This window comes from Staurois parvus, unplaced genomic scaffold, assembly GCF_062004578.1.
Source record: "Staurois parvus isolate SC_StPar_1 unplaced genomic scaffold, SC_StPar_1.0 ptg000116l, whole genome shotgun sequence".
Taxonomy (NCBI): domain Eukaryota; kingdom Metazoa; phylum Chordata; class Amphibia; order Anura; family Ranidae; genus Staurois; species Staurois parvus.
Window position 1 is genome coordinate 4,888,583 of NW_028317912.1, and position 235,578 is coordinate 5,124,160.

General features: G+C 42.6%; 2 protein-coding genes across 5 annotated transcripts; one reads left to right on the forward strand and one right to left on the reverse strand.

Moving 5' to 3' along the window:
- Positions 1-5,147: 5,147 nt before the first annotated feature.
- Positions 5,148-190,230, reverse strand: SH3YL1 (SH3 and SYLF domain containing 1). Of its 3 annotated transcripts, XM_089671969.1 has the most exons (11): positions 190,047-190,230; positions 156,186-156,296; positions 135,225-135,338; positions 133,650-133,714; positions 107,939-108,051; positions 102,781-102,909; positions 93,702-93,867; positions 85,445-85,508; positions 83,634-83,690; positions 12,845-12,934; positions 5,148-5,532 (listed from the first exon to the last, which is right to left on the reverse strand). In XM_089671969.1, coding segments are annotated over exons 1-11 (1,104 nt in total). In that variant the 5' UTR covers positions 190,048-190,230; the 3' UTR covers positions 5,148-5,338. The 3 variants fall into 3 exon arrangements, with proteins under 3 accessions (XP_089528095.1, XP_089528096.1, XP_089528097.1); XM_089671970.1 differs by lacking the exon at positions 12,845-12,934 and having other exon boundaries at positions 190,047-190,225; XM_089671971.1 differs by lacking the exons at positions 133,650-133,714; positions 156,186-156,296.
- A 13-nt stretch (positions 190,231-190,243) lies between these two features.
- Positions 190,244-229,038, forward strand: ACP1 (acid phosphatase 1). Of its 2 annotated transcripts, none has more exons than XM_089671972.1 (6): positions 190,244-190,401; positions 205,627-205,700; positions 214,791-214,904; positions 216,339-216,400; positions 222,435-222,540; positions 228,731-229,038. In XM_089671972.1, the coding sequence occupies exons 1-6, from the start codon at positions 190,359-190,361 to the stop codon at positions 228,806-228,808; spliced, it is 477 nt and encodes a 158-aa protein (XP_089528098.1). In that variant the 5' UTR covers positions 190,244-190,358; the 3' UTR covers positions 228,809-229,038. The 2 variants fall into 2 exon arrangements, with proteins under 2 accessions (XP_089528098.1, XP_089528099.1); XM_089671973.1 differs by lacking the exon at positions 214,791-214,904 and adding an exon at positions 214,963-215,076.
- The last annotated feature ends 6,540 nt before the right edge of the window (positions 229,039-235,578 follow it).

Consider the following 235,578-nt stretch of genomic DNA (forward strand, 5'->3'; position numbering starts at 1 on the left):
GTGAGATTATAGTAAAAGCAGCCATTTCCAGCGTTTGTAGATCGTTCTCCCTTCATTTGGAGAACTGATCTACACCACTTCATAAAAGGCATTCACAGGAGAACTGTGTTCTCCGAGAATTCCGGAGAACTGAGCAGCGATCATTTACTGCTGGTTCATAAACGGACACCTAAACCCCATACATTCCTAAAATTGTTTTACTATTATTAGTATTATACAGTATTTATATAGCGCTAAAAGGTTTGCTCAGCGCTGTAAATTATAGTGGGGGACAGAACATGAGACAATACAGTAACAAAACAATACACGAGGGGGTCAAGGGCCCTGCTCTTTCGAGTTTACAATCTAGGAGGGAGGGGGTAGAGGTACAGGAGGAAGTGGCTGTGGGGGATGGTGTGGTAGGAAGAGTGGAGGAGATCGGCTGTTAGGTGAGGGCGGGGTAGGCTTCCCTGAAAAGATGGGTTTTCAGGGTGCGCCTAAAGGTGAGGAGGGTAGGTGACAGTCTGATGGATTGGGGTAGTGAGTTCCAGAGGATGGGGGAAGTCCTGGAGAAGTCCAGCAGTTGGGCGTGGGAGGTGGAGACCAGGGAGCTAGAAAGTAGGAGGTCTTGTGAGGAGCGAAGAGTACGGGTTGGGTGGTATTTGGGTATCAGGTTTGGGGCAGCGTTATGAATGGCTTTGTATGTCTGTTTGTATGTTTTAAATTTAATTCAGATGCCCAGACTGAGTTTTTGAGAAACATTGTAAAACATGCATGCTTTCTTAAATACCATATAGTTTTAAATAAGTGGTACAGAAAAAAATAATTCCAATAAGACATTTTGAGCTTGGGGCCTTAAACATTAATTTGAAAAACATTAGCTAGAAAATGCTCTGAAGTTGGCTTCTACAACTTCATTATAAATAAAGCATTATAAATAAAAACTGCGCTGAAAATGAACTTTTTTGCTGGTTTGTCTCCTATGTAAATGAACTTATTCTTATTAGAAATGAATGGAACAATTTTAGAGAAACTGCAGCTAAGGTAACATTTTCTTAAGGAAAAAAAACCTTTTTTTCTCTTTATTTAGAACTTTTGTTTAGGGTGGGAGGTGGAAGGGTTTCATAGTAGTGTATTTTATTGTTCTTTGTATTTATATTTTTCTTTGTTGTATTTAATTTATTGTCTTCTGTTACTTTAAATGTTTTATGTACTTTTTCACTACCTGAAAAAACAAAACAAACATAAAAATACAGAGATTAATAAGGGCTGTTTTTTGGCAGAAGAATGGAACCAGGTTTGCTAACAGCAGTTTCTGTAAGGCTGAGGAGCCATTAAAAGTCCAATGCACTCTTAAAACAGAAGTAAGCTTTGTTGATAGGGGTGAGCGTATGCCATGGCATACTTGCTGATTATGATACACACTTCTTCTGTGTTGTCCCCCAGCAATGGCTGGTACAGGCAGCTGTCATGACTGATTCTGCCACCACCATCTTAGCTTTCAATTCTTGTAGATCCCATAACCGTTCCTTTTCTCTTGGGTGGCTACTGATTATGTAAATCCTGCACATGTGCCCAGGAGTTACATTATTTCCAGGACCTGGCCCAGAGCTGGGAGTGTAAAACAATGCACCAACGTATACAGAAATAAAAATTGCTTGTGAAAAGACAAAGAAATTTTGGGGCAGAACAGACTTTTTTTTCTCTTTTGCTTTGGGAAAATCCCTACCTACTAGAGACCACCTTAATTTCACCTTCCTCGTTGGCTCCAATGCATTTTTCCAAAATGGTGAAATTTCATCAAAATCTCCTGATTTTCAGAGAAATTTTGGGGGGAAAAATTAAAATTTTGCCCATCCCTGGTTACTACGATATAAATATTTTGTTAAATTTAGCAAATTGTTTTGAAGTTTTGGACTGGACAGATGCAAAAAGGAACCATTTTAATGTCAGAAAAAGCCAACCTAAAACATCAACAAGCAATGAAACAACACCTGTGCTTGTTTAATGAATTCAAACATATACTCAACAGGCTTGTAAAATGAAAGAAAAAAACATGAGTACGGTAGTCCGTTTTATTATAACTGAGGTGTTGCTGCAACATAGGTTAACAGATCTGGGGCCAGGGGAATCTGAAGAAATCCAAACATTACAAAATTAGCAGACCTACTATTGTTCTATATATTATTTGTTCTTGAGCTGCTATATCATAGTAAACTAGTATTTTTTATTAGACGCCTAAAAACTGAGCTATGGTAAGCTGAAATAAGATGAAGTGAAAACTTATGTACTTTTTTTCTCTGAAAGGTGGTGTAAAACCCCTTTCAGGTTTTTATTGCTGTCTGCAGTCTCCTTGGGGTTATTTCTTTTCCTTCTCTGTGCATGTGAAACAATAAGAAGGGCTTGTTTACACTTTAGTTGCCATTTGATGAGCGATCTGTGTTGGCTCACTCTTCAGAAGGCATATGACAGGTCATGAGAACAATGAGTTGCAACTGGTATCAGTTGAATGGGGTGCAACAGTGGGGATACATTTTGCCATGCCATGACGCAAAGCATCACAGCCGAAGCTGTATGTACACCTACCTTTGCTGCCTTTGTGGCTTAACTGCTTCCCGACCGCCCTATAGCAGAAATACTGCTACAGGGCGGCACGGATGCGCAAAATCACACACATATATACAGTGGGGATCGAAAGTTTGGGCACCCCAGCTAAACATTTGTATTAATGTGAATAAAGAAGCCAAGGAAAGATGGAAAAATCTCCAAAAGGCATCAAATTACAGATTAGACATTCTTATAATATGTCAACAAAAGTTAGATTTTATTTCCATAATTTACACTTTCAAAATAACAGAAAACAAAAAAATGGCTTCTGCAAAAGTTTGGGCCCCTGCAGAGTTAATATCTTGTACTGCCCCCTTTGGCAAGTATCACAGCTTGTAAACGCTTTTTGTAGCCAGCCAAGAGTTTTTCAATTCTTGTTTGAGGTATCTTTGCCCATTCTTCCTTACAAAAGTCTTCCAGTTCTTTGAGATTTCTGGGCTGTCTGTCACGCACTGCTCTTTTAAGGTCTATCCATAGATTTTCAATTATGTTGAGGTCAGGAGATTGTGAAGGCCATGGCAAAACCTTCAGTTTACGCCTCTTGATGTAATCCTCCATGGATTTCGAGGTGTGTTTAGGATCATTATCCATTTGTAGAAGCCATCCTCTCTTTAACTTCAGCTTTTTCACAGATGGCATCAAGTTACCATCCGAAATTTTATTGAATCCATTTTTCCTTCTACTCGTGAGATGTTCCCTGTGCCACTGGCTGCAACACAACCCCAAAGCATGATTGATCCAACCCCATGCTTAACAGTTGGACAGAGGTTCTTTTCATTAAATTCTGTGCCCCTTCTTCTCCAAACGTACCTTTGCTCATTCCGGCCAAAAAGTTCAATTTTAACCTCATCGGTCCACAGAACTTGTTTCCAAAATGCATCAGGCTTGTCTATATGTTCATTTGCAAAGTTCAAACGATGATTTTTGTGGTGAGGACGTAGAAGAGGTTTTCTTCTGATGACTCTTCCATGAAGACCATATTTGTACAAGTATCTCTTTATAGTGGAATAGTGTACCACAACTCCAGTATCTGCCAGATCTTTCTGGAGGGATCGTGCAGTCAAACGTGGGTTTGGAATGGTTTTTCTCACAATCCTGCGAGCTGTCCTGTCTGATATTTTTCTCGGTCTTCCAGATCTTGCTTTAACTTCCACTGTTCCTGATGACTGCCATTTCTTAATTACATTCCGAACAGAGGATATTGACATCTGAAAACGCTTTGCTATCTTCTTATAGCCTTCTCCAGCTTTGTGAGCGTCAACTATTTTCAGTTTCAGTTTTCTAGACAACTGCTTAGAAGAACCCATGGTGCTGATTGTTGGGGCAAGGTCAGATGAGTCTGGGCATTTAAAACCTTTGAGATTGACATCACCTGGTCTTCCCAGATGATGATTGAGAACAATCCATGACACTGGCAGGTCTCAGCTTGGCAAAGGGGGCAGTGCATGCTATAAATTCTGCAGGGTGCCCAAACTTTTGCAGACGCCATTTTTTTGTTTTCTGTTATTTTGAAAGTGTAAATGATGGAAATAAAATCTAACTTTTGTTGACATATTATAAGAATGTCTAATCTGTAATTTGATGCCTTTTGGAGATTTTTCCATCTTTCCTTGGCTTCTTTATGCACATTAATACAAATTTTTAGCTGGGGTGCCCAAACTTTCGATCCCCACTGTATATATATATACGTGATTTTGCATTTCCGGGTAGGGGGTGTGCGCGACACTCCCTACATATAGTTAACCCTTTGATCACCTCTCATGTTAACCCCTTCCTGCCCAGTGCCATTAGTACAGTGTCAGTGCTTCTTTTTAGCACTGATCACTGTATTACACCAAGATGTCAGTGACACCAAGTTAGTTCCCCCCACAGTGTCAGAATGTCCACCGCAGTCCCGCTAAAGGTTGCTGCTTGCTGCCATTACTAGTAGAAAAAAAAAAATCCCAGTATTAATACCGCCATTTATAGACGCTATAACTTTCAAGTAAAGCAATTAATTTACACGTATTGGGATTTTCTTTTAGCAAAGACGTTGCAGAATACATTTTGGCCTAACTTTATGACGAAATTTGATTTTTTTAAAAATTTTTACTGGGCATGTTTAATAGCAAAAAGTCCAAAATATAGTTTTTTTCTCAAAAGTGTCTGTCTTTTTTTTTTTTTATAGCGCAAAAAATAAAACATGCACAACCAATCAAATACCACTGAAAGAAAGCTCAATTCATGGGAAAATAAGGACATAAATTTCATTTGGGTGCAGCGTTGCATGACCGTGCAATCGTAAGTTAAAGTGACACAGCGCCGTAACGCAAAAAATGGCCTGGTCAGGAAGGGAGGTAAATCTTCAGGAGGGCAAGTGGTTAAGGAGTATTGATTAAACGCAGCTTATTTGCAAGTTTTACAGCTCCCCAACCTCAAGAGTAAACAAGGAAACCTGCCCAATGAAGACTCAAACACCAATAAAAACCTGACTGAAGTTCTAATCCCTCCCCACTCTATCCATCAGACTGGTGATTTTTAGAGATTACTCGCTTTGGTGATTAGTTGTGAAAAAAACACCATAAAGTAGAATTTCACTTTATTTAAATACTTCAGATTTTTAAACATTTAATATAATATATTTTGAACTTTCTTCAATCTCTCTGAATATACATACACATAAAAATAAATATATTCCAATATTGTTGTAACCATTTTGTGCAATGTAACATTTCCCGTATCCTTGAATCAACATCTGTGCTTTTGTGCTGAGTTAATTCATCATAACATAATTAGCAGGGAAAATTCCCAGTTCTCCTTTTAACTTGCCCTCCCACCAGTCGTACTGGGAGTCCGTCTTTGTCACGATTGTGATCTTTTCCCCAGCTTGGAACGTCAGGTCTCCTGGCTGTAATCCTTCAAATGGGTAGATAGTAGTGGCAGTAATACCCTCTCCTTTGGAGCTGCCTGAGGAACATAAGATATAATCAACAATTAAAAGATCTGGAGGCAAGATCATCTAAAAGCCTGAACTCTGGACACATATAAAAAGTCTTAATTATTTCAGTTATGTATTTGTTACAAATACCGTATTTTCCAGCGTATAAGATGACTTTTCAACCCCTGAAAATCTTCTGAAAAGTCGGGGGTCGTCTTATACGCCGGTGCGAGCCGGTGTCAGGGCGGCACTTTTTCGAGGGGCGGCGCGGCGCCGCCCCCCCTCCTCCTCCAACGGACACTAAGTGCTGTGCCTTACCTGGCTCCGGTCCAATGACTATACGGTCCAGGAAGCGCGGCTGCTCCTTCTTTCAGTTCGGCCGCTTGATGGTCACGCGGCCGCTCGGCTCCGCCTCCTCACCGGTGATTGGGCGCCAGCACTGGAAAGGCACACAGGCGACCAATCACCGGCGAGGAGGCAGAGCCGAGCGGCCCCGCGAAAATCAAGCGGCCGAACTGGAAGAAGGAGCAGCCGCTCCTCTCCCCCACTGACACTAACGATAGGGCACTATTCCTCCTCCACACTGACACCAACGATGAGGCACTGTTCCTCCCCCACTGACACCAACGATGAGGCACTATTCTCCCCACTGATACCAATGATGGGGCACTATTCCTCCTCCCCACTGACACCAATGATGGGGCACGATTCTCCCTACTGATACCAATGATGGGGCACTATTCCTCCCCCACTGACACCAATGAAGGGGCACTATTCCTCCCACTGATACCAACGATGGGGCACTATTCTCCCCACTGATACCAATGATGGGGCACTATTCCTCCCACTGACACCAACGATGGGGCACTATTCCTCCCACTGACACCAACGATGGGGCACTATTCTCCCCCCCACTGACACCAACGATGGGGCACTATTCCTCCTCCCCACTGACACCAACGATGGGGCACTATTCTCCCCACTGATACCAATTATGGGGCGCAATTCCTCCCACTGACACCAATGATGGGGCACAATTCCTCCCACTGACACCAATGATGGGGCGCAATTCCTGCCACTGATACCAATGATGGGGCGCTATTCCTCCCACTGACACCAATGATGGGGTGCTATTCCTCCCACTGACACCAATGATGGGGTGCTATTCCTCCCACTGACACCAATGATGGAGCACTATTCCTCCCACTGACACCAATGATAGAGCACTATTCCTCCCACTGACACCAATGATGAGGCACTACTCCTCCCACTGACACCAATGATGGTGCACTATTCCTCCCACTGACTAATGATGGGGCACTATTCCTCCCACTGACTAATGATGGGGCACTATTCCTCACACACTGACACTAATGATGGGGCACCATCATTGGTGTCAGTGGGAGGAATAGTGTCCCATCATTGGTATCAGTGGGAGGAATAGTGCCCCATCATTGGTGTCAGTGGATGAAATAGTGCCCCATCATTGGTGTCAGTGGGAGGAGTAGTGCCTCATCATTGGTGTCAGTGGGAGGAATAGCGCCCCATCATTGGAATACCATACTGAAATAGCATACCATATTGAAATCAAATCTGATGTTTTTTCATTTTTATTTGGTGTGCGTTGGAAGAGGGGTAGTCTTATACGGCGAGTATAGCTCAAACCCTATATTTTAACAGGAAAAGTAGGGGGTCGTCTTATATGCCCAGTCGTCTTATACGCCGGAAAATACGGTAATTTGTCCTGTATGTTCCCAAAACTGAAGCGCTTACACTTGAGAGGAAGGGGGTGGTGCTCAGCCCTGAGACATTCAGGAAACTATTACTTTTTTTTTGTGCATTGTTTTCAAAGTATGGAAGGAGCATGTGCATTACAATGAATAATCTAGTAAGCAGCATAACACACAAAACATTTTTATAAAGAACATGTCAACAGTCAGGAATAGGCAGTAGACAATTTCCACTATTGTGGGGTACAGAACAGTGTGACACAGACACCAACATAAGTGGAGTCGTATTACTTGAGAGGTAAGGTCAAAAGGTGGGGAGGGGGAAAAGGGAAAAAAGGGGAGTTGGGAAGGGATCAGGAAGGAGAATGGGAAAGAAGGGGGAAACAGGAACGGGATACGGAGATGGTGGTTTACAGGCTATTGACATCTATGGGAGCCATTTCTAAACCGCATTATGTGTAAACAGGATAATCCTGAGCACTAATCCTGTCCTGAACCTGATGTAAACCTGACATGAACCGGTGAACAACTACTGTATCAATTAGCTGTGAAACCTGAGCTTCAATCCGCATTGCACATGTGTGAATCAATAAATAATAATTAAATTATTACCATTAAATTAATTCAAATTATGATACAAATAACTAATAAAAGTGTGTAAATACCAACAAATATTTAAATAGATAGTTTCAACTAATCAATCTCCTCCAAATAAATATCAAAATAATTCCACATGAAATACTCCTCCAAAAAAAAAAAAATTTTTTTATCAAGTGCTCATAAATCATCTATTCGTGACATGATATACTTACTAATACCCTCAATTTCATTTAAATTCATAAAACCCTCATTTAATATAATAAAAATAGTAAACCAACTAATAACCCTCAACTAAAACACATTTAGATGATCCCCCAAAAATAAAAATAACCAAATGCTCATAAATAATTAATAGTGATTAGTATGAATCCAAATATCATCAAAATAATAGTCCCATTGAATAAACAATCGTTTATATAGAGTGACTTGGTGCTTGTTGTTCTTCAATTTGTGACTTTTGTGAATCCTTCAAATAGTGAAGATGTGCGCTCACCTCCTTTGATGCCTGCAATTAGGCTATACACGCTTTCGGTTCACTTTCCCTGGAACCTGCTGGACATACACTTTTGCTGGTAAAATTGGGAGATCCTTCCTTTAGGAGTAATGGATGTATCCTCTGGTGGCTGATTATCCCCTCAGGGATTACACACTCCTTTTGTTATCTCAGACCTCCTAATTATCCTCTTCTTGTGTTGCTCCGCATGCAGGAAGAAATAGAGGACATAGTGCTTTACCTTTTAAAACTTTTTATTCCCACCATCCAAGTATTAAACTCACATTACACAGGTTTAAGTAGCGCAATATCCCATTGGAAATCCTCTGCTGGCCTCTGAGTCATACACCTGCCGTCTATCGTGTTGTGCAGCTCCTCTCCGAGTGATGACGTAGCCCCTCCCCTAGAGGAGGAGTATTTCATGTGGAATTATTTTGATATTTATTTGGAGGAAATTGATTAGTTGAAATTATCTATTTAAATATTTTTTGGTATTTATACACTTTTATTAGTTATTTGTATCATAATTTGAATTAATTTAATGGTAATAATTTAATTATTATTTATTGAGAAGTATTTAGGAGCGCAACATATATTTGTAGATGTTTCCAACACAGATGTAGTTATGTGTTTCATGTTTGCGATCCTCTAGTAATTATCACACCTGTGGCTCGCAAGTCACTCTGATTCATCTATACATGTGTGAATCAGTTCTAATAGTCCTCCACTTGATGACACTCCGACTCCCTCACACCTTAGATGTAGACAGCCACATAAAAGAGACTTCAAAAGAAAGAAAGTTCCTTAAGGTTCAACAGGACTATAGATCTTTTTTTTTTTCTGAGGAGGTTCAGCTCACAGCTTCCTTGAAGGAAGGAAGGGAAGGAAAAAAAGAGTGGGTGGAAGGAAGGAAGGGTAGGTGGAAGGAAGGAAGGGGTGGGTGGAAGGAAGAAAGGGGTGGATAGAAGAAAGGGAGGGGTGGATAGAAGAAAGGGAGGGGTGGGTGGAAGAAAAGAAGGGGTGGGTGGAATGAAGGAAGGGCTGTATTGAAGGAAGGGGGTGGGTGGAAGGAAGGAAGGGGTGGGTGGAAGGAAGGAAGGAAGGGGTGGGTGGAAGGAAGGAAGGAAGGGGTGGGTGGAAGGTGGGTGGAAGAAAGGGGTGAATGGAAGGAAGGGGTGGGTGGAAGGAAGGAAGGGAGGGAGGAAGGGCTGGGTGGAAGGAAGGGAGGGGTGGGTGGGTGGAAGGAAGGGAGGGGTGGGTGGGTGGAAGGAATGAAGAGAGGGGTGGGTGGGTGGAAGGAATGAAGAGAGGGGTGGGTGGAAGGAGGAAAGGAAGGAAAGGGGTGGGTGGAAGGAAGGGGAGCTGTTTATGGAAGGAAGGAAGGGAGGGGTGGGTAACAGGAAGGAAGGGGTGGATGGAAGGAAGCAAGGGGTGAATGGACGGAAGGGGGGTGGAAGGAAGGAAGGGGGGTGGAAGCAAGGATGGGGGGGGTGAAAGGAAGAGAGGGGTGGGTGGAAAGAACAGGAGGGGTGGGTGGAAGGAAGGGGTGGGTGGAAGGAAGGGGTGGGTGGAAGGAAGGAAGTGATGGGTGGAAGGAAGGAAGTGAAGGGTGGGAGGAAGGAAGGGAGGGGTGGAAGGAAGGAAGGGAGGGGAGGAAGGGGGGGAGGAAGGGAGGGAGGAAGGGAGGGGAGGAAGGGGGGGAGGAAGGGAGGGAGGAAGGGAGGGAGGAAGGGAGGGGTGGAAGGGAGGGAGGAAGGGAGGGGTGGGAAGAAGGAAGGAAGGGAGGGGTGGGTGAAAGGAAGGAAGGGAAGCAGGAGTGAGTGGAAGGGTGGAAGGAGAGGTGGGTGGAAGGAAGGGAGGGGTGGGTGGAAGAAAGGGAGGGGTGGGTGGAAGGAAGTAAAGGATGGGTAGAAGGGATGGGTGGGTGAAAGGAAGCGAAGGAGGAAGAAAGGGAGGGGTACGTGGAAGGAAGGAGTGGGTGGAAGGAAGGAAGGGAGGGATGGGTGGAAGGAAGGAAGGGAGGGATGGAAGGAAGGGAGGGATGGAAGGAAGGGAGGGATGGAAGGAAGGGAGGGAGGGAGGGAAGGAACTGAGGTCGGACTTACATCACTCAGTCAGAAGCATCAGGGTTGTCGGCTGCTCTGTGTTCAGTTTCCCGCCCACACATCCTGTGAAGCTGCACGGACTGGAGTGTGGGTGGGCACAGGGGGAGGCAGAGCAGATCTAGCCTATCTCTTCCCTCCTCTCCTATTGGTGCGGAGGATAGAGGGAGGGGCTGGGCAGTGAGAAGAACACAGCGGTGGTGGGAGGGCCAGAAAGAAAACTGAACCATCAGGTATGCTCCTTGCAGTGGCGGGGGCGGTGACAAGCAGCGACCTGCTGTATGGCTTTCAATGAAGCAGCTGGAAGCCGCATCTCCTCCGCTCCCTCCTGCAGGGCTCTATTACTTTAAATAGTACTGTCTTACAGGAGGGGAGAGTACAGGAATAAAATTCAATGGTGTACTGCTTCTTTTTATTGTCCAATCACAAGATGAGGTGAGTTATTAACCAGAATCTGCTGCCTAACTTCAATGCAGCAAGCATAATGGTCTAGCAAGGGTGAGGTTAAGTGATCATACAACAGACGGAAGTGGAATAGTCTTCCATAAAGATAAACAGAATCCGAGGGTCGAAAGTTTTTCTGACCTCACAGAGGTTGGAAATGTGAAATTAACAGTATTAGAATATTAAGTACAAACTTGTTTTCTGAGAAGATTTGCAGCAAACATGCCAGAAAGCTATTTCTGTAAGGATTTTGCAAAAATACAGTTTAACTGACAGGTCTTTATGTATCAGTAGATGGGATTGCTCCGGCACCTGCCAGCAGCTGCAGATAATTTGGAACAAGTGCACCATACCTGACAAGTATATTTTGTGTGGGTCTGCTTGGAATTTAAAACAAACTATGCACAGGCATTTTGGAAATTTAGAGTTTAATGAAAGGAAAAGATTTTAGTTGACGCATCAATACCAACAAACACTTATTAACAATGGCACCGGTCACATACACAATGAATGTTAGTGGTGGAATTCAGTGCACAATCTTTATTGCATTCACACACACCTCTGAGCACATTTTCTCATCTTTTCACACTTGTATTCATATTTGCACATCTCTTCACACTTACACACAGATTTTCCTTTCCTGTCACAGCTGCTAAAAGAATTTGGAAGCGTATATGTAGAAAAATGAGGTCAAGATATATCAAATTGTTGTCATAAACTGAACCACCCTAAACAGCTGTGAGGGTCAGTGTGGGAATACACTACATGATTACATTAAATGACAGTTATGCCAAATTCTCCAAAGCCAGTGAGAGTAAGGTTCGTAAACTCATGTGGGACAGACCTTATCATTTATCAGTCAGTAAAGAAAGAGCTGAAATTATGAACTTAACCAATCATAACTGATACCTTCCCTGTTCAGACTTCAGTAAACTGAAAGTATCCGCTATGAGTTACTGCATTTTGCACGTTATCCTTGCATGCCTCTACTTAACTGTGCACAGCCATCTAAAGCAGAGTGCCTGAGCTGACAGGAAGGAGAACTGTTAGTAAACAAAACAGTCCTCCTCTCCATCAGAGATGCTCAGTAATCACCAGACGCCGGCGGGTAATCTCCAACCGGGACCCCTTTATTGGCGGCCACAAATGCCGGCACAAGTAGGGTTCGCGTGCACCCCCTACCCGGAAATGTGAAATCACGTATATATACATGGTTTTGCACACCCCTAACGCCCTGTAGCAGTATATCTGTTATAGGGCAGCAGGAAAGCGGCTAATTGATGAAGAAATAATGAAAGAGTAGCCCACACCTGGCCATGAAACAGCTTTTGATGATTCAATTGTCCAATTACTTTTGTTCCGTTGAAAAAGGAGGATGGCTACTCTTAAGAGATGTAATTCCTAAACCCTTCCTCCAATTTGGATGTACATACCTACAAATTAAACCTGAGAATGTGCACTTTCAGCCCACATCCATTATATAACTATAGCTTGAATATGTTTTGGTAAATACCTGAAAAAAACTAAAATTGTGCCTGTGTCCAAATATATATGGACCTAACTGTGTGTGTGTGTGTGTGTGTGTGTGTGTGTGTGTGTGTGTGTGTGTGTGTGTGTGTGTGTGTGTGTGTATATATATATATATACATATATATATATACACACACACACTGTAAATATATTCAACAAAATCTGATTATAAAAATATTGTATTGGTATGGTAAAGCTCAAAGTGCACGCATGTGGTTTACTTTAGGAAAGCTTTATTCCTCTTTCCACACTACATTGCAAAGCACACAGGGAAAAGAAGCAGTTTGCGTAAATTGTTAGCATACCATTAAGGTATGATTAACCTCCCTAACGGTATTCCCGAGTGTAGCTCGGGGTAAAATGTCTGTACCAAAAGCGGTAACCGCGAGCTACACTCGGGCTTACCATGCGGCGCTGCATAGGGAGTCCCTGCAGCACTTACCTTGTCCTTCGCTCCCGCGATGTGTCCCCTGCAGCGTCCCCGGCCATCTCCTCCGGCTGATGCCGGCATCCGGCTCCTGTGTTCTGGTCCCTGTGAAGTCGGGAAATTTGAAAATTTAAAAAAAATGTCATTTTTTTCAAAACGATTTTACATGGTAAAACATTGCTGTTTCAACCCATTTCACATACATTTTGTCCCTAGTGCTTTGTCCTGTCCCCTGTCTGCATTTTGATTGTTCTTTCTGCCTGGAGACTTAGAAAAGTCCATGGCGTCCAAAAAGTGTCCTTTAGGTCAAAAGTCGGTTTAGATCAGCTAGAGAACAGCGATAGTAAATCAGAACCACTTGCAGAATTGAGTGATGATTCGTGGAGAAATTTGTCATCAAACACTGAAAACGATTCTGCGACTTTGCTCAGTGATGTGCGAACTTGGCGCTATATTTCAAATTTCAGTGTTTTTGGTTTGATTATATTATTGAATTAAATGTTTGATTTAGAATCTTGTTCAGACAGATTTCAGTGAGTTATTCCTAAAAATTACAGCCTACAATAAAAAAACTACATATTTCCATGCAAAATAATTGTACTGCTTTCAGCACCAAAAATATGAAATAATCATACCGCTAGGGAGGTTAAGAAGGTAAGGTTAAGAAGGCGACTTTTTCATAGGTTTGCAAATGCTACAGAAATTGCATTCACTTATGTGAGCTATCGATGCTTGTACAGCGAACCCAAATGGCATTCAGATCAATCCACATTACTGCTGCGACCTAGAGATTAATCTAAGGAAGGAATATGTTTATTTATTTTTAGGATATATATTTCTATTTTTACTCTTCTCTTTCTCCCTTTTTCTTTTACAATTTGTTCAATATTTTTTTTCTTTATGAAGGATCTTGATTTGGCTAGTGGGGGCCAGCTACAAACCCCCAATATAGCTGTGCAGCAGTAGATCACTTTAAATAGTGTTATATTATGAAGTGATTGCAGCCAGCAATAGATCCCTATTGCAATGATCTACTGCTGTAGGGAGAGGCTGGACAGAGGTGCAATATTTTAGCCCCAGGTCTGCTACTGTACTATACAGAAGCATAGTGTTTACATTCAATTCTGGAGCATTTCCCTATGGAGTTGACTCAAATCGAAATGATTAAATCCTTTAGTAAAGCAGCCTCATTGTGTCAACCAAGATTTCAGCTACAGGCAGCCCAATCTGAAACACATTTGGCTAGATCTCACATGGCAAAAGCTCACATATAGGCATGATCTCATATGTTACAAACTGCATATTTAAAGCAAGGTAAATGGCTGAATGATATTCTAGACATCTCAGAAGAAGATTGGAGTGAGTTCTTTAATACATTTTGTTACTACTAAATCAGTCAGGGATTAATTCATCCAGCTGAGATTTGGAAAAAATTTTTTCCAAAGAATATGATAAATATTCCATACCTAACAAAGAGGACATACTGTACCAGTGCATGTCTACCAAAGAGGACATAATGTGCCAATGCATGTCCACCAGAGAGGACATACTGCACCAGAGCATGTCTACCAGAGAGGACACACTGTATCAGTGCATGTCGACCAGAGAGGACATACTTTACCAGTGCATGTCTACCAGAGAGGACATACTGTACTAGTGTATGTCTATAAGAGAGGATATACTGTACCAGTGCATGTTGACCAGAGAGGACATACTGTACTAGTGTATGTCTACCAGAGAGGACATACTGTAGCAGTGCATGTTGACCAGAGAGGACATACTGTACCAGTGCATGTCTACCAGAGAGGACATACTGTACCAGTGCATGTCTACCAGAGAGGACATACTGCACCAGTGCATGGCTACCAGAGAGGACATACTGTACCAGAGCATGTCTACCAAAGAGGACATGCTGCATCAGTGCAAGTCGACCAGAGAGGACATACTGTACCAGAGCATGTCGACCAGAGAGGACATGCTGTATCAGTGCATGTCGACCAGAGAGGACATACTGTACCAGAGCATGGCTACCAGAGAGGACATACTGTATCAGTGCATGTCGACCAGAGAGGACATACTGTACCAGAGGACATACTGTATCTGTGCATGTCTAACAGAGAGGACATACTCTATCAGCACACAAGGTTATTTTCTAAGACAACTAATATTCTTTTGCGCAGAGAAACCTCACAAATTAACCTGCACCAAAATCTGTAAGAGCACAAAAAGCAAGCAACACACCCTGGTGAAAGATGAAAGGTGAGTTCCTGTTTTGGGGGATGAAACATCCACTTTATCAAGGTACTTCTGCCTTATATAAGTCAGTTCAGAAAACAACACTTCTAGGAGTGTCCAACATGTGGGTCCCCTGTAGCCAGTGAAAGCTGAGGGAGACCCAGGAGATCTACACTCAGACATGTTTTACTCAGACTTCACTTATGTGACAGCTAAGCCAACCACCAAAAATGTCATAGTTTGCAGTATACCATCCCTTAGATGTGATGGCTGCATTCATTTTCACTTTTCAGACTAAGAACATTTTCAACAATTACAGAAAATACCTGTTGATCTAACCATAAATTTAAAGTCCTTGTTGCTTCCTATACACTGAGCAGACAGCAAAAACAATTGTATCTTTCTTTTGGAAATCAGTAATCCTATCAACTACCATGTAATAGAGATGGACAAATGCACATACTTGAAGTTCAGCATGAATAACAACCATGGTTGCCTCCATAAAGTGAGTGAAATAGCCATCCAAGGACATCTCGGGATATGAAGGTGAAAATAAAGGGAAAAATGTCTGAAAAAAAAGCAAATGCAGCTACCTTATCTAAAGACTGGTATGCTGCAATACATTATATGCATAATATATAACTTTTCATTTTTGGCTTTAGATTTTTAAGGTTGTAGGACCTTAATTGTTTGAATTTTAATGCACACTGATGACCTATTTGAAATCATTTTGTTTGTGTTGGCTTCTCAAGTATCTCTTATGCAAATGTTTTTGTTGATTTTTGAATGCACTACTCAGCATGTATTTTAGCAGGAGAATGAAATCTGGTTTCTGTGCACAGAAGGGATAACACTGTTCTTAACACCTGAATGTCCAGTAAATATCATGGGGTAGATTTACTAAAACTGGTGCACTCAAAATCTGGTGTAGCTGTGCATGGTGGTAGCCAATCAGCCTCTAACTTCAGCTTTAGCTCTCTAGTTTATGTAAATAACCACCCACAAGTCCAGGCAATAAGTTACCATTTTTTATGAGGTGCCAAAGCATATATGTTAACTAACTTTAGATATTTTGATGATACCCTATCCAGCTAGAATATTTAGTTTTTTGAGATTACAAATTAATCTAGATGCTAACCATAAGAGACCAGTTACCAAAAACAACAAATACAGAAATGACTAGGAAACTGTTTTACTTTAGTTTTTTTTACAGGTTTGTTGCCTTGTTAGCTTAAGATTATTCATTATTATCATAGTAGCATGACGGATAAGTTTCTTGCAACGAATCTCAGAGCGAGGACCTAACAGATTTCAAGTAGACCCCACCAACCTGAACAACCTTAGACCCATTTCCCTGCTGCCATTTACCTCTAAATTCCTAGAACGCTTAGTCTACAATCGTCTGAGCTCCTACCTCACCGACAACAACCTTCTCAACTCCTTACAGTCTGGCTTTCGCCAACTTCACTCCACCGAAACTGCCCTACTCAAACTCACCAATGACCTACTAACTGCAAAAACCAACGGCCACTATTCAATACTCCTACTACTCGACCTCTCCGCGGCTTTTGACACGGTTGACCATCCCCTCCTCCTCAAAAAACTACACTCTTTTGGCCTCAGCGACTCCGTTCTCTCCTGGTTCTCCTATCCTTCGCAGCGCTCCTTCAGTGTTACCTATAACGCTACCACCTCCTCCTCACTCCCCCTCTCTGTAGGGGTCCCCCAAGGTTCTGTCCTTGGACTCCATCTCTTCTCCATCTACACCTCCTCCCTTGGTCACTTGATAAGCTCCCACGGCTTAAATTACCATCAATTACTACCAAATCTATCTGTCTACCCCTCACCTCACCCCTTCAGTTTCCACCCGCATCGCTAGCCTACCAAGCGACATATCGGCTTGGATGTCACTCCACTTCCTCAAACTCAACATTTCCAAAACTGAGCTTCTAGTATTCCCCCCTGCCCATGCCACCCCCACTGACTTCACCATAAACATTGTCAACACCATCCTCAGTCCATCCCCTCACGCCAGGTTACTAGGTGTAATCCTAGACTCCCATCTATCCTTCCAGCCCCAGATCCAATAGCTGACAAAATCATGTAGACTTCACCTCCGTAACATCTCCAAGATACGACCGTTCCTAACCCCGGAAACCACTAAGCAACTTATTCTCTCCATTGTCATATCACGCCTCGACTACTGTAACTCCCTCCTTATTGGCCCACCTCATCGCAGGCTATCCCTCCTCCAGTCTATCATGAACGCTGCTGCCAGACTCATCCACCTCACTAACCATTCTGTATCCGCCACCCCTCTCTGCCAATCCCTCCACTGGCTCCCAGTTGCCCAACTGATAAAATTCAAAACTCTAACAATGACATATAAAGCCATCCACAACACTGCCCCAAATTACATAACCGATCTAATCTCTAAATATCACCCAAACCGTACACTCCGCTCATCACATGACCTCTTACTCTCTAGCTCCCTTATCTCCTCCTCCCATGCTCATCTCCAAGACTTCTCCAGGGTGTCACCTATCCTCTGGAACTCCCTACCCCAATCTATCAGACTATCACCTACTCCACTTGCCTTTCGGCAATCACTGAAAACCTCTCTCTTCAGGGAAGCCTACCCCACCCTCTGCTAATTCTGGAATCCTCCACTCTTCTAACCACTCCATCCCCCACAGTGACTACCTACTGTACCATTCGCCCCTCCCTCCTAGATTGTAAGCTCCAAGGAGCAGGGCCCTCAAATCCCTCTTGTATTGAACTGTATTGTTACTGTATTGTCTCCCACTATAATGTAAAGCGCTGAGCAAACCATTGGCACTATATAAATCCTGTATAATAATAATTATAATAAACAGTACAGTGAGATGAAAAAAAACCCAGTCCATCAGAGGGGAAAAAGTTCTACTAGCTCCACCATGGTCACATGAAAATAGTTTAGGTCTGTGTATTATGCATTTATTTTCATAGGTACACTTTCATGATAGTTATCTTTTAAGTGCTGAGTCACTACTTACACATTCTGTATATTTATATATAGCTCAATGATATTCTTTGTTATAAGGAAACAGATGGCATTTTTGCTCAACATATGGTGATACCAATAACATGATACTGTCATTGCTTACATTGTGATAGCTGATACTAGGTGGTGTCTTCCGTTTAATCGATTAATAGTTAACCCCATTATCACTATCGGACTTCTTTGTTACTGTCTTGGGGTAGGGATAATCTGTCCCTCCCAGATGTACCTGTGCCTGCCCAAAGGACAGCACTATGCAACTGTGCATTGGTGTGAGATTCTTCAAGACAGGATGTGTATATATATGAAAAAATATGGTAAGAAACATGACTAATGTTACAATGGATGAATGTTCAATCAGAGCTGTGAAACACGTGTCAAGGCCACCCCTGTATCACTAAAAAACCTGCATCTGCATAGATATCTGACATTTCTATATGACATGAGTTATGATTTATTTTAGTTATGTATGAGACAATGAGGGTAGAAGAATAGGGAGTGAAAAAAAGCTGATGTAAAACCACTATAATAGGACCCCATGCTTTTTAATAAGTTTTTGTGTTATTTTGAAAATATAACTATTTTTATGGGTATTCAAATAAATGATGAATGTTTTTAAACAAATTTGGATTTCTATGTGTGATGCCTTAAATATCTACCTTCTCTTGGTTAGTATATGAAGTTTGTTCACATGTACCACAGTAATTAGTGCTCTTGTAAAGCTTGGGTCCTGAGTCTAGTTCCCACTTCTGCATGGAGTTTGTATGATCTTATCATGGGATTTACTACCACAAAACAAACACATACTTACAGGTTAAATGACATTTCACTTGGTCCGTGAAAACCCATACTGAGAATGGAAAAAGGTTTGGCAAAGATCTACAAACCTTGCTCCATAATAAGAGACAAGCCACGGGGACTATTGCCCTATGGGTCCAGTGACACAAGGTGGCCCTAAGACTCTCAAGAATAGAAATGATAATCCACATTGAAAATAATAATTGTATGTCTTTAACAGGGGCGGACTGACAACTCATGGGGCCCCCGGGCAATAGGGGATCATGGGGCCCCTGTGTCCTTGCCCAAACTCAAAAAAGCCTATGAAAAATGTACCAGGGGCATCTCATGGGGCCCCCTACAGACCCTGGGCCCTCAGGCAGTGCCCGAGTTTCCAAATGGTCAGTCCGCCCCTGGTCTTTAAATATCTCTTAGCATGAGGATCTATTTAGACATTTATAAACCAAAAGCTTGTTGCGGTTTGTCTTGGCAGATTTACTTCTGGCCAAAATGTATTGTTTATGCTTCATTTTGTTACTGTGAAAGTACAAGATCAGACTATGCAGGGAATGCCATTAATCATTCTGCTATCTCCAGGGTGTTTGATCAGCGCTTTAAACACCGTTTTTTTCTGATTCAGGAACAGTGAACTGTTCTTGGAAAGTGTGCTCAGTAATTGGTTTGTACTTTTGTTCTTGTAGACATTTACTGACAGCACTGACCTTAGTAACAAGTAAGCGCAACCTATGAGAACAAAGTCAACCTTCCCTGGAAAGGTGTCTTTTCAAACATGTTAACATTTTTTACAGACTATAAAATCTGTACTAGACACACACAAGTAGCAACATACTTATTTAAAGGGTTAGGCTATCCAAAACTGATAATTCAGGTACATATCAGCTACTGGTAGTCAATATGGCAATCATATGATCGGGAAACAGTTTGGCAGAGACAGTTAGAAAACTGCATAATAACCGGGCAGGTAGGCAGACTTTGGGACTAAACACAATGGGTGCTTTAATCCAAGGCAGGGGTCTCAAAACTTTCCAAACAAAGGGCCAGTTTACTGTCCTTCATACTTAAGTGGGGCCAGACTGTGGCCATTGGACCCATATGGAAGAAAAATATATTTGAAATATATTTTAAAAATATTCTTCCCAAATATATTGACATACATTTGAAATACTACAATTTTGGCCATATTCAATTTATTTCAAAATATATTTAAATATATACTGTATGTTGAAATGCGTTTTTATTACAAAATATATGAAAAAAATAAAAAAATACATTTCAAATATACTGTCTTTAAAAATACAAATCTACATTTTTGAAATGCATTTATAAATATATGTAAAAATATGTTAAAATTACTTTTTTATATGTTGAAAAAATTCTGAAGAATATATTTTAAAAAATATATATTTTAAAAAATATTCTTCAGATTTTAACATAGAAAAGTCATTTTAACATATATTTGTAAATGCATTCCAAAAATGTAGATTTGTATTTTTAAAGACATACAGTATATTTGAAAATGTATTTTTAAAAATATTTTTCACATATTTCGTAATAAAAACGCATTTCAACATACCGTATATATATATATTTATTGAAATATATTTTTAAATATATTGAATATGGCCAAAATTGTAGTATTTCAAATATATGTCAATACATTTGGGAAGAATATTTTAAAATTATATATCAAATATATTTTTCTTCCATGTGGGGAAGTAGGAAAGGTCCCAACATCAGTTAAATAAACAATGCCCCATTGTTGGTGTCAGTAGGAGGAATTGTGCCCCATTGTTGGTGTCATTGGGCCCCAGTGTTGGTGTCATTTGGAGGAATTGTGCCCTATCTTTGGTGTCATTGGGAGGAATTACGCCTCTTCATTGGTGTCAGTGGTAGAGATTATGCCCCATCATTGGTGTCAGTGGATGAAAATAATGCCCCAAGGGCTGGATAAAAGCAAGCAAAGGGCCAGACTATAAAGTCTTTATTAGACACATATAAGTAGCAACATACTTATTTAAAGAGTCAGTCTATCCAAAACTGATAATTCAGGTACATATCAGCTACTGGCAGTCAATATGGCTATTGTATGATCGTAACACAGTTTGGCAGAGACAGTAAGAAAACCGCATACGAACCAGGCAGGTAGGCAGACTTTGGAAACACAGGAAGACAATGGATGCTTTAATCTAAGGCAGGGATCTCCAAACTTTCTAAACAATGGGCCATTTTACTGTCCTTCAGACTTAAGGGGGGCAGAACTGTGGCCATTGGGAGTAGAAAAGATCCAAACATCAGTGGAATACAATGCCCCATTATTGGTATCAGTGGAAAGAATTGTGTCGCATCATTTGGTGACTACTGACCTAAGGGAATCTAGCTAAAAACTTTAAATATAAAAATATGGGAGCTTCCGTTGCTGAGCCAACCATATGATCAGATTTCAGTTGACAGTTGTTGACCACAAACAAACCATCTGCTGCATGTACAGTGTTGTTAGACATAAGGTCTGTTTCAGACTGGCAGTCAGGGGGGTGGTAAAAATGGGCTACTGAGTCATGGAATGGGAACAGCACTCCGCTGTGAGTGTGAAAGAGCCCTTAGACTGCTAGCAAAGGTCTGAATGCAGAATTTTCATGAATAAGATGAAATATCCAGATTTCAGCATAAGCCCCATCATCTGGGTGACGTGACAGGACAATAATATATCTTATAAGAAGTATTCCTATTATTAACAGAGGGTACTTGTATGTGAAATCATGAGGAAAATAATCAAAACCAGTCTATTAATACAGTTTCATTTCAAGAGAAGGTTAAAAAGCTGAGTACATCAGATGGGATGGTAAAAGGTAACAGACAGCATCTATATTACTTCTGTACTATCTGAAGAGTCATTATTGTTCCCAATTCCATCTATTAGTAAAATCTTCATAATGTGGCATACTTCTATTTCTGTAGCACAACTTTGATAATATGAATAACTAAGATAAAATTGTATTACAACTGTATAAACTAGGCAACCACGTATAGACATTTTTATTATAGGCCCAGACAACATATAGCTTCTAAAAACAGAAAACCTTTTTTTTCTTCACAAGCTTGCACTCTGAAATATATTCAGTTAGCCAACAAATGGTTTTGCCTTCATTTTTACTTTTCTTACTACTATCTATGGCTGAAACTACACAACGCTTTATTGCTAGCATGATTGCATGACGTTTTAATTGCAATTATGATTTTTCTTTATAGTTTGCTATGACACTGGCTGCAGTCATTCTACTTTTTCACTAATTTGTATGCAGTGAGGCTGTTGAGTCTATCATCAAGATTCTTAGTTTGATTTGGGCTAATTGCATCCTGAAGCCAGAAGCTATACATGACTAGAGCTAGGTGACAACATTATCATCTCACACAAGATGGTGCTAAAGTGCCACACATCCAGAAATCAGGAGATTTCCCTCTGTGCATCAAGAGGAACTGTCTGTGACATTGTCATCACTGGTGATAACAGTCTTATTAGCTGAAATCAGATTTTCTTCCAACTGAGCTTCCAACGAAGATGTAATATAACCTATATATAATCTATATTTGAAACAATTTAAATATTCTAACTTATGGATCTAAGGGAACCAGTAGACTTCTATTGGTTGGTGTCTGCCTGACGCTATCAAATATGTTAATATGTTATAAAACTGGCTGAATTATCATACTGCAGTTTATCATACAATGCATCACTTTTAGGCCAGGCTCTTTACTGACATCTATTAATATAGAAAGAATATTCATATCCCTTTCTAAAAAAATATTTTAAGCAATGTCTCTGCACTGTACCATTGCACATTTAGAAGCAATTGTTATTTCATCACTAACAGGTCAAAAAATCTATTAGTCATGTCTGACAATGACAAAAGCTAGTTACATCATAGGGGGTTTTCTACTAAAACTGGAGAGTGAAAAATCTGGTGAGGTTTTGCATAGAAACCAGCTTCAAGGTTTTATTACCAAGGATGAACAAGCTGAAGTTAGAAGCTGATTGGCTACCATGTACAGCTGCACCAGATTCTCAGTGCACCAGTTGTTAGTAGATCTCCCCAATGGTTAGTAAAAAAAATAAATAAATGAATAAAAAAAAAACACCATCCCATACCCACAACTGATCCAGAGGAAAGCAAAAAAACAAAAAAACAAACCTATGTAGAGCTTGGTCCTATTTGCTCCTGTGGGGGAAAAATAAATTCCTTCCTGATCCCCTGGCAATTTGATATTCCCTGGATCAATAATCCCTGATGCTATTACCTATAAATGTTAATATCCAGTTATATTTTATGCATTTAGGAATGCATCCAGCTCCTTTCCAAAACAATCTATTGAGCTGGCCAGTACGAATGAGCTTGAAGCTGCTGTTGTCTTTTTGGATATACAGTATGGCTCTGTATCTGTGGATGTATGTGTTCCATGAGCCAGCTTGAGTATACTCAATGTTTGAGCTTTTTTGTTTAGGTTTGATCAAATTTCTAGCAGTAATGTCCACCATGCTCTAGGCTTCTTAATTTGAGATTAGTCAAGCTGTCAGAACATTTCCAAGCACTACCACAGAACAAAAGCATAAACCCAGCCTAACTGAAGAATAAAATATCTCTCTTTGTACTGTAGTGATAACCAAAGATGACCACTTTTACATAATTAGCATTGTTTGATATCATAAGTATATATGCTTTTTTCAGACAAAGCACTTTTATGATATTTTATATTATATTGTTCTGAAGAGGTTAAAGAAAGAGAAATCAATCCCTCATTTGGATTTTGGATAATCGTAGGGATGTTATACATTAAGTTTTTGGAGGACCATCACTGCAACAGATGGTTTCTTGGTTCCTGTTAGCTCATCTAATAATATTAATGGCTCTTTGGATTGCTACTAGTAATGGCAATTTATCAATCACCACTACAGTTTTACAGCCTATCCATACCACATAAATGTTCATATTTAAAAGAGGGGGCAGAAGACTGAGAATCAATGATTTTCATATGTTAAAATGTTACGTAACCCAGTCAAATGTGTTTATATATAGTGATGTTCAAAGATTATTGTGTAATGAAAGAAGGTTTCTTCACAAATTTACATATTCCTGTCTTCTAAAAGGCTTTTATTTCCAAAGTCAGCTCAACCCCATTTTATTTTGTGCCAAGGTAATCAAACGTTTTTATATACGTTAGAGCCAAGAGTCGGGGTAACATTTTCTAGGAGTCCAGCTATCCATTTTACATTGTTATGTTGCCTTACTAAAACAATTTTCTTGGTAGAACCCAATAATCTTGGAACTTCAGACATTCATGTGATCCCAGATTAGAGGTACAAAGTCATAGACTTTGGCATTGGCATTAGTGGGAAACCACCAAGCACTGGTGGAGAAACATCCTCTCTTCCCCCACAGCACAGTACTGATCCACAGAATATCTCAGCCCTGACACTAACAGAAGATGTTTTAACTATATCCAGATAATTTACTTAGGTAAAAGAACCAATGGTTTAACTAACCTATGTAGACTACTGTTCTTTTTATTAACCACATCAGAGAGTGTTCTTACAACGGGATTCTTACAGTATAAGAAAACATTCAGTTCAGCATCAGAACATAACCACACATACAGTCATGGCCGAAATTGTTGGCACCCTTGATATTTCTCCAGGAAATCATGTATTTCTCACGAAACGTATTGCATTAACACATGTTTTGCTATACACATGTTTATTCCCTTTGTGTGTATTGGGACAAAACAAAAAAAGGGAGGAAAGAAAGCAAATTCGACATAATGTCACACAAACCTCCAAAAATGGGCTGGACAAAAGTATTGGCACCCTTTCACAACTGCGGATAAATAAGAATGTTACAAGCATGTGATGCTCCTGTAAACTCACCTGGGGCAAGTAACAGGTGTGGGCAATATAGAAATCACACCTGAAAGCAGATAAAAAGGAGAGACGTTCACTTAACCTTTGCATTGTGTGTCTGTCTGTGCCACACTAAGCATGGACAACAGAAAGAGGAGACGAGAACTGTCTGAGGACCTGAGAACCAAAATTGTGGCAAAATATCAACAATCTCAAGGTTACAAGTCCATCTCCAGAGAACTAGATTTGCCTTTGTCCACAGTGCGCAACATTATCAAGAAGTTTGCAACCCATGGCACTGTAGCTAATCTCCCTGGTCGTGGACGGATGAGGAAAATTGATGAAAGATTGCAACGCAGAATAGTCCGGATGGTGGATAAGCAGCCCCAAACATGTTCCAAAGACATTCAAGCTGTCCTGCAGGCTCAGGGAGCATCAGTGTCAGCGCGAACTATCCGTCGACATTTAAATGAAATGAAACGCTATGGCAGGAGACCCAGGAGGACCCCACTGCTGACACAGAGACATAAAAAAGCAAGACTACAGTTTGCCAAAATGTACTTGAGTAAGCCAAAAGCCTTCTGGGAAAACGTCTTGTGGACAGATGAGACCAAGATAGAGCTTTTCGGTAAAGCACATCATTCTACTGTTTACCGAAAACGGAATGAGGCCTACAAAGAACAAAACACAGTACCTACGGTAAAATATGGTGGAGGTTCAATGATGTTTTGGGGTTGTTTTGCTGCCTCTGGCACTGGGTGCCTTGACTGTGTGCAAGGCATCATGAAATCTGAGGATTACCAAAGGATTTTGGGTCGCACTGTAGGGCCCAGTGTCAGAAAGCTGGGTTTGCGTCCAAGATCCTGGGTCTTCCAGCAGGACAATGACCCCAAACATACGTCAAAAAGCACTCAGAAATGGATGGCAAAGAAGCGCTGGAGAGTTCTGAAGTGGCCAGCAATGAGCCCAGATCTAAATCCCATTGAACACCTGTGGAGAGATCTTAAAATTGCTGTTGGGAAAAGGTGTCCTTCCAATAAGAGAGACCTGGAGCTGTTTGCAAAGGAAGAGTGGTCCAAAATTCCGGGTGAGAGGTGTCAGAAGCTTATTGATGGTTATAGGAAGCGACTGATTTCAGTTATGTTTTCCAAAGGGTGTGCAACCAAATATTAAGTTAAGGGTGCCAATACTTTTGTCCAGCCCATTTTTGGGGTTTTGTGTGACATTATGTCATATTTGCTTTTCTGCCTCTGTTTTATATTTGTTCCAATACATACAAAGGGAATAAACATGTGTATAGCAAAACATGTGTTAATGCAATACCTTTTTTGTGTGAAATACTTGATTTTCAGGAAAAATATCAAGGGTGCCAACAATTTCGGCCATGACTGTATACTCCTTTTCTGATATAGTTTGAATAGCTTTTTATGAACACTAAATTGTGAAAATTACACACTGACCTCCGAACGGGTTTACCCCTTTCATGACCAGGGGATTTTTTGCTGTTCAGCACTGTATTACTTTAATTGTCAATTGCTCAATCATGCAACACTACCCAAATTACATTTTGTACATTTTTTCACACAAATAAAGCTTCCTGTTGGTGGTATTTGATAATCACTTATTTTTCAAATTTATTATATAAAGGAAAAAGACTGAAAATTTTGAAAACAATACTAAATTTTTTACTTTTTGTTATAAAACATATCCAATAAAAATTAAATCTAATTTCTTCATAAATTTAGAACAAAATGTATTCTGCTAAATGTCTTTGTAAAAAAAAAAAAAATACCAATAAGTGTATATTAGTTGGTTTGTGTGAAAGTTATAGTGTCTACAAACTATGGTATATATAGTAGGCTGGAATTTACGCGGCTACAGACGCTATACTTGTAATGGCGGTGATCACTGACTTATAGTGTGACTATGATAAAGTGGCTGACGATCTGGCACTAACAGAAACTGGCTGGGAGGGACACTAACTGACTGACACTAACGTAGCTAGTGACGCTAATACAGTGAGATCAGATATAATACTTCACACTGTACTAATCACACTGAGTGGGAAGGGATTATTATCAAGAGGCAATGTATGTGATGTGTGCTGCTTTTACTCACATATCTGGCTGTTTTTCCTCCCTGCATTTCAGGGACAAGAAACATCCAGTTCGCTGTTCTGTGGACACAGAGTTCTGTGTGCTTGTAAACAAAGAACTCTATGCTGTGATTGGACACAGACAATCAACAGGTTTCAGACAAAATCATTGGTCGAAACCTGCTGACAAACTCATGCTGTGTACAATCACAGCACTGGTCAGCAGGGGGTGTGTGTATGCGCACCCAAAATCCAGAAGACATTTGGCAATTTACGGGTACGTCACCTAGCCTGGCCCGGCTGCCCGCCCACAGTACATGTACGGTGGGCAGGCTGCAAGCAGTTAAACTATAATAGCCATGTGCACACACTTATGAAGACAACATAATAAATTAAAAGCAGGAATTGCCCTTTAAGCCTCCTTCTGAGTACACTGGGTGCACTCAGAATAACAAAATACAGCCTTCAGCTTCTACTTAGAGTTTTGACATACCTCCACCTGTTCCACAAGGTGTTACGCGCCCCTTTGCAATGTATTCAATATCAGCTGTGATAGGCAAACCAGAATTCTGGACGGATATCAAGATCCAGAAGTGTGTACTTTTATACTGATCTATCTTGGGTTTGAGGCTCCCAATGAGCATAGGATGAAAAGAAAATCATAATCAGTGAAAACTGCATTCTAGAACTACTAGGGGAATAGGCAGTTAAGGTCTAAGCCAGTCTAGACATTTCTTGTAAAAGTCCATATTAGCCCTGCCTTTTTCCGAGCATCCTTTTTGGTCATGAGGTCACCCATCATAGCAATGGACAAAAAAGAGATTTAGGGGCTGGCAGGGCCAGTATGCAAATACACAGTAAAAGTCCAGATGTGCATATAAATTCAGATGATTATTATTTTGCATCAACTGATTGTTTTGACCCATGGTTTCCATTGAAAGGAACTTGGCTTTTGAAGGTTTCCTCATATGATCAGTTTCAATTTTCACACTTTGGGGGTTTGCTTTAAGTTAGCAGCATGTGGAAGAAAATATATTCATTGTAAAATACATGGAAAATGCACATGGAAATACGCAAGAACTTAAAGTGGAAATTAATGGCATATGAGCACCACAAACTGAAAAAGCTATTTACTTCATTTTTAAAATTAAATCAAACGTACCTATTAATCCATGTCTCTGTGGTTTATTTTGTTGAGAATTTACTTTGGAAAACATCCTGCTATCAATTCTAGCCACAGCCATCTTGAGTAAGGGCAGATGATTCAAGTAGCATTTACTTAATGGAATCCATCTGCCCTTAGCTCAGGCAAGCAGGCAAGAGGTGGAGCTTAGCTGAAAAAATCACTCCTCCTGAAGAAAGAAAAAAAATGTCCATTAAGACTCCTAGGATGTATGACATAATTTTGTAGAAAAAAAAGAAAAAAAAAGTTAAAACAAGTAAATACAGTATAAAATACCTTCCTATCTATTTACTAATGCTAAGCATTAGCATAAGTATTAATAATAGTTAATATGGACTAATATAGCTTACTTTAACTTTAACCGCTTCCCGGTGATTACTCGCAGGCGCCAGGTGATTGCCGAGCATCTCCGATGGGGAGAACTGTATTTAACCACCTCCCGCCTGCCATATAAGGTAATGACGGGCGCAAGGCAGTTCTCTCGTTCTGGGAGGACATCATATGACGTCCTCCCATTCTAACTGCGCATGCACGGCTCCGGGAGTGCGCAGCGTGATCACCGAACGGAAAGAGCCGAAGATGTCGGCTCGGGCATGTGATCAGCTGTGTCCAATCACAGCTGATCACATGTAAATAGGGAAATGCCGGTTATCAGCATTTCTCTCCTCACGAGCTGTCACGCTGACAGCTCGAGAGGAGAGCCGGTAATCGGCTTTACTCAGAGGGGACATGTACACTGATCATCAGGGCACTGATGGTCAGTGTGCCCTGATGATCAGTGTAGCCCCAGCAGTGCCACCTGTCAGTGTCCATCAGTGCCAGCTGTCAGTGCTCATCAGTGCCTCGTGCCAGTGCCCATCAGTGCCACATATCAGTGCCTACCAGTGCACATAAATGCCACATATTAGTGTACATCTGAGCTGCCTTTCAGTGTTACCTATCAGTGCCAGTCAGTGCCACCTATCAATGCCAGTCAGTGCTACCTATCAGTGCTGCCAATTAGTGCCAGTCAGTGCCACCTATCAGTGCCAGTCAGTGACGCCCATCAGTGTGCATCAGTGCCACCTATCAGTGCCCGTCAGTGCTGCCTAACAGTGCCAGTCAGTGCCGCCTAACAGTGCCAGTCAGTGCTGCCTATCAGTGCCCAACAGCACACAGTTAACCTTTTGATCGCCCCTCATGTTAACCCCTTCCTGCCCAGTGCCCTTAGTACAGTGTCAGTGCTTTTTTTTTGTGTCAGTGACACCAAGTCAGTTCCTCCTGGTGTCCGAATGCCCGCCGCAGTCCCGCCATAAGTCGCTGATCGCCACCATTACAAAAAAAAAATTAATTTACATGTATTGGGATTTTTTTTAGCAAAGACTTGTAGCAGAATACATTTTGGCCTACATGTATAACGATATATTGTTTTTTTCCTCAAAATTGTCAGTATTTGGTTTTTTTTTTATAGCGCAAAAAATAAAAAAAAACACACAGTTGATCAAATAACACCGAAAGAAAGTTCAATTCATGGGGTAAAAGGATGTAAATTTAATTTGGGTGCAGCATTGCATGACCGCGTAATTGTCAGTTAAAGTAACGCAGCACCACAATGCAAAAAATTGCCTGATCAGGAAGGGTTGTAAGTCCTCAAGAGGGCAAGTAAACAAGATGTAAATTTGGCATGGCAATCACTAAAGGGTTCAAGTTGACTGAACTTGCAGGGTTATGTTATCTGCATTTAAGGACTCCACTGTCCAGTTTGTTCTCAGAGAATGGAGCACTGCCTATCTTAATATGAGGTAAGGGGAAGTAGATACTGGACTAGATAGTTGTTTGTAGAAGAATGCTAGAACAGAAGAGTGCAGTTATAGCCAAATCAATATACTGTATGTGGATGGTACGTTTAGTGATTCCTAACAGTGCAGGTGTTTCTTGGACACTTTGGTGATTGTATCCAAATAACCAAACTCAGGACACAATGACTTAAGAATCACTATTTTCTAAAAACAATTGTTATAGATTGAGATGTTTATGCTTCGGGCAAGCACTGTAAACAGCTGCAATGCATAGTTTGGTTTAAGAGAAGATGTAAATGCGGTAAATCATTGTGCCTTTTGTGAATATTTTTAGTTCAAAGTAATATGTTGAGAGCTTTCCCCATACAGATCCTCTCTGATTTCAATAGAAGAACATCACCAGCACCTAATCTCTGTGCTATACCACCCTGGAGTTATGGATGCTCTCACTGAAGACTTGAGAAGATAATTAAATGAGGATTGGGTTACAATGGGCTGTAAGGCTGAAATCCCCGTCTTGGATTTTTTTTTAGTTAAAGCTGTTACTATGAACTATGATTCATTTCTCGGCAACTGGAATTTTGCCTGAAAGACGTAGCATTTGAAACAAAAGAGACTGCACAATACCCAGAATCATTATTCTTTCACTAGGTTTAAATTTTCAGACACTCCACAGTAGATTTCAGTTTATAAAAAGAACATTCAAATACTTACACAGCTAAAAAGGGAAGGTATTCAGATCTATGTAAAGAATGTATAAAAAATACTTAAAGAGAAGCTCTTGCATGCAGTATTTCATGGTGGATGTCTGATTTGCCCACTGAAACTTAGCAGATGGAGACAAAGCTGATATATCCAGAAAATGATACAAGATCCGGTATGTCTAGTAGCCACTCAAAGTCATGGAGGAAAAGCGAAGAATTAAATTTACCTATTACAGTCACATCACCACATTCCAAAATTTACAAAAGTTTTTAAAGAGCACTAAAACATCAACTTAATTACTTTTAATTCACTATCTTGGAATTCCCCTTTCGTGGGCAAACTCTTTTCCAGCGAATTACATGGCAGTCCCATGCTCAATGACAGTACTTCATAGAGCTTGAACTAGTCCAAACTACTGGGGAGGCTACACAGGCTCCAGCAATCTGCCCCAGATTTCATGATTATATCACATGACTTTATATTGTAGATTCGCCCTTAATGCTTGGGTGCAATGCAAAGATCAGTAACTATGAAGGTGGTTTAATTAAATAGTTCTTCAAGGTATGAAAGTACCTATAGTACATAACAATGACACAAAGATCACCATTGCTGCAAGTACACAAGAGATCTACACTCCTGGAAGTGTTGCCTTCCCAGCTGACATCAAGAGATGATTCCTCTTTAATGGGGTGGTGCAAGCAGATGAATAGGTCTCTGCTTTACAGGGATCTTCTATATTTCAATTTTGAAATCGGTTACAGTATTACTTTAAATCTCACTTAACTTATAGGTTAGGTTCACTTCATTCCAAAACTGAAAATCCCCTGGTGAGAATTGCCTGACTACATGTTCCCACAAAATTCCCCTTCCCAGGAACAGCAGAAAAAGAAAATAGATAAAAGACAAAAGAGATAAGAAGGGAGAAGTAGAAGAAGAGAAAAAAAATGGGGGGGGGGGGGGCGGCGGAGGCAAAGGAAATAGATAATCACTCTTCTGCTGTGAGGACAGCACTATATTCCCTGGAACAGGTGAAGAGTGTCCAGTGATACCACTGGCATCTGAATATCTCCTCTTTGCCTCGCAGTGAAGCTGTAACGCTTTCCATGAAATGCATTTTGGCTATTTTGATGAACCACAACGTAAGTGTAGGAGGGGATTTCTACTTGAAGGGTGCTAGTATGGAGTCTCTGGCTGCATTTAGCAAGTGAACCAGCACCGATATTTGATACTTGTATTTTGAGAGATCGGAGTGGTGCAGGTACTAGGCTAAGCATGTACCTAAGTCAACGTCAGTGAGCCATTTGAAAGTTTTCCTGACTTGGGACCAGAAGCCCTGAAGCTTTCTGCATATCCAGAAGACTTGGAGGATGGTACCCTCTGCCTCTTTGAATCTCCAGCAAGTATTCACTGCCTTAGGGTAAATTTTTTGCAATAATATCAGACTCTTTTACCAATGCTGAGAACCCTGTAGCCGAATTCCTGGTATTTACTTGCAAAGAACGAGTGGTTGCCAAAGGTATATAATATATTCTCTCTGTTAAGATGACAACACTAGTCTCAGGTCCCTTATTCACTTTAGCTGGAAGGGGGGGCAGTACAAAGGGCTAGGAAGGCTGGAGTAGCAGCTTGTAAGCAACCAATAGCATGTGAGAAGAGGGTCCTGACTCCAAGCAGAGACATGCCTAATAAAACTGGCTAGGTAATGATATTTTTTAATCTCATAGAAGCCTCCTATGTATCCTACAGGGGATCAAACATCAGTTGCAGGTCCAATATAAGTTTCAAACCTGAGCTAGAGATAAAATCTTGAACTCAGAACGTACCCTGTTATAAGAGTTGCCTGAACTGCCTATCTGATTGGTCTGGAGGGAATGCTTGATTGCCAATCACTGGGAACAGCTGGGTAATTTCAAACCCCGAACCTGAGGGTCACTGTTTCTGGTGAAGTATCTTAAGAGTAGCACTGATAAGGGGGGGTGACCCTTAAGGGTACCTAGAAGACTAGATTTTATGTAGGGTATGCATTACAGTTGGATATTATTCCAGGATTGTTCAATTTTGAGCCATTGTTTAAGGTAGAAATCCCTGCATGAAACAAGCTTGATGGTAATGCCATCCCTTATGTGTCTTCAGCAGGGTAACATAGGAATAGGACAAGTGGGGGTGATTTTGCCCATACAAATTCGGTTACCAATTCGTACCAATTTCAAGAAAGATTGGGTATGGAGGTAGGCAGAGTCTGGAAAAAGTATAAGAGTCTGGGAACACAGTACACAGTAACGAATGTCAACAAATCTGAAAAAAGTTATAACAAAATTAACGATTGCCTCTAGTGGAGGATAGGGAGATATTAAACAGTTCAGACTTTATCTTGAAATTAGATAAATCACCATATCCATGAAATTCACTCAAGAGGATAGGAAGGGTAGTTTCCAAAGGTGTGACGAAAAACAACAACTCATCTGTGAAAGTCACTACCTCCTGCTGTCTGGTAACTCCCACGTAGGAGCCCTGGACATTCGGGTTTTTGTATATATGCAGCAGGAAGGGCTCAAAAGTTCTAGCATCAAAATAAAAATAAAGGGTGACAATGGACATCCTTGTTGTATTCCATTGGCCAGGGAAAAATAGGAGGGGATTACCTTGTTTGCACTTACAGTTGCCGTAGGAGTAGAATAGATGGCACCTATCCATTTACCTGAGGTAATCCATACCTCGATTTGATTCGGCATCTTCTTCAGGAAGTGTCAATTCACCCTGTCAAAGGGTTTCTTAGCATTAGAGGAAAGCAACCATAGGAGAATCTTCCAGACATGATCTAGGTGGATTATGTTGAGCACCCTTGTGGCATCATGTTTCACCTCATAAAACTCACTTAATCAGGGTGGATATGCACATAAAGAGTCAGTCATTAGGGCATTGCCGTCTAAGATTCAATGAAAGGATAAGTTCACCTTTCCTAATACGTTACACCTGTATTCACCAAATGTCAACCAAACAGAGAGCTTGAAGTACTTTTGGTTATTCCACATAATCTTTATGTTTTTTGGTGTGCTGAATCTGAAAATGACCTCCATTTTGTCATAGGACATCACATTTCTTGAAAATTTAGGTAACTATGTTAAATAAGGCAATACCTCAAAATAAATGGAAATAGACTTATAAAATTAAAGTTTTATTACAATTTTTTCATGAAAATCCTTTTTTGAACTGAAATGAGGTCATCTACACACACTAAACTCGATTCTTCTTCCCTGTGAGGCTCCTCTTGGCGCATTTACGCTTGTGAGTAGCATCTGGAATGTCTCTCTGAAGCATCCAACAGTAGTCTGCCATCATTGGAATGCTCCATTTTACCTGGAATCTCCTTTCCATCTCTTTAAAGTCTTGGTGGAATCGTTCACCTTGTTCCTCACTCACAGCTCCCAAATTTTCAGGAAAGTAGTCAAGGTGGGACTGGAGGAAATGCACTTTCAAAATCATCAGGCAACCTAAAGCTTGAAATGCTTTCAGCATTAGTCCGACGATCTTTTTGTATCTGAGGATCTTTGTTATTGCCTAAAAATTTCTGTACGATTTCTTTAAATTCAATCCAACCTTCTTTTTGAGGATCCGTCATGGTATTGACAAACTCTTGATCAACTATAAGCCTTCTAATGTCTGGTCCGACGAATACACCTTCCTTCAATTTTGCCTCCGACAGGCCTGGAAACTTGGTGACCAAGTATTTGAAGCATTCTCCATCTCTTGGAAGTGATTTTACGAATTGCTTCATCAATCCCAATTTTATGTGGAGAGGTGGTAGAAGAACTTTATGGGCAGGTACCAAAGTTTCTCAGAGGACATTTTTTTGGTTCTTTTGCTCTTGCCATACCATAGGAATCCCATAACGGAAAGATTTTTTCTTACCCTTGAACCAGTTTCGGAGGTCCTCAACACACCGTTTGCACACTTTATGAGGCGCCCAAACTTTATCTTGATCTCCAATTTTTAGTCCAAAGTATGCAAAGTATACTTTTTTCACAAAGTCTGTAATATTCTGCTGTTGCTTCAACACTGTATATTCACCACAGATGAAACAGAAACTGTCTGGCGAATTAATACACTTTCGCGGAGCCATAACATAACAGTTGAAGAATGATGAGCTAACACGAACTGCGATGAAAAAAGTGTGAACATTCTAGAACCAAGAACCTGATGATGATTCGTGCAAAAGTGTGGTCTGCAGGAGAGAGCAGCTCTGTGTCTGTACACGAGATGTCACAGTGCTGGCCACGCCCCCCTGCACTGACCAGAGCTGCTGCTATCTGCCCTGTGTCTCCCTCCCACTAGATTCTTCAGGAAATATTACCCCTTCTACCATAAGAAGCACAGACTCAGGGCTGAGGCTTACACATACAGCATGTTGCTGAGTATCCCAGTAGTCAGACATGTCACTCAGAGCAGCACTTGTATTCAACCCCTTTGCAGGGCGGGAGGGGCAGAGATTGTTTACCTGCAAATAACAACAAAGGGCCCGAACAGAACTAGGGAAATGAGGAAATAGAATTTTTTTTCCCTAAAACTTGCTTAGCTTATATATATATTGCTGACCATTAGATTTACAGTGCTATAATTTTTTTTACATAACTCGGACAACCCCTTTACGGTTTTTTGGCATTTTATATCTTAAATGCACTTATGTGAATTAATAGTAATTTGGACTTTAAATTTGGTTAAAAACCCATAATATAAAAAAAATACCAAAAATTAAAAAAAAATTGATAAATTTGAAGACAATTTAGCATTCTGTGGCAAATCATGACGTCTAGGAGTTTTTTCAATATTTTATTTGTTTTCAGCACACCAAAATACATGGAAATTAGATGAAAATAATCAAACAGCTTTTTAGTTGCAGACCTGTGAGTCAATCAACTATAAAGATCCAGGTAAGTGTCAATGAAAACAAGTGAAGTTTAAAAACAAAAGAATTTGAAACTAGAAGCTTTCACACGTTCAGTAGGCACTAGATGCTCACAGTTCCCTTGACAGGGGATCCAGTTGTGTTCTCTGCTGGCTGTTAAGTCGTGGTGAGGATGAGCAGATTCTCTGAGGATGCGGACATGGTGTTTTTGAGGACTCCAAGGAGGTCCAGTCCAGGACTAAGATAGCAGGGATCTCTAGTGTAGTAAAGAGATCTGGCAACTGAGTGGGTGATTGGAGTGTGAATGATCGATCACCCTTACAGATGATCAGGTAAAATGTGTAGCCCCAATGGTGTGTTGCACCAGCCTCCCGTATCTTATCCAGAGGCTATTTTAAATTGCAGCGTATGTACAGTGTTCTGGATAAGTCCAGGAGAATTTGAAGAGAGGTGCTATCAAAGTCCACAGGTCCTAAATGCCACACTCTATGGAGAATTTCCTCTTTAATGTTAAAAAAATGTTCTGTGCACAGGATATCCCACATCCTTCTACTTTCTGTGGATTTGGCACCTGGATCCTATGCACTCTTGTCAGCTTGAGTTCTGTGTTAGGAAATCTGTCTAGGACCATATTCAAAATGGTGGTCACTGTGGAGCAAAGACATGTCAGGGCAGGAGCTGAGGAACGGACAGGCAGGCCTAACAATGTCACGCACTGGCTGACGACAACCACCACCCACAGACCAAAGTCCCTCAGGGCGCGGAGTCTAAGTCCCAGGCTGCCCTTCACCAGGGCCCCTGATGGTGGGGATGGACTTGACGCAGCCAGGAACCAGGTCGCGGCCCCCGAGACACCTCAGCTGCGGTAATGGCCGCCGCCAATGGCGTGTAGCTGGTGGAAGAGACAAAAGAGTAGTCAGACAAGCCGGGGTCAACAACAACAGGACAGAACAGTACAGGACAGCAGACGAGAATCACAGGTCACGAGCCGGGTTCAGCAACAGAGGGTCAGATCAAAGGAGAATACAAAGAATAGTCAAGACAAGCCGAATCAGATACCAGAAGAGTCACGAGAGTCAGAACAGAGTAACAGCAACACAAAGACACAAGACACAAGTGCAAAGAGCATGTGCGGGCCACAGGCTTATATGTCATCAGCCACACCCCTCTGGAGGATGGACCACAGAAACCTGAAGGCATAAAAGGGCTCCCATCATGCACAGCAGAATCCAAGATGGACACCAGCACATGAAGTAACATAACCACAGGAAAAAGGTAGGACCTTGACAGTACCTCCCCCTCAAGGACCCCTCCCCCTCCGCGGCTCAACAAAAGGTTTCTGAGGAAAGCAGGTATGAAAAGCGCGGAGGAGGGCAGGAGCATGGACATCCGCGGAAGGAACCCAGGAACGCTCCTCGGGACCATAACCGCGCCAATGAACCAGGAACTGTAATTGACCGCGCACCAATCGAGAGTCCAGGATCCGGCTCACCTCATACTCCTCATGACCGTCAACCCGGACAGGACGGGGCCGAGGAAGAGAGGTAGTGAAGCGATTGCAGATCAGAGGTTTCAACAGGGAAACATGAAAGATATTGGAGATCCGCATCCCAGACGGAAGGGCAAGTGCATAGGCCACCGGATTCACTTTGCGGAGAATGCGGAAAGGACCGACAAAACGGGGAGCCAGTTTGGGTGTGGGCACCCGAAGATTGAGGTTGCGAGTAGACAACCACACCCGATCGCCGACCTGGTATGAAGGAGCGGGCAACCGTCTGCGATCAGCCTGGAACTTCTGGCGCTGAGCTGAGTCCCTCAAGGCCCTCTGGATCTGCCCCCAAGAAGAACGCAGGGCAGCAAGATGGTTCTCCACAGCCGGAATGTCCTGTGGTGAGAACCTCTCAGGTAATACCGCGGGTTGAAACCCATAGTTGGCCATGAAGGGAGACATCCCGGTGGAGGAGTTGACCGCCGAGTTCCTGGCAAACTCTGCCCACGGCAGGAGATCGGCCCAATCATCCTGATGGTCTGAAATATAACACCGAAGGAATTGTTCTAAGGCCTGATTGGAACGCTCCGCAGCCCCATTGGACTGCGGGTGGTAGGCTGATGAAAAGGAGAGACTAATACCCAACTGGGAGCAGAAGGCACGCCAGAATCTGGACACGAACTGACTCCCGCGGTCTGAGACAATCACCTTAGGTAACCCATGCAGGCGAAAAATCTCCCTGGAAAAGACCGTGGCCAGTTCCTGCGCTGTGGGTAATTTCCTGAGTGGAATGCAATGGCACATCTTGGAAAACCGATCGACGATCATGAGGATGACCGTATGACCCCGAGACACCGGGAGGTCTACAATAAAGTCCATCCCTAGATGTGACCAAGGACGCTCCCCATTGGGAATGGGTTGCAGAAGACCCAAAGGGAGATGCCGTGGAGACTTATTCTGGGCACAGATCGAACATGCCGCTACATAAGAGGCAATGTCGGCACGGAGGGTTGGCCACCAGAATAAGCGAGAGACGACCCAACACAGCTGGTTCTTCCCAGGATGCCCGGCAGTTTTGGCGTTATGGTAGGTACGCAGCAGGCGGGTGCGCAATCCCTCGGGTACGAAACATCTACCCTCCGGCCTCCCGGGAGGAGCATCAGTTTGAGCCGCCAAAATCTGCTCCCCAAGGGGAGAGGTCAGACTGGTGCGAATGGCAGCCAGGATCTGATCTGGAGGTATAAGTGAGATTGGCTCAGAGTCCTCCCTGGACAACTCAGAGTATTGCCGTGATAAAGCATCAGCCCTGACATTCTTGGAACCAGGCAAATATGAAACCACATAGTTGAAGCGTGACAAGAACAGAGCCCATCTGGCCTGGCGGGGTGTCAATCTCTTGGCCTCCGAAAGATAAGTCAGGTTCTTGTGATCGGTAAGAATGAGGACCGGAACCGCGGAACCCTCGAGCAGGTGCCTCCATTCCTTGAGAGCCAGAATGATGACCAACAACTCCCGATCTCCAATCTGGTAGTTGCACTCAGCCGAGGAAAGCTTCCTGGAGTAGAACCCGCAGGGAAGTAGGGGTCCATCGGGCGACCGACGCTGAGACAGGAGAGCCCCTACTCCCGTCTCGGAAGCATCAACTTCGAGGACGAAGGGCAACCCAGGATTGGGATGCGAAAGAATCGGAGCCGAAGCAAAGGCAGCTTTCAGAGCCTCGAAAGCTCTGATGGCCTCGGATGGCCACTCGTGAGGGTTACTCCCCTTCTTGGTTAGGTCAGAGAGAGGCTTTGCCAATGTGGAGAAGTTCCTGATGAACTTCCGATAGTAGTTGGCAAAACCCAGAAAGCGCTGAATGGGCCGAAGACCATTGGGACGAGGCCACTGCAGAACTGCCGCAACCTTCTGAGGGTCCATGGAAAATCCCTCCGCGGAAATTATGTAGCCCAAAAAGGCAACCTGGGATCGATGGAACTCGCACTTCTCGAGTTTACAAAAGAGTCCGTTCTCACGCAATCGTTGCAGCACCTGCTTAACATCCTGGACATGGGACTCCATGGAGGTAGAGTAAACCAAGATGTCATCCAGGTAAACCACTACACATTGCTGCAACAAATCACGAAGGACATCGTTTATGAATTCCTGAAAGACCGCGGGCGCGTTACACAATCCGAAGGGCATCACCAGGTATTCGTAGTGCCCAGTTCTAGTGTTAAACGCGGTCTTCCACTCATCCCCCTGTCTGATCCGTACGAGGTTGTACGCCGCCCTAAGGTCGAGTTTGGTAAAGACCGTTGCTCCCTTAAGGCGGTCGAATAACTCAGAAATCAAAGGAATTGGATATGCATTTTTAATGGTAATCCGATTGAGACCCCTATAATCGATGCAGGGCCTCAATTCCCCACCTTTCTTCTTTACGAAAAAAAACCCCGCTCCTGCTGGGGAAGTAGACTTATGAATGTGCCCCCGGGAAAGCGCATCCACCACGTACTCCTCCATGGCCTTATTCTCCGCAACCGAGAGAGGGTACACCCTGCCACGTGGAGGAGTGGCCCCGGGTTGCAGGGATATGGCGCAGTCGTAAGGACGATGCGGTGGTAAGGTACCAGCGCGTACCTTATCGAACACGTCCCGGTATTCCCCATAGTCGGTGGGCAACGCAGAGTCCGAGGAGGCACACAATACCTTAACCGGCCCCCGGATGCACCCGGCCCCACACTGTGGAGACCATGAGAGAATCTCGGCTGTCTGCCAATTGAAGGTTGGATTGTGCCTCTGGAGCCAGGGATACCCCAAAACCACCGAATAGTGTGGGGAAGAAATCACCTGAAAACAGGCCAACTCCCTGTGAACAGCCCCAATGGCTACCCCTATTGGCAGGGTCTCGTGGGTAACCTGCGGCGGCTGCAGGGGCCTGCCATCTATTGCTTCGAGAACCAATGGGGCAGCACGAGCCTGCAGGGGAATGGAGTGCTGCGCAGCAAACGAGCTGTCCAAGAACAACCCACCGGCCCCAGAGTCTACCAACGCCAGGGCCGTCACCGAGCCCCCTGTCCAAGAAAGGACCACGGTGATCAGTGGCTTATCCTTGCGGAACGCCGGGGACGAGGAAATTCCACCCAAGATCTGTCCCCGACATGATCTCAGGTGCGAGCGTTTCCCGGACGGACCGGACAAGACTGCCGAAAGTGCCCACCGAGGCCACAGTACAGGCAGCGACCCTCCCGACGCCGAGCGGCCCGCTCCCCCTCGGAAAGGCGAGCAAACCCCAGCTGCATGGGTTCCCCACCAGACAAGCTATCCCCAGGAGGCGTGGGAGGAGAGGGAGGAACGGGTGGGACAGAAAACGCAGGTGCCAGTCGATTGGAAGGCCTCCGCAGGCGTTCCTTGAGTGAAGGCCTCTCCCTGAGCCTGGTGTCAATCAGGATCAGGAAAGAGATGAGCTCCTCCAACACCACAGGCAGTTCCTTAGCTGCAATCTCGTCCTTCAATGAGTCAGAAAGACCATGGGAAAACGCAGCCACCAGAGCCTCATTGTTCCAACCGACCTCTGCCGCCAGGGTACGAAACTCTATAGCGTACTCGGCCACGGTCCGTGAACCCTGATGCATGGTCATGAGCAGCTTGGCCGCCGAGGCGGAACGAGCCGGTACGTCGAATACCCTACGGAAGGCATCGACAAAACCAGAAAAATCTTGAATCACCGGGTCGTTCCTCTCCCATAAGGGATTTGCCCAGGCCAAGGCCTTGTCTGAGAGTAGTGAGATGAGGAACCCCACCTTTGACCTCTCAGACGGAAAGGCGTGGGGTATTAATTCAAAATAAATACCCACCTGGTTGAGGAACCCACGACACTGACTCGGCTCACCCCCAAAGCGCTGTGGAAGAGGGGCTGAACCGGTCATACCTCTGGACACCGCGGGTGCCGCATCAGCCGCGGCGGTAGGCACAGCAAGCGGAACAGCAGCAGAAGCGACCACCGGAGCGACAACCGGCCTAATAACACCAGGAGTAAGGTGCGCGGTGCGTGCAAGCAGAGTTTGCAACGCCTGAGCGAACTGATCCAACAGGTGATCCTGTTGATCGAGTCTGGCGACTAGCATTGGGAGCGAAGGCGTGCCTGCACCGTCAGGGTTCATGGCACTTGTGTAATGTCAGGGCAGGAGCTGAGGAACGGACAGGCAGGCCTAACAATGTCACGCACTGGCTGACGACAACCACCACCCACAGACCAAAGTCCCTCAGGGCGCGGAGTCTAAGTCCCAGGCTGCCCTTCACCAGGGCCCCTGATGGTGGGGATGGACTTGACGCAGCCAGGAACCAGGTCGCGGCCCCCGAGACACCTCAGCTGTGGTAATGGCCGCCGCCAATGGCGTGTAGCTGGTGGAAGAGACAAAAGAGTAGTCAGACAAGCCGGGGTCAACAACAACAGGACAGAACAGTACAGGACAGCAGACGAGAATCACAGGTCACGAGCCGGGTTCAGCAACAGAGGGTCAGATCAAAGGAGAATACAAAGAATAGTCAAGACAAGCCGAATCAGATACCAGGAGAGTCACGAGAGTCAGAACAGAGTAACAGCAACACAAAGACACAAGACACAAGTGCAAAGAGCATGTGCGGGCCACAGGCTTATATGTCATCAGCCACACCCCTCTGGAGGATGGACCACAGAAACCTGAAGGCATAAAAGGGCTCCCATCATGCACAGCAGAATCCAAGATGGACACCAGCACATGAAGTAACATAACCACAGGAAAAAGGTAGGACCTTGACAAGACATGGACAATCATGGTTGTTTCTCCTGCTCTTTTTCCCTAAGTCATCCTGGTGCAGACTCCAGGCATAGAGGTGCTGCCTGTGTGAGGTTACTGTAGCTTCTAAATGATCCAAGCGTTGCTCAAAGGAAGTAGGGCCAAACTCTAAGAAGTCTATTCATGTGGTCAGGGAGTGAAGTGCGTCTTTAACTTCATAAAACAAATCCGTTATAATCTGTTGCATTGTTAAAAGTTCTATGTTCCTTTTAGTAAGAGTAGATAAAAAGGCTCTCGACTCAAGGTCCACTAGTTAGGCTGGGGGCAAACTGCTCCTGACTGGAAAAAAAGGATAGTCCATGGACTCATGCCCCTGATCTGTGTGCATGACCTCTGGTGTAAAGACCACGTCTTGTGTAATCAGATGCCAGGGGTGCTCACCATAGAGTGGAGAAGTGGAGGAAGGGAGTCCTGGAGCTGTGAACAGTCAGTGGTAGAACCGGCAGGAACGGCGTCATGTGTCTATTGGGTGCCATATTGGCTTCTTGCTGCTCAGGAGGTAGAAGCACGTTGGGACCGAAATAATAAGCTATAATAAGATGGTTCGGATCAGAGCAGAGCTCCAGCGGGATGAGAACTCACTCCGCCATCAAACAGGTCATGTCCCGAAACTGCTCTTTTTAACTGTACATCAGTTGTATAATCTAAAGGACAAAAAAAGATCACAGTAGTAGAATAAGGGGAAAACAGACATGCTGCACATCTGCAGAAATTTTGTATGTTCTTGGTTATTACATACTAAGTGTCTATTTGTAATTCTTCAGAAGATATTTTGCAGCAGACATTCAAATATACTGCACATCACAGCTGTTATCAATATAGCACCTGCTTGGGACAGAGTAAAATATTCAACAGATAAACAGATTGGAAAGAATTTGTGCATATATAGGCGTTTCAGGCTTACATCAGCCATTCCTCAGGTAGAACAAATCTGGGAATAGTTATAAAGTATCTATCTGAAATATATTCTTATCTGGAAATGACATCATTACTCGTGTTAACCACTTGATTACTACGCATTTAGAAATCACCCTATCAATAAAGAGTACCTTCATAACGATTTAAAGAAACAAGACCATTAGAAAATGATACTGGAATCAGAGCAGGTAAGCAAATAACGTGATTGGAGGTTCTGACTATGCTGCTGGATTAAATGAAGTTTTCAATAAAACAATGAAGTGCTGCAACCTTCGCTTTGGGTATATATAGAGTACTGTGCAAGTTACTTTTTATCAATTCACAAAATGCAAAATGAATGAACAGAAGAAAAATCTAAATCAAATCAATATTTGATGTGACTACCCTTTGGCTTCAAACCAGCATCAATTCTTACACTGTGCAAGTGTGCAAAATGTACAAAAGTCAGGGATTTTGTAAGTTTATGATTAACCAATTATACCAAGCAAAAAATTATATTAAAAAACTGCCTGTGGGAACCACTCTAGTGCAAACGCTAAAACCCACTAATATAATGCTACAGTCACAAAAAAAGTGTTTCACACGCTTGTTGAAGAAATAACCAAAACCGCATGCAGCATTATTCATGCATAAACTAAGCACATTGGAACACACATATAAAATTGTTACACTGAAATACTATGATCAGAAACATAAATAAGTAAAGAACTCAAGAATTATCACAGAAATGATCAGACAAAATTAATAAAGAATAAGTGCAGTCCCACAGTCCAAAAAAGTGTCAAAGTAAAATGTGTGTCACTTCTCAAGTCAAGAATATAAGCTGTGTTCCCAAACACAGCATTCCACTTTCTCCACTAAGTGCCAGCCAAAACGCTCAACTCCTTTGTAGACCTTTAATGTTATAGGAGGTCTTACAGCAAATTAATGAAGCCACAGACAATTTTCCATTCATTCTTCATATTCAGGCATCATACTGGTCCAATATATCAAGTGTTAAAAGAAGAATCCTCACACTCTAAGTTTACATGCAACAAACAAAAAATGCCAAACAATAGTGCTCTGTTTTATTAAAAATAGCCAACAGCACTCTTAAAACCACTTGCAAAGATAACATGGGTCACTTTAAGAGAAAAAAATCAAGCATAAGAAACTCATCTGCCCAATTGCTCACCTCATATACTATATTTGCAGAACTCATCAGCTTGAGGGCGACTACATCAGCAGAGATCTACAGCCAGAAGGGTGCCAATGGGATACCCATGTCCCTGAAGCACAGCCCCATATGTTTGATAAGGACTTTCTCAGTCATTAACTGAAACAGAAACAGTTGTGTAGGAGGCTTAAAATTGGGTAAGAAACAGCAAAACTCTGCTACTAAGGCGATATATTGGAAAACAGTTTCATATCACAGGTCATACACCATGGCAAAACCGAGCACAGCAACAAGCAACAAGACACAAGGTAGTATCAGAAAGGCCTCTCCCAGGCAAAGATTTCAAAGCAGCCTGGGGTTCCAAGATGTGCTGTTCAAGCTCATTTGAGCACATAGAAACAGGCAATTTTGAGGACTGTAGATGCCGTGGTTGGCCAAAGTAACTTAATGCTTACTTTCCTTCGACATCTGAAAACATCCAGCAGTGCCATCAGCACAGAACTGGCAGAAAACAGTGGGACCCAGGTACACCCAGCTCATGTCTGGAGAAGACTGGCCAGAAATGGTCTTCATGGAAGAATTGCGCCCAAAATCCATACCACCAATGTGGAAACAAGGCTAAGCGACTAAACTATGCACGAAAATACAGCAACTGGGGGAAAAATGGCAGCAGGTGCTTTGGACTGATGAATCAAAATTTTAAATATTTGGCCATTGCAAGAGGCAGTTTGTTCGCTGAAGGGTTGGAAAGCAGTACAATAACGAGTGTATGCAGGCAACAGTGAAGAATGGTGGAGGTTCCTTGCAAGTCCAGGGCTGCATTTTGGCAAATGGAGTTGGAGATTTGATCAGGATCAATGGTGTCCTCAATGCTGAGAAATATAGGCAGATACTTATCCATCATTCCATACCATCAGGGAGGCGTGTAATTGGCCCCAGATTTATTCTGCAGCAGGACATGACTCCAAACATACAATCAATGTCATTAAGAATTATTTTCAGTGTAAAGAACAAGGGAGTCCTGGAAGTGAGGGTTTGGCCCCCACAGAGCCCTGATCTCAACATCATAGAGTCTGTCTGGCATTACATGAAGAAACAGAAGGATTTGAGACAACATACATCCACAGAAGATTTGTAGTTAGTTATCCAAGATGTCTGGAACAACTTACCTGCCAAGTTCCTTCAAGGACGGTGTGCAAGTGTACCTAAAAGATTCGATGTTATTTTGAAGGCAAAGGGTGGTCACGCCAAATATTGATTTGATTTTGGATTTCTCTTGTGTTCACTTACTTTTCATTTTGTTAGTTGATAAAAATGAACTATTAAGACTTCTATTTCTCAAATGATTTTTAATTTACAGAATTTCACACATGCCTAAAAAGTTTGCACAGTATTAAACCTTGAAGCAGATGGGCTACAGAAGCAGAAGACCACATCAGGTAGCAAGGTGTACCTAATAAAGTGGCTGGTGAGTACATGATTATATATATATACACACACACACACACATACACACACTGTATTGCCAAACGTATTGTGACACCTCTTCAAATCATTGGATTCAGGTGTTCCAATCACATCCATGGCCACAGGTGTATACATTCAAGTGCTTCTATAAACATATGTGAAAGAATGGGCCACTCTCAGGAGCTCAGTGAATTCAAGCGTGGTACTGTGATAGGTTGCCACCTGTGCAATAAGCTCATCTGTGACATTTCCTTGCTACTAAATATTCCACGGTCAACTGTTAGTGGTATTATAACAAAGTGGCAGCAACTGGGAACAACAGCAATTCAGCCACCAAGTGGTAGTGTCAGGGATCTCCTCGATCCCCGCCGCGATGGGCTCGGCGCAGGCGCACTGCTCCACCCAGCGCACGGGCACTAGGTCCGGGCCGGCCGCGGCGTTCGAGTTCGCGCATGCGCAGTAGAAGCCGCAGCCGCCCGCTGGGCACCAATGGCAGCGCAGGGCGGGATATTTAAAGGTCCCTGAGCTGTCATTTCGTTGCCTTCTGGTCTTACCTGCTTCCGGTGTTCCTGTACCTGTGCCTAGTAAGTTATTGACCCGGATTGCCTTTGACCTTGCTGATTTCTCCTGCCCAGACCCTTGCTTGCCTGACCTCTCTCCCTGGATGCCCCTTATTAGATCTGACCTCCTGCTGCTGACCTGGCGTGTGACCCGACGATTCTCTGCCTGCTCCCTTGTACCTTACCGTCCTCTACAATACCGACTCGGCCTGTCTGACTACGCACTTGCTCAGCCATCCATCCATCCATCCCATCGGGGTCACCCGACCTCCTCACATCTGGCTCTCCCTGGTTGGAGCCCCTGGCGAACACCACTACCACTGACAGGTGTGCTCAGCAGAGGCGACCTGGTCTCGGGGTACTACAAGTCCATCCCCACCATCAGGGGCCCTGGTGAACAAGTACCCTGGGGCTTAGACTCCGCGCTCTGGGCACGCCTGACCAGTGGAGTGCTAGTGGTGCCGCTCGGCGGTCCCTCACAGTACCAGAAGGCCATGACTGAGCCTCGAGGAGGACTCTCCCCGTTGGACGAGGTTTGCAGGCACCTGGCTACCCTGACGCAAGCTGTAAACACATTACAGGACAGATGTCTGCAGATCGAGAATCGGTTTCAGGCCTGCACCATCTCTGTTCCTGTTTCACAGGCCCCGGCTCCTGCACCACCGGTCGCAGCAGTCCATGAGCCGGCTCCTGGGCCTCCCACATCACTCCCTATGGCGGAACCCCGAGTACCCTTACCCGAGCGCTTCCATGGGGATCGCACACGCTTTCGGTCATTCCGTGACTCCTGTCTGCTCTATTTTGAACTGCAGCCACGGACCTTTTTGACGGAATCAGTGAAAGTGGGGTTTGTTGTCTCCCTGTTGCAGGGTGAACCCCAAGACTGGGCCCACCGACTAAGGGGAAACAATGACCCTCACCTGGTTACGGTCGACAGCTTCTTTAACGCTATGGCCATCTTATATGATGACCCACAACGGGCAGCCTCGGCCGAGGCCACATTATACGCACTCCGACAAGGTCGGCGGGTGGCTGAGGAATACGCCTCTGACTTTAGGCGCTGGATGGGTGACACTCGTTAGAACGAGTTCGCACTCTTGCACCAGTTTCGTATGGGCCTATCAGAGGCTCTGAAAGACGAGCTCGCCCGGGTGGAGGTGCCCGAGACATTAGAGGACCTGATTGCACTCACTATCAAAATTGACCGTAGACTACGGGAGCGCAGATTGGAGAGGTCTGGTCAGGGTCGCGGAAATCCCTGGGGGTCATTTCAGGGATCCAGTCAACATACTAGGCCAAGCACCCAGAACCTGCCGTTTGAAGATGCTCCCGAACCCATGCAGCTAGGCCTGGCTCGGCCTAAACTATCGCCTGAGGAACGCCAGCGCAGACGCTCCCAGAATCTGTGCCTGTACTGCGGCGAAGCTGGTCACATGGTGCGTTCCTGCCCGCAGAAACTGAGTAAGTTCACCTCATCTTCTTTATCTGTTGGCAATATGAACCCGTCCCAGTACTTAGTTGTTCCCCTCTCCTTTCAGCTTTCAGAAAGGACCGTGGAGGTGACGGCCATAGTTGATTCGGGGGCATGCAGCTGTTTTGTGGATATCAATTTTGCTCACCAGCAGGGTATTCCCCTCCGCCCAAAGGAGAAGGGGTTTCACATCTTTTTGGCTGATGGTTCCCGGATAAAGTCAGGGGTGGTTAACCAGGAGACCCCTTCCATTGTGACTTCCATTGCCGGTCAGCACCGGGAACTCCTCCGCCTGGATGCTATTGCATCACCCCTTTTCCCAGTCATTCTGGGGCTCCCTTGGTTGCGGGCCCATAACCCCCAAATTGACTGGGAAACTGGGGTTGTCTCGTTCCCTTCCCCATATTGTCGGGAACTGTGTCGAACTTCGGGCCCGGAGGTCCCCCAGGTCCTCCTGTGCTCTGAAGGGGATGACAGCCTAAAACAAGTGATCCCTGCAGCCTACCATGAGTTTCTTGATGTGTTCAGTGAACGGGGAGCAGATGCTGTACCCCCCCACCGCCCATATGACTGTCCTATTGATCTGTTGCCCGGTTCGGAAATTCTGTTCGGGCGAATTTTTCCCCTTTCTGAGCTAGAATTAGGGGCCCTGAAGGACTATATTGAGGATAGCCTCCGAAAGGGATTTATCCGTCCCTCCACTTCCCCAGCAGGTGCAGGGATCTTCTTTGTAGAAAAGAAGGACAAGACTTTGAGGCCATGCATTGACTATCGGGAGCTGAATAGGGTCACCGTTAAAAATCGTTACCCATTACCACTGGTACCTGAATTATTCCAGAGCCTAAAAACTGCAGTAGTGTTTACCAAGTTGGACTTAAGGGGAGCCTACAATTTGGTTCGCATAAGGGAGGGGGATGAGTGGAAGACGGCCTTCCGCACCCGTTTCGGCCATTTTGAGTACCTGGTCATGCCTTTCGGGTTGTGCAATGCGCCAGCCACCTTCCAACACTTTGTGAACGACATCTTTAGGGACTTCCTGGACATCTTTGTCATCGTCTACTTAGACAACATTTTAATTTTTTCATCCTCCCTGGGGGAGCACAGGGTACATGTATCAAAGATGTTGGGGCGGTTGCGGCAGCACGGGTTGTACGCTAAAGCAGAGAAATGCTGCTTTGAACAGGCTAGCGTTACATTTCTGGGTCTGATCATCTCCACCACGGGGGTCGCAATGGACCCTCAGAAGGTCTCAGCGATCCTAGATTGGCCTGAACCCACGGACAGGAAAAGTGTCCAACGTTTTATTGGGTTCGCAAATTTTTACCGGAAGTTCATCAAGAACTTCTCGGGTCTGGTCTCCCCCATCACTCAGTTAACCAAGCTTGGGACGCGATTCAGATGGACGCCCGAGGCACAGGAAGCTTTTGAAGCATTAAAAAGGTTATTTACCTCGGCACCCATTCTGGGCCATCCCGACGCCTCCCTGCCCTACATCTTAGAAGTAGATGCATCTGAAGACGCGGTTGGCTCCATCCTTTCCCAGCGGAAGGGCGCCAAGGAATTACTCCACCCAGTAGCATTCTTTTCACGGAAACTTACCCCTGCGGAGAGGAACTACAACATTGGGGATCGCGAGCTACTGGCTATCAAAACCGCTTTAGAAGAATGGAGGTACCTGCTGGAAGGTGCCTCCCACCCCATCCGGATATTCACGGACCACAAGAACCTGGAATATCTGAGGACGGCCAAACGTCTACGCCCACGACAAGCAAGATGGGCATTGTTTTTCTCGAGGTTCCAGTTCCACATCACATACAGGCCCGGCTCGAAAAACACGAAGCCTGACGCGTTGTCACGCATGTACGAGGACACCAAGGAGATTCCAGTGCCCGACACTATTCTTCCTGCAGGAAATTTCTTGGCCCTTCAGACAAACCTTCACTCCGAGATCCTGAGAGCGTCCACAGCAATGTCCACCTCCGATGGGGCTCCCCTCCAGAACAAGGAGGGACTCCTATGGAGGGAGGACCGGATTGTGGTGCCAGAGGATGCCCGAACCTTAGTCTTGGGACATTGCCATGACCATCCACTGGCAGGACATTTTGGGCCGGTCAAGACCCTGGAACTTCTCCGACGTTCCTTCTGGTGGCCGGACATGGCCAAGGATTGTAAGAACTACGTGGGCTCCTGTGCCATCTGCCAGCGGAACAAGCCTTCAAGGAATAAGGCGTGGGGCCTGCTACGTCCATTGCCCATCCCTGAACGACCCTGGCAGAATCTCCATGGACTTCATAGTCGAGCTTCCACCTTCACTGAACCACACAGCAATTCTCGTGGTCGTGGACCGCTTGTCCAAGATGGCCCATTTCATCCCTTTACGGAAAACCCCATCAGCAGCCGAGACGGCGCAAGTCTTCATCCGAGAGATCGTTAGACTGCATGGGGTTCCCGAAGACATCGTCTCGGACCGTGGGGTGCAGTTTACCTCGCGGTTTTGGAGGGCATTGTGCAAAGCCCTGGATATCAAGCTGTCCCTTTCCTCGGCTTTTCACCCTCAGACCAATGGCCAGACCGAAAGGACCAATCAGACCCTGGAGCAATACCTTCGATGCTACACATCATTCTCTCAGGACGACTGGGTGCCACTCCTCCCTTTGGCGGAATTCGCGTACAACAACGCTTGCCATTCAGCAACTGGACAGTCCCCGTTCTTCGCCAACTATGGGTTTCATCCTGTCTTCCTCCCGGACTTGGTCCCGGAATGCCCGATTCCAGCGACACAGGATGCACTGACCTTCTTCACCTCCAACAATAGGAAACTACAGGAAGCCATCCGTCAAGCCCAAGAGGACTACAAGAGGGCTTTTAATAGGAAGCGAAGAGGGGATCTGGTGTTGCAGCCCGGAGAGAAGGTTTGGCTGGCTACGTCGAACTTGAGGTTGCTCTGCCCGTCAAAGAAGTTGGGACCTAAATTTATAGGCCCTTTTTGCATCAAACGAATGGTCAATGAGGTGGCCTATGAACTTGTTCTCCCTGAGACACTCAAGGTCCACCCTGTCTTCCACGTGTCCCTGTTGAAACCAGTAGTCCCTGATGCCTTCCCAGAACGGGAATCCAGGCCCCCGGAGGCCGTAACGGTTGAAGAGGAAGAAGAATTCGAGGTGGAGGCAATCCTGAAGTGCCGACGAAGGGGGGGCCAGACCCAATTTCTCATCAAGTGGAAGGGCTACGGCTCTGAGGACAATTCGTGGGAGCCAGCCCATAATGTCCATGCACCTAGGCTTGTCCGGGGGTTTCTTCGTGATCACCCGTGGTGGAGAGATCGGGTGGGCATCCGGAGGTTGCCCGTAGGGGGGGGGCAATGTCAGGGATCTCCTCGATCCCCGCTGCGATGGGCTCGGCGCAGGCGCACTGCTCCACCCAGCGCACGGGCACTAGGTCCGGGCCGGCCGCGGCGTTCGAATTCGCGCATGCGCAGTAGAAGCCGCGGCCGCCCGCTGGGCACCAATGGCAGCGCAGGGCGGGATATTTAAAGGTCCCTGAGCTGTCATTTCGTTGCCTTCTGGTCTTACCTGCTTCCTGTGTTCCTGTACCTGTGCCTAGTAAGTTATTGACCCGGATTGCCTTTGACCTTGCTGATTTCTCCTGCCCAGACCCTTGCTTGCCTGACCTCTCTCCCTGGATGCCCCTTATTAGATCTGACCTCCTGCTGCTGACCTGGCGTGTGACCCGACGATTCTCTGCCTGCTCCCTTGTACCTTACCGTCCTCTACAATACCGACTCGGCCTGTCTGACTACGCACTTGCTCAGCCATCCATCCCATCGGGGTCACCCGACCTCCTCACATCTGGCTCTCCCTGGTTGGAGCCCCTGGCGAACACCACTACCACTGACAGGTGTGCTCAGCAGAGGCGACCTGGTCTCGGGGTACTACAAGTCCATCCCCACCATCAGGGGCCCTGGTGAACAAGTACCCTGGGGCTTAGACTCCGCGCTCTGGGCACGCCTGACCAGTGGAGTGCTAGTGGTGCCGCTCGGCGGTCCCTCACAGGTAGGTCATGTAATATGACAGAGCGGGGTCAGCGCACATTGTGCAGAAGTCGCCAACTGTCTGCAGAGTCAATAGCTAAAGGTCTTCAAACTTCATGTGGCCTTTAGATTAGCACAACAGTGCGTAGAGAGCTTCATGAAATGGGTTTCCATGGCTGAACAGCTGCATCCAAGCATTACATCACCAAGTGCAATGCAAAGCGTCAGATGTAGTGGTGTAAAACATGCTGCCACTGGACTCTAGAGCAGTGGAGAAGTGTTCTCTGGAGTGACAAACCATGCTTCTCTGTTTGGCAATCTGATGGACATGTCTGGGTTTGGCAGTTGCCAGAAGAACGGTACTTGCCTGACTGCATTGTGCCAAGTGTACAGTTTGGTGGAGGGGGATTATGGTGTGGGGTTGTTTTTCAGGGGTTGGGTTTGGGCCCTTAGTTCCAGTACAGGGAACTCCTAAGGCATCAGTATACCAAGACATCTTGGACAATTTCATGCTCCCAACTTTGTGGGAACAGTTTGGGGATGGCCCCTTCCTGCACACCAGTGCACAAAGCAAGGTCCATAAAGACCTGGATGAGCGAATTTGGGGTGGAGGAACTTGACTGGCCTGCACAGTCTTGACCTCAACCCAATAGAACACCTTTGGGATGAATTAAAGTGGAGACTGTGAGCCAGACCTTCTCATCCGACATCAGTGTCTGACCTCACAAATGTGCTTCTGGAAGAATAGTCAAACATTCCCATAGACACACTCCTAAACCTTGTGGACGGCTTTCTAAGAAGAGTTGAAGCTGTTATAGCTGCAGAGGGTGGGCCAACTCAATATAGAACCCTACGGACTAAGTGTTAAGCCGCCTGGCAGAGTCTCTAGCAGCCCACCGCACGGACGCTCCCAGGGCGCGGGGTCTAAGTCCCAGCCTGCTATTCACCAGGGCCCCTGATGGTGGGGATGGACTTGGTGCAGACTGAAACCAGGTCGCGACCCCCGAGTGCGTCCTGCGGTGGTAGAGAATACTGACAGGGGAGTGCAGGAACGGAATCTATTGGAAGAGGCAGACAGATACACAGGTCTGACCCAAACCGGATGGATGGATGGGTGGATGGATACGGTATGCGTGGTCAGACAGGCCGGTCGGTATTATGCGGGCAGCGAGGTACAGAGGAGCGAGCTAAGAATGGTCAGGTCACAAGCCAGGTTCAGCAGGATGCGGGCAAATACAGTACCAGGGATCAAACAGAAGAGTAGTCAGGCAAGCCAGGGGTCAAACAGGAGAGAGCAGGATCAGGAACAAGCAGAGGTCGGCAACGGAGTATACAGCAACACAGGAACAGGATACAGGACACAGGATACAAGACCAAACGGCAACTAACATACCTGTTCCTGCGTTTAAATAGCCCGCCTCCCGCTGTCATTGGTGCCAGGCGCGCGTCCGTGATCCCGAGTGCGCATGCGCGAACCCCGCCGCTGCCATGCGCGGCCAGGTCCTACCGCCCGCCGGGTAGAGAGAGTGGGTGTTCTGCGCATGCGCCGCCCGACGCGATGCCGCAGAACACCCGGATCCTGACATTGCCCCCCCCCTATGGGCAGCCGCCGGATGCCCAACAGTTCTCTCTTGTGTGGGTGGTTGTCAAAAAAATCCCGAATCAATCTAGAGGCATGAATGTTCTGGGAGGGTTCCCATGAGTTCTCCTCTGGACCATACCCTTTCCACTTAATGAGAAACTGAGTCTGACCCCCCCTCTTCCTACAGTCTAGAATAGTCTCAATTTCGAACTCCTCCTCCCCATCAACGTTTATGGCGTCAGGAGGCCTAGATCTCCGGTTCGGGAATGGGTCCGGTGCCGCGGGTTTCAACAGCGATACATGAAATACCGGGTGTATTCTAAAGGATTCCGGGAGTACGAGCTCGTACGCCACTTCGTTAACCTTCCTCTTTACCTGGAATGGGCCCATAAATCTCGGTCCCAATTTCCGCGATGGACATATCATCCTAAGGTTTGTTGTGGCCAACCAGACCTTGTCCCCTGGGTGTAACATAAGCTCCCCTCTTCTCCTTTTGTCAAAGGCTTTCTTACTGCCCTCCTGGGCCTTCAGGATCGCTTCTTGTAAGATCTTATTGTTTGCAGAAAGGAAGTGCAACATGTCCTGTGTAGCTGGCACCGAACTTTCAGGAATTGTGTCAGGTAAAAAGGTCGGGTGGAAGCCGTAATTGGCAAAAAATGGGGATTGCTGAGTAGTCGAGTGGCTAGCATTGTTGTAAGCAAATTCGGCCAGTGGTAAAAGAGTTAGCCAATCGTCCTGGAGAAATGATGTGTAACATCGGAGATATTGTTCCAAGGTCTGGTTTGTACGTTCGGTCTGTCCATTGGTCTGTGGGTGATATGCCGAGGAGAGAGATAACTTGATTTCCAACGTCTCGCATAGTGCTTTCCAAAATTTGGAGGTGAACTGGGCACCCCTATCCGAAACTATATCCTTAGGAATTCCATGGAGTCTCACCACCTCTCTCACAAAGATTTGCGCCGTCTCCGCAGCGGATGGTGTGTTTTTGAGAGGCAAGAAGTGGGCCATCTTGGATAGGCGGTCCACAATCACGAAAATGGTGGTATGGTCTTGAGATGGAGGAAGTTCCACAATGAAATCCATCGAAATCATTTCCCACGGTCTGTTAGGTATGGGTAAGGGTCGCAGGAGCCCCCAAGCCTTGTTCCTGGAAGGCTTATTCCTTTGACAGACCGCGCAGGTCTTTACGTAAGCCTCGCAATCTTTGGACATGCTGGGCCACCAGAACATACGTTGTAGAAGTTCCAACGTCTTCCGGGCCCCGAAGTGCCCAGCCAAGGGGTGGTCATGGCAATGGCCCAAGACCGTGGTGCGAGATTCGTCAGGTACCAAGATTCGTTCTCCTTTCCACCATAATCCATCTCTATTCTGTAGTGGCACCCCTGGAACATTTGGAGCCCCTATGGATGCTGCCTGTAGTTGGGAACGTAGCTCCGTCTGTAATGCCAAAAAATTACCAGACGACAGGATGGTGTCGGGTTTGTGGGCCTCCTTCGGGTCTTCGAACATCCGCGAAAGAGCATCTGGTTTCGTGTTCTTTGATCCAGGCCTATAAGTGATATGAAACACAAACCGAGAGAAAAAAAGTGCCCACCTAGCCTGTCTTGGTCTCAAGCGCTTCGCCGTTCTTAAATATTCAAGGTTCTTGTGATCCGTAAAAATTAATATCGGGTGCACGGCTCCTTCCAGCAAGTACCTCCACTCCTCCAATGCTGCCTTGATGGCCAGGAGTTCTCGGTCCCCTATGTCATAGTTCTTCTCGGCCGAAGATAGTTTCCTGGAGAAAAATGCCACGGGATGCATCAGTTCCTTGACGCCCTTCCTTTGGGAAAGCACAGCCCCAACCGCGTTTTCGGAAGCATCCACCTCCAAGGTGTAGGGTAATGAAGAGTCAGGATGGCTCAGTACTGGGGCCTCGGTGAATAACCTCTTTAGGGACTCAAAGGCTTCCTGCGCCTCAGATGTCCACTTGAAACGCACTCCCTGCTTGGTAAGTTGCGTGATGGGGGATACTAGGCCTGAAAAGTTCCTAATGAATTTCCGGTAAAAATTAGCAAAGCCAATGAACCGCTGAACCCCTTTTTTATCTAACGGCACCGGCCATTCCAGAACTGCGGAGATCTTCTGTGGATCCATCGCTATTCCAGTAGTAGAAATAATTAAGCCTAAGAAGGGGATACTGTGCTGCTCAAAACTGCATTTATCTGCCTTTGCGTATAACCCATGCAAACGGAGCCTTTCCAGCACCACCCTGACGTGACCCCTATGCTCCTCCAGAGATGCAGAAAAAATTAAGATATCATCAAGATAGATGACCACGAAAATATCCAAGAAGTCCCTGAACACATCGTTAATGAAGTGCTGGAAGGTGGCGGGGGCATTACACAGACCGAAGGGCATTACCAGGTACTCAAAGTGCCCGAACCTAGTACGGAAGGCAGTCTTCCACTCATCTCCCTCCCGAATACGGACCAGATTGTAAGCCCCCCTCAAATCCAACTTCGTAAAAACAGATGCAGTCCTGAGTCGCTGAAACAGTTCTGGTACTAAAGGAAGTGGGTAACGGTTCTTTACCGTGATCTTGTTAAGCTCCCTATAGTCCACACAGGGCCTTAAGGATTTATCCTTCTTCTCAACAAAGAAGATACCCGCCCCGGCCGGGGATGTGGAGGGGCGTATGAACCCCTTCTGAAGATTTTCCTCAATATATTCCTTTAGTACCCCTAGTTCTTTTTCTGACAGAGGGAAGATCCGCCCGAAGGGTACCTCAGATCCCGGGAGCAGATCGATTGGACAGTCGTAGGCCCTATGCGGAGGAAGATTGTCAGCTCCCCGCTTACTAAATACGTCAAGGTATTGATGGTAAACTGAAGGGACGTGTTGTGTCAGCTCTATGTCAGTATCTACGCAGAATAGTGTGCGTGGGGCCTCCGGCTCATGTGGACAACAATGCTCTTGGCAGTATGGAGAGCCGAACCGGAGGGTACCGGCTTTCCAATTAATCTGGGGGTCGTGGGCCCGCAGCCACGGAAGCCCCAGAATAATTGGAAACAGAGGGGAGGAGATAGCATTCAAACACAGGAATTCCCGGTGAGTCTCGGATACAGTCACACAGAGAGGCGGGGTTTCCCGATCCACCACCCCAGACTTGATCCGAGATCCATCGGCTAGAAAAATATTAAACCCACATTCTTTAACCTGTAAGGGAATCTGGAATCGAGCCGCGAAGTCCAGATCCACAAAACAGCTACAGGCCCCGGAGTCAATGATCGCTGTTGCCGTCACGACCCTTCCGGGGAGCTGGAATGAAATGGGTACCGCTAAATAATTGACATTGTGACTGGCTGTGGTAGGTGTGGCAGAGTAAACAGAAGTGCACTTACCCGCCTTCACCGGACAGGAACGTACCATGTGGCCAGCTTCCCCACAGTAGAGGCACAGGTTGTTGCGGCGGCGTCTTTGACGCTCTTCAGGTGTTAGGGAGGGACGAGCTAGCCCAACTTGCATTGGTTCCGGCGTATCCAGGGGTTCTGGATTACGATTCCCAGCAGTGCTACTGACTGGTCCTGGAGCATGGGGAAACATCCAAGCAGGCCTCAGGCCCTGGCCTGACCTCTCCATCCTGCGTTCCCGCAAGCGTCGGTCGATCTGAATAGCCAGGGTCATGAGATTTTCTAGTGTGGCTGGTATGCCTACCCTGGCTAGTTCGTCTTTCAGGGACTCAGACAGACCTATGCGGAACTGGTTGCGCAAGGCAGCGTCGTTCCATTGCGTGTCTCCCATCCACCGCCTGAACTCACCCGCATACTCCTCTGCAGGCCTACGACCTTGCCTGAGAGACTGAAGGGCCGATTCAGCTGATGCTGCTCGTTCGGGATCATCGTAAAGGAGGCCCATCGCTTCAAAAAATGCTGCCACAGATTCCAGCTGAGGTGGTTGCTGGATCTCTAATAGTCGATGCGCCCATTCTTGGGGTTCATCGAGTAGCAAAGAAATAATAAACCCCACCTTCACGGTTTCTGTCGCGAACGTGCGTGGCTGGAGCCTAAAGTACAACAGGCAGGCATTACGAAATGCTCTGAACTTGGTGCGATTCCCACTGAATCGTTCTGGGACAGGAACATGAGGTTCTGGCATAAGTGTAGGTGTAGGTGCTGCTGGTCCGGCCAGGGTTTCAGTGGTACCACTGGCCGGAGCTGAGGGACTATGATCTTGGGGGGCCGAAATAGTGGTGGTTAGGGTCTGGATCCGACCATCCAGGTGATTATAGCCCTCCTCCAGCGCCCTTACCGCCTGAGTAAGAGCCGCCAGATGCTGGCACATATTTTCCAGGGGGGAAGGTCCTCTTCCAGGTTCCGTCATCCTTTTGGCCGTTTGGTACTGTTAAGCCGCCTGGCAGAGTCTCTAGCAGCCCACCGCACGGACGCTCCCAGGGCGCGGGGTCTAAGTCCCAGCCTGCTATTCACCAGGGCCCCTGATGGTGGGGATGGACTTGGTGCAGACTGAAACCAGGTCGCGACCCCCGAGTGCGTCCTGCGGTGGTAGAGAATACTGACAGGGGAGTGCAGGAACGGAATCTATTGGAAGAGGCAGACAGATACACAGGTCTGACCCAAACCGGATGGATGGATGGGTGGATGGATACGGTATGCGTGGTCAGACAGGCCGGTCGGTATTATGCGGGCAGCGAGGTACAGAGGAGCGAGCTAAGAATGGTCAGGTCACAAGCCAGGTTCAGCAGGATGCGGGCAAATACAGTACCAGGGATCAAACAGAAGAGTAGTCAGGCAAGCCAGGGGTCAAACAGGAGAGAGCAGGATCAGGAACAAGCAGAGGTCGGCAACGGAGTATACAGCAACACAGGAACAGGATACAGGACACAGGATACAAGACCAAACGGCAACTAACATACCTGTTCCTGCGTTTAAATAGCCCGCCTCCCGCTGTCATTGGTGCCAGGCGCGCGTCCGTGATCCCGAGTGCGCATGCGCGAACCCCGCCGCTGCCATGCGCGGCCAGGTCCTACCGCCCGCCGGGTAGAGAGAGTGGGTGTTCTGCGCATGCGCCGCCCGACGCGATGCCGCAGAACACCCGGATCCTGACACTAAGACTGGGATGCCATTACAGTTCATGAGTGTATAAAGGCAGGCATCCCAATACTTTCGACAATATAGTGTATATACATACAACAAAGAAAAATTCCCAGCTCAACTTACCAACCTGCCTGCAACCAACCGAATTATCCTAACAGTTCACGTTAAAAGCAGGGGTTTATAGAGTTAGGACTGCAGATAATACTGAAGTGGAGTTTCCTCTGCAGCTTACGCATGTATTTGCAAATGTGTGCAAACTAAACCCCTGCTTTTAACATGAACTGTTAGACAGGATAATTCGGTTGCAGGTTTTCAAAATTGTTTGGGAGAGCATTGCAATGTGCAAGAATTCTTCCTGCCTATAGAGTTAGACTTGCTGGCTGACTCTACCTCAAAGTCAGTCCCCCCAAACCCCTTTACATGAGATCCCATGACCAAATTCAAGCATTTAATGCACACCTAATTATATGACCATCACTGAGAAGGAGAAGAATCCCAGGACCAGAGGTCTACTTTGAAAAATCAAAGCACAATGAAGAAAGGCAGTAAGCCATAGCAAATGTTATCACTGTATATTCCCAACTGACAAAAAATTAATTATTGTTGTTTCTGTAGGTGCTGCATATGGCTAATTTTAACCATTTCCATACCGGGCACTTTTACCCCCTTCCCTCCCAGGCCATTTTTCAGGTTTCAGCGCTCTCACACTTTGAATGACAATTGCGCGGTCATACAACATTGTACCCAAACAAAAATTTTATCATTTTATTCACACAACTAGAGCTTTCTTTTGGTGGTATTTAATCACCGCCAGGGTTTTTATTTTTTGCTAAATTAACAAAAAAAGACCGAAAATTTTGAAAAAAAAAAAAAGTTTTTCTTTGTTTCTGTTATAAAGGTTTGCAAATAAATAATTGTTCTTCATAAATTTAGGCCAAGATGTATTCTGCTACATGTCTTTGGTAAAAATAACCCAAATTAGGATGTATTTTTTAGTTTGTAGGAAAGTTATAGAGTTCACAAACTATGGTATAGATCTGAATATTGATTAATCCTGAAGTACTGACAGCCAATCTAATTTCTTGAGGTCCAAGAATGTCAGAACAGTACAGATATCCCCCAAATGACCCCTTTTTGCAGAGTAGACAGTCCGACGTACTTCATAAGAGGCATGGCGAGTTTTTTTAAGTTGTATTTTTTTTGTCATAATTTTTCGGAAAATTAAAAAATTAAAAAAATAATTTTCACTATTTTTTTTTACATACTGTCACCAGTGCAGTACAGCGTCATCATATAACTGGCATGGCGGTGATCAGGGACACTGACTGGTGGCAGTATGAAAAAAAAAAATATATATATATTTTTTTTTTTTTATTATTTTTAATTTTTTTTATAACTTTTTTCTTTTTTTAAAGATTTTTTTTCATATTTCACTATGTTCAAAGTAGTACATTGTTACCATAGTAACCTTGTACTACTTTGGGGAAGTGATCAGTATTTTTTTTTTTTTTACACAATTTGCTTATAGCAAAGAATTACTTTGCTATAAGCAAGCATTTACCTAAATGACATCGATTCATTCAGGCTTGTTTTTTTTTTTTTGTGCTTAGCTGTGATTTGACCACAGCTAATCACATGACATGTGCATGTGATCGCTGGGACCATTCACAGCTAGACACTAGTATAAAATGGATGGCATGAATGAAGCCATCTATTGTATACAACTGTCATGTGACCTGCTGTGATTGGTCACAGCAGGTCACATGGTACCGGCAACGGGGGCCGGTACTCAGATCTGTCATCAGCCGTGTCCGAGGTACACGGCCGGTGACAGATCGCGCCGCTGTGCAGCTCTGCAAGCGCAAAAACTGCGCATGCCCGGGAGTGCGCCATATGGCGTCCACCCGGAAATCTACAGCATTTTGCCGGCCACCAAACGGCTATTGGCCGGGTGGCTATTGGTTAAAGCAGCCATGATATAAAAGTAAAGTGACCTTTATACCAAGTATTACAAAAACTGTGAGTGTTGCTGGACTGTCATGGATGGGTCTTCCAGCATGACAATGACCCAAAACATACCGCCAAGGCAACAAAGGAGTGGCTCAATAAGAAGCACATTAAGGTCATGGAGTGGCCTAGCCAGTCTCCAAGACCTTAATCCTATAGGAAATTTAGGGAGGGAGCTGAAACTTCAAGTTGCCAAGCGACAGCCAAGAAACCCTAAGAATTTAAAGAAGATCTATAAAGAAGAGTGGACCAAAATCCCTCCTGAGATGTGTGCAAACCTGGTAACCAACTACAAGAAACGTTCCTGTTCTTGCCAACAAGGGTTTCTCTACCAAGTGTTAAGTCATTTTTAGCTTGGCAATCAAATACTTATTTTACTCACTAAACTACAACTTAATTTATAACATTTGTATCATGTCTTTTTCTGGATTTTTGATTGATATTCTGTCTCTATCATTTAAAATACACCTATGATAAAAATTATAGACCCTTAATTTCTGTGTACATGGGCAAACTTTCAAAATCTGCAGGGGATCAAATAATTAATTTTCCCACTGTATATATATATATATATATATATATATATAAAAATACACACACACAGTCATGGCCAAAAATATCAGAACCCCTGCATTTCTGTCAGATAATGCACCACTTCTCCCAGAAAATTGTTGCAATTACAAATGTTTAGGCATTGTAACGGGGTTAGCTCGGCAGCGGGTGTGTGTGACCCCCTGGATGGGTGCACAACACAAAAAGACAGGCACAACACAACAACAGTGGAGGTGAAAACAAACAGGTGCAATTTATTTACAATATTTACAGAAAAATGGTAAACCAAAAAAGAAACATCAAAACAAATCCTGGCCAACTTGGCTACTTACTGCAACAACAGCTTTCCCTAGCTACCCACTAGGTACAGCCTGCTGCTATACCTAGTTGCTAATACTTGGAGGCTAGCCACACAGGCTTAGGTCTCTCTGCACACAGATAAGATGTCAGCTCCCCAGTCAGTTCAGACACAGATCTGGTTCCAGGTTGGAGCAACTCCCTAAGCACTCTAGGAAGTTTTATACAGGTCTTAATGAGCCCACTACCTTCAGCTGGGCTCATTACCTCAGTGCTGAAGGACTCAGTGGGACAAATCCCCATAAAGCCTGAACCTCGGACAAATGTATCGTCCATCCAGGACGCAACCAGGTGATTTCACCTGCCTACTGTCACAGCATTCTCATGCTAACTTCTTTTGTTTGTATTGGTATGACACAAAAAAGTGGAGAAACAAAAAAGCCAAATCTGACACATTCCACGCAAAACCTCAAAAATGGACTGGACAAAATATTTGGCACCCTCTCAAAATTGTAAGAAAAAACTGCATTCCAAGTTTGTGATGCTCCTGTAATTTGTAATTAAACTCAGCTGTATCAATTAACAGGTCTTAATGTTCCTGTATCCACTGTGGGCAATATTGTCAAGACATTTACAGCCCATGGCAATGTGGCTAATCTCCCTGAACAAAAGAGAAAAACTTGATCAAAGATTGCAATGAATGACCTGGAGCAGTTGGCAAAAGAAGAGTGGTCCAAAATGCCAGTAGAGAGGTGCACTCATTGATGGTTACAGGAAGTGATTGCTTTCAGCTATTTTTTCCAAAAGGTGTGCTATCAAATATTAAATTAAAGGTGCCAATAATTTTGTCCACTCAGTTTTTGGGGTTTTGCGTGAAATGTGTCAGATTTGTTTCCCCACTTTTTTGTGACAAAAGAAAAAAACATGAGAATGCCTAAAGATTTGTAATTGCAAGAATTTTCTGGGTGAAGTGGTGCATTATCTGACAGAAATACAGGGGTGCCAATATATTTTTGGCCATGAATATATATATATATGTATATAGGCTGTGGGGAAATGAAGACAACTGCGTGAAATTGTGTTTTTTACCCTAAAGCTAACTGTCATCAATCCTAACATTTAAGTCAAAGTGCTTTCAAGCATAATGCCGTTAAAAGGGGTTTCCCCATCCTGATTATAGATAATCCAGATTAGCTTTTTAGAGTGGTCTTCCACAGCAGTGAAAGGAAGGAAACATTCTGTCCATTCTATATTTAAACTAGGATTAATTCAGCTTAACACTAGATTAAATATTATCAAATTGTGACATAGGACTTTGATTAACTCCATCCTGAGAATAAATATGCCAAAATATACGCATGTGCTTAAAATCCCAGTCAAAAGAACTATATAGTATAATGGAGATTTCTTTGTATCTAACCCCACTATGGAATAAAACACAGATTTCCATCTCATAGCTTGCACATTTAGTTGGGGTTAAGAGTCACAGTTTCAGTATTCACTTGCACAGCTACCCATGGATCAAACTAGATATAACGGCCAAAGCAAAGTGATAATGAATCAGACTACCGAGTAATGGAAAATACCTCTATAGTTATCACAGTATTTGATGTCCTAAAAGCTGTTCTGCCATAAAGCTAAAAATAGTTTACAAATGACATTTTATTAATTTGTTGGTCTGAATACAATATTGATAAATATTTTAAACTCTTATAGGACACTTTTCATTGATTACATGCTGCTAACAGAAGAAGGCTACTTGACTAAATTACGCCTAAGGAAAATACGTTTCTGTTAGGCATCTAATTTATAAACCATGTCCTACAAGGTTTTAAAATGAACACATTCAAGATGTTCCAGGCAATAACTATCTCAGCAACTCTGTTTTGGCAGCAGTTGGTGTTCATAAATGTGTAAATTTAATCGTAGTATGTAGTCTTAGCCTCTGCTATCCCAACGCATAACCCTGTAGAGTCCAACTAAAAATAAGGCCTTCATGTTTGTCTTGTAAAGCCGTTTAAAATAACTCATAAAAAACAGGTGTTCAGAACACCGACAGGGCTGCATTTTATGCTGACTGCACCAATCTATAAGAGGGAAGCATCAACTACAATTTTTTAAATTGTTACCAATTTCTTTGTCTTGGTCTTATATCTTATAAGAGCCAAAGATAAGGATCAAATCCCAAGGTTATAGGCACAAGCAGTAGAAACTTTGGAGGTCTGGAAACACATTAGTACTGCTTAGCTGCTCCAGTTGAGGTGACAGTTGAGGTGGTCTGAACATATATATGTTTCTGGAAGGCTCAGTCAATCAAGCACCATCAATTAACTAACAGACCCCAGTGCAGACACAGAGCTGTCATGGAGAATCTTTGAAAGTCCAGCAAGAACATGAGACCTAAGCTGGTGAGATAGTCCAAATTGATATGCTCGGCTGGATTTTTCCATTTCAAACCCCATTAACATAAAAACCATAAAACTGAAGTTATTTTGTGTGTTTTCAATATAAATAATTTAAATCATTTTGCAGAGCTTCGTTTTCACCTTGACACGAAAGAGTCTGTTGATCAGTGTAAATGAAAAATGAAATCCACTGTGTTCTGTGCTAAACATTAAACTTTCAAGGATATGGATATTTTTTTCATAGGAACTATGTGATAATGATGATATTAGTGTGCAGCACAATGAAACCAGGAATACATCTCAAAGAAATATTATCATGAAAAGCAAATCAATTCTCTTGATACCTAGCACAGCTGTCCAAAACATCAAACACTGCAGAAAAAGAGTGCTTTCAGCAGAACTGTGTTATTACAGAGAATCCTTACTGTATAGAACTACTGTGCACAAGTGTGTGATCTGCTAGATTATATACCACATTAATGATGAAAACAAAAGATATTAGCTTCACTTTGGACGCTTTACAATTCTCTCAGTTACATTCCTTACATGCCTCCTGAAATTTCTCTTCCTATTGATATCAGCAGCTGTGTCACTTGAAATATTATCATGAAGACATCTGTGAACAGTAATGACGAATACTATATTAGCTTTGCTATGACAGTACACTGATATTTATTGTCCTTACTGACCCCAACAGGCACCATTAACCAGTTGTGGACACTTAATGCGCTACACATGCTCCAAAAAAACTTCATAAAAAGTACACAGGTAGTAGGCCCTGTCATCCTACTACTTGCCACTCCCCTACCCACAATTCCTGGCTGTCAATATGACAGTCCAGAGTTGCTATGTAAATGCAGCAGCTATTATAGCAGCTGCTGACAAAAAAATGGACCTTTCGACAGTGTTTAGAGACGCAAGATACGGTTTCATTCATCTGCAGATCAAAGTGATAAATGTTGATCTGCATATGATGTTACGATTTCTGTTTTTCTAAGCATTAATATTTTGACTTTTTTTTTTATTTGATTTGTTCATTCATTTGTATAATGTCATATTAAAAAGAATTTCATTTTAAATAACTTTGCAAGGATTTGTACCAGAATCATAACTTTAATGTCATTTTAAATAGGACAAATTATATATAATTATAAACACAGATTGTGGGAAAACACATTTTTTCATTTTATTAAGATTTTTGTCTGTGGATTGCATAAGATATAAAATAACATTGATGTACATTTTTTTACTTGAAGTACATTGAGGAACACGGGAATTTTAAAAAAATTGCATTATACTGCCTCTTAAGAAACATTTGGGACACTGGTAAACAGAAAAAACATTGTAAGCTAGTCCCCATTTAACCCCTTCTCCAGTCTTCATGCCTGAGTTTTGTGAGCATTTACTACATAGGGCCAATAAACATAGAATCTTATTTACTTTATCACCCATTGAGGGAAACAACAATTCTGAAACAGTTTGGATGTCCAAAAGCAATCCAGCTAAGGGCTGGACAACAGCCACTAAGAGGTCCAATAAATGTAGAAACCATTCCACAACAGAATATCTGAAGGAATCAACTCCCAAATAAAACTAGATGTAGAAATGGCCATGCAAAATGTAGGAATTGCCCTGACCAAGGGGATCATACCAAGGATCAACCTGGTGCTCCAGACCAGAAAAGAGAATCACCACTAAGGAGAAAACTGCTACCTGAAGAAGCCATGGACCCCAAGGACCAACTAACTATCCATCAAAATTAGTGGAAAGCAAAGTATCCCAATATCAAGTAAACTAGACCAACAACAAATTGTGATCACCAAAAAAATTTACTAAGCCAAATTTCAGGAAACAGATCTCTAACGTGAAGTGTGGGCAGACAAGCTACATCCAAATGATCCAAATGGGAGACCCTGCAATGAGATGTATGTATGCGAGATCCTCACAGTGTAACATTCTAAATGACCAAGAGGCTGGTAGAAATTGAGGTCTGAATGCTCTTAAAAGATGGTGTAGGGTGATAATGGCATCTGCACAGGGTAGGGCATGAATGAAGGCATGCTATAGCCCAGATTGGTGTACAAGAATACCAGGTTAAGAACGAAGAAAAGAGGGTTCTTTCAAACAAACACCCGGAATGTTCCTGGGGTGTGATAGACCCCATGCAAACCTACCTAACTGCTTACCAACTGTATGATTTTAAGAATCATTAAACCTGCTAGTGAATTAAATAGCATTCTTCACTGAGGGGTGAGTGGTAGGAATTCTGGTGCTACTATTAGGAATTTCTGCCTGGTTTGTAGGACAGAGTAATGAAAGGAAACTAAGGAGATGCTCTGTTCAAAGCACCAACCCACAGAAGATAACCCTGACAACTCAGAGAATGTTCTGGAGAAGCAGACTCAAGGGCCAGGTAAGATGATATTCCCTTAAAGGGGTCCCCCGCAAGGTGGGAGGATGGAACCATCCGAATCCACACCAGTAACAGACAAATAGAACCTGTAACTTCTCAGTCTAAAGAGACCATTGTGGGCTCTTGTCTAAAGACTATACTCCCTAACATTCAAAAGGACTGAAAGACCATGCTAGAAGGGCATTCCCCAGGAATATCACTAACCCTGAAAGGGGAAGGTAGGGAGAAATCTGCTACATATAAAGAAGAGGTCAAAGGTCTACAGTGAGTGGTTGTCCTTCGAGATAATTGAGGATGCTGCAGGGTCAGGTCCTTACCAAGAAAAAAAGGAGTATTGACTGTTCCCTGTTGACACTGTGGATCAGGAGTTCCCTCCAAAGAGTGACAAGGCTGAGGAATGTCAATTACCATAAAGGGGTAACCACATTTGAGGAAATAGGACTCCCTTGTGGGACGGAGCCCTAGTCAGATTTCAATACCAAGGATAGGCCATTGGCTCTAGCTTCTCTCAGTCACAGCCAGTTTGCAGGGAGTGGGGAGCAGGACTAAGCAATTCTCTGTGTGATTCATAGACACACAGAGCTGGCTCAGGAGCAAGCACACACAAGTGTCTCCAGGGCAAACAGCTTGCTCTGGTGGCACTTGGCAAAGAGGAGGGGCCAAAAGCTCTGGTGGCAGACTCAAGAAAAGGAGGATCAGGGCTACTCTGTGATTAACCATTGCACATAGCAGGTAAGTATGATGTGTTTATTATTTTAAAGAAAACAAAATGAGCCTTAAGAGCCATTTTAAATTATAGCCTGTATATAGCTGTTTCTACAGCATCCCCAGAGAGCAAACTAGTTAGATCTTATAGGTGATAAAACTGTAGATACTTTGCACATGAGATCATAGGAACAGCTTGTTTACGAACACTGTAAAAGCAAAATGCTAAAACCTAGTCGTGAAATTTGGTTGTGTGATGAACTTCATGGATGTGATACACTTTATCAGCTGCCTAGTGAAAATTTGGCCTCTTTGTACTTTAAAACATCTGACGGAAGGAAGAACACAGGGAGGATACATTGTAAAGGTAGCTAGGCTTAGGTGAGTATGGAGAAAACATTGCTTGTATTGTTTGGAATTCCAAAAGAAGCCCTACCCACCTGATTTTGTTACCAATCACATACAATCTACTGTATGTGCATGGTATTGTCATCATAAAGAACATCACCATACGATATGAATTAAACAACACTCAATATGAATTAAACAATCACTGGGTCCTGGCCGGATTGCCAAGGGTCTCCGATGGGGGGGGGGGGGGGGGGGGAGAGAACTGTTAGTAAACAAAACAGTTCTCCTCCCTGTCAGCCTCTTCACAGTGCTTTGCATGGCTGTGCACAGCACTGTCATGCAAAGCAGTGTGTTTACAGTGAAGCACACAGACAGCACATAATGTAAAACAGCACACAGTTAACCCTTTGATCGCACCTGTCAGAGCCTTTGATCGAACCTGGGCCTTCTGCAGTGAGAGGCAAGGTTTCTTCTCGCTGAGCTACCTGGGATGCTGGAATATGGTCTGCCTGATCTATTGGATAATCCTGACTTGTGCCTTGTTCTCTCTTGAACCTTGAACTCCTTGCTCCTCCCATGAACTTCCTATAAAAGCCATGTCCATGCACTTCCTCCTTGCCAGATTATTGTGCCTTCCAGCCAATATACAGCTTCTCTGTCCTGCTGCCGTCTATATCTTCGCTACCGACCTTTGGCTTTGTTACTGACTACGATGTTGCCGCATCCTAATCTACTACGATTTGTGACTGACCCTTGGCTTGTGATTGACTCTGTGTCAAGGTCCTACCTTTTCCCAGAGATTGTGCGGCTTCATGTACTGGCGTCCATCTTGGGTTTCTGCAGAGCATGGTGGGAGTCTTTTATGCCTTCAGGTCTCTGAGGTCCATCCCCCAGAGGGGTGTGGCTGAGTACATATAAGCCTGTGATCCGCACATGCTCTTTGCACTTGTGTCTTATGTCTTTGTGTTGTTACAGCTCTGTATATACTCTCGTGACTCTTCTGGTATCTGACTTGGCTTGTGACTAGACCATTCTCTGTGGTTTCCTTTGATCTGACCTTCCGTTGCTGAACTCGGCCCGTGACCTGTGATTCTTGTCTACTGTTCTGTGCCGTTTTGTCCCGTTGTTGTCGACCCGGCCTGCCTGACTACGCTATTGTCATTCCTACCAGCTACACGCCATTGGCGGCGGCCATTACCGCAGCCGGGGTGTCTTGGGGGCCGCGACCTGGTTCCTGGCTGCTTCAAGTCCATCCCCACCATCAGGGGCCCTGGTGAAGGGCAGCCTGGGACTTAGACTCCACACCCTGAGGGACTTCGGTCCGTTGGTGGTGGTTGTCGTCAGTCAGTGCGTTACCCTGCCACTAGGCATACCTGTCTGTTCCACAGCCCTGCCCTGACACTCCGCTTTTGTCTGATCCCTTAACTGTTTGATCCACTATTGGTTTCCAGTTGTTTATTCCCTGCTGCGGTGATCCTGATATCTGCGACCTGGTATTAACACGCAGCCAAATCCATCTCCACCATTAGGAGCTCTGGGGAAAACCGGTTAATACTTAGACCCCGCACCTCAGATGAGCCTGCGTCATTCCCAGGGTGATCCGCTGGTATACCTACCCTGCTGGTTTCAGGTAAGCCTTACACTGCTGTAGCAACTGGTCTCTGAACCTGACAGAGACCGTGACAGCACCACATGTTAACCCGTTCATGCTCAGTGCCATTAGTACAGTGTCAGTGCTTTTTATTAGCACTGATCACTGTACTGGTGTCACTGGGGATGTCAGTGTCACCAAGTCAGTTCCCCCCAGTGTCAGAATGCCCACCGTAGTCCCGCTATAAGTCGCTGATTGCCACCATTACTAGTAGAAGAAAAAAGCCTAGCCATTTGTAAACACTATAACTTTCACGTAAACCAATTACTTTACACGTATTGGGATTTTTTTTTTTAGCAAAGATGTAGCAGAATACATTTTGGCCTAAATTTATGATGAAATTTGATTTTTTCAGTTTTTGTACTGGACATGTTTAATATAAAAAAGTCAAAAATATATTTTTTTTCCTCAAAATTGTCGGTCTTTTTTTTTATAGCACAAAAAATAAAAACCACACAGGCAATCAAATACCCCGGAAAGAAAGCTCTATTCATGGGAAAAAAAGGACGTAAGTTTCATTTGGGTGCAGCGTTGAATGACCTCGCAATTGTCAGTTAAAGTAACGCAGCGCCGTAATGCAAAAAAATGGCCTGGTCTGGAAGGGGGGTAAATTAGGGTAAAAAACATTTTTAAGTACTTTGTGCTCCCACTTCCCTGTGTGAAGGAGAAGAGAGGGGAGAAGACATCAGCGCTGTGCACGGCTGCATCTCTTCTATCCTCACTTCCTTTTCACACAGGGACTCAAACAGCAGCAGGAGCCATTGGCTCTTACTGCTGTCAATCAAATGCGGTGAAGAGGAAGTGGGGGGGGTGGGGCTAAGTCCCGCTGTGTGTGTGTCTATAGAGTGCAGCTCCGTAGATGCACAGGTCGGGAGCAAGCAAGCGGCATTTGGTCCCAGACCAAACGGCTTGCAATGGGGATACACAAAGAAGAGGAGAAGCCAGGATCGCAGGCGGGGGAGCAGAAAAGAGCAGGATCAGGGCCGTTCTGTGCAAAACCACTTCACAGAGCAGGTGAGTATAACATGCATGTTATTTTAATTAAAAAAAAGTTTTGCCTTTAGTAACACTTTAAGAATATTGCAGAAACATAGCATACTGCATATATTAATAAAAAAAAACAAAAAAAACAAGAGGAACTGGGAAGTGAAAATGTTGACTACAGCGACCAATCAGATCAATTCATGCTCTAACTTGCACTAGAGAGGTGACAGATGGAATACTATAGGCTGCTGTGGCCAGTTAACGTTTCCTTTGCAACAGTGTTTTACAATTCAGTAGTGTGAGAAACCTCACCAACAGGATGTAGAGGTTGAAACTTTTGCTAGGTTTTAATTGCTAATAGTATCCCCATTGGGGAGATATACTCTCTCTTCCTGTTCCAGTGACAAGAGTATCAAAAGAAAGGGAAATGCTGTAATATCTCATTGATAGGGACAGAAAGAGGAATAAACGTATAATAAAAGTATAATGCAGAAATACATGAATACATAAATATCTAATTGTCCCAGTGATGCCAGCACCCTCTTATTTCTTGTCCTGAGCACACAATTGGCATTAAAAACTTGACAAATGTTCTGACTCTAGCTTGCTTTATTTAAAGCTAAAAAAAAGATCAGGATACAGTTGGACATTATGTATTTTTTATTTGCAATTTATTTAAAAAGATCTACATTATGAGTTTATTGTAAAGACTATTTATACCTAATTGCATGTCACTTTAGTTGGAGAAAGGTGTCCTAGTATGAACTAACAAATAAAAAAAAATATTTTTATTAAAAATGTAGATGTTTCCTGTGGAGAGTTTAGCTTAGAGCTATCCATAAACAATTTTGATTCATGTTTGCAATGAGAACGGATCCTGAATATGAAATATCCAAAGAACATGTAATATAATGAAAGTTAAAATGATAATTAGACCTGATTAGTTTTCCATACCATTAAGTTTTATGAGTCACAGGTCTAAAGAGAGAAACATTAGATTAAGAGATAACTTTGCTTTTTACATTAGTCTAAATGAACACAAGGACTACTTTGTACTACATTTCCAAAGCTTTCTTTAGTAAATTTAAACTGTTTATATAATAAAAGTAACTTTGCATCCAAACTACCCCCTCCCATAGTAGCAGGGGTACTAATTAGCTGGGGATCTATTGAGTGGGAGTACTACTGAGCCGGGGTTCTTCTGGACCCCTTAAAAAATAGAAAATCAACAGACACACAGGGCATTTGCAAAGCATCACAAAAGCATCAAAAACATATCCAAAAAAGCAAAGTCAAAACAAGTGTAAATGAGTCCTAAAAGCAATCAAAAATTCCTATCCCCCCTGCAAGTTGATCAAAGACCTCCAATTTGGTGAAGGATAAGAACAATAATGAAAACTTAAAGGGTTAGTTCACGTTTACAGAAATAAATACAGTTGCAAGAAAAAGTATGTGAACCCCTTGGGATTACGTGGAGTTTTGCATGAATTGGGCATAAAATGTGCTCTGAACGGCATCTAAGTCACAACAATAGAAGAACACAGTCTGCTGAACATAATACTACACAAATATTAGATGTTGCCATGGTTTAATTGCACATAACATGTAAACATTCACAGTGCAGGGAGGAAAAAGTATGTGAAGCCCTAGCTTAATGACTTCTCCCAGAGATAATTGGAGCCAGGAGTGAGCCAACTTTGACTCCAATCAGTGTTATGATATTGGATGTGTTGCTGACAGCTGTCCTGCCCTTAAAAAACACACACCTGTTTTGGGTTTACTGGTTTTAAGAAGCACTGTCTGATGTGAACCATGCCTCGCAGAAAAGAGCTCTCAGAAGACCTACAATCAAGAATTGTTGACTTGCATGAAGCTGGAAAGGGTTACAAAAGTATCTCCAAAAGCCTTGATGTTCATGTGTCCACGGTAAGACAGACTGTCTACAAATGGAGAAAGTTTAGCACTGTTGCTAATCTCCCTAGGCATGGTCATCCTGTAAAAATGACTGCAAGAGCACAGCGCAGAATGCTGCATGAGGTAAAGAAGAATCCCAGAGTGTCAGCTAAAGACCTACAGAAATCTCTGGCACATGCTAACATTTTTGTTGACACATCTACAATAAGGAAAACACTAAACAAGAATGGAGTACATGGGAGGACACCACGGAGGAAGCCATTGCTGTCCAAAAAGAATATTGCAGCACGTTTGAAGTTTGCAAAAGAGCACCTGGATGTTCCACAGCACTACTGGCAAAATATACTGTGGACAGATGAAACCAAGATTGAGTTGTTTGGGAAGAACACACAACACTATGTGTGGAGAAAAAAAGGCACAGCACACCAACATCAAAACCTCATCCCCACTGTAAAACATGGCGGAGGGAGCATCATGGTTTGGGGCTGCTTTGCTGCCTCAGGGCCTGGACGGATTGTTGTCATTGATGGGAAAACGAATTCCAGAGTTTATCAAGACATTTTGCAGGAAAATGTACGACCATCTGTCCACCAACTGAAGCTCCGCAGAGGGTGGGTGATGCAACAGGACAATGACCCAAAGCATACAGGTATTCAACAAAACAATGGCTGCAACAGCACAGAATACGCCTTCTGGAGTGGCCCAGTCAGAGTCCTGACCTCAACCCAATTGAAATGCTGTGGCATGACCTTAAGAGAGAGATTCACACCAGACATCCCAAGAATATTGCTACACTGAAACAGTTTTGTGAAGAGGAGTGGTCCAAAATTACTCCAGATCATTGTGCAGGTCTGATCTGCAACTACAGGAAATGTTTGGTTGAGGTTATTGTTGCCAAAGGAGGGTCAACCAGTTATTAAGTCCAAAGGTTCACATACTTTTTCCTCCCTGCACTGTGAATGTTTACATGTTATGTGCAATTAAACCATGGCAACATCTAATGTTTGTATATTATTATGTTCAGCAGACTGTGTTCTTCTATTGTTGTGACTTAGATGACGTTCAGAGCACATTTTATGCCCAATTCATGCAAAACTCCACGTAATCCCAAGGGGTTCACATACTTTTTCTTGCAACTGTATGTATAGGCAGGGATGTTCAATTTATTTTGCCCGATGCCCGGGACATGCAGTCCCGGGCACTGGGCAGGTAGTTTTTTTTTACCTTTAGCCCTGCTGGGCAAGCAGCAGGGCTCACCTGTCAGGTGGAAACATTTGGGTGGCAGCGCTGCTGCCCGATTGCTTCCACATAGCCCACTATGGTGCCAGCCTCCGCCCCCCCCTTCACTCATGGTCTCCAGCTATGCTTACCCATCTTCGGGCCTGGGACCAGTCAGTGGCTGCTGGCGGGTATAGGGGAGGGAGGAGAGTGGACACATCCACTCCCCTCCCCCTCTTGTCCTGACCCAAAAATGAGGTATCACCTCCTACGGGTCCCCATTGACAGATTCCCGGCCATCGAGGCCAGGAAAGAATGTAATGCAGTGCAATGTACACTGCATTACATCCAGTGGAGTACAGGGAAGACATACAGGCTTTTTTAGACCCTGGATGTCTCAATAAAGAGAACCTGTCACCAAAAATCATCAGATAGGGGACTTTTTGTCCCCTATATGATTAAAAAAAACAAGTTTTTTTATTTTTTAAAAATTTAAGTTACACCCAAGCATATACCCCCCCCCCCCAAAAAAAGAATTTGTCAAGGCTCCCCACCCCCACATATGTACGCATATACAAATGTAAAAGCGCTGGGGTGCCTACGCATGAAAACGACAATTGCGATACATGTTACATATTGCCGCGCAGAATGAGAGCAGTAATTCTAGCAGCAGATCTCCTCCGTAACACTAAACTGATGACCTATAGGGGCTTTAAAAGCATCACCTATAGAAAATATAGGGTACTAAAGTTTTTTGCCATTTCACGGGCGTGTGCAAATTTAAGGTTTGACATGTTGGATATCTATTTACTCGATGCAACCTTGTTTTTTATATTTTACAAAAAAATTGGACCTTTGTGATATCGTTTGACATAAAAAAATTGGACCTACCACTATGTTATTTTCCAGGGTCTCTGATTTCAGAAAAAATATTATGTTTGGGGGTTTTGTGTAATATTCAGGCCTAAATGATTTTTTAAACGTGTGCAAAAAATGCAAAGACAGCTCTGGCAGCGAAAAGGATAAAGGATAAGCCTGACACTCCCCTTTCCTGAGGAGCACCCAATCAGTGCTCATTACACTACAAGGTCTCTCCCCTCCCTGTTAGTCCCCAGGTGCGGTGCTGGAGGCAGGAGGAGGAGGAGATAAAAAGAGCAATGTTAAAAATAATAAACGCTTAAATCGCCATAAAGCCCCTTTTGTTTTTAAAAGCCCCACACATTAGTTAAAGCAGATTTAAATACGGTTTTAGTTATGAGGGACAAGTAGATTGGGACACCGATTTAGTCCCTGGACAAGTAGTAGTAATTTGTAAAACATTTCCACACCCCTGATGGGTGATATAGATTTTCCCTTCTCGACAGAATTGCCCTTTTAAATCATTTTAGAAAAAGTCATATTTATCTGTTCAAAAGGAAAATCCTCTCTCCCCGATTCATAACTAGAAACAACTGCAAACGCATTATGGACAGTGATAATCTCTGCAGAGGATTCCCTCATAAGTACATTTTCTGCTTTTATTTCTAGGTAGTGATGTAACAAAAGCCAGAAGGGGACCACCATGTAGATTGACATATTTGCTTCATTTCTAAATACATGTCAGATGCTGAGCTGCAGAAAAGGCTGGAGAGAAAAATCAGTTCAGGATTATCACAATGATAAATATTTTATGAGGATGTACCTACAGTTTATGTATTTGTTTACATTATCCCTTATTCTGTCTAGGATCTCAGGTAAATCCAGCCAGCTATATCCACAAGCCCTCACTGTGGTTTGTACATATACATCACTGTAGTAACTGTGACACCAGCATACTTATCCCATGCTACATGTACACTGTGTGTGTGTGTGTATATATATATATATATATATATATATATATATATATATATATATATATATATATATATATACATACATATACATATACATACACATACACACACACACACACACACACACACACACACACACATATATATATATACATACATACATACATACATACACACACATGCATACATACACATATACATACAATGCCTTTAAAAAGTATTCGTACATTGAAATTTTCCACATTTTGTCATGTTACAACCAAAAACGTAAATGTATTTTATTGAGATTTTATGTGATAGACTAATACAAAGTGGCACAGAATTGTAAAGTGGAAGGAAAATGATAAATGGTTCTCAAAATTTCTTACAAATAAATATCTGAAAAGTGTGGCATGCATTTGTATTCAGCCCCCTTTTACGCGGATAGCCCTAACTAAAATCTAGTGGAACCAATTGCCTTCAGAAGTCACCTAATTAGTAAATAGAGACCACCTGTGTGTAATTTAATCTCAGTATAAAAACAGAAGTTCTGTGAAGGCCTCAGAGGTTTGTTTGAGAACATTAGTGAACAAACAGCATCATGAAGGCCAAGAAACACACCAGACAGGTCAGGGATAATGTTGTGGAGAAGTTTAAAGCAGGATTAAATTATAAAAAGCTTTGAACATCTCACGGAGCATTGCTCAATCCATTATCCAAAAATGGAAAGAGTATGGCACAACTGCAGACCTACCAAGACATGGTCATTTACATAAACTGACAGGCCGGGCAAGGAGAGCATTAATCAGAGAAGCAGCCAAGAGGCCCATGGTAACTCTGGAGGAGCTGCAGAGATCCACAGCTGAGGTGGGAGAATCTATCCACAGGACAACCATTAGTCGTGCACTCTACAAATCTGCCTTTTATGGAAGAGTGGCAAGGAGAAAGCCACTATTGAACGAAAGCCATAAGAAGTCTCGTTTGCGAGAAGCCATGTGGGGGACACAGCAAACATGTGGAAGAAAGTTCTCTGGTCAGATGAGATCAAAATTAACATTTTGGCCTAAAAGCAAAACACTATGTGTGGCAGAAAACAAACACTGCATATCACCGTGAAAACACCATCCCCACTGTGCCAAATACAGGGCAATCTTAGAAGAAAACCTGTTAGCGTCTTCAAAAGGCTCGAGACTGGGGGCCGAGGTTCAACTTCCAGCAGGACAACGACCCTAAACATACAGCCAAAGCTACAATGAAATGGCTTAAATCAAAGCTTATTCATATGTTAGAATGACCCAGTCAAAGTCCAAACCTAAATCCAATTGAGAATCTGTGGCAAGACTTGAAAATTGCTGTTCACAGATGCTCTCTCTCCAATCTGATAAAGCTTGAGCTATTTTGCAAAGCAGAATGGGCAAAAATGTCACTCTCTAGATGTGCAAAGCTGTTAGAGACATACCCAAAAAAGACTTGCAGCTGTAATTGCAGCGGAAGGTGGTTCTACAAAGTATTGACTCAAGGGGGCTAAATACAAATGCATGCCACATTTTTCAGATATGTATTTGTAAAAATGTTTTAAAACCATTTATCATTTTCCTTCCACTTCACAATTATGTACCACTTTATGTTGGTCTATCACATAAAATCCCAATAAAATACATTTACCTTTTTGGTTGCAACATGACAAAATGAGGAAAATTTGAAGGGGTATGAATACATTTTCAAGGTTTTATATATATCTATATATATTTATATATATATTTATATATATATAATATTAAAACAGTGCAGTGTGTTAGAATGGTTGATCACAAAATCAGGGGCTCTGGAATGTCTATTATGGACAGAGAAAATAGTTTTTTCAGTTTTCTCTGGAATTGGTAACTCATGGATAGGGTTCTGGAGTCTTGAGGTTCCAAAGAATTTTGGAAAGGATACATCCTCTAAGCATGTGTCCCCATTTTACTGAGGACCAACAACCTGATGGTGCACGTGCACGCAGCCTTTTAATCAAGGGCCTGGTCGTGAAGGGCTCCACCCAGGAAACAGGAGGTCCCCTGCCCAGAGGTCAGTGCAGCAGGGAGCTCAAGAGTACTGAGACAGTCTGAAGTAAAAGACAAGGGCCTAAGCTTAAGGTCAGAGCAGCAGCACTGCAAGAGTAAGCTAGGAGGCTGAAGGAAGCATTTGTATTAATGTGTAGCATTCAAAGAGGAATGTTGTTCACCACAGCAAGGGTAAGCTATTGATTTGTTTTGAACTTTTACTTTCTTCTTAAATAAAAGTCAGCCATCAAGCCCTGATGTCAGGGCCTGGACTTGAACCTGGGACCTCTTCTGTGTCAGGCAGTAACTCTTCTCACTGAGCTACCTGGGATGCTGGACAACACTCTGTCTGAACTATTGGACAATCCTACCTTGTGCCTTGTTTTCTGATGAATCTTGAACTCCTTGCTCCTCCCATGAACTTCCTGATTTAAGCCATGTCTCTGCACTTCCTGTTTGCCAGATTATTGTGCCTTTTCCAGACAGTATCTCACTTTGTCTCTCCTGCTGCCATCCATACCTTCGCTACCGACCTTTGGCTTGTTCTTTGACTACGATTCTGCCTCATCCCAACCTGCTACCGCTTGTTACCGACCCTTGGATTGTTTACTGACTATGCTTCTGCTAGATCCCTACCTGCCATATCAGTTATTGGATCCTGGCCTGCTCACTTCCTGGTGGGGTGATCCTGAGAACTGCGACCTGGTACTAACACGCTGCAAAATCCATCTCCACCATCAGGAGCTCTGGTGAATACCGGTTAGTGCTTAGACCCCACACCTCAGGTGAGCTTGCATCATCTCCCAGGGTGACCTGCTTGTTCACCTATCCTGTTGGTTGGTCTGCTGCTATAGCTACTGGTCTCTGAACCTGACCTCACCGTGACACCTGAAAATGCATTTCCCAGCTGGACTGGAATGAATGTCAAAGGCACTATACTTCAGCGAAATCCCCATATATCGCATATATACACACACAGGGTATAAACAGTATTTATATACTTTATTTAGTGGTAACACTTCACATGAGTGGTACAGCAGCGTGGCTATTCTTTCTGACAGAGGTCACTCACTTGTGCTGTTTTAGGAACCGAGTATTGAAAACACCAACAACTCTCTCTAAACGTAGAGGAGACTTCTCATCACATATTATTTTTACATTTCAAATGAACACCTCAGCCTCAAATAGCCTTTAGAGACACTCTACTGAATCCAGGCTTTGGTTTATTGAGGTTCATCAACAAAAGTTGATAGAGTTTTATGATTATATTGATGCACCTAACACTTTTACTGAAATGTTCCTGAAAATATGAAAATAAATGAAAATATTCCTGAAATATCCATGTCCTATGGACGTTTTAACATGTAAGAGAAGTAGGAGCAGTGAAAATAATATTATTAAAGTGGCAAAGGTGGAGGTGTAAATTAAAAGGCCTGCACCCTTGAATGAAATACAGACTGGGTATTGCTGACCAAACAGAATGGCAGAAAACATTGTGGAGACTATGCATCTGGATTGTTTTTATCAGAGCAGGCATTTATTTCAGTTTAATGAACTAAGTTTCATAGCATTTCATCTTCATAAATGAAAGTTCCAGGTCTGATGACTTTTGAAACATGAGATTTACACTTAAACATAAATTTCATTTATGTCAAAGTCACTACACAGTTCCTCACAGTTTTCCACCTGTTTATACATAGGTTCATGACCATGATAATGTACAGTATGTCAATACTATTGTCACCAATACAAATCCATTACTTGCAGAGGCAAAGAAAGTAAAAAATAAATGTGAATATATACATTCTGCACCAGAAGACATACATCTATAATTCTTCGAACAGCTAAGCTCAATTCATTGTAATCTCTTTGTAATTGTTTAATAACTGCCATGGAACCACAGGTCTGGCACAAGACAAATGTGGTGCATACTTTATATTTACTGATGGATAGAGGTGTAGTTTTAAGTTCAATTGTTAGAAAAATATCAGTGGGTCTTTTAAGTTACTACATACAGTATTATATGACAGAAAATAATACAGAAACTGACAACTGGCATTGATTTATGAAGGAAAGCGATTCCAAACAAATTGTAAGGAATCTGGCTTGTGTAAAGTCAATTTATATCACTTCTTGGCCTTTTCAGTGCTTCCTGTTAGCCTACATCTGTCTATCATTCTGAAACTTCATCATTGCTTTTTAACAATCTCAGAATTTTCCTCTTCTACAGAATTAATGGTATGTTTTGTGGAATTTTCTGCAACCCAGTCTCTATAAACTGAATACCCCCTGTCTTGGTTTCAGCTTTCTGCCCTTGAGTTTTGGATTTTTTTTTCTGTTCCTTTCCCATATTTTTTTTTTTTTACTACATTGTGCCTCTTGCCCTCTATTTTGGTTGCCTGTTTATTGATATTTGCCTGTTGATACGTACCTTAACTTTGCTTTGTCTTGCATACTGACTACCTCGGTTTTCTGTCTGTGTCATAAAACAAGCTTAAATTTGCCTGTTAGACCCTCTGCTTATGTGCCGCCTGAATTTATCTTTGCCATTTTGGTGTATACACTCTTGCGTATTAATTATGGTAATTTAATTTAGTTGCCATTCACCTGCCATCTATTACTAGTGCAGAAAGTGCTGTGACCTGTAGCTGCAGGCACTTTGGAATAATTAACTCTCACCATTTACAGCAGAAGCAATGCAGCCATTCAAGTTGTCAGCAGCTCAACTCACCCTGTTCCACACTCCCAGAGCACCTGCCCTGTGTTAACATTAGAGATTAGAAGGCTAGATGGCTGTTGAGTCACTGCTGGAAAGGGGAGTAGGGTGAGCGGAGTTGCTGATTTCAGCACTTTTGCTCTGTACTTTGAGGATGGATTACAAAACTGGTGTGTTGTGGTAAGACAATGCTACACATGTGGTTGGCATGCATGACATTTAGGGGGTGAAATCTTCCGGAGCTTACGTGATTAAATTCACAGCCACAGCCTGCTGCAATGTTATTAGCCCATGGCTGAAATCATCCTGTTGATGTTATCTGTGCAGTGTATCACCATAGACTTCCAGAGACTGAAGATGCTCACAGATGGTGATTTAAAGACAAGAGCAGTCAGACATGCTGCCTGAAATTTACCATTATTGTTAGTTTATACACTGTAGTTTACACTTTATGAGATTCAACAACTGCAAGCAATGTCAGTCTGGAGCTCCAAATGCTAAAAATATAGTTTATTACATTAAAGGACGTACAGACCCAAAAGAGATTTTGTCTAAATTTTGGCCTTAACATCTTGTATTTTCAGTCCAATTTTGAGCAGCAGCTCATAAAAAAGGATGCCCTGAAACTGGGAAGTGTGCAGAGAGGGAAATACCTTATTAATGGACATAGAAGACTTAAGTAAGTATTAACAAATATTAAATCAACTGAATCTATACACCCTTGAGGTTATCAGGAATGAAAAGGTTTGCCTTATAAAAATAAATATACAACATATGCAAAAAGTCATTAAAAAGCTATTTACTTGAAAATCACAGCAGGGCACCCTTTGTACTCGAAAAGAGAATTAATATTCAGCTGTGAAACACTTTTATCTAACTGCCAATAGGGGCCAAGAAAGGTATTTTGCAGTCATCTGGAATAGCTTGAGTTTTAGGATGCATTTTGTAAAGTTCAATGTGATGGGCATATGTCTTTTTCCAACACAAGGAAAAATGAAATGTCAAGGGACATTGCTAGAAATGTGCTGATGCAAAAGTCCATACCATCATGCTTAGCTCCCAACCCATATTACCTATTGTATTGTGCCTGGAAACATATTAAAAGTGTGCAAATGTTTACTCTTATACACAGGAGAGAGAAATATTACAGAATAAGTTGCATACCCCAATATTTGTCACAGGACAATCATAACTGAGTGAGTTGTTTGTACAATCTAAGCTCCAAGTCATGACTTGGAGCTAAAGTTGGCCATACAGCAGGAGAATTTTGTTTGAAAATTTTTATTTTTGGAACATTCTTTCAATCTTCTACCACAGAGTTTTCAAACCATTGCTCATTTTCCACCACAGTGATGATAAAATTTGAAGGCACAGGATGGAATTTTTTTCTCAAACAAACAAAATTCAAACTGTGAATCAGGTTTTTGTTCAGGAAAAAATTTTACTTATTGTAATGAAACATGTTTAGTACCATCTAGGATTCCATTCAAATAATAGGGCTAAACAAAATTGTAAGGGCTCTTGAACAAAATTATATGTCTTGCTGTTGTTAAGAAAAATGTTCTGGCAAAAAAATTTCAATGAATGTTCGAAGGAATATCTAGTTGGGCAGCTTTTTCCTCTTCTCCTAACTCCTGTGAGTGAACAGGTTAATGACGAGAATGCCTGAACAGGGTCATGATTAAAATGATAATGAGCACATAGTATTTAATGCAGCTTAGTTTTCAGTTTACTAATAAAGGGGGGTGGAACAAGGAGCAGAGCAGGGCAAAGGCTTGTCATGGGGCAAACAATAGAGATCAGGGCATGTTCCTTATTCTGTAAAATCAACTATTTATTTCGACTAACATTCTGGGGTGGTGTGGCTTCCTGTAGACATGCTTTTGTTACCACTCATAGGGAAATATGATGCTGTCCATCATGTTTTCTAGTGCCAAGCTTCTAACAAATCCTTTAATACAGTCATCATGTAAAAGAAGTACTGTATATCTACATCAAAGAAGGGTTTATAGAAAGTACCATCTCAAATAATTGCAAACATTTACAAAACATGCAAAGTACTGGAGATAAATATTTAAAGCTGGAATCGTGATGTGATCTCACAGGTTTTCTCACAGGTTTACTTTCTGTCTTATACTCCTACTGAACAGCAATACAGACATTTTCCCTTGGCCAGTAATATAAAACAACAGATTTTATCCAGCAACATGGCATATGTTAAAAGCATGCAATATATTTCAAGGTACGTAAACATTTAATGGAATAGCTATAAAAGATTATTAATAGCTCCTCCATTCACTTGTGTTTTAAGTTTACAAGCTATTAAATACTTCCTGTATTTGTTGTTGGGCCCCACACATGGTATAATGAAGACAGTATGACTCTATTTCTGTTAAATGCAGTTTGTGTGATTGGTATAACAGAATTATCTAGGAAATTAAAGAGACGACACACTAGGCAAACAGGGATCCATTTATCTATGTTGCTGCTTAAAGCTGACCTAGCATTAAATATTTTTTCATGCACACATGCTAGGCAAACTGTGAGCATAGAACATACAGGTATTTATTACCTTCAAGGAAAGCACAAACTTCCCTGATTTTACTTTCATATTCCTTCTCTTCAGAAGGCCAGTATCATTTTTTATACTGACCCAGGGATGACGGATCATGTAAAACCTGCTGTTCATGCAGTACTCAACATGTTCTGTGTGTAGTCACCATGTCAACAAACAAACGTGATGGTACTGCAACAAGGTTATGCAATTAGGGTCAGCTAGAGCTCTCTGTTTAAACTCAGCGTGCCAGACCTACGGTCTTCACTCTGCAACAGAGAAGTCCTTCCATGAAGATAAAGTTGGCAACCAGGTGAGTGTAAATAAAATCTCTATTTACTTTGCCCAAGGAGTACATATGTTGAAAACAGAGCCAACACCAATGCGTTTCAGCCTGTCAAGGCCTTACTCATGGTTCAGGCTGAAACGCACTAGTGTTGGCTCTGTTTGGAACATATGTACTCCTTTGACAAAATAAAAAGATATTTTTTTTACATTCACCTTGTTGCTGACTTTATCTACATGGAATGTCATGCACAATGCAGGCCCCTGCTGCAGTTTGTTTAATTATGTGATCTGACAGAAAATGAGTGTACAGTCTAAGTGAATGAGAGAGCATGGGAGGAGCAAATATGGAAGAAATGGTTCCTCTGGCTTGCAGCAAATCCAGCTTGTCAGCACGCTTTTTTTGGGATGACCATAGAAAAGTGTCACTTAAATGAAGCTCAAGGGTTATTTTTTGCTATTAAAACATACCATTTTCTTCTTTAGAAAAATTATACCGTTGCTGTGTACTGTGACATACAAACCTGTAAAGTTAATTATAGCTCTGCTTCAAGGAGCAACTCTTTCTTCTAATTCTGACATTGTTTGAGTAAAGTACTGTACATCACCTCTGTGATGGCTGGTTCTCCTCTTGCACTAGGAATATCCTGCAATTCTAAAAGCTGGAGATTCCCAACTTTGCCCATTTAAGTTCTTCTACAGTGTAGTTATACATACGTCTGATTTTTAAGAAAGAAAGTACTTGAGTCCTGGTTCAAACAAACCCTTCCTAATTTACAGAAAGACCAGCCACTGGCAATAGGCTGTAGACCTGTTCAAGCCCTTTCTAAAAGTTCTGGAGGAGAAGTTGAAATAATGATTTTACATATTGCTTTCAGTTGCTCTTAAGTGTATTTTGTGTGGAGGTGACATGCAAAGCACATACTGTACTTCAATACTTCAAAGTAGGTCTTGAACTTTCTAGAAATAGCCATAGAAGAATTCATACCACAAGATGAGAGGTTTTTTTTTTTAGCAAAAGGACACGAATGAAAAGAGCAAAAAATTAGCAATCAGCTGTCTTGATGGCATGTATAATAATCATAGATCTACCTGAAGGAGTTGGGCAAAAAAAATTAAAACACTATATGATTTGCAGGTGTGAAAGTGACTACGTTTCGTGTTGAAAGCGAAAGTGATGTAACACTCTTTTGCTTCCACTGTGTGATGAGACACCTAGCTAACAGATGGAAAGCCGGACTTTCGTCATTCACTTCACGCGCTGCTAGTAATATGGAGTCATGCTAGAGCTTACTGAGGGCAAATTGTTGGTGCCCGCTTAGCTGGTGTCTCTGACTGAAGTTGCCAATTTATTTGCTGTGTCATGAGGTATGGTATCAAAGGTTGTGGCGGCGTATACAGTTTCTGGGAAAACATTGTCTGATGCGCATAAGCGCGGTCAACATGGTCAACTGACTGAAAGAGACAAAAGGACATTGTCCAGGATTGTGACTCAGAATAAGAAAACAACTGCTGCAAAAGTGACTGCAGAGCTCAATCTAAGTCTTCACGCAAAACTTGTCGTCACTTTGCAAACCATGTAGTGTTTCCATTTTTCTGTCTAACCCCTGTATATTTCAGATAACCTTGGTAGTACTGTAGAGATGAAGAAACACTAAGCCCAGCTTGATTCATGATATATGTACTCACGTTCATTCATGTTATAACAGGAGAGGTCAGGATAGCTTCTCTGCATAGGCCTCATAGCTGAAAAATAAAAAACATAATATGGTGAAAATGGGGAAAAAATGAAATTCTCAAAAAACTTCACAGGAGGCAATGTGCTGTATTTATTAGAATAATATCGGCCTTAAAAAAATACATGGGCAAAAAACAGGGAAAAGAATATCCCATAGATAATCAGTGGTAGCGATGGTGAGGGAGATGGGATCAGTGGCAGTGGTGGTGGTGGTGATGGTGGTGGGGGGAGGAGGATGGGATTAGTGGCAGCGGTGGTGGTGGTTGGGGGGGTGGGATTAGTGGAAGCGGTGGTGGTGGTGGGGGGGTGGGATTAGTGGCAGCGGTGGTGCTGGTGGGGGGGATGGAATCAATGGCAGTGGAAAAAAGTATATAGCAAACCTCATTAAAGACAATAGTAACATCACTACAAAAAGTAGTTAAACCTCCATTAAATAAACAAGTAATGAAAAAATATCCAGCAACCTTGGCTTGTGCTTGGTACACATGTACACTTAATATATTGAGCAATCCTCCTCAATAGTAAAGTGTTCCAACAAATTACAGTAAAGGGTTAAACAAGTGGTAACAGGGCTGCCCAGGGTGATCAAATGAAACCGTTCACTAGGTCCCACCAGACATGTGTCCACCAACCACCTTTACTAGGTTTTGAGGTTAAAGCCGCTGACTTTAAACCTCTCCAACCTGGCGCTCACAGCCGGCTCATATAAGCTGGCCTGTGACGTCACAGGGCCCCGCTCTCAACTGCGCATGCACAAAGAATTCCCAGGCATGTGCAGTGCCTAGATAAGAGGCCTCCACTGATGGGCAAAAACAAAGCAGCCATACATCAAAACTAGAAAAAGCAGTGGACGGCAGGCAGCGAGCAGCAGGCCCACGTACAGTGGCGGAAAGCCAGGGCCCTGACGTCCGGGCCCCTCGAGACGCCCGGGTCACCTACATATGAAAGGGCTGTTCCCCCCTGATGGCAGCCCCACTTTAGGCTGATGGATATTCTAACTTTTAGACTCTCTTCCTTCCCATTTTGGTGTCTCAGGTGTTCCAGCCAAATGGTGTTCCTTCCTTTTTCACAATATAAGACAAAAACAAATCACCTAACAGGGACAGAAGAACCACCTTCCAATGCCTGCAGCTGATGTGCATAAATGGGTTATCCATAAGGTATTAAAAAAAACATTAAAAGAATAAACTCTCCAGAACTCAGTATCTGAAATATTGGTTTTGGTTGAGCACACTATTTATGTTTTCTTCTAAACAAAGCATCAAAACACAGGAGAGCAGGATCTAATGAACTGTTTATTACTGAAGTTTGTGTTTTGCCTGTATTTTCCCGTTAAGAGCAAAGTATCAGAATGACTGGATAGCAGGTGCTCTCTGCTGCTAGTACATACCTCCAACTTCTCTGCTGCCCACTTAGCCTGCCAGAGACCCCGACCCCCAGTACATTGCTGGGTTGGAATTTACACAGTAATCATAACCCCCTCCCCCCACAGGACAGCCCTCTGGCTTGGTAATTGGTATTCAAGCACCATTGGCTGAGTAAAGAATAGGTTTACTCTAATATTGAGAATAAGAATTTCTCATTACAAATACAGTACTAAAAGATTGGCTTTTTCTGGAGAAGATCATTTTCAGCCTCAAACTTATAGTAGAGAACACTTGCTCAATTCTATAGAACTAGGCAGTTGAGGGAAATCTGAACCCCCTACAACATCAATGAACACATTATTTATTAAATCTGTCCAAGATTCACTTTTCCTTACCTTCTGTGCCATTTCCACCTTGGTAAGAATGTGGTCTGTTTGACTTTGCTGATATTTCTTTGGTCTTAAAAAGAAAAGCAAAGTAAATAAATAAGTACCAAAGAACAAAGCTATGCATATGGTGGAGAGAGCACATTATACAGTCAAGGCTTCATTTATAAAGCCTGTGGTAGGATGTGTTCTGCCCTTAAATAGTCAAGCCCTTAAATAAATATTTTATGGGTAGAATTTATGGGTAGTCTTTCTTCCTATTGGTGCCCATACATTGCCTATTGTACAGGAAGGGCATTCTGAAAGTTCTGCTCAATTCTACAATAGCACATTAACAAAAACTCAAAATAAATTGTGAGGGGACTTACTTAAAGTATAACTAAAGGCACATTTGTTTTTGTCTTGGATAGAGTGGATAGGGATTAGAACACCTGTCAGTTTTTATTACTGTCTGTGCCCCCATTAAAGAGATTCACCCTATTTGTCCTGTTTACCATCATCATTGAAAGTGAAAGTAAAAGAAAATCCCAAAATTTGGGTTGTCCCCAGAAAAGTAATAGATGGGAAATCTTCCAATGGGGACACTAGTTCTGGTGATCTGGGGGTCCCCAAGGAATTATTCTAATTTGCAGGGATTTCCTCTCACTTCCTGTTTGGCTATGGGACAGGAAGTGAAGGGAAATCTCTGCAATGAGACACAGATGTAAAAATAAAATCCGACAGGGGTTATAACCCTCCCTTGCTCTATCCAAAATGGAAAAAAAACGTGCTGCCTATATTTCTACTTAAATTTACAGTCAGTAAGTTCCAATCTACCCTTAGACATTATGTGCAAGCAATTTTCATGGCAGACCTCAGCAATAACCCTGGCTGATAGACTAGCCCAAGACTACAATGGCACTATTTCTGTTGGCTTAGTGCACAGTCATGCAGGTAAAATGATATCATTGTGAAAGTATATAGATGAAATACATACTGTATAGGAGAGCTGGTTTACCCACCAAAAGATTTGCATTTCTGGCCACTCAATCCTAACATTTATACAGCTCTGCCACACAGAACAGGCAGGCAGGGGAAAGGGACTTGATCTTTCTCTGCTGCAGTTCCACATTCACTTACAAGTCTCACCCTCACTCTGTGACCAGACAGTAAATAGGAAAACCGCATACTTATACACTAGTTTCTCTGTGATTCTATTCTCTCCTCCTATCAGCATGGTCCTTGCTCTGAAGCACACCTAAATAGCTCTGTATGCTGCTCTCCACCCTCCTTTCTGAGCTCTGCTATACAGTAGACACTAAACAGCTAATACCAAGTTGAACTTAGATAATTACACTGCTTGCATTTAAAGTTGAAATCTAGGCAAATATAAAGCATACAATGTAATGCAGTTCTGTAATCATTATTACAGCACTAAAAATATTTCTAAATGCAAGCAGTAAAAGTACCTGAATGTGACTTGGTATCAGTCTTGCAGTCCCTGTACAGCAGTCCTGGAGTGCCAGATGAAGAAGCAGCACAAGTAGCCAATCAGTTCATGTGCTGAAATAAACCATGCTGATATGAAGAAAAAGCGCAGTGAGAGAGATGAGCTGTTTCTTTCACCGTCCATTTACAGGCTGGGTCTGGACCAGGATGACCTGGGCTCAGCAAAAGTGGGTTGAATAATGCTGGCCATCAGGATGAGGACATGAAGCAGTAGAAAAAAAAAAATTATTGCGGCGCAAATCTCTTGACTGAATTTGAATATTACAGAAAAGATGTTTTGTTATCTTGTTTTTTTTAATGGAAGTTTTGCTTTAAAAATTCTGTGTATTTAATACAGAGCTACACTAAATTATGCCTTTTATATTTGCCTTGAGTTCAACTTTAAGTGTCAATGGATAATGGTAGGATATGTCAACATGATCTCTGAATAACCATTGATGTATGGCCATGTATATCATCTTCACAGTCTCCTCATCTTCAAACACCTATCCCTCCAAACAGCAAACAATTACCCGCAGAAACCTTCACAACTTGAACCCTTCTTTTTTCCACTCTGCAACTGACCAACTCTATGACAGAATCTCTCCCCTGTCCTGCCCTGAACTGGCCACTCCTGTCTACAACAGTTCGCTTTCATCCACATTAGACTCACTTGCTCCCCTAACTACACAAAGCATCAGGCCCCAACCATTACAACCTGGGCAGACTGACGACACCAGACATCTTAAACGACATAGTCGTGCGCTGGAATGATTGTGGCGTAAAACCAAATCTCAACAAGCATTCGTCTTGTATAAATCTGCTTTCTTAATATACAATTCCTTCCTTCATGCTCCCTCACTCACATCTTCAATCTCTCCCTCTCTAACAGTGCCTTCCCCTCCCCTCTAAAGCATGCACACATCACTCCTTAAAAATCCCTCCCTGGACCCCACCAACCTGAACAACTTAAGACCCATCTCCCTGCTGCCATTTACCTCTAAACTCTTAGAAAGCTTAGTCTACAATCGCCTGAGCTCCCACCTCACTGACAACAACCTTCTTGACCCTTTACAGTCTGGCTTTCGCTCACTCCATTGAAACTGCCCTACTAAAACTCACTAATGATCTACTAACTGCTAAAACCAATGACCACTACTCCATACTCTTACTACTTGACCTCTCTGTGGCTTTTGATACAGTTGACCATCCCCTCCTCCTCAAAAAACTCCACTCTCTTGGCCTCCAAGATTCTGCTCTCTCCTGGCTCTCCTCCTACCTATCGCAGCGCTCCTTCAGCGTTACCTATAACGCTGCCTCCTCCTCTTAACTCCCTCTTTCTGTAGGGGTCCCTCAAGGTTCTGTCCTTGGACCCCTACTCTTCTCCATCTACACCTCCTCCCTTGGTCACTTGATAAACTCCCATGGCTCTAAGTACCATCTCTATGCTGATGACACACAAATCTATCTTTCTACCCCTCACCTCACCCCTTCAGCCTCCACTGGCATTACTAACCTACTAAGTGACATATCGGCATGGATGTCACTCCACTTCCTCAAACTCAATCTTTCCAAAACTGAGCTCTTAGTATTCCCCCCAGCCCGTGCCCCCTCCCCTGACTTCTTCATCAAGATCAATAACACAATCATCAGTCCCTCCCCTCATGCCAGGGTACTAGGTATAATCCTAGACTTCCATCTGTCCTTTCAGTCCCAAATCCAATCACTGTCCAAATCATGTAGACTTCACCTCCGCAACATCTCCAAGATATGGCCATTCTTAACCTCAGAAACCACTAAGCAACTTATTCACTCCCTTGTTATATCTCGCCTTGACTATGGTAACTCCCTCCTCATTGGCCTACCTAATCGCAGGCTATCCCCTCTTCAGTCTATCATGAAAGCTGCTGCCAGACTCATCCACTTTACTAACCGTTCTGTATCTGCCACCCCTCTCTGCCAATCCCTCCACTGGCTTCCCATTGCCCAATGGATAAAATTTAAAATGTTAACACTAATATATAAAGCCATTTATAACTCTGCCCCAAATTACATCACCGATCTTGTCTCCAAATACCACCAAAACCGTACTCTCCGCTCCTCGCAAGACCTCCTACTCTCTAGTTCCCTTGTCTCCTCCTCCCATGCTAGTCTCCAGGAGTTCTCCAGAGCTTCTCCCATCCTCTGGAACTCTCTACCCCAATTTATCAGACTATCGCCTACTCTGCTCACTTTTAGGCGATCTCTGAAAACCTATCTCTTCAGGGAAGCCTATTCTGCCCTCAGCTAATAATGAAATCTTCTACTCTTCCAACCAGTCCATCCCACACAGTTACTACCTTTTGTACCACTAGCCCCTCCCTCCTAGATTGTAAGCTCCAAGGTGCAGGGCCCTCCTATCCCCCTTGTATTGAACTGTATTGTTGCTGTATTGTCTCCTGTTATATTGTAGCAAACTATTGGCGCTATATACCGTATTTTTCGCTCCATAAGACGCACTTTTTTCCCCCCAAAAAAGGGGGGAAAATGTCAGTGCGTCTTATGGAGCGAATATAAAGCTGCCGGTCCAGTATTTCTGCCGCCACCATGTCAGAATACCGGGCCGGCCGCTCAGCTGTTCTCTCCTGCAGGGCCTTACCTGTTCCTCGCTCCAGCGCTGCACAGTCTTCCCGCGCTGGCTTCTGTGACAGCCGGGTGCCCACTGCGCATGTGCCGCGCTTTGTGAATGATCCAGTGTCTTCTGGGACACATGACAGGTCCCAGAAGGCGCCGGGCCATTCACAAAGCGCAGCGCTTCTCGCGCATGCGCAGTGGGCACCCGGCTGTCACAGAAGCCGGCCCGGGAAGAAGAGGGAAGGACAACTCCGCGGAAGTGGGAGCGGGTACCTGTCAAATTCAGGTACCCGCTCCCCCTCCCTCCCCAAAGGTCAGCAGTCTCTGGTCATTCCCTGCACTGTCTGCAGTCTCTGGTCATTCCTTGCACTGTCTGCAGTCTCTGGTCATTCCCTCTGCACTGTCTGCAGTCTCTGGTCATCCCCTGCACTGTCTGCAGTCTCTGGTCATCCCCTGCACAGTCTGCAGTCTCTGGTCATTCCCTGCACTGTCTACAGTCTCTGGTCATTCCCTGCACTGTCTGCAGTCTCTGGTCATTCCCTGCACTGTCTGCAGTCTCTGGTCATTCCCTGCACTGTCTGCAGTCTCTGGTCATTCCCTGCACTGTCTGCAGTCTCTGGTCATTCCTTGCACTGTCTGCAGTCTCTGGTCATTCCCTGCACTGTCTGCAGTCTCTGGTCATCTCCTGCACTGTGTCCGTAGTCTCTGGTCATCTACTGTACTGTGTCCGCAGTCTCTGGTCATCTCCTGCACTGTGTCCGCAGTCTCTGGTCATCTCCTGTACTGTGTCCGCAGTCTCTGGTCATCTCCTGTACTGTGTCCGCAGTCTCTGGTCATCTCCTGTACTGTGTCCGCAGTCTCTGGTCATCTCCTGTACTATGTCCGCTGTCTCTGGTCATCCCCTGTACTGTGTCCGCAGTCTCTGGTCATCTCCTGTATTGTGTCCGCAGTCTCTGGTCATCCACTGTACTGTGTCTGCAGTCCATTGGTTCAGAATATTTTTTTTTCTTGTTTTTCACCTCTAAAACCTAGGTGCGTCTTATGATCAGGTGCGTCTTATGGAGCGAAAAATACGGTAAATCCTGTATAATAATAATAATGTATGTTCACATCAACCAAGCATGTGTGTTTGGTAACCTGGTCAGACAAATTGTTGACACCTATTTTATCCTGGCAAACAGTAGTCATCAAATTAAAAAAGTTACTGCTGTCTAATCAACTATTCTCTTGAGAACTGTCTTATGGGTATGATACCACAGACATAATGATCATTGTCTGATCTGGATAAAATCCATTTTTGTATGTCTATGAGCACCAGCACCATAAGAGGATACTATTTCTTTCTCAAAAGCTCTGATAGCTGCCTTTTGAGACAATGGTTATGCCATATATGGCTTCTGAATGCCATCTTCATTTATCTGTTTCTCACAGCCACTGTCAAGTGTATCTCAACCTGAAAAGCTAAAATCCTCCTGTATATTAGTTACGTTGGCTATTTTCTCACACAAGTACATAGCTGAGCTTGTTCCCACGTTGACATCCAAGGCACTTATCACATCAAAGAAGCAATCACATCTTCATCTCTCCCAATAACATCTATTATAGCCATGCTTAGGAAAGTTAGTACTAGTCCTGACTGAAAGAATATGAACCATATTGGGCACTTGTTAGAAAGGATCTTTTTTTTAAGAAAATAAATAAATACAAAGACAGTGCTGCACAGCCAGTGTTCTGCTAAAGCAGATGTGAATATGCCTTATTGGCTTTCAACATATATCCTCTTACCCGAGAGAGGAAGAACATGTTAACACATTTAACCGTGAGACAACCACATCTAGCACTGATTATTGCATCATGAAATAACATGATGGGAATTGTTATTGGAATCTGAAGAGTGTAATGGACCTTAAAAAAATAGAACCAAATCTATTATTTCTATATTTGTATAAACTATATTTATTAAATGGTCACTAAAATAACTGAATTGTAACTTTAGAAAAACTATAATCTTCATTATAAAAACGTTTATGGTGTCCTCAGACATACAACTTGCAGAAGACAAATAAACTGAAGCCCGTACAGGTAACCACTCCTCCATCTTAGTTCACATGTCAGCACTGAAAACAGCAGGTAAAAGAATGGCGATGCAAGGACACTTGTATGCAGGATTTTGGGTGTGCTCCATGACACCACGTCATATATTTGATTGCCTATGTTGGTACAGAACCATATTCCTATTCACAGGCTGCATAAAGTTGTGGTAAACATATAGAGATGCTGAAATGTGGACAATTCCTAAGTGTGATTTGACCCAGGAACAATCTTTTCTGAATAACATTGCACTTACATTCATGAGAATTTGACAGTCACACAATAAATGCATTTTATAAATTCAACTAAAATCTGAATCTGACTTGGAATTGTCACCCTGTAGTCCTCTGTAGAGATATACTCTGGGAGAGGAAGGGTAGTGCTAGGAGCCAATCAGCTGCAGTTTAAAAATGTTTTAAGGCACAATCAATCTGTAAGGGGAAATCTGACTGCCTGTTACCGTATTTTTCGCTCCATAAGACGCACCTGACCATAAGACGCACCTAGGTTTTAGAGGCAGAAAACAGGAAAAAAAATTCTGAACTAATGGACTGCGGACACAGTACAGGAGATGACCAGAGACTGCGGACACAGTACAGGAGATGACCAGAGACTGCGGACACAGTACAGGAGATGACCAGAGACTGCGGACATAGTACAGGAGATGACCAGAGACTGCGGACACAGTGCAGGGGGTGACCAGAGACTGCGGACACAGTGCAGGGGGTGACCAGAGACTGCGGACACAGTGCAGGGGGTGACCAGAGACTGCGGACACAGTGCAGGGGGTGACCAGAGACTGCGGACACAGTACAGGGATGACCAGAGACTGCGGACACAGTACAGGGATGACCAGAGACTGCAGACACAGTACAGGGATGACCGGAGACTGCAGACACGGTACAGGGATGACCAGAGACTGCGGACAGCACAGGGATGACCAGAGACTGCGGACAGCACAGGGATGACCAGAGACTGCGGACAGCACAGGGATGACCAGAGACTGCGGACAGCACAGGGATGACCAGAGACTGTGGATAGTACAGGGGATGACTGCTGACCTTTGGGGAAGGGGGGGAGCGGGTACCTGAATTTGACAGATACCCGCTCCCACTTCCACGGAGTTGTTCTTTCATCTTACCTGTTTCTCTATCCAGCCGCGCGCTGTCTTCCCGGCTTCTGTAATGGCGCTCGGCATGACAGCCGGGTGCCCAGTGCGCATGAGCGAGAAGCACTTGCGCTTTGTGATTGGTCCGGCGGCTTCTGGGATCTGTCATGTGTCCCAGGTGCCGCCTTACCATTCACAAAAAGCACCGCTTCCTGCGCATGCGTACTTGGCACCCGGCTGTCATGCCCACACTACAGAAGCCGGGAAGACCGCGCGGCTGGATAGAGGAACGGGTAAGATGAAAGAACAACTCCACGGAAGTGGGAGCGGGTATCTGTCAAATTCAGGTACTCGCTCCCCCCCCCTCCCCAAAGGTCAGCAGTTATCTCTATAAGGTCCCGCTGTAGAGCTGAGCGGCCGGCCCGGTATTCTGACACGGCTGCAGTGGAAATACCGGACCGGCCGCTCCATATTCGCTCCATAAGACGCACTGACATTTTCCCCCCTTTTTTGGGGGGAAAAAAGTGCGTCTTATGGTGCGAAAAATACGGTATATGGTGGCTTCGTTCGTTTTCCATGGTCACACTGTATGTAGGAACATAACCACCCTCTTTTGTTAGCTCCCAAGATGAACTATGGAATTTGTAGAGTTCCTAGGGCAGTACACTGCTCATTGTAAATAAGCTGAGTGAGCGGAAAAAGAAGAGGTTTGGGAACTCATGAAGGAAGTTACAAGGAGGCAGACAGCCACAGTGAGAAATGATTTCATGAAAAACAGATTACGGGGCCATTAAATAGTGGATGTGTATAAACTATTTTTGGAGAATAAGGATATTGTTAATTGTCACTTTAAGCATGCAACAATTTAAAGAGTGTTTTCTAATCCATTAATCACTATAAATATCAATGAGATCATGAAGAGCACATAGCAAGTACGTTCCAGGAAGTTAATAAGTTGTTTTGATGTCCTATTCAAACAAAGTGTACCTTTTTTTGGTCTCTGGCAATTTTCCTCATGTTAACACTCTGTTCTTCATTTTCATATTTTAGTGTGAAGGTGTCTAGAATCTCATAAAGCTCTTCAGCCTGGGAAGGGCGTGGAATCTCACCAAATAATATCTCATAGGCCCGAATGTCCTCCTGACAGTAAAATCTACAATAAAACAGAATTACAATACGATAGCTGAAAAAAAGAACATTTTCAAAAGAAAGAAGAAAGGAATTTGAGAAATGTGATAGCTGTGAAATCTAGTAAATTATTAGCAGATCAGAATTTTCATATGACTGCAACATCCAAGAATATGTGGTATTTCTATGCTGAAACCGCGTGACATCTAAAATTTGTACTTGGCTGAAAATATCTGGAGAAATCAAAATGATAAATGACAAGGTCTGGGGCTTATTAATCTGTGATTCCAAACTATGTCTATAATCCAAAACTTTGTCACCCTAGTGAGGCCTAAGGCCTTTACCTAACAAAGTCTTGGGCCATGGTCTGGGATCTATCATGTGAACTGCTTGAGGCATCACTTCAACCAAGTTTATACTTTATCTACAACATTTGAGAAGTAAATTTAAAATAAAAGCTTCTCAAGAATAAAAATGTATATACTTTCTTATAATTAGGTATGTGGCTGTGTGCAGAATTAACCAATCACATTCAAACTGATGTTAAACAGTAGTCAGTACACGCCTGCTATCAATGAAAATGACTCTGATTAAGCCCATAAAATGTTCAGCTGTTCTAGTGAAATATTTCAGACATTTACTCAGCAAAAGCCATGGTCTGAAAAAAGCAGACAATGCAAGCCAATCAACAAAGGAGCTTACAAATCATCAAAGGGATCTCATTGCTAGATGATATCAGTCAGGAGAAGGGAACAAAAAAAAATTCAAAGGCAATAGATATACCATGTAACACAGAGAAGGCAGTCACCAATAAGTGCAGAAAATATGGCAAAACAGTAACATTACCATAAACTGAATGTTCCTCCAAAATTGATGACAAAACAAGATGAAACCTGGTCCAGGAGGCTGCCAAGAGGCTTACAGCAACATTAAAGGAGCTGCAGAAATTTCTGGCAAGTACTGGTTGTGCACTACATGTGACAACAGTCTCCTATGTTCCTCATATCTTTTGGCTGTGGGGTATGGTGGCAAGATGAAAGCCTTTTCTTACTAAAAAAAAATCATCCAAGCCCGGCTACATTTGGAAAAAACTATATCAAGCCTGCCAAAAGAGAGTGGGAAAATGTGCGCAAAACCAAAAAACACCATACCCACAGTGAAGCATGGTGGTGGCAACATTATGCTTTGGGGCTGCTTTTCTTCAGTTGGAACTGGGGCTTTAGTCAAGGTGGAAGGGCTAATGAACAGTTCCAAATATCAGTCAATTATGGCACAAAACCTTCAGGCTAAAAAGTTTGAAGATGGAGAGGAGTTTGCCCTTTCAGCATGACCCAAAGCATACTTCCAAATCAACAAAAGAATGGCTTCATCAGAAGATCAAAGTTTTGGAATGGCCCAGACCAAAATCCAATTGAAAATCTGTGACATGAAGAGGGCTGTGCACAGGAGATGCCCTTGCAATCTGACAGTTTGAAGCACTTTTGCCAGGAAGAGTGAGCTAAGATTCCCAAGGCAAGTTGTGTCATGCTGATAGACTCCTACACAAAAAGGACTGAATGCTTTTTCTTTTTTTTTCTTTATTTTCACTTGGTAATCCTGCCAGCAACATACTCCCTGTCCTAGTGTAACAACACTAACTCACTGTAGGCTGAAGCTGCTCTTCTCATTTGGACTAAAAACACCTCTTCTTTTTCTCTCTATTACATAAGTGGAAGATGTTTCGTAATATACAGAAGATAGCTGGAAAGACTCATAAGCTTGTTTAAGCACAATGCATAGGAAGTAACAAAGACACAAGATTTCTGGCAGAATCAACTTATATTTTTCTATATGTGCAAAAAATGTAATTAGCTTGCAAAAAGGAAACTAATGTAGCCACCACATCTAAGGACTGGTAAGCCGTAATACATTACATTTTGATTTTTGATTTTAGATATGCTTTAACTTCTCCAGGCATCCCAGCTCTGCTCTCCTGACACATTTCTTTACCTGATTTATATGTGTTATTTAAACAATGTCCCACTTGCAGACTGGAAGACTGCACATAGGATATGTGTCCATCAACCTAGATTTGCCTCTTCTTAATTCAGCAGCCAACACAAACAATCCAACTGCCAATTAAATTTAACATTACAATTAGTATTGTATTGTGTAAGAACCAAATACTGTATGTTGTTGCCATCAACCCAGTCACATAATGCAAATGGAAACAATACTACCATAAATTGGGACTTTTAGAGCAACATGAAGAAATAACTATGTCATAAAATAACAAAGTTTCATTTAGAACACCACATCCCGGATAAAAATCGGTGTGTTCTTGATATTTGCTTCTTCTTGAAAATGCTGCCCCCCCCCCCCCCCGAATCTTATTTATACTCTTCATGTATTTAAAGGTTTCAGTCATATTTCTATTTCTCTTCTTTCCTCCAAACTGTACATATACACATACAAGTGTATGTTTACAAGTGTAAACTCCCTTGGTTGAATTTTACGTATAGGCAAGCCTATAATAAGGCTTACCTATAGGCACAGTAAATATCACTGGTTAGGAGATATTTAATCTGACAGCAGTTGCTGACATTACTGGCGCATGGGCTCTGGAGGAATGACAGAGCCCTGTGCTGTAAAGAGTGATTCCCGAACGCATGCTATACATACTGCCGAGGCCCGCAAACCCAGGAGGGCAAGGCGCCACTGGAGGGCTTCATTTCAGGTAAGTCTGTCATAATATGCTAGTATGCGATGACTTAAACTGCCTGGGGCCCCAATTTTTTTTTTTTTTGCTGCGGTTTACTACTGCTTTAAGCTTCTCTAGTCCCTCCTGTTTTATCTATCAGAATTGTCACCATTTTTGTTGCCCATCTCTGAACTTGCTCTGTTCTATTATCTTTTTTAGGTGAGGTCTCCAGAACTAGATACACTTTTCTAATTGAGGTTCAACTAGAGATCTACAGTATATAGGGGAACCTTTGCCTCTTTCCTCCTGCTGGCGATAACTATTGTGATAAAACCCAGAATTCTATTTGTATTCCCTATTGATAGGCCACACTGTTTGCCCATTTTGCAATAATCTCAATAACCATTTGCCAACCACCCTATAACAGTTTGAGTGCTACAGGGCGGCCGCTCTGTGCAGAATTCTCTATTCTCTCCCTTCCCCCTCTTCCCCTTCTCTTTTTTTTCAGCAAATTATCAAATCCACTATGCCACTTATGGTCTGATTGGAGACCAATCAATACCTTTCAATTTATGTTACTTACTAAGTATATATACATTTTTGTGTTTTTTCCCTTTTGTTTATGATGTTCGATTTATGCCTCACTTTTCATGTGTCTGGTGCACATCGTAGATCTATGTCTATATACTATTGTTATGTTTGGCATTTAGCTAAACAATACAATTTTGGTTGATAATATCAGCTTTTAAAACCTGTTTTCAACAGACTGTAATGTCATTACATGATGTCCCTGCTTCCCCGATGTGCCTCCATGTCTGGACACCCACTCTGACGCAATTTGTTTCCTCTGATGACTAACTACGCAAACATGTGTTTTTATGGCAGTAATTGTAAGTGCATATTTGTCCAATTTATGTTTTTGGATGCTTATTTTCTTTTTTATTATTTTTAATTTTGTGGTTTAGGATTATGTATATCTGCATATACAGTTCAACAATTAAATTTTGTTTTATTGTTGATGCACCTTTTCATAGCGCCTGAAGAAGCGACTGAAAGTCGCGAAACCACGTAGAGCCACTGTTCAGTTGAGGTTGTACTAGCTCTGAACCATGACAATATACCCATGTTCAATCAACTACAAGATCATCCTAACCATCGGTGATCCATTTTTGGTAGCAATTAGGTTATATGGTCATATAGGAGCGGTAAGATTTCAAATGCTACAAATATTGAGGTGCAATTTCCTGTTGTTGTAAATTGTAGTACTTATTTAGTATTATATTTTAGAAAGCATTGCAATTTGTTGTAACTATGTGATTTGTCAATAAAGAGAATGAATATTTTATATAAAAAATTATGTTAAATGCATATAAGGTCCATTCAGTTGCAATCACATTTTTGTTAGTCTTCCTAGGACGTGGCAGAGTGTATGAGTTTTTATTCATAGTACCACCATTACACCCTTCATTTATAACCATTACAGTCACAAAAAAACACAACACGCAAATTGTATAAATGCATTAAAAAAACATCAAAAAGGCAATAATTGCATTTTTGGTGCAGTTCCATTGAAGTCTATTACACACAAAACACAATCAGCTGTGGGGAAAAAAAAAAGTCCCTGACATTTCCAAAAATCCACACGGTTCAAAATGCACATGTGAACTAGATCCATAGAAAATCATGGTAAATGAACTGTTGTGTGTTTCTGAAAACTGGAAAACGCACTGAAATCGGCATAAGTGTGAACCTAAGGTAAATAAATTTTTAGATAAGTATCTACCGGTACTCCAGCAAAATGTGTCTTTGTGAAATCTAAAACTTTGTTTTTGTATGTAAATTTTCATTATGTATTCTAATATCAAACCAAAGACACTGCTGAACACTAAAATCCAAGTATTCTTCCACCTCACCATCAGACAATTGATTCCCATTTGTCAGTACTAGGTCTAGAATATGATCCCCTCGAGTTGGGCTTCTTACTAACTGTTTTGGAGAAACCTCTTTAAATTCCTCCAACATATCTATACTTCTGCTTGTAAGCACAGTTTGAAAATGCCAGTTAATGTCCTGCGTGTTGAAATTACCCATAATTAAAACCTCTCTCTTCTCTATCATTTGAGCAATCACATCACTCAACAAGTTATCATAATTCTCAGACTGTCCTGGGGGCCTGTATACTACACCAGTTCAAAGAGAAGATGCCTCTCCTGATTGTAGACAGACCCAGAGGGTTCAAGTAGTTAATTTATTTCCTAAATTAATGTTCGTTTGTGATATTTTTTCTCTGCAATCTGAATCTAATTGGTGGCTGTGGGGAAATAACTCTAGTTTTATGTACACACATTTTAATATATCAAGCACCAGGTGTTTAGAGAAAGATATCTTGCCAAAGGGACAGAGATACTTGTCATTAGAATTTCAACAGTCAGACCTACATTACTCTTGTTATATTGAACTTGTTAATCATTTACTACAAACCGTTATGGGAAAAAAGTGTAAACCCAAAATGGATTTTTGCATCATCTCTCATTGTATACATTTTTTTACATTAATCATTTTTGTGTATCTGTCACAAACCTTTCCTACCTGGACATCCTGCCAGGTAAGAAGCAGCACTCTTCCTGTTGCAGGCTGACAACACTAAGCTACTGCGGTTGATTTACTAAAACTAGATAGCACAAAATTTGGTGCAGGGGTGCCTTCATTTGGCCATTTGGTAGCCTATCATGGTTTGCAGGAGATTTTCAAGGACCTGACAAAGAACCCTACCACCAACTGAATAAGCACACATGGTCTATTACTAACATCATCTCCATGTAAGAAACTTTGCAACAGATTAAAAATATATATTTACTTAAGGAAACAGAGTTGGATACGATGCCAAAAACATTGAAAAATAAATATAGCATTTCATACTATATAGGTTTGCCACTGTGCAGCAAGCTCCATAAATCGTATTCTTTCTGCTGTCTTGCTCCCTTACTGTGGGGATCCACAGCTGGAAAATCAAGATTCCTGTGAAATTTTGACTTTCAACAAAGGACTAAGCAAGCAGACCTAACAGTCCCCTGCCACTGCCTTCAGCACCAGCAATAGAACACTACAACCCTCCAACCCCCCCTCAACTAACACAGCCTCTCACAGAAAAAAAGGGGGATAGATTTTTTTAAAGTGACACTAAACTAAACTTATTTTTTTATATCAATTGTTCTAAAATATTAAGTATACCATGGCTCTGTTTTTTTCTTACTATAACTATTACTATTGTTTTCAGACTAGTAAGTTTCTTACTAGTGTTTTCAGACTTCTTCCCTCGTTCCCTATTCTCCACCAATGCTCCTCACAGCTTCTAGTGTAGAGTGAGCAGTGCTGTTATTTCTGGTCATATGCTCTGCCCTATGTGTACTACAACTCCCGTTGAGCTGAATGTGTTTGCACGTAGTTGTGTAGTCCATCTCAGGGGTGAGCAGAAGGTGGCTACATTTACATACACAAGGGGGCATGTAGAGTAAAAATAGCCACCTTAGAACAGAAGGTCTGAGAACAGCCTAAAAGGTTTGCATTTGATAGATGAAATAAAGAAAAAAAAAGGGATAGAAGGTACATTTTACTTATAAAAATAAAAAAGATATGGTGCCTTTCCTCCAAGCTAAATTGCTACCCGTGCAAAATCATAATTCCATTAACATAATACCAAAAGTGAAATAAACAAAAAATTTAGTGAGACTTTGTTTACACCTGCACCATATAGGTGTGTTGCAATATTTTTGCAGCTGCCCCTTTAAGAGCACCTTGTGGCGCTCCTAGTTGTAAAAGTGAAACTATAAGTGGAAGCTTACATACCCCATAGACACCCCACACTCAATATCTGAATATCATAAACCAAATGAAAATAAAAAGGAATAAAAGAAATATGGCGCCTTTCCTACAAGGTAATTTACTACCTGTGCAGAACCATAACAACATTCACATAATACCAAAAATTAAATGCAAATATAATTAAAGCTTAAGTACATCTGCACCATATAGGTGTTTTGCAATATTTGTATTGCTGCCCTTTTTAAGAGCACCTAGTGGTGCTCCTAGTTGTGAAAGTGAAACTATAAAGTGGGCGCTTACACTCCCCTCAAACACCTCGCACTCTATCTCCAAATACCATAAACCAAAATAACAAATACAATAAATGGTGCTACATGCAGTCCAACACCAATATGGAAATGCTTCCTCGCTTTTCCTCCGATTATCACTTGTCCTATGTACCACGTCTCTCCATCAATGTCACCCAAGGACCACAAAATTGGGAGCTTCCTGAGGATGTACACAACGAAACACATAGAGGCTGCTTACAGTTTATCCAGTCATATCCCTACGTTACTTCCGGTTTTCAGTATTTGGAACGCAGGCCAAGGTCCAGGAAGTGGAATGGTGGTGCACAGACGTTGAGTGTATTGGTGCCAAGATATTGGGCACCACATTTTGTAAGTGTAAAATTTAATACTTCTTATTGCCAAGTTTTAATTAAATACTGCACAATGACAGACTCTGCTTTTGTGGTCCTTGGGTGACATTGATGGAGAGACAACGGGTACATAGGACGATTGGAGTAAAAGTGAGAAACAGCAGTTGGAGAGCATCTGGGGCAAACAGAGCTTTATGACCTTTTCTTACAAATAAGAGGGTCATGGATCTTTGATGAGAGCATTGTGGTGACACAGGAGGTGAAGCACTTTGGGAAGATTCGGTGGCACAGAAACAGTATTTTCACATTGGTATTGGACTGCAAGCAGCCCCATTTATTGTTTATGTTATTTTGGTTCATGGTATTTGGAGATTGAGTGCAGGGTGTTTGTAGGGAGTGTAAGCGCCCACTTATAATTTCACTTTCACATTTTACTTATATTTAAACATTATTACATTTATTTTATAAAAAAATGTTATAGTGTCAATTTAAGGTCTCGTTCACACCATACGTGCAGAAAAACTGATGGAAAATGATATGCAGATTTCACTTGCAGAGACATCAGTCTACATCAGTTTTCATGCACTCTTCAATTAGTTTTATACACGTTGCAGATTCCTGCGCAGAAAAAAAATCTGCATGTGACACTAGTGTTGTGGTGTGAACAGGGCACATAGAGAACAGTTGATTTTGCTGTGACCTTGCAGAATGCGTGCAGAAACACAGATGTCTCTGCATCTTGGTGAGAACGAGCCCTAAAAGGAAAAAAATAATAACTGCATCCCTGATCTCTTTCCACTAATATACTGAATGTCTGTTCTGAACTGCTTGGGCCCAGATCATTTTTTTATGTACAGCTGAGTTATGAGGTTGGGCTTTACTTGTACTATTTGTCATTGTTAACAACTCAATGACACTGAATGCTGTAACTTTGTATACCACAGAATTGGTAATGAGAATTTTCAATTACCTGTATACTCTGTCCTCCTGTAAATCATATTGAATAGGATAAAATAAAAAAACTACAAAAATTGCCAAATCTCTAAAACAAAAAAATGAGTCCTTTGTTGGCTGGAAAGGCTGTAAAACTGGTGGTTACAGAATTACAATACCCAAAATGTTGTGTTTATACACATTTATCATGCAAGAGAACATAAATGTACATATCTATGAAACTTTGCCATGTAGATGTAACACGATGATAAGGAATCAAAGTCACAGGTTGCTATTTTTGATGTCGCTCCCAGATGCCTCTCGAAATCTCGGTATCGAAAATTATGCACACCTGCTGCACTCCACACTTTTTATAACCATGATACACAGTGTTCAGTTATTTAACAGACTTTCATAAACATATTTTCTATTACTCAAGAAATAGGGCACTGATAATGCACATTATGGAACTTAAACAAAATATTTAGCATCCAAGGTTAAACTAAGTATAAAATATATTTAGCAGCAGAAATGCCAGTTTGAAAACAGCAACTTGTGACATTCGGAGGCTTTAGTAACTACCCTTCACCTTTCTCCTCTAGTGTGGAGCTGAGATACTATAAGGTAAAGCAATTTCATTTTAAGCCAGAAATTTTCATTTTAAGTCAGAAAATCACAGACTCTGCCTTGCCTAATCCTAAATGAGCTCTAAGGACAGAGAGGAATCAAAAGCATGGAGAGATATTTTTTTGAGAAAAAAATACTGATCTAAACATTTTAGTCTTAAAAATTAACTTATGAAATGGACAGTAATTGTGGTACTGTATAGCAAAGGGGAAAAAAAGCGTGTTTAGCAAACTTACTTGCGATTGGTTTCCTTTCTTTCAATCAAACCAGACCCTTCCAAAGATATTCCGGCAAACAGTCCCCTGGATTTACAATATGTGTACACTGCTGCAGAACTTCGAATAGCGACATCTCCTTCCAAATTTCTGAAATATCATCAGAAAAACACTAATCAGTATGGAAAACCCAGCAGCTTTGTTAAACAGGATTTATTAGGATCTCTGAGGATAAAAGAAGGACTTTTACATACAATAAACAATGTCCTTCTCACCTGTGGGAAATATGTGGACAAATAAAAATCTTCAACACCTTTGTGTTCCTATTAAAAAGTCAAGAGACAGACATCTGTCTACATACAATATCTATGTACAGTCATGGCCGAAATTGTTGGCACCCTTGATATTTTTCCTGAAAATCAAGTATTTCACACAAAAAAGGTATTGCATTAACACATGTTTTGCTATACACATGTTTATTCCCTTTGTATGTATTGGAACAAATATAAAACAGAGGCAGAAAAGCAAATATGACATAATGTCACACAAAACCCCAAAAATGGGCTGGACAAAAGTATTGGCACCCTTAACTTAATATTTGGTTGCACACCCTTTGGAAAACATAACTGAAATCAGTCGCTTCCTATAACCATCAATAAGCTTCTGACACCTCTCACCCGGAATTTTGGACCACTCTTCCTTTGCAAACAGCTCCAGGTCTCTCTTATTGGAAGGACACCTTTTCCCAACAGCAATTTTAAGATCTCTCCACAGGTGTTCAATGGGATTTAGATCTGGGCTCATTGCTGGCCACTTCAGAACTCTCCAGCGCTTCTTTGCCATCCATTTCTGAGTGCTTTTTGACGTATGTTTGGGGTCATTGTCCTGCTGGAAGACCCAGGATCTTGGACGCAAACCCAGCTTTCTGACACTGGGCCCTACAGTGCGACCCAAAATCCTTTGGTAATCCTCAGATTTCATGATGCCTTGCACACAGTCAAGGCACCCAGTGCCAGAGGCAGCAAAACAACCCCAAAACACCATTGAACCTCCACCATATTTTACCGTAGGTACTGTGTTTTGTTCTTTGTAGGCCTCATTCCGTTTTCGGTAAACAGTAGAATGATGTGCTTTACCGAAAAGCTCTATCTTGGTCTCATCTGTCCACAAGACGTTTTCCCAGAAGGCTTTTGGCTTACTCAAGTACATTTTGGCAAACTGTAGTCTTGCTTTTTTATGTCTCTGTGTCAGCAGTGGGGTCCTCCTGGGTCTCCTGCCATAGCGTTTCATTTCATTTAAATGTCGACGGATAGTTCGCGCTGACACTGATGCTCCCTGAGCCTGCAGGACAGCTTGAATGTCTTTGGAACATGTTTGGGGCTGCTTATCCACCATCCGGACTATTCTGCGTTGCAATCTTTCATCAATTTTCCTCATCCGTCCACGACCAGGGAGATTAGCTACAGTGCCATGGGTTGCAAACTTCTTGATAATGTTGCGCACTGTGGACAAAGGCAAATCTAGTTCTCTGGAGATGGACTTGTAACCTTGAGATTGTTGATATTTTGCCACAATTTTGGTTCTCAGGTCCTCAGACAGTTCTCGTCTCCTCTTTCTGTTGTCCATGCTTAGTGTGGCACAGACAGACACACAATGCAAAGGTTAAGTGAACGTCTCTCCTTTTTATCTGCTTTCAGGTGTGATTTCTATATTGCCCACACCTGTTACTTGCCCCAGGTGAGTTTACAGGAGCATCACATGCTTGTAACATTCTTATTTATCCGCAGTTGTGAAAGGGTGCCAATACTTTTGTCCAGCCCATTTTTGGAGGTTTGTGTGACATTATGTCGAATTTGCTTTCTTTCCTCCCTTTTTTTGTTTTGTCCCAATACACACAAAGGGAATAAACATGTGTATAGCAAAACATGTGTTAATGCAATACGTTTCGTGAGAAATACATGATTTCCTGGAGAAATATCAAGGGTGCCAACAATTTCGGCCATGACTGTATCATACAGGATCTATAATTTTAAGAGTAAGGAGAGTTGGATTTTAGTGTTGCCAAAGGGTGTCTTTGTGTGTCTCTAGTCCAAAGTAAGCTAATCTCTCCATTCAGCATGTTTTATCTAATAGTTTCCAAAAGGGAAGTTCCGCTTTAATGCACTGTCCCTCGCTCCCCGATAAGGATTGGCACCTTTGGCTCCTACTTCCGCTGCAATTGCCTAAGGCATTGTCCTCCCTCCCGGTAGTATTCTGGGACACGTGACAGGTCCCAGAAGACTACAGGGCCATTCACAAAGCGCAGCGCTACTCGCATGCGCAGTGGGCACACAGCTGTGGAAGAGCAAGTTGTCAGCCAGGTGCTCACACTGAAGATGCAGGCGCCGGGGAGAGAAGACAGCTTCAATAAAACCAGCCATGGTGAGGATTCCGCTGGACCAAGGGACAGGCAAGTGTCTGTATTTTAAAAGTCAGGAGCTATAGTTTTTGTAGCTGCTGACTTTTATTTTTCTTTAAATCAACTGGAACTTCACTTAACTACCCTTCTCTGTTAATCCTCCTCCCCAGTGTAAAAAGCAAATAACTGACCTTGGTGTATGAAAAGAAGTTACACTAGGAAGGGGAGGCATTTGGACAGTGGCTAAATAAAAATGTTTGATCACTTCATACGAGCTTTGGCAGGAAGAGGGGGAACAAGGTTATTGTAGCAATCATGCACACAGAGATGGATGGGAACCTCCATTTTGGCAAAGGACTGTCCATCTTGTATAATTATCTCTCTCTCCCTCTTTCCCCATCCCCCTCCCTCTCTGTTGAGTGACATGTGGTCGGTGTGTGTTATTAGAGATCACAGGCAGCAAAGCTCAGTGGGAGGGCGTCAGGACTATAAAACCCCCCAGCCGAGCAGGTGCCTAGGTACCTATTAGCTCGCAATTTGGGATATTGTAAAAGTGTAAACCAAGTCCCTCACTGAACTTCAAAAGACCTTCCAAGGGGTCATAAAAACAGACTTACTTTTAAAAACTCACTTTTTCATATAGGTTGGTATCTTCAAATAGGACATAATTACACAAACATGGAGCACATATTCGGACGGCTGACGTTAATACAAATTCCCTGGTATATTACATCCCCTATCTGACATATACCGGAGAGCAGAAAATTATATCTCCTGAACCGTTCAAGTGAATATTTCATATTTCATATCTAACTGTTCAGCAGGAGATTCTGCGTAATAATCTACTCATGGACAGGATGTTGTATGTATCCAGGGTAAATTATGAACCATAATATAAGCTAGGAGAGTTTTTGTTCTAGCTTGGGTCTCCACCCCAACACCCCTCCCCAAATGAGGCGATTGGTTCTCTGCTGTAAGAAGACACCCTGCTGAGATCCTTGAAAAAGGCTGTTATGCTTGGAGTTGTGATGTGTGTAAGAGTTGAAGAATCTCCTGTTTTAACATCAAAACTAACAGTGGAAGATCAAAGCATCCTTTTGGCTCTGAAACTTGGAAGCTGCTTAACCCAGGACACGTGGCAAGTGCTTTAACCCTCTAACTTCTCTCTGTTATCTCTTTGCTGTGCTATTGTTCTTTGCATATTTATATATATATTGGCTACATCTTTTTCTGTAAATATTTTTATTGCACCCTTTTGAGCTTTTAGTAATAAATCTTACTTTCTGAAAGTGTTGAACTGTTTCTAAAGCTCGCTAATGCAAATTACGAATTCCTGCCGTTGAAGAGCGCTACTGTGCGTGTTTAACCCTCTATATAACCTGCCTGCAGTGACAGTGGTATACAGACGATTATCTAACCATCATAGTGTTATTGCTAATGTTGCCGAGTTTCCTCTTTCTCTGTACAAAAAGGAGGTGGTGGCAGTGTGAAGGGTTAATTGCGTAATTAAACTGACCCAGTAACAATCGCTTCCAGGCTGCCGGTACACAGACTGTGGTCCATTAGCTGGAAAATCTGTGTGCAGGGTGCAGCTGGGCGTGGCATTATTACGCACATGACAGCGTGGTTTTAGATTGGCTAGTCCTTTAGTCACGAGTTTGGTGAGAAGGTCTGGGGTCTGACGCCGCGATCGTCACAGTTATAGCTACATGCTAGACAGCTGCCTCAATCCTCTAAGTACTAGCCTTACTGCATGATATTCTGATGTATATTAAAATGTTACAAAAATAAACATTTGTACACATGTATAAAATATTACCATTAACCTAACAAGGTAGGGACATTCTGGCCTACCCTCTGAGATTATTTTGAATTAACACAATGGTCATCTACTCTGCTTGATATCTTCTGAATGTTCTGATTTACAAAGAAGCAACAGGATATAAGTGTGCATGTTTGTATTATAGGCAAATTGAGTATAATTATGTCCTGGAAATCCCTTAAAACTTCATGTTATGACCACTGCTTGCAAAGGCAGCAGCTGAATTGCAATTTTAGCATGATTGATGATTTGCAACCTTGGACAGGGGAAGAAAAGTTGTTGATATTCTGGTACAGTAGTGGGGCCACTCTAGTCTTGACACTGGGAATTATTTAGTGCCATAGTTCTGACAAAACAGCAACACTTAGGGTAGTGGCTGTGAATTACGAAACATATTTACCATTGTGGTAAAACCAGAAGTGTAAGTTTGATCTGTACTAAGTAATAAACAACAAGGAGGTTGTACGAGAACTCTGCATCAGCGTAGACCCTGTAAATCTGTATCTTCCATTAAAATCCTCTATGATATGAGTGCATATGTGTTAGCCTTAAAAGACCAGAGAAGTGCCTAAGCAGAACAGTTACTGCTTCTTGACACTCAGCTATAATCTGAACATCAAGGGGCCTATTTACAAACAGGTGGTATAATAAAATGTGCATGTCATTTTCCCATGGATCAATTTTGGGAACCTGAGCGCTAGTCTTTTACACAACATTCATATGGAATCACACAGATGTCTAGCATTCTGGAAAAACAGTGGAGTGGTCTCTGAAAAAAGCTGATTTTAGGAAAGGTGATATATATTTTTTTGTAAAAGTGGTTTACATGACTATTAGACCCTTCAGAAATAGCCATTACTATATTTTAGAATATCTGAAAACATAAGTTAATCAAAGCTATTTAAATCCCAAAATAAAAATAGGTCCCAGTCTTTTATTTTATAACTTATTCTCTTTACCTTCCTAAAGGTCCAATGGCCACTGTGAAATTCCCTCCGAGAGTGAGGTTGCCACCTTTGGCAAAAGCTTCCACTGCTCTTTTGTGATTTAAAATGATAACTAAATCAGACACCTGTATAGTAAAGACACATAAAACACAATTACTTTTAAAGAATAGTCTTCATAACGCAGTGGCTTTTTAAGTTTAAACACACATACTAATCCAACAATATGAAAAGTATTTTCTGACAAAGTACAAGTTTGGTACAAGTTGGAAATGTGACAATGAACAGCACCTTTTGCATGACACAGTGCCTCTATCTTTTGTCTCAGTTTGGGATGTACCACTGAGTCCATATCAATGCAGACAACCAGTGACCTAGTGTGTGGTAGGTGTCAATTAGATAACTGCATGGAAAATAGTTGTGTATAGCAGTGCTTTTTTTTCTGTCTGTGCCAGTATGACCAATGGCAACATACCCACAGAACAGTGGGAGAAAGGGCAGACATACCAGTAATTGCAGAACACCATAACATGCCATTAATAATCACAACATAAAACAAAATTTTTAGCTATCTAATTAATGAAGTCATATTGCATTGCTCAACAGACAAACACTGGGTGCAACTGATTCATTCCAAGCTTAATACAAAGAGATATGATTGGCAGAATCATTACTGCAAGTGATTTATAAAGGCAGGCATAACATCAAGTGTCATTCAGATCCCTGACAGAATCAGTACCTGTTTTACTGCAAACAGAGGCTCTGCCTCTTTCTGATTTTTGCACAATAAACTGAGTAAAAACTACAAATCACATTTCAGGGACAATACACATCTTCCATACGTTGAGAAAAAAGTGGGAGTCCTTTAAAACCTGCACTGTTGTGTGCTGACAGCCCATTTAAAATAGACTTCCTTACTTCAAGGCATTTTAACATGTGTGCTCTGCTAACATATGAAAGTGGCATAAAAGTATACTGTATGTAAACTCACTTCAGTTTACCAGTCCTTAGGTGAGGTTTCTGCTTTTTTCACCTAGTAATTATTAACCATTTCAATACCGAGCAATTTTACCCTTTCCTGCCCAGGCCATTTTTCAGGTTTCAGCGCTCTCACACTTTGAATGACAATTGCGCGGTCATACAACATTGTAACCAAACTAAAATTTTATCATTTTCTTCACACAACTAGAGCTTTCTTTTGGTGGTATTTAATCACCGCCGGGGTTTTTATTTTTTGCTAAATTAACAAAAAAAGACCAAAACTTTTGAAAAAAACACAAGTTTTTCTGTGTTTCTGTTATAAAAATTAACAAATAAATAATTGTTCTTCATAAATTTAGGCCAAGATGTATTCTGCTACATGTCTTTGGTGAAAATAACCCCACTTAGGATGTATTTTTTAGTTTGTAGGAAAGTTATAGAGTTCACAAACTATGGTATAGATCTGAAAATTGATCAATCCCGAAGTACTGACAGCCAATCTAATTTCTTGAGGTCCAAGAATGTCAGAACAGTACAGATATCCCCCAAAAGACCCCTTTTTGTAAAGTAGACAGTAAGACGTACTTCATAAGAGGAATGGCGAGTTTTTTGAAGTTGTATTTTTTTTGTCATAATTTTTCGAAAAATGAAAAAATTAAAAAATTTTTTTTTTTTTTTTTAACATACTGTCGCCAGTGCAGTACAGCATCATCATATAACTGGCATGGTGGTGAACAGGGACACTGACTGGTGACAGTATGAAAAAATAAAAATAAATATATATATATTTTTTTTTTTTTTTTTATATTTATTTATTTTTAATTATTTTTAATTGTTTATTAAATTTTTTTTTTTTAAGATTTTTTTTCATATTTTACTATGACCAAAGTAGTACAATGTTACCATAGTAACATTGTACTACTTTGAGGAAGTGATCAGTATTTTTTTTTTTTTTTTTTTTACACAATTTGCTTGTAGCAAAGAATTACTTTGCTATAAGCAAGCATTTACCTAAATGACATTGATGCATTCAGGTTTTTGTTTTTTTTTGTGCTTAGCTGTGATTTGGCCACAGCTAATCACATGACATGTGCATGTGACGTGCTGTGACCATTCACAGCTAGACACTAGTATACAATGGATGGCATGAATGAAGCCACCCATTGTATACAACTGTCATGTGACCTGCTGTGATTGGTCACAGCAGGTCATATGGTACCGGCAACAGGGGCCGGTACTCAGATCTGCCATCGGGGTACACGGTCGGTGACAGATTGCGCCGCTGCGCGGCTCTGCAACTGTGTGAACTGCGCATGTGCGGGAGGACGCCGAATGGCGTACACCCCGGAAAGCTAATGCATTTTTGCGGCCGCCAAACGGCTATAGGCCGGGTGGCTAATGGTTAACAAACTTTCTCTCCTAGGGTTACAACAGTCACTTATGCACTGTAGCTAGAGAGGAGTAGGGTTGCCACCAAAGGACAGGCAGTGTGTCAGGACCACAGAACATTCCTCTCTCATTTCCATAACATCGAGTAGATGTGTTCTGTAGTAGAGACAGAACTGGCCTAGGCTGATAACACCGCTTCCGTGCCACCCTATAGCAGAAATACTGCTACAGGGCAGCACAGGTGTGTAAAATCACGTATATATAGGTAAATTTGTATTTCTGAGTAGGGGGCGTGCACGCCATTTGCGGCCTTGGCTGTCAATCACCAGGTCCTGGCCGGTGATTTCTCACCAGCACCCAGTGATCACCGAGTATTTCCAACAGGGGAGAGACCTGTGTATAAACAACACTGATCTCTCCCCTGTCAGCTCCTGCACACTGTTTTATACGCCGCTGCATAGCAGAGCCATACAAAGCAGTGTACTTACAGTGAAACACAGACACAGCCTCTTAGTAAAACAGCACACAGTAAAACAGCACACAGTTAACCCTTTGATTGCCCCACATGTTAACCCCTTCCTGCCCAGTGCCATAAGTACAGTGTTAGTGCTTTTTATTAGCACTGATCACTGTATTGGTGTCATTGCGGATGTCAGTGACGCCAAGTCAGTTCCCCCCAGTGTCAGAATACCTGCCGCAGTTCCGCTATATTACTAGTAAAAAAATAAATAAAATCCAGTATATATACTCCCATTTGTAAACGCTATAACTTTCACATAAACCAATTAATTTACATGTATTGGGATTTTTTTTTTTTTTAGCAAAGACATGTCGCAGAATAGATTTTGGTCTAAATTTATGATGAAATCTTATTTCTGGACATGTTTCATAGCAAAAATTAAAAAATATTGTTTTTTTCTTAAAATTGTTGGTCTTTTTTTGTTTATAGAGCAATAACTAAAAAATGCACAGGAGATCAAATACCACCGAAAGAAAGCTCCATTGGCGGGGAAAAAAAGGACATATATTTCATTTGGGTGCAGTTTTGCATGCCCACACAATTGTCAGTTAAAATAATGCAGCACCATATCGCAAAAAATGGGGGTAAATCCTCTGGAGGGAAAGTGGTTAGATAACACAAGCAGAGTATACAAGAACTGCTTGAATTTCTTATTATTGTGCTTTTCCAACAGATATAACAAAAAGATTATATTGATATATCTAACTGACCAAGAGGGGTCGAATAAGGGAAGTTCATTATTAGGGATTACATACACTTTACTGTAAATTCCACTTTTGCTGATATTATAACATAACATACATACAAAAAAATATTTTTTAAGTGAAACATAATTAAAAAACAATTACAATTCAGTTTCAATTAGGAGTCCTGAAATGTTGCTTCCAGGCAATATAGCAATCTGGGTGCATTTATTTGCCAAACTCCCCTAGACTTTCCTTCTTGAAAGATCACCTCACTGCTTTTCTCAAAAAGTAAAGTACAAGTCAAATTCCATACAACTTCTGCTATGGTTACATTTGGTGAACTACCTTCTAAGGTCTTGTGATAAATCTCTGCTTATTCACTGCTGTCATTACAGTGTTGCAGGTTTTTACAATTAGAGGCTGGTGACATCAGGGCTTGAGAGAGGGGGATACAGGCTAAGAAAGCCTCTGACACTCCCAGAAGTGCTGGAGGTGGAAGAAAAGTACAGGGTTCTTTTTTATTAAAAGTCATAGCTATTAAGTATACAAAAGGTAGCAATAGTAAGTACGTATTTCTTACATTTTATCTTATAAGCAACCTGCAAAGTAATAGGTGGTTACAGGAATACTTTAAAATTGTTCCTTCTTGTTATTCTAAGATGGCAGGCATAGTACTGCATAAATATAATTGTTTTCGTAGATTTAGAAATGTGTGGTAATCAGAGGCGTAGCTAGGATATTTTTCACCCGGGACAAACGGCAACCTCATGACACCCCCCCCCGCTTCATAAGGTCCCTGTAGACACCCCCCGTCCCGATCACATTGCCCCCCCCTTCATCCATGGCACTACTCACCTGGCTCGGCTCTCCCCTCGTCCCCTCCGGCACATGCCCGGCTCACTGCCCTCCTCTCCACTCCTCTCCCGGCCGGCTCCCCTCTCCTCTCATAACCAACTGTAGATGGCAGACGTATCAGATGATACGTCTGCTGCAGCCGCTGCAGTGATCTCGTGACCTCATTTTGGCATCCCTGTACCTTGGCGCCCGGTACCCCCCCCCCCCCCACGCTACACCTCTGGTGGTAATGTGGTCTGTGTCTTATATGCCAAGACTACTCTGCAGACCCAATGTTGTACTATCCAGAAGTCAGGTTTTATTTTATGCATATTATTTTACACACACATCTAGTAATTCCAGCAGTGAACTGAAATTCTCAGACTTTCAATGAGAAATATAAATACACATAATTATTTAAAAAAGGAAAAATAATTTCCCTTGTTTCCGGCCACCCATCCTAGTAGTAAGTTACCAATCTTCTGAGCACATTGTATAATTCACCCAGGATTTCCGCACATAACGTTCCCTAAATTAATTTATATTGTTAAGAGACAGCTAACTAAACATACACAATTCATTTCTGTATTTTCTTTGGATACATGATTGGTTTTGAATAACATACAGTATATGATATGCACATTATGTTCTTTGCGGATTGAATACAAGCTTGGATATACTTATACAGTTAGGTCCATATATATTTGGACACAGGCACAATTTTAGATTTTTGTAGGTATTTATGAGAATATATTCAAGCTCTAGTTATATAATGGATATGGGCTGAAAGTGCACACTCTCAGGTTTAATTTGAGGGTATGTACATCCAAATTGGAGGAAGGGTTTAGGAATTACAGCAATTAAGAGTAGCCATCCACCCTTTTTCGAGGGACCAAAAGTAGTTGGACAATTGAATCAACAACGGTTTCATGGCCAGGTGTGGGCTACTCCTTCGTTATTTCTTCATCAATTAAGCAGGTAAAAGGTCTGGAGTTGATTCTAAGTGTGGTATTTGCATTTGTAATCTATTGCTGTGAACCTACATCATGTGTTCAAAGGAGCTGTCCATGAAAGTGAAACAGGCCATTGTAAGGCTTCAAAAATGAACAAAATCCATCAGAGAGATAGCAGCAACATTAGGAGTGGCCAAATCAACAGTTTGGTACATTCTGAGGAAGAAAGAATGCATTGGTGAGCTGATCGCAGGATCCTCTCTATGGTAAAGAAAAACCCATTCACAACATCCAGACAAGTGAAGGACACTCTCCAGGAGGTGGGTGAATCATTGTCAAAGTCTACAATCAAGAGAAGACTTCACAGAGCAAATACAGAGGGTTCACCACAAGGTGCAAACCATTCATAAGCTTGAAGAATACAGAAGCCAGATTAGACTTTGCCAAAAAACATCTAAAAAAACCAGACCAGTTCTGGAAAAGCATTCTTTGGACAGATGAAACTAAGATTAATCTGTACCAGAATGACGGGAAGAAAAAAGTGTGGAGAAGGCTTGGAACAGCTCATGATCCAAAGCACACAGCGTCATCTGTAAAACATGGTGGAGGCAGTGTGATGGCACGGCATGCATAGCACTGGGTCATTGGTGTTTATTGATGATGTAACAGATGACAGAAGCAGCTGGATGAATTCTGCAGTGTTTAGAGATATACTGTCAGCCCAGATTCAGCCAAATGCAGCAAAGTTGATTGGACAGCGCTTCACAGTACACATGGACAACGATCCAAAACACAAAGCAACCCAGGAGCTTTTGAAGGAAAAGAAGTGGAATATTCTGCAATGGCCGAGTAAATCACCTGATCTCAACTCAATTGAGCATGCATTTCACTTGCTGAAGGCAAAACTAAAGGCAGAAAGATCCACAAACAAAGAACAACTGAAGACAGCTGCAGTTAGAGCCTGGCAAAGCATCAAAAAGGAGGAAACCCAGTCTTTGGGAATGTCTATGGGTTCCAGACTTCAGGCAGTCATTGTCAGTAAATGATTATCAATAAAATATTAAAAATGAACATTTTATTTATGATTATATTCAATTGTCCAATTACTTTTGGTCTCTTGAAAAAGGGGGGATGGCTACTCTTAAGAGCTATAATTCCTAAACCCTTCCTCCAATTTGGATGTACATACCCTCAAATTAAACCTGAGAGTGTGCACTTTCAGCCCATATCCATTATATAACTATAGCTTGAATATAAAAAAAATGTTTTTTAGAAAAGCGCCACACCCTCAAATAATACAGCAGCAACTCTAACTCCACAAAATGTTGTGATAAATCAAATCAAACATAAGAGTGTGCTAAAAAACATATAAATGTCTATAAATCAATATGTGAAAGTCTAATATATATATTACTCGTGTGACAAATATATAACACCGTGAAACAAGTTAATATTTTTTTTAAAAAAACACAACACACTCTCAACTTGATACAACAGCAACTCTAACTCCAAAAAATATTTGGGATAAATCAAATCAAACATAAGAGTGCACTAAAAATCATAAATGTCTATAAATCAATATGTGAAAGTCCAATATATATATATTCCTCATGTGACAAATTATATAACACCGTGAACGATTCACCACCAAAGAAATCAAATGCACTCACCAGAGCTAAATGCTGATCAAATTATAGACCAGCCTTAGCGCTTTTGCTCTGGGAGCAAAGAAAACAGCAACCTCCAGACTTTGGATGCAATATTCTGCAGTATTAAATTCCAGCTGAAAGACACCCCTCTGTAGTATAGGCATGTAATAAGGAGGAATACTCTGCAGCCACTCTCCCATGAGGTACCGTCCCGTGAGGACGTTGTGGTGATGAAACGCATAGGGCGTGGTCTATCGGATGCTGACGTCAGGACGCTCCCTGTTATTGTCGGGAGACAGCTGAGAGAGCGGAGCTGCGGTTGTTTTCCCTGCCTATGCGTTTGATGCTGGTGTCAGCTAGACACCTTATTTGTGAGTGGCTTTTAAACTTTTAATAAATAGATATTGTTAAAGACATGCTGCACCATTATATTCTTCTTTATTTTTGAATGTGGTCTCGATGTACATGGAGCTGTGGTGATTGCCCACTCATGGGACAGTGGCTGCAGAGTATTCCTCCTTATTACATGCCTATACTACAGAGGGGTGTCTTTCAGCTGGAATTTAATACTGCAGAATATTGCATCCAAAGTCTGGAGGTTGCTGTTTTCTTCGCTCCCAGAGCAAAAGCGCTAAGGCTGGTCTATAATTTGATCAGCATTTAGCTCTGGTGAGTGCATTCGATTTCTTTGGTGGTGGATCATTCACGGTGTTATATAATTTGTCACATGAGGAATATATATATTGGACTTTCACTTATTGATTTATAGACATTTATATGTTTTTTAGTGCACTCTTATGTTTAATTTGATTTATCCCAAATTTTTTTTGGAGTTATAGTTGCTGTTGTATCAAGTTGAGGGTGTGGTGTGTTTTTTAAAAAAAAATATTAACTTGTTTCAGGGTGTTATATATTTGTCACACGAGTAATATGTATATGGGACTTCCACATATTGATTTATAGACATTTATATGTTTTTTAGCGCACTCTTATGTTTGATTTGATTTATAGCTTGAATATGTTTTGGTCATTACCTGAAAAAACTAAAATTGCGCCTGTGTCCAAATATATATGGACCTAACTGTATTTAAAGGGACATATTTTTTGTGCATTTTGGATAATATATATGTGATGAAAGAACTACTCATACAGTACAGAAAGCCTGTCAACAAATTTTACCTGCTTGTTCTTTCTAAACCATAGTACTTTAAAGAGAAACTAATAGATGTGTTAGGTTAGAGAAAAGGGGACAAAAATGATAAATGCACTTTGTTTTAAAAGTGCACTTATCCTATAAAAGTTTAGACTTTAGACTATGACACACCAATTCATTAGCAGCTCTCCTTACCACAGATAGACCGGTCTCTGAGCATACTCTGAAGCATATGCTTTTATCCCTTCAGAAGAGTTTACAGAGGGACATTCATAAATCCATCACCCATATTCAGGCCCAAGTTGATGGCCTTGGTGACTGCACTGAACGCACAGAGAGTCAACTCAGAGATTTCATAAAGATACAATACTTATGTGATGCCACAAATAAATGATAAGCTGCTGCAAGCACCTAAATGTGTTCTTGCATCAATAAAATTCTCCATGAATTTAGCCCTGTTGAGCATTCACGTGATTCATCACTTATTTATTCCACTGGGGGGCTAGTTGCTCAGCCAGGCATTTATTTTACAATTATTTGTAGCTGTTTTTGTTGGTTTTCACACTTCATGCTTCAGCTCAGCGGGGTGTTTATTATAGCTCAGCCAGCTGTTAACTACCACCTTGATTGTTTTTCATTTCTGATATACATTTCACATATTGATTACTGTTCTTGTTGTTTTTTTATACTATATTCTTCAGCTCAGCCAGGTATTTATTATAGCTTGGCCAGGTGTTTATTACTACTTGATTGTGTTTTTAATATGTTTCACATATCGTTTGGATATAGTTGCTCAGCAAGTTTTCTTATGAACTATTGACTTTATTTGTTTCGCAGATCTATTCATTTACACATTGTATTTGATGCTCATGAGGGTGTTTATTATTAGTTGTTTTTTGGGTCACTAGGGGGCAGTACTATTCTTGGGGAACTCAGCGATTTCACCATGGCCTATAACGAATTAGTAGATGCCCACAAAACTCAGACAGAGGAACTCCAGTATATTACTGATAAACTCACCGACTTTATGGACAATTGCCTCAGGAAAAACATTAAGATCAGGGGCATTCCAGGGCTGGTAACAGTGACAGATTACTCATATTCTCCGCATCCCTGAATAGTCACCTCATTACTCTGGTTAATATTTATTCCCCTAACATCCATCAAAACAAATTTTACAAATCCCTCTTCCAAAAACTCCAGCTGTACTGTGATAAACCCTTAATAATATGTCTAAACTTCAATGAAGCTGTTGAGGCCTCAGTAGAGTCCATTAGTGTGGCAAGGCGAAGCTCACCCGCCCTATTGGCACTCTACTATTCAATGGACCTATTTGACATATGGCACTATATGCATGGCAACCAGACTACACTTTCTTCTCCAAAACCCATAACACTTATTCCAGAATTGATCTCTTTGTTATGGGTTAACACCTCACAACAAGTCACTTCTGCCCAAATTGGGCTAATCACCTAGTCCGATCACACACCAGTCTCCATACAACTTTATACAAATACCACCAGCTCCCATTCACCTCCCCTTTGGATACTCTTTCCTTACTAATTCTACCAATAAGGAAGAGATCGCATCTGTGATGCAATCATTTTTTCACACCAATGTTGGCTCAGTCTCTGATGTCACCCTCCTGTGGAATGCACATAAGGCTTTTGTTGGAGATCTATTTATTAATATGTCTCCCATGAGAAACAGAACCGCATGAAACATATCTCCCAACTCACAAATCAAATTTGTGATCTTGGAATCGTGTAATAAATCTAAATTTCATCCGCTTCTCCAGTGGGAGCTTTGTAATCTGTGGAATCAAGTTAACACTTAATTTCACCAAGGTTATGACTTCTTGATTAAGAGGGCTGAATGAACTTTTACTCTCAATGCAGCATTACTGACAGTCTCAAACAATACAAACAGAAACTTGTCAAATCTAATATCCCCTACCTCCTCGATCCCAATGGTGATAAAATCCTGAACCCTCTAGATATAGCCAACCAATTTTGAAACTTTTACTCAACACTCTACAATTTGCAAGACACTGCCTCCAACCCCCTCCCTTACTCCTGAAGCCATACAACCACTTCTTGATGCTGTTCCTCTATACTCCCTTCTTACCGGAAGAGGTCAATGCAATCACAGGCTTACCCCTTCACATGTCTCCTGGTCCTAAAGAGATTAACGATGATTATCATAAAACACTTGTGGACATCCTTCACTTCTGTAAGTCCTTTAATAATATAGCAGATCAGGGAACCTGCCCCAAGCAGTCCTTTGCGGCCTAAATCTACTAGTGCATCTAACACACTCCCGCCAGACTGAAAATACTACTACTGTCCAAAAGTGCCCCCTGAGCTCCTTCATCCAGAGTGGGGCCCTCTGATAAAACAAGTGTGTTACTAGCCAGATCACAAGGGGAAAACAGAGGGAAAAAGCCTAAAAAAGGAAACAAATGAATCCACCACAGCTAAGGATTAGTGAGCTAAAAATACATAAATTTTTGATTTTGGGTTTAATACTGCTTTAACTTAAATCATCATAAACCAGCTGTTAAAAGCAGGAGAGGTTAATGGCCAGAGGTGACTGGGCCGTTGAAGGCGGCAGAAAGGAGTAACTGAAGTGAAAACCACATGTCCCATGCAATATAAGCAATGGTGGGAAATTATGCCTCACATTGAAAAAGGCAGGAACAACATGTTTACAGCACGGGAACCCTCTCTGGTGAATCAAAGGGAAAATGGTAGCACTTAATTGTAGCAGAAGTAATAGTTTCCAATACTCTGCAGGGATAAGACTGGGAAGTCCTCAGATAGTTATCACAGCATGGGAAATAGCACTCTGTAGCTAACTAACACAGTACATAAGGGACTGGGAAGTGCAGTAGAGCTCAATGCCCAAAAGTCATAGTGCAGGTTATCTCTACCCCGTTCTTGTGTGTACTCACCAGTAAGTCCTCAGAGACTGGGTCAAACCAGAGGCTGTGCCACAGCTCTGAACCTGTAAAGCACTTTAAGGCAAAAAGCAGTACCCCAAGGATTGGGAAGTGCAACAATCAGAGCCCAGTGTTTGAAGTTCAGGTGAGGTGTGGGTATGGCCTCCAACCTATTGGCAAGGATTAGCCCATTTAAAGCATGGAGGGAGTGGGAAGAGTCATATCTGGCTAGCCAACAGCTTTTTTGTTTGCCTCCTGATGGCAGCTGTATAATCCAATTATAAATGAATTACTACTGACCTTTTGTCCCTTAAAGTGATATTAAAGGCAATTAAAAAAAAACAAAAAACACACAAACATACCATACTTACCTGCTCTGCATAGTGATTTTGCACAGAACAGCCAGCCAGCCCCATTTCTCCTCTTCTCAGGTCCCCCGCTGGCACTCTGGCCCCTTCCTCCTGCCTAGTGCCCCCAGAGTAACCAGCTTGCTATTGGGGGCTTCCGAGCTGCTGCTCTGTGTGTCCATTCACACGCAGAGCTGTGGCAGGGCCCTGCCCCCTCTCTCTCATTGGCTGTGGCTGCTCCCAAAGAGCAGGGAGATTCACCGGAGAACCGAGGCTCTCGTGCACATTGCTGGATCACGGTGGGGCTCAGTTAAGTATTAAAGGGGCTCCTGCACACAGAAGGTTTTTTACTTTCATGCATAGAATGCATGAAGGAGAAAAACCTTGAGCCTTTACAACCACTTTATTGAATGACAAGGAAATTTAGTTTTAAATTACAATAACTGTGCAATGTTGCTCACGAAAGATTTACAATAGCAGCAACCAATCTCTTTTAAATATAATAGACTCCATTTTTTTTGCGAATACTCTATAAATATAATGAAATGGTACCTTAACCACTTTCCGACCGGGCTACAGCCAAAAAGGCAGATACAGTACAGTCAGCTGGTTCTGGGAGGGCATCTATTGATGTCCTTCCAGAACCCCACCCCCCTGCATGTCCCTGGGGTGTGCATCGGGAGTGCTCTATGATCGCTGTGTCCTTTAGACACAGCTGATCACAGAGAGAGGTAAAGGGCCAATCACAGCTGCCCTGAACCACATGATCAGCTGTGTCCAATCACAGCGTAAATAGACTTGCCAGTTATCGGATCCTACTATAGAGGCTTTGGAAATTTTAGAGTTAGGTCCACAGTATACAGGAGGACCCTTGATGCGGGATTGTGGCTTACGCATATATTTGCAAATGTGCAAACAAAACCCTCTGTTTTTAATGCAAACTGTTGGAGAGGGCCAAACTGGTTGTTTTGCAGGCTTGCTGGTAAGTGCTGCTGGGAAATCCTTTGCTTGATATGTGCATTGCCCTTCCATGTGCATCTTACTGCTAAGTCTGGTTATGGGTTAGAACGGTTGCCATTTTTTGTGCAGTTATCAGCAGTGTTCTCCTCACGCACTATGACAGAGTGAGAAGAGAGTCGGAAACCGGTGATTCTCACGGGAAAATCTACACTGATAATCAAGGCACTGATCATTAGTGCAGCCCCATAAGTGCCAATCAGTTCCCATCAGTGCTGCCCATAAGTGTCCATCAGTACTGCCTATCAATGCCACCTATCAGTGGCCATCGGTGCTACCTATCAGTTCTGCATATCAGTGCAGCCTCATCAGTGCTGCTAATCAGTGCCCATCAATGCAGCCTCATCAGGGCACATCAGTGAAGGGGAAAAATTGCTAATTTGCAAAATTTTAGAACACAAACCAAGAAAAACTTTTTTTTTTTCAAAATGTTCAGTCATTTTACATTTGTTTAGCAAAAAATAAAAAAACTCAGTGGTGATCAAATACCACTGAAAGAAAGCTCTGTCTGAAGAAATATGGTAAAAATTTAAAAGTGCGACAGCATTGAAAGCTGCAAAACTGTCCTGAGCAGGAAGGGGGTGAAAGTGCCCAATAGGCAAGTGGTTAAAGCCGAATAAAACTTCTAGTTTAAATCAGCTTAATATAAGCCAGGTGTATCAAAACAAAAGGTGTTAAAAGTCTTACAAAATCTTTGTTTAGAAAGCAGCCAGAGTAGAAAAGCCTGCCCCTGTCATAATGTGTAAGAGCAGAACCCTTACTCTCTGTGTAGAAGTGGTGGTCACTCTGCAGACCAATGTTGAGTCACAGCTGAAACTTTCAATCAAAAGAGAGAATGAGAAGGAGATATATAAGTCTCACTCACCAGGGGTGTGACAGACCTTTGCAGAAAGACCTTCTCTACACCATGCTGCCAATGATTAGGCTTTTATATTCAAATGGGATTTAAAGTGGTTTTAAACCTCATACATGAAATATGAACAAAGCATATCCCTCTCTAGTGTGTACTTTGGTATAGTGTCTTTTCTGTCTGCTGCTCATTCCTCTGCTATCTGCATGAGTCACTTCTGCCAAGTTTTTCTGACACCAAGAGGAAAAAGGTAACAGGCGAGAGAGCTCCAGCTGTTTATTGACAACCTTAGCTTTCTTCCTGTGAGCTGCGTGGAAAGGGGAGGGGGGGGGTGTCCTTTCCCACCAATCAGCTCTCAAAGCTCTCCTAACTGAGCTCTGCATACTGTAACTTCAGCTCTCTGCCCCCTATTTTCCGAAAGCTCAGACAAGCTGTATAAATTCTGGAATTTGAACAGCTGTAGAGAAGTTTACACTGCAGATAAACGGGTAAAACGTATGTAGGAAGATTTGTGTCATATCTGTATATCACCGGAGGCCAGTCACTTCACTGGGTATTCATAACCTTGCTGGATAACAAAGCATAACAGAAGGGCTTTCTAAAGAAAAAATTGCCCCGGATTTCCCCAGTGCTGGTAACATGTCTAAGGCATTTAACCAAGTGCTTGGCTTTTGGTGACATGGCCAGAATTAGAGACCAACAGTAGCATATACTCCAGGAAAGTATTTCAGGCCTTCTATTGCTCTTTATTTATCCACCACAGCAATGACTTTCAGCTGTCAAAAAGAGAACCTAGTACTAATAACAGAGATATTATTTAAAAAGCACATCAACTACAGAAGTTAGTTTTTCTCAAAAAAGGCAAAACAACACGAAAGAGACCTTTTCTATATCCTGAGAGCACAGTGAGTGGCGTAAGATATGGGAAAGATGTGCGAGAGAACAGTAGATGAAAGAGGAACCCCCGTGTAGGTTACCCTTATAAAAATAATGGATAGTTACCACTCAAGAGATCAAATAAACATGGGGGATATATCAAGCTGACAATTCACTGTCCATGAAGAATGGTGAGGAAGAAGTGTGTCTCCTGGAGAAATTGGAAAAGATAAGTGCACTGCTCCAGTGTGTTTTCAGAAGCAGATGTCTAATCCAAGCTACTCAGTCAGAAGTCTGTCTGCTGAACGATGGAAGAGATTTACTCTAATCAACCCCACCTGGATTTTCATTCAATGATTAGAGGCTCGTGAGATATGTATCAAAAGATCAATTGGATTCATTACTGGCATTTTTTTTTATTATACATCTATTTTTACATCTGTGCCTCCACACAAGAGAAAATGTCAGACAGTACTTGAAACACAAGAAATTAGCTCTGTAACAGTCATTGTCAAACGTATTAGAAATGTAAAATGGAGATTGTACTCACATTGACCAGAGCTTCCCTTAAGATCCCTTACAGCAGGGGTAGGCAACCTTAGACCTCCTCACACCTGATTTAAAACTCAAATGGTTATACTACTGTGTCTCAATCGTGTGCATTGTATGGCAATCATGGGTTTAAATCAGGTCGTGAGGAGGCAATATACAGTGCCTTGAAAAAGTATTCATAACCCTTGAAATTTTCCACATTTTGTCATGTTACAGCCAAAAACATAAATGTATTTTATTGGGATTTTATGTGATAGACCAACACAAAGTGGCACATAATTGTGCAGTGGAAGGAAAATTATAAATGGTTTTCAACATTTTTTACAAATAAATCTGTGAAAAAGTATGGCATGCATTTGTATTCAGCAATTACAGCTGCAAGTCTTTTTGGGGATGTCTCTACCAGCTTTGCACATCTAGAGAGGGACATTTTTGCCCATTCTTTGCAAAATAGCTCAAGCTCTGTCAGATTGGATGGAGCGTGTCTGTGGACAGCAATTTTCAAGTCTTGGCACAGATTCTCAATTGGATTTAGGTCTTGACTTTGACTGGGCCATTCTAACACATGAATATGGTTTAATGTAAACCATTCCATTGTAGCTCTGGCTGTATGTTTAGTGTAGTTGTCCTGCTGGAAGATGAACCTGTGCCCCAGTCTCAAGTCTTTTGAAGACTCTAGCAGGTTTTCTTCTAAGATTGCCCTGTATTTGGCTCCATCCATCTTCCCATCAACTCTGACCAGCTTCCCTGTTCCTGCTGAAGAGAAGCATCCCCATAACATGATGCTGCCACCATCATGTTTCACGGTGGGGATGGTGTGTTCAGGGTGATGTGCAGTGTTAGTTTTCCGCCACACATTATCGTTTTGCTTTTAGGCCAAAAAGTTCAATTTTGGTCTCATCTGACCAGAGCACCTTCTTCCGCATGTTTGCTGTGTCCCCCACATGGCTTCTTGCAAACTGCAAACGTGACTGTTTATGGCTTTCTTTCGACAATGGCTTTCTTCTTGCCACTCTTCCATAAAGGCCAGGTTTGCAGAGTGCACGTCTAATAGTTGTCCTGTGGACAGATTCTCCCACCTGAGCTGTGGATCTCTGCAACTCCTTCAGAGTTACCATGGGCCTCTTGGCTGCTTCTCTGATTAATGCTCTCCGTGCCCAACCTTTCAGTTTAGGTGGACAGCCATGCCATAGTAGGTTTGCAGTTGTGCCGTACTCTTTCCATTGTCAGATGAAGGATTGAACAGTGCTCCATGAGATGTTCAAAGCTTGGGATATTTTTTTAATAACCTAACCCTGCTTTAAACTTATCCACAACTTTATCCCTGAACTGTCTGGTGTGTTACTTAGCCTTTATGATGCTGTTTGTTTACTAATATATTTTAAAAAACAAATTAGGGCTTCACCAAACAGCAGTATTTATACTGAGATTAAATTACACACAGGTGGACTGTATTTACTAATTAGGTGACTTCTTAAGGCAATTGGTTCCACTAGATTTTATTTAGGGGCAGGGGCGGTCTGACTACTCATTGGGCCCCGGGGCAATAGGGGATCATGGGGCCCCTGTGTCCTTACCCAAACTCAAAAAGCCTATGAAAAATGTAACAGGAGCATCTCATGGGGCCCGCTACTGACCCCGGGCCCTCGGGCAGTGCCCGAGTTTCCAAATGGTCAGTCCGCCCCTGTTTAGGGGTATCAGAGTAAAGGGGGCTGAATAAAAATGCACGTCACACTTTTAAAATATTTATTTGTAAAAAAGTTTTAAAACCATTTATCATTTTCCTTCCCCTTCAAAATGATGTGCCACTTTGTGTTGGTCTATCACATAAAATTCCAATAAAATACATTTTTTGGTTGTAACATGACAAAATATGGAAAATTTCAAGGGGTATGAATACTTTTTTTAAGGCACTGTATCACCTTCTCATTACCAGTCAAACACACTCAGATCGCTTTTCAGAGGAGCAGCAGTGACTGCTGCACTTGTGAATGAGCCCTTAGATACATTCAGCATTCAGATCTCGTTCACATGTAAAGTTGGGGGGGGGGGGGCAAAACCACCCTCAATCCCTACCCCCTTTATCTGCTGAGGCAGGTGTACACATGCTGCAGCAGGAATTAACCCCCCTGTTGCTTTTGGCGGGTGGTACTGCCTGCCAACTGAGACCCATTTAGGTAAACGGGGCCATTCTGCAAGCTCCCTGCGCAACTGCATGCTTCTTTGGGGTCTGAGGATTTACAGCAGGTGGTAAGAAAGCAACACAATGCTGCCTTCTTTAACGCCTTGTTTGCTGTACTGCACAAGGCCGCAGGGCACTTGTAGAATAATAATAAAAGAGAGATAAGCAGCGCCATCTAAGTGCAGCAATACATAAGCAATCAATTTATTTCCACAAAATTGGCAACTTACAATAGTAGTAGTCAAATGAGCGGTTGTCAAACTGCTGTGCAACTCCTGGCTGCTCCCGCTGCAGGCAAGTCTCCAAAGCACTGTGCTTGGCTGTGCTGGTGGTTCTCAGTACTTCCTGGTTGATGTGGACCCTCAGAGCCGGTGGAAGTGATGTCAGCTCTAGGTACAGCAGCAGTAGGCGTGGCACAAATTCCGAACATGTATGCTCCTTTATCAGGCTAATGGGTCATACTTGGCAGGTGCTACACCCACCAATCATGACAGGGCATATAACTCTTGCTGTGGCATGTGTACACCCCTGGCCACTGCAGCTAAAGGGGGTGTGGTTGGCGCAGGGGGTGGTAAAAATAAGACTTAACTATTGGGTTCCCCCCCCCGCAAACTGCTAATGTAAATTAATTCTTACTGTTCTGAGCCCCCTAAAAGGCTGCTTTCACATGGGTGCAGCACAGTGCATCAGCGACTTTCCTGGGTTAGCTGAGCTTTGCCCTAGACTTGTATTATATCCAACAGGTGTGGTGCACTTTCTGAAAACTTACCAAAATTCCTGCATGAAGTGCATAAAACCCACAGGATATAATAGAAGTCTATGGCGCAGCAGCAAGCTCAGAAAACTCACAGGAAAGCTGCAGGTATACTGCACTGCACCCACGGTGTGGCTAAACCGCAGCACATCAGTGTGAAAGCAGCCCTAAACTATTATGCCCAGTGTATTGCTTTATACTATCCTGAAGATCTCCTCTTTCCTACTGCTGGCACCACTCTGGAGACTGCTAGCTGGGATAAGAGAGGAGTGCAGTTGGTATCACTCCGCATTGGGACTGGAGCCATTACTACACAGGCGGCATCGGCTTATGTAGCTCTTGATCCCAACTACAGCTCCAGCTTTACAAGTAGTCCCTCTGCATTGCACTCTGTTTGAGGCTCTGAGATGGTGGGTCAGCAAGCCCAGACTGCGATCTATCAGTTACCTGATTGCGATCAACGGATTGCTGACCCCTGTCTTACATATTCACAAACAAACTTAAAAAATGAGTTTGAAATGTGATTGGATGTTTTGGGCATAGCCTCTTACTTGTTCTTCTTATTTACGGGGTCATTCCACCCCGAAACTGATATTTTGTTCCTTCGTAGATTTCTTTTGTTCTAAAATTGAACCACTAATTTCTTATTTTCCTTGGGGAATCTATTGGTAAGATCATGACACCTCAATTCTTCTGTCTCCTGTACACACCCTGCGATTTCTATGAGGGGTCACTACTCTCCCTGCTGTATTTATTTATTTTATATTATGAAGAACACACACTAATTTCAGGTGGATAGAAACAGGACACGAAATTATAAAATTGAGACCTTTGTCCTTCTATGGCATATGTGAAACCCGAGGTTGACTTAGCCCACCAGGCTCCAACTATAACAAAATGATTACAACTGGGTGGAGAAATTGTTTAATAGATAACAAGGGCAAGGTAAATGTCTAATGGTTTTGGGTCAATTTCAATTAAATTGGTCTTAAACCCAAAAGCAAACATTTATTATACTGCAGCTTACCAACTCTTAGATGTCTTATTTTCACCTGGTGATCCTGCCAGTAAATCTGTTGTTTTTCAACAGAACAAACTGTTCTGCATATGTAGCAGTTAGAGGGTTGAGACAAACCATTTACTGCTGGACAGGGGTACTTACAATGGTCAGAGTTTAGTTACTTAGGTAAAACCTTTATTGCAAAAGAAAAAACTGTTGCTGTAACTACTTAGGCGTTAGCTGGAGATTGACTTCAATTTGTTAGTGTATCTAATTCTGCTAGTCCATCTAACACTTCCCTCCTCCCAGACTTACAATGCAGCTGTCCAAATCTGCCCCCTGTGCTCCTTCATCCAGAGTGGGGGCACTCTAATACAGGAGGTGGCCAGATCACCAAGTGACAACAGTAGAAAAAAAGCCTATAAAAGAAACCTAATGCAGCCACCACATCTAATGAATGACTGTTTTCACATTTTTTGGTAAAGAAGTTACATGTTTTAACTCTAAAAGATAACTAAACTCAAGAAAATAATGTTTAGATGTTTACAAAACTGCAGTTTACTAGTCCTTAGATGTGGTGGCTACATTAGTTTTTTTTTTCCTTTCAGGTTAAAGACTGCCATACACAAGTTGAATTTTGGCTGATTCCTGCTGAATTGGCCAAAATTCGAGCCATGGATGTTTCTTATGGCACTACCCAGCTCAACAAAATTCAGTTGTTCAATTGAAATTTGTTGATAGAGGCAAGTGGAAAATTGTAAGTCGAACAGGGCTTGGATCCAATCTCAGGCACTATTTGGGTACAATAGCCAATCAAAGAGATTTGTCCTTCCACATGATTTAGCATGGATGGAGGAATTGGATTTCTTTCATTGAACCAGTAGGGGTTTGGGTAATATGGCAGACAGGGAGGAGCTTTGTGCTCAGTGCTCTCCTGTTGCCAGGGTGATGAGCTGTGATATGTTGAATAGGAGACTTCTGAGCTCATGATGTTCGGTGAGGATTGGTCAATGTCTTGTAAGTGTATTTGCAGAACCAAGGATGATATCAGCCTTTTTGCTGCTAAGTTTTTAATCGCTTTCCGTCCACCCTACAGCAGAAATACAGCTACAGGGTGGCACGGGTACGCATGTATATATACATGATTTTGCATTTCCGGATAGGCTGTCAATCACGGCCACGGCAGTCACAACTAGCAACCGATAATTACCAAGGATCTCTGATGGGAAGGAGAACTGTTTTGTTTTTCAACAGTTCTCCTCCCTGTCAGCTTGGGCATACTTCTTTGAATGGCTGTGCACAGCCATCCAAAGCAGTGTACTTACAGTAAAGCAAACAGACATTGCCCCCTAGTTAAACACACCCAGCACACAGTTGTGTAAATGACTTTCTTACAATACAATATATGACATACCAAGGGAACGTCATCATTCCACTCACTGTGCTTGTCACAAATGTGATGTTAGGGACATGGAGTAAGTCACACTCTGTTACAAGGAACATTGACAAACTTAATGAACCACTACACATGGCTAAAACTAATGTGAACAAAACCAATATAGTAGAGAAAAAGAAGTATTGATTATTCATGCAAGTCTGCAGTTAGTGTTATATTGGTTGATGTTTTTGACTAGACAATGAACCAAAATAGTTTTATTTTTTGGCACTAGTGATATGTTTGAAAAAAAAAAAAACATCCATACCACCTGCATTTTAGATGACCTATGTTCTACAAATCTTCTCAAATGCTCACATACCAATACATTTTTGGGGAAACCGGCATTAAACTAAAATTTCCATTGAATAGTAGGCATCAGAAGGTACCAATCATCCTTGTCAGCATTACTGGAGTCTACAGTTATCATTCTGTAAGCATTAGTAAAGCCTCCAGTCATTCTCCTGTCACCATCACTGGAGTCTACAGTTATTCTCCTGTTTGCATATCTGAAGTCTACAGTCGTCCTCCTGTCAGCATTACTAAAGTCTACAGTCGTCCTCCTGTCAGCATTACTAAAGTCTACAGTCGTCCTCCTGTCAGCATTACTAAAGTCTACAGTCGTCCTCCTGTCAGCATTACTAAAGTCTACAGTCGTCCTCCTGTCAGCATTACTAAAGTCTACAGTCGTCCTCCTGTCAGCATTACTAAAGTCTACAGTCGTCCTCCTGTCAGCATTACTAAAGTCTACAGTCGTCCTCCTGTCAGCATTACTAAAGTCTACAGTCGTCCTCCTGTCAGCATTACTAAAGTCTACAGTCGTCCTCATGTCAGCATTACTAAAGTCTACAGTCGTCCTCATGTCAGCATCACTGGTGTCTACAGTCATCCTCCTGTCAGCATCACTGGTGTCTACAGTCATCCTCCTGTCAGCATCACTGGAGTCTACAGTCATCCTCCTGTCAGCATCACTGGAGTCTACAGTCGTCCTCCTTCAGCATCACTGGAGTCTACAGTCGTCCTCCTGTCAGCATTACTAAAGTCTACAGTCATCCTCATGTCAGCATCACTGGAGTCTACAGTCATCCTCCTGTCAGCATCACTGGAGTCTACAGTCATCCTCCTGTCAGCATCACTGGAGTCTACAGTCATCCTCCTGTCAGCATCACTGGAGTCTACAGTCATCCTCCTGTCAGCATCACTGGAGTCTACAGTCATCCTCCTGTCAGCATCACTGGAGTCTGCAGTCATCCTCCTGTCAGCATCACTGGAGTCTGCAGTCATCCTCCTGTCAGCATCACTGGGGTCTACAGTCATCCCCGTGTCAGCATCACTGGGGTCTACAGTCATCCTCCTGTCAGCATCACTGGACTCTACAGTCATCCTCCTGTCAGCATCACTGGACTCTACAATCATCCTCCTGTCAGCATCACTGGAGTCTACAGTCATCCTCCTGTCAGCATCACTGGAGTCTACAGTCATCCTCCTGTCAGCATCACTGGAGTCTACAGTCATCCTCCTGTCAGCATCACTGGAGTCTACAGTCATCCTCCTGTCAGCATCACTGGAGTCTACAGTCATCCTCCTGTCAGCATCACTGGAGTCTACAGTCATCCTCCTGTCAGCATCACTGGAGTCTACAGTCGTCCTCCTGTCAGCATTACTAAAGTCTACAGTCGTCCTCCTGTCAGCATTACTAAAGTCTACAGTCGTCCTCCTGTCAGCATTACTAAAGTCTACAGTCGTCCTCCTGTCAGCATTACTAAAGTCTACAGTCGTCCTCCTGTCAGCATTACTAAAGTCTACAGTCGTCCTCCTGTCAGCATTACTAAAGTCTACAGTCGTCCTCATGTCAGCATTACTAAAGTCTACAGTCGTCCTCATGTCAGCATCACTGGAGTCTACAGTCATCCTCCTGTCAGCATCACTGGTGTCTACAGTCATCCTCCTGTCAGCATCACTGGAGTCTACAGTCATCCTCCTGTCAGCATCACTGGAGTCTACAGTCGTCCTCCTTCAGCATCACTGGAGTCTACAGTCGTCCTCCTGTCAGCATTACTAAAGTCTACAGTCGTCCTCATGTCAGCATCACTGGAGTCTACAGTCATCCTCCTGTCAGCATCACTGGAGTCTACAGTCATCCTCCTGTCAGCATCACTGGAGTCTACAGTCATCCTCCTGTCAGCATCACTGGAGTCTACAGTCATCCTCCTGTCAGCATCACTGGAGTCTACAGTCATCCTCCTGTCGGCATCACTGGAGTCTACAGTCATCCTCCTGTCAGCATCACTGGACTCTACAATCTTCCTCCTGTCAGCATCACTGGAGTCTACAGTCATCCTCCTGTCAGCATCACTGGAGTCTACAGTCATCCTCCTGTCAGCATCACTGGAGTCTACAGTCATCCTCCTGTCAGCATCACTGGAGTCTACAGTCATCCTCCTGTCAGCATCACTGGAGTCTACAGTCATCCTCCTGTCAGCATCACTGGAGTCTACAGTCATCCTCCTGTCAGCATCACTGGAGTCTGCAGTCATCCTCCTGTCAGCATGACTGGAGTCTGCAGTCATCCTCCTGTCAGCATCACTGGGGTCTACAGTCATCCCCGTGTCAGCATCACTGGGGTCTACAGTCATCCTCCTGGCAGCATCACTGGACTCTACAGTCATCCTCCTGTCAGCATCACTGGACTCTACAATCATCCTCCTGTCAGCATCACTGGAGTCTACAGTCATCCTCCTGTCAGCATCACTGGAGTCTACAGTCATCCTCCTGTCAGCATCACTGGAGTCTACAGTCATCCTCCTGTCAGCATCACTGGAGTCTACAGTCATCCTCCTGTCAGCATCACTGGAGTCTACAGTCATCCTCCTGTCAGCATCACTGGAGTCTACAGTCATCCTCCTGTCAGCATCACTGGAGTCTACAGTCATCCTCCTGTCAGCATCACTGGAGTCTACAGTCATCCTCCTGTCAGCATCACTGGAGTCTGCAGTCATCCTCCTGTCAGCATCACTGGGGTCTACAGTCATCCCCGTGTCAGCATCACTGGGGTCTACAGTCATCCTCCTGTCAGCATCACTGGAGTCTACAGTCATCCTCCTGTCAGCATCACTGGAGTCTACAGTCATCCTCCTGTCAGCATCACTGGAGTCTACAGTCATCCTCCTGTCAGCATCACTGGAGTCTACAGTCATCCTCCTGTCAGCATCACTGGAGTCTACAGTCATCCTCCTGTCAGCATCACTGGAGTCTACAGTCATCCTCCTGTCAGCATCACTGGAGTCTACAGTCATCCTCCTGTCAGCATCACTGGAGTCTACAGTCATCCTCCTGTCAGCATCACTGGAGTCTACAGTCATCCTCCTGTCAGCATCAGTGGAGTCTACAGTCATCCTCCTGTCAGCATCACTGGAGTTTACAGTCATCCTCCTGTCAGCATCACTGGAGTCTACAGTCATCCTCCTGTCAGCATCACTGGACTCTACAGTCATCCTCCTGTCAGCATCACTGGAGTCTACAGTCATCCTCCTGTCAGCATCACTGGAGTCTACAGTCATCCTCCTGTCAGCATCACTGGATTCTACAGTCATCCTCCTGTCAGCATCACTGGAGTCTACAGTCATCCTCCTGGCAGCATTAGTGATGTCTCTGGTCATCCTCCTGTCAGCATCACTGGAGTCTACAGTCATCCCCGTGTCAGCATCACTGGGGTCTACAGTCATCCTCCTGTCAGCATCACTGGAGTCTACAGTCATCCTCCTGTCAGCATCACTGGATTCTACAGTCATCCTCCTGTCAGCATCACTGGAGTCTACAGTCATCCTCCTGTCAGCATCACTGGAGTCTACAGTCATCCTCCTGTCAGCATCACTGGAGTCTACAGTCATCCTCCTGTCAGCATCACTGGAGTCTACAATCATCCTCCTGTCAGCATCACTGGAGTCTGCAGTCATCCTCCTGTCAGCATCACTGGATTCTACATTCATCCTCCTGTCAGCATCACTGGAGTCTACAGTCGTCCTCCTGTCAGCATTAGTGATGTCTCTGGTCATCCTCCTGTCAGCATCACTGGAGTCTACAGTCATCCCCGTGTCAGCATCACTGGAGTCTACAGTCATCCTCCTGTCAGCATCACTGGGGTCTACAGTCATCCTCCTGTCAGCATCACTGGAGTCTACAGTCATCCCCGTGTCAGCATCACTGGGGTCTACAGTCATTCTCCTGTCAGCATCACTGGGGTCTACAGTCATCCTCCTGTCAGCATCACTGGGGTCTACAGTCATCCTCCTGTCAGCATCACTGGAGTCTACAGTCATCCTCCTGTCAGCATCACTGGGGTCTACAGTCATCCTCCTGTCAGCATCACTGGAGTCTACAGTCATCCTCCTGTCAGCATCACTGGAGTCTACAGTCATCCCCGTGTCAGCATCACTGGGGTCTACAGTCATCCTCCTGTCAGCATCACTGGAGTCTACAGTCATCCTCCTGTCAGCATCACTGGAGTCTACAGTCATCCTCCTGTCAGCATCACTGGAGTCTACAGTCATCCTCCTGTCAGCATCACTGGAGTCTGCAGTCATCCTCCTGTCAGCATCACTGGGGTCTACAGTCATCCTCCTGTCAGCATCAGTGGAGTCTACAGTCATCCTCCTGTCAGCATCACTGGAGTCTACAGTCATCCTCCTGTCAGCATCACTGGAGTCTACAGTCATCCTCCTGTCAGCATCACTGGAGTCTACAGTCATCCTCCTGTCAGCATCACTGGAGTCTACAGTCATCCTCCTGTCAGCATCACTGGAGTCTACAGTCATCCTCCTGTCAGCATCACTGGAGTCTACAGTCATCCTCCTGTCAGCATCACTGGAGTCTACAGTCATCCTCCTGTCAGCATCACTGGAGTCTACAGTCATCCTCCTGTCAGCATCAGTGGAGTCTACAGTCATCCTCCTGTCAGCATCACTGGAGTTTACAGTCATCCTCCTGTCAGCATCACTGGAGTCTACGGTCATCCTCCTGTCAGCATCACTGGACTCTACAGTCATCCTCCTGTCAGCATCACTGGAGTCTACAGTCATCCTCCTGTCAGCATCACTGGAGTCTACAGTCATCCTCCTGTCAGCATCACTGGAGTCTACAGTCATCCTCCTGTCAGCATCACTGGATTCTACAGTCATCCTCCTGTCAGCATCACTGGAGTCTACAGTCATCCTCCTGGCAGCATTAGTGATGTCTCTGGTCATCCTCCTGACAGCATCTCTAGAGTCTCCAGTCATCCTCCTGACAGAACCTCTGAAGTGCCTTGAAGTTTCTGTGTTAATATTGTGCACCCTGGCCCATATTTCACATGGTGGAATAACATGGTAGAATAATTTGGAGGTTCCAGAAGCTCGATCAGTGGGATGACTGTAAACAAAATGGTATAATTTGGTAGCATAAGGTGCCAAATACTATTCAGCCACTCCTGATTTGCCCACACTTTTAACATATTCACTTTTAAAGAGAAACATTAAAAATAAGCGTACAAAAAAGTTTATATTATACAGTATGTGAATGAAAAAAAAATCTCAATTAATTTTAAAGTCATTATATGGCATTGGTACTTACTTCTATTCCAATTTCAAACCCCCCACCAAGTCCAGCTATGCCAATAGCAGAAGGAGCAGACCATTCTAGTGTAAACAGAGACTGAGTTAGTCAAATCTCAATCAAGACAAGCAACATAGTTTTTCAGAAGAAATTACATTTAATGCAGATGTACGAAAGTGTAAGTTCACATTTGGAACATGTTACATGTATTTAAGGTGTAACATGTAACATGTTCCAGGGCCTCCCCCTCCTCATCCATGATAGTGGGAAGGGGTTCCTCTCCCCCACAGCCACTGTCACATTGAAAATCAGCATGGCTGTGCAGGCCTCCGCCCACATGGTCATGTCATTCATTCACTGGGATCTGTGAATGAATATACTACAAGTCCCATCTTTCGCCATGGCAGATTAACTTGTAGTTCTCAATGGACTATAAGTGTGCTGATTAGTGCCCTTGTAGTCCATTGACACGCCCTCCATATTTCTGTTAGAAAACTGGAAGAAGTGTCTGCAGGAGCCTGACATTGCATTCAATCCATTGATCACCAGTGCAATGCTTTGCAGGATCCTGGGGGAAAAATATTAAATGGTCATTTTTTACTGCAAAAATTTGCTTTTATTATTTTTTCCTTAAAGGTGAACTAAGCCTTTAAGTTACATTTTAGAACAAAAGATCTTCAGGAACTCTGATATACAGTGACTTGAAAAAGTATTCATACCCCTTGAAATGTTCCACATTTTGTCATGTAACAACCAAAAACATAAAAGTGTTTTATTGGGATTTTATGTGATAGACCAACACAAAGTGGCACATCATTGTGAAGTGGAAGGAAAATGATAAATGACTTTCAAAATGTTTTACAAATAAATATCTGAAAAGAGTGGCGTGCATTTGTATTCAGCCCCCTTTACTCTGATACCCCTAACTAATATCTAGTGGAACCAATTGCCTTCAGAAGTCACCTAATTAGTAAATACAGTCCACCTGTGTGTAATATGCAGAGCCATACAAAGCAGTATGCAGGAGCTGACAGGGGAGAGATCTGTATTGCTTCCCCGTCGGAAATACTTAGCAATCACTGGGTGCCGACGAGTAATCACCAGCCGGGACCTGGTGATGGACAGCCGAGGCCATGAATGGCAGCGCAGTAGAGCGCCCCCTACCTGGAACTGCAAAATCACGTATATATATGTGATTTTGAGCACCCCTGCTGCCCTGTAGCAGTATTTCTGCTATAGGGCGGAGCGGAACTGGTTAAATGCAATGGAGAAAAGTCAAGTCACCAACATCGTTCTGCCATCTGGCAGAATTGATAAATATGGACTGACAAAAATACAAATAGTTTGGCAGGTAAAACAGTTCTCATATATGTAACTTTTTGCTTAGAGTTCAGCTTTAATTTAATCTTGGAAACAAAGAAGAAACATAGATGGCACTTTCCCACTCAGAATAAGATGTATATAAATGTATATATACAGGAAGTGTGCTAATTTTACAATTTTGTTTTCTGTTTTACAGTAATGGTAAGTAAGGTAAGACCGTTTAGCATGAAGCTGTGATTAGGTCAGTTTTGGCAACCAGAAATGACTTACTTCCATCTGAAAGGCGTGCTAAGACTATTCCACTTCCTCCTCGAGCAGTCACCAAGAAGCCAGCTTTTATAACAGACAGAATGGCAAGGCCTTGTGCTTTGGCAATAACATGAGCTGTACAGGAGTACAAAGACAAATGAGATATAATGCAGATAGAGTGAATAAATTAGGTCAATCAGGAAAGCAGACTGAGCAAAATCTATGCCACATGTGTGCAATAAACGCTTTTGTCTATTTTATATCAGATCATCATAGATCAGATATTGATAGGCATAATGGAATTATACACCAGCAGGGTCTGAAGTGGTATGATTAGCTGTGATGTATGATGGACATTCATTTTCAACCCTGTAATATTCTCTGTACAATGTCACAGAATGGAAAACATTGCTGCTTGAACAGAATTTTAAAGAACATCATCTATCCCTAGTTCCCACTGAAAATGTAATGAAATTGGAGCAGCGCTAAGCACTTGTCGCTTTGTTATATGATTATCCTGCATTTGGGATTCACTATGTATGACACTCGGTGTATGTTTACAATCTCGTTTTCTGGGATTGGGGTGTTTACTTTTTTATCCACCATACACTGGGCCCAATTAATGACCAGGTTGACGGATTCACAATATTCACCATTTATGTGGCACATATCATTATGCTTCAGATCCCTGTACGATCTTATCACAATTTTTATTATTTGAGTATATATATGTTTATGTTATTTATTTTAGCGCTTCACCAATTTAAGTATTTTGTGTTTATGCACCTATAGGTATAGGATTGGGGTGTTAGCAGCTTCATATTATTTATAGGCCCATATAAAGCGCAGGGGGATTACCGTTTTAATAAAATGATGGATGTTGCATATTTTTTGTCACACTGCATTTGCGCATTGGTTTTTCAAAGCCAAATTTTTGGGAAAAAAACACTTTAATGGACTTTAATGCACAAAAAACAACATAACAAATTGTTTGGTAAAATATAAAAGATGAGGTTGTGCTAAATAGATACCAAATATGTCATGTTTCAAAATTGCATACACCCATGGAATGGCGCCAAACTACAGTACCTAAAAGTCTTCATATGCAACCCTTTAAAAACCTTTACAGGTTACCAGTTTAGATTTGCACAGGAGGTCTGGCGCACTAATTACTGCTCTCGCTCTGATGTTCAGGGCGATACCTCACATGTGTGGTGTGATCTCCATTTACTTATGTGTGCGGGACCAACAGGGGTACTTAAAAAAAATCAAATCTAATAAACAATAAAACAAAAAAATTTTTTAATCACTTGTATTGCTGTCACAAGAAATGTAAACATCCTTTGTGAAAGCATGGGCCATGGTAGGTCCTCTTTTTGGAGAGACCTGGGGTTTATTAGATCCCATAGCTCTCCTCTGGACTCCAAAGCATCATATCACACCAAGATCGGTCTTATCTGATGCTTGTTTAAGCTGTTACACAGTGGGAGAATGGATATCCGTTCCTATCATTGTGTCTGAAAAACAGGATGTCACTGGTTGCATCCTTCCAGGGCCCCGATGGGAAAGTGCCCAGTAAAGGCAGTAGCGGGAGGGGGAGGAACCCCCTTTTCCTGTAAAAGTAATCCAGCAGCTCTTTATGCGCTCTGATTACTTTTACAAGACACAGAAATGCTGGCTCTAAAAATTGATAAAATCGATGCCGATGCAGCGATGACCGAGATTATAAGGTTAACCCTTTTGGGTTGTATATCCATTTTCCAAACATTGAAAAGATTGTTAGGCAGCACATTAGCTAAGTGGACAGTACTTCCACCTGACACCACTAGGGTTGTTAGAATCTCAACCACAACACTACCTGCCTAAAGTTTGCATGTTCTCTCTGTGCATGCGTGGGTTTCCTCTGTGTATGCCAGTTTCCTCCCACACATCAACGACATGCTGGTAGGTTAATTGGCTGCTGTCTAAATTGGCCCTAGTATGTATATACATGAATGTGAGTTAGGCACCTTAGATTACAAGCTCCTTGATGTAATTGTACAATATACATTTATATGTAAATCACTGTGTAAATTGTCAGTGCTATATACAGTAAGTACCAGTAATAAATAATAATGGTTTATATATTCAAACAACTGTGGGAAAAGTAAACTACAAAAATGTTTCTACAATAAGATGGGATTTTTGAAAATATAATATATGAATACATTACTGAGTAATATATGAATAAATTACTTGAAATTGATCAAGAAAGCAGCTATATTAACAGAATGCAATTTTGTCAGCTTTCCTTGCGTTTTGACGCTTAAACTTGGTTCACACTGCTGCAGCCCCAAAGTCATGCGACTTATGATTTCCTTGTGACTTTCATGATTTAACATTGCAGTTTATAGCACTCAAGTTGCTCCAAAGTCCCAGAGAAGTAGAGCAGGAACCTTTTTTTTTTGCTACTGCAACTTGAGTTGCATTGATTAAGATGGCACCTATTGAAATTAATGCGTTTTGATTTGTCATGACTGCAGAACGAAATGAAAACGAGAAGCGCACCAACCTTGCGCATTACCTCAATAACCAAAATTTATTAATTATAAAAATATACTCAAAAACAGTGAATAAAATCAGGCATGTAAGTCCTCAAAGGGACTTGAAGACAGCGCGAATCCCATCAAGGGGATGGATATTCAGTACAGCTGACGCGTTTCGAAGGGTGATGAAGAAGGGACACCCTTCGAAAGGCGTCAGCTGTACTGAATATCCATTCCCTTGATGGGATTCGCGCTGTCTTCAAGTCCCTTTGAGGACTTACATGCCTGATTTAATTCGCTGTTTGTGAGTATATTTTTATAATTAATACATTTTGGTTATTGAGGTAATGCGCAAGGTTGGTGCACTTCTCGTTTTCATTTTGTTCTGCAGTATTGGTCGGGCTTCCCCAGCCTTGTTTGGAGCCGCACAACCCTACATGTATTGGTGGTCGATTTTTCCAGGTCTGGTTCCATCCATCCGCCACCTGTCTGGGTCCTAGAGCGCAGGAGAAATCATTTTTGATTTACTGTCTCGATTTGTCATGAGACTTCAGTAGCAGCAGTGAGAACCGGGGCTAAGAAAAGGGATCTCAAAAAACATCTGGAGTGATATATTAGGGATTTAATTGGTAAAAAAGATAACAAATATTTAAGGAACAAAACTGCATTATGTGGTGGCCGTACTTAAAAATGCACAATGTGGCGCAGAATAAGACCATATATATAAATGTGGAAATAAGGTAGATATTTATTCAGATTGTAGATGAAAATAAATCAGCTGCATCAGATTACTTTGCTTTATCTTCACTGGAGGAATCAACAAGAAGGACATTCCCACAGTGAGTGTAAAGAGTTAGCAGTGGTAGGTATGATACATGGATGGACACTAAATTCATCATTCATAATCATATTTACTTGCTTGAAAATAGCAAACTCTCTACCCCAGTAAGTAGACATGTTCGTTTCCACCATTAGTTTGACAGCGGTGTTATTCATTTTGTAGTGTTTGTTCTTATTCATAAAAATCCTAGTGGTGGGGACTGATAATACCATTTTATGTGTACAACAAAAAGTGCAGCGCTCTATTCATCAAAACCGCAACCAACCAAAAAAAAAAGCAAACAAAATGTGCAATATATAATGATTAAACTGTGTCCACAAAAAGTATTATAATAGTAGTGAAGATGATTAGTCAAACATGCCGTGATGGAAAAAGTAAACTTTGAGAGATAGCCAAGGTGACACCATCCACTCTCATGCAAGGTTTACCGGAAGACTTGCGACCCCTGCTAAGAGTGGTCAATCAACGCTCTCTAATGTATTATAGATGACATCATAAACATTGGATGCTTATCCTCCAATATAGGCTTAAGATAGTGACAAGCAATCTCCTTAAAAATGCTTCTTTACTTGGAGATGGCTCCAAAACATTCCAATACAAATTAATAGGACCCAAACTGCAATTGTGGTGGATTCCCAGGAAGTTGGATGAATTTGGGCAGTTTTTATGACCCTCCATTACTCCTGATGAAGCAAAAATATGAAGTTCTGGAGACGTGTTGAGCTTCACAACAGCCTACCACAACTGCAGTTTGGGTTCTATTGATTTGTATTGGAAGGTTTTGGAGCCATCCATAATAAATACCACAAGATTACCTACATTGTAGACTTTACAAAGATTGATATTTACCTAATCTACCAAGAAACAATACAAGCAAATGACAAAATAATTTGTGTACAACCTGCCTGGGAGGGTATGGGTAAGAAGAGATATTCTGATGATAATTAGAAAGAAAAACAAGAAAAAAAAAAACAACAACCTCTACAGTTTGTGGTATTATTCCTATTATCTTGTTTGTTACTATGGTGCTATCCAAAATATATCATAAGAAATTAAGTAGCGCCTTCGCATTATTCAGGCTCTCCATTTTGCCATGAATTTATGAGCACAGTGTTTCTTAAACGCTAAAAAATTTTCATACTGACATTATCTATTCAGTCTAATAATAACTTTGAGAAAGTTTGAGAGATGTAACACTTTTCTATTTATTAATAATTGTTAATCTAGCAGCAAATAGAATAGAAACTGCTACAGTCCTACATTCCTACAGTGAGAGATGTAGCAGTTGAAATCATTAAAATACAGACTTCCAAAAGTTTCGGATGCCAGAGAATATGCAATAAACCCCCAACATTTTGACAAGTGCATAGTGGTGAGGGTGCAGAGTAGATTTTAGAGAATCTAAATGGTGTCAAATCAGCAGTGTAGTATCTTCTGAAAATGATCTATACAAGTGAATTTGCTATTAATTATAAGAGTTGCTCTCCTCTGTTCTGGGGTAAAAGAGCTTTGAATATGTTATTCCCATTTAAGCACTGAAGGGCTTTTAGAGAAAGTGCTTTTGGAGGTCTTTAAAGTAGTATAGAACTGCCAAGAGGGGATGGTAACAGATTTGTGTAAAAATATAGTATAAAAATGGTTAATCTGAAGTAATTTATACTCATCCTTACCATTCAAGATGTATGGTAAATCATCCAATGTTCAATAACCTTTGTAGATCCATGCTTGTATATTTACAGTGCAGGATTAGAAACTCGTATGGCATTTTATGGCCTGGGAAGAAACCGCAGTCACCATTAGCAACACTTGGCCCTTGTAAATTTGCTTTAAGAACATGGCCTTGTAAATTTTCTTTAAAACGGAGCTCCAGCCAAAAGGGAAGTTCTGCTTTAAGCCTCTGTCCCCTGCTCCCCATTAAGGATTGGAACCTTTGGGGAGCGGGTACCCATTTGACAGGTACCCACTCCCACTTCTGCTGAGATTGCCTAGGCGATCGGAAGCGGAAGTTGTCCTCCCCGTAGTCTTCTGGGACACATGACAGGTCCCAGAAGACTATGGGGCCATTCACAAAGCCCAGCACTTCTTGCGCATGCACAGTGGGCACCCGGCTGTGAAGCCGCAAGCTGTCACAGCCGGGTGCCCACACTGAAGATGCTGGCACCAGGAAGAGAAGACAGCTGGTGAAACCAACGGTGTTGTGGACACCACTGGACCGAGGGACAGGTAAGTGTTTGTATTTTAAAAGTCAGCAGCTACAGTTTTTGTAGCTGCTGACTTTTATTTTTATTTTTCGGGTGGAACTCCACTTTAAGAACATGGCCTTGTAAGTTTGCTCTATATAATATCACAGTTTTTCTGAAGAGTGAGAGAACTGTTGTTTTAGCTGGACTAACACAGTAGCGCAATAATTCATCTCTCATGTTTGACACTCCTGTTCCACCCTAAAGCCTATATATAATTAAGGCATTGTATCCGATTCTACATTTCCTTTTATTCCACATAAATTACCTTAGTAAAAAGTCTTCTAAAAAAACTATTGTGGTAGAGACATAGGTAAGGTTCTAAAATAATAAAGAATTTAATACAGGAGTTTAAACTTGAATTTTGCCCTATCCAGGATACCTCAAGCATCTCTGTAGTTTGAGTAGATTGAGAAATATGGTTAAGTAATGGTGGAAAGTTTGAGGTATGTAATCTAGGAAATGGAAAAGTGAATTATTTACGTAAATAAGTAATGGGAGGCCTGTCCCATTTATATAAAAATATTTGTTTCAATTTTGTTATGACATTAGATGCAATACCCATATTTTATACAATTTATTTGTATTTACCTTGTAATAGGGTATACCAAATATATCAATAATGATTTATACTTCATGCAAAGATGAAGCTGAGTTAGTCAGTGAAAAAATTATATCATCACAAATAGTCAAATTTCATGTCTTAATCTGCTATTGTTATATCCGTAATTTTAGGGTTCAACCTAGAGGCCTCAGCAAGAGGTTCTATCATTAATTTAAAAAAATATTAAAGGGGATAGAAGACATCCCTGATGGGTTCTGTTAGTTATGCTAAAGCTTTTAAATAACATATTAGAAGTGTATACTTGGGCTAAAGGAGATGTATATAAAGCCATGATTCTGGAGAAGATAAAGCCAAAGCCAGGATAAAGCCAAAACACCTAAACTTAAGTAAGGTCTGGGTCAAGTAACCCCATTGGATCCTATCAAATGCTTTCTCTGCATCTAAGGCCAGAAGCAAGAAAAGTATTCTACAGGAATTTGATCAAATTCAGCATTTTTCTAGTGGCACTGACAAATCCGACCTGATCAGGGCCTATACGGTATGGAGTAATTTCCAGAGATGATTTGCTAGAATTCTAGAGTATTCCATAAGTCAGAATTGAGTAATGATATTGGCCTAAAATTTTGAAGTAGATTGGGATCTTTGCCATGTTTTGATAAAGTAAATAATATGGAATGCAACATTTCAGAAAGAAATTGGCTAGAGCAGTGTTTCTCAACCTTTTTCAGTCAAGGTACCCTTTAAAATGCTGCACAATTTGGAGGCACCCTTTAAAGATCTGTACAATCTCAAGGCACCCTTTAAAATTCTGCACAATCTTTAGCACACTACAAAATGTAAAGAACAAAACGAATAGTTTTACAGAACGCAGCAACAGCTGCACCAGTGGGGCACCGAACAACGGAGGTGATAATGTGACCCCAGTGCTGATGGAGAGGGGCAGGAAAGGGACAAGCAAGGATGCTGTGAAGGTGCCCGATGTCCTTATCAACTGATAACATCATTGGTTTTTTAAGAAGTCAGCGGCTAGAAAGTTGTAATGGTGTCCAATGAAACCCTGTGGCTTTGTGTACCTAAACGGCAGGCTTGATCCACCTGCTGGTATTACATTTTTGGGCAATTTTTAGACATTTTGCTAAGGCACCCCTGAAGATATATGAAGGCACCCCAGGGTACCTGGGCACCTGGTTGAAAAAGGCTGGGCTAGAGGATGCAGCATAACTAAAAGACTGCTAGAAGAGGAGGTAGTAAACCATCAGAAAAGGTTTTATAGTATTCCAATGAAAAACAATCTGCTCCTGGGGATTTATTAAAAGGAACATATTGTATTACTTTATTAATTTCTATTGCTATGAAAGGTCTATTTAATTTAGCCAAGGTATGGATATCAACTAAACGAAGGGTTAGACTGCTAAGAAAATCATTACATTTTTTTTTCATTTTAGATAGAGCAAAGGAGGGTTATAACCCTTGTTAGGTTTTTTTGCCATCTGTGTCCCAATCTGGGTATTTTCCTTCACTTCCTGTCCCATAGCCAAACAGGAAGTGAGAGGAAATCTCTACAAAATAAGGAAATTTCTTGGGGACCCCCCAGCCCATCAGAATTAGTGCCCCCTTTGGAAGATTTCCCCTCTCCCTAACAGGAATACAAACAGCAATAAAAACTTACAGGCATTCTAATCCATCTCTACACTATCCAACACTAATTAAAAAAAAGTTTTGTCTAATTATTTTTTAATAGCTTTTTGTGTGGGTTGGGGTATGTGTATATTTGTATTACGATTGAGAGATTCATAGCAATCCCCCAAAGACTTTATTTTTATTGCATAATAGGTTAAATGAGGTATCTTCGCCTTACATTGTTGATGATGAAGTTGGGAAGCAAGCAATTTACCTACTCTATTGTTTTGGGGGTAGTAAGTTAGTTTTAAGTGTTACAAATTGTTTTCATGGTCAAGTAGCAACGTTTCTTTCAATCTTTTTCTATAAGTATGTAATTGATCAGCAGTTAATGCAATGGGGGAAGATTATGAATAGTTTTGTGGTTGGAAATTCTTGCTAGTAGTGAATAACCATGCTGCATCTTCTGTGTTTTTCTCCCTGGATGTAATTTGTATAAATATGCCTCTAATAAACATTTTATGGGTGCACCAGAGATTGAACACATCCACAGTAGTTGATTTTTTAATTTGAAAAAAATCTTGTAGATGCTTTAAGATTTCAGTACAATAATGGGGGCTTGATATAATATATGTGTTGTTGTGCCACAAATATGTAGGCTGCTAATATTGAGAGCCCATAATAGACATATAATGGGTGGGTGATCTGGCCCTTTGATATTCTGGTTCTTGATATGGACTACCTTTTGCAAAATCCATTTGTAGGTGAAAAAGAGATGGATTCTTGAATAAGAGTTATGGGCACTGAAGTAAAAAATAAAGTCTTTCTCCACAGCATGCAAGAATTGCCATGGATTGTAGAGATCAGCATGCGTAAGTAGGTGGTGAATATTTGATCTCCTAGCAGAAGTAGATATGTTCAATGTTGTATTGAGTACCAAGTTAAAGTTCCCCCAAATGAGCAAGTGGTCCCTCTTGACTTTCTGAATGCAATTAAAATGCCTAGACAGAAATATTGACGGGTGAATATTGGGGGGCATGCAGATTAAGAAAGGTGTATGTGGTGTTATGAATATCACTTATTAGGATGATGTTAAGACTTCTAAAATGGCCGCCATGAACTCCAAGCCTCGTTTTCACTCTGCTTAGATTTTCCCGCACCCGGAAGTGATGTAATGACGCTCATGAAGGCGTATTTGACCACCGTAACTGGGGTCAAAAGATCTGGTGAGTGAGCAATTCACATTATATGTTTGTGAGCATGTGGTGAAGATACTGTCACTATCTGGTTTCTGCTTTGATTTGGGACAGATATAAGAAGCTGAAAAGATTGTCACTTCATATATGGACGTTTTTCACTATTCACCTATATATGTTATATATTGATAATATTGGTTTGCAATTGTATAAAATTACCAGGTTTGGTTAATGCACTGTGAGGCATATACCAAATTTGAGGTACTTTACATAGGGATCTTTGGTCTCACAAACTGCACTTTTACTTGGTTTATTTATTTTGACATAATGTAGCGCCTACCTATTCTATTCTAATTAAATAGATGGCAAGAGCTACACTATCATCTGCTGAGACATGACTAAGATCAGCCACTGGGACAGATTTGAGAATTCCTCTTAATTTGATATTATTTCTATGAGATTCATTCTCCAAATCTTCCATTTTAATCTAATTTTCTGCATAGCATCTTCCATGTCATTGTATCTACCAGTTCGTTATGGGCTTTTGCACATTCTTCCATCTTAGTCTCTATGTGGTCCAGTCTATCTCCAATGGCTGTGATATCAGCCTTAATTTGTTACAAAAAAAGCAACATATCTTTATGTAAAGTGCCCTCCAAGAATCAAACATGCCCTTTAAAGTACTGTCAAGCACAGGCTGCCCAGTAGCAGGGGAACAGTCAATGAGCTCCACATGTTCCTTGGTAGTGTCTGTGCATCTGAGCCATCATGTAAAGCTGCGGACACTTACTTGTTTAAATTCAGTAGTGTTTTTGCTCTGGATTTGGCTGGGCTGTTGGAAGCTAACATGGGAGTAGATGTGCTGACGCATATTTGCACAGTTATTTATCAAAATATCAACCTACAGAGGACTGAATTCAAAGACACTCCAGAAATCAAAGTGAAAAAATTATGCAGCAGACTAGTCCATTTTTCTGAAATTTCATTGTAGCAACTCAAAATGGTACTCAATAGTTTGTATATCCTTTACGTGCCTGTATGCATCCCTGACAACATTGGGGCATGCTCCTAATGACACGACAGTTGGTGTACTGGGGTATTTCCTCCCAGATCTGCATCAGGGCATCACTGAGCTCCTGGACAGTCTGAGATGGATAGACCAAAACATGATATTCCAGAGGTGTTCTATTGGATTTAGGTCATAAGAGCGTGGGGGCCATTCAGTGGTATCAAAACCTTCATCCTCCAGGAACTGCCTGCACACTCTCACCACATGAGACCGGGTATTGTCGTGCACCAGGAGGAACCTAGGACCCACTGCACCAGCATAGGGTCTGACAATGGGTCCAAGGATTTCCGTCAGGGATCCTGCCACCGTGCAGTGGCTACGGATCCCCTCGGGTCGCGGCGGTGTGAGTGCACATGCGCGGGAGTGTCCGGGCGCGCATGCACAGGAGCGTACACGTCACCGCAAGGCCGGCCATTTAAACCTGCAATACAGAGTAATCAATACCTTCTGGTCTATAAAGTCCTGCACTCCATAACCTGATTCTATTGCCTGTATCCTGATCTGACCTGACTAAGAAAGAACACCGCCTGCACCGACCTCGGCTATCCCTGACTATCCGCTTGCCTGCTCCTCTGTACTTGATTTGCTCGTTTGATCCTAACCCGGCTTGTCTGACTCTGCTACACCTACTTACCTGTATCTGCACCTGGCTTGTATCCTGATTGCTGCCATACTTACCTGCTGCTGCACCCACGGTCCTGCACCCGGCCTGCATCCTGGTCACTGCCATACCTGCCTGCTGCCGCATCCACGCTCCTGTGTCCAGTCCCAGTCTGCATCCTGATTGCAGCCATACCTGCCTGCTGCTGCACCTACGTTCCTGCATCCGCACCGGGCCTGCATCCGGATCTCATGGGTCTTCTACCTGCCACCAGCTCCAGACCTACCCGGCACTCGTGCCACTCCTGGCTCTGTGCCCTCTGTTCCCACTATCAGGGGCTCCAAGCGTGAGTCGTAAGAGGACGCCTCTTCTCCACGTCAGGCTCCCCAACCAGGTACGTGACAATTTCATTCCAGTACCTAGTGGCAATCAGGGTGCCATTGTCTAGCCTGTAGAGGTCTGTGTGTTCCTTCATGGATATGCCTCCCCAGACCATCACTGACCCACCACCAAAATGGTCATGTTGAAGGATACAGGCAGCATAACGTTCTCCGTGGCTTCTCCGGACCCTTTTGCGTCTGTCACATGTGCTCAGGGTAAACCTGCTCTCATTTGTGAAAAGCACAGGTTCCAAAAGCAGACCTGCCAATTCTGGTGTTCAATGGCAAATGCCAATCAAGCTCTATGGTGCCAGGCAGAGAGCACAGGTTCCACTAAAGGATGTCGGGCCCTCAGGCCACCCTCATGAAGTCTGTTTCTGATTGTTTGGTCAGAGACATTCACACCAGTGGCCTTCTGGAGGTCATTTTGTAGGGCTCTGGCAGTGCTCATCCTGTTCCTCCTTGCACAAAGGAGCAGATACCAGTCCTGCTGATGGATTAAGGACCTTCTACAGCCCTGGCCAGCCCTCCTAGAGTAACTGCCTGTCTCCTGGAATCTCCTCCGTGCTCTTGAGACTGTGCGGGGACACACAGCAAACCTTCTGGCAATAGCACATATTGATGTGCCATCCTGGAGGAGTTGGACTGCCTGTGCAAACTCTGTAGGGTCCAGACATCGCCTTGTGCTACCAGTAGTGACACTGACCCTAGCCAAATGCAAAACTAGTAAAAAACAGTCAGAAAAGATGAATAGGGAAAAATGTCAGTGGCCTCCACCTGTAAAACCATTCCTATTTTAGGGGTTATCTCATTGTTGCCTATCTAGTGCACGTGCTGTTAATTTCATAAACACCAAAGCAGCTGAAGCTGATTAGCAACCCCCTCTGCTACTTACCTGACCAGATCAAATCCCCAGGAGTTTAATTGACTTGATGCTATCCTCTGATTAAAAAGTGTTCCTTTTTTTTAGCTATATATATATATATATATATATATATATATATATATATATAACATTTTATTTATTGGTAAAAAAAATAAAAGATTGGGTTGTATCAAGTAAACAGATACCAAACGTGAAGTCTTAAAATGTGCACACCTCTGCAATGTCAAAAAACTATGGTACCCAAAATGCTTCATAGACAATACTTTAAAAGCCTACACAGGTTATCAGTTTGGAATTAACCATTAATTATGAACGGATGTTCCCCAAGTTCTTCCTGCTCTCTCTGGATAAGCTGTTTCCTGTGGTCCCAGGCTCCCAATCAATTTTATCATAAAGCCCTTTTTCTCTCTCTGCTGGTACCAAGCTCACAGCAGCTGGATGATTTAACCATTTGCCTACCATTCCATTCAGAAATGTACCTTGGTAGACAAGTGGTTAACAAAAGATAAGCAGCACTTGTTTTTTAAGTTATGCTATGTGAAAAGAAATATGTAACAGATATAATGTAGGTGTATCTTGGCTGCAAAAGGTGAAATACACATTGTGGTTGATTTACTAAAACTGGAGTGCAAAATCTCATGCAGCTCTGCACAGAAACCAATCAGCTTCCAGGTTTTTGTTAATTAACCCCAAAGTGTGTATTGTATATATGTTTCTCAACCAGGGTTCCAGGGTTTGAGCACTGAGCAATTTCTGCCTTTCAGATATGTTCCCACTGACACCATTGATCTTTTTAGCTATCTGTAAAGGGGTAAATCTTTCCAATGAGTGAAATAAAACCTCTCTGTGCGCTGCCAAATACAAATCCCAATGAAAATGTTATGAAAACCAAAGTTGCGGCAATCACCAAATGTGTTCCTACATCTAAAGACTAAAAACCCAAAATACCAGTGTTGTGCTGCTCATATGCAATACAGTATAATGATGATACTATCACAAAAAATTACAGGGACAGGAGGGGCGGCATTTACTGGAACCAATCCTTCTGCAGCCACTGAATGCCAGAGGAAGGGATAGGAGAAGAAGCCGGCTTTCAGCTGCTGTAGGAGAAAAATACAGATGATCAGTTCCAGTAAATACCATCCCTGCCATCCCTCCTGTCCAGGTTCTGGAGGTCTGCAAAGAAGAGACGTGATCTACCCGTCACCTACCCTGCTGACCCCAGTGTAAAACCTATTGTGACAGGGAGGCCACAGGAGCCCCCTGGAGCATGGGCGGGGTCGCCATTGTGACCTTCTGTTGCTTTACCCTCCAAATATTGGATGCAGTTGGAAGGACTGCCTGGCTGTCTGAGTGCATAAATATGACTGTAAGCTTGTGCACAGATTAAAAACATAGAAATATGTCTTATGCCATAAAAAATCAGAATTTAACATCTGGGAGACGTGTTGAGAAGTTGAGAAGACGTGTTGTCTCATCCCTTGGCTGGAAATTGAATAACTGCTCATGTGGTATCCATAACTACATATAATTGATTTCAAAGCTGACTAGGAGGATACAAGATAATTGGATGTTATGATATTCAATGATATGTACGCAAAAGCAATCAAAGAAAACATGCAATGGCACGCACTTTTGTAATCTTTAAGTTTATTAACATTTTATGTGAACAGAAATAAAAAATATGTTTAAGTTAGTCTGACAAATAGGTACCTTTAAAGTCCCATATTCTATTTAAATTGTTATGATACCTGGTTTTGATATCTCTTTTTCATATCTGTGGTCCTGCCCAAAAGCTCTCTGATTTTGGGTCTAAGTCTATTCACTTATTAGATCAGTTTTAAATGTTTCTTTAACATCCTAGACCAGGGGTAGGCAACCTGAGAGCCACAGGGCTACAAGTTCCATCATGCCCCTGCAAGTCATAGCTGTAACTGTCAGTTTTGTAATCTTTGCAATGCCTCATGGGAAATGTAGTTCCACAACAGCTAGAGAGCGACAGGTTGCCTACCCCTGTCCTAGACCAAAGCCTAGAGGAAGCTTGCAGGGTTTCTCTTCCTAGCAGCTCGGCAGACATTGGCAAGGGCCTGCTGCCCCTCAATTTTGCTGAGGTCAAGCTGCAGCTCATGGGAATTATGGGTCACGAGAAGCTCATATCTATCTTCATGGATACCCACGCCAAGTTTCTGAAGATTTGGAAGCCATGGGTAAATTTTAATGATGGCTTAGGTCTGGACTTAAATATCTAAATGATTACTTGGACATTCTATTATAGGGCGTCACAGGGGCTGGATAGCATGGAAATCCTCCCCCTCCCCTTCCCCCCAGGAAAACTCCTTTCCTCCTACAAGTTCCCCTCTTCTTTACAGGCCGCTTAGGATAATATGCCGCTACCTGTACCCTCATTTTTCTCTTGTGCTATGCTTCCCCACCAGGCATCAATGCCTTGTCCTCTTCCCTACTCCTGTGGAAGCGAGAGCCCTTGCTGGTGATACACTTCCACATTGGCTTGTCTGTTGAGTCATTTTGCTGCTGGATTTGTATCCTTACCAGTCTCTTTCATAACTTGTCAGGAATAATTGTGTACTGTATATAAGTTCAGATGCACTGGAAACTATGGCAGCACTAGGGTCATTGGTTTGAATCCCAACTACGGCACTACCTGCCTAGAGTTTGCATGTCCCTGTGCCCACGTTGGTTTGTTCCCACACTCCAAAGACATGCTGGTAGCTTAACCACTTGCCCTCCAGAGGATTTACCCCCCTTCATGACCAGGCCATTTTTTGCTATTCGGCGCTGTGCTATTTCAACTGGTAATTGCGCGGTCATGCAATGCTGTACCCAAACAAAACTGATGTCCTTTTTCACACAAATAGAGCTTGCTTTTGAAAAAAAAACTATATTTTCTCATTTCTGTTATAAAAAAATACCCAATAAACTCAAACTTCGTCATAAATTTAGGCCAAAATGTATTTTGCTATATGTCTTTGGTGAACAAAAACCCAATAAGTGGTTTGTGTGAAAGATAGAGCATATACAAACTATGGTATACATACTGGAATTTACACCATTTTTTGCTATATGGCGTTACACTAGTTTAACTGACAATTGCATGGTCATGCAATTCTGTACATAAATGAAATTTAGGTCATTTTTTTCACACAAACAGAGCTTTCTTTTGGTGGTATTTGATCACCTCTGGGTTTTTTATTTTTTGTGCTATAAACAAAAAAGCCTGAAAATTTTGTAAAAAAAACACTTTTACTTTCTTACTGTCTATCACATTTCTTGAGGTGCTAAAATGCCTGCAGGCATCATCCTAGTGTTACCACTCAAAGTACAGTGATGTACCAGTACGTTGCTGGTCCTTGTTGGGTAATTATGCTATGTTCTTTTTTTTATGCACTCTGTGGGCTGAATGAAAAAAATAAAAAAAAAATCTCTGCCAGAAAAAGTGTGTGGTATGCCCACCATTAGAATATACTGCCCTGCATCCACTCAATTCTAATGGTGGGCACACCTGAAATGTTCTCTTTTTTTTGTTCAGCCCAACCAAACAGATTCCTCTATTCACATAGATCGATGTGGATGAAGAAATCTGCCAAAATGTTTTTTTTTTTCAAATATATGCCAAATCATAGGGTCCATCCACCCACTGGCCACCCCAGGCCCCCATGCTTGAGCATGTATGCTGTTTTTTATCTGCGGATGAAAAATCTCATCCAACAGCACAGCACACACTGATATATTCTGAGAGCAAGACCCTGTTGCTGTCAGAATAAACAGATTTGTGCTGCAGCTGAATGGCATTAATGTAAAAAAAAAACAAAAAAAAAAACAACAATGGTTAACAATAAAATAGTAACTCAATAAAACAACTGTTTTATTAAAATCCGTGCCAAAAAATATTATCGATCGATGTGGATGAAGAAATCTGCCAAAATGTTTTTTTTTTTTTTCAAATATATGCCGAATCATAGGGGCAATCCACCCACTGGCAACCACAGGCCCCCATGCTTGGGCATATATGCTTTTTTTTTTTAACTGTAGTATGAAAAATGTCATCCAACAGCGCTGCACACACTTACATATATTCTGAGAGCAAGACCCTGTTGCTGCCAGAATAAATAGATCAGTGCTTCAGCTGAATGGCATTCCTGCAAAGAAAACAGCAATGGTTAACAATAAAACAGTAACTTATTAAAATTATTATTATTTTTTTTTTTTTACTTTTTTTTATTTTTTTTTTAACCTTTTTTTTAAAACTATGACCATGAAAAACAGCTCCAAAAATCAAGGGGAGTAAATTACATTTGCTGTTTCCATCTGAATTCCGGGTTGGGCAATGAATGGGGGAAGCACGGGTGCTGCAGAATTTGTGGGCTACCAATCAGGATTTGCAAGCACGTCTGGATGGACACTATGGGCTCTACTGTTTTTTGTGCAAATTCTTGGTGGCTGTGGGACACTACTTGTGCTCACCACTGCACCAGCTTGTTCTGCACTTATGGGACTCGCCACATCACCAAGTGATACTCTTATCATGCAATTCTAACATCTCAGCAACCTGGAACAAGGTCGGGTATGCCTAACCTTAGCAGGGACCTCTACTCCATCGTCTGCGCTATCTGTCCGGGTGCCGCTGCTGTCTACAGGTTTGTATTCTGATCCTGATTCTGTCAGTGAATGTTCCTTCGCTCTCACCTGACATGGTCAGAATCCTGTAGGCCTCTTCACTAGAGTACTTTTTGTTGGACATTTTGGCCACTAAATTTATAGGTACCTAGTGTGATTCATGGGAAAAAGAGCAAATGTCTGGGACTGCCTGAACCGCTACAAAAAAATATGTAGTGAAAAATCTCTAGTGAAAGCAGAGATCAGGCTTGAGCTTGCTAACCCTGCAGTTTTGTGTGCAATGTATCAACTGGCAGTGATCTACTGACACTGCACTTGCTGGGAGAGAATGGGGGGGGTTAAGCATAGGGGCTAAACACAGGTGCTAGCATGTGTGGGGCTCATGCTGCTAACGCTGCGTTTTTGGAGACACTATACTATTGTGAACGCTGGTATAGTTCTGATCTGATCAAACATATTGATCTGTTCAGACACTATACTAGCAATGGAGGATTATTGTGTATGTGACCTGTTTCCTGGCAATTAGAGGATTAAATGTGATGACTGATGTAGTGGCAGGCAATCTGACGCTACCTGGGAGGGACGCTACCTGACACTAATGCTAGATGAAGTTGCCTGTGACACTAATACAGTGATCAGTAAAAAAAATCTGTACACTATACAAATGACACTGGTGACAGGGCAGTGAAGGGGTTAACTGGGAGGCAATCGGGGGGTTAAATATAACCTATCAGTGCTTTTACTGTAAGGTGTAGTGCTTTTGACTCATGTGAATCTGCTTTCCTCTCTCTGGAACAGAATGTGCCCCAGTGAGAGAAGATTGCATCATTTCATGTAATGTAAACACAGGCTCAGGAAGATCTGTGATAGGGCAGTGATCAATCAGCAGGTCCAGGCTGAACATCCCTGGCCTGAGAGCTGATTCGCACATGTGCAGTGCAGATTGAAGCTCAGGTTTCACAGCTAATTGATACAGTAGTTGTTCACAGGTTCACGTCAGGTTTACATCAGGTTCAGGACAGGATTAGCTCAGGATCTTATCCTGTTCACACATATGCGGTTAGAAACGGTGCCCATAGAAGTCAATAGCCTGTAATCCTCACCTGAACCGGACCGCACTGCTCAGAAATTGGACATGACTCTTTTTCAAAAACCACACTGAATCCGCACTGCCAGTGCAATGGACATATGTGAACAGGCACCATAAGAAGCAATGTTTTTTCACATGTCATACGGATTGGATGCAGTTCAAACCTCATTCAATCCACATATGTGAATGGGCACTGAATCTGCTGAATGATCAGTGCCACACCAAATCACAGCACCGCCAAGACAACAGGCATGCGTGCGTGCAAACACAGCGGGAGCAATGGATCACGTATACAGTATATACTTGATTTTGCGCAGGGAGCCCGCCCTATAGCAGTAATCCTGATACAGGGCGGATGGCAACTGGTTAATTGGCTCCTGTCTAAATTGGCCCTAATATATGTATGTATGAATGTGAGTTAGGGACCTTAGATTTTACGCTTGTTGAGGGTTAGGGACTGATGTGAATGTACACTATATATGTGTAAAGCACTGCATAAATGGACAGTGCTATATATAGCCTTGAAAAAGTATTCATACCCCTTGAAATTTTCCACATTTTGCCATGTTACAACCAAGAACAGAAAACGTATTTCACTGAGATTTTATGTGATAGACCAGCACAAAGTGGCACATAATTTTGAAGTGGAAGGAAAATGATAACTACCTTTAAACATTTTTTACAAATAAATATCTGAAAAGTGTGCCGTGCATTTGTATTTAGCCCCCAAGTAAATACTTTGTAGAACCACCTTTCACTGCAATTGCTACTGAAAGTCTTTTTAGGGATGTCTCTACCAGCTTTGCACATCTAGAGAGTGAAATTTTTGCCCATTATTTTTTTTTCAAAATAGCTCAAGCTCTGTCAGATTAGATGGAGAGCATCAGTGAACAGCAACTTTAAAGTCTTGCCACAGATTCTCAATTGGATTTAGGTCTGGACCCTGACTAGGCCATTCTAATACATGAATGTGCTTTGATCTAAACCATTCCATTGTAGCTCTGGCTGTATATTTAGCGTAGTTGTCCTGCTGGAAGTTGAACCTCTGCCCCATTCTCAAGTCTTTTGCAGACTCTTAACAGGTTTTCTTCTAGGATTGCCCTGTATTTGCCTCCATCTTCCCATCAACTCTGACCAGCTTCTCTGTACCACCTAAAGAAAAGCATCTCCACAATATGATGCTGCCACCACGTTTCACTGTGTGGATGGTGTGTTCAGGGTGATGTGCAATGTTAGTTTTCTGCCCCACATATATGTTATCGTTATACTATTTATCCACTGAACACTTGATGTTTTTTGCAGTCACTGTCTGACCACTTTTTATCCTTATTGCCACTTGGTACACACTTTGTGGATTCACTCCTGTGGATATTACTTAGTTATATGGTTTTATGTTGATTGTTCACTCATGTTTAGATTTGTGAATGTTCACTCATTTATTTATTAGTAGTGCAGATTTTTATACACATATAGGTTTTATTTTATTTATGTGTATTGTTTATTCAGGTTTATTCACTTTTAGGATAAGTAGCGCAGCACCATTTTTCTTCACACATCTCCACAACATGATTTCCATGTTTCACGGTGGGGATGGAGTGTTCAGGGTGATGTGCAGTGTTAGTTTTCCACCACACATAGCATTTTCCTTTCAGGCCAAAAAGTCAAATTTTGGTCTCATCTGACCAAACTGCAAACGGGACTACTTATGACTTTCCTTCAACAATGGCTTTCTTTTTGTCCCTCTTCCATAAAAGCCAGCTTTGTGGAGTACATAACTAATAGTTGTCCTGTGGACAGATTCTCCCACCTGAGCTGTGGATCTCTGCAGCTCCTCCAGAGTTACCATGGGCCTCTTGGCTACTTCTCTGATTAATGCTCTCCTTGCCCGGCCTGTCAGATTAGGTGGATGGCCATGTCTTGGTAGGTCTGCAGTTGTGCCATACTCTTTCCATTTTCGGATGATGGATTGAACAGTGCTCCGTGAGATGCTCAAAGCTCGGGATATTTTTTTATAACCTAACCCTGCTTTAAACCTCCACAACTTTATCCCTGGCCTGTCTGGTGTGTTCTTTGGCCTTCATAATACTGTTTGTTTGCTAATGCTCTCTAACAAATCTCCGAGGGCTTCACAGAGCAGATGTATTTAAACTGAGATAATATTACAAACAGGTGGAGTCTAATTACTAATTAGGTGACTTCTGAAGGCAATTGGTTCCACTAGATATTAGTTAGGGGTATCAGAATAAAGGGGACTGAATACAAATGCACGCCACACTTTTCAGTTATTTATTTGTAAAAAAAATTGAAAACCATTTGTCATTTTCTTTCCACTTTACAATTATGTGCCACTTTGTGTTGGTCTATCACATAAAATCCCAATAAAATACATTTATGTTTTTGGTTGTAACATGACAAAATGTGGAAAATGTCAAGGGGTATGAATACTTTTTCAAGGTACTGGAAGTACCTGTAATAAATAAATAAATAAATAAACTATATACCTGCCTCTACTATCTTTTTTCCTTACCTTTACTTTTACACTTGTTTGTGTATAACGACTTTTACATTTGTAATAAAACTTTGAAAAACCCAATAAAACCATTAAGAAATAAACTTAATATATCACAGGATCGGCTGTAGAGAATTTCAAATAACCTTGAGCTTCATTCACATGGCTGTGCTGATCCGTACACCTCAGTTAAGGGGCTGTCTTCACTCGCGTGGGATGCACAGATGTTCTGTGCAAACCCATGCAGACTGTTAAAATCAATGACAAGCTGCAGGGACCTTTAAAGATATCCACCTGCATCTTGGAGTGTATAACCATGTGGTTCTAATGCATGGATCAGGACGCAGTCTGTCTGTGTCTGATTCATGCATCAGACCTGCATGGATGTACACATCCATGCATGCATGTAAAAATTTGTGCTGCCGGCCACCTGTCGTTAATTTGAACAGGCAACATTAGGTGCTTGGTCACTGACAGCTCATCACCAAAGGAGCTAAGTACAACAGAGACCAGGGGGAATGGGGATGTTGTAGGGTGTTAATTCACCTTTTCATGTTACACTTTAAGCTGCAGTGAATGTTTGTTGAATGTCTGATTTACTGCTTCATAAATAGACCCCATAGTGTATGTCACATTTTTTTCAGTAGGGACAAAGATTAGCTTTTAACTGGAAGCATCGCCTGACTGTTGTGAATCCTTTATAAATTGCTGGGAGTAATATGCAGAGTACCCAACTGGGTTACCAATACTGCCACCACAGCCGCATATCTGAAAAGGAAATGCAACTTTCACACCAACAAACTAAATTATAAAACCCAAACATACCTGGAATAATTTTATCAGGTCCCGATCTAGAACTAATTTCTGTAAATTCTCTTAAAATTTTTGCTGCTTTTTTTGCTTCAGACTTCAGATTGGAAGGAATAGGATTATTCACTGCAAATAAAATACAGAGGATTTATTGTTGCTGTACAGTATATACAGAGCAAGTGTCAATTTCAGATTTATTAACATATATATATATATATACACAGTTGCAAGAAAAAGTATGTGAACCCCTTGGGATTAAGTGGAGTTCTGCATTAATTGGGCATAAAATGTGCTCTGAACGTCATCTAAGTCACAATAGAAGAACACAGTCTGCTGAACATAATACTACGCAAACATTAGATATTGCCATGGTTTAATTGCACATAACATGTAAACATTCACAGTGCAGGGAGGAAAAAGTATGTGAGGCCCTAGCTTAATGACTTCTCCCAGAGCTAATTGGAGCCAGGAGTGAGCCAACCTTGACTCCAATCAGTGTGATGATATTGGATGTGTTGCTGACAGCTGTCCTGCCCTTAAAAAACACACACCTGTTTTGGGTTTACTGGTTTCAAGAAGCACTGTCTGATATGAACCATGCCTCGCAGGAAAGAGCTCTCAGAAGACCTACGATCAAGAATTGTTGACTTGCATGAAGCTGGAAAGGGTTACAAAAGTATCTCCAAAAGCCTTGATGTTCATGTGTCCACAGTAAGACAGAATGTCTACAAATGGAGAAAGTTTAGCACTGTTGCTACTCTCCCTAGGTGTGGTCGTCCTGTAAAAATTACTGCAAGAGCACAGCGCAGAATGCTGCATGAGGTAAAGAAGAATCCCAGAGTGTCAGCTAAAGACCTACAGAAATCTCTGGCACATGCTAACATTTTTGTTGACACATCTACAATAAGGAAAACATTAAACAAGAATGGAGTACATGGGAGGACACCACGGAGGAAGCCATTGGTGTCCAAAAAGAATATTGCAGCACGTTTGAAGTTTGCAAAAGAGCACCTGGATGTTCCACAGCACTACTGGCAAAATATACTGTGGACAGATGAAACCAAGATTGAGTTGTTTGGGAAGAACACACAACACTATGTGTGGAGAAAAAAAGGCACAGCACACCAACATCAAAACCTCATCCCCACTGTAAAACATGGCAGAGGGAGCATCATGGTTTGGGGCTGCTTTGCTGCCTCAGGGCCTGGACGGATTGTTGTCATTGATGGGAAAATGAAATCCAGAGTTTATCAAGACATTTTGCAGGAAAACGTACGACCATCTGTCTGCCAACTGAAGCTCCGCAGAGGATGGGTGATGCAACAGGACAATGACCCAAAGCATACGAGTAATTCAACAAAACAATGGCTGCAACAGCACAGAATATGCCTTCTGGAGTGGCCCAGTCAGAGTCCTGACCTCAACCCGATTGAAATGCTGTGGCATGACCTTAAGAGAGCAATTCACACCAGACATCCCAAGAATATTGCTACACTGAAACAGTTTTGTGAAGAGGAGTGGTCCAAAATTACTCCAGATCATTGTGCAGGTCTGATCTGCAACTACAGGAAACGTTTGGTTGAGGTTATTGCTGCCAAAGGAGGGTCAACCAGTTATTAAGTCCAAAGGTTCAAATACTTTTTCCTCCCTGCACTGTGAATGTTTACATGTTATGTGCAATTAAACCATGGCAACATCTAATGTTTGTGTAGTATTATGTTCAGCAGACTGTGTTCTTCTATTGTTGTGACTTAGATGACGTTCAGAGCACATTTTATGCCCAATTCATGCAAAACTCCACGTAATCCCAAGGGGTTCACATACTTTTTCTTGCAACTGTGTGTATATATATATATATATATATATATATATATATAATGTGTGTGTGTATGAATAGTGTTAGGGAACACATATTCAACAACTGGAAACTAACTCAGCAAAGTAAAAATTTGGGGCATGCTGAATTTGTCAAATGACACAACAACAGTAGATATCTTCAGCCCAGTCATGTGATATGAAAGGTCCTCTTTTTCTTTTCTATGCCACCAAATATGATAATAACAGCACTCTACACATCAATGCATGTGAGCGCAGGCTGCCGTGGTGGGTCCATGACATCTTGCAGTCACAGGATGGATGTCTTCAGTCTAAACAGAAGGTGAGTATTGAAGGCAGAACTCTTTTTGTTTGGTTTTTACTTAATTTTTATCGCTTTATCGCTGCCAACCCAAATTCAAACCTTGCCAGAAAATTTGCATGGAAACCTATTACAATTTCCGTGTTTACATTTTTTTGGGGGCCTAACCCTCAACATGGGCACTGCTAAAAAGAATGAGTCCTGGTCATATTAGTCCACAGACACGATTTATCATATGCCTCTGACAATATTTCAACGACAATATGCTCTGTCGTCCTCAGGGTGACCCTGAATATGATAGGCTCCACAAAATTTGGCTCCTTGTAAATCACCTTAGGCAGAGATTTGCAGATGCACAGTTGTGGCCAAAAATATTGGCACTCCTGCATTTCCGTCAGATAATGCCCCACTTCACCAAGACCTGGAGCAGTTGGCAAAAGAAGAGTGGTCCAAAATTTGAGTAGAGAGGTGTAAGAAACTCTTTGATGGTTACAGGAAGCAACTGATTTCAGTTTTACCAAATATTAAATTGAGGGAGCCAATAATTTTGTCCGGTTAATTTTTGGGGTTTTGCGTGGAATGTGTCAGATTTGGTTTTTTGTTTCTCCACTTTTTTGTGACATACCAATACAAACAAAATAAATAAACATGAAAATGCCTATACATTTGTAATTGCAACAATTTTCTAGGCGAAGTGGTGCATTATCTGACAGAAATCCAGGGGTGCCAATATTTTTGGCCATGACTGTATATACGCCCCAACAAAACATCTGCATTGATGAGTCCCTCGTAAATTTTTCTGGCTGCCTTGCATTCAAACAGTTTCTCCCCAGCAGGCAAGCCAGATATGGGGTCAAAATGCATAAGCTCTGTGAGAGGGAAACAGGCTATGCAAGTGATTTGGGGTTTTACAAGGGAAAACGTGGAGTTCCCTGGATGCCCAAACTACATGAGAAGAAGTAGCAAGATAGTTTGGGACTTGGTGTAATAGTCGTGTGTACTGGACACATGAATAGCTGTGTGTGTAACAGCCATTTTGTCGAGTCACAAGTCTCCTATGCCATCTTATCATAAGAAGACATAACCCAGTGATCTTTCTCCCCTCCGTCCTTCAGTTTATACAATACACAAACTGTTAACTGATGCCAGGATTGTTATCAATCCATCGATCAGACACACAGACCTTTCCATTAGCCCAATCCTCCATTCCAGTCTGAAAACCCTTATAAAATTGTAGCTCTTGGAAACTTGGGCAATCCGGAGACCTAACAGATCTTGGGTCATAAATACCTTTCTGGAATACACATTTCTGATAGTCCACTTATCAGCCTAGATTCCAAAACTTCAGCATATTTCATAACTCATGAAATCATTACAGCACAGCCAGAATATAGACATATTTACCTCCCTCAGTTATTGGGAAGCATTTTGAACACAAACATTCCTATGCTAAGAGGTACTGGAGTGGATCAGGCCCCACCACACCCCTCCTATGATAAACAGATATCCGATACCTGCTATATCTATATCTATTTTAAAGCTAATTTATGCAGGATAATAATCTGCATGGTAGCAGACTGTAAACGGTAGGTATTCAGAAATATGCATACCAATAAAGAACTGTATTTGGGACTTGGTCATAAACGTGGTGACCTCCCAGCACCCACCCCTTAAACTGGATGATTGGTCAGATGGTCTCTGTCAACACCCCTTTGATACCACAGAAAAAGAGAACGGCAGGACCTGCTGTCAAGCTCTTGTTTTAACATCAACCAAGGATTACCGAACTGGACTTTAGAGACACAGTATTCTTCATTTTCAACTCCTTCTTAATTCTTTATTGCTTTACTGTTCTATTTCTTTGTAACATGTTTTTTCTGTAAATATTTTATTTGCACCACTTTGACTTTTTCAGCATTAAACCCTTTTTTGAAAAGTGTTAAACTGTCCCTAAAGCTTTTAATGCAAACAAAAAGAATCCCTGTCTCTTGAAGAGTGTTACTGTATTACAAATTTCTGAACATACCTGTCTGTAGTGACAGTGTGTGTTGCAGACGTTTATTCTAAAATCAGTTGTTATTGATAAGATTATGAGTTTCCTCCTTCTCAGTCAAAAGGTGGGGGTGGTAGCTTAAAGAGTTAATTGCTTAGTTAACTTAACCCAGTGACAACTGCTCTCAGGCTGCGGCACTTAGATTATGGTCCTGTGAGCTGGAAAATCTTTGTGTAGGGTGCAGCTGGGAGTGGCACTGTTATGTAACAGCACAGTGTGAGATTGGCCGGTCCTTTGTCACAAGTTGGTGAGAGGAACAGGGGTCCTTCTCTTGGTGTCACCCTCTTTCCTTATGGAGTACCACTTATATGTGGACAATTTTTATACAAGTGTGCCACTATTTAGACCCCTTTTTGATCCTAGAACTGGCTCATGTGACACCATGTGACCTAATCTCCGGGGCTTCCCCTACCAGCTTTTAAATACCCAACTTAGAAAGGGGGAGAAGAGAAAGCCTGCTAGAGAAATGCTGGTGTAATTTTTTTTCAGCTGGCATTCATGTGAAAGCAATCCTAGAAACTATTTAGCCACTGGACTGCTTTTCAAAGCAGAAGGGAATGTTGAACTCCAACCCCCCCCCCCCCACGTTGTCTTCCACGGCCTTCTCAGGCTGTCCCGCCCCATCGGGGGGAACCCGAGAATGCAGCTATAGAGCTGACCGGAGACAGGAATGGCTCCAATCATCTTTATGTTCTGAGAAACCTGAAGCTACAAGCATTTCATCACTTCAGTTTCAGTTTCCCCCCATGCTTGTGCGCAAAGGCAAATACATAGACATTTTGTTTGGTTACAGTGTTGCATAACCATGCAATTACCAGTTAAGTGCCGAATAGCAAAAAAAAGCCTGGTCATGAAGGGGGTAAATCTTCCGGAGGTCAAGTGGTTATTTTAGTATTTGGATAGAGTTGGGAAGGGTTATATTACCACTACTGAGTTTTTAATTGGGTTTTTTTCTGTCTATGTCCCACTGGGGAGATTTCATTATACTTCCTGTCCTAGAGACACAACAGGAAATCAAGTAAAATCTCCCCAAAATGAGAATTCCCTCTTATACAGCTGTCACCAGAACATGCTTCTACATTGCATGATTTACCTTCCCTTTGTTCTCTGATGACAAAGTTTTAATATCTCTCCATTTTCTGTCTTGGTAACAGTGGTCACATGACAAATAGAGGGGGTGAATCTCTCCAGCAGGGACAAAGATAGCAGCAAAATCTAAACAGAGGCTACAACTCTTTCCTACTCTTTCCCAAACTCTAAGACTTCTTTCAGACAGGCAGTAAGCTTACTGCACTCTGAAAAGTGATCTGCCGTGGATCGCTTTTCAGAAAGTATAATAGCAGCAGCTGAAAAATATTCCTTAAGTGCTACTGCCACCTCACAACACTTTTTTTTTTTAAATAAATTGCCAAATGGCAATTTTACATTGCAGGACTGAACCGCTACTGCGAGACAGGCATTTGGCTCACAATTGCGGTGCAGCCCCATTGATCTCAACAGGCAAGTCTGAAAGGCGGTGCCGCCTGTCGAACTCTGCAGCACGAGTTAAAAATGCCGCAGACATGGCATATATATGGCCCTGCCAGGCTATAATGTTAGGATGCAGGTGGGTGGCAGGAAAATGGTGGTTCAAGCGCCTGTTTTTTGCAATGGAAAAGCCGGCACAGTGGTATGGATCAGCAAATATTACTATGGTTTATGATGTGCAGGAAGATACAGCCAATAAATGTCAATCTGTTTCAGCCATTACAGCCTTAATAAAGCCTGTTTTTTCCATTCCCCGCAGCCGCCCCTGTGAAAGAGCCCTAAAAAATAAAAGTTGTGGCTTTATATATACTTTAATGGGAACTTCTACTAGGTCAGTTATTTTCTTGTAAGTCTGTATATTTTTAAAAAGTTGATTTATATTTTTTTTTACTATGTATATAGAGCCTATGTTTGACAATTAAACTATTTGTCCACAGATGTACTAGACTAGAGCAAAGTAAAAATAATTGGAGCTCCAACGACAGTCATGCATGTATAAAAGGACAAAATTCATTACCTAGTTACAAGTTACAACTGTCTAGCATGTTTTCTCCCATTAGGAGATCTGCCTGCTATTACTAGGTTTTAATAAATATGATTGTGCATTAGTTATTCAGAGAACACACAGGAAAGAGATAAAGCAGAAAGCAATACAGAAATAATTTCTGTCCAGAGGATTTGCTGAATTGATAGCTTACGAATATAGTGATTAGTGACAGCTCAGCTGGGAATAGGTCTGATTTCCAATGTCAGCTGCTGATGAGACGAGAAGGTATTGAGCATGGGTGAGTCAGCTAGGAAGTCTACAAGAGAAAGATCAACTAACTGTTTAATTTGAAGTTTATAAGACAAGTGCATAAGCTCAGGGCCATTTGCATATAACTAAAAAAAAAAAAGAGAATATGTTTCTTTGGTTGAAATTCAGACAAACCTCAATGAATATAAATAATTTATAATACAGATTTTCAAATGTACCCTCTGCACACCTACATGTTGCAAGCAGTAATTATATTACAATATTTAATAGAATACATTAAGGTTTATTCCTGAAATAGCCATAATTAAGATATTATTGTATGTTAGGTGATAGTAAATTGCCAGTCACCCAATCCCTCTGATACCAGAAATTTAGAAAACAATTAAAGCTGAACTCCAGGCAGATATAAGAGTTGAAAATGAATGCAGCTCTATTATAAATAGATGTATTTTTATTTTTTTTTTTTAATAAAGGAAAGTAAGTAGCAGAGCCTGATCTGGTATCAGCCTCTTGAAGTCACTTTACAGCAGGGCAGGAGCATGAGAAGAAGCAGAAGAAGCCAATGTAACTGTAACAAAAATTAGTGTAGAGCAAATCAAAATTAAGATAAAAAATAAAGTCCAGTTGAATCAGTGATCTTCTAATTTCACTCCTTCCTCCAGTGATTCGCGCACCTCCACACACCAGGTGAAAAACCTGCTTGCCTTAAATATACTTATACATGCTCATCTCTATCCTCCAAGTGGCACAGCTTTTAAGGCAAAACCCTCCTCAAATCCAGGTTGCTCACACTTTCCAATTCCAAATGTGCTCGTATATTAAATATGGATCACATGGAACAGAAAGGCAAAGACATAGTGCTTTCCATTTCAAAAAATGTTATTCGAATACCCCTTACAATTAAAATATACTTACAACAATGTAATAACAATGCATTTTGTAAAATCAGTCATCAGCCTGCTCACCACCATACACTGAAGTGGCGGTGATGTGATGTCAGGAGCTCAGCTCCTCCCTCCTGGATGAGTTGCGCCCTGTGATTGGGCTTCCTAGGCGGGGAGCTGACCAGCTGCCTCTTCTCGTGTCCCCTGCTGGTGCTCTGGGCTTCTCCTTCCCCTACCAATTGCCCCCAGAGCAACCTGCTTACTCTGGGGGCACTCGTGTTCTTGCTCACAAGCTCTGGTCTTTATGTCCATACGACACACAAAATGGAGCTGGCCTCACTCCTCCTCACTGGCTCTGACTGACAGCAGCGGGAGCCAATGGATCCTTTTGCTGCATCTAAACCAATGAGGAATGAGAGAGCCGAGAGAGACTCTCGTGCACATCGCTGGATTTAGATAGGGCTCAGGTATGTATTTAGATGTAAAAAAACCTTCTGCATTTACAACCACTTTAAATGTCTATCACGTACCTGGTGATGGAGGCCAATGGAGAGAGGGCTTCCCTTGCAGCTAAGTTCTGGACTCCCCTGAGAGTGGGACAGCGGGAGTCAGGCCCAAAGTTGCACAGGTCGCCTGCAGAAATGTGTATGCTGGCGAGTGAGTTGGGAAATAGGGGCAATGATGGTTAAAAAGCCCTTAAAAATTTTCTGATAAAAATTGGTGAAGCCCACGAATCTTTGGACCCCTTTCCCTTTCTGAAGGTGCAGGCCATTCCAGGATAGCCAATACTTTGAGGGTCCATGGAGATTCCCTCAGTGGAAATTATGAGCCCGAGGAACTGAATGGACTGCTTTTCAAACTCGCACTTCTCCGCCTTCGCGTACAAGCCATGCATCCTTAGAGTGTTTAGCACCTTCCTAACATGATCCCGATGGAGTTCCAGTTAAGCAGAGAAAATCAGGATATCGTCCAGGTAGACAATTACGAAAAGGTCAAGGTACTCTCTAAAGATGTTGTTTAAGAAGTGTTGAAACGTAGGCGGGGCATTACACAGCCCAAACGGCATCACTAGGTACTCAAAATGTCCAAAGCGCGTTCTGAAGGCGGTCTTCCACTCATTGTCCTCCTTTATACGGACTAAATTGTAGACCCCCCTTAAGACCAATTTAGAGAACACTCGGGCTGTTCGGAATCTCTGGAATAACTCGGGCACAAGAGGAAGAGGATACCGATTTTTAATGGTAATTTTGTGAGGCTCTCGGTAGTCAATGCAGGGTCTGAGAGACCGATCTTTTTTCACAACAAAGAAAATACCAGCCCTAGCGGGGGAAGAAGAGGGGCGGATGAATCCTTTAGCGAGGTTCTCATCTCAGTAATGTCGGAGGGCTTCTAGTTCTAGCTCAGACAATGGGAAAATTTGCCCAAATGGTATTTCTGCCCCTGGAAGTAACTCTATTGGGCAGTCGTAAGACCGATGAGAGGGCAGCGTGTCAGCCTTCTTTTTATCAAACACATCAAGGAAGTCATGGTAGATAGCAGGAACTGATTGACTGGCCTCTGGTGAAGGTTGAACTGAGAGACATATGGAAGAGTTGGTGGAAGCAGGGGCACCACAGTGTTGCTGACAATATTCTGATGAAAAGATGATTTCCTTCTTGGGCCAATTAATCTGTGGGTTTTGGGCTTGCAACCAGGGTATTCCCAGGATGGCCGGAAACATGGGGGAACTGATGACGTCAAAACGAATGAACTCCTGATGGCCGGAGTCAGTGGTTGCTAGAATAGGAATGGTTTCCTGGGAAACAGATCCAGAGCTCGGAGCAGTGCCATCCGCGAGTAAGACGTCGAGTCTCTGTTTCTTAAGCAGAAGGGGGATGTGTAGGTCCTTGGCCAATTTGATGTCCAGGAAACAGCTACAGGCTCCTGAGTCAATGACTGCCCGTAACCTGACGTTCCTTCCAGCCACCTGCAATGACATGGGTAGAATGACATGGGTGGTTAAAGTCCCGGATAACTGAAGGTATGAAGGATGGAGCTGGCTGGACTTACTTGGTCGTACTGGGCAGCTACGCAAGAAGTGGCCCGTGGCCCCACAGTAGGGACATAGATTGCCTTGCTGTCTGCGTAGCCTTTCTTCGGGAGTTAGGGCAGGTCGGAGAAGGCCAATTTGCATTGGTTCTACCTCAGAAGTGCTGATGGGTTGCGGACTAGGGGCAGGAGCAGTTGGTCCTGGAATCTTTGGCAAAACCCATGTGCGTTGAAAGGTCTGAGTACGCTCATCACGTCTTTCCCGTAGACACCGATCCAACTGGGTAGAGAGCAGGATAAGGTTCTCCAAGGAGGAGGGAGCTTCCACCCTAGCTAACTCATCCTTGAGTGATTCGGACAGGCCTAGGCGGAACTGGTACTTTCATGCCGCATCGTTCCAACTAGTATCTGCTGACCATTTGCGGAACTCCACTATGTAGTCCTCCACAGGCCGCCGACCTTGTACTAGAGCACGGAGGGCGCACTCAGCAGTGGAGGTCCTCTGGGGATCATCGTAAAGGGCAGCCATGGCTTTAAAAAATTCACTCACTGAGTTGAGTGCTGGGTTCTTTTGTTCCAGTAGGCTATGTGCCCAAGACTGAGGTTCTTCCGACAGGAGGGAGATAATGAACCCGACCTTGACCGCTTCCAGTGAAAAGGTTCTGGGTTGTAGAGCAAAATACAGTTCACAGGCATTTTTAGAAGCTCTGAACTTACATCAATCCCCAAGGAAGCGTTCAGGAGTAGGAACTAGGAGTTTCGAAGGTGGTAATACCACAGCGGGAGTTGTGGTAGGAGGCAGACTGGCAGGCGCGGCTACTGGCTTAGGACTGGCAGAAAGATCCTGTTCCATAGAAGTAGAGAGTGAGTGAAGGCGCCGTTCCAACTGGAAGTATCCTTACTGAAGATCTTTCACTGCTTGAGTAAGTGCCGTCATTTGCTGGCACAGGGCCTCTAGTGCGGAATCGCCTCTCTCAGCTTCGGACATACTGGCTGGATGATACTATCATGTACCTGGTGATGGAGGCCAATGGAGAGAGGGCTTCCCTTGCGGCTAAGTTCCGGACTCCCCTGAGAGTGGGACAGCGGAGTCAGGCCCAAAGTTGTACAGGTCGCCTGTAGGAGTGCTGGTTGGTGGTCCACTCAGGAGCACAGCTGGTGCATGTAGATAGGTCTGCAGACTGGAGGCGCCTGTGCGTGGTATGCAAGCCTTCCGGGATTTGGATATTTGTTGGTTAGTCAGTTCGAGCCAAGGTCAGGTACCGGGTGGGGAACAGAACAGACGTGGTCAGGTGGGAAAGCCGAGGTCATGCACGGAGGAGCGAGAGAGAGAGAGTATCCTTTAGCCAAGCCGAGGTCAGATCAGGGGGGTCAGTAGAACAGACAGGTCCAAGTCCAAGCCGGGTCGGAATCAGGAAGTCACAGGTAACAGGAAACAGGAAGTAGGAACAAACCACAGGGAGCTAGAGATCATCCAGCAACCAGAGGAAGTGATGAGTCTCCTTATAAAGGCCGTCTGGCACCAGACTGAGGCTGAGGTGTCCCTCTGCGGCCATGTAGAGTATTGGCAGAAACGACAGAACTTCTGCTGTGGACAGGACCCTGACATGTCTGGATGCCTTCATTTTTTTAAAACAATTTCACAGTCTGATCACACAGCTATGGGAATCAAAGCTATCTACCACCTAGTACATTTTATTTTGAAACAATGGAATGCGTTGATGGTTGCTCTGATTAAAATAGTCTATATATATATATTTATGTAGCAGGGATGCTGGCAGGTTTCCTAAAACTGTTTTCTTGTTTTTGTGGTCAAAAGCTGGGCAAATATAATTAAAATCCCTTGAAGAGTGTTTTTAAGAATGAAAGTAAACATCTATGATAAACTGTAAACTACAAGGGCTTTGGTGGAAAGGTCCACTTGTGTGTCTAAACTGGCCATACACATGGCAATATAAGCAAACTTTCAGTTCAGTTTTTTTTTGTTAAAGGAGAAGTTCACCTGTAAAAAAATAAAAAAAAACAAACAATAAATCCACATCTTTTTTGCAGGTGACAAATGTGCATTTATTATTTTTTTACAATGGAGCCTGTAAGCAGTGCTCCGGCAATCAGCAGATCACGGGTGCAATGCCAGTATCCTGCAGGCTCTCAGTAAGCTGTCTGCCCGTATTTCTCGTACAGGCAGGCAGTTACTGAGTAGCAGGAACAATCAATGAACTACAAAAGCGCTCACCAGAGCCCTCATAGCTCACTGAGAACTGCAAACCATCAGCCATAGTTGTAGTTCATTCATTCACAGAACTCCGTTTATGAAATACGCGGCAATGTGTTTTTAAATTATGACAGCAGGTGCAGACAGAGGGTCCTCCACCCCCTGTCAGGGGGGCGAGAGGGGACAGGAGCTGGAACATGTTACACCCTAAATAAGGTGGAACATGTAACATGTTTCAAAGGTGAACTTAGCCTTTAAAACTGTACAGTAATCAAACATATAAAACAGTGGTTTATATTAACCACAAAGAGATGGAATAAAACTTACTTTGGTTAAACGAGGCAGCAAAATCCAATCTCTTTCTATAAGATTTTCATAGTTTCTGTTTCGATTCCATTTTAACTTGATTACAACATTCCTTCAACCTCCCATTCAATAAACTTTATGAGAGCTGTCATTCCTAATGTTGTCACTGATTGACAGTGTGTAAGACTTGGTGGATTTTGTTTATAATTAATATATTTTATGAATTTTTAAAAAAATTCCCAGACAGCTGGGCAGCACAGCCAGACTAGGCAATGTACTCATACGTCGCAGCCTGCCTTCCAGGTTTCATGCGAGCATGCACAAGCTCCCTGCTGTGATTGGACACAGCTCATGTTTGTCAGCAGGTTTCATCCAATGATTTTGTTTGCAACCTGTTGATCAGCTGTGTCCAATCACAGAATGGAGTTCTGTGTTTACAAGCACACATAACTCTGTGTAAAACAGAAGAGCAACCTGGCTGTTTCTTCTCCCTGAAAAACAGGGAGAAAAAACAGCCAGATCTGTGAGTACAAACAGCACACATTACACTTGTTAGGCATACAGTTAACTGATTGCCTCTTGATGTTAAATCCTTCCCAGCCAGTGTCATTAGCACAATGTACGGTATTATATCTGATCACTGTATTAGTGTCATTAATGACGTCAGTGTCAGTTATTCAGTTAATGTCCCTCCCAGCCAGTGTCTGTTAGCTCCAGATTGCTCTCCCCACTATCACAGTCCCACTGTAAGTCACTGATCCCCACCCATGACCAGTATGGTGTCTATAGCTGCATAAATTCCAGTATATATACCATTGTTTGTAGATGCTATAACCTTCACGCAAACTAATTAATATACACTTATTGGGATTTTTTTTACCAAAAACACTGAATAAAATACATTTTTGGCCTAAATTTACAGAAATTTGATTTGGTTATTGGATATGTTTTATAACAGAAAGTAGAAAATACTGTTTTTTTTTTTCAAAATGTTCAGTCTTTTTCATGTATATAATTAAAATCCCCGGTGATGACCAAACACCACCAAAAGAAAGCTCTATTTGTGTGAAAAAAATTATAAATTTCATTTGTGTATAGTGTTGCATGACCGAGCGACTGCCAATAAGTAGCACAGTGCTGTATAGCAAAAAATGCCTTGGTCATGAAGGAGGCAAAACATTCCGGAGGTCAACTGGTCAAACATTTTATTAAAAAAAAGTTAACTCTTCCCCCTGGACCAAATAACCTAATTTGAGCACATATGCCACCTTGATCCCCATGCTCTAGGTCTTTTTTCTCATCTATATCTGCAACTACTACAACTAGTATAGAAGGACCTGACTAAAATGCCCTTGCATATACTGTATGTACAAATGGAAGCGTGATCTCAGAGCTACTGACATCATTGATTGGAAAGTTCTCTGGAAAGCAAAAAAATCATCTATACAATATATTGGTGGCCAAGAAACATATTATAACGTTTTAACCCGATAACATCTGGTCCTTGCCAGATTAACTTTGCTTCATCCTATTTGCCTGCCTATTTTCATGGTTGTGGAGACCTAGGTATGCATTTATGTGGTTTGGTGGTCATGGCCTGCTGCTGTACACCACTTCTCGGCCGAAAGTTTCCACATCATTTTTACTCCTTTTTCCACTGTGATCTTGTCCGCTCGAATTGCTGAATTCCTGCCCCTTAAATGTAACATAAACACAATTTAAGCTATTCCTAAAAGTGACTAAGGCTGCAAAGTAGATTATTGCAAAGCTTGGAAGACTCTTTCTCCAAGCATAACCTTGACCAAAAATAGATTCAACCAAGCCATGGTTCACTCTAAACTTGAGGCTGTCCTACAAGACACAGTCACAAAATACACTAGGTTATGGCAACACTGGGTGACTCATTTTCTGCCCCCTCATTTTGAAGACTCTCTGTTGTTCCCTTATAAACTATGCCCTTGACCCAATTAGATACCTCCTATTCTGAGTAAGATTTTAGTGAGAACTTTTCTCCACCCCCCCCCCCCCCTTGCTTTTGTTCCCCATGCTTCCTATTACCTTGTTGCTTCTAACCTGGTACACATCTTGCCTGAATGGCCATTACGAATGAGAGCAATATGTAGCATTCACCTGTATTTTACTACCATTTACTCCTAAGCCATTTTGCTTACATAGTTGGCTTCAGCCCTGATGGTCTTTCCAACAGATCTCCTGTTTACTTGCTATCTGATTATCAATCTAGTTGTTTTGCGGACTTGTGACTCCACTGTTTGTAATATACTGATCTACTACTGCTTATTTTACCTATTCAAGTGACTTGCACTATGTTAAACTTAAAGCGACATTAAAGCTTCCTTTTAAAAAATTAAAATAACATGGTATACTTACCTGCTTTGTGCAATGGTTTTGCACAGAGCAGCCCTGATCCTCTTCTTCTGGGGTCCCTCTCTGGCACTCCATACTCCTCCTCTTCGGTGGGTGCTCCCTTGAAAAGCTGTTTTACATGGGAGCACCCATGTGGGCTCACTCCCGAGCCTCCATGTCTGCATCCAATGATCCTATCAGGCTCAGGTAAGTATAAGGTGAGGCTGGGGTGGATCCTGCAGCACTGAAGGTTTTTCACCTTAATGCATAGAATGCAATAAGGTGAAAAAACCTTAAGGCTTTAGAACCACTTTATTAAAAATATTGAATAAGGGGCGTGGCTTCGGCATGGTGGAGTGAGGACGTGTTCCTACAGAGCTCCCGGTCAGCGGATCCCTTGCAGCTTTGTCCATGGATGCCCAGGAAGCTGGTGCAACACTTCACCATTGCCTGTCATGCAATGGACCGCTACCTGAAGCCACAACACAAGTCAGCCTCCACCCCAGCACCTTCCAAAATTGCGCCGAACCGCCATGGGGTTCTACACATGGAAGAGACCACAGACGCTCGCAGACTATCCCAACGGCCCTTGGATAATTACACCATGCCACCATTCTCTCCTCTCAGTGACCTCTCTCCCTGCCTACCATGATCCCTCGCAGTCTCTACAGACTGCTGAGGAGGATTCACTGGGCCTGGGGCACTCGGCCTCTCCCCCTACTCTTTGGGGGCTGTGTAGGGGATTTCAATGGCAGAGCTCCATTTGTGCATGCAGAGAGGACAGAACCCCTCTACCAGGACTCAGTGAGTACCCCATCTCCTCAATCACCTGAGCCTTCCCTGAGGGGGGATACGGAACACAAACTCTGGATATTCTTACAACAGTTGCCCACAAGATCTGATTTTGAGTCCCTAGCTTCTAGAATGGAAGCTGCCATGAGGGGAGAGATTCAGGGCCTTAAACAGGAGATGGCCTGCTTTGATACTCGGGTTGCGGGGCTGGAGCAGGGACAGTGTTCTGTGTCCCACACTGTACAAATCCTGCAATCCTCCAACACTGAGCTCACATACCAAGTTATACAGCTGCAGCTTTTATTAGATGACCTGGAAAACCGCAGCCGCAGACAAAACATTAGATTGCGGGGGATCCCCGAATCCATCCAGCCAGAGCTACGCCCTATGGTTACCGCCATTTTCAACCGTTACCTGGACCTCCTGCCCGACACTGACATTGTCATTCACTGGGTCCACTGCACTTTGGGCCCACGGTCCTCTTCCTCTAATAGACTCAGGGATGTTTTATGTTGTCTCCATTCATTTACCCTTAAGGAAGATATTTTACAATGGGCCTGGTGAGTAGGCGTTCTGGAGTTTGAAGGCACAGCTATACACCTTTTGCCAGACATTTCCAGGAAAACTCTGATGACGCGCAAGACACTTAAACCACTCCTAGACGGACTTGGGGAGCACTGACTTACCTACAAATTCCATCTCATGGTCTGGAAGGGCACGCATACCTTTCCCCTACGCCATCTATCGGATTTGTTTACCTTTGCAGAGATGAACCCGATCCCTGTACCCAACTGGTTGCTGATGTCCGTACCCCAGAATCCGCAACGTCGAGCCCCACCTGGCAGACCTCAGAGTACCCAGAAAAACCACCGGCCTAGCAGGAACCCACCGCAGGCCCGCATGGAATCGGCCTCTCAGCACACAGTGAGGGCTGCAGAGGCTGCTACTTGAACTCTCCTGCATCATTTATGAAACTGATTTATTGTTTTATACCTGGCTGCCATTTGTTGCCTAATATGAGCCATCGGATCCTCATTGCACACCTATCCGGGCTGTGTGGGGGGAGTCTGGGTCTTGACCGGATTTTAAGGGGAGGATTTTTCCTCCTGCATGCCTTTCGTCTATGCACCTGTCCCTTGGCCAGCTGAGGCTCTTACATACAAGGATTTGCACTGTCTTCTTGGGGGGAGCGGTGCCATGCCCAGGTGTCCACCCTCTGACTGGAGGCTTGGATATTCCGAGACTATGTTATCCCACCTGCTATAAAAGGAATTAGTTCTCTCCTCCACCATCATTTTGCCATCCTTTGCCCCGTGGGGCAGGCGTGTGGACACTGGACCCCCCTGGAGCCGGACCAGCAAATACTATCTTTATTATGCATTGATGTTGGTATCCATAATTTCCTAAGACATATGGTTGTCAAAGTGGGCCTGTTTCTGCCCATTTGATTGGACGGCTATGTGAGTGCTTGGTCATGTTTAATTGTGCATCTGCGGGTGTGTTTGATTGTTAATGTACCTGTAGTTATACATGTACTCAGTTACAATGTTGTTTCTTTTTTCCCCAAGGTGTTCCCAAAGGTTAATTTTTTCTTTTATGTAATGCTATTTACCTATTATGCTGGACTACCAGATCTTGGTTATTGCTTGGAGTCCAACCAGCCGGGACTCTATACCTGTTTGTATCTTTCCACATCCCACCCTAGGGTCACTCTGCTTCCTTTTTTCTTTTTCCTCTCCTCTTCCCCTCCCCCCCTACACTCTCCTGCTCCCATCCATTTTTATTTTTTTATCTTTACTCCCTAATAGCAGGCGACCTCAGCTACTTTGCCACAATGGCCCTTAAATTCCTTTCCTGGAATGTTAAGGGGTTAAATTTCCCTGAGAAGAGTACCAGTTGTCTTACTGACCTCTGGAGACATAGAGTGCATGTACCCTTCCTCCAAGAGACCTACTTTCAAGGGTCAAGGTCCCAAAACTCACCAATAAACATTTCCCATTGGCTTACCATTACCCATCCTCAACCTCTAAATCTAACGGAACAGGTTTCCTTATAGCAAAGACCCTTTCCTGGCAGTTCCTTGATGAACACTGAGATCCAGAGGGCAGGTTCTTGCTCCTGAAAGGAAAGACTCATTCTCAAACATTCTCCCTCGAGAACATTTACCTTCCTAATATGAACCAGTTGTTGGTTCTGGAATCTTTTCTAAGCACTTTGGAATCCTCTCTCGAGGGCACATTTTTTTTTTTTTTAGGGGAGGGTGTTTCAATTCCACCTTAGACCCTCATAAGGATTCCTTGGCGGGCTAGTCTTTGATGCCTCGGAAAGAACAACTTTGCCTTCGGGACCTTCTGCATGCCTACCAATTGGTTGATATTTGGAGGATTCTGCACCCTCAGGAGCACGATTATACCTTTATTCTTCTGTACACGGCTTATTGCAGGACTGACTTTTTCCTGATGCAACACCAGATGATCCCCATGATCTGTAAGACAGCTATAGGCCTGATTGCACTTTCTGATCACGCACCAGTTTCTTCTGAATTAGTCCCGTCCACCATGGCCCCTCGGTCGTCCACATGGCGACTCAATGACCATCTTCTTAAGGACTCTGAAATTGTTAAGTAGGACCAAAGGGAACTTACCACTTACTTTGTTTCTAATGCAAACTCGGTGGCCAACCCTCTTTCTGTGTGGGCTGCCCACAAATGTTACATCAGGGGCATTCTCATAAAACTTGGCCATGCCCGCAAACAACAGCGTGCCAAGACTATATCTGACCTCCTGGCAAAGCTTCATGCTCTGGAACGGTGGCACAAAGACAAACCAGACCATGCCTCTGAGGCTGAATTGGTTCGGCTGAGGGAAGTGATCAAGGAACATTCTTTCCATAATGCGAAACGAGTCTTGCTTAACACCCACCGCACGTTCACAGCAACAAGTGTGGCCGCTTATTGGCTAATGCGTTACAGGACAAAATGCACTCAGTCTTATATCCCAGCCCTGCTAGATTCACCTGGTGCCAAACTCCACACCTCTTCACATCTGACAACAGCTTTTTGTGATTTTTATTTCAAACTCTACAACATAGACCCGGTCTCGCCTACTATCTTGATCTGCCCTTCTTTTAATTCCATTCAGGAATACCTTTAGGATGCTAATCTCCCTGCTCTTACCCCGGACGAACAAGAGACACTTTCTCAACCTGTTACAGTGGAAAAATTTGCCAAATCTATTGCTTCTATCCAAACAGGGAAGGTCCCCAGGGCCGATGGATTTTCTCTGTTTTATTATAAAACATACCAGGACTACTTGGCTCCTTATTTTCTGTCCTCCTTCAATGCCATACTAGGAGGGACATGTCATCCCCCAGGACATGTTACGAGCTTCCATCGCAGTAATCCCAAAACCTGATAAAGACCCACTGTTATGCTCCAGTTATAGACCTATTTCCCTTTTGAACTGTGACATTAAACGCTTTCCAAAAATCTTGGCTATGCGCTTGAACGCTCTAATGCAACGTCTCATTGCCCCTGACCAAGTGGGTTTTATACAGATGAGAGAATCCAGAAACAACACTATTCGCACTTTGAATGTTATTGAGCAGGCTAAGAGATCCTGCGTCCCTATACTGCACTTGTGAATGGATGCTGAAAAGGCATTTGATCGCATGGACTGGAGGTTCGTGCAGGAGACACTCCATTCTGTTGGGATGCCAACACCCATTCTACACTGGGTCTCAGCCATATACACTAATCCCGCAGCCACTGTCCGAGTGAATGGCCTAGACTCCGACCCCTTCCCAATCTCGAATAGCACTAGACAGGGCTGCCCCCTGTCACCTCTACTATTTGTCCTCACTTTAGAGACTTTCCTTTGTCGCATCAACTCCAATCCAAACATTAGTGGAGTACAGGCAGTGCATTTCAGCACAAAGTGGCAGCCTATGCTGATGACCTCTTGTTCTTTATTGCTAATCCCTTGACCTCCTTGCCCTATTTGTTACAAGAACTGAAGCAATATGGGGCTCTCTCCAAGTTTAAAGTTAATTTCCACAAATCAGAAGCCTTGAATGTGTCCATACCAGAATCCACACTGGCGAGTCTTCGGCCCTCCTTCCCATTTAAGTGGGCTAGTCGTTCCCTTCAGTATCTCGGGACAAAAATTCACTCCAATCTAAATGAGGTTTTCTCCTGAATTTTAAACCTTTCTTGAATACGTTGGTGGCAGACTTCCAGAAATGGGACAGCCTTGCCGTTTCCTGGTTTGGCAGTTGTAATATACTTAAGATGAACGCCATGACCAGACTCCTATACTTGTTACAGACTTTGCCAATTAAGATACCCCAGAGCTTCTTTTGCGCTGTGTGTTCTGCGTTCATATGGTTCATATGGCGAGGGAAGCATCCACGTATAGGTTAGGTCATACTGTTGAGACCAAAGCTAAAAGGTGGCATTGGCTTCCCAGACCCTGACCTGTATTGCACGGCTGTACATATGACACGAGTGGTAGATTGGTGTAGATATGGTGAGCTGAAATTCTGGGTTGGACTGGAACGTGAGATGGCTCAGGCCCCACTAGGGGGATTGCCTTGGGCAGGCAAGATGCACACTGCCTTCTTGGCCTTGCACCCGGTCATTGGCCCTACATTGGCAGAGATGGACAGGTTCTTTTGTTTATCTTCCATATCCGGCTTTCCTGCGCCGATGATGCCAGTCATTGGACACCCAGGCTTTTCCTCGGGCCTTACGGACCAAAAGTTTGTAATGCAGTCCTCGACAAGGCTACTCCGTGCCTGTCATTTTCTTTGATCTCCTAACTCGATCCCTACTTAAACACTATTAGACAGATAAACGTCTATAGCTCTGGACTATTGGAGAGCCCTTCAGCTCTCACACTTTTTAGGTTCCATGCCTAGGCCAGCACTCTTCTCTAGGCAGCGTCACTCCTTTGAGGAGCTCTGCCTACAGAAAGGCCCAATCCAAGCTACCCTTTCATTTTGCTATAAAACTCTGTTAGACCTCCATGCAACTGCCGATCCCCCTTTCTTAGCAAAAGGGGAAAGGAATCTGCAGATGAGTTTTACCGAACCCCAGAAAGAACACATCCTCTTCTTTGCACAGAAATCTTCCCAGCACATATCAAGAGTCCTCTTATGAAACTATTGCCCACTTGCACAGGACCCTGCTGGCACAGGACCCCGTCGGTCCTAGCCAAACTCTTCCTCAAACCAAACCGACCATTGCTGGAGATGTGAACAACACCCAGGCACTATCCTCCATATCTTCTGGGAATGCCCTAAACTACAGACCTTCTGGCAACCAGTGCTCCAACTCCACAAATTCACAGACATACAGTATCTCTGCATAATGACCCAGCAGCAGTCCTCCTTAACCTCACTCCTATGTCTAGGAAACGCTATCATAAATCTCTCATTAAACACCTTCTAAATGCAGCACGTGCATGCATCCCATGTCAATGGAAACAACAAACAGCCCCTACTGTGACTCCAAGGTGAACGACATTGAACAGATGGAGAATCTGACTTCTGATATCCGAGACAAATCAGAGGAACATAAGACCAGGTGGTTTTACTGGGACCTCTTTTGCTTCTCAGATGAATACCTCCAATATACCGAATATTCGCTTTTCCTGCTTGAACCAAGGGCCATATAGGATGGCTGGATGACGCGGTTCCCTGATCCTTGAAGACCTAGTTTTCCCTTGAATCCTCCCCTCCCCTTTTTTTTCTTCTTCTTTCCATTCTCTCTTCCTTTGTCCTTCCTTTTTATTAGAATATAAATAGAAAAAATCTGGTATGCTCAGTCCCTAATACCTAGTTTTGCAGTTGACTTCCCTCTTTCCTGTGAAAGAAATCAGCGAGTGCTTAAGATCAGCAGCAAATGCACTAAAAAGGAACCAAAACCTTCAATAGCATATAAGATCAAAAAGTGCAGTGCTATAAAATAATGATATATCCAATATCAAATAAATAATATATAAAGAAATTATTAGTTGTGTGTATAGTCCATAATGTGCAAAAAAACACTGTAAATAAATTGCAATCATATAATGTCAATTAAATAAAAAGATATGCAGCGCTAAAGGTGTATAGCATGACAAAAAGGCAGTGAAAATAGAAACAATAGATATAGCGATATTATGTCTACATATAACAACGTGATAAGAGGTTTACCTTTTATGTTAGCTGCTTTTATAAGATCAATACGTGATTGCGCTCACATTTACTCTTTATACCTTGTATATAATGTCAATATATACAAAAAAAATGTATATATAAATAAATGGATGAAAGTCCATGTGATGGTGAAATTCTGACATCAGCTAGATAGTAATGTTACGTTAAGATCCGTGCTCAAGTGATCTCAAATACATTCCATGTTACAATAATCTGTTCGATGAAGTGCAGGGGATATAGTAAAAATGCGCACTCACCAGATGCGCATTATAAATACGCAATTTGTATAAGTGATGTAATCTGCCAGAGGTCCCCTTTAAGGTGGAACGGATGTGTAGCCTCAAAAGAATCTCCCTCCTCTGGATCCTGAGCTGCTCTGCAGCTGTCCTTCACATGGGGCTCTGAAAATTATCAGCTCAGTACAGAGCCAAGAAAGAGGGTGCCCATAGTGTAGTATTTCAAGATTTATTGCATTAAAAGCATAAACATCATCCACGTGGAGAAAATGACAAGCATAAAACAAAGCTGTGGAGTATTACACTGACCAGCCACTCTCTAAGATGGCCACTGGACGTTCACGAGGCTCTGGCGGCGTGACGTCACGGCGTACGGCAAAAGTGCAATAGTGTGCGGGCAATCTAACAGCTAGCTGACCCTCGCATCATCTGATGTCGCTAGTGGCAGGAATGCAGTGATCAGTGAAAAAAATCTATATACTGACACTGTACTAATGGCACTGGCTGGGTGACAGGGCGATCAAAGGGTTAATAGGGGCAATCAAAGGGCTAAATGTGCTAATCTAACGTGTGTGTGTAAAATGTAATGCTTTTACTCGGTGCCGTGTTCTCCCTTCTCTCCCTGGACCAACGGGGGGGGGGGGCAGCAGAGGGCGCAGGCGTGTTCACCCCCAAAATAGGAAGCGACGCAAGATTATGTCGCTTTGTCAAGAGCTGCTGCTCGCCCGCAAAATACAAGAAAGTGGTTGGCGAGCAGTTAAAAAAGAACCTTACAAGAATGATTTAAAAAAATTCTCAATATGGTATTTTTTCTTTTTTTTTTAGAAATACTTTTATCAGAATAGTACAATGTTACCATAGTAACATTGTACTACTCTGGGGGGGGGGTGATCATTTCTCCTGCAACGTTAATGTTTGACAGCACAAGATAGTGATCTGTGATTGGCTGGAGCTGGTCACATGGTACTGGGTGCTGTGATTGGCCCCATGTATCATGTGACAGCTGTGGGCCAATCACAGCTCACTAGGAAGAGAAGCAGAGCTGTCATAAATTACATTGTGATCATGTGATCTTCATTCCGCTGTGTCCACGTGGGGGGGGTTTGGAGCACCGCACCCCCGTGTTAGTACAGCCAGAGCAATGTACGGTACGTCACTTTGCCTGTAACTGCTGCCTGTTTTTTATATTTAAAAAAAAAATGGGAAATATATTGTGTTTGTGTGCACTAAAATTCAGTTAAGTGTATTTTTTCCTGAAAATTTGCATTTGATAAAGAACTGCACTATTGTGTGAGATAAAAAAAACTGCAACAGCCACCATTTTAGTCTCCAATTCCCTCTGCTTTCAGAAAATACGTAAGGCTTGGGGGTTTCAAGGAATTTACTAGCAAAAAAAAAATGCCGATTTTAACATGTATGTGAAAAAATAAAAAATTGTCCCAGTAGGCAAGTGGTAATTTGTTTCTACCGACTACGTTCAATCATTTCTGTGATTCCTTATGGACTTAGTTCTTGAAATTGATTGAAAATTGCAACGTGTATAACTAGCATAATGTTGGCTATGTAAACCACAATTTTTTTGATTCTTCTCTTTTAATTGTGCAGAAATACTGGCAATGCTGCTTATTTCCATAATACAGTATTATTTCATTATTTTTGAACTAAAGAGAGGAAGTATGTCTTAATAGGGTCAAAAGACTAATCTACTAAAACCAGTTAATGTGAGCAAAGCTGTTAGCATTCTGTGTGTACTTTCGGGTCAATTACTTGTTTTTGTAACAACAGGAATTTCCTGAATTTCCACACCAAAACTGGTTTTACTATCACAAACATCATTAAAGGCTAATTTCACCATTTAAAGGAAATGGACTATGTAGTCAAGGGGCCTCAGTAAGTTAAAGTACACTTTGCAAGTTGGAAAATATTGATTAACTTAATTGCCATACCTGTAGACCTTTTGGGGAGATTTACTAAAACTGGTGTACACAGAATTGGGTGCAGCTGTGAATGGTAACCAATCTGCTTCTAACCTGTTCAGTTAAAGTGGGACTTTATGTACCATATTTTTCGCTCCATAAGACGCACCTGACCATAAGACGTGCCTAGGTTTTAGAGGAAAAAAACAAGAAAAAAAATATTCTGAACCAATGGACTGCAGACACAGTACAGGGGATGACCAGAGATTGCGGACATAGTACAGGAGATGACCAGAGATTGCGGACATAGTACAGGAGATGACCAGAGACTGCAGACACAGTACAGGGGATGACCAGAGCCTGCAGACACAGTACAGGGGATGACCAGAGACTGCGGACACAGTACAGGGAATGACCAGAGACTGCAGACACAGTACAGGGAATGACCAGAGACTGCGGACACAGTACAGGGAATGACCAGAGACTGCGGACACAGTACAGGGAATGACCCGAGACAGCGGACACAGTACAGGGAATGACCAGAGACTGCGGACACAGTACAGGGAATGACCAGAGACTGCGGACACAGTACAGGGAATGACCAGAGACTGCGGACACAGTACAGGGAATGACCAGAGACTGCGGACACAGTACAGGGAATGACCAGAGACTGCGGACACAGTACAGGGAATGACCAGAGACTGCGGACACAGTACAGGGAATGACCAGAGACTGCGGACACAGTACAGGGAATGACCAGAGACTGCGGACACAGTACAGGAGATGACCAGAGACTGCGGACACAGTACAGGGGATGACCAGAGACTGCGGACACAGTACAGGGGATGACCAGAGACTGTGGACACAGTACAGGGGATGACCAGAGACTGCGGACACAGTACAGGGGATGACCAGAGACTGCGGACACAGTACAGGAGATGACCAAAAACTGCGGACATAGTACAGGAGATGACCAGAGACTGCGGACACAGTACATTAGATGACTAGAGACTACGGACACAGTACAGGAGATATGTACGTGTATGTGTAACCCACCTCAGGCATTCTGCACAGGTCGGTGCCTTCTATGTAACTGTAACCGGTTTATATTATATGCACTCACCACAGGTTTACTTTACGAGCTGTAATACACCTTTGTGAGAGGGTGTGTTGCAATCACTCTCATGTTCTGTGTGTTCGTGCATTGCAATGCCATTTAGTTAGAAAAGCCCTATGACACACTAAGGCAATGAATTTCCAATGCACATGCATTGCAGTCCGAAAAAGTGCAGCTTGTTTTTGGCCTGTTCCTGTGTGTTTACAGACTTCTCAAAACTAATGGGCTACCCTGACTGGACATACATTAACCGCTTTAAGTCCACCCTATAACAGGAATACTGCTACTCCCTGCGCAACATCACGTATATATACGCGATTCGTGCTGCTGCCATGATTGCAGGTCGGGGGCGTGCGCCCGCCAACCAGTTGGTGCTGTGATTCGGTGCCTGATCGATCAATCAACACATTCAGGTCAGTGGTGTTCGGCCTGGATCTGCTGATTGATCCCTGCCCTATTAGACATGTACCTAATGTGTTTACATTTACACAGGTACAGGAAAATGATGCAATGGGCATATTCATCCCAGAGAGAGAAGAAAGTGGATCCACGTAACAAAATTACACATTTACAGTATAGGTCGCCCCCCAATTAACCCCTTCTACGCCCTGTCACCAGTGTCATTAGTACAGTGTACAGATTTTTTTTACTGATCACTGTATTAGTGTCAAAGGCGACTTCAAATAGCATAAGGGTCAGTTAGCGTCCCTCCCAGATAGTGTCAGATTGCTCGCCACTACACCAGTCATCACATTTAACCCCTTGATTGCCAGGAACATGCTGACATACACAATAAACCTTCATTGCTAGTATAGTGTCTGAACGGATCAATAACGGGCAGCACAGTGGCTAAATGGTTAGCACTTCCACCTGGCAGTACTAGGGTCATTGGTTCGAATTCCAACCGCGGCACCACCTGCCTAGTGTTTGCATGTTCTCCCTGTGCCTGTGTGGGTTTCTTCCGGGTACTCCGGTTTCCTCCCACACTCCAAAAGACATGCTGGTAGGTGAATTGGCTCCTGTCTAAATTGGCCCTAGTATCTGTATGTATGAATGTCAGTTAGGGACCTTAGATTGTATACTCCTTGAGGGTTAGGGACGGATGTGAATGTACAATATATATGTAAAGTGCTGCGTAAATTGACGGCGCTATATAAGTACCTGTAATAAATAAATATCTTTGATCAAATCAGCACTATACCAGCATTCACATTACACCGTGTTCCAAATTATTATGCAAATGATATTTTTCTCATTTACCTAAATAATTGATGTAAATAACAGTCAGCATAATTCTCATGTTATCGACTATTAAGAGTACAATTCAAATTTTATTGAACAAACCTCCTAATGATAACAGGATTTTTTTTAAACATAAAAAACTTACAATGCACTGTTCCAAATTATTACGCACAGTAAGTTTCAAAACACTTTTATAGGTTGTAAAGAACTGAAAATTGTCATTTGTTGTGTTTGCTGCATATTTACTGAAATCAAAAGCTATTTCAATCAAACTTTTAACAACATTTTAACTTTTTAAACATTTTAACAGGTCACGTTACATTTTGACATAGGAGCCCTTATTTGATAGCAGCTTCACAAGTCTTGCGTCCATTGGACTTGTGAGTTTTTGGACAGTTTCTGCTTGAATTTGTTTGCAAGATGTCAGAATAGCCTCCCAGAGCTGCTGTTTGGATGTAAACTGCCTCCCACCCTCATAGATTTTGCTTGAGGATGCTCCAAAGGTTCTCCATAGGATTGAGGTCAGGGGAGAATGGAGGCCACACCATAACTTTCTCTCCTTTTATCCCCATAACAGCCATTGATGCAGAGGTATTATTTGCAGCATGAGATGGTGCATTGTCATGCATGAAGATGAATTTATTACGGAAAGCATAGTTCTTCCTTCTGTACCAGGGAAGAAAGTGGTCAGTCATAAACTCCACATACTTTGCCGAGGTCATCTTTACATCTTCGGGGCCCCTAAAGGGGCCGACCAGCTCTGTTCCAATGATTTCGGCCCAAAACATGACTCCACCACCGCCTTGCTGACATCGCAGCCTTGTTGGAACAGGGTGGCCGTCCACCAACCATCCACTACGCTATCCATCTGGACCATCCAGGGTTGCAGGGCACTCATCAGTGAACAGGACTGTTTGAAAATTAGTCTTCATGTATTTTTCTGCCCAATGCAGCCGTTTCTGCTCGTGAGCATTGGTTATTGGTGGCCGAATAGAAGGTTTATGTACAGTTGCAAGACTCTGGAGGACTCTGCACCTTGATGTCCAGAGGCACCAGCAGCTTCAAATATCTGTTTGCTGCTATGTAATGGTATTTTAGCAGCTGCTCTCTTGATCCGATGCATGGATCTGGCAGAAATCTTCCTCAATGTACCTTTATCTGCACGAACCCGACTGTGCTCTGAATCAGCCACAAATCTCTTAACAGTGCGATGATCACGCTTACGTTTTTGTGAAAAATCTAATGTTTTCATACCTCGTCCAAGGCATTGAACTATTTCACCCTTTTCGGCAGCAGAGAGATCCTTTTTCTTCCCCATATTGCTTGAAAATGGTGCTCTGCTTAATAATGTGGAACACTGTCCTTTAGTAGTTTTTCCTTAAATTGGGCTCACCGTCCAATCTAATTATCACAGGTGTCCGAGATTGTTTTCAGTGATCAAAAGAGCCCTGACACACAATGCCATCCATGAGTTAAACTGAAAAACAAAATATTTAATCTTTGTGACACCTAAATAGAATTTGCATAATAATTTGGAACACGGTGTAGTATAGTGTCCCCAAAAATGCAGCATTAGTGGAAACAACCCCCGGCACCTGAGTTTAGCCCCTACGCTTAATCCCCCCTCCGGCCTTCTTCCCCAGCAAGTGCAGTGTCAGTAGGTCACTGTCACTCGATATTACTGCACACAAAACCACACTTTTACGTGGACAATTTTTATTCAAGCGTGTCACTAGACATTTGTACAATCTTGGAATTGACGCATGTAGCACCATGCGACCTAATCGCCTGGGCTTCCCCCAATGGCTTGTAAATACCCTTCTTATAAAGGGGGAAAAAGCATGCTTCACAAATGATGAATTGCTACTAGTGAAGTGGAAGGACAAACGTGATGTTTTCGTCCTGTCTTCCATTCTTGCAGACACGACCATCCAAATTTCCAAGTCAGCTGGTGTTGTTGAGAAGCCCCTCTGTGTCCATGCCCATAACCTTAACATGGGAGGGGTGGACTTCAATGACCAGATAATGAAGCCGTACTTTGTTTCTCGAAAAGCCAGATGCTGGTACAAAAGTGTCTGTTTGTTTCAGTTGGCTTTATACAATGCCTTAGAAAGCAATTGGACATAGTGGATCCTTCTTAAAATTTCAGGAAGAGACCATCAAGGCCCTTTTGTATCCAGAAGGTACTATGGCCCAAACCCCCAAAACAGCTGTAGTTAGCCGGCTGCATGAGAGGTATTTTCCCGATGCCATTCCTGGTAACCTAATCCAAAGGACATCCCAAAAAAGATGTTGTGTCTGTAGCACAGAATAAGGCGTGACACATGCTTTTTTTTGTCCCTCTTGTCCTGGCCAACCTGATCTCTGCTTCAAGGACTGCTTCCATCGCTACCATACACTAGTGGACTATTAGTATAGGGTACAGCATGGCACAGTTAATGACACATATTAGGCCTTGGTACCTTCTGCCCCTCCAAATGAGTGACAAAGATCCACTCCCTTTGCCGGTAAGATTGGATTCTCTGAAGTCACATTCAACCAACACCTGACAAGCTCAAGCTCATGGCTTGGGTCTTGAGAGGCAGAGGCTAAAAGATCTCAGGGGCTCTGTAAAGGTGGTGAATACTCTTATGAAAGCAAAGGAGAACAGCACTAACAATGCCTATAGTAGAGTATAACATAAATTCTCAGGATCGCTGCTGATCAAGGTTTTACACTGGGCTCTCCAAGTCTGTCACATTCTGAAGTTTCTGTAACATATTTCCTTACAGGCGGGGCTTGATTTTAGGTTTATGCGCAAGTACGCTATGGGACCACATTTCAGCTATCTCTGAGGGCATTCAACACTCAATTATACTGTCCTTCAAGCTGCAACTTGGTTGCAACCTACCTAAGGGATTGTTTGTGAAGTGGGATATCCCATTGGTTTTGGACTTGCTTGCATCAGATGCCTTCAATCAAAGTGGCTTCTTGTGGTACCTCCCACTGAAAACTGCTTTTCAAGTGGAAATTACATCAACCAGAAGAGTGTCCGTATTAGCGGACCGGGGGTTTAAAGAAGCCTGTCTTACGTTCATCCCGTATAGGGTATTACTCATGCTGATGCTTAAGATCGTGCCTGAGTGGCCTTCATAGTCCATATCACATGGAATGGTGTCCTTCCTACATCCCTCTTGGGGAGTACCCAAGAAGTTAGCCCATCAAGTCAAGCTTTAAAATTTAACATCAAGGCAACATCTGGCATCAGGAAGTCGGAGCACTTGTTTGTCATTCCAGGTGGAGCATGTAATACTTTTATGGCTTCCAACAAGATTATTGTCTCCCTTATTGGTGAAGCTCATCTCCTTGGCAAGTTGAAAGGGTTGGCTTTGCCAGGGGGGGATCATTTCTGTCCACCCAAAGGGTTTCGACTTTGTGAGCGGCAGCAGGCTGAGTGTGCCCAGACAATATCTGCAAGGCAGCTACTTGGGGGTCAATATATACATTCATGGCTCATTACTGTATAGAAGCAGTCTTAATGACAGTTGAGCTTGGCAGAGGCATCATGGCTACTGCTTTTTAGCCAGAATTGAGGAGTGTGTAGCATTATCTCTCCCCTGTGTGGCTAGTTAGTTCCCAGCTGTGCTGACAGGAAAACAGAAAATTGCATGATAGATACTTACAGTAATTCTCCTTTCCTGATGGGCTCCATGTCAGCACAATTCCCACCCAGCTTGGTAGGACTAGTTACAGAACACTGAGGCTGCAGGTGGGCTAAAATTTATGAGTTAGGTCCTGGAAGCATGCGGGGGCAGGGCCTATACTCAGCTATGCTGACATGGAGCCGTCAGGAAAGGAAAATTACGGTAAGTATCATTCAATTTTCTGTTATCTCTACCATAGTTTGTAGATGCTATAACGTTCATGTTACTTAACTTTTTTTTATCAAAGACGTAGCAAAATACATGTTGGCCTAAATTTATGACGAAATTTGAGTTTTTTACATATTTTCTTATGAGAAATTAGAAAATATTGCTTTTTTTCCAAAATCTTCAGTCTTTTTTTTTGGTTATAGCGCAAAAAAAAAAAGCCCCAGAGGTGATCAAAGTCAGTTAAACTAGCTCAGTGCCATATAGCAAAAAAATGGCGTAAATTTCAGTATCTATACCACCATTTTTAGACGCTATAACTTTTACACAAACCAATTAATATACACTTATTGGGATTTTTTTTTACCAACGACATGTTGCAGAATACAATTCGTCCTAAATTTATGACTAACTTTGAGTTTACTGTATTTTTTTTATAGCCGCAAGTACAAAATATTGGGGTTTTTTATCAAAATTTTTTGTTTATAGCACAAAAAATAAAAAAACCCAGAGGTAATCAAATACCACCAAAAGAAAGCTCTATTTATGTGAACAAAAAGGACATATTTTTGTTTGGTTACAGTGTTGCATGACTGCGCAGTTACCAGTTGAAACAGCGCAATGCCGTAACACAAAAAAAAGGCCTGGTCAGGAAGGGGGGTAAATCCTGTGGAGGACAAGTGGTTAATGGGCATTTTAGTGCTACACACAAGAACAGAGAAGTGTGAATCCAGCCTACAACCTATAACTAGGAGACTTTGTTAACTGAACAATCAGCATTTAAACAAGGACAGTTGACATGTGATCTCTTGTGTCACATTTCAATGGTGTCAAATACGATCAGCATTTTCTAAAAACTGTCACCAGACTTTCACTATAGTGATACATCAGTCAGTAAACAGCTCCCAGATGTTTCCCATCATTTTATGGGCATGCCCCCTTTCAGCTGCTGCTTCTAAACTTGTCACAGTCAATATTAAGTGGAACTACACTGTATCTGAGCATTACAAACCAAAACCACTATTTAATTCATTTTTTTTATATTCAAAGCAAACTCCCCCATCCATGCATGTCTCCATGATTTATTTTGCTGAGAAATCACTTAGAAAAACACCGCCTAGCATTTCTAGACATGGCCATCCTAAAGCGGAGTTCCAGTGAATATAAAAAAAAAAGTAGCTGCTGACTTTTCACCGGCCACCCTGTGTTCCCAGCACCAGCATCTTCAGTGTGGGCATCCAGCTGTGACAGCTTGCGGCTTCACAATCGGGTGCTCACTGAGCATGCGCAAGTAGCACTGCACTTTGTGAATGGTCCCGTAGCCTTCTGGGACCTGTCACATGTCCCAGAAGACTACGGGTAGGGAGGGGCAGAGGACAACTTCCGCTTCCAATCGCCTAGGTGATCGCAGCGGAAGTGGGAGCAGGTACCTGTCAATTCAGATACACGCTCCCCAAAGGTGCCAATCCTTAAGGCGGAACTTCCCCTTTTGGGTGGAGCTCTGCTTTAAGTAAGGGCAGAAGATTCATGTAGCATTTACTTCCTGGAATCCATCTGCCCTTAGCTCAGGCATGCAGACAGGAGAGTGTGCTTAACAGAGAAAACCCCTCCTGAAGACTCCAGGGATGCATGACATCGTTTGCTTAGGCATGGAAACCAGGAAGTAACTGAAGAAATGTAAGAAAAAAAAAGTTTAAAACAAGTAAATATGATATACGTTCCTATCTATTTACTAATTCTAGCAGCATAAGGATTCTAAATTGTCAATGTTGATTGAGAGAGTGAAGCTCGACTTTAAGTTTGTCGGTTCTCCCTAGATTTGTTGTAAGTTCATCTGTGTATAATATATAGTGAACCCTTACCTTACAAAACAACGCATTCAGTTTAGCATAAAAATGAAAGGCAAAACATTTATGTATATGAATATAAAACATCACAATTGACTTTCTTTTTCCTTTTTTTTAATAAATGATCACATAATTTCTGTTCCCAGCTGCATAAGAGCTGTGGAAGGAGAAAGAGAAGTACACTGATCTTCCCAGTGAATGGCTGTGCAGGGTGGGGGGTGGCAGCACAAGTTTGATCCTTGGAGGACAGGCAGGCTGTTCTCCCAGAGCAGCTAGAAAACTAACTATGCTGGGATAGATGTGCTCTTCTGCCTAGTGTGGTCAGTTTTTAATACTAAAGCAGAGGGACTGGCAAGAGCAACAGGGATTTCACACTGAGGAAGCAATACAAAGAGAACAGGATATTTTTTATCACAAGCACATGGTACAGCAGGCACATATCAGGAGTATGAAATGTCGGGGTAACGTATTCTCTAAAGTGTCATTATACCATTCATGAAAAAACATTTTATTCCAACATAATGTCCTAAATATCACCAATTTATTACAATCATCAAACAGTGTTTACATACCATATGTTTTCTTCTTACCATAGTCTTCTCTCCACACTATCCACTTTCCCAGCAATACTTTTTTTTTAATTATGGATAAAGTAAAAGGAGGGTTATAACCCCTGTCAGTTTTCTGCTATTTGTGTCTCATTGGGGAGATTTCCCTCCACTTCCTGTCCCAAAGTCAAAACACAAAGTAAGAGGAAATCCTTCCAAAGAGAGGGGAATCCCAGGTTTACACTAGACCTGTCCCCATTATAAGATTTTTCTTCTATTCCTGTTCTGGTAACAACCCAACATTAGAAATTTTCTTTCACTTTCACAGGAAAAACAGAGAGGGTAAAACTCCCTAATGAGCACACAGACAGCAATAAAAACCCAACAGGCTTTCTAATCCATCTCCACTGTATCCAAAACTAAAATGTTTTACATACATTCCCAGAAGGTGCAACAATTGAGCATAAGGGTCTTTTCACACCAGATGTGGTAGGACTGAGTTGGGCGGCTATTCCAGCACAGTCCCACTGCATGCACAAGGCAAAATGCCTTCTTTCCTATGTGCCTGGTGGTGTGCAGGCACAGTGTGCTGAGAAAAGGTACTGCATGCAGTACTGATCAGCGCAGTGTGATGAGAGGCAATCCACTGCCTCACACCCCAAGGTGGGCAATTGGTCTTTATGAGATTCCTTTGTGACATCTCAATACAGTTTGTTTACAAAAAAAAAAAAAGGAAATGGTGTGATCTGCCAGGCTCAGTGCTCCATCAATGGGCTGAGCTCAGCCAGGTCGCACTGCACACTAGCAGCTGTGCTGCAATGGTATGAACCAGCCCTGTGTCATGAGCCAACTGTCCACCTTCAGGTGGAAGTCATTCAGCAGCTGTACAGCTGTCAGATCACTTCCATTGACCCCAGAAATGTGTGACCCCCCCACCTCATCCACAGTGCTGTCATGGATCCCAGTATCTGCTATCCAACCTCTGGGTCCAAGACCCACATGATAAGTGCCACTAGCTAGAGAGGAGGGAGACCAGTGAATGTCCGTTTGCGAATTCTCCATAGCTAGTAAAAACCCAGAAGCAACAAAGATTAGAACATGTTCAGTTTCTGCTGTCACTTTCCCTGGCTGCTGTAGCTGGGTAAGAAGCTAACAAAGCGTAATCTGTGCTCCGTTAGCTTCAGTGGAAGGTAGCTGAGACATCAGGGGTTTAACAGACCAAAAAAAAGAGAGAACAAGAACAGAGAGAGAGAATAGGGGGGATTTCAATTCCCTGGACCAGTTGGTAGGGGGGGCTGACAGTTTACCATCCCCAGAGATAAGTACAGCAGGGATGGGGGATGGAGGGGGGATGGTGTTTGTTCACTTCTTCATTTTGTTCTGTAAAAGAGAACAATTTAAAGGCTGCGTCCACCTTTTCTCCGGTGTTCCATCAATATTCACAGTACAGTGCAGTAGATGTCACTGCCATAGAATAACACCAGGACATCGCCATGGACACCAGCTTCTGCTCTGTATATACTGGGGGCTCATTCACACCGGTTCTCAAGATGAAGCCTACTTTGTGTGAGGGCAGTGCTACAACCTAATGCACTGTTTACTTTTACTTAACTTTATTGAAGAGTCACAAAGTGACACTCCATTCCAGGCTATACATCAGAGGTGTCAAACTGGAGGGCCGCCAGTTTGACACCCTTGCTATACACCATTCCATGGTGACCCACTGTGGGACTGTGCTGGCTACACACACGTTGTATTGGTAGGCACCTCACTGCAGCATTATGGTGGCCACACACAACTATGTATTCTCATGTATGGTGTAACCCCCATCCCTCCCTCACATGAGCCGTGTGGTACTCACTTGTAGCTGTGCCGTCCCCTCCTGACAGTGTACATACACCCACTGCTGCTTCCTCATACACTGCAGCTGCACCCAGGTGAGCTAGAGGAGGGCACTGCACCTGTCACCCCGCCACCGCCCATCATAGACATACCCCACCCACAGGCATGGGCCGCCTCCTCCTCCACCTCGGTCACGTGTTTTTGTTTCCGACAGGCGATGCGCCTGGTAGCCGAAGTGCCGTAAAATGACGCACTTCCGCGAAGTGCCGGAGTCGTAGCGAGGGCGGAAGCGGCACCGAGGCGGGCGGAAGGTCGGTGGGGGAGAGAAGTAATGGCGATGGCTGGGAGCAAGTCGGTACTGTTCGTGTGTCTAGGTGAGTGCCGGTGAGGAATAGGAGGGGAGGCGCAAGGCGTGCTGGGAGAAATGTGAGGTACATCATGTCTCCTTCTAAAGGCGGTGTACTCGGTGCTGAGCTCTCTGGACATCAGACAGTAGCCCTGTAAGTTATATGATAGAGGAAGGAGAGACATTTATACTTCATTCTCCACATAGAGGGAAAGGGTTAGATTAGATCCCCCCCCCCGATTAGCGCCTGCCTTGATGACCGGAGACTGCGGACACAGCACGGGAGATGACCGGGGACTGCGGACACAGCACGGGAGATGACCGGGGACTGCGGACACAGCACGGGGGATGACCGGGGACTGCGGACACAGCACGGGGGATGACCGGGGACTGCGGACGCAGCACGGGAGATGACCGGGGACTGCGGACGCAGCACGGGGGATGACCGGGGACTGCGGACGCAGCACGGGAGATGACCGGGGACTGCGGACGCAGCACGGGAGATGACCGGGGACTGCGGACGCAGCACGGGAGATGACCGGGGACTGCGGACGCAGCACGGGGGATGACCGGGGACTGCGGACGCAGCACGGGGGATGACCGGGGACTGCGGACGCAGCACGGGGGATGACCGGGGACTGCGGACGCAGCACGGGAGATGACCGGGGACTGCGGACGCAGCACGGGAGATGACCGGGGACTGCGGACGCAGCACGGGAGATGACCGGGGACTGCGGACGCAGCACGGGAGATGACCGGGGACTGCGGACGCAGCACGGGAGATGACCGGGGACTGCGGACGCAGCACGGGGGATGACCGGGGACTGCGGACGCAGCACGGGGGATGACCGGGGACTGCGGACGCAGCACGGGGGATGACCGGGGACTGCGGACGCAGCACGGGGGATGACCGGGGACTGCGGACGCAGCACGGGGGATGACCGGGGACTGCGGACGCAGCACGGGGGATGACCGGGGACTGCGGACGCAGCACGGGGGATGACCGGGGACTGCGGACGCAGCACGGGGGATGACCGGGGACTGCGGACGCAGCACGGGGGATGACCGGGGACTGCGGACGCAGCACGGGGGATGAGCGGAGAGTGCGGACATAGTGGCGACGGGAATACTGGGCCGGCCGCTCCATAAGACGCACAGACATTTCCCCCCAAGTGTGTCTTATGGAGAGAAATATACAGTAAATGCAGGACACCTTGTTGGGTCAGATCTGTGTACAATATAAAGAGAGATGATGAGGAGGGGGGAAAGAGAGAGGGAGATCTATCATCTATTGCACTTATCTAGTGTCCGTGGCCATGGTACCCGACATATAGCGATGGAGTCTTGCTCCCCCTCTTCATGGTCAGCTCTAGGCTCCACCCTCTGGCCGTGACGGTTGCATACACTGATCAGAATAGATGGCCGGCTGGCTGCAGAGAGGCCAGGTGAGTGGTGTGGGTTCATAAGCTGAGCCCACCTTCCCCTGTTCTAGAATTGCTGATCACGCTCGAGCCCTGCCGAGCTCTCCCGACCTGCCAAACCCTAGTCCCTTGCCTCGCGGCAGATACGCCCCTGCCCGGCGGGCCGGATAAATGTCCTCGGCAGGTTGCATGTGGCCCACGGGCCATAGTTTGAGGACCCCTGGTCTATGCGTTCGGAAGCTGAAGTTGCTTATCCCCCCTTCATCTCTGTAGTCTTCTGGGACACATGACAGGTCCCAGAAGACTATATTCACAAAGTGCAGTGTGACTCGCACATTCGCAGTGGGCCCTCGGCTGTGGAGCCGCAAGCTGTCACAGCCGGGTACCCACATTGAAGGTGCTAGGAACACAGGGCGGGAGGTGAAACTGCCTGCGGGGGGACACCGTAAGATCGAGGGATAGGGGAGTGTCCATTTTTTAAAGTCAGCAGCTACAGTTTTTGTAGCTTCTGACTTTTATTTATTTTCACTGGAACTCCTCTTTAAGGGCCAAGTCACACTACATGCATTCCAGTGCTTTTTTTTTTCTCTGTCAAAAAGGTGACATGGTTTCCAATGGCATAGTTCATTCCACTGCAGTCAGTTCCAGTGCATTCCAATTCCAGAAAAAATACAGAACATGCTGCATTTTTTCTGCACCAAAATGCACATGTTCTTATTTAAGTTGAAGAAAGAGAGGGGACAAAAATTAGCCTGGAACGCATGAAAAACGAATTGGAACATGACAAAAACGTGCATACAGACTGGGTTTCTATGGCGTGAACTGGCCCAAAATAAGGACATGTGCGTTCCGGTGCTTTTTTTATGCATTTTATATATAACCTACTAGCAGTGCATTTTTAATGCAGAAAAAAAGCACTGGACTGCATGTGGTGTGAACTGGCCCTTAAACAAAAAAAATTCAAGGTAGACTTACCGGTAACTTGTTTTCTAGTAGTCTTTCAGGACCGCACATGAGAGAATGCAGCTCCTCCTATCGCAGGAAACACACATCCACATAGACTTCAAATTGGAGGCTTTTCCCACAGTCCTCAGTTGTTGAAGAGTAGCTCTGGCCCATCTGAAAAACATAGCACAACAGCATAAACAATATCAGAGCAGGCAATTATTGTTGTCCTGAAAGACTACTAAGTTTAAAGCAAAGTTCCACTCGACCTATATAAAAAAAAGTCAGCAGTTACAAAAACTGTAGCTGCTGACTTTTAAAAAACAGCCACCTACCTGTCCCTTGGTCCTGTGGTTTTTACCCTGCAGCTCGTTTCACCAGCCATCCTGTATTCCAGGAGGCCGGCATCTTCAGTGTGGGCACCCGGCTGTGATAGCTTGCGGCTTCACAGCCGGTACCCACTACACATGCGCGAGTAGCGCTGCGCTTCGTGCATGGTCCTGTAGTCTTCTGGGACCTGTCACATGTCCCAAGAGACTACAGGGAGAGAGGGAGGGTGCCTTCTGTTTACAATCGCCGCGGCGATCGGACCGGAAGTGGGAGCGGGTACTCGCTCCCTCCTCCCGCTCCCCAAAGGTGCCAATCCTTAATGGGGAGCGGAGGAGCAGTCCTTAAAGCGGAACTTTGCCTTTTGGGTGGAGCTCCGCTTTAACTTGAATTTTCTCAAAACGTCTTTCTGGACAGCACATGTGAAGATAAACGAGAACTTATCCCCTTAGGGTGGGACCACAGCTTGCAAGACCTTCCTACCGAAGGCCTGCTCTCCCGCTGACAAATCCAGCCTGTAATGGCATACAAAGATGGACATGCATGACCACGTCGCTGCCTTACAAATTTGTTCCAGGGGTGTCGCCGGCCTTCTCAGCCCATGTGGCTGCTAGAGCTCTTGTGGACTGAGCATGAATGCCCATTGGTGGAACAAGATCAGAAAGTTCATAAGCTGATTTGATTGCCATTCTCAGCCATCTGGCAATTGATGCTTTAGTGGCTTTTTGTCCTGTTTTTTTTTTTAGTCCCTGCAAACAAAATGAACAAGGATTCAGAACTCCTGAAATCTTTAGTTGCTTCTAAATAATGTAAAACAATTCTTCTGACATCTAACAAACGAAAAATTTCTTCTTTGTCCTCAGAGGGGTTAGAACAAAAGGTTGGCAAAATAATATCTTGAGAACGGTGATAAACCGACACTACCTTTGGAGGAAGGCTGGATCGTTTTTTATTACATTCTTATCTGGGTAGATCTTCAGAAAGGGCTCTCTGACTGATAATGCCTGTAGATCCCTAATTGTGCGTGCGGAGGTGACCACAATTAACCTCTCTAGCGGTATGATTATGTCAGTATTTCTGTGCTCAAAGCGGTACATTGTTTTCAGTGGAAATATGTTTTTTGTTTTTTTTATTGTAGGCCTGTAATTCTTAGAAATAACTCACTGAAATCTGTCCGAACAAGAGTCTAGTAAACATCCCGGGTATGATGAAATTTGAAACACGAAATCATAAATTATATAATCCATAATAATATAATACATTTTATTCAATAATGTAATCAAACAAAAAACATTGAAATTTGAAATAGAGCACCAAGTTCGCACATCACTGAGCTCAGTCTCAGAATCGTTTTCCGTGTCTGATGACAAATTTTCCCACGACTCCTTATCACTCAATTCTGCAAGTGGTACTAATTTACTATTGCTGTTCTAAAACCGATTTGACCTAAAGGGACGCTTTTTGGATGCCTTGGCCATTTATCAGTTTCCAGGCAGAAAGAACAGTAAAAATGCAGGCAGGGCACAGGACAAAGGACTCGGGACAAAATGTATGTGAAATGGTTTGATACAGTAATGTAATACTATCAGATTTTAGTGTATTGTGTATGTAAAATGTTGCCATTTTTGAATCTCCCACCGGTTCCGTACCCTGTATGTCCCGATGCTCGCAGGGAACGGAACCCAGAAGATGGATGCCGGCATCGGCCGGAAGACATGGCCGGGGACGCAGCGGGAGGACAGCGTGGGACAAGGTAAGTTATCCAGGGATCCCAGAGCAGCACTGCAGTGTAATACCGCTTCTGGTACTGAAACTTAACCCCGAGCTACACTCGGGAATACCACCAGGGGAGTTAATAGAACTGTCTTCAACGTGATATACTTCAGGGTCGCAGAATCCAAAGGCTCAAAGGAAGATTTGGTTAGAGCTTTAAAGACTAGTGAAAGATCCCATTTAGGGAAAGCTTTTGCTTTACCCGACCTGGATCAAGAAAAAGTTTTGAAAAATCTGAGATCGAGCGCTCCAGAAAGACCCCTAAAGCTGCAACCTGGACTTTCATCGTGCCAATCACTAACTTCTTGTCTGCTACTTGCTGAAGAAACTGAGGTAATGTCTTCCAAAGATCTTGAATTGGTTAGGCACCAGGCGTTGTATATCTTCCAAACTTTACCATGAATAGCCCTCGTGACCCCCTTTCGACTTGCAAGGAGAGTGTCTACTAAGCGTTTTGAGAAGCCCTTCTTTTCTAGTTGTTGCCTTTCAGAAACCACACCTTGAGGCACAGGTTTTCCATTTTTGGATGACCCTGTAGTAGCAGGTGCTTCCTGAGTAGAAGCGTTCGATATGGTCTGATAACCGCAGGAGAGTTGCAAACCATGACCTTTTTGGCCAGAAAGGAGCAGCGAAAATGATCTGTGCTCTTTCTGTTTGAACCTTCTTCAGAGCTTGAGGAATTATTTGGATGGGGGCGGAAAGCATAGCACATCTTGAATCTCCACCTTTGAGCGAGGGCATCAATCCATACTGCTCCATCTTCTCTGTTCAGGGAAAAGAACTGACAGGTTTTGGTATTCTGACTCGCAAACAAATCTATTTGTGGCTGATCCCATTCTTGAATTAAGTTGAGGAAAACATCCCGATTTAGGCACCATTCTCCCTCCTTCAGCTGTTTTCTGCTCAAGTAGTCGGCTACCAGGTTCAGCAAGCCTACCCTGGAGCTCCTGAGAGAAAGCCAAGAGAGACAAAGCAATTGCCTTTAATTCTCTCCAGTTTGAGGCGTTTGACTTTTGTGGCCTTGGCCACTGCCTCTGTGCGAGCTGACCTCCCTGGTGTGCTCCCCAGCTCCAGGAGCTGGTATCCGTGGTGAGTATCCTTTCTACTGGAATGGATCAGGTTAGACCTTTTGAGAGAACCTCTTTCACCACCAGAAAGATCTCTTCACACTAGAAAGAATCCTCGCCGCCTTGTCCAGCATGGCCAAGTCTCCGTTCCAAACTCTCAAGATGAATAGCTGCAGGAGCCTGAAGTGTACTCTTGCCCACTGGACCTCTGGAATGGAGGCTAACAGGTCAAGAGCTGACAGTGAAAACCTGATTGAAACTTGGTCAAAATGAAAGCTGCCTGTATTTTCTGGGTCTTTTCTTCTGGCAAAAGATTTTTCTGTTCTACCGAACAGAAACAAAACATTCTTGGATGGCGTCCGGTTGGTTTTTTTGCGTGTTGATGATCCAGCCCAGACTTCCAGATGGCTGCAGGCTACCTGAAGGTCCTTCTTCAACTGCTCTTCATCTAGGTAAGGGATTACCATCACACCTCTGAGCCTCAAGGGAGCTCGGGCTTTCGCCATTACCTTGGTGAAAATGCGGGGAGATGACAGCTCGAAAGGCAGTGCCCTTAATTGCAGGTGTTGAACCTCGTACCCTGACCTCAAAGCGAGCCTCAAAAATCTTTGGGAGCGTTCTCTGGATGGGATGTGCAGATTAGCGTCCCTTAGATCAATTGATGCCATGAAGAAATCTTGGAACAGCAGGTTTTTGACCAAAAAAGATAGCTTTTTCAAAGGTTTTAAGTTGAGGATTAGCTGGAATTTTCCTGATGGTTTTCCCACTAAAAGTATTTGAGAATAAAACCCCATCTGTTCCTCTCCTGACAGGACCAGAAGCACCACTTTGTAAAATCAGATCCTGAATCAGGTTCTTCATAGCAATAGCTTTTACTGGATTTTTCTGAATATCTGTAATAAAATACCTTCTTGGCGGAATCTCTGCAAACTCTTTCATAACCCCTGTGGATCAGATTTCGGATATACAGCCTCAACGTTATCTCTTCTTATTGTGGAAGGAACTCCTGTAGTCTTCCTCCAACTGGAGACAGTGGGTCATTGGAATATTTCAGGCTGTGTAGGAGAATGGAAAAGGACTCCTTTTTCTCCCTTTCTGCAATGTTTTTTCTTCCTTGTGGCTTATCCCCTCGCAAGCTTCTTTGTGGACGAAAAAAAAGTTTAACTTTTTTCTTCACAGGAAAATGCTTTTTCCTGTCTGCTGTGCAATCCAAAATTGACTCTAAGTCTGGCCCAAAAAGGAGATCTCCTGAAAAGGGGATTCCACACAGCCTGACTTTTGATGTGATGTCACCCTGCCATGTCATTAACCAGAAGACCCTTCTCGCCGAGTTAAATAAGGCAGCTGAGCGAGCTGTCATGTATATGGCTTCTGCAGACCCATCCACTAAATACCCTACAGCTCTTGTGATTGTGGGGATGGAATCTAAAATCTCTTCCTTTGGGGACCCCACACTGATATACATCTGTTAAGCTGGTTTAGCCATGTCTTCAAAAGCTAAGTCTGTGCATTTAGAGGGGGGGGGGGGGGTGGAGAATGGCATCTACCTTAGGCACTTTGTTCCATACTGATGCCAAATCTTCTTCAAACTGGAACCATCTCTTGTGAGATAGAGAAGAAAGCAGTTTATTGACCCCATTGTGATAGGATTAAGTGATTACAATTTTTTTTTTTTAAAGGGACAGTGTAAAAAAAAAAAAGTTGAGTGTCCCTGTGCTTGCACATAGTGGTGAACGCATACGTAGGCCACACCCACATATGTAAACTGTGTTCAAACCACACAAATGAGGTATCGCCACAAACATCGGAGCAAGAGCAGCAATTCTAGCACTAGACCTCTTCCATAACTTTACACTGCTAACCTGTTGAAATTTTTAAAGCATCACACATGGAGATTTTTAAGTACCATAGTTTGACGCCATTCCACAAGCATGCAGAATTTTCAAGCATGACATGTTTGGTATCTATCTACTCGCCGTAACCTCCTCTTTCATATTTTACAAACAAATTGGGGTATATATTGTTTTGTGGGGTTTTAAGTGTGTTTTTTTTTCCAAAAAATATATATATTTTTTAAAAACTGCCGATTTCGGTTTCCGGCCAAGTGCATCCTGAATTTTTGGTTTCGGCACCAGAATTTTTCATTTCAGTGCACCACTACAAAATATTGTGTTGCTGTTGGTATCTTGAATATTGGAAGCTGATGAAACATATTTTGCGTTTTGTTTTAAACAAAGTAGCTGCATTCTTAACCCTCTTAAAAAAAAAAAAGGGGGGGGGGCGTGTCGTCCAAAAGCTTTGCCAGTGACCATTCATATCCAGCCTGTGGCCTGCACTGTACAATTGACCACTTGAAGACCAGGCCTGTTCTGACACTTTTTGTTTACATATAATAATTAGTATTTTTTGCTAGAGAATTACTTAGAACCCACAAACATTACATATTTTCAAAGCAGAGTCCCTAGAGAATAAAATGGTGGGTGTTGCAATTTTTTGTAAATGATTCATGACTGAAACCTGCTGATCAGCTGTGTCCAATCACAGCCCAGATCCCTGTATTGACAGACAGGGATGTTTCCCGAAAAGAACTATCTGTTTCTTTTCCCTGCAAAGCAGGGAGAATAATCAAATATATTTTTAATAAAAAGCAGCACATAATACACACATTAGGCACACACTTAGCCCCTTGATTTACCAAGATGTTAACCTCTTCCCAGCCAGTGTCATTAGTTAAGTGGCAGTGTATAGTATTACTGATCACTGTATAAGTGTCATTAGTGATGTCCGTGTACCTCCCAGCCACGGTCAGTGTCAGATTGTCCACTGCAGTATCATAGTTCCACTATAAGTCACTGATAGCTGACATGAATATAAACAAATAAAAATACCAGTATACACTATATTGCCAAAAGTATTGGGACGCCTGCCTTTACACGCACATGAACTTTAATGGCATCCCTGTCTTAGTCTGTAGGGTTCATTGAGTTGGCCCACCCTTTGCATTTATAACAGCTTCAACTCTTCTAGGAAGGCTGTACACAAGGTTTAGGAGTGTCTGTGGAAAGGTTTGACCATTCTTCCAGAAGCACATTTGTGAGATTAAGCACTGATGTCGGACAAGAAGGCCTGGCACGCAGGCTCCGGTCTAATTCATCCCAAAGGTGTTCTGTCGGGTTGAGGTTAGGTCTCTGTAGGCCAGTCCAGTTCCTCCACCCCAAACTCGCTCATCCATGTCTTATGGACCTTGCTTTGTGCACTGGTGCGCAGTCATGTTGGAACAGAAAGGGGCCATCCCCAAACTGTTCCTGCAAATTGGGAGCCTGAAATTGTCCAAAATGTCTTGGTATGCTGACACCTTAACAGTTCCCTTCACTGGAACTAGGGGGCCAAGACCAGCCCCTGAAAAACAACCCCACATCATAATCCCCCCTCCACCAAACTTTACACATGGCACAATGCATTCAGGCAAGTACTGTTCTGGCAACCACCAAATCCAGATACATCCACTCGATTGCCAGACAAACGTGATTCATCACTCCAGAGAACACGTCTCCACTGCTCTAGAGTAAGGTGGCGACATGCTTTACCCCACTGCATCCGACGCCTTGCATTGCACTTGGTGATGTAAGGCAGGGCTTGACAAATTTGCTTTGAATCTAGGAGCCAGCTAAAGTTAGAAGCCAGTTTTTTTTGAAAGGGCGAACGAAAAAGACAGACACCTGGATACACCTTCACTGGCTCGGATTTTTGAAATCTCTGTGGTTTTCTCTTCTCTCCTCTCCCAACACTGACGGGACAGGCTAGACAGATTCTGATTGGTCAGCGCTATCCATGTAACGGTGCTGACTAGAGTGCCTCTTGTCTATACACTGAGAGGTACAGATCAGAGATTTCAAATCCATGGAACAGTAAAGCGGACAGCTGACAAAAGCCCAGGTGTCAGGGAGCAATTTCTAGCTGTCATGGCAATCTGGGATTTGTCAAGCCCTGCAGTACAGCCCCCATATCACACAGCACAGCCCCACTCATATGATGCAACACAGCCCCATATCACAAAGTACAGCCCTCCCCCCGCATATCACACAGCCACCCCAACCCCCCATATCACACAATACATATGATCAGCACAGCCATGCCAGCCTGAGACAGAAATAATTACTTGTTCTCTCCTGTGATCCAAGATCAGCCGACTGTGGGCTAAAGCCCGCTGCCAGCTAACATCACAGAGCCACTCCAGATGTCAGGATTCACCCAGATGCCTGATTGGCAGCTGGCTCTGCAACTTGGCACACAGCTGAGAGCCTCAGCCAGCTGTTCCTTCCCCCTCCCAAGCCCGGCACTCCAGTGAGCATTTGGAGGAGTGGAGCTGAGAGCGGTGACTGACAGTCACTGATCTCCACTCAGTTAAGACTGATTGCTTGGCTCGAGCCGGGGAGGGACAACTGCAAGATCAGCAGGAAGGTAAGTCTGTTTAATTCTTTTTTAGAATCCTACACTTGTCCTTTGAACTGGAACTTAGGAAAGGATTAAGATAAAGAAGCAATATACTCAGTAAGTGATTAAATCATCTGCTAAAAGTGCTTAAAAATTGGAGGGTGTTATATCCCTTTTAAGGGTGAGATCCAAACATGGAACTGTTTATTATTATTATCATTATTTTTTTTTTTTATGTGCAGTTCTGAGGGGTTCTATGCCTAACCCTTCAGGCAACTCTCTAGAACTCGTATGGTCATTCATGGACCTGCCAAACTAACTTCTTGCTGGTGTTTTAAGAGCATGTTGTGATCAGTGATGTGTACGGCACAAGATATGTTGACCTGTCCATTCACCAAAGTGCAGGAAACATGTTAAAGTGATTCTAAAGGTTCAGTTGTGTGTGTGTTTTTTTTTTTTTTTTTTTTTTTTTTTTTTTTTTTTTCTAAGATTGTGGGAAGGTCAGTTACACTAACCATGGCTAATAGCTTTCTGTTTGTTCTTATTCAGGACAGATGCTAATTCACACGGAATGCGTAGTTACACACGAATTGCTCTTCACTGGAAATTCCCCGCTATACCTGTCTCACAGATTAAGTCTAGATTAGACTCTATTATGCTCATGGAAAAAAATATACTTTACATAACCCAGTGCCACACTTTAATAATAAATGCGACCCTTGCTATGAGAATAGACCCATTTTTTCTGTCTTAAATATGTTTTATCATTTGATCCTTGATATGCTTTTGATGTGACCAATATTGTCTTAACCGCTTTCCCTCTGCCTTATAACATAAGTGCTGCCATAGGACAGCAGGGCTGCGCAAAATCACGTGTGTATATATACGTGATTTGCATTCCCAGGTCGGGGGCGCGTTCGCCGCCCTACCCTGCGCTGCTCTTGCTGGCTAGAGATGTCAGTCACCGGGTCCCGGCCGGCACTTGGCGATCGTGGAGGAAAGCTGACGGGAGAGCTCTGTGTGTAAACACGGGTATCTCTCCTGTTAGCATGGACATGCTATTTTGTGTATCTCTACACAGCAGAGATACAAAACGGCATGTCTCTCCCTAGTAAAACGCAACCCTTTGATCGACCAAGATGTTAACTCCTTCCTGCCCAGTGTCATTAGTACAGTGTCAGTGCTTTTAGCACTGATCACTGTATTAGTGTCACTGCGGATGTCAGTGGCACGTAGTCAGTTCCCACCTACTGTCAGAATGCCCACCGCAGTCCCGCTATAAGTTGCTGATCGTTGCCTTTACTAGTATTAAAAAAAAATAAAATAAAATTCCAGTGTATATATACCGCTATTTGCAGGTGCTATAACTTTCACATAAATTAATTAATTTACACGTATTGGGGTTTTTTTGTTCAGAATACATTTTGGCCTAAATTTATGAAGAAATTAGTAGTGGTGCACCGAAATGAAAATTCTGGTGCCGAAAACTAAAATTCAAAATGCACTTGGCTGAAAACTGACGTGCGCAGTTTTTAAAAATTAATATATTTTTTTTTATTAAAAAAATACACTTGGATCAAAAAAAATCCCCAATATATACCCCACTTTTTTTGTAAAATATGAAAGGATGTTATGGCGAGTAAATAGATACCCAACATGTCACGCATGCTTGTGGAATGGCGTCCAACTATGGTACTTAAAAATCTCCATGGATGATGCTTAAAAAATGTCTGCACCGTTTACATATGTGGGCTGTGGCCTACGCATGCGTTCACCACTGCGTGGGAGCACGGGGGGGCGGGGGCACATTAAACTTTTTAAAAAAATGTATTTAATTTTTTTTTACTCCCATTAAAAAACATTTTAATCACTTTTATTCTTCTCACAAGGAATGCATGCATCCCCTGTGATAGAAATAATTAGTGACAGGTTCTCTTTATGAAGAGATATGGGGTCAATAAGACCCCTCATCTCTCCTCTGCAATGTAAAGCATGAGATCAAAAAAAGCATTGATCTACTGCTTTAAAATTAAAAAAAAAAAAATAGCAGGAACCGGAAGTGACATCGCTCCGGTCTTCCAAGGGCATAGAGGTGAATGGACATCTTCACTCACCTCTGTGCCCAGCGCCAGAATCGTTTGATGCTTTCTCTGAAGGGCAAGTTGTTAAGCATCATCTGTGGTTCCTATGTTATACTAAGCATGTACACTCACCGGCCTCTTTATTAGATACATCTGTTCAATTGCTTGGTAACACAAATTGCTAATCGGCCAATCAGATGGCAACAACCCAATGCATTTAAGCATGTAGATGTGAAGACGATTTGAAGTTCAAACTGAGCATCAGAGGAAAAAGGGGGATTTAAGTGACTTTGAACATGGCATGGTTGTTGGTGCCAGGTGGGCTAGTTTCAGTATTTCAAAAACTGCTGATCTACTGAGATTTTCACGCACAACTATCTCTAGTGATTAAAGAGAATGATCTGGAAAAGAGAACATATCCAGTGAGCGTCAGTTGTGTGGACGCAAATGCCCCGTTGATGTCAGAGGAGAATGGGCAGACTGGTTCGAGATGATAGGCAACAGTAACTCAAATAACCTTGTTATAACCTTGAAGCAGATGGGCAACAGCAGCAGAAGACCACACTGGTGCCATTCCTGCCAGCTAAGAACAGGGAACAGAGGCTACAATTCACACAGGTTCACCAAAATTGGACAATAGAAGATTGGAAAAACATTGCCTGGTCTGATGAGTCTTGATTTCAGCTGCGACATTCAGATGGTAGGCTCAGAATTTGGTGTAAACAGCATGAAAGCATGGATCCATCCTGCCTTGTATCTACGGTTCAGGCTGGTGGTGTAATGGTGTGGGGGATATTTTCTTGAAACGCTTTGTGCCCCTCAGTGCCAATTGAGCATCGTTTAAATGCCACAGCCTACCTGAGTATTGTTGCTGATAGTGGTGCACAGAAATGAAAATTCCAGACCGAAACCAGAAGTTTTGACATGTTTTTGATGTGTTTTGCGTTTTTTAACTTGCCCAACAACAAGTTGGCCAAAAAAAATTTAAACGCAAAATGCATCAGAAAACGCAAGCTGAATTGGTGTGAACCAGGCCGAAAATGCATTTAAACGCAGCAAAAATGCACACGTGTTGCATTTTTTAATGCATTTTTTGGAGTCATATCACCGATGAAAAACGCATCCTGAATGTGGTAAAATTGCACGTTTATCGGTGGCCATTATCGGCATCTTTTTTTTCTGTCTGGAAAATGCCGATCACACGGTTTTCAGACAATGCATTTCGGCTGCCACTATATCACTGCGTCCCTCATTGCTGACCATGTCCATCCCTTTATGACGACAGTGTATTCATCTTCTGATGGCTACCTCCAGCAGGATTATGCACCATGTCACAAAGCTTAAATCATCTTAAACTGGTTTCTTGCTCATGACAATGAGTTTCAGTGTACTCCAATGGCCATCACAGTCCCCAGATCTCAATCCAATGGAGCACATTTGGGATGTGGTGGAACTGGAGATTCGCATCATGGATGAGATTTCCATCATGGATGTGCAGCCGACAAATCTGCAGCAACTGCTTGATGCTACCGTGTCAATATGGACCAAAAGCTGTGGAATCTATGCTATGAAGAATTAGGGCAGCTCTGAAGGTAAAAGGGGGTCCAACCCGGTACTAGCAAGTTGTACCTAATAATAAAGTGGCCAGTTAGTGTATGTATCCAGTTCTTCTTCAACATATGCTGAGCTTTGGATTTAAGACTATAAGACTTTTTTTTTTTTTTTTTTTTCTTTTTTCTGAAACTTTTATGGCTTCATCATACATAATGTATAATTCTTCTTTTTTTTTGTCGTTTTGTATTTTATTAATATACAGGATTTATATAGCGCCAACAGGTTGCTCAGTGCTTTACAATATTCTTTTTTTTTTTTTTTATGTACTTTTCTATGTCTGTGTATTTTGTATTCTACAGTGATTTTCTTGCAAAATTTAATAAAAGTTTGTAAACAAAATGTAGCTAATGGTTGAGTGTACTTTTAGTATATTATCCACTTCTGTCTACCCCCTCATTGTTAGTTTATATATTATACTTACCTGAAACGGAGATCCCCAGAGGTCTTCATTATGCTGTGTCGCTGTTTTTACTTTAAATAAGATTCTGATTTAGTTGGGTCATTTGAGGTATGTCATGATAAATTAATTGCATGTGTAGCACCTTCCGCTCTACATGCTGCATTTGATGAAATTGGTATGGTGTAGATGTGTATGTAACTGTATTTATAATAATTTTCTGGGGGAAAACAAACTTTCTCATCCTTTTTTAAAACACTTCTGTGAATATTCAAAACGTTTAGTACCACTTAGCTGAGCAAAGATTTAAAATGATTTTTAAATCTAGTGACAAACCCAGCTATATTAGTGCTTTAAATAAATATACACTGTCAGTGTAACAGAGCTGTGTTCAGGAATTGTCCATTGTCTGGAACCCTTGCTCAAAGTTCATGACAATTCCTAACCAACGCAACACACACATTTTTGAAAAAATAAAAAGTACACATCAATAATGCAGCAGTCCTCTGGTTGGTCACCTGCTCTTCCTCTTCCTGTCCAGCATCTGCATTGTGAGGTGCTTAAAGCACTAGGATAAGAAAATTGTTCTGCATAATAATCATATGTGCTCTTCCTTGAATCTTGGTGTTCTTCTAGATCCGTGCAGTAATCCAGTGTGAAACGTTGCCTCTGTGCAGGATCTTCTGTAATAAAGACCCATCGCTGCTGTTCTCTTCCTGTACAGGGTGACAGATCTTGTCTGCACCCCTTCTGTAGGTTGGCCTTCCCACAGCTCTGCTCTCTGCACAGACTGTACAGCACATGATGATGTCACTGCTAATTTTACAAGGCAATATCTGGGATTGCAAAACATTCTGAGTTCGCTAAAGAGCACAGCACAAGAACTTTGATGCACACTGTTGCTATTGAAATCTCCCATCGAGCCAATAAGGGTTGAGTTACTGTTCTGACTCACTTGCGCATATTTCTTTCAGCTTGTATGTTCTGTAGACAACAGGTTTTTTCCAGCAGTTGACAAGTGGAAACAAAGTGTCTATAAAGGAGCAGAGAACTCAACCCACTAGCTGCCTGTGAAAATTTTCATATGCAGTGCTTAATAATAGACCAACAGGCAGTGTGTACACTAGAATGAAGTTTTTAACTGGGTTATATTAGAATTCTGAAATACTGATAAAACTGTTTATTTCTCTCAAGGTAACATTTGCCGGTCTCCAATAGCAGAAGCAGTGTTCCAGAAGTTGGTATCTGATCAGGGTGTATCACATGAGGTGAGCAATTAGGTTTGTCTTATAAATGCTTGTTTTGATAGCAGGGATAGATTTGCTGCTGAGAGATCTCCTCTTGCTTCACATTTAAAAAACTGTGATCATCAGAACAGGAATTAGGATGATAGAAATCACACTTTGTTTCAGTAGAGTAGGGAAGGTTTTGAACTTCTGTCAGGTTTTATTGCTCTGTGTTTTCCTGATAAGGAGATTCCCCCCTCATTTCCTCTACAATGACAGGTCACTAGGGCAGGAAGTATGTGGAAGTCCATTAGGAATGTATACAGGAAAAACCTGACGGAGGTTCTAACCATCCCTACTAACAAATTAAGAAATCAAACATTTTGGCTGGAGTTCCATTTATTATTTTGAGATGTTAGATTGCCTAGATTGTTGGATTTATTATGCTTTAATGGCAAGACACATATTTTGATCATGTAGCACAGCCTTTCTTAACCAGGGTGCCCAGGCATCCTGGGGTGCCTTGAGGTTTCTTCAGGGGTGCCTTGTCAAAATGTCTAAAAATTGCCCAAAACTTGTATACAAGTCAGCAGGTGAAACAAGCCTGCCTTTTAGTTACACAAAGCTACAGGTTTTCATTGTACACCATTACTACCTTCTAGCCACCGGCATCCTGACAACCATTGATGTCATCAGTTGATAAGGGATAAGGAGGATGTCGGCTGCCTGCACAGCATCCTAGTTTGCCCCTCCCCTGCCCTTCTCCATCATTGCTGGGGTCACATTAGCTGAGTGATGAATAAAAACTAGGGAAGAGGAGAAACATTGGAATACTAGTCAGTACCAGTGTGCAAAAGTGTAATTGCTTTGGAAGAATAAATCACCTCTAATGTTGGATGTCCTACATGTGTGGATGTTGCTGTGTTATACAAAACTATTAGAATAGTTTTCACATTTTAGAATGGGGTGCCTGAAGACTGTCCATAATGTTAAAGGGTGCCTTGACTGAATAAAGGTTGAGAAACACTGATGTAGCACATCAAAAGACACAGCTGCTGCACATGACAGAATTGCACACAAGCTACAAGAAATGCAGATGTAATAAACATCTTGGAAAACTTCATTTGTTCCACTGCAAAGTAATTCTTGTTCCTCTGAGTGATGAATAGACTTCTGTCGCTTTACATTCAGTCCTTAAGAGGCCTTTGAACATTTTTGTGGAACAAATCATCTGTACATATTTACACGACACAAAATAGGACAAAGCTACCTCAAATTCTTCATTTCTGCAGTTTTGCACATAGAACATGGTCATGTAGGCATCCATCAGAATTTTGTGCTGCACCATGAACCAGAAACATTGCACAACTTTGCTGGCCCAAGTGCCAAATGCTGCTTTCCGCTTTCCTAACATCATTATGCTGTCGTTTTTGTGTGTGGACAGCTGCCAGATAATTAAGAACCCAATTCAGAGGCTGCATTCACACTTTAGCATTTTGTGACGACGTGTGAAATTGCACCTAAAAACCACTTGCATTGTCATTCATTGTTAATGGCTCTCCAAACACTTTTAATGGTTGTGCATTTGTCTCCTGGAAAAAGTGCATGTTAAATGTGACAAAATGCAGGTTAAAAAAGGTACATGAGCTGCTTTGCTGCGCATTGGGCATCCCATTGAAATCAGTGGGCTGTCCTATGCTTATGGCACAATTTTGTGCTAGCTTACAAATGTGAATACAGCCAGACAATAGGATTGTTATGACATATCTGTTGGCAAGTTTTGCCACTCAAATATGGTGTTCCTATAAGTGCTAGCAGGTTAGTTGGCTGCTGTAAATCAATGTTGCTTTCACCTCAATCTTTGAAAAACCTATTTTTAATGAAATGGCTTTTATATAACCAATTACAAAACATGATGTCCATCTTGATTATTGCTGTACTTGTTTGCTTTAGCCGTTGTTATGCTGTGTGCTTGTGCTCTCTCCAACCAAAGTGAATCGTAGAAGAGCATTGCTGGTCTAATAGAGTAAAGAACACCACTATAATACTTTGCTCCAATATTATAAAATATGGCTTACTTTGTGTAATCTCTAAGATCTAGATTTATCTTTTTATTGTGAATTTATAATGCTGCAACACCTTTTACGGTGCATAGAATTCAAGGTGGGAACTGCAAACAATGTCTTATCAATGGAGATTTGAGCTTCAACTGTAAATACTTTCCTAAGCATTTGATTATATCATATCCATGGCTACTGCCTGTCTTGCTAATTTATGTAAAGTAAAAGGTGATCTGCAGAATATATAAAAACAGAAGCACATGGTGCAGTACCTCTTAAAAATGTTGCTTTAATACTAAACACACTTACAAAAAATGGTGTCCAACCGACACCAGCATAATCAGCCAAGTCAGATGCCAATACATATGCGCTGTAGCGATTCTAGGAACGCACTGACCTCACACCACTCAAGCCCCACCCTACGTGTTTCGGCATTCGTCCTCAGCGGAAGTTTTTAATCCGAGTGGCCATTCCAATACCCCTTGTATAAGATGGGATATGCATGAAGTGGATCTACAGAGTCAGAGTCCTCTGCAGAGTATTGCTCCAGGATTAGAGGAAATTTTTTTGTCCAAACCAAAGCTGTGTTTCAACTGGCTACAGATCATTGCTCCCAGAGCAAAAAAGCGCTTATGCTGGTTTATAACATAATCAGCATATTGCTCTGGTGAGTTTATTCAGTCTATTTGGTGGTGGATTTCGTTGAATTTTATTTATCTTCACTACAAATATTTTTGGGGACTTTATATGATTGTTTAAATTTTTGTTATGATATGTTTTGGGTTTAATAGGCTTTAGTTATGTTTTTTTTCACGGACACTTTCTATGTATGTTTTTGATTACTAGCGCAGTCTATTATTTTTATATCTGTATACACCTTCACTAAGGGTAGACTTTGCAGCTGTTTTTTTGTTATAAATACTAACAGGATTAATATTATTATCATTGTTCTGGCGCCACCTATATTTATCTAGTAATTTATGCAAATGCAACTAGAAGCAGGTGGATACAGCATGGATAAGCACCTGTTGGTGAACTATGAGGGGTCTCGGAAGCACCTTGAATGCAAGCTGCATGCACCTGAAGGCAAAGTTGCATTGGTCTATGCACTAACAAAACTAATGAATACTTGCTTTCATTGAAAACAGCACTTATAACAGTTTATAAAACTGCTACCAACCCCCCAAAGATGTTTCATATTCTTTTGTACAATTTCACAGCATCCCTACCTTGCAGCATTCATATACATACACATGCCTATTTATGGACCATTTTGTTCCATATTTTAGCACCCATAGTCATAATACAGTGCCTTGAAAAAGTATTCATACCCCTTGAAATGTTCCACATTTTGTCATGTTACAATCAAAAACATAAATGAATTTTATTGGCATTTTTTGTGATGGACAAACACAAAGTGGCACATAATTGTGAAGTGGGAGGAAAATAATAAATGATTTTCAAAGTTTTTTTATAAATAAATATGTGAAAAGTGTGGTGTGCATTTGTATTCAGCCCCTCTGAGTCAATTCTTTGTAGAACCACCTATCGTGATTACAGCTGCAGGTCTTCTTGGGTATGTCTCTACCAGCTTTGCACATCTAGAGTAAAAATTGTACCCATTCTTCTTTGCAAAATAGCTCAAGCTCTGTCAGACTGGATGGAAAGCGTTTGTGAATAGCAATTTTCAAGCCTTGCCACAGATTCTCAATTGGATTTAGGTCTGGACTTTGACTGGGCCATTCAAACACATGAATATGCTTTGATCTAAACTATTCCATTGTAGCTCTAGCTGTATGTTTAGGGTCGTTGGCCTGCTGGAAGGTGAACCTCCACCCCAGTCTCCAGTCTTTTGAAGACTAACAGGTTTTCTTCTAAGATTGCCCTGTATTTGGCTCCATCCATCTTCCCATCAACTCTGACCAGCTTCCCTGGCCCTGCTGAAGAAAAGCATCCCCACAGCATTATGCTGCCACCACCATATTTCACAGTGGGGATGGTTTGTTCAGGGTGATGTGCAGTGTTAATTTTCCGCCACACATAGGGTTTTGCTTTTAGGCCAAAATGTTCACTTTTGGTCTTATCTGACTGGAGCACCTTCCACATGTTTGCTGTGTCTCCCCACATGACTTCTTGCAAACTGGACTTCTTATGGCTGTTTTTCAACAATGGCTTTCTTCTTGCCACTCTTCCATAAAGGCCAGATTTGTGGAGTGCACGACTAATAGTTGTCCTGTGGACAGATTCTCCCAACTGAGCTGTGGATCTCTGCAGCTTCTCCAGAGTTACCATGGGCCTCTTGGCTGCTTCTCTGATTAATGCTCTCCTTGCCCGTCAGTTTTTAGGTGGACGGCCATGTCTTGGTAGGTTTGCATTTGTGCCATACTCTTCATTTTCGGATGATAGATTAAACAGTGCTCCGTGAGATGTTCAAAGCTTGGGATAATGTATATAACCTAACCCTGCTTTAAACCTCTCCCTGACCCATCTGGTGTGTTCCTTGTCATGAGCGGTGAAGATTGGACTTCTCCCGAGGAAAGTGGGATCCTGTGGATGGGACTGGAAAGTGTCTGGTCATGTGCTTTGCAGAATTACCCTGCAAGAAGCTGCTGAAAAATTTTTTTTGTATGGAATGTTTGGGCAGAGGTGAGTATCCTAAACATTTTGGGTGGTTAGAGCTCTCTTGTATCACTTCGGAGGAAGGGTATGCACAAAATTCAAGGATCTGTTGATCTCTTCCTTTTCTTCTTCCACAAGTCATTTCTTTTGTTGCTCCCAGGTCTTTGATGTAAAGTTGAAAACCTCAGTCCAAAAGATGTGTTAAAGTAAACTCCCCAGACCTCTGCTCTTTGAAGAGGACACCTCCTGCTTATTGGAGTGGTGGAATGTTTTGGTCTTTGCAAGGCATTGGCAGGGGGAGATGGCAGTTGAGAGGTCTGCTGTATTGTAGTTTGCGGGTACAAGCTAGAATTTTTTTTTCGGTTTTCCCTATCTCCACTTCCTGTTTCAAGTCTTCTTTGTATCTGCAAAATAGATTCTTTTGATCCGCTTCTTTTGAGGGTGTTCGCTTTGGTTCTCCAGGACAGAATGTTCTGTGGGTTCTATTCAAATCTTTTCCAGTTCCAAAACTGAATGACATGGTTTGTCTGTCTCATTCCTGAGTAAAGAGCATATCAGCAGGTCTCTCTAGGTGCAGATATTTTTAATGGAATCAGGGCCTTCAGTGATAGCCTCTCTCCAACCAGCGGATTTCCTAGTATTGGTGAACTTAAAAGATGCATACTTGTATGGCTGAACTTCCCCCTCACAGGAGAGTTCTACAGAACTGTCATTTTCACTTTGTGGCCCTGGTGTTCAGCCTGGCCACGGCCCTCCAATGTTTTTCCAAAATCCTTCTGCAGACCCAGAGAGTGTCTGTTGTAGAATACTTGGAAGAGTGCTTCTGTAAGAGCAATCTGCTCATCTTCTGAAGCATAACGTGTTTCATGATGCATGCTCTGGGGAGGTTTGGCTCATTTCTCGATGTCCAAAGGATTAGGCCTTGATGAGGCCAGACAGAATGATTCTTCTCCCTATGGAGAAATGTGTTCTGAGAAATCGGGTTGCTTCTCTCAGGAAGCTGAAAAATATCTTGGTGCATCTCTGCATGAGGGTCTTTTGGAGAGGTTGGTTTTCTTTTTCAAGGCGCTTCCCTTGCTAAGTTTCATTCCAGGCCACAGCACTGGAATGTTCTGCTGGCAAGGGTTAGTAGGACAAAATTGTTAATTTCCGTTGTCCTTAAAACCCAGCACGCTTCTGTCTCTGAACTTGTAGATGCTTTTGTAGCTGCTGGAGACAGGTCGGTCTTTATTCCTCTATCTGGAAAGGTGCTGACAAGGGTCACCAGCTTAATGGATTGGGGAAGAGTTTATCACCTTTTGAATTGCAAAGCTTTAGGTCTCTACAGGCAATTTGCATGGTTCTCCTGCTTTGGGCGACACAGCTGTATAATCTCCTGGTAAGGCATCGGCCAGTGGACACCACTGTCTTGGCGTACATATATCTTCGTGGAGCATTAGATGTTGGGTAGCTCAGAAGGAAGTGGTTCTCGCTCTGTCTTGGGCAGAGCTTCATGTCTCCACTCTGTTCACTTTGCTAATCCCAATAGTGGAAAGGTGGCAGTCAAACTTCCTTAGTCGGCAACAGTTGTTGCCAGTGGTGAGGGCTCTGCACTTGGAGGTGTTCAAAGAGCTCTTCCGCCAGTGGAGCACATAGGAAGAGCATCTTTTGACGTCAAGTCCAATGTGTAAATGACCTTTTTTTTTTTTTTCTGCCCCAGGGATGACCTGGTGACTTTTTTTCCAAAGTTTGCTTTGCAGGATTCGCATGGAAACAAGAGTTGGAGATTCTGATAGCCCTAGTTTGGCCCAGGAGAATGAATATTGGGAGTACAATCCAAGAGGCAGAGTTTGGACTTGGCTGTCCAAGTGCTTCTCATTCCTTGGTGCATGCCTTTTGTTCAGGATGCCACACACATTGCTGCTCCGGCCAGACCACCCTGCCATCTCTGCAATCTCAATTTTGTTCTTAAGATTTAAGAAAAAAACTCTCCATGGAGCCAATTTAAGCTTTTCCCTTTTTGTCCTTGACGTGGAAGGTCGTTGCTGTTTTTTCCTGTAGGGAGCAGTTTTTTTTAAAACTCAATCATGGTAGGGTGGTTTTTTTCAACCTCAACTGTCCTTCCTTCCTTTTTTTTTTTTTTTTTTTTTTTTTTAAACCTATGGTGGTTTCATTTCTCCTTTTGAACTGGAACTTTATATTTTCAGCCAGAGGACAAGGCTCTCCACACTTAGATATGGCTCAGCCTTTTAGGGTTCTATAGGGATTGCCATGTTTGGCAGTTGGACTTTATTTGTACTTCGAGGGACAAAAAAGATAGCTTGTGCCTTCGACTGGTGTTTGGTTTACAATGTTTTACGAGGTGGTAGGTAGAGTTACAGTACACATGTCCTTTTGATCGCAGTTTTTTTGTTTTTTCAGGTTGCTGTGTGGTCTTTTCCTGTTTTTCTGGGTTTATGTAGCTTGTTGCACTGCTTCCCTCCCCTAATGTTCAGTGCTCTGTTTGTAATGATTAACATCCTGCGTCCCAAAATGTAGGATATATAAGCTGTATTATGGGCTTACTTGTGAAATCCATTCTTTGGAGCACATCACAGGTCACTGAGATCCCTCCCCTCTATATTGTGGTTTATGGCTTGCTACAAAAAACTGAGGCCCTGCCTGCAGGGGAGGTGCTATATAGGAGGGGACTTACTGTCTTTTTTTTTTTTAAATAAGCCAAAAATCCAGTTTTTGTGCAGTCAGCCTATTCCTGCCAGTTTGTTAGCTAGAAGTAAATATGGCCATTCATAGATGGGCATGTCTCAGTTTATCAAAGCTGAGCTTCTAGATTTTAGGTCTGAAATATTTGTCTGGGAATCCAGTTAATTATCTAGTATAGGTGGACATGGTCTACAGAAGCAGATATATGGTAATGACAAGTAAGGCCAAATGTGTAAAGATTGTTGTTCAAGTCTTAATACCACCTTATGAAAAACCATAATCATTTTGTGTATAGGAACATTTTTGGATGTTGTGAAGACTTTCAAGACGAAGGCCTTATGCATATGGGACCTTTTTACAGCTCTAATCTCCCCTGCATGTTAGCCTATGTGCCCAAGCACACACAAACATTTAGTGACAGGAAAAAAACCCCCACTGCCAGTGCATCCAGGAGCAGCAGAGATTTGGCAAAGGATCTCTTGATGCATGTAAACATGCATTAACGCTAGCTGTGTTTAGTGCTTGAGCGTTAATTTATTTCAATGGCCAGAAAAAATTGTTTATTCTGGTAAATGAAATGGACGCCCAAATGCTTGACGTAGGTAAATGTGGCTAAAAGTTTTAAACACTTTTACAGGCATCAGGTGTGGGCTTTTTTGGCCAAAACGCTGCTGCCAGGAGGCAGGCTTCTAGGAGAATTATCTTGTCCTGTGTTCATGAGGCATAGGAATTAAGAGAAGTATGGGGTTTGTTTGTTTTTTTTCCCCCCAAATCATACTTGCCTAGGTGGATGCTGCATCTGTCCCCACTGGCTCAAAGTGTGAACTCCGTGATCACAGGACCGATGATTGCTGATTTCTCACAGCCGCTCTGAGCAGAGAGCAGTGACTGGTAGTCGGTCATCGCTGTCTGTTCTGCTTCCCCTTGTGCTCACTGGAAAATTGGGCTGTGGAGGGGAAGCCTCTAGCTAGCCGCACAGGCTCTCTGCAGATCACTGAGAGGCTGAGCCAGCTGCTGCTCCAGACTCTGGGGTGGATCATAACTTTAAAGTTGGGATCTTTCCCCAGCCTGGACTGGCTGAGTGACATCAGCCGACAGCGGGCTTCAGCTCGCGGTCAGCTGAAAACTGGTCACAGGAGTGCAGAACAAACTGCACGTCTGTGATCCACAGGAGTACAGTCAAATGAGCTTTGGCTGTACTTCTCCTTCTGACTTAATAATAGCCTTTATATTCTTGAAAGTCTCCACTGGAGGCAACAAGTATGTGTTTTATGTGCTATGTCTATCTCTCACCTCTTTTCTGATTTTGTTTTTTGTTTTTTATTTGTATTTATCCTTTCTTATTCTTCTTGGTCCTTGTATTAAGCCCCATGGGTGCAGCAAAACATGTCAGAGTGATTTTGTCAGAAGGAGCTTAGGCTGAAGCCATATCTTCACCATTCTGTGTAGTGGCTGGGTTGCGGTGTGTGGCTCTTCCACCTTATGACCAATCAGCTGTCGAGCCTGTACTGTCATCCCTGCTAGGAGAGAATGATGCAGAGATTTCAAATCCCCAGACCTGTGAAGCGGATTTACCTTGTGTCACAGCATGGTATTGGTGCAGGTAGGTTTCCCTCACCGCTCCTGTGTGCATCCATATATTTTGTATGGACTCAAATCAAACTGCAAAGTGGGTACTTGTCCTATAGGTATTCTGTAAAACCATTTTTTTTTTTTTTTGTAATGGAAAGAAGTGTTCTCAAGCAATAGACCATATGTCTTTCTGTTCTAGTGGAAAATAGACAGCGCAGCCACATCTACTTATGAAATAGGAAACCCACCTGATTATCGAGGCCAGAGTTGTATGAGGAGGCACGGCGTTTCCATGAGTCACACAGCCAGGCAGGTAATGTACCTCCATTTCATCCGTTATTGAATTCTATCCATTATGTTTTGTGTTACAGTGGTCCATAGACAGCGCAGCCACATCTCACTGGAACGTGGGTTGCTCCCCAGATTCAAGGGCCATAAAGTGCTTAAAAAGCCACGATACTGAAACATCGCATAGAGCACGGCAGGTATAGGACAGAAATTTTGTTTTGAGTTTCTGGCTTTACAGACCTTTCACCAAATTTGCATGGCTGTCTGTCCCACATTTCTGGTTTCTGTCACTGGGTAGTGTCTACTATTCTTTCATTCGCTTTCATAATCACACCAAGAAATGTGTTCTGGGTGTAACAACCAATCCCATTATTTACATCTTTAAATCTTCATTACACAATTGACAGCGGGAAACTGAAAGTTTATGGGAGAATTCTTGCCTTTGCAACACTTAAAATGGTGAAGGCATTATAGTTCATGTTTGTGATGCAGTGTAAAGCACATCCCTTCCTCACCCTCTTTAGTTCTTTAGGTCCAAGGACGTCTGGCTTTCTAATGGTGCCAAAATGAATTGGCTGAAGTCCTGTTGAAAAATCCATCAAGGATAGCGCATGATGTTAATACACTTTTCTTTTTTACATGTAAATGTGCATTTATTATTTTTGGTTGCGAGAGCCTGTAAAGCATTGCACCAGATCAGCAGATCACTGGTGCCATGCAGGTCTCCTGCAGACCTGTCAATATCTCTGCTTGCCAGTATGGTATGTACAGGCAAGCCGATATACAGACAAGAAGACTCTGAGAACTTGAAGCCGACAGCTGCTAAGGCTGTTGGGACCTGCACGGCCCTGCTGTTTTTAAAAGGTGACGGCTAGTACGGGGAACTTCTACCCGTACTTGTCAATGATTGGGGGGATGGGTTGGGCAGCTGCTTCAGCATTTGGAACATGTAACATGTTCCATCCTAAAAATGGGTGGAGCATGTAACATGTTCCCAAAGGTGAGCTTATCCTTTAATTAGATAATTGAAGTAAATATTCCCACAATTTATTGAATGAAGATTCTCTTCTCTTTTAGTAAATCAGTCTCAATGCCTATTATATGCTTTCATTGTACTTTGTTGTGCTTTGTTAATCGTATACAGTATGAGCTCTTAGACTGCCTAACCACACACAGTATTTCTAAGTCATGTGATTAACCTGAATATTGCTGTTAAAGTATTGCAGATTTAGTATTGAGTATGCCCTTTGGGATTTATTCTGTCATGGTGAGGGCTGGTCTGAGAGAGCTTACTGTCTATGGTCACTGAGTATGGAAAACTGAAGGCACTTAAGCAGGCTCTGAGTGTAATAGGAAGCCTAAAATGTAATTAAAAAACTTTGTTTTCACTAAGAAAGTTGTCTTCAGGGTATTTGTGATGTATAACTGCAGTAATGATGAAATATGACTTTAATTTCAGATCACAAAAGAAGATTTCATGTCCTATGATTATATTTTGTGCATGGATGAAAGTAATCTAAGGTTAGTAAGTTACATTAATTTTCCATGGTCAGTTTTTGTTTGTGTTTTAGTTTATCCTAGACTTGGTTGCTGTTATTATTTGTAAAATACTTCAGGCGATTGCTAGGGGCCTATTCTCATTTTTGTAATGTGTTTTAAAGGGATTCCTTTCTCGTTCATTTCTCATCCCAACTTTCATATTCTACTGCTCCTCCAGTAGGATTTAACACTAGGAAACAAATAGCCTCTCCTACCACCAGAATGTCCCAGTTTTCCTGCAAATGTCCTAGGATGGCGGTCTTTTTTTTTTTTTTTTTTTTTTTTTTTTAAATTTGCTGTAATAAAGACTAACTTTTATATAGCACTTTTTTTTTCATTTAGTTTAGTCAAGACTTCTCTACATCATTGCTAGAACTTTCTTTGTGATTGCAGCCATGTGGCATGGGCATCTCCAGCCTGGCTTTTGGAGTATCACGTCCGGACCCAACTGAACTGGATGTTGCAGGGATAGACTCAGTGATCTTTGGGCACTGGTTTTCATGTGTGGTGCTTTCTAGACCCCATGCTGGTAAAATTTAGTTGTGGATCTGAGTACCTAGAGCAACTTAATTTGCATAGGTCAATGGTCACCTTTTATTCCCCATTACCACAATTTGTTTTGGAAGGGATATACACTGTAAGAGTGGCAAAGTCATCCACTGGATGGAGTGTCACACACTCCACTCTGCACCTCCTGCTGCTGCTTTTGCTTGAAAAGAGCCACGTGGCATTCTGATCTTCGATTTGTTCCTGCCAATGACCTACAGTGACATGGTCACATATGGCCGTCAGAGCCTTACCTGTCCTGGTTTTGTGAGTACCTGAGTCATGGAGTGTTCTTTAGCTCCATCAGGAGTGACTGGATCTTCTGCCCTTTTAGATGATGGTTACCTTATTTGCTGACTCTGATTGCAAAGGCCTCAAGTGCATTTCTGCTTCCTTTCCGGCATATAATCTATACCTGATTTGTCCTAGGCTTTCAATGAGTGATGAGCTTACCCCTGAGGAATCGCAGGTAAAAGCTTGCTGCTCACAGTTCCACACAGCTCCTGGATAATGGCTCTGGTCCGCACACAGAGGCAAGTTGCAGCTGCTAAGAACCAGACACCTCCGCTCTAGATAGGTGTAAGGAAGCTCCGCCCTACACATTACATCATGACAACTTCTTCAAAGGGATTAAAGATTAGCCTGTTCCTTCTACCAGTACTGTCTCAAGTCTTGTTACCTTTAAAACTGCTATGGCAGGCATGACTTTCCCTTTGCACTCATTGTCTGTCTAGTTCTCTGGAGATTGGAAGTATCCTGATAACTTATTTGCTTCTCCCAAGCACTTGTTAGCCTTACACCTCTGATACTGTATAGAAGTGTCCAGTTCCCATTATGGATCTGGTCGTGGCCTTAACCAGGCACTTACTACACTGGTGGGTGATGCACCCGTTTTTAAGGACACAATGGATAAGTGGTTGGAAGCCTTTCTAGGATCCTGTTCTTTCTAGCAGGTCCTACATTTCACCTAATCCTGGCTGTTACTTTAATTTGTTAAGCTATGTCTGATTGGTTAAAATCCTTTAAGAGATCTAACCACTGATGTGATTGGTCCTTTGCTTATGGAATGCATGCAGATGGCTGTAGCAATAAACTTCAGTTGTTAGTTTGCTGGAAGCCTCTTGTCTTATTTCCCGCATCTGTCTTATGTTGGTATGTATGCATAGAAGTGTTTGATCTACATAGCCTTCAAGTGACAATGTCTCTTCAGACTAGCTTTTGATAATATTGTCAAAGAAGCTGTAGGTGGCAAGAGCACCTATGCTCTTCAGCAAAAGACTCTTAATGAATAGATTGCTAAGTTCCCGCCCCCCCCTCCCCCCAGGGCCCGAACAAGGGGGTGGGCAAAAGAGGCGGCTGCCCTGGGCACTATGGTATTATGTTAGAGGGTTGCTAGAAGTGATTTTTTTGGTGGGGGAGGCATTTGTCCTGGTGGGAATATGTGAATTGGGGACAGCTTTTGTGCTAGGAGGGGGTATCTTTTTTTTTTTTTTTTTTTTTTTTTTTTTTTTTTTTTATATATGCTCCTTTTTTTGGGAGGGGATTTTGCTGGCACACAATGCTCATACATCTTTGGGGGGGGGGGGGGGGGGGCGTGGCGTGTTTTTGGTATGTCACCCAGGGCTCTAGATGACCTTGTCCCTGGAACAGTCTCTTTCTGACCGGTAGGAAACATTGCTTGAAACACCATGTTTTTTCCCCCTCTCCCCCCAAATTAACCTCCATGTCAAGACCCCCCAAGGTTGACTCCCAGTCCAGAAAGGGGGAAATGTTTTGTTAATGTTACCAAATGCTTGGATAGCTTGCATTTCACAAATAATTGAGTACTGTCCGTAATACTTTTATTTGCGCTAACATACAATTTTCAGGACAAGCTTTGGGGTATGTCCCCTTCTTCAAGGTCCAAGCAGTACTACTTCACAAAGTTTTAGCAGAATGTTAAAAGAAACAATCTCTGAGGGGTGGGGGAACCCCACAGAACAAAACACACACAAACAAATTTACACAGCAATGGTTATAAAACTAGGATTAGACAAGAGATAAGACAGAGCAAAAGACTGGGGGGGGAGGGGGGTTGAGACAACAGTCACAGAGGGGGTTGTAAAACTGTTGGATAATGAGTGAGGAATCCCATGTCCAAATTAAGGCCGTTACCTTTTGTATCAAATAGAAATATAATTCTTGCTTCAAAAGTTTTCCTTTCCTGGATAGTTTTGAAATTTCCTTTTAAGAACTAAGATATTGAGGTCTTCCATAGTGTGGTCCGGTTGTGCGAAATGGTGTGCAGAAGTCATCTTCTTTATGTTCCTTGATGGTATGTCTGTGCAAATTCATCCTTGTTCGCAACTTCTGTCCTGTTTCGCCAACATCAGATCCTTTGCTTCATTTTCTGCACTGGATAAGGTACACAACACTACTGGAGGTGCAGCTGTATGATCCGGAGATGTTGAAGATCACTTTTGAGTGTCTGACACTTTTTGATGGATTAATTTGGTCAGCGTTTATTGTAGGGTTTGCTTCCATTATTTGTGACGACATAATCAGAAGGAAGTTTCCTACTGATTAGTTTATTTTTGAGTTTTGGGGGTTGTCTGAAGGCCAGTATTGGGGGTTGCTAAATTATTTCTTTCAGAGTTCCATCCTCTGTTATGATGGGTTGTAAATCTTTGATTCTTTTTCTTCTTTCTAGTGCTGGATTGTATGTGGTTACTAGAGGTACATTGTTGGGTTTTTTTTTCTTTTGTATTGGAGTAGATTTTCTCTTTTTGGGCTCTCAAGGCTGTGTTTATGCTGGTGTTCATAGTTTTGTCCTTGTAACCTTTCTTATGGAAGGAGTGTGCTAGTGTCCCAAGATGTGTATCTCTGTCTCTTGGGTCAGAACATATTCGGTGGTATCTAATGGCCTGACTGTGTATGATGGCACGTTTCGTGTGTTGGGGGTGGAAGCTAGAACTGTGGAGGTAGTTGCATCTGTCAGTGGGTTTCCTGTATATTGAGGTGTGAAGCTCATCATCCCTGATGTATACTGTGGTGTCTAGGAAGTTGACGTGTGTGTTTTGAGTATTACATTTTTAGTTTGATTGATGGATGAAAAGTGTTGATGAGTGAAATTGTTTTAGATATTCTTCACCTTCTGTCCATATGATGAAAATATCATCAATATAGCGATAGCATCTGTATGGTTTTTGTTGCATGCTGTGCAGGAATTTTTCCTCTGGGTCAGCCATAAATAAATTGGCATTTTGGGGTGCCATTTTTACTTCCCGTAGCAGTACCCATACATTGAAGATAGATGTCATTATTGAAATTGAAGTAGTTGTATGAATTCAATGAGCTGTGTAACATCCTCAGCAGTGTATTTATGGTGTATTTATGGTTTGGTGAGGATAAGGATCTGTGACATGCAGCTAATCTATCTTTATGAGGGATGTTACTATACAGGGATTCTACATCCATAGTGACTAGAAGTGTATTTGGTGGTAATTGCTGTATTTTGTTGATCTTGTTCTACAAGGCCTGAAATTTGTTCCGTGAGTGTGTTCATACCTGTTATGATACGTCTGCCTGGATTTCCTGGCTTGTGGATTTTGGGCAGCATGTAGAAGTCCCGATTTCTGGATTATCTGCATTAAGTTCTGGATGTAGGTGGGCTGTAAGTGTTTTATTGAGACCTTTTAATTGCTTGTTAAAGTTGTGGGTCGGATCATAATCCAGTTATTTATAGTAAATAGCATTTTCCAGCTGCCTCTAGCCCTCTTGTATGTACTTGTATCCATCACTACTGCTGCTCCCCCTTTTTCCATAGGTTTGATGGTGATGGCCTGATTGTTGCGCAAGTCATCTCTAGCCCTTCGCTCCAGTGGTGAAATATTGTACAGAATTTTCTTTAGCTGATTGGATATCAGGGATGTAACTTGCAATCTTGCAATATAGGTGTCCAGTTTGTGGTTGCATGCTTGTGAAACAGCTCTTCTTTTTCTTTGTGAAGAAGGGGGACATACCCTGAAAGCTTGTCCTGAAAATTGTATGTTCGTGCAAATAAAGTATCACAGAGAGTACTCCATTGTTTCTGTCGCAAGTGCACGAATATGGCTACAATCACCTCCAGCATTTCAGGAATACAAACTGGAGTTTTTTGGTTTCCTTTTATCTCCCTGGTTTCTCACCTCTGACTTTTTTCTGTGTAACCTCATAGTTTAGCAGATCCTCTTTAAACCCTCTTGGGTCTTCTGGATCAAACCGTCATTGCTGCAGTTCCTGTGGCAAAACTGTTTCAGGTTTCACTTCAACCTGTGCATTTTTCCCAAACCCATAGGGACATTGGTGTCATTCAGGTCCAGAAATTCTTCATGGAATCCACCAAATCTGTCATTGCATCTCTTCACCTGGGAACCCTTTTGGCTTCTATTGACATTAAGGATACTTGCCTTCATGCCCCCATTTTCCGGTTCATGAATGATTCCTATGCTTTGCTGGGGGCCCCTTGCACTACTAGTCTGTGGCCTACCTTTTGGCCTTTTTTTTCTGCACCTCAGATATTTACCAAAGTGCTGGTTTCAGTATTATCACTGCTCTCCTCTTGTGGCATCCCTATTTTGAGATATTTAGATGAACTCCCGTTGAGGTAACAGTTGATATGAGCTCTGCCGTACATGTTTTTAACACCCTCTCATCTCATGCAGCCATTCACAGAAAAGCTCAGTGTACTGCTATTTTTCCTCCCCCAGCTCTTTTGTGTAGCTGAGAACAAAGGGAATGTGATCACTTATCAAAAAAAAAAAGGATAAAAGGGTAATTGTTTTTTTCTTTTCTTTTTTTTTTTTTTAAACAGAATGGGTTGTTTTACAAGGTGAGAGTTTACAATCATTGGGATGTTGATACTAATCTTATTTAAATACTATTATTAATTGACCATTCTTTTTCTAAAGTTATCTGTTACTGATATCACATCCTGTTATATCAGACAGGTGATAATACATTAGAACAGTAAAAAGAATATTAGGGAGGTTACAGAAAACACTAGTCTCTGTGCAGATTACATTTCTTTATTTGGTGTTTACCGACCCTCTTGAAATATGTAAGAAATCGCGCGCGTGTGTGTGTGTTCTGACCTTTTTAATTGATAGGGAAAATAGAATTTAGAAACAATTTTCTGTGTAATTGTTGTACACCGTTCGAGCCAGTTTGTTTTTAATGTCTAAGAAAAAACTGGTCACCTACCCAGGTCTATAACTGGCTTTTTAAACAGTGAACATAGAAGGCATCACAAAGTAAAAGATAGGACTATCCAATACAACTCGCCAGCCTACCCTAGTCTAATAATGGCTATTGTCGGCAAGGAACATGGATAAGTATAACTTATCAAAAGAGGGGGATAAGAAAGCCAGTTCAAACTGCCAGCCAGTTAGCCAACTATCAAAAACCAAATTAACCTGTCTAACCTGTTTTTAATGTCTTGTTTCGTCTTCAGAGATCTGAAACGTAAATGTGGTCAAGTACAAAACTGCAAAGCTAAAATTGAACTACTTGGAAGTTATGATCCTCAAAAACGGCTCATTATTGAAGATCCATATTATGTGAGTGTGTTTAAACCTTTCGCTATCTCCTGTTTGACAAAAATGGACAAAACAATTTATTTTTGTTTACTGCTTATCCAGTTCAAGGAGCACTGAAGATGTGCTGAAGTCCAAAACTCTTTTATATAGCTTTATGGTTGGGAGCTTTTGTATATTAATGTTATTATCATCATCAAATACTTGGGCATACCATGTGCTGCTGTCGAAGGTAACATTTTTGGACGTCAAATAATTCCCGCTTCTTAAAATTATACCTCAAAGGCTTGGGGAGAAGTACAGTATGCATAGATATGGTAATCAGTTGTGATTCCATAGATATTTTGTGACTACACGTACTCTCCTGAAATAGAATACATAATACAATTGTTTTTTTCTTATGTTTTTGGTGTAGGGTTGTCAGAACCAGTCTCACATTTTTATTGCTATCTTTGTCCCTATTGGGGTGATGTCTCCTGAGGTCTAAAATAGTCTTAGGCACTTTTTTATTTTTTTGTGAATTACAGCACCCCCCCCCCTCCCCCCTCCCCCCCAATGTTCTAGAGATCAGAAAAAGGAGGGTTGTTTCTTGGTTCTAACACACTTCCTGTCCTAGGCTAACAGCACCTCCGTAGATAGAGTACAATGAGTTTTGTGATTCTAGGACAGAAAGTGTTGCTGGCAGAATCACCAGGTGAGAATAAAGGGAAAACTGCTTTAAAAATATAAACTATTGCAGACACTACTCCTATGGTCTGGTAAGCTGCAGTATTACATTTTTGTTTTCATATTTAGATGTACTTTTAGGCTCCATTCACATTGGTGCGTCTTCAAAGTTGTGCGACTTTACATTCTCTGGACCAAATTTGCACAAAAGTAGTGCAGGCACCTTTTCAAAATCACTGCGACTTTGTCTCACCAATTTGAATGGGTACCATTGAAAAGAATTGGCTGCGATTTGTCATACGATTTTGATGTCCAAAGACGCATGACAAGTCACATAAGTGTGAATGGAGCTTTTAAGTTTCCCTATTTTAAGCAGCAAGTTTTGAAGATACTGTAGGGTTTTTTTTAAAACGTATTGCATTGTACCTTGGTAGTACCCTTAAACGTTCATGAATCAATCACCTTTTCAGAGTGGGAATGCCAGCAAAAAGGTATTAATATACAGGGCGGCATATTCTCTGAAAACTAGTAGGGTGCAGACTGAGTTTTGGGGGACTGCTGTATAGTGGGGTTTCCAGAAACTAGAGGTGTGGGAAGGTGTCCGCTTTCAGACTTGCAGCTTAGTTTTATTACATTTTAGGTAAAACAAGTTCTATTTTAAAGTAGTGTTGACCCTCTTATTATTTTCACCTAAAGTGTCCCTAAACTCTGATTTAGAAAAATAACTCTATGCAAGTATGTTTTTTTTTTTGTTTTGTTTTTTGTTTTTCTCTTGCTGCTGTGATCTGACTTCCTCTTGATGGTGGCTACATTCCTTCTCCATGGTCTGACTGTATGTAGGAGCACTGCTGGGTCCCTCTAAATCAGTTCCACTTCCCAGAATGTCCAGATCAGTAGCTATAACTGTATCGCACAGATCACATAACCGGTCGTCTTGCACACAAAAAGCAGCCTAAAACCGTAAATTACATGTATGAAATTCCCTGTTTTTAGGATGTAGAATGATGCCATATATAGTATATGTGATTTCTATTGCCAACACTGTCTCAGAGGCTGCTTGCTGCCTATTATATTAGAGAAGAAAAGCTGGGAATGGCTTGCATCCTGCACTTCTGAGCTACCTGTGTGTGGGTGCATGGAGTGTCAGCACAGAAGGCTGTAGTCCTGGGTGGGAGCATGTACATAAGGGGGGCTCCTGGAGATCCTGTAAGGGAGTGGAGCCATCCTACAAATGAGAACTGAAGAAGGTGATTTTAAAAAGTGGAAAATGCTTCAAAGAGCAAATAGGGATGCATGTAGGTGAAAAAGTATGCTGCTGAATATCACTTTTTAACATTGATGGTTTTAGAATACTTTTAAAGTAGACTTCAAACCAAAAGTGAGTGGTGAAGGACACTCTCCAGGAGGTGGGCATATGATTGTCAGTCTAAAATCAAGAGAAGACTTCATGAGATCAAATACAGAGGGTTCACCACGAGGTGCAAACCATTCATAAGCCTGAAGAATAGAAAAGCCAGATTAGACGTGGCCGAAAAAAATCTAAAAAAGCCAGACCAGTTCTGGAAAAGCTTTCTTTGGACGGATGAAACTAAGATTAATCTGTACCAGAATGATGGGAAGAAAAAAGTGTGGAGAAGGCTTGGAACAGCCCGTGATCCAAAGCACACAACGTCATCTGTAAAACATGGTGGAGGTGGTGTGATGGCATGGGCATGCAGGGCTTCCAGTGGCACTGGGTCATTGGTGTGTATTGATGCTGTGATAGCAGACAGAATCAGCCGCATGAATTCTGCAGTGTTTAGGAAACCCAGTCTTTGGTAATGTCCAAGGGTTTCAGACTTCATGCAGTCATTCCCAGTAAGGGATTCGCAACAAAATATTAACCGCTTAATGACCGCCCTATAGCAGATATACTGCTACAGGGTGGCACCTGTGCGCAAAATCGCCTGTCAGGTGGAAGCATTCGGGTGGCAGCATTTCCTAGACTTTTGCGGTAATTTGGAACTACTGCTATTTTATTCTCTAGGGTCTCTGATTTCAGAAAATATATAATGTTAAGGTGTTTTGTGTTATCTTCAGGCCTAAAATGATTTTTTAAACGTGCAAAATTGGCTCAGGCAGCAAAAGGGATAAAGGACAAGTCCGACGCTCCCCTTTCCTGACAGTCACCCAATCAGTGCTCATTACACTGTAAGATCTCTTCCCTCCCTGCTAGTCCTCGGGTGCGGTGCTGTAGACAGGCAGTGAGGGGCGGAGGAGATAAACGGTGCAATGTTAAAAAAAAAAATTAAACGTTTAAGTCACCATAAAGCCCCTTTTGATTTTAAAAGTCCCAGACATTCCTAACAGTACCTTAGATTTAAATATGGTTTTGGTTAAAATTGATTTTTATATATATATACCAATTGTGCAAGTTCTCCCACTTAAAAAGATGAGAGAGGCCTGTAATTGGCATCATAGGTAGACCTCAACTATGAGAGACAAAATGAGAAAAACCGGACAATCACATTGGCTGATTTGGAAAGAATTTATTTGCAAATTATGGTGGAAAATAAGTATTTGGTCACCTACAACCAAGCAAGATTTCTGTCTCTCGCAGACCTGTACCTTCTTCTTTAAGAGGCTCCTCTGTCCTGCACTCATTACCTGTATCAATGGCACCTGTTTGAGGTTGTGGACAGGTGTCTACTGATAACAAGTTCAAACAGTCACACTCCAAACTCCACTATGGTGAAGACCAAAGAGCTGTCGAAGGACACCAGAAACAAAATTGTAGACCTGCACAAGGCTGGGAAGACTGAATCTGCAGTAGGCAAGCAGCTTGGTGTGAACAAATCAACTGTGAGAGCAATAATTAGAAAATGGAAGACATACAAGACCACCGATACTCTCCCTCAATCTGGGGCTCCACGCAAGATCTCACCCCGTGGGGTCAAAATGATCACAAGATTACAGGCCTCTCTCATCTTTTCAAGTGGGAGAACAATTGGTGGCTGACTAAATACTTTTTTGCCCCACTGTATATATATCAGGACTAGTAGATTGTCATGAGGGACACCGATTTAGTCCATGTACAAGTAGTTTTTTCAAAAATTGCCATACCACTGAACTCATTTTACAATACAACATCTTTAGGGAGTGATACAAAGACTGCAGCTCCCGCTGCACATGTACTATTAACCCTTAATAGTCCTTGACTATGTTCAATCTATTAATTATACCTCCTCTACTAAGACTTCATCCTGATACAATAATAGTGATAAAGCAGTTTGAAATCTATATCAATATTCAACTCCATAGGGGTTAAAGTGCCTAATTTATGGTTTCATTTTGGCACAGTGGGACCGGGGAAAGATGTCCCAAAATGAAATCTACAGTGGGAAACAGAAGTATTTGGACACCCTGCGACTTTGCAAGTTCTCTCACTTAGAAATCATGGAGGAGTCTGAAATTTACGTTGTAGGTGCATTCCCACTCAGAGAGACAATTTAAAAATCATACAATGTGATTTTCTGATTTATTTTTTTATTTTTTTTTAAAGAATTTATTTGTCTTGCACTGCTGAGCATAAGTATTTGAACACCTCAGAAAATCAGTGTTAATATTTAGTAAAGAAGCCTTTGTTTGCAATTACAGAGGTCAAACGTTTCCTGTAGTTCTTGACGAGGTTTGTACACACTGCAACAGGGATTTTGGCCCACTCCTCCATACATATCTCCTCTAGATCTGTCAGATTTTGGGGCTGTCGCTGAGAAACAAGGAGTTTCAGCTCCCTCCAAAGATGTTCTTTTGGATTTGGGTCTGGAGACTGGCTAGGCCACTCCAGAACCTTGATGTGCTTCTTACGGAGCCACTCCTTGGTTATCCTGGCTGTGTGCTTCGGGTCATTGTTATGTTGGAAGACCCAGCCATGACCCATCTTCAATGCTCTGACTGAGGGAAGGAGGTTGTTGCTCAAAATCTCACAATAAATGGCCCCATTCATCCCCTCCTTAATACAGTGCAGTCGTCCTGTCCCCTTCGCAGAAAAGCACCCCCAAAGCATGATGTTACCACCCCCATGCTTCACAGTAGGGATGGTGTTCTTGGGATGCAGCTCATCCTTTTTTCCTCCAAACACGACGAGTGAAGTTTAGACCAAAAAGTTCTACTTTGGTCTCATCTGACCACATGACTTTCTCCCATGCCTCCTCTGGCTCATCCAGATGGTCATTGGCAAACTTCAGACGGGCCTGGACATGTGATGACTTGAGCAGGGGAACCTTCCGTGCAATGCATGATTTGAAACCATGACGGCGTAGTGTTCTTCCGACAGTGACCTTTTGAAACTGTGGTCCCAGCTCTCTTCATGTCATTGAGCAGCTCCTCCCTTTGTAGTTCTGGGCTGATTCCTCACCTTTCTTATCAGTGATACCCCACCAGGTGAGATCTTGCATGGAGCCCCAGTCCGAGGGAGACTGACAGTCGCCTTTAACCTCTTCCATTTTCTAACAATTGCTCCCAACAGTTGATCTATTTTTACCAACCTGCTTAGCAATTGCCCTGTAGCCCTTTCCAGCCTTGTGGAGGTCCACAATTTTGTCTCTGGTGTCTTTTGACAGCTCTTTAGTCTTGCCCATGGTAGTAGTTGGCGTCTGACTGTGAGGTGGACAGGTGTCTTTAAAGAGCTCAGACAGGTGCTACTAAGTTAGATTGAGTGGAGTAGAGGTGGACTTTTTAAAGGCACAGTAACAGGTCTTTGAGAGCCAGAATTCTTGCTGTTTCTTAGGTGTTCAAATACTTATGTTCAGCAGTGCAAGACAAATAAGTTCTTTAAAAATCATACAATGTGATTTCCCGAATTTTTTTTTTTTTATTCTGTCTGAGTGGGAATGCACCTACAATGTGAATTTCAGACCCCTCCATGATTTCTAAGTGAGAGAACTTGCAAAATCGCAGGGTGTTCAAATACTTCTGTTCCTCACTGTATATAGCTATAGAAAAGGAGTAGTGGTTTTTAGTATTTTATACAAGTTAAAGTGTTACTAAACCCCGGACCCTGCATTCACTATATCTGGTCTCCCACAGTACAAAGAACATGGAATTGCAATTATTTTAGTAAATATAAACTAAATACCTTTTCTCATCAGCAGTATATAGCAGTCTTGTGACTTCTATCAGTGTCCAGCAGCTTGTCCTATGAGGCTGCAGGACCTCTGACCCTCCGTCTAGACAGCACTGATTGGCCCTGTGCTGAGTACTCTCCCAAGAAAAAAATAACATTTCTGGCAATACACACCAAACCGAGCATGTGCAGCTTGCCCCCAAATACTCTGTTCTATCAGCAGATGGATTGGGTACAGTAGAAGGGGAGGATTAGAGAAGACAGGATCAGACATCCGTGTCTTTTTTGCCATATGTTTTGTTTACTTGACAAAAACGGATCATTTATAGTGACAACTAACCCGAACCAGGCATTCGGTATACCTAATGTAAATCCATTTTGTTTTTAGTCTGTGGTTGTTTTTAGTTTTTTGTGTGTAATCCTCTTGATCTCTCTGTTTTCCAGGGCAGTGATGAAGACTTTGAGACCGTCTACCAACAGTGTGTTAGATGCTGTAAATCCTTTTTAGAGAAGTGCTCCTAGTACCACTCACCAGTCATGATAGTTTTAAGATGTATTCGTTCTGTTCTGATAGTACATTAATCTTTCAGTCTTGTATTTTACCATGCAGCAAGGCCAGATGTTTAATTTATACAGCGATGTTCAAGTATTTCATGTCATACTTCTCAGTTTCAGAAATTAAGTATACTAAACGGAATCAGAAGTGTATTTAATACCAAATCACAAAATAAAGTCCATTTTAATTTACCAAATGCTCTACCTGCAGGTTGTGTTTTTTTCTGTAATGCCTAAAGCCTATCTAAACCCAATCTCATGAAGCTTTAACATGCTGGTGTGATTTCAAAGTAATTTTCAATATTTTTTTGTTAAAGATGTTAACCCTAACTGATATTTAGTTTGTTATAGCACTATGTGTCATATGCTGTTGCCCTTTGTTTTTAATTTTTATCCTTTGTTGCACTGTAGTGCTGTAGATCCCCTGCGGTCTCTTTGCAGACACTTCAGCATGCATGTATTATAGAAGTGTCTGCATGGCATTTCTCAGAACAAGTTTCCAGATGGTGACAACAGTGTGTCATGCCTTAGTAATGTGTGTAAAAAATGGCCATTTGTGCGTCTTCAGATGCCTGTGGCAGGGTACAAATGCAGAAACATAATCTGGACACAAACTAGAACTACCTGAACAATGACCTTCAGGATAGGAATGATAGGTATTGTTTTAATGGAGGCTACAGATTTACAAATATAAAAAATGACTTTTGAAATGACAGTGTAAAAGCTGAACTTCTGGCATATTTAAAAGATGCTATCAATGCAGCTCCTTTATTCATAAATGTTATTTAAATGTGTTGTTTTTGATGATTATTATTAATGCAAGCAGTGTAAATACCTGAATTTGACCTGATATCAGCCTTTTGTAGTCCCTGTACAACAGTGTTTGGACTAGAAAGTGGAGAGCAGCACAAGAAGCTAGTCAGGTTTGCTGCAGTACAAGGAACATGTTGAAAGGAGAAGGCAGGTCGACAGATCAGCTAGTTGGTCTGCTGCTTCTCTTTTCAATGCACAGCCACACTTTGGGGGTGGTGAAAAGACGTATAAGTGTAACTATTGCAAATCAAAATCTGCCAGACAGAGCTGTGCAAGGCTCAGAAATGGAGAGACAGAAATACAAATCCTTTGACAGGTAAAACTGCTCCCTATAACCACTACCCAGCATGCTTTGGTTTTGAGCAAGAAGTACATATGGCTAAACATACTCAGGGACCGTAAGTATATCTAAAGGCATTTTTTTTAGTTTTGGATAGAGTGCAGAGGGATTTTCATTCTTGTCAATTCTTATTGCTGTCTGTGCCCACATTAAGGAGATTTACCCTATTTGTCCTGTTTTTACCATTATTGAAAGTAAAGGAAAATCCCACATTTTGGGTTGTTCACAGAAAAGTGAGGAAATGTGGGGGATCCCTAAGGAATTTAATTTGCTTTCTGTGCCCCCTGTTGGGGAGAATCACCCTATTTGTCCTGTTTACCAGTATTACTCAAAATGAAAGTAAAAGAAAATCCCATATCCCAATCTTGTCGCGAGATATAAATGGCTGTGAGAGCCCTCACAGCATATATCCCAAAGGTTAGAAAAATAAACTGCTTGAAAAGGAAGGTTACCAACCCTGAAGGAGAGGGGTAGGGTGAGCGAACGGCACAAGCCCATAGGGTAGGCTAATCTAGACAGGTGCACAAGAACACCTAAAGCAAATGGATGAGCAGGACTTTTCCCATCAAAACAGCCAGGGCGTTCCTGCAGCTGAAAGACAAAGCAAGGCTACCTAACCCCTTACATAATTCTAAGAATTGTCAAATTGTGCAGCATCCTCCGCCAAGGAGTAAGGGGCAGTGATCTTAGTCTCAGTAGTAGTAGCAGTAAGTATATTTGCCTGATTGGTGACATGAAAACATGAAGACATGAGGGGAAATCTTCCAAAGGGGAAACTCGTTCTGGTGACCTGGGGTTCCCCAAGAAATTCCCTTAATTTGAAGGAATTTCCTCTTTGGGAGAGGAAGGGAAATCTCAATGGAACACAGATGGAGGAAAAAAAAATCTGATGGGTTATAACCCTCACTGTATCCAAATTGGGGAAAAAAATGTTTTACCTATATTTCTACTTTAATTGTACAGTGCAAGCCACAGGCTGGATATTCATATTCATTGGCTTCCAATATTCAAGATGCCAGTAGCAACAGTGTCCATTCAAAACCAAACACAGTATGTTGGTGCAATGGATATAGAAAAGAATCACGCCCTTTAAAACAATCACATTTTGTTTCTTAGCAGCCTGAAATGAAGACAGTCATTTTTTGTTATATCCAACTGTATAATGCAGCTTATGACATCCAAGTGAAAGACATAACACCAACATGTCAGAATAAAATGTAAAAAATTAAAAACCGAATCTTGGAAAAAGGATCCCCCTTGGTATCAGTATTTTGTTGAACCATCTTTTGTTTTAATTACAGCCTTTAGTCTACTGGGATATGTCTCTATTACCTTTGCACATCTAGACGTAATATTTGCTCAAACCTCTTTACAGAATTGCTCAAGTTCAGTTTAATTTGATGGTGAGGGTTTATGGGCTGCAGTCTTCAAGTCATTCCACAGATTTTCAATGAGGTGTAAGTCTGGGCTCGGACTAGGCCATGCAAGGACGTTAACCTTTTTCTCCTTCAACCACTTTGTGGTCATTTTTGCTGTGTGCTTTGGGTCATTTTCATGTTGGAAGGTAAACCACCTCACTGACAACTTTCTGGCAGAGGGCAGCAGATTTTCCTCAAGAATTTAACGGTATTTTGCCCCATCCATTTTTCCTTCTATCCTGACCATTGCGCTAGTCCCTGGTGCAGAGAAACGCCCAATAAACCAGATATTACCATTTCCACGCTTTACTGTAGGAATGGTGTTATTTGGATGGTGAGCTGTATTGGATTTCTGCCAGACATATTGTTTAGTGTTGAGGCCAGATAATTCAATTTTAGTCTCATCTGACCATAACACCTTTTTCCATGTGACCTCAGAATATTCAAGTTGTGTTTTGGCCAGGTTCAATCATGACTGCATGTGGCCTTTCTTGAGAAGAGGCTTTTTTTCTTGCAACCCTGCCATATAAGCCACATTTGTGGAGAATTTGTAATATTGTCACATGCACACAATGACCACTCTTTGTCATAAATTCCTGCAACTGCTTCAGAGTTGCTTTAGGCCTCTCTGAACCGTTTCGTCCTGGCTCTTTCATTGCTTTTGGAGCGATGTCTTGATCCAGGGAGGGTCTATGTTGTACTAAATACCTTCCTCTTCTTAACCACTTGCCTACCGGGCACTTATACCCCCTTCTTTACCAGGCCAATTTCCAGCTTTCAGCACTGTCGCACTTTGACAATTGCGCGGTTATGCAAGATTGTACCCATATGAAATTTTTATCATTTTTTTCCTCATAAATAGAGCTTTCTTTTTGTGGTATTTATTCGCCGCTGGGTGTTTTTTTCCTTTTTGCGCTATAAAAAAAATGCAAAAAATTTGAAAAAAAAGTTTTTTATACAATTTTGCAAACAGGTAATTTTTCTCCTTCACTGATGTGCGTTGATGAGGCAGCACTGATGGACACTGATAGGCAGCACTGAAGGGCATTGATAGGTGGCACTGATAGGCAGCACTGATGGGTACTGATAGCACTGATAGGTGGCACTGACTGGCGGCACTGCTAGTTATTGACTGGCACTACTGATGGGCACAGGTGGGTGGCCCTGCTGGGCACAGGTAGGTGGCACTGCTGGGCACAGGTGGTTGCACCTCTGGGCACAGGTGGTTGCACTGCTGGGCACCGATCATCAGGGCACTGATCATCAGTGCCCTGATAAGTGCCGATCCCCGCTCTAACAACTGCCGGTTCTCGACAGTACTTTCCTCACAATCTGACAGCGTGAGGAAAGTGCAGCCTAGAACCGGCAATTGCATTTCCCTGTGATCAGCGTGTCATTGGACACGGCTGATCACGTGGTAAAAGGCCACTGTGATTGGCCTTTTACCACATCACGTGATCAGCTGTGTCTGTAGGACACAGCGATCATGGAGATCGCCGGGGGCGTGCAGGAGAATGCGTTCTGGGAGGACGTCATATGACGCCCTCCCAGAACTGGCCGGCCGCAGTGTAGCCGTCATTCGGCTATCTGCGGACGGCAACTAGTTAATAATAGATTTTACTGTCATAGGCATTGATAAAGCCTTTGCATTTTTTTTGTATCCATATCTTGAGTTGTTGCCTGTCCACAACTTTATCCCAGAGATCTTTTGACAGTGCCTTTCCATCCATGGTTGATTGTTTCAGTTGCACTACCAAGGACTGCTCCAGGAAAGCTCTTTTCAGGCTGAGCTAATCAAAATGACCACAGCTAATCACAGTTGAATGTCAGATGGCTTTATGTGCCATTGCTAAGGTGATTAGCTACACCTGATTGAGTTTACAAGTTATTTTAGGAGGGGGTGATCCTTTTCCCAACTTTCTGATTTGTTGGTGTTATATCTTTCACTTGGATGTTATAAGCTGTAAATACAGCTGGATAAAACAAAAACTGTGTCTGTCTTCATTTCAGGCTGCAAAATGTGGTAATTTTAAAGAGGGTGATACTTTTCTATATCCACTGTATGCTGACTCTTTTAAAACATTACTGAAGACGAACTTTATTTTGTTTTGTTTTTTTTTGGGGGGGGGGGGGGCGTTATGGTGCAGAAGAGGCTAGAACTGTCAGGTTTTTATTTCTGTCTCACCAAAAGTGCAAGTGAATGAGAATCCCGAATTTTGAATGGTCACCATAACAGGAACAGAGGGGAATTCTTCCAATGGAGACACTAGGTCTGGTGACTACTAGGGATCTCTCTCATTTTGGAATGATTTCCTCTTTCCAGTATGGAAAACTTCCCGAATGAGACACAGATGGCGAAAAACTTACAGGGTTTAAACCCTCACACTATCCAAAATTAAATAAAAATTACCTTCAGGTCTATTTTATGTTTCAAATTGAAATAAAACTACAAAGCTGCGGCAAATGTGCTAATTACCTATTGATGGAATTATACAAAATTGTGTGTTAGCAGTTCTTGCCGAACATCCCCCTTCTGTTTAATGATCAAAACATGGATGAAGATTGTCATATGGAATGGTACTAAGATATGCAGCCGGTTTTCCCTTGTGATATTGCAATTGGCCGGATTCTGTTTGAAGTCCTAGCAGGAATGAAGGTGGATATGATTTTTCTGGCCTGTGTATTGATAGTATTGTACTTCAACGGCAGATAGAGGGCAGCAGATAGCATAGAACAGAATCTCGTGCCAAAAAGCAATTAAAATCAACATGGCCAAAACTTTTTATTAGTGTTACTAAACCCATAACTGTAAAATCAGTCTGTATATGCAATAAAGCATGCTTGTTGTTCTCACCGGAACTTAAGGGATTAATCCTCTGCATTGTGTAAAAAGGCTGTTTGATCCCGTCTTCTTTGCTCCTCCTCTTGAACCGTAGCCATTCTTCACATGCTCAGTTTAGTGTGTATTGATAGAGAGGTTTTTTTTTCTTGGGAGAGTGCATGTGATCTGCACAGGGCCCATCAGCACTTTCCAGACAGAAGTCAGGGATTTTGCATCCTCCTAGAGCAGAAAGAAAACTCCTCTTACAAGCTTTAATATGTGCACTGCTGGCTACTGATAGAAGTCACTTCTGCTGTAACTGCTGATGAGAAAAGGTATTTGGCAGTTTATATTTATGCAGGCCATAGACAGGTCGTTTATCAGCCGAAAAATAGGCCGATAATCACGCCGTTAGTGGGGCCAGCCTGTCAGCCGTGTTTCGTGGATCTCATTTTTATCGGTCATGCTGGAAAATCTGTGAAAAATTGCCATTTTTCGTGGACATGGGTGGCAGCATCAGCAACAGGGTCGACCATTTTTTCATTTATCGGCCGAAAATTCGGCCGATAAACAGCCTGTCTATGGCCTTCCTTACTAAAATAATTGCACTTCCATGTTCTGTGTACTGTGGGAGACCAGATATAGTGAATGCAGGGTCCTGGGTTTAGTAATACTTTAAAGCATATATATAGCTAAAGCTATTCTGGCTGTACTTCTATGGATCACAGGAGAGCAGTTCATTCTGCACTCCTTTGACCTATTTTCAGCCAACAGTGGGTGAAAACCTGTCAGCTGGCATCACAGAGCTGGTCCAGGCTCTGAAAAGATCCTGACCATATGGTATGTCTGAATCGGCATCTGGCTCAGCTTCTCAGCAATCCACCCAGTTAGCGCTGGAAGGGCAGAACAGATAGCTGGAGACTGACAGTCCTGGCAATCTGCTCAGAGCAGAGGGGGAGAACTGAGCTATCAGTGGTGTTTGATCACTCAGTTTTCAATGCAGAGCCAGTGGAGTACAGATGCAGTATCAGATCAATGCTGCATCCACCTAGGTGAGTATAAGGTTTTGTTTTTGAAGCCCATTCTTCTGTTTTAAAGTGCAGGTTAGGGCAAAATAAAGAAAAAAAAAAAGCAGGGTATCTCTGCAATACAAGCAGATTTACCTAAGTTTTTTTTCTCTCTAAAACAGTGGTGTTAGTGAACCCAATAATAATCCCCCAACATTAATGTCAGTGCGTGCAGTAATAACCCACAACATTTGTGTGAGTCAAAAAAAATTCCCAACATTGGTGTCAGGGAGTGTAATAATATCCAGCAACATTGATGCCCTTTCAGTTAACTGAGA

What these genes read in the sequence shown, in the direction of transcription:
- ACP1 (XM_089671972.1), top strand. Translation starts at nt 190,359, where the DNA reads ATGGCGATGGCTGGGAGCAAGTCGGTACTGTTCGTGTGTCTAG. An exon ending in ATCAGGGTGTATCACATGAG is followed by an intron (nt 205,701 to 214,790) that starts GTGAGCAATTAG and finishes TTTCTGTTCTAG; the next exon opens with TGGAAAATAGACAGCGCAGC. An exon ending in TTATTGAAGATCCATATTAT is followed by an intron (nt 222,541 to 228,730) that starts GTGAGTGTGTTT and finishes TCTGTTTTCCAG; the next exon opens with GGCAGTGATGAAGACTTTGA.
- SH3YL1 (XM_089671969.1), bottom strand. An exon ending in AGAAAGGAAACCAATCGCAA is followed by an intron (nt 93,868 to 102,780) that starts GTAAGTTTGCTA and finishes GTTTTATTGTAG; the next exon opens with ATTTTACTGTCAGGAGGACA. An exon ending in TCGCGGGAGCGAAGGACAAG is followed by an intron (nt 5,533 to 12,844) that starts GTAAGTGCTGCA and finishes TATGTTCCTCAG; the next exon opens with GCAGCTCCAAAGGAGAGGGT.